This window comes from Microtus oregoni, unplaced genomic scaffold (assembly GCF_018167655.1).
Source record: "Microtus oregoni isolate MIOR12 unplaced genomic scaffold, Mior012 000027F_ref0000203, whole genome shotgun sequence".
Lineage (NCBI taxonomy): Eukaryota > Metazoa > Chordata > Mammalia > Rodentia > Cricetidae > Microtus > Microtus oregoni.
Genome location: NW_024543086.1, coordinates 32,179,809 through 32,468,166, shown reverse-complemented (window position 1 = coordinate 32,468,166; position 288,358 = coordinate 32,179,809). Strand labels below are relative to the sequence as shown.

The window sequence follows — 288,358 nt, the reverse complement described above, 5'->3', positions numbered from 1 at the left end:
TCTGCCTCCTGAGTGCTGGGATTAAAGCCATGTGCCACCACCTGGCCCCATAACCCTAGTTTTAAGATGTCTGTATGGTGGGTTGATATCATATGAACATGACTTAAAGTCTGCATCCTGCATAACTCTAAAACCTGATAGCAAATCATCTCTAGAGACTTTTCTGATCATTTCTCATTCCAGAAGTCTTATTTCTAAAGATGTTTTATTACATTATTTTAAATGTAATGAGAATGTAATATTTTATATATATATTGGTTTATTTCAAGACAGGGTTTCTTTTTGAAACAACAGCCCTGACTGTCTTGGAACTCTTTCTGTAGCCTTTGTGATCCTGTTAGGGGAGTTTTCATATTTGGGTTACATAAATAAGGTGATGCTACTCACTTCACAACATTCTCCCCTCTAGATAAAGGTATTTAGAATACCAAGAATCTTGGCTGATACTTGGCCTAGAAATTAAGAAGAAGAACTTTAAACATTTTTGAGAACAATAAAAATAAGCTAAAGCAAAGGGTTTGCAAATAGAAAGTTAGCATCAGGAACATGAGGAACACGAGGTGTGCAGAAAAGAACAGTCACAGGTTTAATTAACCCTGGATGATCAAACACTGTGCACCCACCCCAGCCTTACCTTCATGACACTCAGGAAGGTGCTGAATAAACCCGTCTGTTTTCCAGTCGTAGAACTTGAATTCTAGAGTTGATACAGTCCACTAGATAAACAGCAAGCTATAGGGAAATTCCACCAAATCCACCACTTAGCATCAATAGGACAGAACCTAGGTAGGGAAAGCATCAGTGGTGGTTTGTTGTAGGTGGTATTTCCAGAAGCACATGAAACCATTTACTCCTTGAAAAACATTCAAGGTTCTCACTAAGAAGTTGGAATATCCCTGTGCCTCATCAAGACCAGCTGGTCACTCAGGTATTGAGTCCCCATTCCAACTGTTAACCATCTGGTCTCACATCACGGTGAATGAGAAAACAGCCACTTAAATACTGTTCATGTCTTTCTCAACTTTAACCCCCAACATCCCAGATCCTCATCTACTGAGACCAAAAAAAGAAAAAAAATCTTTGTATTGCCCTGAAACAACACCATTATTTGTGCATCTGTACTACATTAAATAGGTGCAAATGGGATTGTTTCCATTTATGACACTGATAAGCACTGATCAGTTTCTGAATTTCCAACCTTCCTTATTTGTAGAGTAAGGATTTTCAACATAGAGACAACTCTGAGTGGAGATTTGATATTTAGTTATATAACATAAGAACAGAAATGTGTTTTAGGCTGCTCAACCAGTACAATAAATACAACACATGCTGCATTGTTGTTGTCTTTGTTCTTCTTTTATCTTGACGTGTTCTTAACATCTACTGTAGTGTTTCTCAAGCAAGGCTGACTTTGTCTCCCTAGGGAATACTGCCAGGTTCTGAAGCTATGTTATTTTCTTTGCTTTTATTTCTCCTTGTAGTGGGGAAATGGCAAGGAATGCGATTGAACACCTTGAATGCCCAGGACACCACACCACAACTGCTTAAGAACTCCTATCAATCAAATACCTACATATAAGACTTGACACATCCCTGCTCCCACCCCCAAGCCTGCCCTAGTGTCTGCTAGTCCTTGGCCCAGGAACAGTTCCTATTCCTGCACTGAGGCTACCCACCCAGAGGGGTGAGTGTGCACCTGCCCAGCTGGAGGGGAGTGCAAGGCACCTCCAGATCCTGCTGCAGGGGCTTATTGGCTCCTCACAACCCTCCCATCTCCCACCAAGTTTGCCCTTTTGTCTGCAGGGTCCTTCAAACTCCAATAGTCCTGTCCCTGTGCTGAGGACAACCTTTCACACCAGTCCCTGGCCAGCAAGGGACCCTGATCCTGTACCAGATGATCCATCTGAGAGCTTTTGAAAGAAGAGATGGGCAGGCACCAATACAAGAATTCCTCCAACAATCTGAAAAACAACATGATAACACCAGAACCCAACGAACATACAACAGGAAGACTTGTACACCCTAATCCAGAAAAAGTAGAAAAAAAAATGACATTATGAAAGCGATAGAGTTCCTTAACCATGATGTGAAAAGCTCCCTTAAAGAAATGGATGAGAATAACAAAAAGTATGAAGAATTGAGTAAATCCATAAAAGATACCCTAGGAAACCAAGAAAAAACAATCAAAAAGATAGTGGAAACAGTTCAAGACTTGAAAACTGAAATGGAGACAATGAAGAAAACACAAACCGAGGGCAGGCCGGATATGGAAAATCTAGGTAAACGAACAGAGACTATAGAGACAAGCATAACTAACAAAATACAATAGATAGAAGAAAAAAATCTCAGATGCTGAAGACACCATAGAAAAAATAAATGCACTGATAAAAGAAAACGGCAAATCCAACAAATTCTCATCACAAATCATTCAGGAAATCTGGGTCACAATAAAAATACCAAACCTAAGAATAATAGTGGTGGAAGAAGGAGAAGAATTACAGCTCAGTGGCCCAGAAAATATATTCAACAAAATTATAGAAGAAAACCTTCCCAAACTAAAGAAGGATAACCTATGAAGGTTCAAGAAGCATACAGAACACCAAATAGACTGGATCAAAAAAAAAATCCCCTCATTATATAATAATCAAAACACAAAACATACAGAATGAAGAAAGAATATTAAGAGCTGCAAAGGAAAAAAGTCAAGTAACTTATAAAGGTAAACCTATCAGAAATACACCTGACTTCTCTATGGAAACCATGAAAGCCAGAAGGTCCTGGGTAGATGTACTGCAGAAACTAAGAGACCATGGATGCAAGCCCAGACTACTATACCCAGGAAAGCTTGCATTCACCATCAATGGAGAAAACAAAATATTCCAGGATAAAAACAAATTTAAATAATATGTAGCCACAAATCCAGCCATACAGAATGTAATAGAAGAAAAATAATAAACCAAGGAAACCAACAATGCCCACAATAACTCAGACATCTAGCGACCCTTCACCAGCACAACTCGAAGAAGGAAAACACACAAACTCTACTACCAAAAAAAAAATGATCAGAGTTAACAACCACTGGTCATTAATATCATTTAATATCAATGGACTCAATTCACCTATAAAAAGGCACAGGCTAAGAGATTGGATACGAAAACAGGATCCAACATTCTGCTGTTTACAAGAAACACAGCTCAACCACAAAGACAGACATTTACTCAGAGTAAAAGATTGGGAAAAGTTTTTTCAATCAAATGGAACTAAGAAACAAGCAGGTGTGGCTATACTAATTTGTAACAAAATTGACTTCAATCAGAAGGGATAGAGATGGACACTTTATACTCATAACAGAAGCAATTCATCAGGATGAAGTCTTAATCCTAAATACCTATGCCCTTAATATAAAAGCACCTACTTATGTAAAAGAAACACTACTAGAACTCAAGGCAGCCATCAAACACACACTAATAGTAGGAGACTTCAACACTCCTCTCTTACCAATGGACAGGTCAATTAGACAGAAACCTAACAGAGAAATAGGAGAATTAATGGAGGTAATGAATCAAATGGACTTAACAGATCATTCCACACAAATAGGAAAGAATATACCTTCTTCTAAGCATCTCATGGAACCTTCTTGAAAATTGATCACATAATCGGTAACAAAGCAAGCTTCCACAGATACAAAAAAATATTAGTAACCACCTGTGTCTTATCGGATCACCATGGAATAAAGTTAGAATTAACAATAATTCTACCCCCACAAAGCCTACACATTCATGGAAGCTGAATAATCAACTACTGAACCAACCCTGGGTCAGGGAAGAAATAAAGAAAGAAATTAAAGTCTTCCTTGAATTCAATGAAAATAAACACACAACATACACAAACCTATGGGACACTATGAAAGCAGTGCTAAGAGGAAAGTTCATAGCTCTAAGTGCCCACATTAAAAAAAAAAACAAAGAAAGCTCACATTGGAGACTTAACAGCACAGTTGAAAGCTCTAGAAAAAAAAAAAACAGACTCACCCAGGAGGAGTAGAAGACTGGAGGAGTAGAAGACTGGAAATATTAAACTGAGGGCTGAAATCAACAAAATAGAAACATAGAAAACAATCCAAAGAATCAATGAAACAAAGAGCTGGTTCTTTGAGAAAGTCAACAAAATTGACAAACCTTTATCCAAACTAATCAAAAGGCAGAGAGAGAACATGCAAATTAACAAGATCAAAAATGAAAAGGGGGACATAACAACAGACACTGAGGAAATTCAGAGAATCATTAGGTCTTATTACAAAAGCTTATATGCCACAAAGTTGGAAAAAGTAAAAGAAATGGAGTTGTTATTAGGTAAGTACCATTTACCAAAATTAAATCAAGACCAGGTGAAAAGTTTAAATGGACCTATAAGTCGTGAGGAAATAGAAGAGGTCTTAAGAAAACCTCCAAACAAAAAAAAAAAAAAATAGCCCAGGACCTGATGGTTTTAATGCAGAATTTTATCAGTACTTTCAAGAAGAGCTGATACCTATACTCTTTAATGTGTTTCAAATAATAGAATCAGAAGAGTCATTGCCAAACTCTTTTTATGAAGCTACAGTCATCCTGATTCCAAAACCACACAAAGACCAAACAAAGATAATTACAGACCAATCTCACTCATGAACATTGATGCAAAAATCTCAATAAAATTCTGAAAAACAGAATCCAAGAACACATTAAAAAAATTATCCATTACAACCAAGTAGGCTTCATCCCAGAGATGCAGGGCTGGTTCAAATACGAAAATCCATCAATGTAATCCATCATATAAATAAACTGAAAGAAAAAACATATAATCATTTCATTAGATGCTGAAAAAGTGTAGGGATAAGCCAAGCCCCTTAGGGGGCATGTCTGCCTCGGGCAAATGTTTACTTATAAATTGGGCAAGCGGAAACCCGCGCGCCGCTTCTGCTTTCCTGGTCTCTATGGGAACAGTGGTTCTGTAACTCCATTTCCCCATTAAAGCTGTATATATTTTTACAATCTGTCTGCATTCATTTACGCCATTACATTTTGGCATCCAACGTCGGGCTATTTTGCCCCCTCCCAGGCACGGGGGGCACAAGCTTGATCTTTCCCAGCCTTTGTGAGCAAGATTAGATACGGGAGCTCAGGAAGCACGATTGGACTCAAGTGCATAGCCCGCTAGCTAACACAGCACGCTCCCGGGTGTAGTAATAAGGGGGGCGGCGGAGCTAGCTTATGCCCCGAAATAATTACACGGACACTGTATTCTTTTAAACACTGCTTGGCCCTTTAGCCCTAGCCCTTACTGGCTGATTCTGTTATCCCGATTAACCCATCTCTAATAATCGGTGAGCACTGGTCTTGCCGGGAAAGGTTCAGCATGTCTAACCTGGCGGCTTGCTTCATGGCGTGTGTCTGCCCAGGAGCCGGGAGCATGGCGACTCTCTCAGGCGTCTGCTCCCAGGAGGAGAGCAGAGCTGTGGAGTCTGACCTCACTTCCTCTTCCTCCCAGCGTTCTGTTCTGTTTACTCCTCCCACCTATCCTCTAACCAATAAAATGGGCCAGGGCAGTGCCTTTATTAGCCAATGACCTTCCTCCATCACCCAGGTGCCGTTTTTTTTTTTTTAGATACACTCGGCCACAGACGCCCATTCCGCCCCAGCTGCTCGCTGGAGCAATTAAGTTTGCAGTGGAACCCCGCTGCCTGAATTAGTGGAAGCTCAAGTACCTGTGTTTTACAACAAACGCCGCCATAGCAGCAGATAGAAAATGACCCCTTCCGAGACCACTCTAACTCCTCAGGCAGAACAATAACTTTCGGATTTGAGTTGTTTCAAACCGGCTCTGGCTTCAGCCACGTAGACTCAAGTGCATTTCTTTCGCCACCACTGGCAGGAACCTGTCATTGAAGGTAAAAAATTTTCTTTTATAAATAAAATGTCTGAAAACGTTACCATTCAAGACTTTAACAGTTTTTTTGATTGTACCATTTGGGAGATTGTACAAGAGGTGTCTATCACCCCACATCTATGGATCCTAATGGGATTCGTAGTTTTCCTTGGCACTATATGGTTTGATAATAGAAATATGATAAAGTCTTTACGAGACAAATCCAGGATTCTTAAGGCAGAGGTTGAATGTTTAAAAACAATTGAGAATGACAACAATCTTCTCAAGAATCAGTTTGAAGTTCTCCAGGAAGAGAACAGATCTTTGTTTAACAAGACTCAATCAACTGAGCAAAATTTAGAAACGGTACAGGCTGATGTTAAGGAGAAATTACTATGGAAGAGGGAACAGCTGACTTGGATCGTAAGCTTCAGTCCCTTTCTGTAGGAACTGAAACATTAACTGAGAGAATCAAAACTGCTGAATGTGACAATCGGATTTTGTCTAAAGCTTATGACAGATTGGCTGAAAGATTGTCAATACAAGAAGGCAAGGTTCATGCCATAAAAACTATGTCAAAAGATGAGATGTTATCTCTAATGGACAAAATTCACACTTTAGAATCCTCAATGAAGGCTTTGGAACATAATTCTGGACAGGAGACTCAGACATTGCAGAAGGCAATGGTGAATAAAATTGAAAAGATTGAGGAATTTCTAAATTCTGATGAAGAAGAGCAAAGGGTAGAAAGGCAAATTTTAACTCCATCTGTGGATAAATCCCTCCGGGACAATTTCCACAAAGCTCTACCTACAGCTGTACCTGTACCTGCCTTTACAGTAATAACAACAGAGAAGGTGATTGGTTACAGAAATCCTAGGGTCATCAAGGAAGATACATGGGAGCCTGTCCGTATGAATGACCTCAAAGAAATTAAACAGGCTGTCATGACTTTTGGGATGCAAGCCTCTTTTGTTAAAGAGATGCTAAAATCTTGGGCCACGACAAGCAGAGCAACCCCGTCGGACTGGCTCCAGCTGAGCTCTGCGGTACTTGAGAATGGACCACAATTGAAATGGAAATGCTTATTCAGGCAAGAGGCTAGACTCTTAGAACAGCAGGAAAAAGCGAAGGGAATTGACATTTCCCTAGATAAAATTCTAGGAGAAGGGCTCTTTCCTGACCCTCAGGAACAAGCTAATTTGGATGAAAACACACTCTCCATGTGTACTACAGCAGCCTTAAGGGCTTGGGACAGGGTATAAGACCCAGAACAGAGAATGGAATCATTTGTCAGAATTAAACAGGGTCAGAGAGAACCCTTTAGTGACTTTTTACAAAGACTAAGGCTGTACAATTAGGGATATCCGACTCAGAAGCAAGACGTATAATGATTGAGTCTTTGGCTTATGAAAAATGCAAATGTGGAATGCAAAAGGATTTTGGGGCCTTTAAAGCTCAGATCAGCGCCCTTGGAAGAATGGGTCTTGCATACACTGAATGTTGATACATTTGACTATGGCACTGAAGCATGGGTAGAAGAAGCAATTTCCAATGGTAGAAGGAGACAGCAGAATACCAAAAGTATTAATTGTGGCAAAATGGGTCATATGAAAAGGAATTGTAGACAACAGATTTTCAGAAATAATAATAATAATGCATCTTCTAGAAATAACAGTAATAGGAGGACTCAGCCTTCAGGTTTATGTAGAAGATGTGGAAAAGGCAGACATTGGATGAATGAATGCAGGTCTACAAGAGATAGACAAGGCAACCTGATGCAGATGGGAAACATGAGGGGGGGGCCTCAGGCCACCATGGCAAACATGGTTCAGTCATTTCCAGTTTCTGCAGAGAACGTGCCTCATCAGGACAATTAGGAAGCCCCATGCCTACTGTTACAAGCAATAATGATCAGAAAGTTGAGTTACGTGTGTTTTGGCAAACTTCTATAAATGATCAAAGACCTAAATTGAGAGTGTGTGTAAATGGCATTTTTATTACTGGCCTGCTGGAAACAGGTGCTGATGTAAATATCATTACCCCAGAATCTTGGCATCCATATTGGCCTCTTCAGAATGTAAATGTTCAGCTCCTGGGAATTGGAACCCTATCTCGATTAAGGCAGAGCACGAGATGGGTTGAATGCATAGGGCCAGAGGGACAAATAGGAAAATTAAGGCCACATGTAGCCAATATTGCCCTGAATTTATGGGGTCGTTACCTATTACAACAATGGAATACCCAAATTAACATTCTTGCTACTTCTGGAGCCTATATTTCTGAGAATAATATTAAAAGATATTACAAAAGGAGAAAACCAGCTATTCGGGCTGTTCAAGAACAAGCAATTGATGTCCCTTCAGAGATACCAACAGCCTTGCCTCTAAAATGGTTGACTGAGAAACCAATATGGACAAAGCAATGGCCTTTAGCTGAGGAAAAGTTACAGGCTTTAGAACAGCTGGTAGAAGAGCAATTAGATGCTGGACATATAGAAGAATCTACCAGCCCTTGGAATTCTCCTGTATTTGTGGTTAAGAAAAAATAAGGTAAATGGAGAATGGTGACAGATCTCAGAACTATCAACAAGGTTATTCAACCTATGGGCCCTCTGCAATCAGGAATCCCTTTGCCCTCTTTATACCAAAAGGATGGGCTCTCATAGTTATTGATTTAAAGGATTGTTCTTTCACTATACCTTTACAAAAAGAAGATAGAGAAAACAATTTGCCTTCACACTGCCTACTTATAACAATTCTCAACCTTCGAGGAGGTACCACAGGGCCGTCCTCCCCCAGGGTATGTTAAATAGCCCCTCCTTGTGCCAATATTTTGTGAATCAATCATTGCAAATGATCCACAAGAAATTTCCCAAATCAATAATATATCATTACATGGACGACATGGTTATCCAATTCAAACATGGATACCTTGAACAGACTGTTTGAAGAAATAGATACTTTTACCTAAATGGGGATTGCAAATTGCTCCTGAAAAGATTCAGAGGGGAGATTCTTTTAATTATTTAGGTTATAAAATAGGTTTGCAAAAAATTAAGACACAAAAGGCACAAATTAGGAGAGATCGCCTGCGGAATCTTAGTGACTTTCAAAGACTGTTAGGAGACATTTCCAGTCTATGACCAGCTATTGGGATAACACCTGATCTAATAATTCATTTGAACAAAACCTTGGATGGTGATAAAGATTTAAACAGTCCCAGAGAATTAACAGCTGAAGCAGAAAAGGAACTGACAATGATTGAGGAAAAATTACAGCAGGCACATGTGGACAGGGTGAATCCAGAGCTCGATTGTATTCTTGTCATACTACCATCAAAAATTTCTCCTACAGGAATTTTAATGCAGAGAGATGATATTATCTTGGAATGGATCTTTTTACCACATAAACCAAGTAAGAAACTGAAAACTTATGTGGAAAAAGTCTCTGAGTTAATTATAAAAGGCAAGTTGAGACTTCACCAAATAGCAGGCATAGACCCAGCAGAAATTATAGTGCCTTTCACTGCTGATGAACTAAAGAAATTATGGGAAGATAAAGAACCATGGCAAAGAGCTTGTGATAATTTTTTGGGAGACATTAATAAAAACTATCCCAAAAACAAAAGGCTTAACTTCATCAAGAGAACTTCTTGGATCCTTCCTCGAATCGTCCGTAATGCTCCAATAACTGGAGCCCGTACATTCTATACTGATGCCAATAAATCAGGGAAGGCAGGCTACAAATCAGAAGACTTGGGTAAGGTGGAAAAAAGTCCTTATGATTCTGTCCAGAAGGTAGAATTATATGCCATTCTTATGCTGCTAAGAGATTTTAAAGAACCTATTAATATAGTTACTGTTTCACAATATGCAGAAAGATTATTTTACATATTGAAACTGCTGAATTTATACCTGATGATACAGCACTAACCTCATTGTTTATCCAGGTACAAGATATGATCAGGAACAGGCTTTGCCCTATGTACATAACACACATCCGATCCCATATGGGTCTGCCAGGTCCTCTAGCACAAGGTAATGCAGAAATTGATCAATTATTGATTGGTAGTGTGCTACAAGCCTCTGAATTTCATAAAAAACATCATGTTAATAGCAAAGGTTTGAAGAAAGCGTTTTCTATTACATGGCAACAAGCTAAGGAGATTGTAAAGAAATGCCCTACTTACTCTTTCTATAACCAAACACCACTGCCTGCAGGGGCTAATCCAAAGGACACCCAAAGAAATGAAATGTGGCAAAGTGTTCCACTTTGCAGAATTTGGCAAATTAAAATATGTTCATCACTCCATTGACACTTATTCAGGCTTTCAGTGGGCAACTGCTTTAAGTTCAGAAAAAGCTGATTCAGTAATCACTCATTTATTAGAAGTCATGGCTATCATGGGTATACCTACACAAATAAAGACGGATAATGGTCCTGCTTATGTCTCTAGGAAAATTAAACGGTTTTTTGATTATTATATTATCAAGCATGTTACAGATATACCATACAATCCTACAGGTCAAGCAGTCTTAGAAAGATCAAATCGAACTATAAAAGATATGTTGAACAAACAGAAAGGGGTGGTAAACACCCCCAGAAATAGGTTACATAATGCTTTGTTAACCTTGAATTTTCTCAACGCTAATGAGAAGGGAACAATGGCTGCAGAAAGACATTGGAAAATGGAAAAGTCTACTGAACTAAATCAACCAGTTTATTTCAAGGATGTGCTGACCTCACAATGGAAGACAGAGGATGTGCTACGTTGGGGAAGGGGTTTTGCTCTTGTCTCCACAGGTGAGGAAAAATTGTGGATACCATCAAAATTAATAAAAATTAGGTTTGAAGAAGAAAAGCCACTTGGAAAAGATAAATAACAATTCATTCACAAGGATGGCCAGCATACTGATGGTAAGGAATACAGATAGGTTGGGGGCAGGGTTCTTTTCTTATCTCCACAGGAAAATACTCATCTTCAAAAAATTTAAGCGACCCTTAATATTTAATTACTGAAGGATGGAAACTAGTAACGACCCACTAAGCATCAATAATAAAATTCTATACATTCTGTAAGTATTGAATTTTTTTATATGTCTCATTAAACACTTCTTTATAAATATGTAGAGCTGGTTTTGGAGTTGGACTATGGCTCAGTCTCGCTTCAATTCCAAGCCTGTTGATAAGAGATATCTCAGAGTTTCTGTCTTAGGTCAGGAGCCATGAAATGGGACAGAATAAGAATAATTATATACTTGATAAACTTTCTTTGCCTTTTCTCATATCTGTGTCTTTCTTTATATGTCAGTATATGTCCTTGTTGTTAATGTTTAAATTTCCCATAACAAGCAACAAATTTTCCTACAGTAATCTTTGAAGTTTCCAGGATGAAGATGGGGCCCCACAACATCAACTCAATCTGGTTTTTATGACATCATGAATATTTTTTAAGCCCTAATATTAGACCTGTTTTTTGGTACCAACTGTATGAGACAATTTCGAATGATGCACATTTTTGACAACACTCTGGCTGGACCTTCTCAAAACGCTCAGAGACTAGTTACAATTTTCTTAGGTCAAAGGTTAATTTGGGAATTTTTCCATCATTTGCTTTCACAGGACCCCCTAAGAAGAACATCGCCCCAATATCAGCTAGAAGCAATCTTAGAGGACGACATCCCCTCTCCCAACAGAGTTTGCCCTCAGAGTTAGGGACATCTTTTAGTGGTTGGTTTAGGGTTGAGGGGCTGGGGAGATATTTTATGGAATTAGTGGTATTTTTTTTTTAAAAAAAAAGGAGGATTATCTGGTTTGATGGGATGATTGGTATTTGTGATTTACTGTTTTTAGAAAATTGTATTGGTACTGTTTCTTGTATATTGATATATTGAATATTGAATGTGAGTGTTTCTACCTCTACTTTTGTATAAGAGTATGCTTATATTGTATTGCTACATCTACCATATCACAATGTACATTTCTACCTCTGATACTATATATGTAATAACATTGTTTACATTTGATATGTAATGACATTGTTTACAGGTGAAGATCATTGTCTTCATATATTGCACAGTTGTTTATTCTCTTAGTTTTCAAATTAGATAGGTATTGATAATTATATGTTTGTCATATTTATTTTTAGGTTAATCAGGTCTTTTAGATACATAGAGATTATATTTAGTATAGATATTATAATCTTCAGCCTCTTTGAAGAGCTGTAGAAAATGGCCTTTAATCTAACCTAGAATTCTGTGCCAACGAGACACAATTACTCCTGGCAATGCCACTCTACTCCTGAGAGAACGTTGAGCACCAAAGACACTCCACTGGGAGCTTGTCTTCTTGGCAGAACTGGCCTTGGGGTTAAGAAAAGCCCATACCTCAACTACTGACTAAGATATGAAACAGGATTGTCTTATCTTGCCAAGACAGGGTAGGATAATTCTAAGAAAGTTCCTTGCAATTGATAATGGTATGTCAGTTATGTTAGGCCTTAGCCAAAATTGGTTGACTCAACATTGCAAACGAGACTTTGGGTGATTGCCCAGGTAGTCAGTTGTCTCTGTCATTTGTTGCACATTTTGGATATCTCTCATTTGTTAAGTAATATTTGACGGAATTGAAGATTAGATAATTGTAGTTACTCTCTACATTATTTAGACTCCTTGAGATAGAATGCCTAGCAAAACTTTTGTTCTCAATATTGTTTGTTATATTTATTATTCGTTATTATTGTATATAGTTGTATTTGGTTTAGTTCTGTCTTATTTAGACAAAAGGGGGAGATGTAGGGATAAGTCCAGCCCCATAGGGGGCATGTCCACCTCGGGCGAATGTTTACTTATAAATCCAGCAAGCGGGAGCCCGCCCTGCTTCTGCTTTCCTGGTCTCCGCGGGAACGGTGGTTCTGTAAGTCTATTTCCCCATTAAAGCTGTATATATTTTTACAATCTATCTGTATTCATTTACGCCATTACAAAAAAGCATTGGACAGAATTCAACACCCCTTTATGATAAAGGTTTTGGAGAGGTTAGGAATACAAGGATCATACCTAAACATAATAAAAGCATTATATAGCAAGCCAACAGCTAATATAAATTAAATGGAGAGAAACTCAAAACCATTCCACTAAAATCAGGAACAAGACAAGGCTGTCCACTCTTTGCATATCTCTTCAACATAGTTCTTGAAGTTCTAGCAATATCAATAGGACAACCTAAGGAGATCAAGGGGATTCGAATCAGAAAGGGAGAAGTCAAACTTTCCTTATTTGCAGATGATATGATAGTGTACATTAGTGACCCCAAAAACTCTGCCAAAGAACTCTTGCAGCTGATAAATAACTTCAGTGATGTGGAAGGATAAAACATCAACTCAAAAAAAATCAGTGGCCCTCCTATACACAAAGGATAGAGAAGCAGAGAGGGAATACAGAGAAGTATCACCTTTCACGATAGCCACAATTAGCATAAAGTATCTTGGGGTAACTCTAACCAAGGAAGTGAAAGATCTATTTGGCAAGAACTTTAAGACTTTGAAGAGGACACCAGAAAATGGAAGGATCTCCCATGCTCTTCTATGGGTAGAATCAATGTAGTAAAAATGGCAATTCTACCAAAGACAATCTATAAATTCAATGCAATCCCCATTAAAAGATCAACAAAATTCTTCACAGACCTTGAGAAAACAATAATCAACTTTATATGGAAAAACAAAAAACCCAGGATAGCCAAAACAATCTTTTTTCAATAAAGGAACTTCTGGAGGCATTACCATCCCTGACTTCAAACTCTATTACAGAGCTAAAGTATTGAAAACAGCTTGGTATTGGCATAAAAACTGAGAAGTCGACCAATGGAATCAAATAGAAGACCTGGATATTAACCCAGAAACCTATGAACATCTGATTTTCAACAAAGGAGATAAAAGTGTACAATGGAAGAAAGAAAGCATCTTCAACAACTGGTGCTGGCAAAACTGAATGTCAACCTGTAGGAGAATGAAAATGGATTCATATCTATCACCATGCACAAAACTGAAGTCCAAATGGATTAAAGACCTAAATACCAATCTGAACACACTGAACCTGATAGAAGAGAAAGTTGGAAGTAGTCTACAACACATGGGCACAGGAGACTACTTCCTACATCGAACCCCAGTAGCACAGACAATAAGGGGAACAATGAATAAATGGGACCTACCGAAACTGAGAAGCTTCTGTAAAGCAAAGGACACTGTCACTAAGACAAAAAGGCAACCTATTGACTGGGAGAAGATCTTCACCAACCCCATAACAAACAAAGGTCTGCTCTCCAAAATATATAAAGAACTCAAGAAACTAGACCGTAAAAGGCTAATCAACCCAATTATAAAATGGGGCACTGAGCTTAACAGAGAATTCTCAACAGAAGAACTTCAAATGGCCAAAAGACACTTAAGGTCATGCTCAACTTCCTTAGCGATCAAGGAAATGCAAATCAAGACAACTTTAAGATTCCATCTTACACCTGTCAGAATGGCTAAAATAAAAAACACCAATGATAGCCTTTGCTGGAGAGGTTGTGGAGAAAGGGGTTACACTTACCCATTGCTGGTGACAATGCAAACTTGAGCAACCACTCTGGAAAGCAGTGTGGCGGTTTCTCAGGAAATTCGGGATCAACCTACCCCTGGATCCAGCAATACCACTCTTGGGAATATACCCAAGAGAGGCCCTATCATACAACAAAAGTATATGCTCAGCTATGTTCATAGCAGCATTGTTTGTAATAGCCAGAACCTGGAAACAACCTAGATGCCCTTCAACGGAAGAATGGATGAAGAAAGTATGGAATATATACATATTAGAGTACTACTCAGCAGTAAAAAACAAGGACTTCTTGAATTTTGCATACAAATGGATGGAAATAGAAAACACTATCCTGAGTGAGGTAAGCCAGACCCAAAAAGAGGAAGATGGGATGTACTCACTCATATTTGGTTTCTAGCCGTAAATAAAGGACATTGAGCTTATAATTCGTGATCCTAGAGAAACTAAATAAGAAGGTGATCCAAAGACAAACACATAGGCATCCTCCTGAATATTAACCTTCATCAGGCGATGAAAGGAGACAGAGACAGAGACCCACATTGGAGCACCGGACAGAAATCTCAAGGTCCAAATCAGGAGCAGAAGGAGAGGGAGCACGGGCAAGGAACTCAGGACCTCGAGGGGTGCACCCACACACTGAGACAATGGGGATGTTCTATCTGGAACTCACTAAGGCCAGCTGGCCTGGGTTTGAAAAAGCATGGGATAAAACCGGACTAGCTGAACATGGCAGACAATGAGGACTACTGAGAACTCAAGAACAATCGCAGTGGGTTTTTGATCCTACTGCACGTACTGGCTTTGTGGGAGCCTAGGCAGTTTGGATGCTCACCTTACTAGACCTGGATAGAGGTGGGCGGTCCTTGGGCTTCCCACAGGTCAGGGAACCCTGATTGCTCTTCGAGCTGATGAGGGAGACGGACTTGATCTGGGGAGGAGGAGGGAAATGGGAGGCGGTGGCAGGGAGGAGGCAGAAATCATTAATAAATGAATAAATTTAAAAAAAACCTGATTGTTTCTTAGGTCCATTTGCTTGAAAAACCTTTTCCCAACTCTTTACTCTGAGTAGATGTCTGTCTTTGTGGTTGAGGTGTGTTTCTTGTAAACAGCAGAATGTTGGATCCTGTTTTTGTATCCAATCTCTTAGCCTGTGCCTTTTTATAGGTGAGTTGAGTCCATTAATATTAAGTGATATTAATGACCAGTGGTTGTTAACTCTGGTCATTTTTTTTTGATAGTAGAGTTTGTGTGTTTCCCTTCTTTGAGTTGTGCTGGTGAAGGGTCTCTAAATGTCTGAGTTATTGTAGGCAGTGTTGGCAATTTTGGATTCCTTGGGTTGTGATTTTCCTTCTATCATTTTCTGTAAGGCTGGATTTGTGGCTACGTATTGTTTAAATTTGTTCTTATCCTGGAATATTTTGTTTTCTCCATTGATAGGGAATGATAGCTTACCTGGGTATAGTAGTCTGGGTTTGTATCTGTGGTCTCGTAGTTCTGTAGTACATATATCCAGGACCTTCTGGCTTTCATGGTTTCCATAGAGAAGTCAGGTGTAAGTCTGATAGGTTTACCTTTATGAAGGCGTAAGTCACAAACAATGCCACACCAATTTGGGGTTATGATTATTAGGGTGGTATTTATTTAAAGGGAAAAAAACTTACAGATCACTGTCCCAGGCAACAGCTCTCTACGCAACCAGGAAAGGAGTCTAGTCGCCGGCGGAGCAGGAAGTGAAGAGAGAGAGGAGAGGGAAGTGGCCACTTTTTTAAAGAGAGAGAAACCACGCCCCAATGGGCTGGTACCTCAGCAGTGATAGGCTGGAGGAGTGGGAGGACCTCCCGCAACACCTCCCCCTTTTGTTTAAATAAGAGAGTTCTAAACCTACTATGAAATTATATACAATAAGTACAAATATCCTATTCTAACTAGCTTAGGTCTTGTATAATAAATAACTTGGCCAAGTCACGAGAGAATGTAACTACATTTATATAGTCTTCAACCCCATCAAAGATCTGAGAAGGGAAATAATGTTACCTGGGTAATTAGGAAGTTCAGTAAAACAACTTCCAAAACATGCAACAAATCACAGAGACAACTGGCTACCTGTGCATTCACCCAAAATCACGTTAGCAGCGTTGAAGCAACCAACTTTGGCTAAGGCCTAACATAACTGACATACCATTTTCAAAGGCAAGCCACTTTTCAAAACTATCTTACCCTGTCTTGGCAGGATATGACAGCCCTGTTTTATCCATTGATGCATTCTCTGTATCTTTGTCAGTCGTTGAGGTATGGGCATTTCTTTGCCCCAAGGCCAGTTTTGCCAAAAAGAAGGCTCCAGGTGGAGTGTCTTTGGTGCTCAACATTCTCTCGGGAATAGAGTGGTGTTGCCAGGAGCAATTGTGTCTCACTACCACAAAACTCTGAGTTAGATTAAAGGCCATTTTCTACAGCTCTTTGAAGAAGTTGAAGATTATCTATCTATACTGAGTATAATCTCTATATATCTAAAGAACCTGATTAGTCTATTATAAATGACAAACTTAGATGACTATTAGTCTATATAATTCTCAATATCTATCTAACTTAAAGACTAAGACAATAAACGACTGTGAAACAAATGAGGACAATGACCTCCAAATACAAATATACATTGCCGTACAAAAGTACAAATATACATTGCAGTACAAAAGTACAAATATACATTGCAGTAGGTAAATATATATCAATACACAATATTATATAAGTATCTTAATCAGAGGTAGAAATGTACACTGCAATATGGTAAATATATACAATATATATATATCAATACAATATATGTCAATACATAAAAAATGTTTTAAACAGAGGTAGAAACATGCATGCGTACAATAGTCAATATAATTTAACTTTGTATCAATATACAAGAATCTATACCAATATATTTGTCTAAAGACAGTAACTCACAATTACAAATCTATTATCCCATCATCCCTCTTTTTTTTCCCAAAATGATCCCTGAGCTTATAAAATTCCTCCCCCAACCCTCAATCATATACTAATTATAATCAACCCCTAAATGATGTCCCTAAACCCAACGGCAAACTTTACTGGGAGAGGGGACGTCGTTCTCTAGAATTACTTCCAGCTGTCATAGGGGCGACGTTCTTTCTGGGGGATCCTGTGAAAGTAAAATGATGGTTAAATTTCAAGATAATGTCTTTTAAAATTGCAAATAGTCTCTGAGTAATTTCGTGCAGGTCTGGCCAAAATGTTGTATAAGATGTGCACCATTTCAGCTAACCAAGTTGGAACTGTCTTGTGCAGCTGGTACCCAAAGCAGGTCTTGTAGTAGCGCTATCAGTATCATGACGTCATATCAACCAGGTGGAGTTGTTGTTATGGGGCCCCATCTTCTTCCTGGAAACTTCAAATGTCACTTCAGGAAAAACTCATTGTTCATTATGAAAAACTTAAACATTAATCATATAGACATATATATATATATATATTCAATGAAAGACATGATAGATATATTCAATGAAAAGTATGATAGATATGAAGAAAAGCAAAGATGTTTTCTAAACTCATATTTCTTTCTGTCCCATATCATGGCTCTTGACATGAGACAGAAACTCCAGAAACTCTGGGTTTTTCTCTTACTAACAGGCTTGGAATTGAAGAGGGACTGAGCCAGAGTCCAACTTCAAAACCAGCTTTATAAATTTAGAAATATGGTTTAATATTACTTACACAACCCATTCAGTTGTCTTGATATTTCCTATTGGGCAGGTATTTTTCCATCTGTCAGTATCCAAACATCCAGGGTCCCTTGAATTTCTCAAAGATGAGTGTTTTACTGTGGAGATAAGAACAGAACCCTGCCCCCATTCTATATGTTTTTCTTACCACCTGTATGAATATCATCGTTGTGGATGAGTTGTCATTTCTCCTTTCCAAGAGGTTTCTCCTCTTCAAATCAAAACTTTATTAATTTTGATGGTATCCACAATTTTTCTTCTCCTGTGGAAACAAGAGCAAAACCCCTTCCCCAACGTAGCACATCTCCTGGCTTCCACTGAGAGGTCAGCACATCTTTGAAATAAATCGGTTGATTTAGTTCAGCAGACTTTTCCATTATCCAATGTCTCTTTGCTGCTGTCGTTCCTTTCTCATTAGCGTTAAGAAAATTCAAGGTTAATAAAGCATTATGTAATCTATTTCTGGGGGTATTTTCAGTCCCTTTCTGTTTGTTCAGCATATCCTTTATAGTACGATTTGATCTTTCTATAACTGCCTGACCTGTAGGATTATTTGGTATACCTGTAATGTGTTTTATATTATAATAATCAAAAAAGCATTTCATTTTCTTAGATACATATGCTGGACCATTATCTGTCTTTATTTGCGCAGGTATACCCATGATGGCCATAACTTCCAATAAATGTGTGATTACTGAATCAGCCTTTTCTGAGCTCAGGGCAGTAGCCCATTGAAAACCTGAATACATGTCTATGGTGTGGTGTACATATTTTAATTTACCAAATTCCATAAAGTGGAACACATCCATCTGCCAGATTTCATTTCTCTTAGTACCCTTTGGGTTACTCCCTGCAGGCAACGGTGTTTGATTATAGAAAGAACAAGTAGGACATCTCTTTATAATGTCCTTAGCTTGTTGCCAAGTAATGGAAAATTCTTTCTTTAGGCCTTTACTATTGACATGATGCTTCTTATGAAATTCTGAGGCCTGCAACACACTTCCAATCAATAATTGATCAATCTCAGCATTGCCTTGGGCTAGAGGACCAGGCAGACCTGTATGGGACCAGATGTGTGTTATGTACATCGGACAAAGCCTATTCCTGATTATGTCTTGTACCTGGATAAACAATGAAGTCAACTCTGTGTCATCTGGTATAAATTCAGCGGTTTCAATATGCAAGATAACTCTTTCTGCATATTGTGAATCTGTAACTATATTAAGAGGTTCTTTAAAATCCTTTAGCACCATGAGAATGGCATATAATTCTGCCTTCTGGACAGAATTATGAGGGCTTTGTTCCACCTTACTCAATTCATCTGACTTGTAACCTGCTTTCCCTGATTTATTTGCATCAGTATAGAACGTACGGGCTCCAGTTATTGGAGCATCACGTACAATTCTAGGAAGAATCCAAGAATTTCTTTTTATGAGGTTAAGTCTACCACTTTTGGGATAGTTGCTATTAATTTCTCCCAAAAAGTTAGCACAAGCTCTTTGCCACGGTTCATTGTCTTCCCATAACTTTTTTATTTCTTCAGTAGTAAAAGGCACTATAATTTCTGCTGGGTCTATACCTGCTAGTTGACGAAGTCTCAGCTTCCCTTTTATAATTAATTCAGAGACTTTTTCCACATAAGTTTTTAATTTTTTACTTGGTTTATTAGGTATAAATATCCACTCTAAAATAATATCTTCCCTCTGCATTAGAATCCCTGTAGGAGAAATTCTGGAAGGCAATATGACTAGGATGCAGCTAAGATTTGGGATCACCCTATCCACATGTGCCTCCTGTAATTTTTCCTCAATCATTGTCAGTTCCTTTTCTGCTTCAGCTGTCAGTTTTCTTGGACTATTCAAATCTTGATCACCATCTAAGGTTTTGTTTAAATGAACTATTAGATCAGGTGTTATCCCAACAGCTGGTCATAGACTGGAAATGTCTCCTAACAATCTTTGGAAGTCATTAAGAGTCTGTAACCAGTCTCTCCTAATTTGTGCCTTTTGCGTTTTAATTTTCTCTAACCCTATTCTGTAACCTAGGTGATGGAGGAAGGTCATTGGCTAATAAAGGAACTGCCCTGGCCCATTTTATTGGTTAGAGGATAGGTGGGAGGAGAAAACAGGACAGAACGCTGGGAGGAAGAGGAAGTGAAGTCAGAGACTCACAGCTCTCCTCTCGGGAACAGACGCCTGAGAGAGACGCCATGCCCTGCTCCCGGGATGAAGCTCCGACCCAGGATGGACATAGGCTAGAATCTTCCTGGTAAGCGCACCTTGGGGTGCCATACACAGATGATTAGAAATGGGCTAAATTAATATGTGAGAATTAGCCTAGAAGAGAATGGGCCAAGCCGTGTTTAAATGAATACAGTTTGTGTGTTGTTATTTCTGGCATAAGCTAGCCGAGCGGGCGGCTGGGGAGCTGGGGTGCTGGGGACGCGGCCCCGCCGCCCCTAATACTACACCTAGGTAATTAATAGAATTTCCTCTTTGAATCTTTTCAGGGGCAATTTGTAATCCCCACCTAGGCAAGACTTTCTTTACTTCTTCAAACATCATTTCTAAAGTATCTTTATTTGAATCAGATAACAAGATGTCATCCATGTAATGATAAATGATGGACTTGGGGAATTGTTTACGAATTATTTCCAATGGCTTACTTACAAAATATTGGCACAGTGTAGGACTATTGAGCATACCCTGTGGGAGGACAGTCCATTGATATCTCCTATTAGGCTGAGAATTATTATAAGTAGGCACTGTGAAGGCAAATTTTTCTCTATCCTTTTCTTGTAATGGTATAGTGAAAAAACAATCTTTCAAATCAATAACTATAAGAGGCCATCCTTTTGGTAACAGAGAAGGCAAAGGAATTCCAGATTGTAGTGGGCCCATAGGTTGAATTACTTTGTTGACAGCTCTTAGATCTGTCACCATTCTCCATTTACCAGATTTCTTTTTTACAACAAACACAGGAGAATTCCAAGGGCTGGTTGATTCTTCAATATGGTGTGCATCTAGTTGCTCTTGCACCAGCTGTTCCAATGCCTGTAGTTTATCTTCAGCTAGAGGCCACTGTTTGATCCATATTGGCTTCTCAGTTAGCCATTTTAAAGGTAGGGCTGTTGGTACCTCTAAAGGTTTGGTATTTGCTGTATGTTCTTGTACAGCCTGAATGGCTGGTGACCTTTTTCCATAATACCTCATCATATCCTTCCCCGAATTATGAGTTCCTGGAAATACAGGAATGTTAATCTGGGTATTCCATTGCTGTAGCAGGTCACGGCCCCATAAATTTATTGCAATATTTGCTATATATGGCCTTAGTCTTCCTATTTGCCCTTCGGGCCCTATGCATTCAACCCATCTTGTGCTTTGTTTTACACGAGATAGGGTTCCAATTCCTAGGAACTGAACATCTACCTCTTGAAGAGGCCAATTCGGATGCCAAGATTCTGGGGTAATGATACTTACATCCGCACCTGTGTCTAATAAGCCTTCAATAAAAGTGTCATTTATACAGACTCTTAGCTTTGGTCTTTGATCATTAATAGAAGTCTGCCAAAATATACGTTTACTCTGTCCTACTGGGTTTTTTGACTCATCCTCCACACGTAATTCATCATTTAGACCAGTATTACTTTTTACACCAGAAACTGGAGCTTTTAATTTTCTTGGAGAGGCATGTTCTCCACTGTGACTGGGAATGACTGGGCCACTGTTGGCTTGGGGGCCTGCGAGAGGCCCCCCAAGGAGTTTCCCGATGATATTGGATTGTCCCGTCTGTCTGTTGTTGACCTATATTCGTTGGACCAATGTCGGCCTTTACTGCATCTCCTACATATACCTGAAGGCCGGGGTCTCCTATTTTTGTCCTTCCCAGAAGAGATATTATTCCTAGAAATTCTTTGCCTGCAATCCCTTTGCAAATGTCCTAATTTACTACAATTAAAACACCTGGCAGTTTGATGTCTCCTCATTGCTTTGGAAATGGCTTCTCCTACCCAAGATTCATCATTATAGCTAAACGTCTCAACATTCATCGTATGCTGAATCCATTCATCCATAGGTGCTGATCTAGACTTTAAAGGCCCAATTACCTTTTTGCATTCTATGTTTGCATTCTCAAAAACTAGAGATTCAAGAAGTATTCATCTAGCTTCTGGTTCTGTTACCCCTATGTCCAGAGCCTTAATTAATCTTTGCAAAAAGTCAATAAAGGGTTCTCTCTGTCCCTGCCTAATTCTGGTATATGATTCAACCCTTTTTGCTGGATCTTGTATCCTATTCCAAGCATTTAAAGCTGCTTGGTGACATAGACACAGTACTTCATCGTCATAAAGAGCTTGGACCTGTGGATCAGCATATTCTCCTGCACCAAGAATTTGATCTTGGGAAACCTCAATACCTTTTGCTCTTCCTTGCTGTTCCATATGTTTGGATTCTTCTCTGAAATAAATTCCAAACATCAAGGAAGGTCCATTATCTAAAACTGCAGACACTAACTGATGGAAATCATGGGGAGTAGCTCTAGCATTAGAAGCCCAAGTCCTTATCATTTCCTTTACATATGCATTGTGCAAGCCAAAATTAACAACAGCTTGCTTAATTTCTTTCAGATCATTCATTGCTATTGGCGTCCATCTAGCTTCTCTGACTCCCTTTGAGCCTTTAGAAGTTGATGCTTTTTCAGAATTAAGTATAGGGTATGTCGCTAGAACCCTGGGTAAGCCAGTTTTAATAGCTGGTGGAGGCATTGTATCCTGTCCTTGTGCCTCCTTACTCTGTTCACCAGCTGCAATAATTTCCCCAATCTTTTCAAATCTTTTTATCATTGTCTCTCTTAAATCCTGAATCTCCTGACCTGTATATATTTCCAGTGATTTCACTGAGGCATCAATTTTTTGGTCCCCATTCTGCACCTGTGATTCCAGAGCTTTAATTTTTTCCTTCAAAGATAACATGTCCTCCTTAAACTTTCCTTGTATATCATGTAGATTCCCATCTTGGAGGTACATTCTGTCTGTTACCTTATCAATACTTTGTGATAAAGTCTGAAGGTCAAATTCAACAGCCTGAACCCTTTCAGGTAACTTTCTAATACCCTTGGATATGGAGTCAATTTTGTCTGTCATAGTATCCACTTGTTCAGATAACCTCTGATTTTCAATAATTTTAATCCTGTCCATTAGTTGTTCATTATTAGTTCGTAAAGATTCGATCGTTCTTAGGAGTGCCATATTCTTCCTTAATGATAGAATATGGAAAAGAAAACTGAAACCTAGTAACAAGCAAATTAAGGTATCCCCATAATCATATAAACCTTGTATGATATAATTCATTGTATTAGTAAATATAAATTTACTAATCCATTGTATTAGTGAAAACAAAGCAGTAAAATTTGCGTTAGAAACAAAAACTGCCATATTACCTATTATCCAGCAGGTGGCGCTGTTGCAGAGTCGCGGTGAAAACATGGTCTTGTTTCAGTGCTATAGTAGATGTTAAAAACTGAAAAATGCAAGTTTCTCAACAAAGTAAATGTAATTAAATCAATTCCAGAGAAGGAACCAGAAACCCAGAATCCAGGGGTAGAGAAGAGCAATCTGGAAGCCTGAGGGGTTGCAGCTTTCAGCAACCGCATGCTCTGGTTCACGCCCCTTAAGAGCTGTGCTTGCAAGGGAGATTTAAAAATGACTCAGAAAAGAGCAAACCACGCGGTAGAGACTACGCGGGCCTGTGGAGTTTAAATCCACGTGGGGAGGCCAAGGCCGCTGGCAGCTGAGGAACGGAGGGCTCCCGCCAAGCCAAACTAGCGCCCACCAAGCCCGCGGCCGCCAAGCCGAACTCGCGGCTGCGAGTGGGGAAAGGAGAGGTTCTAAAACCAAACGTTGGGTGCCAAAATGAAGGCGTAAGTCACAAACAATGCCACACCAATTTGGGGTTATGATTATTAGGGTGGTATTTATTTAAAGGGGAAAAAACTTACAGATCACTGTCCCAGGCAACAGCCCTCTACGCCACCAGGAAAGGAGTCTAGTCGCCGGCGGCGCAGGAAGTGAAGAGAGAGAGGAGAGGGAAGTGGTCACTTTTTTAAAGAGAGAGAAACCATGCCCCAATGGGCTGGTACCTCAGCGGTGATAGGCTGGAGGAGTGGGAGGACCTCCCGCAACACCTTTATAAGTTACTTGACCTTTTTCCTTTGCAGCTCTTAGTATTCTTTCCTTAATCTGTGTATTTTGTGTTTTGATTATTATATGGTGAGGGGATTTTTTTTTGATCCAGTCTATTTGGTGTTCTGTATGCTTCTTCAATATTCATAGGAATATTTTTCTTTATGTTGGGAAAGTTTTCTTCCATAATTTTGTTAATTATATTTCCTGGGCCTTTGAGCTGTAATTCTCCTTCTTCTACCCCTATTATTCTTAAGTTTGGTCTTTTTATTGTGCCCCATATTTCCTGAATGTTTTGCGGTGAAAATTTGTTGGCTTTGCTGCTTTCTTTGATCAGTGCATTTATTTTCTCTATGGTGCCTTCAGAATCTGAGATTCTTTCTTCTATCTCTTGTATTCTATTGGTTATGCTTGTTTCTGTAGCCTCTGTTTATTGACCTAGATTTTCCACATCCAGCTGGCCCTCAGTTTGTGTTTTCTTCCTTGACTCCATTTCAGTTTTCAATTCTTGAACTGTTTCCATTACCTCTTTGATTGTTTTTTCTTGGTTTCCCAGGGTATCATTTATGTATTTATTCATTTCTTCAAACTTTTTGTTATACTTCCTATCCATTTGTATAAGGGCTTTTTTACATGCTGTTTAAGGGATTCTATCACTTTCATAATGTCAGTTTTTTCCACATCTTCTGGATTAGGGTGATCAAGACCTTTTGTTGTAAGATCACTGTGTTTCGGTGTTTTCATGTTGTTTTTCAGATTGGTGGAGGTGGAGGGACTCTTGCCCTGGTGCCTGCCCATCTCTTCTTTCAAATGCTATCCAATGGATCTTATGGAACAGGATCAGGTTCCCTTGCTGGCCAGGGACCTCTCTGACAAAAGGCCTACCTTGCTCCAGGCAGGCTATTGAAGCAAAGGAACTCCCACCCTCCCCATTGCCCTCAGCACCCCGTACCAGTACCCAACCAGGCTGAGCTGGCAGATCTTGTGGCCCTGCAGAAGGGAGGAAGAAGGGAGGAGGTTTCTGGGTGCAAGCTGGGATGGGTTAGGGAGAGAGAGGCCTTAGCAGAGGGGAGCAGCCCCTGCCGAATGACTGGGGAGTGAAGGATGTTGGGGAATGTCCGGGCTCCCTTTCTGGGCTCCCGCTGTGGGTCAAGAACACACTTACCCCTCTGATGAGTCTTCTGGAACAGGATCAGGTTCCCTTACTGGCCAGGGATTTTACTGACAAAAGGCCTACCTTGCTGCAGGTAGGCTATTGAAGCAAAGGAACTCCTGCCCACCCCATTGCCCTCAGCACCTCATTGCAGCACCCAAACAGGCAGAACTGGCAGAACTTGTGGCCCCATGGAAGGGAGAAAGAAGGGAGGAGGTTCCTGGGTGCAAGCTGGGATGGGTTAGGGAGAGAGAGGCCTTAGCAGAGGGGCTGGTTATTAAAAATAATCACCATAGGGCTGGAGAGATGGCTCAGAGGTTAAGAGAATTGCCTGCTCTTCCAAAGGTCCTGAGTTCAATTCCCAGCAACCACATGGTGGCTCACAACCACCTGTAATGAGGTCTGGTGCCCTCTTCTGGCTTTCAGGCATACACACAGACAGAATATTGTGTACATAATAAATAAATATTTAAAAAAAATAATCACCATAATTACTTTATTATACTTGGCAATTCATGCTAGTCAATTTTCTCATTAATGTTAAAAATTTAAGGCAGAAACGATTTGTGTTTTGGTTCAGAGTAATCTTGTCTTGGCTGTGAAACACAGCAGCTGGATCTATCTTGGATCGGTGGTATCAGGAACTGTAATGCTTCCTCTTCATATCTTCACAGAAGCAAAATCAGTGGCCTCTTGAGAAACTCAGAATAGAGGTACCCCCAAACTGCCTACATACAAATATCTCACCCAGCAAGTATTTATGTTCATACATTTCAGCAACTAGCAAAAATAGTTACTAGCTGTGCTAAAATATAAATGACTTGAGCCTGTTGGTGTTATTTCAAGCTCAGACTGCTAATCGTGGACTGAAATTTTGCAACCAAAGCATGGTAGATTTCCCTACCCACACTTAATTTGCACACATCCTTTGGTAAGCATGAGGCAAAACTTAAATTTTATTATATAAACAAAAGCACTATGTAGATGCACAGTTTGTTCATACCCTCAGCGTCTTCCACAAATCCAGTGCTTACAAAATCTCCAGGAGAATTTATAAAGCCTGGCTTCATCCTGACTGTAAGAAATTAAATCCTTTCTCTTTTGAGCCTGTTTGATAGAATGGCTCACTGAAGGAGGAACTTCCATGATCCAACATCCAAGTGTGTTCTATTTGCTAACAAACCAGAGTAGTATTTCCCTACTTTACCTGGGTGCCTGTACAAGTATTTCAGTCTTTTTGACACAGACTGTGAAGACTAGCACTCAGATAAGCTCCAAGGTAGTAAAAGAAGAGCTCAGAGTAGTGAGGGCTTAGGAAAAAATCTTACGTATGTAAAAAGGTCTTTAGGAAAAAATAGGCTCAAATGATCTGAAGATAATTTTAATTATTACTGCTTCTTGAAAAATTCTTATCTGAAGGTTAGAAGGTACAGGACAATTGTCTATATTCTGTCAATTATGTTTTAAATAAATGCTGATTGGCCAGTAGCCAGGCAGGAAGTATAGACAGGACAACCAGACAGGAAGTAGAGACGGGTCAGTGAGAACAGGAGAATTCTTGGTAGGAGGAAGCCCAGTCTGCCCCAGTCCTGTCTCAACCAAACAAAAAAGGAAGATGTGATTGCCCCGTGAAAAAGGTACTGAACCATGTGGCTAACATAGATAAGAATAATGGGTTAATATAAGTTATAAGAGTTAATAAGATATTCGTCAGTATTGCTATAGGATAGGGTCATTTCAGGTTCCCTATCCTCAGCTGCCCAAGGGACTATCTGGGGACATCACCCTGGGCTCCTGGGAGCCACTCTAGGGTCAAGTCAACCCTAAGGTGGATCCCTTAACTAAGAATTGTGTTTCCGTGCTCCCCTGTCCAACCTTCCTTTATCCCAATCCTCCTTTTTCCCCAAGTTCCCCCCATTCTCCCCTTCTCCCTTTTCTCTCCCCATCTCCCCTTACCCCCATCCCACCCCACCCAAGATCTCAATTTTCTCCCTGGCAATTTTGTCTACTTCCCATAGCCAAGAGGACAACTATATGTTTTTCCTTTGGTTCACCTTCTTACTTAGCTTCTTTGGGATTGTAGACTCCGTGACCCTTGTTTATGGCTAGAAACCAATTATGAGTGAGTACATGAGAAGCCAAGGACAATGGCATGGGGTTTTGAACCTACGTAATGTGCTGGCTTTGTGGGAGCCTAGCCAGTTTGGATGTTCACCTTCCTAGGAATGGACGGAGAAGGGAGGACCTAGGACTTACCACAGGGCAGGGAACCCTGACTGCTCTTTGGACTGGAGAGGGAGGGGGAGAGGAGTGGGGGGAGGGGGAGAAGGGTGGGAGGAGGTGGAGAAGGGTGGGAGGAGGGGAAGGGAAAAGGGAGGCTGGGAGGAGGAGGAAACTTGTTTTTTTTCTCCTTTTCTCAATAAAAAAAATGAAAAAAAAAGAGTTAATAAGAAGCCTGGGCTAATCTGCCAATCAGTTTATCATTAATATAGACCTCTGTGTGATTTCTTTGGGACCTAATGATTGCAGTAACTGGGAAGGACAGAAACCTCAGACAACAGACTTTTTCTGAAGAAAAAAAAACACACATGTACTCCTAATGGTAACCTTCTCTTTACATATGCCAGACCATTTTTCTGTCTTTTTTTTTGTGCAGGGATACCATAATTTCCAATAAATGTGTGATTACTAAATCAGCCTTTTCTGAGCTCAAGGCAGTGGCCCATTGAAACCTGAATACATGTCTATGGTGTGGTGTACATATTTCAATTTACCAAATTCCATAAAGTGGAATACATCCATCTGCCAGATTTCATTCCTTTGAGTAGCTTTCGGATTACTCCTTGTAGGCAACAGTGTTTAGTTGTAGAAAGAGCATGTAGGATACCTTTTTATAATCTCCTTATCTTGTTGCCATGTAATAGAAAACTCTTTCTTTAAACCTTTGCTATTGACATAATGTTTTTTTATGAAAGTCAGAGGCCTGCAACATGCTTCCAATCATTATCAATCAGTTTTTGCATTACTTTGTGCTAGAGGACCTGGCAGACCCATATGGGATCAGATGTATGTTATATATATAGAACAGAGCCTATTCCTGCTTATGTCTTGCAACTGGATGAATAATGATGTCAATTTCATATCATCTAGTATAAATTCAGCAGTTTCAATATGCAAGACAACTCTTTTTATATATTGTGAATCAGTAACTAGATGTTCTAAAGCCTGCAACTTTTCTTCAGCTAAAGGCCATTGCTTAACCCATATTGGTTTTTCAGTCAACCATTTTAAAGGTAGGACTGTTGGTACCTCTGAAGGTTTATCAATTGCCTTGTGTTCTTGTACAGCCTGAATGGCTGATGTCTGTCATCTAAAACATCTCCTAATATTTTCCTCAGAAACATAAGTTTTGGGGGCTGCAGGAATGTTAATCTGGGTATTCCATTGCTGCAATAGGTCACGACCCCACAAATTCACTGCAATATTGGTTATATATGGCCTTAGTCTTCCTATTTGCTCTTCTATCCCTATGCATTCAACCCATCTTGTGCTTTGTTTTACCTGAGATAGGGTTCTAATTCCCAGGATCTAAACTTCTACCCCCTGAAGAGGCCAATTTGGATGCCAAGATTCTGGAGTAATGATACTTACATCCACACCCATGTCTAATAAGCCTTCAATAAAAATGCCATTTATACACACTCTTAACTTTGGTCTTTGATCATTTATAGAAGTCTCCTAGAATATACATTTCCTCTTTTCTGCTGGAGTTTTTGACTCATCCTCCACATTTATCCTATCATTCAGACCAATATTGCTTTTTACGGCAGGCATTGGATTTTTTTAATTTTCCTGGTAAGACACATTCTTCACAGTAACTGAAGATGACTGAACCACATTCATCATGGAGGCTTGTGAGAGGCCCCCCATGACATTTCCTGATGGTATCAGGTTTCCTTGTTTATCTTTCATTGACCTACATTCATTGGTCCAATGTTGGCCTTTGCCACACCTTCTACATATACCTGAAGGCTGAGTACTATTTCTGCCACTCCCAGAGGAGACATTATTTCTAAGAATCCATTGTCTACAATCCATTCTCAGATGTCCCATTCTACCACAATTAAAACATTTGGTATTTTGATGTCTTCTCTTAACATTGGAAATTGCTTCTCCTACCCAAGCTTCAGTACCATATTCAAGTGTCTCAACATTTATTGTATGCAAGACCCATTCATCCATGGATGCTTATCTGATCTTTAAAGGAACAAGGATCTTATTGCATTCTATGTTGGCATTCTCATAAGCCAAAGATTTAATTATTATACATCTAGCTTCTGGGTCTATTACCCCTATTTGTATGGCACTAGTTAGTCTTTGCAAAAAGTCACTAAAATGTTCTCTCTGACCCTGTTTAACCCTAAGATATGATTTAACTCTCTTTCCTAGTTCCTGAATCCTTCCCAAGCCTTTAAAGCTGCTGTGCTACATAGGGACAAGGTGTGGTCATCATAATGAGCTTGATCCTGAGGATCAGAGTAAAGTCCTTTGCCTAGAATTTGTTCTAAGGAAATCTCAAGTCCTTTTGCTTTTTCTTGTTGCTCTATGTTCTCACCTCCTCTTTTAAAAAGCACCTCCAAAATAATTGCTGTCCACTTTCTAGAACTACTGAGATTAACTGAGCCCAATCTTGGGGCATTGCTTTGTTACTGAAAGCCTAAGTTTTGGATATAGTCTGTAAGCTACAATTGCTTGTTTAATTTCTTTTAAATCAGTCATATGTATAGGCTCCCATGTATATTCTTTGACAACGGTAGGGTACTTGGGGCCAGATACTTTTTCTGATGTTATTAGTGGAAAGGCAGGCAGAACTTTGGGGAAGGTATACCAGAGATTTTTATGTACAGACGAGGTTAAATTTTGCCCTTTTAACTTTTGCTCCTGGTCATCAAATTCGATAATTTCCTCAATCTTTTCCAATCTGTTTACCACTGCCCTTCATAAAGTCTGGATCTCCTGTCCAGTGTTCTGCTCTAATGCTCTCATTGAGGATTCCAAGGTGTGAAGTCTGTCCAGTAGAGATAATGTCTCATCCTTGGACATAATCTTTATAGCATGCATATTACCTTCCTGGAGAGACATTCTATCAGTCATACCCCTTTGACAGAGTTCAATTAATACATTCAACAGTGCAAATTCTCACACTGTCATTGCTTGGGTTTTATGTGCCAAATCTGCCAATTCCTTCTCCAGAATAATGAATCTTCCTTTAAATAAATTATCACCAGTCTGTACCATTTAAAAAGTACCTGAGTTGCCTGAGTTTTGTTAGCCAATTTGTTTATAGCCTCCTTCAGATTTCCAACCTCTTTCTTGAGAAGCCTAGTATCAGTCTGTAAAGACTGTACCATTTCTAAAAATGCCTCATTCTTAGCCTTATTGTCAAACCACATTTTAAAGAAAAAAAATATTGAGGGCAAGACTAATCCCCAGAATCAAAAATAGTGATGTAGAAGGGACATCATATAAGTCTTATAAAAGCTTGCACATGGTGTAAGAGGCTATTGAAACCTTGGATGATTAGGTTATTTGACATATTGCCCTTTTAAGTTAATAACTTATATTTTGGATATTAAATATTACCTGTGGTTTAGTCAGCTGGATTAGGTGCAATAACCATTACTTTCCAGTAGGTATTGTGGGCCACCTACAAAGTGAACCCAGCTGGGGCCAGCAGCACACATGAAGTCACATGGCTGGTCTGAATCTGAATTTGGCATGAAATGCTGGAACATATGCTTAGATCAGAAAATATTTATTAATAGAAATCACAGACTTGTGTACCCTGGTGGACCCAGATCAGTCAGCAGTCACAGGATCACAGGGATAACAAGATAACAGCAGGCACCCAGAAAAGGCTGTATCCCATCTGAATTTCCACATGGTGTGCAGTGGCAGGACACAGACACTGAAGCAAGAGCACAGGGATTGGAAGCTGCTCTGAGGGGAATAATGAGATAATATAAAGAACTGGAGCTGATCTGCAGCAAGAAAAGCCACCATTTCAGAAGAATTCTAAATCCAAATGAACTGCTGGTTCCACACACAGGCTGTGGCCAGCTGAGGGAGGACTTGCACCAAGCCAGGCACACTCCAAACTGGCAGTATGCAGCAGAGCCATGGGTTCTAAAACCAAACATTTGGGCATCAGATGACATCACAAGAGAATCCCAAACCAGTTCAGAATTATGAATAATAAAAGGGTTATTTATTTAAGGGAAAAATTACAGATCACTCACTGTCCTAGACAACAGTCCTCTGTGCAAACATGAACAGAGTCTAGCAGCAGAAGCGGGAGCCAGGAGCAAGAGAGCAGGCACATGTTTACCACTGCTTTTACAGTTTAAGAGGCCACACCCAAGTGGGCTGGTATCTTCAAGGCTATTGGCTGAAGGAGCAGAATGTGCTCCCACAGCAGGATCTCTTTGAAAAAAGGGGAAATTGGATGGGATAATAGATTAGTGTGAGCTTACTCACACTAATAATAATAGTGAATAATAGAGTGAATAATCGTGAGCTTTATTAATAGGCAATTTACATTGGTATAGATTCTTTTATATTGATACAAGTTTAAATTATATTGAATATGTTTCTATTTTTATCTATAGTATTTGTATACCTAGGCAAAGTTATTTTGTCATATTGTATACATGCATGCTTCTAAGTCTGCTTAAGACATTTTGTATATTGACATATTTATCGTATTGAAACATAGATTTTTTACTTCTGTTCAAGAGATTATACATTGTTTACATTTTGAAATCATTGAAGATACTTATACATTGTTTACAGTTTGAAATCATTGTCCTAATTTGTTACACAGTTGTTTAAAGATTGTTTAATATTCTAATGTGCAGTCATAGTCTTTATGTTATATAGGTATTAAGATTCATAGGTTAATATTCATTCATGTTTGTCATACTTATAGTTAGACTAATCAGGTACTTTAGATACCTAGAGATTGTTTCCTGCATAGATAGGTACTCTTTAGCCACTTCAAAGAGCTGTAGAGGCTTTTTTTTGTTCCACACGACTCTGCCTTCCCCAAGCCTGCCCTTTTGTTTGCAAGGTCCTTGGCCCAGGAAGAGTCCCTGTTCCTGCCCCGAGGAGATACATCCAGAGGGATAAGTGTGTGCCCACCCAGCCGGATGGTCCTGGGAATGGAGTAAGGCCCCCTCCAGCTCCTACTGCAGGGGCTTCTTTGTCTCACACAACCCTGCCACCCCCAAGCCCTCCCTTTTGTCTGTGAGGTCTTTGACCCAACAAGAGTCCCTTCTCCTGTACTGAGGAGATCCATCCAGAGGGGTAAATGTGTGCCCACCCATCTGGACAGGCCCCCTCAATTTCCCTGAATGTTTCTGGCCATTCAGAGGGGTATCTCCCCAGCTTTCTCTATTTACCCCATCCCATCTTGCCCCCAAGCACACTTTTCTATCTGTGGGGTTCTTAGATCCATCAACACAGCCTGCTTCAGGGCGGAGGGCATCTGAGAGCCAGCTCCAGTGCTGATGGGTCTTAAGAGAGGGCAGACCATGAAAATCCCCCAAGTACACAGTCAGTCACAGCAAGATTGGACCAAGACACCAAGACTCTCCTGGCTACATTTAAAGGAAGAGATGGGCAGGTGCCAATGCAAGAATTCTTCCAACAACCTGAAAGGCAACATGACATCACCAGAATCCAGGGGTCACGAAACAAGAATTGAACACCCTACTACATAAGAAATAGAAGAAATTGACTTTAAACATAGTATTATGAAAGAGTAGAGGCCCTTAAACAGGGTGTGAAAAACCCCTTTAAAGAAATGGAAAAGAAGACAAACAAAAAGAAGAAATTAGTGAATCCCTCAAAGATACCCACAAAAAACAACAACAAAAAGCAATCAAACAGGTAATGGAAATAGTTCAAGACTTGAAGACTGAAATGGAGGCAATAAAAAAAACACAAACCAAGGGAAGGTTGGAAATGGAAAATCTGGGTAAACGAACAGGAACTACAGAAACAAGTATAACCAAAAAAATACAAGAGATAGAAGAAAGAATCTTGGGCACTGAAGATACTATAGAGGAAATAAATTCATTGATCAAAGAAAACAGCAAATCCAACAAATTCTTAACACAAAACATCCAGGAAATCTGGGACACCATGAAAAGACCAAACCTAAGAATAATAGGGGTAGAAGAAGGAGAAGAATTACAGCTCAAAGGCTTAGAGAATATATTCAATAAAATTATAGAAGAAAATTTTTCCAACCTAAAGAAGGATATTCCTATGAAGGTACAAGAAGCACACAGAACACCGAATAAACTGGATCAAAAAAATCCCCTCATTATATAATAATCAAAACACATAAATTACAGAATAAAGAAAGAATATTAATAGCTGCAAAGGAAAAATTTTAAGTAACATATAAACATAAACCTATCAGTATTACACCTGACTTCTCAATGGAAACCATGAAAGCCAGAAGGTCTCGGATAGATGTGCTGCAGACACTAAGAGACCGTGGATGAAAGCCCATATTACTATACCCATCAAAGCTTTCTTTCACCATCGATGGAGAAATCAAGACATTCCAGGACAAAAACAGATTTAAAAAATACATAGCCACAAACCCAGTCTTACAGAAAATACTAGAAAAAAAAACCACAACCCAGGGAAGCCAACAACACCCATAATAACACAGACATCTGACAACCCTCCACCAGCATGACTCAAAGAAGAGAAACACACAAACACTACCACCAAAAAAATATAAAGGGAGTTAACAACCATTGGTAATTAATATCACTTAATATCAATGGACTCAATTCACCTACAAAAAGGTACAGGTTAAGAGAATGGATAAGAAAAAAGGATCCAACATTCTTCTGTTTACAAGAAACACACCCTAACCTCAAAGACAGATACTGCCTCAGAGTAAAGGGTTAGGAAAAGTTTTTCTAATCAAATGGACCTAAGAAACAAGCAGGTGTGGCTATCCTAATATCTAACAAATTTGATTTCAAACTAAAATCTATCAGAAGACATGGAGAAGGACACTTTATAGTCAGAACAGGAACAATTCATCAGGATGAAATCCCAATCCTGAATATCTATGTCCCTAATATAAAAGCACCCACATATGTAAAAGAAACATTACTAGAACTCAAATCACACATCAAACCCCATACACTAATAGTAGGAGATTTCAGCACTCCTCTCTCACCAACGGCCAGGTCAGCCAGACAGATACTTAACAGACAAGGAAGAGAACTATCAGATGTAATGAATCAAATGGACTTAACAGACATCTATAGAACATTCCACCCAAACAGAAAAGAATATACCTTTTTCTCAACATCTTATGGAACCTTTTCAAAAATTGATCACATACTCGATAACAAAGCAAATATCCACAGATACAAAAAAATTTTAGTAACTACCTGTGTCTTATTGTATCACCATGGAATAAAGTTAGGTTTCAACAACAATTCCACCACCAGAAAGCCTACAAACTCATGGAAACTGAACAGGCAACTACTGGGTCAAGGAAGAAATAAATTAAAGTATTCCTTGAATTCAACAAAAATAAAGACACAACATACCCAAACCTATGGGACACTATAAAAGCAGTGTAAAGAGGAAAGTTCTTAACACCAAGTGCCCATGTAAAGAAAATGGAGAAAGCTCACATGAGACTTAACAGCACACCTGAAAGAGTGGAGAGAAATTCAAAGTGATTCCACTAAAATCAGGAACAAGATGAGGCTGTCCACTCTCTCCATACCTCTTCAACATAGTGCTTGAAGTTCTAGCAATAAAAACAAGACAACCTAAGGAGATCAAGGGGATTTGAATTGGAAAGTAGGAAGTCAAATTTCATTATTTGCAGATGATATGGTAGTTTACATAAGCATCCCCAAAAACTCTACCAGAGAACTCCTACAGATGATAAATACTTTCAGTGACGTAGCATGATACAATATTAACTCCAAAAAATCAGTTTCCCTCCTATACACAAAGGATAAAGTAGCTGAGAGGAAAATCAGAGAAACATCACCTTTCATGATAGCCACAAATAACATAAAGTAACTTGGGGTAACACTAACCAAGGAAGTGAGAGATCTATTTGACAAGAACTTTAAGTCTTTGAAGAAAGAAATTGAGGAGGATACCAGAAAATGGAAAGAGCTTCCATGCTCTTGGATTGTTAGGATCAACATAGTAAAAATGGCAATTCTACCAAAGCCAATCTATAGATTCAATGTAATCCCCATCAAATCCCAACAAAATTCTTCGCAGACCTTGAGAGAACAATAATCAACTTTGTATGAAAAAACAAGAAACCCAGGATAGCCAAAACAATCTTATACAATAAAAGAACTTCTGGAGGCATTACCATCCCTGACTTCAAGCTCTATTACAGAGCTACGATAATGAAAACAGCTTGGTATTGGCATAAAACCGAGACATTGACCAATGGATTTGATTTCAAGACCTAGATATTAACCCACAAACTTTTGAACACCTGATTTTCGACAAAGGAGCTAAAATTATACAATGGAAGAAAGAGAGCATCCTTAACAAATGGTGCTGGCAAAACTGGGATGTCAACCCGTAGAAGAATGAAAATAGATCCATATCTATCACCATGCACAAAACTTAAGTCCAAATGGATCAAAGACGTCAATATCAGTCCGAGCACACTGAACCCGATAGAAGAGAAATTGGGAGGTACCCTACAACAGATGGGCACAGGAGATCGCTTCCTAGGTATAACCCCAGCAGCACAGACATTAAGGGCCTCATTGAATAAATGGGACCTACTAAAACTGAGAAGCTTCTGTAAAGCAAAGGACACTGTCGCTAAGACACAAAGGCAACCCACTGACTGGGAGAAGATCTTCACCAACCCCGCAACAGACAAAGGTCTGATCTCCAAAATATATAAAGAACTCAAGAAACTAGACTTTAAAATGCTAATTAACCCAATTAAAAAATGGGGCACTGAGCTGAACAGAGAATTCTCAACAGAAGAAGTTCAAATGGCCAAAAGACATTTAAGGTCATGCTCAACTTCCTTAGCGATCAGGGAAATGCAAATCAAAACAACTTTGAGATATCATCTTACACCTGTCAGATTGGCTAAAATCAAAAACACCAATGATAGCCTCTGCTGGAGAGGTTGTGGAGGAAGGGGTTCCCTCATCCATTGCTGGTGGGAATGCAAATTTGTGCAACCACTTTGGAAATCAGTGTTTTGGTTTCTCAGGAAATTCGGGATCAACCTAATCCTGGACCCAGCAATACCGCTCTTGGGAATATACCCAATGTCTGAAAATGTTACCATTCAAGACTTTAATAGCCTTTTTGATTGTACCATGTAGGAGATTTTAAAAGAGGTCTCTGTCACCCCACATCTATGGATCTTGCAGGGATTCGTATTTTCCTTGGTGCGATATGGTTTGATAATAGAAATATGATAAAGTCTTTATGAGACAAATCCAGGATTCTTAAGGCAGAGGTTGAACGCTTAAAAAGAATTGAGAATGACAACAATCTTCTCAAGAATCAGTTTGAAGTTCTCCAGGAAGAGAACAGATCTTTGTTTAACAAGACTCGATCAACTGAGCAAAATTTAGAAAAGGTATAGGCTGATGTTAAAGAGAAATTCATTACTATGGAAGAGGGAACAGCTGATTTGGATCGTAAGCTTCAGTCCCTTTCTGTAGGAACTGAAACATTAACTGAGAGAATCAAAACTGCTGAATGTGACAATCGGATTTTGTCTAAAGCTTATGACAAATTGGCGGAAAAAAATTGTCAATATAAGAAGGCACGGTTTATGCCATAAAAACTATGTCCAAAGATGAGATGTTATCTCTAATGGACAAAATTCACACTTTAGAATCCTCAATGAAGGCTTTGGAACATAATTCTGGACAGGAGATTCAGACATTGCAGAAGGCAATGGTGAATAAAATTGAAAAGATTGAGGAATTTCTAAATTCGGATGAAGAAGAGCAAAGGGTAGAAAGGCAAATTTTAACTCCATCTGTGGGTAAATCTCTCCGGGATAATTCCCACAAAGCTCTACCTAAAGCTCTACCTGCCTTTACAGTAATAACAACAGAGAAGGTGATTGGTTCCAGAAACCCTAGGGTCATCAAGGAAGATACATGGGAGCCTGTCCATATGAATGATCTCAGAAATTAAACAGGCTGTTATGACTTTTGGGATGCATGTTTCCTTTGTTAAAGAGATGCTAAAATCATGGGCAGGAAGAAACAGGGCCACACCCTTTGACTGGCTCCAATTGAGTTCTGCGGTCCTTGAGAGTGGACGCAATTGAAATGGAAATGCTTATTCAGGCAGGAGTCTCGACTCTTAGAACAGCAGGAAAGAGTGAAGGGAATTGAGATTTCCCTAGATAAAATTCTAGGTGAAGGGCTCTTTTCTGACCCCCAGGAACAAGCTAATTTGGATGAAAACACACTCTCCATATGGACTACAGCAGCCTTAAGGGCTTGGGACAGGGTACAAGACCCAGGACAGAGAATGGAATCATTTGTCAGAGTTAAACAGGGTCAGAGAGAACCCTTTAGTGACTTTTTACAAAGACTAAGGCTGTACAAATAGGGATATCTGACCCAGAAGCGAGACGTATAATAATCGAGTCTTTGGCTTATGAAAATGCAAATGTGGAATGCAAAAGGATTTTGGGGCCTTTAAAGCTCAGATCAGCGCCCTTGGAAGAATGGGTCTTGCATACACTGAATGTTGATACATTTGACTATGGCACTGAAGCATGGGTAGAAGAAGCAATTTCCAATGGTAAAGAAGACACCATAATACCAAATGTATTTATTGTGGCAAAATGGGTCATATGAAAAGGTATTGTAGACAACGGATTTTCAGAAATAATTATACTGCATCTTCTAGAAATAACAGAAATAGGAGGACTCAGCCTTCAGGTTTATGTAGAAGATGTGGGAAAGGCAGACACTGGACATATAAATGCAGGTCTACAAGAGATAGACAAGGCAACCTGTTACAGAAGGGAAATGCGAGAGGGGGGCCTTGCAGGCCCCCATGGCAAATATGGTTCAGTCATTTCTAGTTATTGAAGAGAACATGCCTCATCAGGACAATTAGGAAACCCCATGCCTCTGTTACAAGCAATAATATCAGAAGGATGAGTTCCGTGTTTTGCAAACTTCTATAAGTGATCAAAGACCAAAGCTAAGAATGTATGTAAATGGCATTTTTATTATTGCTTGCTGGACACAGGTGCAGATGTAAGAATCATTACCCCAGAATCTTGGCATCCGTATTGGCCTCTTCAGGATGTAAATGTTCAGTTCCTGGGAATTGGAACCCTATCTTGAGTAAGGCAGAGCACGAGATGGGTTGAATGCATAGGGCCAGAGGGACAAATAGGAAAATTAAGGCCATATGTAGCCAATATTGCCCTGAATTTATGGGGTTGTGACCTATTACAACAATGGAATACCCAAATTAACATTCCTGCTACTTCTAGAGCCTATATTTCTGAGAATAATATTAAAAGATATTACAAACAGAGAAAACTGGCCATTGGGGCTGTACATGAATACAAAGCAATTGATGTCCCTCCAGAGATACCAACAGCCTTGCCTCTAAAATGGTTGACTGAGAAACCAATATGGACAAAGCAATGGCCTTTAGCTGAGGAAAAGTTACAGGCTTTAGAACAGCTGGTAGAAGAGGAATTAGATGCTGGACATATAGAAAAAACTACCAGCCCTTGGAATTCTCCTGTAATTGTGGTTAAGAAAAATCAGGTAAATGGAGAATTGTGACAGATCTCAGGGCTATCAACGAGGTTATGCAACCTATGGGCCCTCTGCAATCTGGAATTCCTTTGCCTTCTTTATTACCAAAAGGATGGCCTCTCATAGCTATTAATTTAAAGGATTGTTTCTTCACTATACCTTTACAAGAGCAAGATAGAGAAAAGTTTGCCTTCACAGTGCCTACTTATAATAATTCCCAATCTTCGAAGAGATACCAGTGGGCCATCCTCTCCCAGGGCATGTTAAATAGCCCCTCCCTGTGCCAATATTTTGTAAATCAACCATTGCAAATGATATGCAAGAAATTTCCCAAATCGATAGTATATCATTACATAGATGACATTTTGTTTTCCGATTCAAACATGGATACCTTGGAAAGACTGAGGAAATAAAGATAGTTTTACCTAAATGGGGATTGCAGATTGCTCCTGAAAAGATTCAGAGGGGAGATTCTTTTAATTATTTAGGTTATGAAATAGGTTTGCAAAAAATTAAGACACAAAAGGCACAAATTAGGAGAGATTGCCTATGGACTCTTAATGACTCTCAAAGACTGTTAGGAGACATTTCCAGTCTACGACCAGCTATTGGGATAATACCTGATCTAATAATTCATTTGAACAAAACCTTGGATGGTGATAAAGATTTGAACAGTCACATAGAATTAACGGCTGAAGCAGAAAAGGAACTGACAATGATTGAGGAAAATTTACAACAGGCACATGTGGACAGGGTGAATTCAGCGCTTGATTGTATTCCCATCATACTATCCTCAAAAAATTTCTCCTACAGGGATTTTAATGCAGAGAGATGATATTATCTTGGAATGGATCTTTTTACCACATAAACCAAGTAAGAAACTGAAAACTTATGTGGAAAAAGTCTCTGAGTTAATTATAAAAGGCAAGTTGAGACTTCATCAACTACCAGGCATTGACCCAGCAGAAATTATAGTGCCTTTCACTGCTGATGAACTAAAGAAATTATGGGAAGATAAAGAACCATGGCAAAGAGCTTGTGCTAATTTTTTGGGAGACATTAATAAAAACTATCCAAAAAACAAGAGGCTTAACTTTATAAAGAGAACTTCTTGGATCCTTCCTCGAATCGTCTGTGATGCTCCAATAACCGGAGCCCGTACATTTTATACTGATGCCATTAAATCAGGGAAGGCACCTTACAAATCTGAAGACTTGGGTTATGTGGAACAAAGTCCTTATGATTCTGTCCAGAAGGTAGAATTATATGCCATTCTTATGGTGCTAAGGGATTTTAAAGAACCTAATAATATAGTTACTGATTCACAATATGTAGAAAGAGTTATTTTACATATTGAAGCCGCTGAATTTATACCTGATAATACAGAACTAACCTCATTGTTTATCCAGGTACAAGATATGATCAGGAACAGGCTTGGCCATATGTATATAACACACATCTGAACCCATATAGGTCTGCCAGGTCCTCTAGCACAAGGTAATGCAGAAATTGATCAATTATTGATTGGTAGTGTGCTACAAGCCTCTGAATTTCATAAAAAAACATCATGTTAATAGCAAAGGCTTGAAGAAAGAGTTTTCTATTACATGGCAACAAGCTAAGGATTTAATAAAGAGATGCCCTACTTGCTCTTTCTATAACCAAACACCACTGCCTGCAGGGGCTAATCCAAAGGGCACTCAAAGGAATGAAATTTGGCAGATGGATGTGTTCCACTTTGCAGAATTTTGCAAATTAAAATATGTTCATCACACCATTGACACTTATTCAGGCTTTCAATGGGCAACTGCTTTAAGTTCAAAAAAAGCTGATTCAATAATCACTGTTTTATTAGAAGTCATGGCTATCATGGGTATACCTACACAAATAAAGATGTATAATGGTCCTGATTATGTCTCTAGGAAAATGAAATGGTTTTTTGATTATTAAATTATCAAGCATGTTACAGGTATACCATACAATCCTACAGGTCAAGCAGTCATAGAAAGATCAAATTGAAATATAAAGGATATGTTGAACAAACAGAAAGGGATGGAAAACACCCCCAGAAATAGGTTATATAATGCTTTTTTAACCTTGAATTTTCTCAACGCTAATGAGAAGGGAACAATGGCTGCAGAAAGACATTGGATAATGGAAAAGTCTACTGAACTAAATCAACCAGTTTATTTCAAGGATGTGCTGACCTCACAATGGAAGCCAGGAGATGTGCTGTGTTGGGGAAGGGGTTTTGCTCTTGTCTCCACAGGTGAGGAAAAATTGTGGATACCATCAAAATTAATAAAGGTTTGGTTTGAAGAAGAAAAGCCACTTGGAAAAGATAAATAACAATTCATTCACAAAGATGGTGAGCATACTGATGGTAAGAAATACAGATAGTTTGGGGGCAGGGTTCTTTTCTTATCTCCACAAGAAAATACTCATCTTCAAAGAATTTAAGGGACCCTGAATATTTAATTCCTGATGGATGGAAACATGTTACTACCCACTAAGGATCGGCAATAAAATTATATATGTGATGTAAGTATTAATTTTTTATGTATATATGTCTTATCAAACATTTCTTTATTAATATGTAGAGCTGGTTTTGGAGTTGGACTATGGCTCAGTCCCTCTTCAATCCCAAGCCTGTTGATAAGATATATTTCAGAGTTTCTGTCTCAGGTCAGGAGCCATGAAATGGGATAGAATAAGAATAATTATATACTTGATAAACTTTCTTTGCCTTTTCTCATATCTGTGTCTTTCTTTATATGTCGGTATATGTCCTTGTTGTTAATGTTTAAATTTCCCATAACAAGCAACAAATTTTCCTACAGTAATCTTTGAAGTTTCCAGGATGAAGATGGGGCCCCACAACATCAACTCAATCTGGTTATTACGACGTCATGAATTTTTTTTTTAGTGCTATAATTAGACCTGTTTTTTGATACCAACTGCACGAGACAATTTCGAATGATGCACATTTTTGACAACACTCTGGCCAGACCTTCTCAAAACGCTCAGAGACTAGTTACAATTTTCTTAGGTCAAAGGTTAATTTGGGAATTTTACCATTGTTTGCTTTCACAGGACCCCCTAAGAAGAACATCACCCCCATGTCAGGTGGAAGCGATTTTAGAGGACAACGTCCCTCAGGGTTAGGGACATAATTTAGTGGTTGATATAGGGTTGAGGGGATGGGGGAGATATTTTATGGAATTAGGGGTATTTAAAAAAAAGGGATTAACTGGTTTGATGGGATGATTGATATTTGTGAATTACTGTTTTTAGAAAATTGTATTGGTACTGTTTCTTGTATATTGATATATTGAATATTGAATGTGAGTGTTCCTACTTTTATTTTTGTATAAGAGTATGCTTATAACTTTGTCTGTATTGTATTGATACATTTACCATATTACAATGTACATTTCTACCTCTGATATTATTTATATAATAACATTGTTTACATTTGATATATAATGACATTGTTTACTGTTGAAGATCATTGTCTTCATATATTGCACAGTTGTTTATTCTCTTAGTCTTCAAGTTAGATTGGTATTGAGAATTATATGTTTGTCATATTTATTTTTAGGATAATCAGGTCTTTTAAATACATTGAGATTATATATAGTATAGATAGTATAATCTTCAGCCTCTTTGAAGAGCTGTAGAAAATGGCCTTTAATATAACCTAGAATTCTGTGCCAACGAGACACAATCACTCCTGGCAACGCCACTCTCCTCCCGCGAGAATGTTGAGCACCAAAGACACTCCACTGGGAGCTTGTCTTCTTGGCAGAACTGGCCTTGGGGTTAAGAAAAGCCCATACCTCATCTACTGACAAAGATACTGAATATCCATAAATGGATAAAACAGGATTGTCTTATCTTACCAAGACAGGGTAGGATAGTTCTAAGAAAGTTCCTTGCCTTTAATAATGGTATGTCAGTTATGTTAGGCCTTAGCCAAAGTTGGTTGACTGAATATTGCAAATGAGACTTTGGGTGATTGCCCAGGTAGTCAATTGTCTTTGTCTATTGTTGCACATTTTGGATATCTCTTGTTTGTTAAGTAATATTAATTCCCTTCTCAGATCTTTGACAGAGTTGAAGATTAGATAATTGTAGTTACCATCTACATTATTTAGATTCTTTGACATAGAATGTTTAGTATATTTATTATTTGTTCCTATTGTATATAGTTGTATTTGGTTTGGCTCTATCTTATTAAACAAAAAGGGGAGATGTAGGGGAGACCCAGCCAATCACCTTGCTTGCAACAGTTGGGGTCCCCTGAGGATATTTTTTACTTATAAAGAATGCGGGCGTGCTTCCCGCCTGCCTTTCTGTTTTCCTGTTCTCCGCTGGAACTTTTGGTTCTGTAAGTCTATTTCCCAATTAAAGCTGTATATAGTATTACAATTTTTGTCTGAGTCTGTGAGACATTCTGTAGGATACAGCAGATAGTGACTGAACTGCCTTTAAAATTTCCTGCTTCATGGAAATGTCTCTGGATACTACGGACCTTTAGGCGGAAGATGGATGCCCCAAACGTACAGAGGAACTTTGGGTGACTGTCCAGGCAGTGAGATGTCTCTGTCATTTCTAGAATTTGGAAGTTTCTTATTTCTTGTTTGCTTAGGTAATATTATATCCTTCTGGAGTTTTTGGTGGAGTTGAAGAATAGATGGATAGTTGTAGTTATAGTTTTACATTGTTATGATAAAAGATAAAATAGATGTAAATATTGTAACTGTAATTTTTGTTTAATAACTGTTTTGTTATATGTAATTTTGCTATGTTAAAGTTAAAGCTTTCCTTCCTTTTTGTTTAAACAGAAAAAGGGGAAATGATGTAGGAAGGTCATTGGTTAAATAAAGAAACTGCCTTGGCCCTGATAGGACAGAAAAATATGTGGGTGGAGTAAACAGAACAGAATGCTGGGAGAAAGAGGAAGTGAGCTCAGATGCCAGGCCACTGCTCTCCAGGGCAGATGCCATGAAGCTCCCACCCAGGATGGACATAGGCTAGAATCTTCCTGGTAAGCACACCTCATGGTGCTACATACATTAATAGAAATGGGCCAAGCAGTGTTTATATGAATACAGTTTGTGTGTCGTTATTTTAGGGCATAAGCTAGCCAGGCGGCCGGGAGCTGGGTAGCAAGAATGCAGCCTGCAGCCCCTTCAACAAAGTTCCATGACAGCTGAGACTACACAGAGAAACCCTCTCAAAATATCAAAATAAATAAATAAAATGAACATAAAAATTGTTTTTATTCAGGCCCAAGACTTTGCTCATGGCAACAGAGAAGATAAAAGTTGAGTCTATAGACATACCTGATGTGGGATTCCCTTCTGTATGTTGTTAATACAATTGTTTAATAAAGAAATGGTCTTAGGCCTGTTATAGGGTAGACTAGAGCTAGTCAGGGAAAACTAAACTGAATGTTGGAAATAGATGGCAGAGTCAGGGAGAAGCCATGGAGCAGCCGCCAGAGACATATATGTTGGAATCTTGCCTTGCCAGTAGGCCACGAACCTCGTGGTAAAATATAAAATAATGGAAATAGGTTAAGATGTAAAAGCTAGCCAATAAGAAGTTAGAGCTTTTAGGCCAAACAATGATTTAATTAATATAGTTTCTTTGTGGTTATCTGTGGTCTGAGCTGCTGGGTGGTCAGTAAACAAACAAGCAGACACATTTACCCACACATACCCACTCCCACTACTCTGGACTTCAATAGTACATACTCTTCTTCAAGGCTATGACTAAAGTCCTCTACAACTGACTATCCCAGAGCTAGTTCTTTTGCTTTAAACCTGGTTGCTAGATAGGATAGTTCCCCAATGCTCTAGTAATTTGAATTGAAATCAAAAAAGACAAGAGCTTTCAAAGGATGAGACAAAGGCAGCAGTGCTAAGATATATGCTAAGCCTTGCCTTTCCAGCACTCCTTTCACAACAATGAAATAATCAAGACATCAGGGTATTTTCAAATCTGAGGAAAAGCTATATAAAAGACTAACAAAAGATGTTTATGTCAGAAAGTCTTTTAATACTGAAAACAACAAATCTGTATTTGTTCATGTATCCCAGTGATATTATTTATATAGGATTAATCTCTGTTGATGTAAAATATGATTGCCTGCTTTTGATCCATCAGAATGGCTTGTTACTGAGCAGGTCATGAAGTTGAGAATATGCTGGTCAGCTCTTAATGGCATTTAATGGCTCTAAGACACTATCCTTTGGTTCTGGTTGTTCTTAAGATGAACTGACAGGTATAGACTAGGATTTCTGAATATAAGATCAAGAAGTAAAAATTCAGATTATCCTGCTATGTACCTATCTAGCTATGCTACAACATGGTTGGAACCTGAATGTTTTCATTGGTGTAACTAGTTAGCTTTTGTTAGAAGATTGATTCTACCCCTGTGGAGATCAGCTACAACATACATTCTACCGAGTGTCTTGCTAAGTTGCAAACATTGGAATCCCACACAGGGCAAGACAATAGGGTTAGCTCATTGTAGCCAGGCTCAAGTCACCCTGAGTTGCCTGGTATTCTATCTAGTACCTTCACTAGCCTTAACTAAACTTGAAGACCCTCTTTCCTCAAAAGTCTATAAATGTATTTTCCTTCGTTCTCATTTTTGTTGTTACTCCTACTCCAGATTCCCCAGCAGCAGGCAGCATCACTAAAGGATGTTTCCCTTAAATCTGATTCAGTGCATCTCTCTAGTGAATCTCAAAAGAATCTTTATTACTTAAAACAGTTTTTATTCTATCTACAGATATAGAGAATGTCATTTTGGCATATTAAAATTCTTATTATATACATATTTAAGAAGTTATAAATTATATAGCTCAAAAATTTTCTCTTAATTCTAAAGTATGAGTTATTTTATTTAAAAAGCAACTGTAAAAAAGTACTACTTTAAATACCTTCAGCACTTGTCAGGAGACACTGTACTTTTATTAAGGTTGAGCATTTTATGGATATGCCTAATATCATCTCCTATACATTACATACAAAAGAAGATTCAAGGGCCAGAGAGATTAATCAGTAAGTTTAAAAGGTGTTTACCACCAATATAAGCAACATGAGCTTAAATCCCAGGATCCACATGTTAGAAAGAGAAGAAACTTTGGCAAACTGGCCTCCACACATGCAAAGTGTGGCACACTCATACATGTACAAACACAAACAAATGAATAAATGATTTTTTTAAAAAAAAACTCTTAGGGACTGGAGAGAAGGCTCAGTGGTTAAGAGCATTGACAGCTCTTCCAGAGCACCTAGGTTCAATTCCAAAAACCCACATGGCAGCTCACAAGTGTCTGTAACTCCAGTTCCAGAGGACCTGATGCCCATGGTGAAATACCAATGCACATAAAATAAAAATATTTTTTTAAAAAAATTCCTTTTAAATAAAAAACAAAACAGGCTCAACTTATATTGGACATTACAACCCCTTATGGTGGAATGCAAAGTATCAAATCAAAGACAAATAGCTGAGGTGTCTACTTAACATATCAAAGCAGACCTGGCCACCAGGTTCTCCCAACATCCCTCAGGGCTTTAATTATTGGTAAGAAGAATGTGATCTGATTCTTATCTCTGGCCCTAGAGGCATCCTGAGGTACCTAAAGAGACATTAACAGATAATTAAAGCTGGCTTCAACAGCTCTGAACTTTAAATATTTTTACATAGAAGGAGACACTCTTGATAAAGAGTAAGGACATACCATTGCTCCCTCCTAGAAGAAACAATCTAAGCAAGCCCATCAACCACTTCAAAGTCCCCCAGGAAAATCTATACTATGCTGTGTGTCTTGTCTCTATTCTTGATGGAGATCACAAGGAGTCTAGGCCAAGATTCCAGTGACAATATGACTTATTGACTTACTTAGCCATTTCAGCTCAGATCCAAAATAAGGACAGAATTATACCAATAAAGACATTACCATTTTCAACTCAAGAGAACAGAGAAAATAGGAAGGAATGAAGGTCAAGTTGTGTTTCTTCAATTTCAGAGGATCATAGCCCAGTTAGAGTGGGTCAGAACAACCTATTCAGAGCCTCAGGGGCAAGATTGTGCTCACAAATACAAGCACACAGATGGTGACTCAAAAAAGCAGAAAAATGCAAATCCCTATATAAATTTTTTTTTTAAGGCCAGCAACATGACTCAGCCAGTAAAGACTTCTACTGTGCAAAGCTGTGACCTGGGTTCTATCCCTGGAACCTATGTAAAAATAGAAGAAAAGAATTAACTCCACAAAGTTGGTCTCTGACTGAACACTGCAGCATGCTTGCCCACATACATGTCAAACATAGATACATACCATAATTTTAAATAACTAAATAAACTGAATGCCTTATAGAGCTAGAAGGTATAGCACTAGCTCCCTAATTGAAGACCAAAGCACTAAACCAAATATCATTTTGAATCTTTAAGTAATGGAATTTGTTATCTTTCCAGATTTTATGATAGCTTGTGTAGGGGCTGAATTATGCAGACCCATAATTCTGAGAATTCTGAGAGACCTACAAGGTACAATTTGCACCTGCCACACAGAAGGTGGTAGCCTGACTTTTTGCTAGTAAAATAACCTGACACCATCCTAACAAGTGGTCAGCGTATGCTAATGTCATTCTGCTCCTTTTATTGTAAATTAGGAGATTGCCTGGGGAAGAGATGTTTCCAGTAGACATGACAAAAGAGGCAAAGGCAGGAGGTGACCAAAGTCATCTTCCCACCTCACCTAGCAACAGAATGCTAATGAACTTCCTCCTTAGTTTACTTTTGTTTAAAAAAAGCTGTTTGGAAAATAAATGGTGACTTTTCAGGATGTGATTTTGAAAGACCCCCAGTGCTGGGGAGACTCTCACTCAAGTCTCAGGATAACACGAACCCCCAGTAACTCACAAGAGACCATCCTTGCTGCAATCACAGGAGGCTTTAATGGATGAGATGAGATGAGATGAGATGAGATGAGATGAGATGAGTTGAGACAAGAACCAGTGCACTGGGGCCGAGACTCATAACCCACGCAGGGGAAGAGTTCAACCCCGAGTGACCAGAAGAACCGATTTTTAAGGGAAGAAACCACAGCCCAGTGATCCGGAATTGGCAGGGAGTGTGCCATAGAAAATTCCAAAAATACCAGTGAAGATCACAAGGGGGCAACCCCCTGCCTCTCAGGGCCACTCCCAAAGTCATAATCAGCTAGTTCCTAAATCACAGTACAATGACAATCACAAGGGGGAAACTCCCTGTTTCTCAAGATTATTTAAGATTACAATCTAACTTTATCTTCAGCTAGTTCCTGAAACACAGTCACTAAATTGGCTAATACTAGATTTTTGATTCTTTTCTTCCTGCTTGGATTTTTGGCTATTTTCTTCCTGATGGGGAGGTCTAGATTTATCCAGGTCTTTCAAAGCCTCCAAAATAAACTTCTGTGTTTAAGTCACAATCTCAAGTATTCTGTAATAGCAGTCAAAACATACAAAAATGTGTGAATGTGTTTTATTACCATTGGTTAATAAAGAAGCTGCTTTGGCCTATGGCAGCGCGTAATACAGCCAGGCAGGAAAGCTAAACTAAATAGAGGGAAATGTCTGCAGCCACAAAGGAAGCAAGAATTGAGGTAACAAACCATGAGCCTTATGGTAAAATATAAAACAATAAAAATGAGTTAATTTAAGATGTAAGTTAGTTAATAAGAACCCCGAGCTAATAGGCCAAAGAGAATATAATTAATATTAAGTCTCAGAGTGGTTATTTCATAAGCAGCTTTGGAAACAGGCGGGCAGAGAAATACCAGTCCAGGAGGACCAGTGGGACAGAGAATACTTCTAGCTACAATGTCTCAATAATGCAGTTATGAAGTAAAACCAGTGCATGAGAATCAAGGACTGAACCAACTGAATTACATTCCTACCTAGGAACTGGAATTGGGAACCAACCATGGTCCTCAACCAAAGCAGCAGCACTCTTAACTACTAAGTCATCTATCTCTCTAGCCTCCAGCACAATCATTTTTATGAGTGAAAACTAGCCATGTATGGTGGCAGGTGCCTGTAATGCCAGCACTCAGGATGAGATCAAGTCATACTCAGCTACAGCAAGTTTGAGGTCAAGCTAGGAGACAAGGAACCCTGCTTCAACATAAAAACACAATGAGGATGAAACCATATATAGCCATGCACATACAAACTAGTCACATCACTTAATGGGTGCTAACTGGCTTGTTTTCTAGTTTTAAGGATCAAATGGAAGGTTTGGTGCATGCTATACATATATTCTCTGAATATCTCTCAAGATTTCTCGTTTTAGTAAAAATTGTGAAGTTCTAAAATATGCAGTCTTTAAAGTGGTCAGCTCACAGAAAAAAACAGATCAGCTCTTAAAAAGAATTAAATGGAGAAAATTAATCAAACCAAGAACCATTAGCACAACAAAACACAAATTAACCCTAACCTCATGGTTTTGTTCTTTAGTAGCCTTTACTTTATAAAATCACAAACCAAATTAAGGTCAAAATCAGAGTAAGAAATAGACACTAATCAGAACTGATCAAAATCAAAGTAAAGTAGGGTGTTACTTATGATAAAAGAAAGGAACAAACTCCACTGTGAGAGAAGCTGGCTCTTTTCCACAGAACTAAGGATTTGTCTATCATTAAAAAAAAGTCAATAACAAATTATAGCATGAAAAAGCAGAGGTGGCACAATTTAAAAAACAATTTCAAAACAAATTTAACATCCTGATTTTGGTTTGCATACTGAATAAACATCTTCAGGACTGGTACAATGTTCAAAGAGAAGTTGAAACAATTTAAGTCCTTACCGATTAGAGAACATTTTTATTATGCATTGTGATAGCCAACTTAAGTCTCCAAATAACTGGGAATTTAAAAAGAAGCCAGCATTCAAGTTCCCAATCTGCAGAAGAAATTGCATGGCAGTCCTGAGAAAGTGATAGCTAAGAGTGTGACAGTATTCCTGAGAAACCGCAGAAGCCTGTGGTCAGTGACTGACCTGTGCTTTACTGAGGTTTTATTCAGATACAGTGAGTCCAGACCTTTAAGTTCCCTCATTTTAAGGATGCAAATTTAGTAAAAAAAAAAAAATGGGATTATCTTTTAATGAAAACTCCAGGAGTTTCTATGGATATTTTCTATAAACTTTAACAAGGCCAAAACAAAGTATGCTGGCTTTTACTAAGAGCATTTCAGTCATTTCAGTTCAACATGAAATAAAATCTCTTAGATAGGCTAGGTGATAAAAATATTGGAGAATAAAGCCTGTTAAAACCAATAATATTATCAAATAGTGGAATGGCAAAAATTAAAAACTGAAATTAAAATAAAAATTATAGGGATTTTTATCATGTCCTGAAAAGAGTATTTAATATTAAAAACACTGAATGGAAAAATTCTTGAAACTACCTAGAAATTCTGTGTATTTTAGGCTACAGGTCTCCCCCTTCTAATAGAAAGTTCTTATTTCAGACTTTGCTTGGTGCTTTCTCACAATTAGGCTTGGACTATGCATTCATAGCTGAACTACTAACTACTACAGAGACAATAACATCATTCTCAGTATCATGTGAAGTTCTCACTGATCATAATTCTGGTTACTCAGTCAACTTTATTATAGTGAATAATATTGACCAGGATACATTATTAATTTTTCACTTACAAGTAACTAGTAATTTATACAAAGACATTTTACACATTTATATATTATGCTGCTAATCAGAACTTGCCTCTAGATTTATCATTTATTAATTATATCATTATTAATTATACTATGACACATAAATCAAAATACTGATTTTCTTTCAACTCAAACATCATCTCTGTATTTATTAATTGGCACTTTATAATCTACTCCTACAAGAAATTTAATTTTTTCTTTGCCAAGTTATGTAGTACTGGTATGAACTCATAAATTTTTTTCTTAATAGTGTACCCACCCAGCGGGTCAGTTAGTCTAGGGTTGTAATCCGCCTGGCAGGTCAATTATTCCAGGGTCCTGAAGAGGCACTATCTGAAAAAGACATGGGCAAGAGATTGGAATGAGGCCAAGCAAAATTCTCTTGTCAAAGCCTCCGTTTATTAGCGTAATGGCAGCAGCTTATATAACCCTTGGATGAGGAATTTGGCTTGGGATGGGGGTAGGGGGCAGGGGCATGGGATCTTGCTGGGGCAGTAATGGTCACAAGTCGACACTTGGTCATGAGTTGACACACCTAGTGTTCTCTATTCAAGTGGAATCGTTCCTTTTGTGATTCCAACCATAAACAGTTCTCTAGATAGTTGGAATGTGGGGCAGGTTCTGCTAACAGATAGCTCCCAAGATAGTTGGGTGTGGGGTGGGCTCTGCCAACAAACAGTTCTTAATACAGTTGGAGTGTGGGGCTCTCTGCAAACATCCCCAGGACAATGGTCCCTGCAATACTTTTGGGGGGAAATGGCTCCTGACATAATAGTTTGTTATTCTTTTCTGTGATTACTTTTTGTGCATATATTGTCATATTTGGTAAAGAGTTTAGGGCATAACTAAACATTTTTTTTCTCCATGGACAGGCAATGATACCTACTAAACTTACAGTAAGCACAGTAATGAACTAACAAATATTTGAATAAACAGCTGAATAAACAAACAAGCATTTTATATACCCCTGCCCCCAGCCTGGTGGTAGGATGGAATCTGATCTCTAGGGAATGGTAGGGAAAGCATTTTACCACTGAGCTATATCTTAGACCCATAATTTAAGAAGAGGTTTTTGCTGCTGTTGCTGTTGGGTTTTTCATTTTGTTTTATTACTATACTTTAGTTCCTCTGAGTTACTATTTAAGAGTCTCCAAGTACAATTGAAATAAAGTTAACAGATTGAGGTAATTTCCATGAAATATAAAAAATATCCCTTATGCCAATTAAAAACTCTTAATTTTAAACTTTCCTGAATATGAAACTATGCTGCTTTAACTTACATTTGTTCTACCTGATTCTTTTGGTAAATAGTACACTTATTATAAATGTCCATTTAATTTCACAATCAGTTTAAAGAAAAGATACCAGCTACTGCTATGAGTCATTTGGATAGGTCTTCCATATTTTTCCTTGTAAGTGTATGACTGAATCTCTCTATCAAGTTACAAACATTGAAGTCTGACCTTACTTTGCCGCTTGCCAGTGAAGCAGCCCTATTACTGAAGAATTTTTAAGTATATCAGAGAACATAAAAACAGTTCCAAGTATAATGCTTTGCTGGAAGCAAAGGCCCATATTTTGAGATCTGCATTTTGGTTACAGTCATCTTAAGCTCATAAGTTAAGAAAAATATTTACCTCTATCCCCTCTGCAGGGTCTAGGAAATCAACCTGGCGTCTTATCTCCTAGCAGAGACCTGCAGGAACCAGGCTCTAGAACCTATTAACTCCTTGGTTAGTCAACAATTACAGACCCTCAGTATTTACTTATCAGCTAGGGATATCTCTGGACCTGAGTTCCAGCAGACCTGAGCTTCCTGACTCCCTTCCCTTCCCCCTGACACCTTTCCCTTCCCCCCTTTGCCTGTTTGCTATATTACAGCTTCTGAGGAAATAATAAACGGAACGGCTTGATCAAAAATCCTGTCTTGCCATCTTTTCTCATGTCTCTTGTCTCCTTTCATTCCTCTCCACTAGGTTTATCAGGGACCCCATTCATATCCAGTGGGTCGGGATAATGCTTCATGAAATACCATATACACTTCTATCATTAATGTATGCTTTTCTTCTTTGTCTGGCCACCTGACTTGTGCTCATCTTCCATCATGTGTTATATAACATCATGCTATTTAAAACTTCCCATTGCTCAAAATTTCAAAAACTGGCCAGGCAGTGGTGGCACATGCCTTTAATCCCAGTAATCAGTGAAAGACCCTCAGAGAGGACCTTTCCTCTCTGATGAAGACCCCAGAACCAGGACACTCCGAGACCAGGCCACAGGATGCAATTAGCAAGAGGTTTATTGAGTAAACACAGATACCTGCGGGCAGCAAGTCTTTCGGAGGACTTGCGCGCCTGCAGACTGGGGGGAGGTCTTTTTATAGGGAAGAGCAAAAAGCAAGTTTACAGAAGCAAAAGCGTGGTTATCGGTTGACCGGAATGAGGCGGGGGCATGAATGGTTTCCTCTCTCAGCAAGGGTGTCAGCAAAAAGCAAGCTTACAGAAGCAAAAGCGTGGTTATCGGAATGAGGTGGGGGCATAAATGGTTTCCTCTCTCAGCATGGATGCCTGGCAACAATCATCCTGTTCCTATCTTATAGCTAACCTGCTTTGTTGACATCCTATCTTATTGACATCTTGCCTTGCAGTCTTCCTATCTCTATCTCCTGCTCTGTCAGGCACATGGGATGTTCTTATGGGAGCAGGCTGGCTGCTGATCCGGAGAGTTTTTTTAAAGCAAACAGGACGTTCCCCAGGGAGCATGCTAGTTGCGGGTTTTGAGGAGGGGGTCTGTAGGGTCTTTCAATCAGGAGGCCCTAATCCTAGTCACGCCCTACCCCTAGCCATGCCCTACCCTTAGCAACGCCCAAATTCTAAACACGCCCTACTCCTAGCCATGCCCTAATTCTAGCCATGCCCTATCCCTAGCCACACCCTAATTCTAGTTACACCCTACCCTAGCCACTCCCTACCCCTAGCCACGCCCTACTCTTAGCCATTCCCTACCCCCTAGCCATGCCCTAATTCTAGTCATGCCCTACCTCTAGCCACTCCCTACCCATAGCCACGCCCTAATTCTAGCCAAGCCCTAATTCTAGCCACGCCCCCTGGCCGCTGCTGCTAAGGGACACACAGGCCCTGTGGAGTCATCTCAGGACCCACTGTCCCCTACCTGCCACTAGACAAAGAACCGTAGGACCTATTATGTCTTCGCGAGACGTACTGCCACCTGCCTGCCACTGATCAGGGAGACGAAGGACGTGTGTTATGTCTCGGGACACACTGTCCTCTTCCTTGCCGCTGCTCAGGACCCACTGGGCCCTGCCTGACATTGCTCTGGGAACTGCAGGACCTGCCCACTGCAGGCTCTAAGGAACTGGCAAGACCTTTGGTGTCTTCTCGGGACCCATTGCTCCCCTGCCTGCCCATGCTCAGGAACAGCAGGACCTGTGCTGTTGTCTAAAGATCCCCTGCATGCTGCTCTCGGGACCCACTGGCCCCTGACTGCCATTGCTAAAGGACCAGAAGGACCTGTGGTGTTTTCTCGGGACCCCCTGCCCCTGCAGGCTGCTCAGGACCTCAGGACCGTGTTGTTGTCTCGTGACCCACTACCCCCTGCCTGCCGCCTCTCAGGGACCTGCAGGACCTGTGGTGTTGTCTTCGGACCCACTTCTTGCTGCTACTCAGGGACATGCAGTAACTGTGGTGTTCTCTCAGGACCCAATGTCCAGTGCCTGCCTCTGCTCAAGTATCCGCAGGACCTGGGCTGTTGTCTCAAGACACAATGTCACCTGCCTGCCGCTGCTCAAGTACCTGCAGGAACTGTGCTGTCTCCTCGGGACCCACTGTGTCCTGCCTGCCACTGATCAGGGAGGGACCCGCAGAAACTCTGTTGTCTTGGGACCCACTGCCCATAGCAGGCTGCTCAGGGACTTGCAGGACCTGTGGTGTTGTTTTGGGACACACTACCCCCTCCCTGGCGCAGCTCAGGGACACGCAGGATCTGTGCTGTCCTCTCACGACACATTGCCCCCTGCCTTCCGCTGCTCAAGGAGCATCAGAAACCGCAGGACCTGTGCTGTTGTCTCAGGACCCACTGCCCCCTGCCTGCTGCTGCTCAGGGACATGAGACAATAGCACAGGTCCTGAGGATCCCAGAGCAGCTACAGGGAGGGGGTAATGGATCCTGAGATGACAGCACACAGGTGCTGAGGGTCCCAGAGCAGCTACAGGGAGGGGGCAGTGGGTCCCGAGATGACAACACAGGTCCTGCGGGTATCTGAGCAGCCTACAGGGGGCAGTGAGTACCGAGATGACACCCCTGACCCAGCTTCTCCCTCTTTCCCAGCTCCTCCCCTTCTGCCAGCTACTCCCTCTGTCCCAGCTTCTCCCCCATTCTTCAGCTCCATCTTCTCCCCCATCCCAACTTCTCCCTCTGTCCTTCAGCTTCTCCCCCTGTCCCTTCAGCCCCAGCTTCTTCTTCTGTCCCTTCAGCCCCGTCTTCTCTCCCCATTTCAGCTTTTACCCCTGTCCCTTCAGTTTTATTTATTTATTTATATCTTTATTATATATATTTATTTATTATTCGTGTCTATTAATTTATTTATTATTTATTTTATTTCTGTCCGAGACAGCATTTCTCTGTAACTTTGGAGCCTTTATTTAGTATTTATTTATTTATCATTTTATTAATTAATTTATTTATTTTCCCTTTAAGACAGCGTTTCTCTGTAGCTTTGGAGCCTTCATTTATTTTTGTTTATTATTTTTATTTATTTATCATTTTAATTTATTTATTTACTTACTTACTTATTATATTTATTATTTATTCTCTCCGAAACGGCGTCTCTCTGCAGCTCTGGAGCCTTTATTTATTATTTATTTATATTTATTTATAATTTATTTATTTATTTCTCTCCTAGAAGGCGTTTCTCTGCGGCTCCACTCGGATCCTCTCTGCTCCTCTTGACTCCACTCGGCTCCTCTCGGGTCCTCTCGGATTCTCTCGGCTCCGCGGGCCTCCTCTTGACTCCCCTCGGCTCCGTTCGGCTCCGCTCACCCTATGCTTCTGGACACTTCTCTCACTCTGTCCAAAATGGCTGTTCTTTGGGTTGTTGCACCTGGGTGCTGAGTCCCCGGGTGCTGGGCTGAGTCCTTCTAGGTTCTGGGTGCTCTGCTGAGTCCTCCCGGGTGCTAGGTGCTGTGCTGAGTTCTCCCAGGTGCTGGGCTGAGTCCTCCCGGGTCCTGGACTGAGTCCTTCAGGGTACTGAGTACTGTACTCATTCCTTCTGTATGCTATGCTGAGTCCTTCCAGGTGCTAGGTGCTGTACTGAGTCCTCCTGGGTGTTGGGCTGAGTCTTCCTGGATCATTGGCTGGGCCCTCCCAGGTGCTAGGTTGAGTCTCCAGGTGCTCTGCTGAGTTCTTTTGTTTTGGGTGCTGGGCTGAGTACCCAGGTTCTGTGCTGTGTCTCAAGGTGTTGTGCTGAGTTCTCCTGGGTGCTGTGCTGAGTTTGAGCTGGATATTTTCACGTGGGTTATTAAAATATTGAAATGTTAAATTTATTTGTTAAAGGTAAAGCAATTTATTTTTAATTTAATTTTTAATATTAAATTTATTTATTAAATGTATTTAATAAATTCATTGGTTAATTTATCATATAATATTTACAAAATTTATTTAATAAATTCATTATTAATTTATTATATATCATTTATCAAATTTATTTAATTCATTATATATATTTATTAAATGTATTTAATAAATCCGTTAATTAATTTATTATACATTATTTATTAAATTTATTCAATAAATTAATTGATTGATTGATTATATATCATTTATTAAATTTATTTAAACCTCAGCCTCAGTTTCTTTCTTTAAAAAGTGAGGTACAGACAGGGAAGACACCTTTTCCCATAGATAGAGCAGGAACTTCATGAAGAGCAGGCTCCTGTCGGCTCCTGTCGGCTCCTGTCAGCTCCTCTCGGTTCCGCTCGGCTCCTCTCTTATTATAGATAATTCCTCAAGGCCCCCAAACCTCAAAGCAAAAATTACTATTTTTCAAATATAATTTGTACAAAAATTAAAGTCTTGCAGAATTAATCTGTACAAATTTTAATATTTTCTACATAAGAAGAATGAAACCGTTAGATAAAATATTTTATTTTTCCCTGATGTTTTGTGTTTTCCACTCAAAATCAATAAACTCACAGAAGACCGTAAGTGAAAATAAAAGAAATTCCAGAGTTAATGATAAAAGAGAAAAGTGGGGACTCTGTGACCAGCACTATATAATTAGTAAATATATTGGTAAATTATTAAACTAAGTAGTAAATAAAAACATTGATTCTTCAAGAAGTTAAAAGTGCATCTGTAATGAGGTCTGGTGCCCTCTTCTGGCCTGCAGACATACACAAAGACAGAACATTGTATACATAATAAATATTTAAAGCCGGGCGGTGGTGGCGCATGCCTTTAATCCCAGCACTCGGGAAGAAGAGGCAGGTGGATCTCTGTGAGTTCAAGGCCAGCCTGGTCTACAGAGCTAGTTCCAGGACAGGAACCAAAAGCTACAGAGAAACCCTGTCTCGAAAATCCAAAAAGAAAAAAAAAAGAAGCTAAAAGTGTGAAAGATGGAACAATGTAAAAATAGATTTCATATATAAATATATATGAAATATAAAATATATATATATAATTTTTATAACTTAAATTTTATATTTATTTGTATGTGTTTATGTGTATGTCCTTCACCTTCTCCCCCTCTCCAAGCTTCTCCCTCTGTCCCTTCAGCCCCAGCTTCTCCTCCTGTCCAAGCTTCTTTCCCTGTCCTAGCTTCTCCCCCTGTCCCAGCTACTACCCCATCCCAGCTTTTCCCCCTGTTCCAGATTCTCCCCATGTCCCAGATTCTTCCCCTGTCCTAGCTTCTCCCCCTGTTTTTGAACCAAAAAAAAAAAGTATAGAGGGTTTTGTTTTAAAAAAAAAAAAACACAGAAAACAGGAAAATGTGGGAGCAGGAGGCAGTGAGGAGGAGGGAAGGGCGTGTAAATCATCGAATGGAAAATAAAATAAAAATAAAATTAAAAATAAAATGAGATAAAGGGAAAGAAGTAAAGCGAAATCTTTAAGGAGACAACATGTAAGAGTATGTGGCATGTGCTTGGCGTGTGGTCTGTGAACACTAAGAATATTTTGCCCGAGAAACAGCAGAGAGTCTTGTGGAGAAAACTATGCCCAGATTTCCAAAATGGCTGTTTATGTTTACAGTCATGTAATTTATTCATAATTATATATTGATTATAGGTGATTCGTGGTCCTAGTCAATTTCTTAAAAAATATTTCAAGGGGGACGTGAAAGAGACACGGATGCTGGGCACTGGTGCAGATCTTGGTCGATTGATACATATTTAAGGTTGATTTTGTTATTATATATATTACATAGGTAATATAATAAATACAATAAATATAATATAATAAAAATAATATAACATGATGAGTATAATATAATAAATATAATATGATAAATATGTTCCTGTTTGAGGTCTTGTTTTTGTGCAGTTCATATAAAAATGGAACATAAAAGAAACACACAGAAACTGAAAGACCCTACAGACTCCCCCTCAGAACCTGCAGCTAGCATGCTCCCATGAGAACGCCCTGTTCGTTTGAAAGATTTTCAGGACTAGCAGCTAGCCGGCTCTCATGAGAACATCCCGTTTGCTTAGGGAAACAGGATACCTGTAGTCAGCACATGTGCCAAACTTAGAATATCAGCAGTTTACAAAAGGAACAGTCGCCCCTATGAAAGACCGAACTTAGCTGCTGTAAAACAAATGTAAGTACAGAGTGAGGTCAGGGCCCCTGGCTGCAAAGTAGGATATCTGTAAAATAGGACATCTATACAACAGGATATCTAAAAAGAAACAGGATACCTGTTGCCATACATCTGTGCTGGGAAGGGAAAAACCACTTATGCCCCTTGCCTCATTCCAACCGAGCAATAACCACGCATCTGCTTCTGTAATTTGCTTTGCCTATAAAAAGACCTTCTCCCAGTCTGCAGGCCCGCAAGTCCTCCGAAGAGACTTCCGCCCTCAGGTACCTGTGTATAACCAAAAAAACCTCATGCTGATTGCAGCCTGTGGTCTCAGACTGTTTCTGGGATTAAGGGGGGTCTCCTCCTGAGGGAAGGTCCTCTTCGAGGGTCTTTCAAAACCACCAAGCCACCCTGCGATCCTAGTGCCCCTCGGCTCCGGCTCCCCTGGGCTCGGCTCCGCTCCCCTTCCCTCGGCTCTGCTCGGCTCCAATCGGCTCCCCTTTTATAGATAATTCCTTAAGGCCCCCAAATCTCAAAGCAAAAAAAAATATTATTTTTCAAATATAATTTGTAAAAAGATTAAAGCCTAGAATTACTCTATACAAATTTTAATATTTGTTGTATAAGAAGAATGAAACCGTTAGGTAAAATATTTCATTTTTCCAGATGTTTTGTGTTTTCCACTCAAAATTGATAAACTTGCAGCAGACCATCAGTTTGGTGTTCTGTGTGCCTGCTTCTTATATTTGCTTCTTATATTTGTCTCAGTTTGGAGAAGTTTTCACGTGTAAAAATTTGTCCTGTGCTGTGGTTCTGACCCGTTTGTTTCTTTTAATCTAAGGTTTATTCTTTCACAGTGTTCTACATGTCCTGCGTGTTCTTGTGTTTTAATTTTTCTTTCCGTATTATTTGCTTATCTCTTTTCTCAAACACCTTTGATTTTTTATTTTATTTTTATATTATATATTATTTTATATTTTATTTTTATATTTCATTTATATGTATTGTTAATATATTTTATTTATATATATTTTATTTTTATATTTTATTTTTGTATCTGTGGCCAGAGGAAATGCAGCTTCGCTAGGGAAGCCTTAGGAAACTCTGGTGTTATTCAGGGTCCAGGCAGTGTAGACGGATCAGATTGGAACTCCATGGACAATGCACAACTTGAATTATAAATAGGGGAAGGGGTTGATAACCAGGCCGATTCTGAAGCAGAAGGGAGGGGGTCCTGAGGCAACACTACAGGTCCTGCTGGTCACCAAGCAACAGCAGACAGGGAGCAATGAATCCTGCAGGTCCCTGAGCAGCGGCAGGCAGCGGGCAGGGGTTCCGGGACAACACCACAGGTCCTGAAGTTCCCTGAGCAGCGACCAGTGGTCCCGAGACAACACCACAGGACCTGCATGTCCCTGAACAGGGGGGCAGTGTGTCCCGAGACAACAGAACAGGTCCTGTAAGTCCCTGAGCAGCTGCAGGCAAAGAGTCCCGAAAAAGACCACAGGTCCTGCGAGTACCTGAGCAACGGCAGTCGGGGGCGAAATGGCGTCCCGAGAAAACTACACAGGTCTGCAGGTCCTTGAGCAGCGTGTAGTGGGCAGTAGCTTCTGCGATGACACCATAGGTTCTGCAGTTCCCTGAGCAGTGGCAGGCAGGGGACAGTGGATCCCAAGAGGAAACCACAGGAACTACAAATCCATGAGCAGCGTCACACAGGGGCAGTGGGTCCGAGACAACAGCACAGGTCCTGCGGGCCCCTGAGCAGCCTGCAGGGGGCAGTGGGTATGGAGATAATAGCACAGGTCAGGCAGGGTGTAGTGGTTCCTGAGATGACACCACAGGTCCTGCGGGCCCCTGAGCAGCCTGCAGCAGGCAGTGGGTCCCAAGACACAGGTTCTGATGGTCCCTGAGCAGTGGCGGGCAATGGGTCCCAAGACTACACCACTGGTCTTTCGGGTTTCTGAGCAGTGGCAGGCAGACGGCAGTGAGTCCCGAACCAATAAGACAGGTCCTGAGGGTTTCTGAGCAGCAGGAGGCAGGGGGCAGTGTGTCCTGAGATGACAACACAGGTCCTGCAGGTCACTGAGCAGTCGCAGACAAGGAGTCCCAAGAAGACGGCACAGGTCCTGCGGGTCCCTGAGCAGTGGCAGGCAGGGGACAGCGGTCCCGAGATGACACCACAGGACCTGCAGGTCCCTGAGCAGTGGCAGGCAGGCAGGCAGGCAGGCAGGCAGGCAGTAGTGTGTCCTGAGATGACACAAGTCATGCGGTTTCCTGAGCAGTAGCAGGCATGAGGCATTGGGTCCTTTGACAACACCACAGTTCCTGTGGGTCCCTGAGCAGAGGCAGACTGATGACAGGGTGTCCCAAGACATCACAGACATCACACATCCTGCAAGTCCCTGAAGAGCAGCAGGAAGGAAGTCCCCAGATGACACCACAGGTCCAGCGGGTCCCTGAGCAGTGACAGGCAGGGGGCAGTGGGTCAAGAGGTGACAGCACAGGTCCTGTGGGTCCTTGAGCAGGCTGCAGGGGACAGTGGATCCCTAGACGACAGCACAGGACCTGCAGGTCCCTGAACAGAGAGTGGATGAGGACAGAGGTCCCAAGATGACAAAATAGGCACAGAGGGGCCCTGAGCAGCAGCAGGCTGGCAGAAGTGGGTCCTGAGACAACATCAGAGGTCCAGCGAGTCCCTGAGCAGCAGAAGGCAGAGGGCCCCGAGACAACACCACAGGTCCTGCAGGTCCCCAAGCAGCCGGCGGGGGGAAATGGGGTCTGTGACGACAGCACAGGTCCTGTGGGTCCCTGAGCAGCAGCAAGAGTGAGTAATGAGATGACATCAGAGGTCCTGCGCAGTTCTGCGGTTCCTGAGAAGAGCAGGGAGCAGGCTGTTGTTCCCGAGACAATAGCACAGGTCCTTCAGGTACCTGAGCAGAAGCAGGCAGGGGGCAGTGGGTCCTGAGATGACAGAACAGGTACTGAGGTTCACTGAGCACACAAGGCAGGGGGTCCTGAGACAACAACATAGTTCCTGTGGGTCCCTGAACTGTGGCAGGCAGGGCTTCCCGAGATGATAGCATAGGTCCCGCGAGCAGCAGCAGGGAGGGTGCTGTGTGTCTCGAGGTGAAATACAGGTCCTGCTGGTTGTTGAGCAGAGGCAATGAGGGAGCAGTGGGTCCCTAGATGACACATGAGGTACTGTGGGTCCCTGAGCCACGAGCAGGGGCTATGGGACCCGAGACAACACGACAGGTCATGCGGGTCACTGAGTAGTGGAAGACATGGGGCAGTGGGTCCTATGACAACACCACAGGTCCTGTTGGTCCCTGAGCTTAGGCAGGGAGGGGAAAAGGGGTTCGGAGACGACACAACAGGTCCTGCGGGTTCCTGAGCAGCTGCAGGCAGGGTTTCTGAGATGATAATACAGGACCCTGTGCAGAGGCAGGCAGGGGGCAGTGAGTCCTGAGACAACACCATCGATCATACAGGTCCCAGAGCAGAGGCAGGCAGAGGGCTGGGGTTCCCAAGACAACACCACAGGTCCTGCGGGTCCCTGAGCAGTGACAGTCAGTGGGTAACAAGACAATACCACAGGTCCTGGAGGTCAGAGCAGAGGATGGCAGGGGACAGTGGGTCATGACATGACAGCACAGGTCCTGTGGGTCCCTGAGCAGCTGCATGTGGCAGTGGGTCAAGAGACGACAGCAGGCGGACTGGAGAGATGGCTTAGAGGTTAAGAGCACTGGCTTCACTTCCAAAGGTCCTGAGTTCAATTCCCAGCAACTACATGGTGGCTCATGACCATCTGTAATGAAATATGCTGCCTTCTTCTGGCCTGCAGGGACATATGCAGGCAGATCACTGTATACTTAATAAATAAATCTTAAAAAAAAAAAAAGAGAGAGACGACAGGTCCTGCGGGTTTTTGTGAAGAGGCAGGCAGGGCTCAGTTGGTCGCAAAACAACACCACAGGTCATACAGGTCATACAGGTCCCAGAGCAGTGGCAGGCAGGGGGCAGTGGGTCACGAGATGACAGCACAGGTCCTGCAAGACCCTGAGCAGCCAGCAGGATTTACCGAGACAACAGCATAGGTCTTGCTGGTACTTGAGCAGCAGCAGGCAGGGGCCAGTGAGTCCCTAGACAACACCACAGGTCCTGCTGGTCCATTAGCAGAGGCAGGCAGGGGGCTGTGGGTCACTAGATGACAACACAGGTAATGCAGGACCCTGAGAAGCCTGTAGGGACATTGGGTCCCGAGAGGACAGCACAGGTTCTGTGGGTCCCTGAGAAGCCTACAGGGGGCAGAGATGACACCACTGGTCCTGCAGGACCATGAGCAGCGGCTGGCAGGGGGCAGTGTGTCCTGAGATGACAGCACAGGTCCTGCGGGTTCCTGAGCAGAGGCAGGCATGGGAAATGGTGTTCCCAGACGACACCACAGGACCTGTGCGTCGCTGTGCAGGAGCAAACAGGGGGCAGGGGATCCTGTGGTGACACAACAGGACCTGCTGGATCCTGAGCTTTGGCAGGCAGAGGGCAGGAGGTACCGAGACGACACCACTGGTCCTGCGGGACGCTGAGCAGCTGCAAGCAGGGGGTGCCAAGACTACACAACAGGTCCTTTGGGTCCATGCGCAGCAGGCAGGAGGTCCCGAGATAACACCGCATGTTTTGTGAGTCCCTGAGGAGCAGCTGGAAGGGGGCAGTGGGTCCCACAGGTCCTGCTGGTCCCTGAGCAGCTGCAGGTAGGGGACAGTGTGTCCAAATACTACAGCACAGGTCCTACGGAGCCCTGAGCAGCTGAAGGCACGGTTTCCCGAGACTACACGATAGATCTTGTGGGTCCCTGAGCAGTGGGAGGCTGGGGGCAGCGGGTCCTTATACAACACCACAGGATGTGTGGGTGCCTGAGCAGCTGCAGGGAGGGGGCAGTGGGTCCCGATATGAAACCACAGGTCCTGCAGGTCCCCGAGGGGCAGGCAGGGGCACCGAGAACCTAGACGACACCATAGGACCTGCGGGTCCCAGATCAGTGGCAGGCAGGGCTGAAGTAGGGTCCCGAGAAAACACCACAGGTCCTGCAGGTCGCTGAGCAGCAGCCAGTGGGTACCAGGACAATACCACAGGAACTGCGGGTCCCTGAGCAGATGCAGGCATCGTGCAGTGTGTCCCCAGACAACACCACACGTCCTGCAGGTTCCTGATCAGCAGCAGGCAGGGGGCAGTGGGTCCCGAGAAGACAGCACAGCTCCTGCGGGTCCCTCAGCCGAGGCCTGCAGGGGGCAGTGAGTCCTGAAACAACAGCACAGGTCCTGCGGGTTCCTGAGCAGCCTGCCTGGGGCTGTGGATCCCGAGATGACACCACAGGTCCCGCGTTTCCCTGAACAGTGGCAGAAAGGGTGTCCCTAGAAGATAGCACAGGTCCCACGGATCCCCGAGTAGCTTGCAGGGGTCAGTGTGTCCGGAGATGACAGCACAGGTGCTGCTGGTTCCTGAGCAGCCTGCAGGAGGCAGTGGGTCCAGAGACAACAGCACAGGTCCTACGTGTCCCTAAGCAGCCTGCAGGGGGAAGGGAGAGTGCCGATATCACACCACTCGTCCTGTGAGACCCTGAGCTCCGAGAGGCAGGGGCAGTGGGACCTAAAGGGACAGCACAGGTCCTGCGGGTCCCTGAGTGCCAGGCAGGGTGTCCCGAGAAGACAGCGCAGGTCCTGCTGGTCCCTGAGCAGCATGCAGGGGGCAGTGCGTCCTGAGAAGACACCACAGGTCCTGCGGGTCCCCGAGTTTCGACAAGCAAGGGGCAGTGGGACCTAAGGAGACACCACAGGTCCTGCGGGTCCCTGAGCAGCGGCAGACTGGGTGTCCCGAAAAGATAGTACAGGTCCAGGGGGGCAAGGAGTCCCGACATGACACTACAGGTCCTGAGGGTTCATGAGCAGCCTACAGGGTCTAGGGAGTACCGAGAGGAAACCACTGATACTGCGGGACCTTGAGCAGTGGCATGCAGGGTGTCCTGAGTAGATAGCAAAGGTCCCACGGGTCCTTGAGAACCCTGCAGGGGGCAGTTGGTCCCGAGAAAATAGCACAGGTACTGCGGGTCCCTGATCAGCCTGCAGGGGGCAGGGGATCCCGAGATGACACCACTGGTCCTGCAGGACCCTGAGCTCAGGCAGGCAGGGGGCAATGAGACCCGAGACGACAGAACAGGACCTGCGGGACCCTGAGCAATGGCAAACAGGTGGTCCTGAGAAGACACCACACGGCCAGGGGGTTCCTGAGCAGTATGCTAGGGGCACTGTGTCCAAAGACGACACCACAAGTACTGTGGGTCCCTGAGCAGAGGCAGGCAGGGGGCAGTGGGACCCGAGAGGACAGCAGAGGTCCTGTGGGTTCCTGAGCAGCCTGCAGGGGGCAGTGAGTCCCGAGGCGACAGCACAGGTCCTGGCTTGGCTAAAAACAAAACAAAACAAAACAAAAAAACCTGCATGGCTTCAGCAATTCTGGCTCTTTTGGGAAGTCTTGTAATTCAACAGGGTTTGTAGCTGAGTACTACAAGTTGCTTAAAGGTGACGTAGATCTGCTGTATCCCTGGAACTGGGGCAATGAGCATGGGTCACAAAGCTGGCAGTAAACATACTGTGAGAAATGTAAAGCCGGTCAGAGTGACCTAATTGCTTTCTGCCTGAACCACACCGTTTAGGCTAAACTAAAACATTTTATACATGACAAGGAGAGCCAAGAACTGGACAACTAAAAATATGTCCATAGAATGCTTCATGTACATATCCCAAGGAAGATGGGAACAGGCTAACAGAGAACATACTTATGTCCATACTTCATTTCCATAATAATGTCATGTTGAATTTTGTGCCCTTTGTAATTGTTTACTGTCCTCAATTAGGTATGAAACAGTCCATATAATAAAATGAGTTGATAGCATTCTAGTTTTCTTCTGTTTAGCTGTTTTATCCCCCAAACTGGGAAGTTATTGAGAATGTTAAAACTCAGACACCAATGGAGACCCTCCACAACAGGTGAGAATATCTTTTAATCAACCCTTAAATAAATTAATCCATCATTGATTAACTGAAACTGTAACTCTTAATAACACCCAACTTTCATTAATCAGTTATTTGGTTAATAATTATTCATTAGCATAGTTCTTAATGCATCTACATTTCTGTAACTATTAAGCATGGCTTCATGTCAAGATAGATAGTTTAATGCTATAAGAAAATATATAAAGGCAATACATTCAACATTCCTTAAAGAATCAAACAGCTTCTAAAATTAGACCATGAAATGCATTATAATAGTCACCAAAACAGCAGAAAACCCCACAACACTGAGCAGCAAACATGAAATCTTTTTTTTAAAGATTTTATTTATTATGTATACAACATTCTGCCTCGATGTATGCCCGCACGCCAGATCTCAGTACAGATGGTTGTGAGCCACCATGTGGCTGCTGAGAATTGAACTCAGGACCTCTGGAAGAGCAGCCAGTGCTCTTAACCTCTGAGCCATCTCTCCAGCCCCGAAATATTGTTACTCTTAAGCTTCTAAATTGTGCTGTTTTCAGAAAATTCAAAATTGTTTTTAGCCATTTCTTTCAATAACAAACTTTTCAGTTAAGCAAGTCAAGTATGTAGTTACTAAACATTTAGAGTGAACACTTTTGTATTTATTTATTTATTTATTTATTTAAGATTTCTAGGTCCTCCCCGCCACCGCCTCCGTTTCCCTCCCCCTCCCCCGATCAAGTCCTCCTCCCTTGTCAGCCCAAAGAGCAATCAGGGTTCCCTGCCCTGTGGGAAGTCCAAGGACCACCCACCTCCTTCCAGGTCTAGTAAGGTGAGCATCCAAACTGCCTAGGCTCCCCCAAAGCCAGTACGTGCAGTAAGATCAAAACCCAGTGCCATTGTTCTTGACTTCTCAGTAGTCCTCATTGTCCGCTATGTTCAGCGAGTCCGGTTTTATCCCATACTTTTTCAGACCCAGGCCAGCTGGCCGTGGTGAGTTCCTGACAGAACATCCCCATTGTCTCAGTGTGTGGGTGCACCCCTCGCGGTCCTGAGTTCCTTGCTCATGCTCTCTCTCCTTCTGCTCCTGATTTGGACCTTGAGATTTCAGTCCGGTGCTCCAATGTGGGTCTCTGTCTCTGTCTCCTTTCATTGCTTGATGAAGGTTAATATTCAGGAGGATGCCTATATGTTTTTCTTTGTGTTCACTTTCTTATTTAGCTTCTCTAGGATCACGAATTATAGGCTCAATGTCCTTTATTTATGGCTAGAAACCAAATATGAGTGAGTACATCCCATGTGAGTGAACACTTTTGAACAAATTAATCATATTATTAAAATTCTTCTGTATTTTTGCCTCTCACCTTTAATATGCATACTACACTCTAAAAATGTTGAAATTACAAATATAAACTAGATATGTTATTTCCATTCTCAGGTGGCACTGGAGAATGTCAAATCTTGTCATTTTCTGGAAATACTCCTGGGAATAAAATAATAGGAAAAATAATTTCTGTGGATATGAAAATGGAATTGGGATAGATGCTGTAAGGAGAAAGGCATATGTCAACCTGAGGGATATGACATCATCAAAGATGCCACGTAGGCCTTCTAAGGTAATCCTTGCTAAGCAAGATACAATTGGTACTTCATATTTGAGTGTGTGAAACAGGAACATAAAGAATGTGGAAGATATTTCCAGGCATGAAAATTATTTTATACAAAGACAAAGACTCCTGGGAACAAGAAAACAAGTCTGTGAAAGACTAATAAACCTGTAGAGAAACAAACCACATAATTCTAAAATGATGGAGCAAATAATTAATTTTCATCCAATTTGTTAAGAAAAAGAAAAGCAGCTGAAAGCAAAGAAATGAATTAGCTGTATTTGTGCTTCACAAAACCATTCTTGTAAGCAAAATAAGAAAACTGGTTCACAGTTAAGCTAAGGAGATGTTTCAAGAAAGGAGAACCCTCACTCTCAGAATGTTGGTGAATCAGATAAAGAGAGGTGTGCATAATTGAGATATCTGAGTAGAGGAGCATCAATGGGACCTAGTGATGAATAAATACAGAGGCAATAAAGACCCCATTACATATGTCTTACTTAGCAGATTTATAACAACATTAATTTAAAACATATATATTGGAATCAGATATGGTACTTATATCCTAGGATGGTGCTCATCCTAGCACTTGTGAGGTGGAAGTAGGCATATCAGGGAAGCAAAAACATCCTTTATTGCATAGCAAGTTCAATGCCAGCATGGGCCACATGAGAACTTATTTCAAAGACATAAGACCAAGTGAATAACTAAGTATTGGTAGAGGATTGAGAAAAGCAAGCATTCATAGGCTATACATGAGTGCAGTTTCAGAAAAGTTAGGTACAAGATATATCTCACATATCTCACAGGGAAGGTTTACTTTTCACTTCATATTACATGCTTAGACTTCATGAAGAAAACCTGGACTGGATGTTTAAATTCACGAGTGATTTGTCATAGGAAACAATTAAAGCCATAGACAAAGATGATTTTAAGTAGGGACTGCTCAATTGTTTTCTGGCTGCCCAGACCCAAATAGTCACACAGAAATTATGACACTGTTCGGTCAGTAGCTTGAGTGTTCATAGCTAGCCCTTACATTTTAAATTTCTCTTAATCCATGTATCACCACAGGTTGTGGCCTACCAGTAAGGTTTTGGCATCTGTCTTTTTTGGCAGCTATATGATATCTCATTGACTCTGCCTATTCTCTCTCTCTCTCTCTCTCTCTCTCTCTCTCTCTCTCTCTCTCCATATATATATATATATATATGTATATGTATATTCATATTTCCCTCCTATATTTATTCTGTCCTGTCATAGGCTGAAGCAGCTTCTTTATCAACCAATGATAAGAAAACATATTCACAGCATACAGAGTGAAATCCCACATCATTTCCCATTTTCTGTCTAAATGAAAAGGAAGGATTTAACTTTAACATAGTAAAGTTACAAATGACAAAATATGTATGTTGATTTAGTTTAGCAGCCCATAGAATGAAACGTCTCTGTAGTTAACTCATTTACAGTCAAATAATTCAAAGAAAACATAATAATGTACATAATTCAGACTCTATATTTTCCATCTTTATGTTACTATTGTTTACTCTTTTTAATATATAATTTTTACTACTTTTTAATATATAATTATTTTTACTCATTTAATCAATTACTTTCTATACTCTTTCTTCTCTCTCATAAGCCTATGTGTATTTATTCAACACTGCGACCCTTTCAGAGGTCATTTTTGCCTGGATCTGTCTTATTTTGTATCTGTAATCATTTTCTGACGAGAAGCACTTTAAAAATGGTAAGCATCTTGGTTGTAGTGGCCCTAGACACTAGCTATGCTTCTCTTGACCTTTTAATATGGCAGAGGAAGAGGTATTGTTGTGCCAGGCTCTTGCCTCCCCCCCCCCCAAGAGACCACCAGGGATCTTGGACTTAGGTGCAAAGCAAGGTTTAATCCAAAACGCAGTATGAGCCAGGCAAGGAACTCATTCAGCACACTCAATGCTGTGGGGCAGGAGGAGCTCCCTTCCAGAGATCACAGGACTTTTTATAGACAATCTGGCAGGACCATCAGTTCTCATGTAATTTGCATACCTGGACCTAATTGAGGACAGTAAACAATTACAAAGGGCACAAAATTGAATAAGCATGACATTATTATGGAAATGAAATATGAACATAAGTATGGTCTCAGTTAGCCTGTTCCCATCTTCCTTGGGATATGTACATGAAGCATACTATGGACATATTTTTAGTTGTCCAGTTCTTGGCTCTCCTTGTCATGTATAAAATGTCTTAGTTTAGCCTAAACGGTGTGGTTCAGGCAGAAAGCAATTAGGTCACTCTGACCGGCTTTACATTTCTCACAGTATGTTTACTGCCAGCTTTGTGACCCATGCTCATTGCCCCAGTTCCAGGGATACAGCAGATCTACGTCACCTTTAAGCAACTTGTAGTACTCAGCTACAAACCCTGTTGAAGTGCAGGACTTCCCAAAAGAGCCAGAGTTGCTGAAGCCATGCAGGTTTTTGTTTTTGTTTTTGTTTTTGTTTTTGTTTTTGTTTTTTTTTTGCTAACGCTGAGTCAAGAAGCTTTTACTTGAAGGAGCTGAACCTCTGCTCGCTGCTAGCAAAGGCAGCCTATCTGGAAAAAAATTGTGGTTACCAAGAAACTGTCCTTGACTTTTATTTTTTGTGGGCCTAGAAGCTGTCTTTTATCCTTTTATTGTTTTAAAAGCTTTTTTGGTCTTACATGAATCCATGTCCCATGATGGGCACCATTTTGTAAGTGGAGACTGCTTGTTCCTTTTTCCAGCTGCCCAGACCCAAATAATCACACAGAAACTATATTAATTACAACACTGGCCAATAGCTTAGGTGGATTCCTAGCTTGCTTGTACATCTTAAATTAATCCATATCTATTAATCTATGTATCATCATGAGGCTGTGGCCTAGAGGGAAATTTTACTTTTCAGTTCAAATCATGTACTGATCCTTCATAAAGAAAACCTGGACTGGAAGTTTAAAGTCACGATCATTTTCCATAGGAATTAATTAAAGTCACAGACACAGATGATAGTCACTCAAGAAAGAGAAAAAGTGAAGACAAATAACAGGGCTTACAATTAAGACTAGTACTCAAAATATGATCTTAAAATGTTCACATTCTAGAAGAAAAGAAATACACATTCATATACAATTTTGGCATGAACCTCATGGCAACCATTGCTGTTTGACAAAGTTCTAGCATTTCAACACTGCAGACCACACTTTTCCAGCACCTTTTTATTTTTATTTTTAATGATTCTCAATATTGATGCCTTTCCGGTTTGATCTGGTTTGAACCGGTTTGATCTGGTTTTGAACCAGTCTAAACTGGTTTGATTCAGTTTGAACCAGTTTGATTCGGTCTGATCCAGTTTGCTGTGCTTTGAACCAGTCTAAACTGGTTTGATCCAGTTTGATTTGGTCTGATCTAGTTTGATCCTGTTTGAACCGGTCTAAACCGGTTTGATTTGGTCTAAACTGGTTTGATCCAGTTTGAACCACTTTGATCCTGTCTGATCCAGTTTGATCTGGTTTGAACCGGTCTAAACCAGTTCAACCCGGTTTGAGCTGGTCTAAACCAGTTTGACCCGGTCATACTGGTGTGATCCGGTTTGAACTCATCTAAAACAGGTCAAACCAGTTTGATCCAATGTGAACTGGTTTAAACTGATCTAATTTGGTTTGAAGTGGTCTAAACCAGTTTGATCTGGTATGAACCAGTCTAAGCTGGTTTGATCCAGTTTTAGCCAGCCTAATCCAGTTTGAACCGGTCTAAACCTGTTTGAACTGGTTTGAAACAGTTTGATCTGGTTTTAAACTGATCAAAAGGGGTTTGAACTGTTCTAAACTGGTTTGATCTAGTTTGACCCAGTTTGATCCAGTCTTATGTGGTTTGAGCTGGTCTAAACTGGTTTGAAACAGTTTGATCCAGTTTTGAACCGATCTAAACAGGTTTGAAACGGTCTAAACTGGTTTGATCCAGTTTGTACCAGTTTGATCCAGTCTGATCCAGTTTGATCCAGTTTGAACCAGTCTAAACTGGTTTGAAGCAGTTTGAGCCAGTCTAGACCGGTTTGAACCGGTCTAAACGGTTTGATCCGGGTTTGAAATGGACTGAACCGATCTAATCTGGTTTGAGCCAGTCTAATCGCTTTGAACCAGTTTGCTCCGGTTTGAACTGGTGTAAACCAGTTTGATCTGGTCTGAACCAGACTAATCTGGTTTTATCTGGTCCAAACTGGTTTGATCCAGTCTGAACTAGTCTAAACCTGTTTGATCTGGTTTGAACTGGTCTAAACCAATTTGATCTGGTTTTGAACCAGTCTAAATTGGTTTGATCCAGTTTGATCTGGTTTGAACCGGGCTAAGATGCTTTGATCCAGTTTGAGCCGGCCTAAACAAGTTTGAACTGGTCTAAACCGGTTTGAACCGGCCTAAACTGGTTTGATCCAGTTTGAAACAGTTTTATCCAGTCTGATCCTGTTTGAGCCAGGCCAAACCTGTTTGAACTGGTTTGAGCTGGTCTAAACTGGTTTGATGCAGTTTTTGCCTGTCTAGACCGTCTCAATCTGGATCAAACTTGATCAAACCAGATCAAACTGGTTGAAATTGGATCAGACCAGTTTAGACTGGTTCAAACCGGTCTCGAACTGGTTTAGACTGGTTCAAAATGAGATCAAACTAGTTCAAAACATATCAAACTGGTTTAGACCGGTTCAAACCAGATTAAATTTGTTCAGGACTGTTCAAACCGGATAAAACCGGCATGACCGATTCTAATCGATTTAGACAGGTTCAAACCGGATCAAACCAGATTAGTTCGGTTTAGGAAGGTTCAAACCAGATCAAACCAGCATGACTGGTTCAAACCGGTTTATACTGACTCAAACTGGATCAAACCAGATTTGATCAGTTTAAACCAGATTAGATCGGTTTAGACCGGCTCAAACCGGATTAAACTGGTTCAAACTAGATCAAACTGTTTCAAAGCAGATTAGAGTGGCTCACACCGGAAAACCAGTTTAGCCAGGTTCAAACCGGATCAAACTGGCTCAAACCAGATCAAACAACTTTAGACTGGTTCAAACCAGATCAAACCTGTTTAGACCATTTCAAACTGAATTAGACCGGTCAAGCCGGATTAGACCAGTTTAGACCAGCTCAAATTGGGGAAAACTGGTTCAAACCAGATCAAACTGGTTTAAAGCTAATTAGACTGGCTGAAACCGGATTAGATAGGTTAAGGCCAGCTCAAACCGGACCCAACTGGTTTAAACTGGATCAAACTGGTTAAGACCAGCTCAAACTGCATACAACCGGTTTTGTCTGGCTCAAACCGGATCAAACCAGATTAGACTGGTTCAAACTGGATTAGAATGATTTAGACAGGTTCAAACTGGATCAAACTGGTTCAAAGCAGATTAGACCGGCTCAAACCAGATTAGATCTGTTAAAGCTGACTCAAACCGAATCCAACCGGTTTAGACTGGTTCAAACCAGTTTAGACTGGCTCAAACCTGATCAAACCAGTTTAGACCGGTTCAAACCGCATCAAACATGATCAGATAGGATCAAACAGGTTCAAACTGGATCAAACCAGTTTAGGCTGGTCCAAAACCAGATCAAACTGGTTCAAACCGGATCGAACCAGTTTAGACTGGTTGAAACCAGTTTAGACTGGTTCAAATTGATTAAAACCAGCTTAGACCGGTTCAAAACAGCTTAAACCGGACTAGACCAGAACAAAGTGGATCAGACTGGTTCAGACCAGACCAAACTGATTTAGACCAGTTCAAATCGGTTTAATCTGGCTCAAAGCAGATTACACTGGCTCAAACCAGATTAGATCGGTTCAGGGTGGTTGAAACCTGATCAAACCGGCCTGACTGGTTCAAACCTGTTTATACTGGCTCAAAACGGATCAAACTGGATAAGACCGGATAGAACTGGTTCAGTCTGGATCAAACCAGTTTAGAGTGGTTTAAACCAGTTTAGACCATTTCAAACTGGATCAAACTGTTTCAAACCAGATTAAAATGGTTCAAACTGGTTAAGACTGACTCAAACTGGATCAAATTGGATCAGAACAGATCAAACTGGTTGAAACTGGATCAAACCAGTTTAGACTGGCTCCAACTGGATCAAACCAGCTTAGACCAGCTCAAACCGGTTTAGATCGTTTCAAAACCAGATCAAACTGGTTCAAACTGGATCAAACCAGTTTATGCCGGTTAGACTGGCTCAAACTGATTCAAATCAGCTTAGACTGGTTCAAACCAGTTTAAACCAGACTCGACCAGAATAAAGCATATGACCGGTTCAGACCAGACCAAACTGGTTTAGACCGGTTCAAACCAGTTTAAACTGGCTCAAAGTGGATTACACTGGCTCAAACTGGATTAGATTGGTTCAGGTGGATTCAAACCGGATCCAACCAATATGATCAGAACAAACTAGCTTATACTGGCTCAAAACAGATCAAACTAGATCAGACCAGATTGAACTGGTTCAGTCTGGATCAAACCAGTTTAGACCATTTTAAACTAGTTTAGACCGTTTCAAATTGGTTTACTGTTTCAAAACTGGATCAAACTGGTTCAAACCAGATCAAAACAGTTCAAACTAGTTTAAACCAGCTCAAACTGGATCAGAACGTAACAATCTGATTCAGACTGGATCAAACCAGGTTAGACAGGATCAAAACAGCTTAGACCATTTCAAACTGGTTTAGACCAGTTCAAAATTGGATCAAAATGGTTCAATCCGGAACAACCCCATTTAGACTGGTTAAAACTGGTTTAGACAAGTTCTAACCGTTTTAGACGGGCTCAAATGATCAAACTGGTCTAGACTGGTTGAAACCTTATCCAACTGGATCAAACCAGTTTAGACCGGTTCAAACCAGTTTAGAATGTAGAATGGTACAAAACCAGATCAAACTGGTTCAAACTGGATCAAACCATTTAAGACCAGTTCAAACCGGTTTAGGCCGGCTCAAACCGGATCAAACCAGCTTAGCCTGTTCAAACCGGATCAAACTGGCTCACACCAGACCCAACCGTTTTAGACCCATTCAAACCGGTTTAGACCATCTTAAACCAGATCAAACTGGTTTAGACCCATTCAAACCGTATCCAACTGGATCAAACAAGTTTACACTAGTTTAAAACAGGATGAAAATGGTTCACGCTGGATCAAGCCAGTTTAGACATGTTAAACCGGATTAGACTGGTTTAAACCTGTTCACATCAGATCAAACTGGATCGAACTGGTTTAGATGATTTCAAACCGGATCAAACTGGTTTAGACTGATTCAGACCCGATTAAATGGGATTAGACTGGTTCAAAACCAGATGAAACTGGTTCAATTGGATGAAAACGTTTTAGATGGTTCAAACCAGTTTACACCAGTTCAAACCAGATCAAACCAGTTTAGACCAGATCAAACTGCATCAAACCAGTTTAGACCGGTACAAACTGGATAAAACTGATCGGACCGATCACACTGGTTCAAACTGGATCAAACCAGTTTAGACCATTTCAAACCGGTTTAGTCCAGTTCAAAACTGAATCAAACTATTTCAAACCAGTTCAAACCAGTTTAGACCAGCTCAAACCATATCAAACTGGATCAGACCGGATCAAACTAGTTCAAACTGGATCAAACAAGTTTAGACCAGTTCAACCCAGTTTAGACAGGTTCAAAACCAATTCAGACTCTTTCAAACCGGTTCAAACACATTTAGACTGGCTCAAATCAGATCAAATAGGACCAGAACCAATCAAACTGGTTCAAACTGGATCAAACCAGTTTAGACCAGTTCAAACCGATTTAGACTGGTTCAAAACCAAATCAAACTGGTTCTAACCGGATCAAACTGGTTTAGATGGGTTCAAAAGGTTTAGGCTGGCTCAAACTGGATGAAACCAGCTTAGCCAGGCTCAAACCGGATCATACTGGATCAGACCGAATCAAACTGGTTCAAACTGGATCATACCATATCAAACTGGTTCAAACTGGATCAAACCAGTTTAGACCAGTTCAAACCGATTTAGACTGGTTCAAAACCAAATCAAACTGGTTCTAACTGGATCAAACTGGTTTAGACCAGTTCAAACCGGTTTAGGCTGGCTCAAACTGAATGAAACCAGCTTAGCCAGGCTCAAACCGGATCAAACTGGATCAGACTGTATCAAACTGGTTCAAATTGGATCAAACCAGTTTAGACCGGATCAAACCAGTTAAGTCCAGTTCAAACCGCATCAAAATGGATCAGACAGGTTCAAACTTATTCAAACTAAATTGAACCGGTTTAGACTGGTTCAGACTGGATCAAACCTATTTGGACCGGATCAAAATGGATTTGAACTGTTCAGAACAGATCAAACTGGTTTAGACCATTTCAAACCAGATAAAACTGGTTCAAAGCAGATAAGACTGGCTCAAACCAGATTAGATCAGTTCAGGCTGGTTCAAACACAGATAAAACTGGTCTAGACTGGCTCAAACCGCATCAAACCGGTTTAGTCTGCTTCAAACCTGATCAATCTGGATCTGACTGGATCAATCTGGTTCAAACTGGATCAAACCAGTTGAGACCGGTTCAAACTGGTCTAGACCAGCTCAAAACCAGATCCAACTGTTTCAATCCGGCTCAAACCGGTTTTGACCAGCTCAAACCAGATCAAACTGGATCAGACCCGGTCAAACTGGTTCAAACTGGATCAAACCAGCTTAGACCGGCTCAAACTGGATCAAACTAAATCAGACCAACACAAACTGGTTCGAACTGGATCAAACCAGTTTAGACCGGTTCAACCTGGTTTAGACAGTCAAACCGGATCAAACAGGATTAGACCAGTTCTAACTGGATTAGAACGATTTAGACCAATTCAAACATGATCAAACTGGTTCAAAGCGGATTAAACCGACTCAAAATGGATTAGATCGGTTCAGGCTGGCTCCAACTGGATCCAAACCGTTTAGACCTGTTCAAACCTCTTTAGACCGGCTCAAACCTAATCAAACCTCTTTAGAACAGCTCAAACAGGATCAAACCAGTTTAGACTGGTTCAAACTGGATCAAACTGGATCAGACCAGATCAAACTGTTTCAAACTGGATCAAACAAGTTTAGAAGGGCTCAAAATAGATCAAACTACTTCAAACCGGTTCAAACCGGTTTAGAACAGATCAAATCGGTTTTAACTGGTTCAAAGCGGATTAGACCGGCTCAAACTGGATAAAATTGGATCAGGCCGGTTAAAACTGGACCAAACCGGTATGACCAGTTCAAACAGGTTTAGACCATCTCAAACCATATCAAACTGGTATAGACCGGATCAAACAATATCAGACCGGATCAAACTGGTTCAATTTGGATCAAACCAGTTTAGATCAGTTCTAACCAGTTTAGACCAGTCCAAAACCGGATCAAACTGGTTCAAACCTGGATCAAACCAGTTTTGACCAGTTCAAACCAGTTAAGACCAGTTCAAACCAGATCAAACTGGTTTTGTCCGGCTCAAACTGGATCATACCATTTTAGACTGATTCAAATCAGGTCAAATTGGATCAGACTGGATCAAACTGGTTCAAACTGGATCAAACCAGTTTAAACCTGTTCAAAACTGGTTCAAACTGGTTCAAACTGGACCAAACCAGATTAGACCAGATATGTGTAACAGATATGGGGTTCCTGGTGTTGCCAGTCCGTACTCATTGACCTTGGATTGGTTCCTAAACTTTTCTGGTTTTGATGGCCAATTGCTAAAATTTGGGGTAACTGCATTATTGGCACATGGGTACTATAGTTATTTGTGCTTCCTATAGAGATCATTGAGATTTCGTTATGGGAAATCTCCTCTTGAATCTACCTCTTCTCACAAATGCCTTCGATGATTATACGGCAATTACTTGCAAGCTGCAGGATATAGTACAGCTCGATGAACGAATCATGCCATGTTGTGTGTTGAAAGAGGACCAGTGACTCAGAAGAGTGGATCATACTGTGATATGTTGTGGAAGAAATTATTAGCATTTTTAAGTGATTTTGGTGTTATGTGTGCACCAAAGCCAGGGTGGTTATTAAAAACAGCACGGCTGAACACATATTGTTTGTTCTCTGCTTTGCTTCGCACTCAGAGGCATTGAACTCATTCTGATGATTGAACGCATTTTTGAGGATCTGAAGGCAATGGAATGAGTTTTCGAAGGGAGTGTGATCTTTGTATCAGATGGGGTTCCTGGTGTTGCCAGTCTGAACTCAGTGACATTGGATGGATGGGTCCCTTAACTTTTGTGGGTTTCATGGCCAATTATTAAAATATTTGGTAACTGCAAAAAAGCTTCTTTTGAATGTACCTTTTCCTGAAGCCTGCATTTATTTGCCACATAATCATAGAAGGCATTTGTGAGAAGGGTTCGATTGAAAAGGAGCTTTCTTAATGATCTCTCTGAGAAGTCCAAATAACTATAATACCCAAGTTCCAATATTGCAGTTAATCCAAATTTTAGCGATTGACCATCAAACCCAGAAAAGTTAAGGGACCCATACATTCAAGGTCACTGAGTTCGAACTGGCAACACCAAGCATCCCATCTGATACACAGATCATACTCCCTGCAAAATCTTTCATTCCATTGCCTTCAGCTCCTCAAAAACTCGTTCAGTCATCAAAATGAGTTCAATGCCTCTGAGTGTGAAGCAAATCAGAGAACAAACTATATGTGTTCAGCCGTGCTGTTTCTAATAAACACCCTGGCTTTAGTGCACACCCAACGTTAAAATCAGTTAAAAATGCCAATAATGTCTTCCACAATATATCAATCACAGTATGATCCACTCTTCTGAGTAACTGGTCCTCTTTCAACACACAACATGGCATGATACCTTTACTGATCTGTACCATATCCTAAAGCCTGCAAGTAATAGCCACATTTGGAAGCCACGTGGTATTGATGCACGCTTTAAATCCTAGCACTCGGGAGGCAGAAGCAGGCAGATCTCTCTGGAGGTCGCCAGTTTGAGTCGAAGTAAGCAAGTACTGTGTGATTGTGTCTGTCTGTCTCTGTGCCTGTAAGGTACTGTCTTAGTGCTTGTGTGAGGGAAGGAGAGGAGAGGGAACGGTGGTGCACTCTGTCTCTGTCCGGTCCTCAGCGTTGCTCCCTGCGGCTCCCTGCAGCCTCCCAGGCAGGATTCCGGGGTCCAGGGGCGTCCAGGGTCCAGTCGGGGTACTGCGGGAAGAAGCACGGGGGAGAAGACCAGAGAAACAAATGAAATAAAAATGGTTTAAGGCTCCGGTGGTGCAGAGTCCTGGCTGCTGCTGCTGTGCTGGGTTGGGCTGGGCTGACGGTGAACTGCCTGGCTCCCTCTACCATCCCCAGTTTCTCTCTGCCCTCCCGGCTTCCCCCCCCCCCCGCCCCCGCTCCCCCTTCCGTGTCCTCCCGAGGCCCCGGGAGCCCCCATATCCAGTCCTGGGGACCTGATGTAAAGCAGCTGGGAAGCCAATAAAGTGTGATCTGAGAAGAATCCTCGTGTGGTGGTTGTTCTTTCTCGCTGGTTGAGAAGTCCACCGCAATCCAATAAATCAATGGGGGTTTCAATCTTTATAGGCATGTGTGACTAATAATGGACAACACACGGGCAATTCAATATCACAGTTATTATTCCTACTGAACATAATACATAAAAACAATTCATAACCTTAATCTAACTTATCACTTATTCATAAAACACTTATGTCTTATTCTGTCTTACAATATCATTTTTTGTCCACTTTGTTAAATCAATACTTATGTGTGTTTCATTATATGTGCTTTCTCCTGTTGAGCCCTCAATTATATGAAGTTTTAGTAACTTCTCTGCTTTTACTGTTACATATGGCTAACTTTCCTCTGTAAAATTTCTTATATAACTTGTTAAGTATATTGTGCTGGCTATTGATGTATTTTTCACTATTACTGCTAGATGGCCATGTGTATCATTAATATATACAAAGTCCTCAGTTATATTCATCTTAATATTTGTATGTTAGCTACACCTGTTGTCATATTGTGATGTTTTTCGATACAAGCCCATACCAAATCATGATGTGATGTCTCATTATGCTTATCCATTGTTATGGCCAAATAGCATCTATGGGATGCAATTTTACAAATAAATCCTATAGATTCTTTGTATCTATTCACATGCCATGGTTGTGGTATTAACAGATGTTAATACTAGTGGGAACCTCCAGTGTTCCACAGCTGTCTTTAAGAACTTTTTCCATGTTTCCCATTGCCATTTTTCATTGCTTTCAATATATGGATACATATTTTGCAAAATGACTGTTTTACCATTAATTGTTGTATTGTATGTTCTAGGTAATTTCTCCAAACTGCATCCTACTGGTGTAATATTACCAAACCATGGTAGATTAGGAAGATCTGTTAGACACAGGAAATTTGCTGTTTTATTGTTAACCTGTGTGTTACTAATTTTTGACCATAGGCTGTTTGGGCATTTATTTCCATATGGTTTTGGTATTGTCATGGTTCCATATTTTACTAGATTTGGTTCTGCAAACATGTCCTTCCATATCTGTACTGGGGAGGGTGTTGTAGGTTTTGTTGTGGTGCTGTTATCCTATCTTCATAATTATTATCATAATTAGGATATTCATAATTTTGTTCATCAAATCCTTCTGATTTGTTTTGTTGTGCCAATAACCTACCATTCCCTCATCCATTGCTTTATCTAGTGGTACTGCAAAATGTCTCCTTACACAAGAGGCATTCATTGCTGCTCCACAAGTAAATGTGGATTGTGCATCTGTGTCAGTATATCTTGTTGCTGTAACTATAATTGTTTGATACTTATTATTGACTCTAACAACGAGTGCATCTGGCTGTATTTCTCGCCAGTGCACTGCATAATGTGGCATTGTGTCTGTTTTATTAACCCAGATTTCAATCCAATGGCATTTGTGTGGATTCATTTCCGTATCCAAATCGGAAGCATTTTTTGTCCATGTCCTTCGTGTAGGCTAGTGTGTGTGCATTTGATCCTACCACCTTTCTATATTGTTCAGAGCCCGGTTGCCATGCATATTGTACACAGTATGCATATTTTTGCCAAAAGCTGTGAAAAGTATTGGTCACTCTGACCCAATCTCTAAAGGATGTCCAATATTCTGGAAATGTTGCGGATTCATTATATCTTGGCCTATTTGCTATCCTTCTTAGTTCTTGTAATCTTGTTTTGGTTATAGTGTTGGTGCTGGCTATAATTATTTGCCAACAAAATGCCACCAACAAAAGGTAATGTTTACAATTAAATCTTTTGCAAGGTACTGTCTTGCTCTCTTTATTTCTATTGAATGACTGTATATATTCAAACATAATGTTCCCTTTAGAGTTACATCGATTATTGGCATCACCAGGTATATGCTGATTAAGCACAGTGCCAGGCACATGTAAAGTGTCCTGCCCTGTGTTTGCCACGAGGGCCATTTGCATCCCATTCCTCATGCAAGATTTTCTCACCTTACCAATTTTAGGTCACCTTTACCTTGTGAGATCCACGCGTTATTTGCGTGCCCTTCTGTTGTTATTTCTGCAGGTTTTTCGGGTTCCTGTAAATGGCATGATGAGGTCTCTTAACATGTCACACCCTAAACATATGTATTAACACATCTATGCTCTTCTCTTAACCTCTAATACACACATGAAATAGCATCATACGACCTGATATTCCCTGGCTTCAAAAGGGCTTTTTGAATTTCTTCAGGCTGGGCTCTTGTCCGCACTGGGGACTGGGTAGCGAAGATCGACTCTTGACCCCATAGTCTGCGCTCGGGAGATAAGGTCCTGATGGGCCTTGGACTCGGCTTTCGGGTGACCGAGTCTCGGGAGACAAGGCTTTTAGTTCTCTACTCTCGAAGACGAGGCTTTGCTCTCGGGATGGCAAAGCATTCTGTCTGCTCAGAAGACGAGGCTTTGCTTTCGGGATGGCAGAGTATCTAGTCTGTTCTCGGGAGACAGACCTTCAATGTCCACTGTCAGGGAATGAGGATTTTCATTCGGGATGCAAGGCGTTAAATGTCTGTTTTCGGGAGGCAAAGCTCTGTGCTCGGGAGACAGAGCATTAAATGTTTAGGCAAGGCATTCAATATTGCTGCTTTTTGGGAGGCAGGCTAGGAGGATCTCTCTTGCCACGGAGGCCTGGTGCCAGAGCCATTGTGAGAAGTGAGATAACCGTCCTGCTTCAGCCACCTCTTTTAAGTCAGTTCAAAATTGCGGGGGAAGGCAGGGGACCGGGGATCATGGGAAACCGAGTTCCCTGTGCATTCGGCAGATTCACGGACTACAGGCAAAAAGGCGGCCGCAGGGACTCATGGGAGACGTAGTCCAGAACCGGGAACCGGCTCCAGGAGCCCTGTGGAGGCCCAAGGATTGGCGTGGCCACCCTGCCCCCTAGGCCCCGGGAAAGCGCACATGCCGTGGGGAGACCCAACGCCCCTCCCCCTGCCCCCTGCCCCCTGCAGCGATTAGAACCCACGAGTCAGCACTGACAAGCACTGAGACACAAGTCTGAGCCTTCTGGCACTGGAACCCGGGCCCTGGCGACACCCCAATCCTAGCCCTAGCAGTCACCCTAGCCTTAGCTCTAACCCTTCCTCCAAGAGAGGCGCCGAAAGCTACAGAGAGCAGGGTGGTGGTCGCGCAGGCCTTTAATCCCAGAATTTAGGAGGCAGAGCCAGGTGTATCTCTGTGAGTTCGAGGCCAGGCAGTTCCAGCTAGGAGAGCTAGGAGACTTCTGGATTAGGCATTTGAATGTGGAGTCTTCCATTTAAATGAAGTTCGAGCCCAGAGAGAGTGAGGTACGGAGTTCTGTGCATTATTCACAATGATGTTTCCGTGCTGATCCCAAATCACGACCCATGCGGTTTTTGGAGTCCTTTAGGGCCTGTTCTGAAGTGCATCAACTAGATATTTAGTAAAGTTTATGATTCCGTTGGAGCCCCTTCAGTTTTGGGTTAAAAAAAATCCATTGCAGTTGAGTCTCAGTAAGAAACCAAGGGAAATTATAGAAAAATTCTTCTGTCAAAATAATTTTAGGGTTTGACGGCCAATCATTAAAATTTGGGGTAACTGCCATATTGACACATGGGTGTTATATTTATTTGGGCTTCCTAGAAAGATCATTGAGATTTAGTTATGAAAAAGTTCCTTTTGAATCGAACTCTTTTCACAAATACCTTCCATTATTATGTGGCATGTACATGCAGGCTTCAGGATATTGTACAGCTCGGTAAAGAAATCATGCCATGTTGTGTGTTGAAAGAGGAGTGGATCATGTGGCAATATATGCAGGCTGCAGGATATAGTACAGCTCGGTAAAGGAATCATATCATGTTCTGTGTTGAAAGAGGACCAGTGACTCAGAAGAGTGGATCATACTGTGATTCATATATTGTGGAGAAATTATTGGCATTTTTAAGTGATTTTAATGTCGGGTGTGCAGCAAAGCCAGGGTGTGTATTAGAAACAGCACGGCTGAACACATATCGTTTGTTCTCTGATTTGCTTCAATCTCAGAGGCATTGAACTCATTCTGAGGACTGAACGAGTTTTTGAGGAACTGAAGGCAATGGAATGAGAGTTTGTGCAGGGAGTGTGATCCGTGTATCAGATGGGGTTCCTGATGTTGCCAGTCTGAACTCAGTGACCTCGGATGTATGGGTCCCTTAACTTTTCTGGGTTTGGTGGTCAATCGCTAAAATTTGGAGTAACTGCAATATTGGCACTTGGGTATTATAGTTATTTGGGCTTCCTAAAGAGATCTTTGAGATTTAGTTATGGGAAAGCTCCTTTTGAATCGAACCCTTCTCACAAATGCATCACAAAAGTTAATTAAAGTAATTAATTAAGTAAAATAAGTTAATTAAAGTAAAAGTAAATACCTGATTTTGTTACATTAACAACAATAACATAACAATACATTAACAGTGTAATTACATCAATGTCAATTACCTCATCTTACTGTTTCTATTGTTGCAATGAATCATGACCAAAGAGCAAGTTGTGGGGGAAAGGGTTTATTAGGCTCACACTTCAGCATCACTGTTCATTACTGAAGAAGTTGGGACAGGAATTCAAAGCAGAGCAGGAACCTGGAGGCAGGAGCTGAAGCAGAGGCCATGGAGGGTGCTGGTTACTGATTTTGCTCCTCCTGGCTTGCTCAGCCCACCTTCTTATAGAACTTGGGACCAGCAGCCTAGGGATGGCATCACCCACCATGAGCTGGGCCCTCCCCTATTGATCACTAAAGAGAAAATGCCTTACAGCTGGATGTCAAGAAGGCATTTCTTCAGCTGAGGTTCCTTCCTCTGGTGACTCTAGCTTGTGTCAAGGTGACACAAAATCACCCAGCACAATGCTAAGTATTTTCAGATCACATAATAACTCTCTATGCATCTTTTATATTAAAAGTCATAAGATAATTCAACATTGGAACATCTGATCATTCTCTGGCCATCTTTTATACCAAAAACTTTGAGATAATTTCATGATAGGATATCTATTACTGATATAGTAATAGCCAACAAGTTTATTTATTTTTTTAAGGTAAGCATTCTAAGATAGCATTCAATACATCTTAGATTTTTAAGTATTAGGAAATCAATAAAAGAAAGTACTTTTAACCTTTTTTGTTACTTAATTTTAATGATGTCCCTACAGGAGCCTTATCTTTGAATTGGAAGTTTAGAGTCTAGACTTATACTGAATAGAGTAAGCTTCTCTATTATTTTATTTTAATATGCACACATCCCTCAGAATCAAGGGCCATTTATCCCAAGACCTTGGATACCACAAGCACAGATGCTCAAGCCTTCTGTGAAATGATGATATTGAAATTTGGCAATTAACTTCCTGGGACTGAAAGCACCTGGGGATCAGTAACACATCTCTCTGGGTGGGTCTGTGAGTTATTTCAAAGAGGACTAACCAATGGGGGGCCTGCCCCGAACATGGGCAGCACTATCCTGCAGCTGCAGGCCTGGATGGAATAGATGGGGAAAAGAAAAACTAAAAATCAAAATCCCTGCTAGCGCAGATCCCGACCATCATGGTGTGCACAGTTCCGTCCCCCTCCCCCACCCCATTCTCTTAGCCATGATCAGATGAAACCTCTGGGAACTCTAGAGCCATGAGGAAAAATCTTCTCTCATAAGTTGTTTTGCTTAGATATTTTATCACACAGATGAAACCCTAACACACATCCTTCAGAATTTTAAAATACTTTAATTTTTTGAAGACAAGAGTCTTAACTATGTAGCCCAGTCTGCTTGCAAACTCCCAGTGTTCTGCCTGCCTCTGCCTCACAAATTTTGGGATCAAAAGCTTGCGCCACCATACCTGGCCACTATCCTCAATTTTATTGTTTGGTACATGCTCAAATTGTCCTAAATTTGTTCAATCAAAGACTATTCTTGTTAATCCCTGCTTTTTACTTGCCCGATGTGTTTTCTTTTGCTATTTTTAAAGAATCAGGCATTTTCTTAAAAAAATAAATTTATTTTGTGTGTGGAGGGGAGATGGTGAGTGTTTATGCCACAGAATACATATGTGTGGGGATATGGGAATGTTCATGACACAGAAAGCATGTGTGGGGGGGGAGGTGGGTGTGTTCATGCCACAGAATGCATGTGGAGGAGGGAGATATGGAAAGTTCATGCCACAGAATGCATGTGTGGTGTGGGAAGTGGAGTGTGTTTATACCACAGAATGCATGTATGTGTGTGGGAGATAGGGGGTGTTCGTGCCACAGAACACATGCATGTGTAAAAGGGATCAGTTTTCTCTTTCTACCACATAGATTCCTGGGGTTGAACTCAAGCTTAGCAGTGTGAGGACCTAACTTTGCAAACTCTGTTTTAAAGAAGGGGCTTCATCCTAAGCCATATAATGAGCTGGGTAGGGGATGTCCATATCTCAGCTCCAGAAATGTGCTTACATAGCAGAATTAAGGAGCAAAATAGCCAATTAAAGAGCTAAGAGCAGGGCCATAAAATTAAATGAGGTCCAGATTTCCTGGGAGGCATCCTGTCCTTGAAGATACCTTGTCAGTCATTTATGGCTCTTTGTTAGGTTTTTGAGCCCCAAAACTGACCAATGGTTTCAGAAACTACCTTACCCTATGGCCTCCTTACCAATCCCAAGATGACAGGACAGGACCTCCCCTGATTATGGTGGTTGTTTCCCCTTTAAAAGTTCTGCCCTCTCATGGTTCTCTGCCACACTTTCTGCACTCACCATGCTGGGGTGCTGGAAAGGTGTTGGCCCAAACTTGAGTTTGAATTTTTAAAAAACCTTCATGTAATTTGCATTGGAAATCCAGCTCCCTTAATTCATCTGGGGGCCAGAAACTCGGATATAACAGCAGCAGGTGCCTCCACCCATTGAGCATCTCGCCACTCCCTCGTGTGTGTTTGAGCACTTTCTTACGTCCTGGAATAGCAATGATGCAGGCCCACTTCTAAGCTAAAACTAGTCATCTCTTCAGGGATCCCTAATTATTTTTTGGCAGAGATGGCACTTAATGTGCTTTAGTATAGAGTGTTTTACGTTCACAAACTAGTACTTTTATGATACACGCCTTTAATCTTTGCACTTCAAAGGCAGAGGCAGGTGGATCTCTGTGAGTTCAAGGAGGCTGGTCTACATAGTGAGTCACAGGACAGCCAGAGTTATACACACACACACACACACACACACACACACTCTCACACACATATACACACACTCTTTCACACACGCATGCACACACACTCACACACACATTCTCTCACACACACATACACACTCACACACACACTCACACACACACATACACAGCAAAGAGGCCACATTTGTTAATGTAGGGAACTGTGATAATTTATCCCACCTACCCCACTACCTACCATTTCGATGATGATATTGTTAATTATAGGAATAATTTCACTACATTTAAAAAATTATCATCAGTCATATGTTACTCTTAAAACAATCTCTGTACTTTTGATAAAGCATTGTTCACAGGACTTAAAATTGACTCAGAGTAAAGAGATACAGTAGATGTGTTAGAAGGAAGACTTGGTTTGCAAGTACAGGCCATTAACATTTTCTTCTTAGCCAAGTCATGATTTTAAAGCCAGGCATGGTGGTGAATGTCAGTAATCACAGCATTTGGGAGGTTCCTAGAGCAAGGAAGGTCAGAAACTGAAGGCCAGCTTGGCTACATTACAAGTTTACAGCTGGCTTGGGTACATGAGACCTTGTTTCCAAACAAAATCAAGGCTGGAGAAATGGCTCAGTGGTTAAGAACAATTACTTGTCTTCCACAGGACCTGAGTTCAGTCCTCAGCTCCCACAGCAGGTGACTCCCAACTGCCTACCTAAACTCTCTACACACAGAGAGGGGGTAGCACACTTAAAGAAAAACAAAACAGTGGCTAGAGGGGAAGAGCACTTGCCATTTATTCTGAGAGTCTACAGAAGCTGTGCTCCCAACACCCATACTAGGTGGTTCACAACCATCTCTGACACAGGCATGCATGCACACAAGTCCACACACAGCCATGCATACACACACACACACACACACACACACACACACACAATTAAAACCCTGCCACCTCCTTCCTCTGGTGTTGAAGTAGGTGGCAGTGACCTCTACTGGAATCATGTTGTTTCTCTAACCGACTGACTCACTGAGTGTGGCACATGAGATAATTATTTCTGTTGCACTGTGGTTTTCTGTCTCATGTAGTGACAGCGGTATGTAACTCATGGGAAATGCTTCCTAACTTCTGAGTCACAGAGCAGTTGCGTAAACTCTTTTTATTTTAAATTTTCATGATCTATTTAGATATTTAACAATAATAGTTCAGAAATTTGGTCATTTACTTACTCTGGTCATGAGAAGAGGGACTGGGAAGACTTTTATTTCTAATTTTCTGTTTTCTGAATGTAGCCACAGCTGGTCCTGAGCTCCTGATATTCCTGCCTCCATCTCCAGAGTACTTGGATTTCAGGTGTGTACTGCCAAACTATTGTTTTGATTCCTTAATGCATAGAGATATTAGAAGAATATAGAAAACTATCATCAAAATTAATAACACTTGTTGGTATATTGGTCATCTTTTTGTGTTAAGCTCTGAAGCATTCATCTTGGTCAGAGATGTCTGTGAATCTAGAACCCTTAAACTTTGAATATTTGTTTGAAATTTGGTGTAGAGAGAAGAGGGGATATTTGAAGCTGGGGGGCTCATCATGCAGGAGAGTATGTATTCTACCACTGGGAAACACCTGTGTGTGTTCGTGTGTGTGATTGTGCATGTATGTTAAATATATTTAACAAGAATTTCCATTTTCACCACTCAAGTATAGGTTCTTTTTGTGTTTTTGAGACAGAGTTTCTCTGTAGCTTTGGAGCCTGTCCCGGAACTTACCAGGCTAGCCTTGAATTCACTGAGATCCACCTGTCTCTGCCTCCTGAGTGCTGGGACAAAAGGCCTGTGTCACCATGGTTTAAAGGGCTCATTGCATTAAACACTTGCTGGCTGGTGTGCAGTAGAGAGGGTGGGCTGCAGGTGGGGTTTTCCTTGTTGAGGTTTGTTTGCCGCTGAGCCATCAGAGAGTAGTACAATTTCAATATGGAACAGAAATGTCTAACAAGAGAGAAAGTGTTCCCTCTCGCCAGCTGTGGTGGCACATGTGTGTAATGTTAGAACTTAGGAAGCACAGGCAGGAGAAAAGTCTGAGGTTAGGTTGTTTCACAGAGTGAGTTCAAGGTCACCCAGCAAGCAAACTAACAAAAACCTCTACTGTGTCTTCTTGTAGAGTAGGCACTGTTCTCGTGAGAACAGATGATATATGTATGAAGTTGAAAACTTGATAGAGAAGCTGTTTTTATCATAAACTCACATAAAAATAGATGTCTAAAGTTTTGGGTTTTTTTTCTTTGTTTTTTTGAGACAGGGTTTCTCTGTAACTTTGTAGCCTGTCCCAGAACTCGCTCTGTAGATCAGGCTGGCCTCAAACTCACAGAGATCTGCCTGCCTCTGTCTCCTGAGTGCTGGGATTAAAGGCGTGTGCCACCACCGCCCAACAATGTCTAAAGCTTTTTCAAGTCAGGGCCAACAAAAATGACTCAGAAACTAAGTGTACTTGCTTCTGTCCCCAAGGACTCAACGGCTTGTAGCCCCAGTTCCATAGGATTCGACATCTGCTTTCAGCCTCCACAGGAGCCTGTATACCCATAACAAAAATATAATTACAAATATTTGCATTTTTTAAATTAAAATTTTAAATTTTATGTGTGTGGGTGTTTTGTCTCCATGTGTGTTGTGTGTATGTACATCACGTGTATGCCTGGTGCCTGCAGAGGTGGGGTGAATCTCTGTGATATTTTTTAGGCCAGCTTGGTCTCCATACTAAGGTCTATGCTAGCTAAGGTACTTAGGGAGACCCCATCTATCTCAACCATAGCAAAACAAACAAACAAACAAACACAACAATAGCAACTGCAGCCAGAGTTCCCAGCCCAGGCCTCCTTCCTCACCTCCCATTTGCTGCTGTGTGGCTCTGGATGAGTTAAACTTGTGCTTGGTTTCCTTATGAAAAACAGTGGTTATGCCCACTCGCCAGAGCATGGTCAAACTCCCAGTGGCCTGCACCTTAAAACTGAGCCCTTCCCCTCCCACACCCATGCCAGAAGCCATCAATTGTGGAGAGCCAACTTCAGCATCCTTGCTACACATTTTCTCTTCGATGGCCTCCTCTTTAGGCTGCTATTTGGGGTGGAGGTTGGCAGATAGTAAAGATTGTCACAGAATCCTTCTGTGTCCCTCTTTTTCAACAATGTATCTGCATTCATCCATACCATACAAATACAATCAATACCATCCTTGTTCTTCACTGTCGTTGGGAACAGGGGTCATGGGCTTCACACAATCTCTGAACACATCACAGACCGCGAACATGGTCCTTGGCTGCAGAAGGACCACGGACCCAGACAAGGCCCTCGGAGGCAGCACAGACCACACACAGCCCATATGGACCCTGGAGATAAAACCCAGCTTTTACACGGGTCTAGTGGAGTGATAATCCAACGTATCAGACACAGTGTGGAAGTAGTAATCCATTTTAGAAAACAATTTATGGAAGGGAAATAAAAGTCATCAAAATGGTTGGGCTGTGGTGGCACTCAGGAGGCAGAAGCAGGCGGATCTCTGTGAGTTCAAGGACAGCCTGGTCTACAGAGCTAGTTCCAGGTCAGTCTCCAAAGCTACAAAGAATCCCTGTCTTGAAAAACCAAAAGAACAAAAAATTTATACAAGTGTTAACATAATTTATTTCAATAATCCTCAAGAAAACTAGAGAGCTACAGTTACAATTACAATGGTGACAGCTGTGTACTATCAATACCACTCATTATGAGAAAAGAAAAATGTTAAAAGTATATTAAAAAGGAAATTTTAAATAATGATTTAGACATTAAATTTTAAAATATTTTACTTATTTAAATGTATGTGCATGTGTGTGTCTGTGCGAGTTTATGTAACCCCTGTGTGCGTGTGGCATCGGATCCCCTGGAGCTGGAGTTACAGGTGCTTGTGAGCCCTTTGATGTGGGTGCTGCGGACTGAACCTGGGTTTCCACAACAGCAGTGAGTACTCTTAACCACTGAGCCATCTCTCTAAACCCTTAAAATTTTTTTATAAGATTATATGATTTAGATAGCATTTTGTAGCAATAAGGACATTCAGATTAATATCTGTGATAGCAGAATAGTGCCAGCGTGGGCCAGACTCACCCAGTTCCATGCAGAACATCTGTCCCCTGCCTTATGCTGTTCCCTCATGTCCAATCCTGTTTAACTCAGAACACAAGAAAAAGCAAGAAGCTCAAACTGGCTTGTGAAATAATAATAATAGGGCTGGAGAGATGGCTCCGTGGTTAAGAGCATTGCCTGCTCTTCCAAAGGTCCTGAGTTCAATTCCCAGCTCACAACCATCTGTAATGAGGTCTGGTGCCCTCTTCTGGTCTTCAGGCATAACGCAGAAAGAATATTGTATACATAATAAATAAATAAATATTTAACAAAAAAGAAATAATAATAATAATAATAATATAAAATACTAACCCCTCAGCGAAATAGCAGCAAGCTCCTGTGAAAGGACGACACATCACGATCGGTGGGAATTTACCCCAGAAAGCAAGGGCAATGCAGCACTAAAGCTCACCCAGTAGCATAGGCCACATGAACACAGGATGTGAGAAAAGTCAATGTTTGACAGCACATGAACAGATAAAGCAACTGTCGTGTGCTCCTGACGCCACGTGAGTGTGCATGTATGTGTGTGTGTGTGTGTGTGTTTATGTGTGGTGTGTGTTTGTGTGTGTGGTATCTGTATGTGTGGTGTGTGTGGTGTTTCTGTAATGTGTGTGAGTGTGCGTGTATTTGTGTGTGCTCTGTGTATGTGTGGTATGTATGTGTGTGCTTGTGTATGTGGTATCTGTGTGTGTGGTATGTGGTGTTTGTGTGTGTATGAGTGTGTGTGTGTTTGTATGTGTAGTGTGTGTATGTGTGTGTTTGTATGGGTGGTGTGTGTGCATGTTCGTGTGGTGTTTGTGTGTGTGGTGTATGTGTGTGTGGTATTTGTGAACATTAATCTGTCCATGCAGACTAAAGAAGTTCTGATACCTGTCACAGCAAAATGAACATTAGGCTAAGTGAAAGACACAGCATGCCTTGCGGTATATGGTTCTATTCATGGGCGATTTCCAGAATGGTAAACTGACGTGGACTTTGGATGGACTGGTGGCTGCTAGGGCTTAGAGGAGGTGGTGGCACTGGAGGAAAATTGCTAGATGGATTTGGAGTCCTTTGGAAGTGACAGATGGTTGGAAGTGTTTAAAATGGTGGATAGTAGGCTAGAGAGATGGCTCAGCAGACAGAGGTGAAGTTACTGTTGAATACCATCTCAAAGGAAAAGTCAAGCTGATGGGTCTGTTGAGTCACAGTTGTCTTTGCCAAAGTGTAATGTTTGGGATTTGCATAATCAGATTCATTTTGAAGTATGATTTATGCTGAGATATTAATATAGTAAGACTTAGCTGTTACAACCAAGCTATCTCTTCTCTCTATTTATTTACTTAATTTATTTATTTTTTTATTTATTAATTTTCAAGACAGGGTCTCACTACGTAGCTGTCTATGTAGACCAGGCTGGCCCTGAACTCACATAGATCCACCTGCCTCTGCTTCCTGAGTGCTGGGAATAAAGGCGTGCACCATGCTTGGTTTCCTACCTCATTTCCTAATTAAAAGAACCAAATCTCTAAATCAAACGACTCCATGTCCTAAACCCCCATAAATATCCCGGCAGACAGAGACTGCAACTAGGAAGGTAAATAAGGAATGAACACTAGAAAGAAGCGTCCAATCAGTCAGTCTCTGTCAGGGTCTGCCCAGTGACAGGATACACCTCGTGTGTGTTTTTCACAGCAGGTCTCCCACCCACTCCCAGGCTCAGGTCACTTGCAGATCTGGTATTTCAACTCAGGGCCATCTAGAGTCATCATGCAGAGTGAAGAGAGAGATTATTTCTTCAAAGGCAGGCATGCTGGGTGGAAGAAAACCACGGCTTCTATGATCATGTTCAAGTAAACAGAGTTAATATAATGAAGAAGCTCCTGAAGGATCTCTAGGCCAGATCCTCTCACTGGTGAAAGGGCGATTAAAAGTCTCCACGCTCTTTACGGAACCCAGGTCATAGTCAGCCTCTGAGAAACCTACATACTTCAGTTTGTGGAAACAAAGTGTCCTCATTGACAAATAAAAGGGAAAGAGGTATAAAAATCTGGGACCCCTAAATATGATAAAGAAATATCATGGAGGCGAATTTTATGATAAATGGTTTCTAGTCAACACAGCCTTTAACAGAACTCAAGAGGGGATGATCATATAATGCCAGCAGCCTGCAAGCCCAAAGAAGGCATTGGTGGGTGGGGGTGAGATGACGTGCCATTTACATAGAGAACTTACCCAGTGTGGGCAGCACCATCCAGTGGGCTGGGGGCTGCTATGGAAACCAGAAGAGGAAGGTCTGTATGTGGTTCTTCCTTCCAGAGTGGCCCTGGGCCCAACCTGAATTCCCCAGTTTGAAGAGGTCAGTGTGAGTCATCTGTCTCACCCTTCCCCTGCCTTTTGAGGTGCTAGGGAAAGCAGGGGCAGAGAGCATCTGCACTCTGTACAGACTAAGGGGGCAGGCAGCAACAGGAAAGCTCCTACGAATGAGTTTAATAGTAGTGCGTGGGCCACACCTGTAATCCCAGCCATCAGACAGTAAAGGCAGAATTGGGAGCTCCAGGGCAGCCTGAGCTACATGGAAAGACTGCCTCAAAGCAAACGAATAAACCCAAAACCAAACTCATAAAGAGCCAAAGCGAGAGGAGTTTAATTTTGCGTCCCCAGAGAAGACTCATAAGTAAAGAAAGACCTAGAAAGGGACAATTAAAAGGGCTTGTGCCTTAGCTAAAGCAGTTAAAACTCCTAACAGTTAAAACTCCTATCAGTTTTCCTAAGTGATGACCCTCCTCTATCACCTTAGAGAGTTCTGACCCTGTGGCTGTTGATAGACTGAAGCCCTAAATCCAATCCACAGCCATACAGAAATTGACATTTAAAAAAATCTTCTAGAACTTTGACACATGTAGGGCCCTGGTCTCCCTTATTCCTGTGGTGCATTCATGGGGACAGTTTATGAACAACTAACTAAGCTTCCTGTGTGTTTCTGTGCTATGCCTGCCCCACCTGGTGGTTAGCTGCAGGGCATTTACTCCATTGTTAATATGGTAATTTCCCACCTGCCTGGGCGGAGATCCTTGTGCTGCAGTCAGGTAGATAAGGACTCCCCCAATGCTGAATAAAGTGGCATTCGGCTGATCTCCTTTCGAATGACCCTGGTCTCTCTGTGTCTTCTTTTCAATCTCCAGGCCCTTGCCCGACTCGCGTTCGGTACAGTGGCGCGCGAACTATACCGAGGGTGTAACACCAAATCGGGTGTTACAGACACACCCAAAAATGGGTCAAACCTCAGGCAGATTTGAATGCTGGGCACTGGCTGTGGCAGTACACATCTGTAATATTGGCCCTCTGAAGGCGGACACAGAAGGACAAGGAATTTGAGACCAACCTGAGACATGAGACCCTGTGCTTACGATACCTCCTGTGGGCTTCTTTGTGACAGTATGAACCTAGGAGTGATGTGTGAATATACTCACATACATGTTTATGTATATACTTACATAGGTGTTTGGACTTAATGGAATGGCTTGCAAGACCACAGATGTGAAAAGTCCCGCTCTACAAGCTAGTCGTGTGATTCAACCTTAGCAGGAAGCCTCAACCAACAAGGCAACGATGAAACCCCCAGGCAGACGCCAAAGAACTAAAACATTAGTGGGCACTGGTGGGGATCCCAGAGCCTAAAGACAAAGCAACCTGGATTCTGAAGAGGAGAGCAGTAGCAGCAAACGGCTAAGTCAGCAGAAGATGGCTAACTCCTTCTTGGGCCCAGCCCTGTCCACACAGGGAGCAGTTCTTTTCAACTCAGTTGGCTCTCTCTCTGAAAACACACTCAGGGACATGCCCAGAAGTGAAGAACACTCTACCTTCACGCATCGCTTGATCATGTCAACATCCACCCCACTGTCGCGTCCACCCTTGACCTGCAAGGATGACATGACCACCGGAGCTCTTCTCACTGCAGTTTATTCCAGGACTTCTATCACTTCTCTCTCTCTTCCCCTCTCTCCTCTCTCCTTTTTTTCTCTCTCTCTGGGCAAACCTCTCCCAGCCCTTAAGTAGACATGGGCTGCCAACCCCGAACTGCCAGGTGGCTGATAATCATTGCGTGATCATGAAAGACCCTCGACGAGGACCTCTTTTTGGGAGGAGACCTCCCCAACGCCAAGGAACAGGCCGAGACTGCACGGATGCAAATCGCAAGAGGTTTATTGAATAGACACAGGTACCTGTGGGCAGCAAGATCTCTCGGAAGATTTGCGCACCTGCCAACTGGAGGGCGGGCTTTTTATAGGGAAGAGCAAAAAGCAAGTTTACAGAGCAAAAGCGTGGTTATCGATCGACCGGAATGAGGCGGGGGCATGAATGGTTTCCCCTCTCAGCATGGGTGTCAGCAAGAAGCAAGTTTACAGAAGCAAAAGCGTGGTTATCGGAATGCGGCGGGGGGCATGAAAGGTTTCCTCTCTCAGCATGGATGCCTGGCAACAATCATCCTGTTCCTATCTTATAGCTAACCTGCTTTGTTGACATCCTATCTTATTGACATCTTGCCTTGCAGTCTTCCTATCTCTATCTCCTGTTCTCTCAGGCACCTGGGATGTTCTAATGGGAGCAGGCTGGCTGCTGATCCGGAGATTTGTTTAAAACAAACAGGACGTTCCCCCGGGAGCATGCTAGCTGCGGGTTTTGAGGAGGGGGTCTGTAGGGTCTTTCATTTCCCCCTTTTTCTTTTTGTTAATGAGTTAAATCTTTTACTCAAAGCAATTACAGAACCTCAGTATCTTGTTGTGGTAACATGTGATACTGATGGGTCAGTACTAGGGCCTGAATGACTGACAGCCTGTCTTTTATAAACTGGATCAGGCGGTTTAAGATGCAAGGCCCAAACAGGAGTATCAGAAGGAGGATAATCAAGGGACCCATCAAAGAAGACAATAGAGTTGTAAACCAGGGAGACTTATTGAACCATCCTTCGAACCATCCTTGTTGTGATTCGAACATCTTTTGTCTCTGTCTTAACCTCTCTCTAAGCTTTGTCATATTGTCTCTCACCAGCCCAGTGAGGTCCGCATAGAAGCAGCATTCCTCTTTGAGCGCCGCACATAACCCTCCCTCTCGCAAAAACAACCAGTCTAGCCCCCTCCTGTTTTGTAGGACTACCTCTGAGAGGGAGGTTAAGGACTTTTCGAGTGCGCTAACTGATTCTTCCAGTGCCTTGATATCAGTATGCATGGCTGCCTGAAGTTGTCTAAATTGGCTGGTCTCCATAAGAGCGGTGGTCCCTGTGCCCACCCCTGCCGCTATTCCCCCCATAGTGATGCCTCCCAGCAATAAGGCCAAAGTTAGGGAGGCTGGTTCTCTCCTAAATCGGGGTCTCCCTTCAAAATGACTATAGATGTATTCAGGATCATGGTATGTAACTTTGGGCCATAATTCCATTAGAACGCAATAATCAGAGGTTTCACTGAGCACAGCAACTGAAACGCATGGGGTTAATCCAGTACTGCATGCCCAATGGGTCCTGTTGGAGGCAGCTAGGTAATAGGTCCCTCTGGACACCTTTTGGGTGCAGTTACATAAGGCCTGGTGGGTTTTGGGAATAGTCCCTATGCAAAGTCCCTGTCCAGATACTTTAGACAGGGTCAGCTTATGCTGGGGGATGGAAGTGTAGCTGGTGGGTGCATTGAAAACCTGGTGTGGGCTATTTTCTTGTGTCGCCATCCCCAGTCTTAGTAGGGCCCATATAATAGTCAAAGGGCCCCACGGGTAAGCCTTATCTTTAAGGGGTTTTGAGTGCGTTGGATTCTCCATGCTGGGGTCGCAGCGGGCTCCGCTTTCTCAGCTGTATGGGCGGCCTTAACGTGTGAGGCATGGATCCAGGCTGCAATGCCGTCAACCTTCAGTGCCGTTGGAGTGGTCAGAAGGACAGTGTAAGGGCCTTTCCACCGAGGTTCCAAGTTTTTGGTCTGGTGTCTGAGGACCCAAACAGTATCTCCTATCTGGAAGGGATGCGGTACCACCGGCTGGTTCAGTTGGTCTCGGTAAGCAGCGGCGAGTGGCTTCCAGACCTCTCTTTGCACAATCTGTAACGCCTGTAAATGGGCTTCCAGAGAAGAACTGTCAGCAAAATCGGCAATGTTTGAATCAAAGAAATTTATAAATGGGGGAGGAGCTCCATATAGGATTTCAAAAGGTGTCAGTCCATGAGGCCCTGGAGTGTTGCGGGCTCTGTACAGGGTCAGTGGCAAGAGGAGCACCCAGTCTCTAGTGCCAGTTGCAAGCGTTAATTTGGATAAGGTCTCCTTAATTGTTCTATTCATGCGTTCTACCTGCCCTGAACTTTGGGGTCTATATGTACAATGTAATTTCCATTCGACCCCTAGGAGTTTGGCCACCAACTGACTTACCTGGGAGATGAAGGCAGGGCCATTATCGGTGCCTAAGACTTGAGGCATTCCGTACCTGGGAAAGATTTCTTCCAAGAGCTTTTTGGTCACCACCTTTGCGGTTTCGTGTTTGGTGGGAAAGGCTTCCACCCATCCTGAAAAAGTGTCTATGAACACCAAGAGGTATCTGTACCCATAGAGACCTGGCCTAACCTCCATAAAGTCGATCTCCCAATGTACTCCGGGATGATGTCCCCATACCCGAACTCCTGGACCAAGCTTGGTTCTGCCTGCGTTTACCTGAGCGCAGGCTTGGCATTCATCAGTCACTTTTTGCAGGGCTCCACCCCTGTTCAGGAGGTGTTGGCCTGACTCCTGTCTGTCCAACAAGGTCTTCATCTTCTTTGGCCCCAAATGGGTCAATTTATGTGAGTAGTCTATTATTTTATAAGTATGTTTTGTTGGCATAACAATCTTTTCCTTAAAAACCCAATGTTGCTTTTTGAGGTCATATGTGGCCCCCATTTTCTTTAGGAGATCAAAGTCCTCTGTACTATAGGGTAGCGAACTGGAGGCTGGGGCCTCTTTCGGGTTCATCAAGGGGAAAACTTGGGAGGTCTTGGTTGATTTCATAGCAATCTTTCGAGCAGTGTCATCTGCCAGTCTATTTCCCTTTGCCTCAGGGCTATGGCCCTTTTGATGCCCAGGGCAGTGCATAATACTTAATTTTTGGGGCAAAAATAAGGCCTTTAGGAGTGCCAGTATTTCAAGTTTGTTCTTAATTTCCTTTCCTTCTGAGGTCTGCAGCCCACGTCTTCGATAAATTTCCCCATGTATGTGAGCCGTGGCGAAGGCATATCGGCTATCCGTATAAACATTTAGCCTCTTACCTTCTGCCATCCGGAGTGCCTGGGTCAGAGCGATGAGTTCAGCCCTCTGGGCGGAGGTGCCTGCGGGAAGGGCTTCTGCCCAAATTACCTCAGTCTCCATTGTCACTGCTGCCCCCGCTCTTCGTTCCCCATTTGCCAGGAAACTGCTGCCATCCACATACCAAGTATAGTCAGCATCTCGGAGGGGTTGATCCGTCAGGTCCGGCCTGGTCCTGTGTATTTCCGCAAGGATCTGGAGGCAGTCATGGTGTTGGGCTTCCTCCGGCAGGGGGAGCAAGGTGCACCCAGTCCGTATCCAGGAGCATTGCTTGGTAATGAGTCATGCGAGCATTGGAGAGCCAGCGGTCTGGAGGCTGTTTGACCAGAGCCTCCTCTGCATAGGGCGCCAGGATAGTCAATGGCTGGCCCAGAGTCAGTTTACCCGCGTCCTTGGTGAGGACTGCAATAGCTGCTACCATTCGCAGACAGGGCGGGCACCCTGAAGCTACTGGGTCGAGTTTCTTTGAGAGGTAAGCTACAGGACACCTCCAAGGGCCCAGTTTTTGAGTTAGGACCCCTTTAGTGTAACCCTGCTTTTCATCCACGAACAAATCAAAAGACTTGGTAATGTCAGGGAGGCCTAGAGCAGGGGAGGCTAACAAGGCTTTCTTAATGTTTTCGAAAGCCCTCTGTTGGTCCTCCCCCCAATCAAACATTGTTCCTTGTTTAGTTAATGGATACAAGGGTGCAGCCAGCTCTGCAAACCCTGGAATCCAGAGGCAGCAGTATCCCGCTGTTCCCAGGAACTCTCTTAGCTGGCGGGGGTTCCGGGGGGCAGGAATGTTAGTGATGGTCTGTTTGCGCGCCTCGGTCAGCCATCTCTGTCCATCTTTTAATTGATAACCTAGGTAAATGACTTGCTTCTGGCATATCTGAGCCGTCCTGGCTGATGTCCGATAGCCTGCTTGTCCCAATGTCTGTAGGAGAGCCTTATGCCATGATATGCTTCATGGGACATGGGGTACTACTTGATTGAAACAGGAGTAGCTGTTGCCTTCAATTGAATGATGAGTGGAGGTTGTTGTATAGCCATCTCCATTCCCCCAGTCTCTGCCCATGCCAATGGAAAGTCATTGAGCCAAGGGGCCATGTCAATTGTCTGTTGCCCCGGGGGCTCGTAAAGTCTATATTTATCCTCCAGCTGGAGGGTCAAAATTTGGAGGGGACCTCCATCTGGGCCCGTTATCTTAGCCCCTGTGTCCTCAAAATGAATTTGGGCCCTTAGCTTGGTGAGGAGGTCTCTACCCAACAAGGGATAGGGACAGTCCGGAACATGCAGAAAGGAATGCATCACCTTACCAGTAGCCAGCTGAACCTTCCGATTAGTTGTCCATCGATATCTCTTGCCACCAGTGGCTCCTTGGACCCAAGCAGATCGTTCGCTGAGTGGCCCTGAAGTCTGAGTCAGGACTGAATGCTGGGCCCCGGTGTCTACTAGGAAGGTGACTGGTTGCCCCCCGACATCAAGAGTTATCCTGGGCTCGGGGGGGGCGGGCTCCTGGCCCTGAGTTCCCTAATCCTCTAAGGTGAGGAGGGAGGTTCGGGGCCTGGGCTTTCTAGGTCCTTTGTTCCTCCTGGGGCAATCCTTAATCCAGTGTCCTCGTTCTTTACAATAGGCGCATTGGTCTCTGTCCACCTTGGCCCTACGTCGTTCTCCCTTCCTGTCTCCCTCTCTATTCTGTCCCTGAACCACGGTGGCCAACACCCTAGTTAATTCCTTGTTTCTCCTCTTGTTGAAAATCTTCTCTGCCTCTTTTAGTAAGTCTTGTATAGTATATCCCTGGAGACCCTCAAGCCTCTGCAATTTGCTTCTAATATCCGGACTAGACTGCCAGATGGAAGACATGGATACACTTGTAGCTTGCCCTGTATCTTCAGGGTCATAGGGGGTATACATCCTATAAGCGTCCTTGAGCCTTTCTAAGAAGGCTGAGGGCGTCTCTTCATTTCCCTGTATTACTTGCTTAACCTGGGCCAAATTGGTGGGGCGGCGTGCTGCCCCTCGGAGACCCACGATTAGCAACTGGCGATAGAGGCGTAGGTGTCCCCTACCTGCAGCTGTAGTGAAATCCCAGTCAGGTCGCGTCAGAGGGAAGGCCTCGTCAATTTCGTTAAGCAAAAGGGTTGGGCTCCCGTTGTCGCCTGGGACATTTTTCCAAGCCTCCAAAAAGACTCTTTGCTTTTCCTCCGAGGTCAGCAGGGTTTGCAAGAGCTGCTGGCAATCATCCCAAGTGGGCTGGTGGGTGACTAAAATAGACTCAATCAGGTTAGTCAGCGTTATTGGATCTTTGGAGAATGGGGGGTTATGGTGTTTCCAATAGTATAGATCTGAGGCAAAGAATGGCCAGTATTGCTGTCGGCCGTTTGGGCCCTCTCTCAAGGGTAGGGCATGAGTAGTGGAATCAGGGGGTGGTTTGCGCCTTCCCCGGAGTCTTCCCGCCATGGGTGAAGGGGCTGGGGAGACTTGTGCAGGCTGTCCACCCGCCGCTGCAGTCTCTGGCCCATCCGGACTCTCTGGATCCTCTGGATCTGCATAAGGAGGGGGTTCTTCTGATAGAAGGTCAGTGAGGGGAGAGTCAGGGTTCAGAGGAAGGACGGGAGGGGGCGCAGGGGTAGGTTTCAGAGGTTTTTCTTTGGGAACCTTCTCCTTAAGAATGGTGGGGTATAGGGAAGAAGAGGGTAGGGCAGGGGAAGGTGCAGGAGGAAGAGGCACAAGTGGTTGGCTTTCCTGGGGAGGGGGAGCCTTAGGGGCTATAGGGGTAAGAGAAGGTTGGGGTTTGTTAGAGATGTTGTTAGAGATGACAAAGGGCTGGACCCATAGGGGCGGGTCACGTGCCAAACTTTCCCAGGTAACAATGTAGGCGCGTTGGTCCGGGTGTCCATGTGGTCCTGGGCTGAACACTTTTGCCTTAACCTGGGAAATAATATTGAGATTGAAAGTGCCGTCTCATGGCCATTCTGATTCAACAGTAGGCCACTTGGACGAACAAAAGATCACCCATTTCTTCTTTCGAACATCGACTGACAGGTTGTCGGCTCGGGCGTGGACGTCAGGCCAGTGGTCTAAAGTAAGGCTCAATGGGGTGGTTAGGGTTTGTCCCATCTTCTCGAAGAGAAGGGAACCAAATATAAAAACAAAAAAACAAAACAAAACCAAAAAACACACACAAAGACAGAGACAGAACAGATGCTGACAGAACAGACAGAGACAGAACAGACGCTGACAGAACAGACAGAGACAGAACAGATGCTGACAGGACAGACAGAGACAGAACAGATGCTGACAGGACAGACAGAGACAGAACAGATGCGCAGCACAGCAAAACTCAGACGGAGGCTCTGAGGGTCCGGATCCCTCTCCTCCAACTAGGACCACGTATCCTTCGGATACGGGCTGAGCTCCGAAGAATCGGGCTCCAGAAGTCCTTGCGGACTGACTCCCTGACTCCGATGTCCGTGGAACGTCTTCCACGGACTGCGGGGGAGAAGTACCAGGCTCGTCAGCCCCCTTCCCTCCGCCAGGTACAGCGCACTCAGACCTGAGTGTACAGAATTTGACAAAGAACACAGAAGACAACTGAACAAAGAACACAGAAGACAACTAACAGAGCTGGCCAGCTTACCTCCCGTTGGTGAGTCGGTGATCCCTGGGTGGGGGGTCTCAATTCCCGGCCCATGCATCAAATGAAAGACCCTCGACGAGGACCTCTTTTTGGGAGGAGACCTCCCCAACGCCAAGGAACAGGCCGAGACTGCACGGATGCAAATCACAAGAGGTTTATTGAATAGACACAGGTACCTGTGGGCAGCAAGATCTCTCGGAAGATTTGCGCACCTGCCAACTGGAGGGCGGGCTTTTTATAGGGAAGAGCAAAAAGCAAGTTTACAGAAGCAAAAGCGTGGTTATCGATCGACCGGAATGAGGCGGGGGCATGAATGGTTTCCCCTCTCAGCATGGGTGTCAGCAAGAAGCAAGTTTACAGAAGCAAAAGCGTGGTTATCGGAATGCGGCGGGGGGCATGAAAGGTTTCCTCTCTCAGCATGGATGCCTGGCAACAATCATCCTGTTCCTATCTTATAGCTAACCTGCTTTGTTGACATCCTATCTTATTGACATCTTGCCTTGCAGTCTTCCTATCTCTATCTCCTGTTCTCTCAGGCACCTGGGATGTTCTAATGGGAGCAGGCTGGCTGCTGATCCGGAGATTTGTTTAAAACAAACAGGACGTTCCCCCGGGAGCATGCTAGCTGCGGGTTTTGAGGAGGGGGTCTGTAGGGTCTTTCAATCATAGCATAGGTCAGGCCTTAGCCATCTAAGTTGATTATACATCTCCATCAGGTGTGACACCATGCAGCTCGCTACACCCCACCACCACCAAGTTAGCCACCCCATGACTGAAACAATATACATCCAATTCAAGCTACCGAAAGGCTGAAACCAAATGAGCTCAGCCAGTGTTTCTTCCTTTCCACCGTCTGCGCACGCTTGGGAGGATGAGAGCTTTCCATTCCCGCAGACACTTTGGTGTAACTAAATGACTTCCTTTGCTTCTCCTAAAGTAGAGGATGCCACAGGAGCCCGACCCGAGAGAGCAGAGTCCCCAGACAAACTTTCCTGAATGCACAGTAATAACAAACCTCCACACTGTTCATTTTATCCTTATGGAACCTGAGGTGGGCGTTATCCCGCAGCCGCAGACAAGGAAATCAGGCTTTGTGGCTGACACAACTCCAGAACCACTCCACATGCAGCTCATGAGCAACTGGGCTGGGGCAATCCAAACTAAGAACGTAGCGTCAGTGTGAACCCCACGTCAGGCTAAAAAGGCCGTATGAGGAGAGAAGATCAAATGTTTCATTTTATCAGACTCCAGAATGTAACTCAGTGGTAGGACATGTGCTTCCACACCCAAGGCACTGAGCTTAGTCCCTAGTACAATGCAAACAGCGTCACTGGGGAGCTGGAGAGATGGCCCTGTGGTTAAGAGCAGGTGCTGCTTCTGCTGAGGACTGGAGTCTGATTACCCACACCGGCCACAAGAGGCACACAGATCCCTGGAACTCAAACACCTAGGGACTCAGTACCCTCTTCTGGCCTGCTCTCACACTGCACTCATGTCCACAACAGATACACACACACACACACACACACACACACACACACACACACACACATAATTAAAACTCAAAACAGCCAGATGTGGCAACTCAGACTTTTAACTCTAGCACTGGTGGAGGCAGCTTGATCTTTGTGAATTGGAGGCCAGCCTGGTCTAAACCAGTTCTAAGCCAGCCAGAGCTATATTGTGAAAACCTCTTTTAAACTGGATGATGGTGATGCATGCCTGTAATTCCAGCACTCCAGAGGCAGAGGCGGATGGATCTCTGGGAGTATGAGGCCAGTCTAGTCTACAGAGCAAGTTCCAGAACAGGTTCCAAAGCTACAGAGAAACCTTGTCTCAAGAAACCTTCTTTTTAAAATAATAAGTAAATAAAAACTTAAAAATTTAAGTCTTTGAATGTATAACTGTTATGTGAAGAAATAATATCCTAGATGCATCGGGTTAGCTAAAGTGTCATTTTAAAATTAGATTAATACACACCCTCTCTCAAGTTCACATCACCTCTTAATACCATCAGTATCACCCCACCTCCCAGAAGGGCAACCCCCATGGTGAGATGTAGCCTTCCCCAAGGACACATCTCCTACAATGAGTCTCCTCCATCAAAGACATGCCCCTCCCACAAGGAATGCCCACTATCACAATGACACGCCTACTCTCACAAGGACAGGAGGAAATGCCCACATGGACATGCCTTCTCCCACAAGGACAGGCCTCTTGCAATGGCATGCATCCTCACAGGAAGACATACCTCTGCCCACAAGGATACTCCTTCTGCAATGACACACACACCTCTTCCCAGAAAGACATGCCTCCTTCCACAAAGATATGCCTGCTCCCAAGATATCGCGTCTCCTCAAACACACCCACTCCCACAAGGACACATCCCTCCCACAAAGCACTTACCTACTCCCACAAGGATACACCTACTCTTACTGGGACACACCTCCTTCCTCAAGGACACGCCCACTCCCACAAGAACACACCTTTTCCCTGAATGACAAGCTTCCTTGTACTTCTCCCACAAGTACACGCCTCCGCCCACAAATACACACCCTCTCCAACAAAGACATACCCCCTTCTTCAAGTTCACACCACCTCCAAATACACATCTCTTCCCAGAACAACATGCCCCTTCCACAGGGAGATACCACCTTACATAAGGACATCCCACAATCACACACCTCCTGCAATGACATTCCTCCTCACTCAGTGACATAGCACCTCCCACAAGGACATGCCTAATCCCACAAGGACCTGCCTCTTCCTAGGAGGAAACACCCTCTCCCACAATGACACACCTCCAATTAGCCCCCATCTGTCTCCTCCACCAAAAACAAGCCTCCTACCACAAGGACGACGTGCCCTATCCAAAAGAATGCACACCCTCTCCAAGGACACACCTAGGACACACCTTCTACAATAACATCCCTCTCACACAAGGACAGACAGACTCCCAAAAGGACTTGTCCCCCTCCTGCAAGGACACTGCAGTGACAGTCCTTCTCCCTCAAGGACAGGACCCCCTACCACAATGACACACCTACCCTCACAAATGCACACCTCCTCCCCACAAGGCCACACCCCCTCCTCCAAGGACACTCCCACTCTCCGAAGGAAAAAACCCTCATACCATGGCTCTTCCCTCTCGGACATTCTCCCTCCCAAGATGTCCTGCCTCCTCAAACAATGACTCACCCACTCCCACAAGGACACACTTCCTGCAATGAGAAAGCCTCTCATTTAAAGAAGTAGTGTCCTTCAAGGACACACTCCTACCACAAGGACTCAACTCCTAAAATGACTTGCATCCTCTCATATCGTTTGTTCTCCTCTGCTTTCCTTCACACTCAGAGGCATTAAACTCATTCTGAGGACTGAACGAGTTTTTGAGGAGCTGAAGACAATGGAATGAGAGTTTGTGCAGGGAGTGTGATCGGTGTATCAGATGGGATTCTTGGTGTTTCCAGTCTGAACTCAGTGACCTTAAATGGAAGGGTCCCTTAACTTTTCTAGGTTTAAAGGCCAATCACTACAATTTGGGGTAACTTCAATATTGGCACTTGGGTATTACATTATTTGGGCTTCCTAGAGAGATCAGTGAGATTTAGTTATGGGAAAGCTCCTTTTGAATCGAACTCTTCTAACAAATGCCTTTTATGATAATATGGCTATTACTTGCAGGCTTTAGGATATGGTACAGCTCGGTAAAGTAATCATGCCATGTTGTGTGTTGAAAGAGGACCTTGATTCAGAAGGGTGGATCATACTATTGAAAGACCCTACAGACCCCCTCCCCAAAACCCGCAGCTAGTATGCTCCCGGGGGAACGTCCTGTTTGCTTTAAAAAAAACTCTCCAGATCAGCAGCCAGCCTGCTCCCATTAGAACATCCCATGTGCCTGAGAGAGCAAGAGATAGAGATAGGAAGACTGCAAGGCAAGATGTCAATAAGATAGGATGTCAACAAAGCAGGTTAGCTATAAGATAGGAACAGGATGATTGTTGCCAGGCATCCATGCTGAGAGAGGAAACCTTTCATGCCCCCCGCCGCATTCCGATAACCACGCTTTTGCTTCTGTAAACTTGCTTCTTGCTGACACCCATGCTGAGAGGGGAAACCATTCATGCCCCCGCCTCATTCCGGTCGATCGATAACCACGCTTTTGCTTCTGTAAACTTGCTTTTTGCTCTTCCCTATAAAAAGCCCGCCCTCCAGTTGGCAGGTGCGCAAATCTTCCGAGAGATCTTGCTGCCCACAGGTACCTGTGTCTACTCAATAAACCTCTTGCGATTTGCATCCGTGCGGTCTCGGCCTGTTCCTTGGCGTTGGGGAGGTCTCCTCCCGAAAAGAGGTCCTCGTCGAGGGTCTTTCACTATGATATATTGTGGAAGAAATTATTGGCATTTTTAATGTTGGGAGTGCACCAAAGCCAGGGTGTGTATTAGAAACAGCACTGCTGAACACATATCTTTTGTTCTCCTTTGCTTTGCCTCACACTCAGAGGCATTGAACTCATTTTGATGACTGAATGAGTTTTTGAGGAACTGAAGGCAATGGAATGAGAGTTTGTGCAGGGAGTGTGAACTGTGTATCAGATGGAATTCTTGGTGTTGCCAGTCCGAACTCAGTGACCTTAAATGAAAGAGTCCCTTAACTTTTCTGGGTTTGATGGTCAATCGCTAAAATTTGGGGTCACTGCAATATTGGCACATGGGTATTATAGTTATTTGGGCTTCCTAGAGAGATCTTTGAGATTTAGTTATGGGAAAGCTCCTTTTGAATCGAACCCTTCTCACAAATGCCTTCTGTGATTACTTGGCAAACACATGCAGGCTTCAGGATATAGTACAGCTCTGTAAAGGAATCATACCATGTTGTGTGTTGAAAGAGGACCAGTGAGTAAGAAGAGTGGATCATACTGTGATTGATATATTGTGGAAGAAATTATTGGCATTTTAAGTGATTTTAATCTTGGGAGTGCACCAAACCCATGGTGTGTATTAGAAACAGCATGGCTGAACACAAATTCTTTGTTCTCTTCTGTGCTTCACACTCAGAGGCATTGAACTCATTCTGAGGACTGAACAAGTTTTTAAGGAACTGAAGGCAATGGAATGAGAGTTTGTGCAGGGAGTGTGATCTGTGTATCAGATGGGATTCTTGGTGTTGCCAGTCCGAACTCAGTGACCTTAAATGGAAGGGTTCCTTAACTTTTCTAGGTTTAATGGCCAATCACTAAAATTTGGGGTCAGTGCAATATTGGCACTTGGGTATTACACTCAGGGGCATGGAACTCATTCTGAGGACTGAACGAGTGTTTGAGGAACTGAAGGCAATGGAATGAGAGTTTGTGCAAGGAGTGTGATCTGTATATCAGATGGTGTTTCTGGTGTTGCCAGTCCGAACTCAGTGACCTCGGATGTATGGGTCCCTTAACTTTTCTGGGTTTGATGGTCAATCGCTAAAATTTGGAGTAACTGCAATATTGGCACTTGGATATTATAGTTATTTGGGCTTCCTAGGGAGATCGTTGAGATTTAGTAATGGGAAAGCTCCTTTTGAATTGAACCCTTCTCACAAATGCCTTCTATGATTACGTGGCAAACACATGCAGGCTTCAAAATATAGTACAGCTCGGTAAAGAAATCATGCCATGATGTGTGTAGAAAGAGGACTAGTGACTCAGAGGAGTGGACCGTAATGTGATTGATATATTGTGGAAGAAATTATTGGCATTTTTAAGTGATTTTAATGTTGTTTGTGCACCAAAGCCAGGGTGTGTATTAGAAACAGCACGGCTGAACACATATCGTTTGTTCTCTGCTTTGCTTCAATCTCAGAGGCATTGAACTCATTCTGATGACTGAACGAGTTTTTGAGGAACTGAAGGCAATGGAATGAGAGTTTGTGCAGGGAGTGTGATCTGTGTATCAGATGTTGTTTCTGGTGTAGCCAGTCTGAACTCAGTGACCTCGGATGTATGGGTCCCTTAACTTTTCTAAATGTTCCAGTGGGGACTCCATATGATAAACAAAAATGTGCCCCTTCAAGGAAGATTCTGTTTAGCACTCTATTTAACAATGGTTCAAGTCTAATTTAAGGAAACCTGGTACTTTGATTAAAATTCCACACACATGTAAACTATGTTAAGCAAAATTAGTTCCAGCCATTCTCAGATTCCTAGGTTTGTGATGCTGAAGTATGGACTTACAAAGTCTTTCACTTGAGTGCTTTAAAGAATAAACTTAACCTTTCATGCAGGGAATATGATAACAGTAAAAATAATAGGCATATATTTCAAACTTCACATGCAGATCAAATTTTGTGTTACAATTTCCAAAACTTCTACACTGCTCAAAAAGCATCCTGTATATAATATAGGGCAATACAATCATTTCTACTTGTGATACTTTGCAGATATAACTAATAATGGCACAGTTGTAAAACTTAATTGTATGATGGCTTGTGAACGGGGTCTCAATGCCTGTCTGAAAATTCAGGGCTGGACAGAACAGCGGCAGTCGGTCTTCCACCTTACCTGCCTTCTGGAGCTCTTATGAATAGAATAGAATAGAATAGAATATGACGGAAATTTAGCTGGGAAAGTAAGTTTGCAATGATTTTTTTCAAGACTTATTTATTTATTATGTACATAGTGTTCTGCCTGCATAACAGAAGAAGGCACGAGATCTCATTATTGATGGTTGTGAGACACTATGTGGATGCTGGGACCACAATGGGACAATGGAACTCATGGGCACTGGGAAAGCAGCCAGAGCTTTGAGCCATCTCTTTAGTCCTTTGCAATGATTCTTAATGGACAATTACTTATGCCCAGGTGGGTCTCAAACCTGTGCCAATCATCCCATGGGGTCTTCTAAATGTTGGGACTACAGGTGTGATGACACCACACCTGGCTTTTTTGGCTGAGTTTTGAGGCCTCCTCTTAGCTTTTGTATACCACCACATCCAGCTAAGATTTTAGACTCGAGTCAGATGAACACACAGGTCAAGCTCCTACCTTCAGAGTTTGTTGGTAAAGACCGTCCAGCTTTTGCACCTCTTCCTTCAGCATCCTCACATTTCTCCTGCTCTCCGTCTTCATGGTGTTCAGCTTGACAGACATCAAAATTAACATTTAGCCTTATAAAACTTCTATACTTGCTTTTATGCATATTTATTTATTGTGTATGTGAGCGCTTTGAGAGCATGGGTATGCCTGGTGCCCAAGGAAGTAAGAGGGAGCCAGATTCTTTGAGGCTGGTGTCAACAGATGGTTGTAAGCTGCCATGTGGATGTTTGGAATCAAACCTGGGCTCTTTTCGAGAGCAACAAGTACTCCTAACTGATGAGCACCTCTCCAGTCCTTGTTTGTCTTTAAATAAGTACTATGTTTTTAAGATTCTATTTTATGTGTAAGAGTGTTTTGCATCATGTATGTATGTACATATGTATGTATGTACACTATGTGCATACCAGGTGCCTATGGAGTCCTGAAGATGACATCAGATACCTTAGAATTACAGCTATAAGGGATTGTGAGCTGCAATATGGGTGCTGGTAACTGAATCTGTATCCTCTGCAAGAGCGGCAAGTGCTCTTAATCATGGAGTCATCATTCCAGCCCTAGCAGCTACTTCATTTTTTTTTTAAACCCAGATGTCAAAAAATACATTAGGAAAGAGCCTCTTTAACAGATGGTGCTGAGAAAACTGGGTATGTACCTATAGAAGAATGAAATCAAGTCTTAAGTCTCACATTACATGAAACATTGAAAATAGATCAAAGACTTCATGTAAAGACAGAACATGCTGAAACTGCAGGGAAGACACATCAACTATGTCCTGTGTCAACAATCATCCTTTGCAGAGGCAGAAACTTCTGAATGGACTGTGACAGCAGAGAACACAACCCAAGGACTGACACATGGGATTATAGCAAATCAAAAACCTGCCTAACAATGGAAGCAACCTCACAACTGAATATACAGCTTACAGATTTGAGAAATCATTGCCAACTCTGTATCGGATAGGGGACTATTATGTAAAAACAGCCAAGATTAAACCAAATCTTATACATTAAACTAAATCAAATACATGAGGTAATGAGGTGAGCAGATAGTCCTCAAAGGAAGAAATAGAAATGGCCAATGATATTTGATGACGGGTTCAACATCCTAAGCCATCAGGGAAAGGTGAATTTAAAATGATTTATAATGCCACCTTATTAGCTCAGAACAGATGACAACAAATGCTGGTAGGAATTTGGGGAAAGAGGAACCTTTATCACTGCTAGTGAACATATAAATTGCAGCTACTGTGGAAATCAGTAAGTAGGTTTGTCAAAAATGAGAAAGTGGTGGGACAGGTGTCTTAGGAAAAAGCACTGGCTGCTCTTACAGAGCACCAAGGTTTGGTTCCCAGCACCCACTTGGTGGTTCAGAACCGTCTATAACTTCAGTTCCAGGGAATCCCCTTCTGGCCTCCACAGTCACCACGGATGTCCACATATATGCAGGAAAAGTATTCACACACATAAAAATAAAGATAAACAAATCTTTGAAAACTACAACCAAAACTATCACATGATCTGCCTATATGCCTCAGTGATTAAGAGCACTTCTTGTTCTTCCAGAGGACCAGCATTTGATTCCCAACACTCAAACCAGGCAGTTCACAACCACCTGTAACACCAGCCCCAGGAGGGTCTGACATCTCTCATCTCTGTGGGCACACACACACACACACACACACACACACACATCTAAAAGTAAAAAAAATGACATTTGTAGGAAAATGGGTCAAATTGCAATTCAGAATGTTAACTGAAATAAACTGTATTCAGATAAGTACTATGTTTTCTCTCCTGTGTGGAGCCTTGGTTTAAGTTTCTATGTGTGAGGGGTTGGTGTACATGTGTGGATGACTCATGAAACTAGAGAACTGGGAGAGGGAAAGAGACCTGAAGGATTCTGGTACAGAGGCACTGAAAGAAGATAATGCAATATTGTACTGGGAGAGCAGAAAGTAGGTTGTTGTGGGCAATGGAAAAACAGCAAGAATGGGACACAGGGGAGGGGAAGGCAAAGTCCAGAAGGCAGGGTGTGGAAGAAGAAAGCATGTATAAAAATGCCATTATGAAATCTACTACTTTGTAGCTAACTTAATAATCTTGTAATGGGAAACACTTGTTCTTGTAGCCACCGTCCCACTTGAAATGGAGTCCATGGGGCAGGTGTTGTGCTATATTAGTTCAGACATCTATTATAGTACCAGGCATATGGTCATGCATAAAGTATTTGCTGAGCCAGTTGTTGCCATGTCAAATTGAACCAGTTTGATCATTTTTGTACTGGTCTAAACCAGTTTAATCTGATTTCGTACTGGTCTAACCCTGTTTGATCCGGTTTGAACCAGCCTAAACTGGTTAGATCCAGTTTGAGCCGGTCTAAACTGATTTGAACCAGTCTAAACATGTAAAATATGGTTTGGCCGTCCTATAGCGAACTAATCCAGATTGATCATTTTAGTCTGCTTTGAATCAATTTGATCAAGTTTGATCCAGTCTACACTGGTTTGATCCAGTTTGAACCAGTTTGATCTGGTCTGATACAATTTGATGTAGTTTTGAACCAGTTAACACTGGTATGATCCAGTTTGAACCAGTTTGATACGGTCTGATCCAGTTTGATCCATTTTTAACCGGTCTAAACTGGTTTGATCCAGTTTGAAACAGTTTGATATGGTCTGATTTAGTTTGAACAGGATTTGAACCAGTCTACACTTGTATGATCCAGTTTGAACCAGTTTGATCTGGTCTGATCCAGTTTGATCCTGTTTGAACCAAACTAAACTGGTTTGATCCAGTTTGAGCCAGCCTAAACTGGTTTGAGCAGCTCTAGAGTGGTTTGATTTCGTTTGAACCAGATTAAACCGGTTTGATCCGGTGTGAGCCAGTCTAAGCTGGTTTTATCTGAATTGATCCAGTTTGATTTGATTTTGGACTGGTATACACTGGTTTCATCGGTATGAACCATTTTGATATGGTTTGATCCACTTTGATCTGGTTTGAAGCGGTCTAACACAGTTTAATTCGGTTCCAACCAGTTTGATCTCATTTGGAACCAGTCTAAACCAGTTTAATCCACGTTTGATTTGGTCTGAACCACTTTAAACCAGTTTGAGCCGATCTTAACTGATTTTATCTGGATTGAAGGGGTTTGATCTGATTTTGGCCTAGTCTAAACCGGTTTGATCCAGCATGAATTAGTTTGATCTGGTGTGATCCTCTTTGATCCTATTTGAACCGGTCTAAACTGGATTGTTCTGGTTTGAGATAGTCTAAACCAGTTTGAACCGGTCTAAACCGGTTTTATCTGGATTGAACCAGTTTCCTCCTATTTTGGACTGGGATAAACCAGTTTAATCCGGTATGAACCAGTTTGATCCGGTCTTATCCAGTCTGATCCAGTTTGGAACCAGTCTATACTGGTATGATCCAGTTTGAACCAGTTTGAGATGGTCTGATACAGTTTGATCTGCTTTGATCATGGCTAAGCTGGATTGATCGGTTTTGAGCCGGCCGAAACCAGTTAAAATCGGTCTAAACTGGTTTGATTCATTTTGGCCAACCTGTAGTGATCTAATCCAGATTATGCAGGTTCAATCTGCTTTGAACCAGGATTGATCCCGTTTGAGCCGGACTAAACTAGTATTGTCTGGATTGAATCAGTTTGATCCGATTTTGGACTGATCTAAACTGGTTTGATCCGGAATGCATCAGTTTGATCTGGTATGATCTACTTGATGTGGTTTGAACCGGTCTAAACTGGTTTTATCTGGATTGAACCAGTTTCGTCCTATTTAGGACTGGTCTAAACCGGTTTAATCCAGTATGATCCAGTTTGATACAGTTTTGAACCAGTCTAAACTGGTATGATCCAGTTTGAACCAGTTTGATCTGGTCTGATCCAGTTTGATCAGGTTTGATCCTGGCTAAGCTTGTTTGATCCTTTTTTAGCTGGCCAAAACTGGTTTAAACCGGTCTAAACTGGTTTGATTCCATTTTGCGGACCTGTAACAATCTAATCCAGATTATGCAGGTTCAATCCGGTTTGAACGAGTTTGACCCAGTTCTGAACCAGTCTACACTGGTTTGATCCAGTTTGATATGGTGTGATCCAAATTGATACAGTTTTGAACCAGTCGACTCTGGTGTGATCCAGTTTGATCCGGTCTGATCCAGTTTGACCCAGTTTGACCCAGGCTAAGCTGGTTTGATCCATTTTGAGCTGGCCTAAACTGGTGTGAACCAGTCTAAACCTGTTGAATTCGGTTTGGCAGTCCTGTAGCAATCTAATCTGGATAGATGCGGTTTAAAACACTTTGAACCAGTTTGATCCAGTTTTGAACCAGTCTACACTGGTATGATCCAGTTTGAACCAGTTTGATCCGGTCTGCTCCAGTTTGATCCTGTTTTAACTAAACTAAGCTGGTTTGATCCAATTTGAGCCAGCCTAAATCGGTTTGATTCAGTTCAAACCAGGTTGTTCTCTTTTGGAACCGTTGTCAATCGCTTTGAACCAGGTTTGATCTGGTTTGATCCGGTCTCAACCAGTATTGTCTGGATTGAACCGGTTTGATCCGATTTTGGACTGGTCTAAACCGGTTTGATCCGGTAAGAATCAGTTTGATCCGGTATGTTCTATTTGATCCGGTTTGAACCAATCTAAACTGGTTTGATCTGGATTGAGATAGTCTAAACCGGTTTGAACCAGTCTAAACGGGCTTTATCTGGATTGAACCAGTTTCCTCCTATTTTGGTCTGGTCTAAATCGGTTTAATCTGGTATGAACAAGTTTGATCCGGTCTAATCGAGTTTGATCCAGTTTTGAACCAGACTAAACTGCTATGATCAAGTTTGAACCGGTTTGATCTGTTCTGATCCAGTTTGATCTGGTTTGATCCTCACCAAGCTGGTTTGATCCATTTTGAGCCGAGCAAAACTGGTTTGAACTGGTCTAAATATGCTTGATCCGGTTTGAGCCGTCCTAAACGGGTTTGAACCGGTCTAAACCGTTTTGATACAGTTCGAACCAGTTTGATCTGTTTTGGAACCACTCTAAACCGGTTTGAACCGGGTTTGATTTGGTCTGAACCAGTTTAAAGCAGTTTGAGCCGGATTGAGCCAGTCTAATTCGGTTTTATCTGGATTGAACCAGTTTGATAATTTTTGTACTGGTCTGAACCGGATTGATCCGGTAAGAACCAGTTTGATCCGGTATGATCTACTTGATCCGGTTTGAACCGGTCTAAACTGGTTTGATCTGGATTGAGATAGTCTAAACCGGCTTTATCTGGATTGAACCCGTTTCCTCCTAATTTGGTCTGGTCTAAACCAGTTTAATCTGGTATGAGCCAGTTTTATCCAGTCTAGTCCTGTTTGATCCAGTTTTGAACCAGTCTAAACTGCTATGATCAAGTTTGAACCAGTTTGATCTGGTTTGATCCTGTTTGATCCTGGCTAAGCTGGTTTGATCAGTTTTGAGTCAGTGAAAACCTGTTTAAACCGATCTAAACTGGTTTGATTCGGTTTTTCAGACATGTAGCGATCTAATCCAGATTATGCAGGTTCAATCTGCTTTGAACCAATTTGATCCAGTTCTCAACCAGAGTACACTGGTTTGATCCAATTTGATCTGGTATGATCCAAATTGATACAGTTTTGAACCAGTTGACACTGGTGTGATGCAGTTTGAACTGGGTCTGATCCATCTAGACCCGGTTTGAACCAGGCTAAGCTGTTTTGATCCATTTTGAGCCTGCCTAAACTGGTGTAAACCGGTCCAAACCTGTTGCATTTGGTTTGGCTGTCCTGTAGCGATCTAATCTGGATTGATGCATTTTAATCCACTTTGAACCAGTTTGATCCAGTTTTGAAACATTCTACACTGGTTTGATTCGGTTTGAACCAGTTTGATCCAGTTCTGAACAAGTCAACACTGGTTTGATCCAGTTTGATCTGGTGTGATCCAGTTTGATCCGGTTTGAACCAGGCTAAGCTGGTTTGATCCAGTTTGAGCCGGCCTAAACCGGTGTGAACCAGTCTAAACCTGTTGGGTTCTTTTATATCCATCCTATAGCGATCTAATCCGGATTGATGCGGTTTAATCTGCTTTGAACCAGTTTGATCCAGTTTTGAACCAGTCTACACTGGTATGATCCAGTTTGAACCAGATTGATCCGGTCTGATCCAGTTTGATCTGGTTTGGTCCTGGCTAAGCTGGTTTGATCCAGTTTGAGCTGGCCTAAACCAGGTTGATCCCGTTTGGAACCGTTGTCAATCGCTTTGAACTAGGTTTGATCCGGTTTGAGCCGGTCTAAACCAGTATTGTCTGGATTGAACCAGTTTGATCCGATTTTGGACTGGTCTAACCCAGTTTGATCTGGTATGAATCAGCTTGATCCAGTATGATCTACTTGATCCTGTTTGAACCGGTCTAAACTGGTATGATCTGGTTTGAGAAGGTCTAAACTGGTTTGAACCAGTCTAAACCGGCTTTATCTGGATTGAACCAGTTTTCTCCTATTTTGGACTGGTCTAAACTGGTTTAACCTGGTATGAACCAGTTTGGTCTGCTCTTATTCAGTTTGATCCAGTTTTGAAGCAGTCTACACTGGTATGATCCAGTTTGAACCAGTTTGATCTGGACTGATCCAGTTTAATCTGCTTTGATCCTGGCTAAGCTGGTTTAATCCGTTTTGAGCCGAGCTAAATATGCTGACCGGTTTGAGCTGTCCTAAACGAGTTTGAACCGGTATAAACCGTTTTGATACGGTTCGAACCAGTTTGATCTGTTTTGGAACCACTCTAAACCGGTGTGAACTGGGTTTAATTTGGTCTGAACCAGTTTAAAGCAGTTTGAGCTGGTTTGAGCCAGTCTAAGCCAATTTTATCAGGATTTAAAAATAATTTCACCTGTTCTCTGTTACTTGTAAAACTGTAATTACTAATTCCATTGTCTTCAGCTCCTCAAAAGCTCGTTCAGTCCTCAGAATGAGTTTAATGCCTCTGAGTGTGAAGGAAAGCAGAGGAGAACAAACGATATGAGAGGATGCAAGTCATTTTAGGAGTTGAGTCCTTGTGGTAGGAGTGTGTCCTTGAAGGACACTACATCTTTAAATGAGAGGCTTTCTCATTGCAGGAAGTGTGTCCTTGTGGGAGTGGGTGAGTCATTGTTTGAGGAGGCAGGACATCTTGGGAGGGAGAATGTCCGAGAGGGAAGAGCCATGGTATGAGGGTTTTTTCCTTCGGAGAGTGGGAGTGTCCTTGGAGGAGGGGGTGTGGCCTTGTGGGGAGGAGGTGTGCATTTGTGAGGGTAGGTGTGTCATTGTGGTAGGGGGTCCTGTCCTTGAGGGAGAAGGACTGTCACTGCAGTGTCCTTGCAGGAGGGGGACAAGTCCTTTTGGGAGTCTGTCTGTCCTTGTGTGAGAGGGATGTTATTGTAGAAGGTGTGTCCTAGGTGTGTCCTTGGAGAGGGTGTGCATTCTTTTGGATAGGGCACGTCGTCCTTGTGGTAGGAGGCTTGTTTTTGGTGGAGGAGACAGATGGGGGCTAATTGGAGGTGTGTCATTGTGGGAGAGGGTGTTTCCTCCTAGGAAGAGGCAGGTCCTTGTGGGATTAGGCATGTCCTTGTGGGAGGTGCTATGTCACTGAGTGAGGAGGAATGTCATTGCAGGAGGTGTGTGATTGTGGGATGTCCTTATGTAAGGTGGTATCTCCCTGTGGAAGGGGCATGTTGTTCTGGGAAGAGATGTGTATTTGGAGGTGGTGTGAACTTGAAGAAGGGGGTATGTCTTTGTTGGAGAGGGTGTGTATTTGTGGGCGGAGGCGTGTACTTGTGGGAGAAGTACAAGGAAGCTTGTCATTCAGGGAAAAGGTGTGTTCTTGTGGGAGTGGGCGTGTCCTTGAGGAAGGAGGTGTGTCCCAGTAAGAGTAGGTGTATCCTTGTGGGAGTAGGTAAGTGCTTTGTGGGAGGGATGTGTCCTTGTGGGAGTGGGTGTGTTTGAGGAGACGCGATATCTTGGGAGCAGGCATATCTTTGTGGAAGGAGGCATGTCTTTCTGGGAAGAGGTGTGTGTGTCATTGCAGAAGGAGTATCCTTGTGGGCAGAGGTATGTCTTCCTGTGAGGATGCATGCCATTGCAAGAGGCCTGTCCTTGTGGGAGAAGGCATGTCCATGTGGGCATTTCCTCCTGTCCTTGTGAGAGTAGGCGTGTCATTGTGATAGTGGGCATTCCTTGTGGGAGGGGCATGTCTTTGATGGAGGAGACTCATTGTAGGAGATGTGTCCTTGGGGAAGGCTACATCTCACCATGGGGGTTGTCCTTCTGGGAGGTGGGGTGATACTGATGGTATTAAGAGGTGATGTGAACTTGAGAGAGGGTGTGTATCTTTGTCAGAGGGAGCCATGTACTTGTGGGAGGGGGTGTTACCTTCTGTGAGGAAACACGTCATTCTGGGAGGAGACATGACCTTGTAGAAGAGGGTGTGTCCTTTACAGAGGAGGTTACTCTTCCTGAGAGTAGGTGTGTCCTTGTGGGAGCAAGCATTTCCAACAGGGAGAAGGGAAGTCATTGTGGATGGGGGCGTGTCCTTGAGGGAGGAGGTGTGTCCTTTCAGAATAGGTGTGTCCTGATGAGAATGGTGTTTCGCTGTGAAAGGGGTGTGTCTTTTAGAGAATGAGTGTGTCCTTGTGGGATGGGCCATGTCCTTGCGGAAAGGATGCATATTTGTGGGAGGGGTATGTCCATGGAGGAGGATCTAAGTACTTATTGGAGGGGGCATGTCCATGAGAGGGTGTGTCTTTGCTGGGTGGGGCATATCTTCATATTGGGAGGCCTGACTTTCATGCGGGAGATGTGTCTTTGCTTGAGGCAGGTCCTTATGAGAGTAGGTGTGTCCTTGTGTGAGGGGGTGTTTCCTCCTTGTACGAGGAGTGTCCTTGTGGGACAGGGTGTGTCCTTGATGGTGGAAGTGTATCCTTGAGGGAGGGGTCAGTCCTAGTGGGAGGAGTCTTTCTGGTATTAGTCATGTTAGTGCAGGAGAAGTGTCCTTGTGGAAAGGGGCACAAGTTGTGGAAGAGAACATTTCCTTTAGGGAGGGGGCTTTTGCTTGCCGGAGGAGCCAATACTTGGGACGCAGGCATGCCCATGTGAAATTGGGTGTGTCCTTCTGGGAGGGTGTATGTCCTAGTGGCAGGAGGCATGTATTTGCAGGAGGTTGCTTTGTGGGAGGGCACATGTCATTTTCGTGGGGGACAAATCCTTGTGTGAGGGGCATGACATTGTAGGAGATGTGGGCTTGTAAGATTTGGCATGTCCTTTTTTGAGGAGGCATGTCCTTGAGGGTGGGGCTTGTTGGTGACAGGAGAGGTGTGTCATTGTAGGAGGTGTGCCCTTGTTGAAGGGTGTGTCCTTAGGGGAGGGGGTATTTCCTCCTGGGAGGAGGCATGCACTTTATTTAAGAGGCAGGTCCTTGAAGGAAGAAGTGTGTCATTATTGGAAAGGTTATGTCCTTGTGGAAGGTGTGTCATTGAAGGAGGTGTTTCCTTATGAGAGGGGTGTGTCCTTCAAAGAGGCGTGGTATGTTCCTGTGGGAGGAGACACTTCTTTTGGGGAAGGATAGTCCTCTGGGAGCAGGTGTGACCTTGATGCAAGAGGCTTATCTTTAAAGGAAGTGAGAATTTGTGGAAGGGGCGTGCTCTTGTGAAGGGGTGAAAATTGTGGGAGGATACATGTCCTCTTTGCAGGAGGAGTTAATTTTGTGGGGTGGGCATGTCTTTCAGGGAAGGGTCAGGTCTTTGTGGAGAAGGTGTGTCATTGAGGAGACATGCCTTTGTGGGAGGCATATGTCCTTGAAGATGTGCCTTTCAGAGAGGGATGTGTCATTGCAGAAGGTGTGTCCTTGTTGGAGGGTTGTGTGTCTTTGCAGGAATGCATGACCTTGTGGGAGGGGTGTGTCCTTAATTGTGGGGGCATGTATTTTAATGAGGGAGCATGTCTTTTACTGAGGTGCATGTTATTTTGTGAGGAGGCATGTCCTTAATTGAGGCAATGTGTCCTTTATTGAGAGGTCATGACCTTGAGGGAGGTACATGTTCTTTATTGAGGGGCATGTCCTATATTAATGGGGCCTGTCCTTGTGGGAGTGGGCATGTCCTTGAGTGAGTAGACGTGTCCTTTTGTTAGAGGGCATGTCACTGAAGGAGGCGATGTATCCTTGTGTGTGGGGTCATGTCTCTGAGGGAGGAGGCATGCCTTTCAGGGACAGGGTACATCATTATAGGAAGCATTTCTTTGTGGTAGGGGACTCTATCTTTGTGGGAAGAGGCAAGTGGTTTTCGGGTGTGTACTTGTGGGTGGGGGCATGTTCTTGTAGGAATAGGATGTCCTTGTGAGAGTAGGCATGTCCTTCTGGGATTGGGCATAAGTTTGTGGGAGGGGCTTGTCCTTGATTGAGGTGGCAGAACATCTTGAGAGGGAGCGTGTCCTGTTTAAGGAGGCGTGACACCTAGAGAGAGGATGTGTCCTTGTTGTAGAAGGCATGTCCTTGTGGAAAGGGCATGTCTTTACGGAAGTGGGCGGGTCCATGTGGGTAGGTGTGTGTGCTTGTTGGAGGATGCACATCTCTGCAGGGTCATGGGATGGGTCATGTCCTTTTTGGAGGGGCAATGTTATTGCATGAGGCATGTCTTTGTGGGGAGCAAGTCCTTGTGGGAGGAGGCATGTCCCTCTGGGAGGAGGCATGTTATTGCAGAAAGAGTGTCCTTGTGGAATGAGGCAAGTCTTTGCATGAGGAGGCATGGCTTTGATACGGGAGTCACGTCTGCAGGAGTCGTGAACTATTGTGAGAGGAGTGTACTTGTAAGAAGAAGTGTGTCGTTTGTGACAGGGGGTGTGTTTTTGTGGGAGGAAGTGTGTCATTGCAGGAGTGTGTCCCTGTGAGAGGGGGCATATTACTGAAAGATGGTGTGTACTTTTCAGGAATGGGTGGGTCATTGCAGGAAGTGTATCCTTGTGGGAAGAGGCGTGTCCTTTTTTGATGGGGTGTGTCCTTGTGATATGTTGTTGATATAGGAGGCAAGTCATTGCAGAAAGCCTGTCCTTATAGGAGGAGTCATGTCCACATGAGAGGGGATGTGTCATTGTGGGAGGGGGGTGTTTTCTCCTGGAAAGGGGCACAGCCTTTTGGGAGGAGGCATGTCCTTGTGAGAGGTAGAACCTCTCTGTGGAATGTGTGTCCTTCTGGGAGGAGGTAGGACCTTGATGGAGGGGGTGTGTAACTTGAGGGAGGGGGGTGTCTTTGTCAGGGTGGGCATGTACTTGTGGGAGGAAGGGTATCCTTGTGAAAGGGGGAATCACCTTCTACCAGGAGGCATGTCATTCTGGGAGGAGTAGTGTCCTTGTGGGAGAGGACATTGATGTAGGAGGGCTGCTATCTGATGCTTTCATTGGTTAATTAATAAAACTGCTTGGCTTGATAAGTCAAAACACAGGTAGGCGGGGAAGACAGAACAGAATGCTGGGAGGAAGAAAGCAGTGAGGCAGACACAATGGAGCCAGCCACCAGGTCAAACAAGCTGATCTTTCCCATGGTGCTACACAGATTATTAGAAATGGGTTAAGCAATATGTAAGAATTAGCCAATAAGAGGCTGAAACTAATGGGCCAGGCAGTGTTAAAATGAATACAATTTGTATGTTATTTCGGGTGTAAAACTAACCATGCGGGAGCGGGATGGGTCGAAAAGCAGGCCTGCTTGCCTTGTCACTATAGGACATGTCCTTATAGGAGGGGCCATGTCATTGCAGGAGGTGTGTCCTTGTGGGAGGGGCCATGTCATTGCAGGAGGTGTGTCCTTGTGGGAGGGGCCATGTCATTGCAGGAGGTGTGTCCTTGTGGGAGGGGCCATGTCATTGCAGGAGGTGTGTCCTTGTGGGAGGGGCCATGTCATTGCAGGAGGTGTGTCCTTGTGGGAGGGGCATTTTCTTGTGGGAGGGGCCATGTTATTGAAGGAGGTGTGTCCTTGTGGAAGGGGCATTTTCCTTATGGAGGAGGCAGTTCATGATAGTAGAAGTGTTCTTGTGGGAATGGGCGCTTCCTTGTGGGAGGGGGATGTCCTTTTGTGAGGAGCTATGTCCTTGAGGGACTGAGCACTTTCATGCAGTGCAGCAGGGGGCATGTGCTTGGGGAGTAATCTTATCCTTATGGGAGGGCTTGGGCCATTTTGGGAATTGTCATGTTGTTGAGGGAGGATGTATGTCATTACCGGAGCTGTGCCCTTGTGGGAGGGGGTGTGTCCTTGTGAGAATAGACTGTCCATTTGTGAGTGGACACATTCTTGTGGGAGTGGGCATGCACTGTGACAGGAGGCATGTCATTGTATGAGGAGGCATGTCTTTGATACAGGAAGTGTCTTTGCAGTGGGTGAAATTGGAGGGAAAGGGCATGTAATTGTGGGAGGCAGCATGTTCTTGTGGGAGAGGGCGTGTCCTTGAGGAGGGAGGTGGATTATTGTGAGTGTTGGGATGTCCCTGTGGGAGAAGGCACACCCTTCTTGTAAGAGGAATGTCATTGAGGAGGGAGGTATGCTCCTGTGAGAGTAGGAGCATCCTTGTGGGAAGGGGCATGTCCTTGTAGGAAGGTACATTTTTTGTTTGGGGGGGGGGGTGTCTTCTTGTGATACTAGGAGTGTCCTTGTGGGAGTGTGTCCTTTTGGGAGGGAGTGTGTTCTTGTGGGAGGAGGCATATCTTTTAGGAGGCATGCAGGAGTGTCTTTGCAGGAATGAATTTGTGCTATGGGGCAACTACTTGTGGGAGACCTGCCCTTTTTGGAGTGGGACTGTCCTCACAGGGGCATGTCCCATGACTACCTTTAAGTGTCAGCCTCAAAGCCGGGTGATGGTGGCGCACGCCTTTAATCCCAGCACTCGGGAGGCAGAGGCAGGCGGATCTCTGTGAGTTCGAGCCCAGCCTGGTCTACAAGAGCTAGTTCCAGGACAGGCTCCAAAACCACAGAGAAACCCTGTCTCGAAAAACCAAACAAACAAACAAAAAAGTGTCAGCCTCACCACCATGGTTATTTTTATGTGTCAGCCTCATCACCATGGTTACCTTTATGTGTCAGCCTCATCACCATGGTTACCTTTATGTGTCAGCCTCATCACCATGGCTACCTTTATGTGTCAGCCTCATCACCATGGTTACCTTTATGTGTCAGCCTCATCACCATGGTTACCTTTATGTGTCAGCCTCATCACCATGGCTACCTTTATGTGCCAGCCTCATCACCACGACTGCCTTTGTGTGTCAGCCTCATCACCATGGTTACCTTTATGTATCAGCCTCATCACCATGGTTACCTTTATGTATCAGCCTCATCACCACGACTGCCTTTGTGTCAGCCTCATCATGGCTACATTTGTTGTGCAGAAGAGGAACCTGAAGCTAGAAAGTGGGAACACAAGGTGCCCAGTGATCAAGCAGAAACTTGCACCTGGGCTTCTAATCACCCTGTTCCATGGGCCCTGCTGGCAATTCTGCTCTTGGGGAAGCAGAGACTGGGAAACTTAGTCAGCTACTCAGATGCCTGGCCTCAGGCAGAAACTGTTGCGTGTCTCCAAGTTCAGATAGGAATAGAGGCTGAGCCATAGGGTGGCCATGATATGGGAGCATCTGACAAACCAGCAGGGTAATCCAGCCATTAATCCCTTGAGCCAAGGTCTCCTGCTGGCAGGGCCCAGCTGGTGGGAGGAACAGGAATCAGCCCCATCATCCTCAGCCTCTGACTGTTCCTGTAGGCTTTTTCCCCCCTTTTATGTGATGCTGGGGATGAAACCCATCATCAAGCCCTTCCTTCCTATGTTCCTTTATGGATGATAGAAAATTGAGCCCAGAGAATTTTGATGGCAATCTCTGCTCAGTAGCCCACCTTTCCAGTCAAGACAGCCTCCCCATCTCCTCAGCACATACCCAGAACCAACTTCCATCCCAGCCTCCCACCTCAAGGGTAGAGGTTAGAGGCAAGCTTCCTTTCCTTCTTGAACTGAGAGATTCATTTGAGAAGTTGGAGGTTTGTCTACCATGTGTCTCCAGAACCTTGAACAGCATAAAACAGGGGCAGTCAATGCATACTGACTGGGTGACCCACGGACAGGAAGAAGGGACTAGCAAATACAACCCTTCTGTTGGCAGATAATCTTGGGGTCCAGGCACTGTACCAGGTATTTTTCGGCTGTTTCACTCATTAAAGCCCAGGCAGCCGTGTGTGATGATCTGTGTGGCACCCAGGCAGGAGCTGCAGTTCTTAGATGGGTTATGGTCAAGAGCCCTTTGACAACAGGCACTCCAATGGGAGGCACTCCAGAGGACACTAGACCTAGAGAAAACACAGATCACAGGGCCTGTGAAGCAAAGCCAACTTGAACCGGACCTGGGAGAGGACACAGGAGGATGTGACCGCCATCACTGACATGTTTCATAGTGATGGGATGGCTGCTGGGCAGAAGACAGATTGTGTGGCTGGGGGGTGAGTTTGGGGAGTTCCTGTGCACTGAAGCCCTGATCTGAGCATTTGTTTTCTTTAGCAGACTCTTCGCAGAACAAATTAAACTGGACCCCAGAACCCAGTGCCCTATCCCAGCTCTTCCCTCAATGAGCTCAGAAGCACACCCCTCACATGTAAGATTCAGGTTCAGTCAACAGGTCCAGATGGTGCTTAGTCTTATGATCAGGGCTCCTACCCCCACTGCTCTCTTGGAGGTAGACCAATGGTTTCAGGGGGCAGTAAGCCTATGTGTGCCTACACGGCTATGTTCTACGGGCCCTTGGGCACCAGGCCTACACCATGTGAAGAGCTGCGCAAGGTGCTCTAGAAGACACTATTACACAGTTTGCTGCCTCCCACCCCCACCCCAGAGGATATTCCTCACTGCCCACTCACCTAAACTCAGAAAGCCAGCACCCAGTCTCACTACCACACTATCCAAACCCTAGAGCACTACAGAATGAGGCCATGGAGAGAATCTGCACATCGCCCCCTTCCTCTGTTTTGTGACCACGCACATGGCTGACTTTGCCAATGAACTGTGAGGGGACAGTCTTAGACACCAAAGAGAGGCTGTCACACATCCTCCCATCCCCCACTTCTGGGGACCCAGAAGCCAGCCCTTGAGTGACAGATCAATGTAGGATTCTACTCTGGAGAGGGGCCCTACTCTCCTTGGAGATTGTCAAGCCTGTATTCATTTTGTGTGCACCTGTGTGTATGCCAGAGGCTAATGTTTGATATTTTTCTCTACCTTTAAAAAATGTATTTTATGGGCATTTTATCTGCCTGGTGTTCACAGAGGCCAGAAGAAACTGCAGTTACAGATGTTGTGAGTTCATGCGCTGGAACTTGAACCGGGACCCTTGGAAAAACGGTCAGTGCTCTTAACTGTTGAGCTATCTCTCCAGCTCATCTTTTTGCTTTTTATGATTCATTTTATATTTAATTATGTGTATGTGCAAAAATTTGTGATTATGTCCACATGAGGGTAGATGACCTTCAGAGGCCAGAAACCCAAGTTACAGACAGGTCTGAGCTGCCCAATGTGGATGCTGGGGGCTAAACCTGGGTCCTCTGCAAGAGCATCATGCATTCTTAAGCACCACTGCTCCAGCCCCTACCTTATGCTCTTACTGAACAAGTTCACTGATTTGGCTAGGCTGGCTGGCCAGAGAGCCCCAGGGATGCTCCTGTTTCCTCCCTAGTGCTAGAATTATATGCACATATATCTGTATATAAACATATATGCATATACTGACTTTTATGTTGAGGATTGAAATGTAGGGGTCTCATGAACAGATAGCACTTTACCAACTGAGCCATCTCACCAGCCACATTTCCCCCAAATCTTAAGCCCCATTATTGCAACTCAGTCCTACCCACTATAGAGAAGGATTTGGGCCACTTGTGACTTTTATCTCAGAACCTGAACTTGGCCACCTTACACAGACAGAACTGAGGCACACAGCCTAAGTGTCTTGCCCAGGGTCACATGACAGCAGGACTCAAACCAAAGCATTTGTGTACTATGCCATTCTGACTCACTGCCAGACCCCAGGCAGCTCTTAACCTTGGTCTCCCCCATTTCATTTTACTTTTAATTTGTGTGCCTGGAAGAGGGCACTGGACTCCTGGAAGCCAATGACACAGGTGCTGGGAACTGAACCTCAGTCCCCTGCGAGAGGAGCAAGCACTCATACCTGCTGAGCCCCCTCTCCAGCCCTGCTACTTCAGACAACAGCGGTGACATGGCTCTCCTACTCTGGTTCTTCCAGGATGGAGGTTGGAAACCTCTGTACCCAAAAGGAAGTAAGATGGTTGTTTAGAAAGAAATAAAATATTTTTCTTTACTGCAAATTATTTGTAAATATTCACGTTTCCAGTGTCATTACAAAAAGACCCCCAGGAGAACTCTGGGTCCTTTAACGTGAAAGAATGGTACAACTTACAAAAATAATAAATACATATATTGCCACCTAAAGAAAAAAAGGAAATTGCCTCAAGAAAAAGGAAATCAGCGCCAAAATTCATAGCAAGTATGAACTGTGGCTGGCAGCAACTTCTTGTTGCCCATGGGGGTCTCTCTTTGGTCTGCAACCCAAACACCTAGAAGACCACTCTGAAGAATTCAAACTGAGGATCAAGTGCAGAGCTGGGCGTGGCTACTCCCTGAGTTCAGTACCTCCTCCCAAGATATCAAATTCTGGGCACTGACTTTCTCCCTGGAACGGTGCTTAAAAATGGTGTGAGCGTGGGGGGATCATTCGTTTTTGTGAACGGCTCTCTTCTTGTGCTGGGGTGACAAGGACTGTGGCTCTGTCTTTGGTACCACTCTTCTCATCTGTGGGTACCACATCCCTCATGCTCCTGACTTCTGCTGCTCATAACTACTTACAGATCTTCTGAGAGGAGTAAGCCCTCCTCCTCCCAGCGAGGGACAGGAAGAGGCAGAAAGCAAGGAAGGGATGGGGGCGGTCAGGATGTAAGTCCCTGTGAAGGGAGTATTGCTTGGCCTGGTTCAAAGCCTTCTGCTCAGGTCCTTTCTCACAAGGCTGCATCTAAAGCAAGTCCTGTGAGAGCTGTACTAGGTGCAGGGAAGTGTCAGAGTGCCTGAAGACCAGATGGCAGGCAAGGAGACATCACTCTGAGGCAACAGTATTTGTTGTTTGTTTTGTTTGTTCTTGTTGTTCCCTTGCTTTCAACTGCAGGCCTGAAGACAGGAAGCACTCTTCTGGAACCAGCAGGACCATGGGAACTGATAGAAGAGCTGGCAGGATCAGGAGAGGCACCAGGGCTTGGCATCCATGGATGTGGCTGGAGAAACATGAGGCAGTAGCTGTTTGGTCACTAACTAGTGTGTTTGACACCAGCAATTTCTCTAGCAGTTCAGCTGCCCTAGGCCCTACAGGAGCATGGGTAAACTTCCAGAGAACCTCACAAGTGGTACCAAAGGTCTGGCTTGTGTTTAAAGTGGAGTACATCTGTCTCCCAGTTTCTTCAAGGTCAGATCCAGAAGGGGGCCAGATGGCGGCTTCTGCTTTGTGCGTTTTGCTTTTTAGTTTGGTTTTCTTTTTCTTTATTTATTTTTTGGTTTCTATCTGGGAGGCTTGGGTTCCTAGGATTGATGGCTAATCCCTGGATACTGGGATGCTGGCCCCACAGTTCTTACCATCATGCCAGGGCCCAGCTCACACCAAGCCTGCATCCTTAGCCATGCTATAGAAGATGCCCCTGTGCTGCAGGAGCTCAGAGGGTGCACCACACTCCCGAACTTCTCCTTTGTCCAAGACGATCACCCTGCATGGGGAGAGATGTAGATGTGAGCATTATGCAAAGAGATGTGTTTGATGTCTATGGGACTGCCTGCCTGCAGAAAGTATTACAAACTCTAGGGGCTGGAGAGATGGGTATCCACCCTACCACCTCCTTGTTATCACTTGTACCTAGCACATGTCACCCTCTGACATCAATGTTTGTTGCTGTGTCCATTGTCCCTCTCTTTTAATTAAGTGTCCTGGTCCTTAAGATATTCCCTAAGCTTTGTTTGAGAGGTGACCCCAGAGTCCAGAATAACACGGGGCACATAGCAGACCCCTCATGCATATAAATATGCTGAATGAAATAATCCTGGATAACCTGTTCTTCTCGTGACAGAATAGTCCCACCAACTGGTGTTGCCCCTGAGCCTAAAAATGGTGACGGATGCATGAACAAACATGACTGTGAACCGGACCAACCCTGTAGGCCCACAGACCCACTCTGAGGGCTTCACCTTGTATAGTCCATGATGGTATTAAGCCGATGAGCAATAGTGAGCACAGTACAGTCTTCAAACTGTGTCCGGATGGTGGACTGAATGAGGTCATCTGTCTCTAGGTCCACAGCTGCTGTAGCCTCGTCCAACACTAGAATCTTTGTCTTCCTCAGCAGAGCCCGGGCCAGGCACACAAGCTGGCGCTGGCCGACACTAGAAAGGGAGAAAATCTCAGAGACAGGGCTCAAACCAGCCTGATCCTGAACCAGGTTTGGAGTGGGTTTTAGGCAGGAGAACAAGTCCGCTCCCCATGTCCATGCCTGTGACAGACATTACTAATCAATCATGCTTTACTTCCATGTGAGCAGGAAATGGACTTAGAATCATTCCCAACAAAAGGCTCAGAGGTAATATTCACAAAGTATCAGGCCATTCTGGTGTGGGTGACAGAGTGGATAACAAAGGTGGTTCACTATCCATGACCTCTTTGAGCTGCTGCAAACTCAGCACTGGCTGGGCTCAGCTATGAGCCTGGCTTTAGTCAACGGAATGCTGACCAATGAACGGCCAGTAGAGGCCTAACGTGGGAATGGACATGTTCACCCTTACACATCTGCCATCACCACAACAGCACACCTGGGCAAGTCTGTTGGAGGATGAAAAACAGATGCACTGATCCCACTGAGGCCAAGTAGATCAGCCAACAGTCAGCTGCACCTACTTCCTTTCCCCATGAATAAGCCCAGTCAAGGTCAGCAGCACAGTCATTGACTGACCACTGACTGAAGCAGAATGGAGGCTTGTTGGCCTGGTGATGGGGGCAAGAGGACAGAATCTTCACACACTGGCCCTGCCTGCCTACCTCAGGTTCTCTCCACCTTCTGCACACTCATGATTCAGCTTGTCGGGCAAAGCTGATACAAAGCCTTTCAGGTGAGCAAGCTCCAGGGCCATCCAGACTTCTTCATCAGAATACTGACTGAAAGGGTCCAGGTTCATGCGGAGAGAACCCGAGAACAAAACAGGATCCTGTGCAAGAACAGCAGATAGCATGTATGAGGGTCTGAACCTAGAAGGTTCCACACAGCCTGATGTTTTGAGCACTTGTTCCACGGTTGGTGGTGTCATTTTGGGATGCTGTGGAGTTTTTAAGGAGGTGGAGCCTGTCTGAAAGAAGCGGGTTTCTGAGGGCAGTCCTCTGAAGCTTCGTCTTGGCTCTGATACTGGCAGGGTCCCTGCTTCCTTGATGTCACCACCACACCTACAGCATGACCTTGCCTTCCCCACTACGAGGGACAGCAACCCTGTGATACTCTGAATCTCTCTTCCCTGCAGATGATTCAAGGGTTCCGGCACAACTATCAAAAAAGTAACTAACAGTACATGGCAATCACACCACACTGAACAAGGAAAGCTCACCAATATAAGATATGAGATGTTCACACTAGAACAGGAAGAGATCTCAGAGTCCCTCCAGAGCATGAACTCTGTGAACAGAAAATGTCTGGGAAACCCTGTGTAACCAGACCAAAACTTTTTTTTTCAAAACTTCTCCAAACTTTCAATATGCCAATTCTCTGTTGCTTTTAGTGGTGTTATTTCATCACAGCAACAGAGATGTAACTGATGCTGTCACTCAACCCCACCTGCAGGAAAGACTCAGAGAAACAAAGAAAAATCACAGCCACAAGCAATGCATTAGGGAACTCTTGTCCACAAGGGAATGGTTTAGAAAATTCTTATTTGCAGCATAGCTCCAGAAGTGTTAGAGATTAAGACACTGACTCCTGCAACTGGCAGAGAAGACTGAGTTATTATCACCAAAATCCTCAGATGCTCTGGGTCTCTGTATGAAACAGTAGAGCATTTTCACATCACCTGTTCACAGTTCCTATATACAGCCATGTACTATCTAATACCAAGAAAATACTTAGGAAAATAGCTGACCATCACTTGGGGGTAAAAGTCTATGTATGATATTAAGTGCAGATGCTAAATCTGGAAATAGAAAAACTAATCATGGGTTTTGTGACCAAAGCTACATGCAACCAAGCCTGATGGCCTTGAATTTGATCCTCAGAATACACACGCAGAGGAGAGAACTGACTCCTGCAGACTATCAATTCATATGCATGGTCTGTTCCCCTCCTCCCAATAAATACATGAATGCAAATATATTACTCTCCATCTACAGTTGGCAGAGTCTATAAATACAGAGGGTGTGGCTTCAGTGTGTGCAGGACCCACCAGCCTTGCCCACCTGGGGGATAATGGTGATCTTGAATCGCAGGTTGTGTAGGCCAATCTTAGCAATGTTCACCCCATCGATGATGATCTCCCCTTCTGAAGACTCATTGATCCGGAACAAACCCAGGGTGAGTGATGACTTCCCAGCTCCTGTACGGCCCACAATGCCAACCTATAGAACAGGAAGAAGCTGTGGTGATGTGGGAATGCTGCAGACTCAAGGTTCTCCCAGCAGGTGGCTGGGTCAGAGCCGTGGTCATCTGGTTGATCTAGCTTCCACTACAGTGCTTACCCCCTCTCCACCCCGCTTCTCCAAGACCCACCTTCAGGGGCTACTTTGACAAAAGGTTGGAAAAGATGCCCTTTGCTTCACAGAGGCTAAGGACTTTTCATAAGTCAGAAGAGATGCTCAAAGGAATAGGGTGCAGATAGAGGAATGTTTAGTTGTGCTATGTTCAACTAGAGAGAGTCGGAAAATAATGAGGTGCTTCCTGGCTTCCCACATGGTTCCTCTCTCCTCTGATGGGAATTCCTTCCTGAAGGCATGATTATACCTCAGATTCAAGCAAAGCCCCTGAACTTCTCTGATACGGTCCGAGTACCCCAGTTCCTGATCAATGGCTAACATTCCCCATGTCCAATGACAGGTCTTTCTCCTCTCTTTTACATCTGGGCTTGAGTAGGCTCCTCCACAGTTATCACAGCTCAGCACCCATGCATGAATGCCCGTAAGACTCAGAGATTTACCTCATGGAAAGAGAACACTTGGACACATGTGGATGGACAATTTAACAATTCAATATTACAGTATGCAAATGCCTAGGGTGATCCCTGACCAAGTGTCTGAGAAAGGTCTATGGGCCATGGTCTTGAATGCCTTCCAGGAAGAGCTTGGAGCTATATGTCCCCATAAGCTGTTCTGGGATGATGGTATCACTTTATTACTCTAGAGTTTACAAACTCCAGTAAAGGGACACACAGGAGGAGCTGGGGTGAGCTGGAGGGCTAGATTCTTCTAGACAGACCTGCAGGGGGGTGGGCAGAACTGCTACATGTTCCAACCATCCAAGAAAAGCAGAGGGACCATTTTATGGATCACGGATTTTTTTTTAGTATTTATAGTTCACGCAAATGTTTTCAAAAAACGTATCTGCATGTCTGGGGTGTCGTCCACCTGTTGAATACACTCAGCATCTTTTATTCCCATGATTCCTCCCTGTAAAAGCACCTCAATCCCACAGTGGAGAGTTCATGCTGGACCCTAAGTCAATGGAACAGAGGACGGCGCACACCCACCTTTTCTCCACCCTCGATGGTGACGTTTATGTTCTTGAGAACCAAGTCCAAGTCCTCTCGATACCTCAAGCAGTAGTTCCGGAACTCTACACGGCCCGAATGGGGCCAGGTACTGGGTGGAGCTGTCTCCTGGATTTGCCAGGGAGCCTGGATCACAAGAAGAGGGATAAGAGAAACTGGCAAGTGCAAGCTGCCAAGAACAGTCTTTTATGTGGGTTCTGGGGTCTGAACTCTTCACCCACTGAGCTATCTCACACTTCCAATCAACTCATTCATGCTTAATTCCTCAATTTATGAGGAAAATTGTCCTCATTGTGTTCCTGTTTTTCCCAGGATACCTGTGGGCTGTGTTACTTATACTTACTAAGGGATATTTTCCTCTAAAACAAGATGGTTCTTAATAAGTGTTAAAAGCAGACAGGAAAAGCCCAAGAGGGCCTGGCAGACACATAGTTCACCCTCTGAGTAAGCAGAGGACACCCAAAGGGTTTCTGAAAGGCCAAGGCTAAGGGGCCAGACTGAATCCTGCCTTACCTCCTTCTCTGTTTCAGAATACTCTTTGAGTCTCTCCACAGCCACGATGTTGGTCTCCATCTCAGAGGACATTCGAACCAGCCAGTTCAAGTAGGAAGTTATCTGCCAATGGAGAGAGCCATGTGGGGTCTCTTGGGGAAAGCGTGGCTTCATTTTCATTAAGTATGCATCATATCATTCACACAGATACAGAAATAAGTGACCTACAGAGCCATCACCAGAGTGGACACACTGCACCTCTTAGGAATCACACCTTTCAAGGTGACACATGGTTCACACAAGTTGTCAGAAAGCAGCCAAGAGCTGTGAGGTGGCTCTGTGGGCAAAGCGCTTGCTGAGCAAGCCTGGCAACCTGAGTTCCACCCTCCAGGGCCATGTAAAGATGCAACAAGAGAAAATAACTCCACAGAGTTGTCCTCTGACATCTGCATTGTGGATGGAAGAAAGAGAAGGGGGGAAGAAAGGGAAGAAAGGAGGAATGGAGGGAGGGAGGGAGGGAGGGAGGGGGGAAAGAGAGAGAAGACAGAAAAGAAAGGCAGAAAGAAAGAGAAGTCATATAGGAAACTGGAAAATATTTTGAAACTGGGTGATTTTCATGTGGTGGATCCGTAATTAATCCCAGTGCTCCAAAGATTGAAGACGCAGAATTATGCCAAGCTCTAGGCTACCCCATCTTAACCACACAAAGAAAATATTTTTAACTCAGTATAATAAACATCATGAGATGGAACGAACACAGAACTCAGGGAAATTCATAGCTTTGAAAGCATCAAAGCCACTGAGAATCTTCTGAATGGTGAAGAATGCAGGCCACGTGTCAGGATTCCCATAAAACTCCATTCAAGCCCTCTCCTTTTCCCATTCGTGCAGGTACCCAAAGCCAAGATCTAGAAACTCAAAATCTGGTTGCCATGGGGAGAACATTCAACCCAAGAAAGAGCCTTCTACCTGCAATGAGTAAGACACCGAGAGGCCCACCAAGCCAGCGCTGAGGCTGTGGCGGGATATGACAGCAAACAGGGCGGCGAACAACACGATACAGTTGCCCACACACTCAAGACGCACAGCGAGCCACCTGTAAGGAGATATGTAGGAGTATATCAGACAGACAGACAGACAGATGCACAGTTTTAAGTTCATGGAACAGAGCTAAGCTCATCTGCCATCTGAGCTAATTTCCAAGCACTTCTAGAGAAAGGCCTTGTGGGTGACACTCATCCAAGATATGAGAACTGGGGGTGGGGGTGGTGCCCAGGGCCCATAGGACTTCATGAGTCTGACTTGCCTAAAATAGAATTCTCAAGAGCAACCTCCAACCTGGAAACTCAAGTTTGCCTTTGGAAAGATTGACTTTTTCTTAGGAAATCTTTAATATCAAGAAACAATTCCCTGGAAATTGCGAAGTTGTCATCAACTGCAGGAGGCACTGTTGTCTGGAAACAGGCATCGTGGGCTGGGGCAGAGCTCATTGCTGGGTCACTGGCCTGCCGTGCACAGGGCCCTGGGTTTGAGAGCCATCACCACAGAATAATAGCAATAATAATTATAAAATAAGTAAAAGTCAGTCCCTTGGCAAGAGATAAACCTCAATGTGAGGAAGAAACAAGCTGCTATTTACAAAGTTGGACACTGAGCTCTTAGGACCACCCCCCACCTGCACCCCACAATGCTAAGATTATGTGAGGACAAAAATGTGGGTTCTCATGCTTGCACAGCAAGCAATATCAGCCACCAGGCCAGCTCTCCAGCCCCCAGGCTGCTTTATTTTTTAGACAAAATCTCATTCTATAGTCTAGCTGGCCTGGAATTCACCAGGTAATCAAGGGAACCTCAGACTCATGGTAATCTTCCTTCAGGCATGTGCCCCGCTGTTTCCATTTCTCTCCCAGAAGAAACAGAGGCTGAGGGACTGGGCACTCGGCTGGCTTCCTCTATCCTACTGACCACTGCACCCACCTGTTGGCCACGATGCTGGGGTAGTAGGCCTTCTGGTTCTCATCCACTTTTAGGTCACTCTGGCGAATGAAGCGCTCCTGCTCCTCAAAGGCACGGATGACACTGACCCCCAGCAAGGTCTCGTTGAAGTGTGAGTACACAGGGGAACGGCTAACAGACTCGAGGCGCTTCAGCTGTCGGGAGGAGGCCACATAGAACCTCTGTGGGAGAGAGAGAGGCACAGAATCAGTGCTAGCCCCTCGTGCCATCCTCCTGGGATATTCCGGGAGAAGCTTAGACGTGGCTGACCCATGGAGATGGGCTGCTTTCCTGGTGAACTGTGGAACAGGAATGTCAGTGACAGTAGCCACAGTTTCTTGGATGCATATCCCATTTTCCAACCTAGGCAGTGCTCTTTCTTGCTCTTGTGTGGAGACAAAGGGGTAAAAGTGGCCTCCTCTTTGGGTCCGTGCCTAAGCAGCAGCAGGATGAAATGACCTCCAGACTGCCTGGCCTCTCAGAAGCTCTAAATGTTTGGGGCTTTCCTCTACCAACAGTACAGGTTCAGGCAGACCTCTTTAGTCTTCATTTGCTCCTACCACAGAAATCCAGGCCTTGGTTTCTTCTGTATAATAGCAACACTAAAGCCATTTTGCACAGTAGACTATGAGGACAGCAGGTAAGAACTGTGAGTCTCACATGGCTATATGCACACTCATACATGTCAAGGATGGAACCCTGTGGATGCCACTAAACCAGGAGCCACTGCCTGTGTCAGCAGTTTCACACACATGGCAACTCCATGCCCTCCCATGTGCCCATCCCTATTCTCCTTCAGTTCATGCTCTCTTCTTTCATTCATCATTACTGAATGTCTGTAAGTGTGTGTAAACATATATACATTCCTAGATAGAACCTGTGAGTCCAAATGTTACCTATATGTATGTTTTCAGGGCTGACCCTTTGGCACTAGACACCCAACTGATGTGCTCTTCTTTGGGGAGGGCCACCTCTTCTGTTCCTAGCTGACAGGGATGGGGCCACAGAAAGGAATTGACATTGGTCTTCACTCTATAGGGTGACAAGCACAGGTCAGCAGGAGGCAGCGCCAGGTACAAAGAGTAGGGGCCAAGTCAGCAAGGGACAGGAGTGACCCCACTGAGAGAAAAGGAGACAAGAGTTGCTTAGTCTCCGAAAATGCCAAATGGGATGAAAAAAAAAAAAGAATACAAAGGCATCAACCCTTATATACACAAACTATACAGGTGTGCTGGCTAGTTTTATGTTAGCTTCACACACGCTAAAGTCATATGAGAGGATGAAACCTCAACTGAGAAAATGACTTCTTTAGGAGATTTTCTTAATTAACGATTGGTGGGGAGGGCCCAGTCCACTGTGTGTGTGGCGGGGGGAGGGGTGGAGGAAGTATCCCTGGGCTGGTGCCCTGGGTTCTAAAAGAAAGCAGGGTGAGAAAGCCATGAGGAACAAGCAGTGCCCTCCATGGCTCTGCATCAGCTCCTGCCTCCAGGTTCCTGCCCTGCTTGAGTGCCTGTCCTCTCTGTCATATGGAATGGTGAATGCAATTAACCCCTTCCTTCTCAAGTTGCTTTTTGTTATGGTGTTTCATCACAGCAAAAGTAGCCCTCAGCAGTGTGCCCAGCAGTTGCTATGAACACCAAACAAGCACTCAAACAGCAAACATCAAACAGCAACCATGTTCCAGCCTAGCTGAATTCTGCAGTTTTACCTATTACATAAGTTTCTTAGGAAAAGCACTTGTCATTTTTTAACTTTAAATCGTATATGATAATGATGATGAGTTTATGTATGTGTGCACAGTGTATGCATGAGCAGTATATATGCACACCCATGCCAGAATGCATGTGTGGAGGTCAGAGAGGTTCTCTCTTTCCATCTTGGGATGTGAGAATCAGGTTTGTGCAGCAAGAACTGAGCAAGTCCTATCTGCAAAAGTAAAGTATACTGACTAAGGTGGTTTGAGTAAAAATGTGCCTCACAGGCTTAAAAGTGTGAACACTTGGCCCCTAGTTGGTGGCACTGTTTGGGTAGATTTAGCAGGCATGGCCTTGCTGGAGGAAGAATGTCACTGGGGCAAGATCTGAGGTTTTAAAAGCCATGTACCATTCCCTGTCTGCTGTCTTGTCTCATAGTTCAAGATGTAAGCTCTCAGCAGTTCCTGCCATCACAGATGGTACTTGTGTTCATGTCTAGTAGACAGACAGACAGACAGATCGTGGAATATTCCTTTACACTGTGTGAATAAATGTCACTGTGACTGGTTTAATAAAGAAGCTGACTGACAAATAACTGGACAGGAAGAGTTTAGGCAGGACTGACAGACAAAAAGAGAGCATTAGAAAGAAGAGGAGGAGTCTCAGGAAGGAGGAGATAAACTTGCTATACTGAGAAAAGGTACCAAGCCAGGTAATAGAGTGTAGATAAGAAATATGGGTTAATTTAAAATGTAAAAGTTAGCTAGTGACAACCCTGAGCCCCTGAGCTTGGTACTGGCCAACTGCTATTGGCCAAACATTTGCAATTAATAATAAGCCTGTGTGGCTGTTTGAGAACAGGCTGGCAGGAAAGAAAATCTGCCTACAACAGATAGAATTGAGTATGATGATTAGACCTTTCTCAGAGAAGGTCAGTCACTGTGGGCACCAATCTATCTCAAACATCTATCTCAAAGTCACCTTTAGTAGTACACCTATTTGTGTGCTACACAAATACGGTTGTAATTAGTGACTGGAGCATTGATTAAAAGCCACCAAAAAGATCAAAGAAGCACACTTTTGAGTACAAGTGAGGAATTTTTCAGAGAGCATTAACTGAGGCCAGAAGACCCGCCCTGAATGTGAGAGCGACCATCTCATTCTGGGAGTCTGGATGAAGTCTGGATAAATAAAAAAGGAAGCTAGCACAAACATCTTCTGCTTCCTGACCATGCCACGCCCTCCCTACCAACATAAACAGACAGCACTAAAACTGTGAACAGAAGAAAATCTCCTCCCTTGAGTTGTTTAGGTCAGGTATTTTGCCACAGTACCATAGAAATGACAGCAGCTGTGGGTGACTATGGCAAAACACCTTCCACAATGGGTACTGCTTGGTCATCAGGCTTGGCTTTTCTAGGGATCAAACTCATGTACTCACGCGTGTGAGGCAAGCACTGTACTCTCACGGGGTTTTGAGGTCATGCCATTTCTAGTTCCCAGTGTTACACTCGAGGGATGGTGTGGCCTCTTTTGAACTGGAGCCTGCAAGAAGCTTTCCAGGCAGCATGAGCACATTTACCACATTTTGGGAAATGCAGCCAATAAACAGCCAGCACTGATTTAAAGAAGCGACAAGGCAAGTCCAAAGATGGACTTTCGCCCTACAATTCCATCTTTCTTTATGGTAATGTCAATGACCTGAAGTGTGATGGGGTCCAGGTACGAGACAGCAATACCAAGGTCCCCAGACTCTATGTGACAAGTATCCACAATTTGGTATTTTTACTTTTTTGTTTTGATTTTGAGACAAGGTTTGCTATGTAGCTTTGAACTTTCTGATGTGGGACTCTCCTCTGTATGCTGTGAATATGGTTTATTATCATTGTTTTATAAAGAAGCTGCTTGGTTCCCTGCAAGCTCCTTGGAACCCTGCCATACATCCTGTACCCAAACTTGGGGGACATAGGACATCCCTCGACATTTCTAGCTGCCAGAAGAGTGCTTGCCTGCTAGCCCTCAATCCACCCCACCCCCAACCTGCCTTTCCCTGCAAGTTCCATGGAACCCTGCCAAACACAACCTGTGCCAATACTGAGTGGACCTAAGAGACAGACACAGCAAGGATTGGACCAAGAAGCCAAGAGACTGCTGGCTTCATTTGAAGGAAGAGATGGGTAGGCACCAATGCAAGAATTCCTCCAACATCCTAAAAAACAACATGGTAACACCAGAACCCAGCACACACATAATAGGAAGACATGATCATCCTAACACAGAAGATGTAGAAGAAAACGACTTTAAATATAACTTTATGAAAATGATGGACACCTTTAAAGAGGAAGTGGAAAACTCCCTTAAAGAAATAGAGGAAAAGACAAACAGAAAGCTGGAAGAAATTAATAAATCCCTCAAAAAAAACCCAAGAAAACCAAGAGAAAAGCAATCAAACAGGTGAAGGAAACAGTTCAAGATTTGAACACTGAAATAAAGGCAATAAAGAAAACACAAACCGAGGGAATTCTGGATTTGGAAAATCTGGGTAAACGAACAGAAACTACAGAGACAAGTATAACCAACAGAATTCAAGAGATAGAAGAAAGAATCTCAAACACTGAAGATACCATTGAGAAAATAGACTCATTGGTCAAAGAAAACACTAAATACAACAAATTCTTAACACAAAACATTCAGGAAATCTGGGACACCATGAAAAGACCAAACCTAAGAATAATAGGGGTAGATGAAAAAGAAGAACTCCAGCTCAAAGGCACAGAAAATATACTCAACAAATTATAGAAGAAAACTTTCCCAACCTATGGAAAAATACCCCAATGAAGGAACAAGAAGCCCACAGAACACCAAATAGACAGGATCAAAAAAAAAATATCCCCTCATCATATAATAATCAAAACACAAAACATACAGAACAAAGAAAGAATATTAAGAGCTGCAAAGGAAAAAGGTCAAGAAACATATAAAGGTAAACCTAACAGAATTACATGTGACTTCTCAATGAAAACCATGAAAGCCAGAAGATCCTGGATAGATGTGCTGCAGACACTAAGAGACCATGGATGCAAGCACAGACTACTATACCCAGCAAAGCTTTCATTCACCATTAATGGAGAGAACAAGATATTCAATGACAAAAACAGATTTAAACAATACATATCCACAAACCTAGCCTTACAGAAAGTATTAGACAGAAAAACCTCAACCCAAGGAAGTTAACGACACTCACAATAACACAGACATCTGATAAATCCCCCACCAGTATAACCCAAAGAAGGGAAACATACAAACACTACTCCCAAAAGATAACCGGAGTTAACAACGACTGCTCATTAATATCGTTTAAAATCAATGGACTCAATTCACCTATAAAAAGACACAGGCTAAGAGAATAGATATAAAAACAGGATCCAGCATTCTGCTGTTTACAAGAAACACACCTCAACCTCAAAGACTTCCTCAGAGTAAAGGGTTAGGAAAAAGGTTTTCCAATCAAATGGACCTAAGAAACAAGTGGGGGTGGCTACCTTAATATCTAACAAAATTTATTTCAAACTGAAATAAATCAGAAGAGATGGAGAAGGAAACTTTATACTCATAACAGGAACAATTCATCAAGATGGAGTCTCAATCCTGAATATCTACGCCCCTAATACAAGAGTATCCACATATGTACAAGAAACATTACTAAAACTGAAATCACACATCAAACCCCACACACAACTAGGAGGAGATCTCAACACTCCTCTCTCACCCATGGACAGGTCAACCAGACAGAAACTTAACAGAGAAATAAGAGAACTAACAGATGTAATGAACCAACATCTATAGAACATTCCACCCAAACAAAAAGAATATACCTTCTTCTCAGCACCTCATGGAACCTTCTCGAAAATTGATCCCATAATCGGTAACAAAGCAAACATCCACAGATACAAAAAAATTGGAGTAAACACCTGTGTCTTATCGGATCACCATGGAGTAAAGTCAGAATTTAACAACAATTCCACCCCTGGAAAGCCTACAAACTCATGGAAATTGAACAGTCAACTACTGAACCACCCCTGGCTCAAGGAAGAAATAAAGAAATAAATTAAAACTTTCCTTGAATTCAATGAAAATAAAGGCACAACATATCCAAACCTATGGGGCACTATGAAAGCAGTGCTAAGAGGAAAGTTCATAGCACTAAGTGCCCACTTAAAGAAAACAGAGAAAGCTCACATTAGAGAATTAACAGCATGCCTGAAAGCTCTAGAAAAAAAAAGCAGCAGACTCACCCAGGAGGAGGAGAAGACAGGAAATAATCAATTGAGGGCTGATATCAACAAAATAGAAACACAGAAAACCATACAAAGAATCAATGAAACAATGAGCCAGTTCTTTGAGAAAATCAACAAGATTGGAAAACCCTTATCCAAACTAATCAAAAGGCAAAGAGAGAACAACCAAATTAACAAGATCAGAAATGAAAAGGGGGACATAACAACAGACACTGAGGAAATTCAGAGAATCATTAGGTCCTACTACAAAAAGATGTACTCCACAAAATTGGAAAATGTAAAAGAAATGGACAATTTTTTTAGATAGATACCATATACCAAAATTAAATCAAGACCAGGTGAACAATTTAAATAGACCTATAAGTCGCGAGGAGATAGAAGCTGTAATCAAAAACCTCCCAACCAAAAAAAGCCCAGGGCTAGATGGTTTTAGTGCAGAGTTCTACAAAAACTTTCAAGAAGAGCTAATAATGCCTATACTCCTTAAAGTGTTCCACATAAAAGAAACAGAAGGCTCATTGCCAAACTCTTTTTATGAAGCTACAGTTAACCTGATACCAAAAACGCACAAAGACTCAACCATGAAAGAGAATTACAGACCAATCTCACTCATGAACATGGATGCAAAAATTCTCAATAAAATATTGGCAAATCGAATTCAAGTACACATCAAAAAAAAATCATCCATCATGATCAAGTAGGATTCATCTCAGAGATGCAGGGCTGGTTCAACATAAAAAAAATATATCAATGTAATCCATCACATAAATAAACTGAGGAGTGATGTGGGAGTGTCATATATCAATCTGTTGATTTCATTGGCTAAGTAATAAACAAACTGCTTGGGCTCATAGCTTAGAACATAGGTAGACGGAGTAAACAGAACAGAATGCTGTTAAAGCCTGTTTTTTTTTTTTTTTTGTTTAAACCGAAAAAAGGGGAAATGATGGAGGAAGGTCATTGGTTAAATAAAAAGAAACTGCTTGGCCCTCATTGGTTAGAAGATAGGTGGGAGGAGTAAACAGAACAGAACGCTGGGAGAAAGAGGAAGTGAGCTCAGACTCCACAGCTCTCCTCTCGGGAGCAGACGCCTCAGAGAGACACCATGCTCCCCGCTCCAGGGAAGATGCACGTGATGAGGCTCCGACCCAGGATGGACATAGGCTAGAATCTTCCCGGTAAGCGCACCTAGGGGCGCTACACAGATGATTAGAAATGGGCTAAATTAATATGTGAGAATTAGCCTAGAAGAGGCTAGATAGAAATGGGCCAAGCAGTGATTAAATGAATACAGTTTGTGTGTTGTTATTTCGGGCATAAGCTAGCCAGGCAGCCGGGGTGCTGGGGACGCAGCCCCGCCGCCCTTATTACTACAGTCAGACTGATATTATCTTAAATATCACCATAGAACCTTGGTCCAACAACAGATGGGAACAGAGGCAATGACCCACATCAGAGCACTGGACTGAGCTCCCAAAATCCAGTTGAAAAGTGGAAGGAGTGAGAGTGTGAGAAAGGAATTCAAGACCATGAGGGGTTCATCCACTGAGACAGTTTACTTGAACTAATGGTAGTTCACCAACTCCAACTAGACTGGGAGTCAACTCTGAAGGGGGTTAACAGTTGGGGCAGACTGAGTGGCCACTGATAGTGACACTGGGATTTGTCTCTATGGCTTGTACTGGCTTCTTGGGATCCTATTCTCTTTGGATGTAAGCCTTGCTCAACCTAGATGTAATAGGGAGGGCCTTAGACTTTCCATAAGGAGGGGTGCATGGCCCTTTCTTAAGACTGGAGGGGAGTGGGGTGGGAGGGCTTGTGAAGGGAGTAGGAGGGGAGTGGGAGGAGGGGAGGGAGTGGGAATTTGGATTGGTATTTTTTAAGTAATAAAATAATAATAACAATAATAATAACAATAACAGTAATAATAATAATAATAAATAAAGAAGCTGCTTTGGCCTATGGCAGAGCAGAATAGAGCTTGGAAAAACTAAAATGAATGCAGGGAGAAAGAAGGCAGATTCAGGCAGACACCGAAGAAGGACACCAGAACCTTTCCAGTAAGCCACAGCCTCATGACAATACATAGATTAATAGAAATGTATTAATATATTAATTTAAGATATAAGAGCTAGGTAGAAATACGCCTAAGCCTTCAGCCAAACAGTGTTGTAATTAACATAGGTTTTGTGTGATTATTCGGACCTGGGCAGCTGTAAAATGGAAGAAGAGTCCCTGATTATAACATTACACACTCCTGTCTTGAGTTCCCTGAGTGCTGGGACAACAGCAGGTGCCACCAGGTGTTAGTTTACATTGATATTACCCCACCCCCCGCAACAATCTCAGCAGCCAACCTTACAAATGAATGACTAAGCACAAACCACACAGACCCGGGGTCCCACTCTTGGCTCTGCCACCTGAGAAAAATGCTTCCTCTTTGAGTCTCTCTACCCTCTCACCTGTCATCTTAAACTGTAATGTAGGCAGAAACTGACCAAGTAAGTATGCATGTGCAAAGAAAAGGTGATTTCTACAAATGGGACAAGGTATGAACCAGAACAGCTGCCCCTCTCAAGAGGAAACTGGTTCTGAAAGACTAATGTACCAAGTCCTTCCTTGCAAATAGTGGCCACACAACTCATCTTGAGGACCAGAGGATTTAAACGAGTACTTCTGATCCAACGGCCATATGTTCCCTCTTCTGTTCTCTTAATGATCTGTGTCTGAACTATAAATATGATAGACATGAAAGAGGAAACTTTGGCGAGCATTCTGGACCATGAGGCCAACTTAAAGATTGACGACTTCTGTAAAGACAGCAAAGCAGAACTAAAAAAAAAAGGGGTGTTCGCAGCAGCAACAACAGCCTGGGTGCCACCTGACCCATAGGGCCACACCAGTCTCGAAATGAGCTGTCTCCTAATATGCTATATATGCATCAGCATTCACCCTGATGAGGCTGCTGTTTTTCATGACTCCACTGTAGAATTCTGTTCTTCAGTCTATTAACAACTGACTGCACAGCTGCGAGCTGTCCCCTAATATAGCGCTCCAAAGAGTTAAACGAATAAGAATGTGCATTTGTCTCCTGCAAACAAAACAGCCCTCTTAGTTATTCACAACAGAGCCCAGTGCTGTGTTCACATTCCCACCGTCCCTCCTGGGATATGGCACACAAGGGAGCATCTGTGGTTCACCTGCACAAAGAAGTAGACAAGGCCCAATGGTGGGATGACGACAGCGGCGATGGGTGTGGCCAGCAGGATGATAATGACAGCTCCAATGACGCTGAAGAGCGAGCCCATGAACATCTTGATGACCTGCGGGATCATGGAGTCCACTGTGTCCAGCTCCTTGGAGAAACGGTTTACTAGGTTCCCACTGGGTGTGCGCTCAAAGAAGCTCATGGGCGAGCGCAGGACATTGCGCAGCAGGTCCAGGTGGAGATGACGGGAAGCAAAGATGCCTCCAATGGACACAGCCATGGAGTAGCCAAATACTGAGACACCTAGGATGGCAACAGAGATGTGAGTGTAAGATACAGAAGTGTGGTCTGCTGGCCGGCACTGGGTCCCTCAGAAACCAGCCCTCACTGTGTACTACACACTGGGATTGAGTTTCTGAAGAAATGAATTTTCTTTTAACTTCAATGAACTAAAATTCAAATCACCTCCCATGACTGGAGGCTACTGTGCCAGACAGCACAGCTCTTGTAGCAGATACTGATTCTGTGTGAACCCATGGAAACATCTTCTCTGTTCTTTGCTCTCTCTAAAATCTAATATGAAGGCTGCTGCAGTCTCTGGCTCTATGGCAGGCAGAAGTAGGCTACACATAGAGAAACTCAAGGCATCCACACCTGATCATCTGACGGCCTGTTCCAAAACCACCTCAGAGGTCAGGAGACATCTGTGGCTCCTCCAAATACCCCCTGGGTCACAGATTTCTTTTGGGGACTTCTATGTGAGGCTCATTCACCAATAACAGGGGAAGGCAAACTGAAGTTGGCGCTGCCAACCCTGTTCAGCTGGGGGCCTCTCATGTCAATCTATGTGAGTCACCTCACCTGTATAATAGGGACAGTGACACTCAAAACCACAACCAGTACTAAGTGCCTTCCTGGCAGCATGCCTGGACACAGGAAAGCTCTCACACAAGAAAGACTCACTTAACCACCCACATGAGTGCATCAGGGACACAGAAAGGGCATGTGTGTACAAAGCAGTTTTATGAGCATCTAGATCACATCTAGATCACACACTGCCTGGCACAGCTTCAGAGTGAACTCCAGAGCTAGGCTGCTTCATTTGATGCCAACTCAGCCAGCAATCAGCTCCTTGAGCTAACTGGGGCGGGGAAGGGGTGGGCATGAATTCAGCAAGCATTCAGAGTTCACCATGTGGCAGATTTTGTCCATGTACGTCTGGCTCAGTTAGTAGTTGTAAATTCCATGAGGTCTTGGGGTCTCAGTTAAGAAAGGACACATGAAGTAAGCATAGCCATACCTTGTAAGATGCCCAAGGCCCCATAGACACTCAGTCGGTACGTCCTGTGCTCCTGAGTCCCATTGACAGTAGGGTGGTCATCTGTCCAGAGGCTCAGCCAATAATTGGAGGCCAGTGCAGACACATGGTTGCATAGGAAGAGGAAGATACTCAAGAAGGAGATGAAGAGGCCAATGGCCTTCATGTAGTCCCAGTACACTGACAGCTGCACCTAGGACCCGTAGAGTGCCAGCATGAGGTTAGCAGCTCCTGTGTGATCTTAAGCCCAGCCCACCCTCCTGGGTCTAGACCCTTGATACCCTGCTGACCCATTAATGATGTCAGGCAGGAGTAGCAAAGCCAGACTTCCTGCCTCCCACAAGAGCTTCCAGCAAGCACTCGGACAGCCTAATGCTCCATCATTACCCATAGAAACACATAGAGAAGAGTCATAAGAGGCCATTCAAGTGCGCAGGTGGGTAGGGACCAGGGGAGGTTCTCCCTGAGGAAGTGATGTTGAAGAGTTTACCAGCTACGAATGGAAACCAGGAAGGGGAGGGGGTGACCCACAGGTGTAAGGCCCTGATATATGAGGGAGCTCAACACATTTGGGGAAGTGATGAGAAGATGGAGAAATGGTTGTAGCCTGGGAGGTCCCGTTCAATACTCCAGGCTGCTCATGGCCAAGCAGTAATGAGCACAGGCAGAGACTAGAGTACCAACATGGAGTCAGCAGCTCAGATCCAAACTCCAGCAAAAGTCACTTAACCTCTCTGGTTTTGGCATAGAACCTAAACATAGAGCCCTGGCAGACTTGCCATCCGATAAATACACGCATTCCCATATGCCAAGCAAAGCACTCTGCACTGTGCCTCACTCACCTGCCCTGTCTGTGCCTTGTCTGCTTCCATCAGCTTCCAAGTCTCCTCCTTGACTCCAGCCTTCTGCAGTTCGGCTGTGCTGCTATGCTGCTGACCAGCATCCCCACTGTGGGAAGAAGAGCCGCTGAGATGCCTGTTGTCAAGGAGGGTAGGATGCCAAAGCCTTGGGGAGTGCCAGCACACACATGAACACACATATACACTTGTGCCCCTGTGGCACTCCCCAGAAGAATGTGTTTCCATGGGAAGAGATATATATATATATGTCAGGAATGGGTACGTATGAAGGGCAATGGGCAGAAGGTGTGAGGAACAATCTTTCGTGTACAGAAATGACCTGGGAGTGGAGGTGTAGCTCAGTTGGTAGAATGAAGCTCTGGGTTCCATCTAAAGCACAGCATAAACTAAGCACACACCTGTAATCCCATCAAAGAGGTAGAAACGTGAGGACCAGGCATTCAAGGTTATCCTTAGTTATCTGTTCAGTCCAAGGCCAGCCTGGGATTCACAAGCCTGCTGTTGTGGAATATGAATTGAAGATGTGCTACATTTTTTTATGCTGTGGAACGTTTGTTTAACTCTGTGAAGCTATGTTACTTTGCCTGTCTAAACACCTGACTGGTATAACAAAGAGCTAAACAGCCAATAGTTGGGCAGGAGAAAGAATAGGCAGAGCCAGCAGGCAGAGAGAATAAACAAAAGAAATCTAGGAAGATCGGAGAACATTAAAAGGAGGAGAGGAGGATGCCAAGGTACCAGACACCCAGACATGGAATAAGAGAGAAATAAAAGATATATAGAAATAGAGAAAGGTAAAAGCCTAGACACAAAAGGCAGATGAGATAATTTAAGAAAAGCTGGCTAGAAACAAGCCAAGGCTGAGCATTCTTAAGAAAGAACAATCATCTGTATTTATTTGAGTTGGGTGGTGGGACACCAAAGAGTAAAGAACACTGGTTCAAATCTCAGCTGGGGGTCTCTAGAGCTGCCCAGCTGGTGAGTCTCCATCTGCTTGCTGTGAGATGGGAGCAGGCCAGCAGGGAATTGGAAACCACTAGACTTCAGGCCAACAATGTGTCCAGCTCCCAGACCACTGTGACTGTCCGTGATCATATACTGGCTCACAAAGCCCAACATGCCAGGCCCCATTTCCAGGTACCCAAGGAAAGACATAGATCAGTTTCAGAAGTAGGAACAAACAAATGAAAGGCAGGCCTGTGTGAATTATAGGTCAGTGCTGGCTCCTTCCTGAGAAGGTTCTTGAAGGATGGAGATCAGGCAGGACGCGCACGTCTTCCAAATCCCTGAGACTGTGGTGGATGAAGTGGAGGTGCTACCTGTCTCTTCTGAGTTCCCACAGGCAGAGATACAGGGCCAGAAGCAACGCAGGGTCAGACGCTCTCCCCGTGCTTACCTCTGAGGGTGTTTCCCCACTGGCACCAGCATCCCATTCTCCACTGGCTTTGACTCCTTCCCTGAACCACTGACACCTGGCAAAGACAGGAAGAGGGGAGAATGTGGCATCAACAGCTGGGTATGGCCAAACAAAAGACCAGGAACCCAGTCACTTCCAGAGTAGACAACAGTGACTTTGGCTGCCAGGGAGCTTGAGAAGACAGAACCACATTGATGCAAGCTCCATCCACAGCTCAGTCCCTCAGGGAGGTATGGGGTAAATGTCACCAGGAGCCACTTACCATTTACCCAGGGTAAATGGGTAAAAAAGGAAGTCTCGGGGAGATGCTCGAACCAAGGTAAGGAGGGGAGACAGGGCCAAGTGTGCTAGACTCTAAGCACCCAGTAGGGGGAGACGTTTAACAAGAAATTCACACCCAGCTGCTGGGATTAGTACTGTAGCTTTTCCTTCAGACCACTAGAGGCAGAATGAAAATTAACAGCCAACAAGCAGAAGCAACCTGTCCCCAGGCCCATGAGTGAGTAAACTATAAGTCTAAAATACACTGTAGCACAATGAAGAATTATGCAATCATGGAAGGAGGTGTGGCTTCAGTGCAGACAAGCCTTGAGAATACAAAACTCAAAGAAGCCAGAAAATACCATGTATTGCTGACATGGATAGTTCAGAGTGGATAGTCCACAGAGAAGGAATACAGAAGCAGCTATCGAGGGACTCTGGAAAAAAAAAGAAAAAAAGAAAAAAAGAAAAATCTGGCAGTGTGTATATGGGCTTGTGAATGGGTCTGGGGTTTCCTTTGGGGAGACAAGAATGTCCTAAAGTTAATTATGGTGGCTACAGTACATTAACAAATACCAGTTGACACAAACCAACAGACATTTGGTTCGTATTTGAATTATCGCCCAATAAAGGTTTTTGATTTTCTGTCTCAAACTCCCAGTGATCCACCTGCCTGAGCCTCCCAAGTGCTGAGATTGCAGGTGTGCATTACCACACTTAACATCTTAATATAACATTTATTAAAAACTATTATGATATGGTGTGCATGGTAGAACGTGTCGTTAATCCCAGCACCAAGAAAATGGATCTTTTTTGAGTTCAAGGCCTACCAAATCTACACAGAGAGTTCCAAGCCATCCAGGACTGCATAGCGAGACCTGTCTCAACCTCCATGACACCCTAATGGTGAGGGCCTCACTCCTCTCACATGAGAGATCAGATGAGAGTCGCCTTTAGACCAGAGTTCTCTTCTCTGACATTCAAGGATTTGAGGGTTTCCCTGCCTGGCCAGGAGAGGTGACTCAGCAGTTAAGAGCACTGACTGAGTGGGTTTGATTCTCAGCACCCACACGGTGGCTCAGGACTGTCTTTAACTCCAGTTCCAGAGGATCTGACTCCTTCTCTGGTCTCCTGCACACCGTATCATATTTACACTCAAGTTCACTTTTACATATACACTTAAAACAAAAATGAACAATAATAGAGTTCCCCACTAAATTTAGACTAAAATTCAAAACTACTCCATCAAGGCCCTCACTCCTATCTCTTACCCCGATTCCCTTGCCTAACCTGATCTGTCCTCAATAGCCTCGTCCTGAGGCCTTTGCACATACCTAGATAGTCTCTGGGTTGGCTCCTCCCCATGTCTATCAGTGCCTCGGAGAGGCTCCCAGAGCCTATGCTGAATCCTGACTGCATAAATCTGTCTTCTACCTCTACAGTTTAGGGTTCACTAAGAGAGGGATTTTCATATTATCTTGTCCCCAAACCTGAACCTCTCCCCCTAAGTTCCATGTGAAGCCCTCACCCCCAGCCTCAGACTGTGACAATGTCTGAGGTGAGTCACCCTGCAATCAGGTGGCCCAACCTCCACTTTACTGCTTCCTTTACAAAGACCTGACTGTGAACCACGCATGGCGGTGCATGCCTGGAGCTCCAGCACTTTGCGAAAGGAACCCTGTGGGTGAAGGAGGGGTGAAGAATGTGAATGTGAAGAGAGGGACCTGAGCACAGCACAGCCCCACACTGTACAGCCAACTTCCAGACTCAAAGCTCTGACACAGGAATTGCTTTCAGGGGAAGGAGTGTAGTATGGGCCTGCACTGGGTGGTTTTGGGGTCAACTTGACACAAGTTGGAGTCCTCAGAGAAGTGAGCCTCAGTTGAGAAAATGCTTCAACAAGATCTAGCTGTAAAGCATTTTCTCAGTCAGTGAGAAAACAGGGAGGCCCCAGCCCACGGTGGGTGGTGCCATGCCTGGGCTGCTGGTCCTCGGTACTTTAAGAAGGTGGGCTGAGCAAGCCAGGGAAAGCAAGGTAGGAAGCAGCTCCCCTCCACGGCCTCTGCATCAGCTCCTGTCTCTGAGAGCTTGCCCAGTCTGGGTTCCTGTCCTGACTTCCTTCAGTGATGAACAGCAATGCTGAAGAGCTTTTTGGTCATGGTGTCTCATCATAGCAATAGAAACCCTAACTAAGACAGGACCTGAAAAAGCAAAAGCACTTCACATACAGTAGGTGCTCCATAAATGCTCAAATGGCCAGGTAAATGGACAGCAAAAACATTTTTCTTAGTGACACCAAGGTCTCAGGCCAGCCCTTAGGACTGTAGGCTACCACCTGCAGGTTTCCCATTCATTGGCTCTGATGAGAGTTTTACCCCTGGGAAATTATGCAACGGGAGTGGCCCTACAGCTCTATCTGAGGGCCATGTTCCAAAGATCTATCTGGGATGTGTAGGATAGCATGCATGTCCCATAGAGGATCTGGCTAGATGGGGGGTCGTCAAACAAGTTTCAGACATTTTACAGTAGCTGTAACCAAAGCAGTTCATAGGGGTGTCCCTGTGGGCTGTAGAGCAGGCATTAGCTGGCATCATCTCTGTCAACTGCGGCCACTGCTCCCCAGATGCAGCTAACCAGAGGGTCCTCTGAGAGCCTGTGTGATTAATAGAATAGGAGGCTACCTGAGAAGGCTGCAGATCGTCCCCAATCTGCTAGTCACTGAGGCTGCTGGAGTCTAGCACCTGCTTCCTAAGTCCCCCAGCAACCACGTCTGCAGGGGCAGATTCAACTGGCACATAAACCTTGTGCCAACAGCACAGGCCCAGGACAACAGGTGGGGTGCTATAACAGTCAGGTCTGCGGTGTCATGTGCCAGGGGAAACAATACAGCTACAGTTATTAAGCACGCAGGATGTCCCATATACCCAAGACCACACTAATCACCAGCACATGTCAGGCTGGCCCTGCATTGCTCTTTGGAGGTAGCAGGGACAGAGACACAGCTAGGAGGGTCTTACGGAGGGGCCCTGAGCCACAAAGTTCTGAGGAACATGGCCACTATGCGTGTTCACATTCTATGAGCCTCATGCTTTTCTGGGCTACATCATGGCTGTCACTGGAACTCAGGCCCCTGGGAACAGAGAAAACTATAATTATTATTGTCCCCATTTTATTTATTTATTTATTTTAAAGATTTATTTATTTATTATGTAGACAGCATTCCTTCCATGTATGACTGCAGGATTCCAGATCTCATTACAGATGGCTGTGAATCATCATGTGGTTGCTGGGAATTGAACTCAGGTGTCACGCCCCATCTCGTCCAGCAAGGATGACGCGACCACCGGAGCTCTTCTCACTGCAGTTTATTCCAGGACTTTATTCACTTTCTCTCTCTTTTCCCCTCTCTCTCTCCTTCCTCTCTCTCTCTCTTCCCTTCTCTCCTTCCTCTCTTTCTCCTCGGGCAAACCTCTCCCAGCCCTTAAGTAGGCATGGGCTGCCAATCCCGATTGCCAGGTGGGCACTGCCCATAGGCCCATGCATATGCAAGCAGCTGAGTGATCAGGCATAAGTCAGACTTTAGCCATAGGAGTTGATTATACATCTCCATCAGGTGTGGCTCTATGCTGCTCGCTACACTCAGGACCTCTGGAAGAGCAGTCAGTGCTCTTAACCACTGAGCCATCTCTCCAGCCCTATTGTCCCCATTTTAGCCATTGAGGAGTCTAAAGTCCAGAGGAGAAAGTACTTTACAGGAAGGACAGAGACTAATCTTGAGTTCACAAAGCCAAAGCCCAACCCTGTGTACCTGGGTGTCAAGCGCTGAGAACCCTTTCTACCTGACCTGCAAGGTTAAGCAGGTTTATCCATTTGTTGGTCTCCCAAAGCCCAATGTGCTTGTCACCCAATACTCGCAGGTACACACAGATATCAGGTATATACACAGATACCAGGGCACAGATAAACCCTCCCATAAGCAGCTATGATGATCAGAGTCAGTTCCTGAAAGTCCCCCTGCCATCCTTACTGTCATCCTCTGAGGCCAGGTCCTGCTCAGCACTGGCATAGGTGCGCAGGAACTCAGCGAAGGCCCCATCCCGGTCTAGCAGCTCCTGGTAGGAACCCATCTCTGATATCTTGCCGCCACTCATAACAATGATGACATCCACTTGGGGCAGGGAGCTGATGCCATGGGTGACCAGGATCCGTGTCTATAAGCAAAGCAGAGACCTGACCCCATCAGCACCATGAAGGAAACTGTCACAGCCCTGTAGATACTAGAGGTAGTTTGGATCTTGGGACCCAGTGGCATTGCTCAGGTCCAATGGTTTTGGGGGAACACACACACCACACATACACAATATCTCTCTCTCTCCTCTCTCTCCTTCTCTCCCTCCCTTTCTCCCTCCCTCTCGCTGTCACTCTGTCTCTCTCTGGAGGGCGCACCCTGTGTCAGGCAGAAGCAGCAGGGGACAAAGCCAGCAGAGCCCTTCTTGGACTCCAGAGAAGGAGACAAAATGAACCACAGGCTAGAACCAGTGCTGGAGGGGGCAGTGTGAAGAGAAGGGTAATTCAGAGAGTTGGGAAGAACCATTTGAATAGGAAACTCTAAGAGGGAGGCAAACACCACCCAAGAGTGTAGATGAAGGAACTGTGAGGTAACCACACAAATCTGCATTTGACAGTCCCACTGTGTTTGCAGTGCTAAGAACTAAATTCAAGTCCTGTGACTTGAAGCAGGCACTCTACCACTGGGCTTCAACTCCAGCCCTTGTCTATGTAGGCCAGGTAATCTCAGCCTCCTCAGTGCTGAGCTAACAGGTGTACTCCACCATGCCTGACTCTGATGTTTGTGTTTTGCACAGTAACTTTCACTATCTTTCCACTCAAACAAACCCACCACAAAACCCGTCTATGCTGCACAGTTCTGCCTGTGCTGGCATGCTGATCAAATACATGTGTACAGACTGTCAACAGATGATAGTCTCTTCTTCAAGAGCCAGGTGGCAACTGCCATTCTTTAGAAGTTGATACTCACAGCATACCATCTCTAAGGGAAAGGGTAGGAATATCTGCTTTGGTTTTGCTGTTTTTCCTCAAATCTCAGCATTCCTTCCTACACACATTTCTACTTTATAATCAGGAAGAACCAGTATGTTCCTCCATCATTCTTAAAAAAAAAAAAAAATCAAAACAAAACCCAGGATTACAGCCTCTGTATCCTATCTGGTTAAGGCTGGCTGAGTCACCTTCCTGCCCCAAGCTCCACCTTCAGTCTCAGCCTCAGCCCTGCTTTCCACGGGGAAGGAATGCCAGCTTTACTGGAGGTCTGTGTGGTCTCATGAGGAAGAAAGGTCCTTTAACCAATGAGGCAATGGATTCAAGTGAGGACAATAATTCATCCTATAAAGACCTGGTAAGATACCTGTTGTGGGGAGCTGACAGATGGTTAGTTCATAAAGTGCTTGCCACACAAGGACCTGAATTTGATCCCCAGAATCCATGTGAAAAAGGCAGACATGGTGGCAGACTCCTGTAGTTCTGTTACCAGGCAAGCAAAGACAGGAGGATCTTTTGGGGCAACATAGTTTAATCGGTGAGCTCTAGGTTCAGGAAGAGACCTTGTCTTAGGAAGAGACCTTTTCTTAAAGAACAAGGTGCCTGAGCAAGGACACCCATGGTTGATTTCTGGTCTCTACCTGCATACATACATGCATGCGCACCAGTACATACTGATTTGTGTGACAGCTTGACACAAGCTAGAGTCATCAGAAAGGAAGGAGCCTCAGTTGAGGAAATGCCTCCATGAGATCCAGCTGTAAGATGTTTTCTCAATTATGACCAATTGTGGAGGGCCCACACCATGGTGGGTGGTACCACCCTGGGGCTGGCACCGGGTTCTGTAAGAAAGCAGGTTGGCTAGGCAATGCTGGCGCATGCCTTTAATCCCAGCACTAAGGAGGTAGAGGCGGCCAGATCTCTGTAAGTTCAAGACCAGTCAGTTCTACAAAGTAAGTTCCAGGACAATTAGAGCTGTTACACAGAGAAACCCTATCTCGAAAAAATTGAGAGAGAGAAAGAGAAAGAGAGAGAGAGAGAGAGAGAGAGATATCAAACAGGCTGAGTAAAACATGGCCTCTGCATCACCTCCTGCATCCCTGCCCTGTTTGAGCTCCTGTCCTGGCTTCCTTCAGTGATGAATAACGATGCTGAACGCAAGCCAAATCAACCTTTTCCTCCAGAACTTACTTTTTAGCCATGGTGTTTGGTCACAGCAACAGAAACCCTAACTAAAACACATACATATTGTGCACACGTGAGCACACACACACACAAAGCATGAAGGCAAGCCCAAGAATTGAGGACTTGTCCAGAGCGGCAGTGCCAATTAACTGAAGTCCTGGTTCTGGGAGATACCTTGTTCTTCAGGAGGCCCATGGGACCAACCACCTTCTCAAAGATGTGCTTCCCAACATGTGCATCCACAGCCGAGAGGGGGTCGTCGAAGAGGTAGATGTCGGAGTTACAGTACACAGCTCGGGCCAGGCTCACACGCTGCTTCTGGCCCCCTGACAAGTTCACACCCTAGGAAGACAGTGAGGAGAGTGGGCATCTTGGGATCCTGAACAATCCTAAGGGACCCCAGAACCATACAAAACAAGAGTGGGGACAGAAGAGCTGCTGAGTGGGGTGCCTGACCCCTAACAAATGCTCAGAGAAGGGAAGCAGACAGTTGTGTCTGCTGGCATAGGTCTTTTGGCCCAGCTACTCAGAGGCTGAGGCAGGAGGATGGCAAGTTCAAGACCAACCTAGGCAACATCTCAAGTGAAACATAAAAAGAGCGCTGAGGACGCAGCTCAGACCAAGTGCCTGGCTGCACAATGGTCTGGGTCTGGTCTCCAGTGCCACAAGAAAGAGGAGGTGGCGGCAGCTCATGACAGCCTACAGAAGCATCTGTAGAAGACACAGTGGGTGTGGCAAAGATACTACTTTCTGTATACCTGTTCTATTATTGCACTGCAGCTGACATCACTGCTGTTAGCAGCCAATCTGTGGTGCGCTTCACTCTGAGCTGCTATTCCTATTGCAGCCACACAGAGAAGCTGACTGGAGCCAGAGTGCTGAGACCCAGCCAGTAGTGTGGAGACAGGGTGCAGCACTGAGCAGCAGCAGAGACCACCACCATGACCACGTGACCACAACAGCGACCACCACCATGGCCACACGACACCTACTGAATAAACTGCCCAAACCTGTAGAGATGGACGCTCCCTTCCTGTGCAGCCTGCCCTGTCTTCCTGTGCTGAGGCTAGCCCTGGGCCTGTCCAGACACACTGTCTTCCTGTGCTGAGGCTGGTCCCAACACACCTATCTTTTCTTTGCAGTGCTAGGGATGAAGCTCGGGGCTTTGCACATACTAGACAAGTGCTCGACCACTAAGGCACACTGTTAGCCATTTTTCGTATTTTATTTTCAGATGGGGTCTTGCTAAGGTGGCCTCAAACTCATGATTCTGCTGCCTCAGCTTCCTGCATTCTGGGATGATGGGTCCAGCTACAAAGGTCCCTTCCAATGGCCCCTGGACACAGCTTACTGACCTGAAGGCAGATGTAGTACCCAAGATTTAGTCAATTCTTGACTCCCTCCAGACTTTGCCACTAAAGCTGGAGGGGGACTGCGGCAGAAATTACTGCCAGCCTGGCACCAGAGGGTTAGCAAGTAACTCCCACCGGTCCATATCTGGCCTAGCTCCGGAGTAGGCACACAGTTCTAATCCATCCTATATGTTACAGACACCTTTTGTTGCCCTATGTGAATCTTGTCTGAGAGTTTCCCATGGATACAAAGTCAATGCAAAACTTGGTTTAGAAGGAACCCGGAAAACCATGGTACCTCATGAATCAGGCAATTGCACCTGGCGTTGTATTTTTGGAAACTTCATTCAGTTTGTTTTGAGATATGGAAATCTACTAGCTAAAGTGTAAATATAGGGAAAAGATAAAGATGCTGGGAGGTAAAGGGTAAGGCTTTTCACAGAGACTGAGCCCACTGCAGCTGCAGAGGCTAAGTTTGCTCTCATGTGTCTCTGACCCCCGTGAACCACACACCACGCTGAGTTATCCAGCGTCTCCGAGTACTAGATCTCAGCATTTATAAAATGGAGCAAGGCTGATGAGCAGGCTGCCTACCCACAGCCTGTCCTGGAGACCCTGGCAATCCTGCCTTGGATCCCACACAATACTTAGACCCTTCAGTTTAGTTAACACCTCCAACCTGTAAAAGACATCATTTATCAAATAAACAAGGTGGATGGATCTTGGCTGGAGACTGGGAGCACACAAATCCAGCTCTCCCGAGAGGTCCCTGTCACTGTGACTGCAGACCTAGCACATACACAGGACAACCACTTGCACAGAACTGGGGGACACACCTAAGGCCCTCTTCAAAAGTGGGAGTGCAACAGGTGGCAAGAGGGATGTAAGAACCTCTGTCTCTTTGCTATGTGACTCAATCACAGGCAAGTCCCCTAACCTCTCTGAGCCTCCCTTTTGTCAGCCGCCCATCAGGGATCACATGAGTTGCTGTTCAGATGACTTAAGTTAAAAATGTTAGCATGGCAGCAGAGAAGTGGGTGTCAGCTAGTCCAGAGCTGTTTGCATCGTCACTCACAGACACACCCCCAAGGTGCACTGTTTGCATCGTCACTCACAGACACACCCCCAAGGTGCACTGGATGACTGATGAGGGAATAACCACTAGTGTCTTGTGCTGTGTTGGGAAAAGCACAGCACACCTTTTTATTTTTAAGAGTCTGAATCACTATTTGAAAGGATGCCACTTGGGAGGCTGTTGACACCTCAACTCAGACCACAGCACCAAGAGTCAGACGGGATAGACCCTTACCAAACCCACAGAGCTTGGCAAAAGGAGCAGAGCCACAGGCTGGAGACAGCAGGTGGAGGACAGCATTTTATGTGAAAGGCTCTGACAAAGTGCATACCTGTTTGTTACACAGCAGCAGCTGTACCCATGCCATAACTCACCTTCTCACCAATCTCTGTCCGGTCCCCACTGGGCAAGATTTCCAGATCTGGGAGGAGGGCACAGGCTTCCAGCACTGCCTTGTAGTAGCGTTCCTTCAGGGGATGCCCAAACAAGATGTTCTCGCGGAGAGAGTCGTTCTGAATCCAAGCCTGCTGGGGCACATAGGCCACAGAGCCCTGTGTGGCAGGTAGTGGAGAGGAAAGACAGACAGATTTGATGAAAAGATAATAGCGTACACCTGGCTGCAAAAAGAGTCGGTCACCTAAAACACACAGCAAGGGCAAGAAGAGAAGGGCGTTGACCCAGGGGAAATCACAGACAAGGAAGAAATTGAATCCAGTTCTTTCGAGGGACAGAAAGGCTGGCTTGACTGGACATGGGTGACAAGTTCACAAAGGGCTGATTTCATGCCCACCTTTATCAAAAAAGGCGGTGAAATGCCACAGAGGGTCCTAAAGTAAGGGAACAGAAATCAATGACCTAAATTTGGATCTAAAATTTGAGAAAAATGATTCAATTGCTATTCGAACACTCCAGCTCCTATGAGCCCTAATTGTCAGGACACCCAGTTGTAAACCTCACAAAATATTCAGCTGCAGGCCGTGTCTTCCAAAACATGGGGAAAACTAATGTTTTCAATACACTTTCTGAAATTACCAGCTACAAATAGTTCTTGGACTGGAAACATCAGTGCCTGGGATGGTAGGAACCCAGGAATTAAGAAACACAATGCAACATCAATATCCAAACATGATGAGCAATTTCCCTTTGTCAACCCTGTTCATGTTGCCTGTCCACTACTTGGAAGAAAAACAGGACACATTCATAAGCAACAGGTATTTGCTTGGACCCAGAAACTGTTCACTTATGTCTAAAAGGGCACTGAATCAGCAAAGAAAGGATCTGAATTGAAAGCAAACAGTGACCGAAGTCCACATCCCCAAACTTGAGTTCCCAGAAGAGGATGCAGGGGACAGACAGGTCCAGGCAGACACATCTGGCACAGGCTGGCTAAAGTAAAATAGTTGGTGTTTTGTTTTTCTGTTTTGTTTTTCCTCTCTGGTCTCTCCAGAGGCTGCTGTAAGGAACTGATTTGCACAGCAGGCAAAGATCTCAGAGGGAACAAGGTACTCGTGGGAAGGGCTCAAGGGACTTTTTCTTTTAGCAGCCTGTAACGCTTCAAAGTTCAGCTCAGCTCAAGTGTGCTGCACCTCAAATCTCTAATTCCACACTCTTCCCCTCCAAGCCCATACTAAGAACTCAGCTAACACTAAGGATTCAAACTGTGTTTCGTAGACCAGGCTCTGAGATTATTCTGGCCACATCAATCAGCACTGGTTACATCCTATTTACAGGATGAGACACAAAGATTTAAGAGAAAGAAGCCAGAAGGTTCCATCAACAGAAGCTACAGGGTGAGGTGAGAGTGGAGGAGTTTTCACCCTCCCTCTGTCCTGACATTTTCAGGTAGATGTATCATGGTACTTTGGTTAAATTCACCCTAGTGCCCCTCCCTCCAACAGGCCCCCTTCTGCTTTCCAGACACACACACACACACACACACACACACACACAGAGGAGTAATATTCAGTAGGGAAAATGAATGATTGGGGCTGGAGATCACCACATGAAGTGAAATAAGGCAAATTCAGAAGGTGGAAGCCACAAATGCTCTCTCCTCTGCAGCGTATCTGTGTATTCACAGCCTGTTTACTGAGCAGCTACCACACTGCACACTAGACGAAGAGCTGGGTGGGGCAAAGCAAGGAGTGGCTGTCACTGAAACCTTGCCTTCCTAGAGGAGCAGAGAGAATGGAGAATGGGGGGCTGCTCCCTTGGACAGTCTGTGAGAGACACTGGGCTGAGCCTTCCTCCCAGACCATCTCTCCCCAGCCTGGCCCCATCCTACCTTGAGAGTCACGTGTCCCTCCACCTTGTCCATCTCAGCCAGCAGGGCTGACAACAGAGATGACTTCCCGCAGCCTACCTGGCCCACCACGGCCACAAGAGCTCCTTCAGGGATGGAGAAGTTGATGCTGCAAGGACACAATGAGGAGCCTGAATCGCACAGTCCCCTATGCTCTCCAGCTGTTGAGGGTGGCTGTGAGTCTGGGTGGCAAGGTGGACCATGGCCTGAGGGGCTCAATGTAAATGCATCATGAAGCCTGGCCAACACAGAGCCCAAGGGCTGTCACCCAAGAGATGACGGAGGGCAGTCACCTCTTGGTTTACAACACTGTTCCCAACAACAAACCCCCTTCAGTTGAACTCAAATTCTCAGGCACCTGGGACTGGCTGAGAAAATCCAGAGGACAGAATACCAGGGTGACAGGCCAGGCCTGGAAGAATGTTCAGGACTCTGAGGGGCTGAACTCCCACCACTCAGGAGGCAGATCTCTACAAGTTTGAGGCCAGACTGGTTCTAAGTTAGTGAAGACTACATAGTGAGGCTCTGCCTAAAAGCAAGTGCAGAAACATGAGCTATAAATTCTACAGCTAGACTAGCATGTCTCCTGCAGCTGACAGCTCGGTACACTGGCCTTCATGCTCAGGTGGGGCACACAGGCATCCCAGGCCCCCAGGCAGAGGTCCTTCTGATCCCTGGGCAAACCACATGCATCAACTACTCAATTCTTTTGTGAGTGGGTTAGAGGGCAAGTCAGGTGTTTCTCGGGTGCATCCACCTTGTTGTTTAGAGACAGAGTCTCTCACTGGCTATTGGGCCTGTTTCTGCCTCCCCAGTGCTGGGAGGACATGGGTGTCAGCATGCTAAGCTTTTGCCACGCGGGTTGAGGGCCACATTCATGCCTCTGCATACTGAGTCATCTCACTAGCCCCTAGACCACTCACGACTATTGAGTCTTTTGTGCTGCACTGTGAGGGGCAGGGTCATGGGACCACCCTGTGCAGGGCACCCAGGGAGGCAGCTCCTCCCTTCTTTCAAGGGAGACCAGGATATTCTTACAGGCTAAGGGGAGGCAAAGGTTAAACATAAAAGGTTGGGGATTCAAAGTGGCAGGTGAAAGGACCAGGGACCCTGAGTGCCAGGATGTGGGAGTGCAGTACAGGCACAGGAAAGAGAAACTACAAAAGAACCAGGCAGGATTGAAGTCAGTCCTAAGGAAGATCTTACACCCTGAGTAGTTAGAAGTAGAAAGGAAGTTTCTGTCTCTGAAGAGTCTGCTCTGTGATTGATAAAATACAGCAGGCAAACTGCCACGTCAGAAAAGAACTGTTCAGGGCACAAAGGACAAGAATGGCTCAGAAAAAGTCCCCTTGGCCTTGTATTTTGGATTCCTTAAGGAGATTAGATCACTAAGCAAGCACAGTCACAGTGAATGAGAGGCACAAAAGAGGTGTCCAAGGAATAGGGACAGGGCAGGTATGCTATAGACAGATAAGGGCATTGCCAAGACAGGAACGCTTCAACAGGGACCCGGCCTGGACACCAGAACACCCTGTGCCTCCATGCACTGTCACTGGCTCAGAGAGAAGCACCAAGCCCAATCTGGGCCAATAGGAGGTATGCAGGAAGTCTGAGCATGGGGCAACTCAGATGAACAGCAGAGTTCTGCCGGCTCCTGAGACCTTCTCAATTCCCCAAACCCCAATTACCCTTGTGACCCAGAAGCATGACTTCCTGTCACAATCAGAAGCGACACCTATACCAAGAACCTTCTGAGTTGATCCTCACAACAGCCCAAGCAGTTGTAATTGAACCCTTTTCCAAATGGGTAAACTGAGGCTCAGAAAGACAAAAGTTAGAGTCACAGAGGTGGGGAGTCTGCCTCCCAGGCTTACCCATTCAGTGTGGGAGATTCACCCCTAGCCCATGTGAACGTTCCATTCTTCACAGTGATGCTATTCATTCCCCCACCTAGAAAACATCAGAAACAATATGTTAGGAATCACGCATGGCAACAGGCACACATTCAGATGTCCTGCTCTGGTCTCCTGCAGAAGCTGAGGACCCTCACTGGTTACTCAGTGCTTGAGGTCACCCTCCTTGACCTCAGACTGGAAGTAGAAGGAAAAAAGAGTTGTACCCTCATGTAAACCTCTCTCCACCAAGGTAACTACCATCACACCCATCAACACACTCCAGGTCCTAGGCTGTCGTCTAGTTTAAAGCTAGAGCCTTTACCCTGCAACTCTTGGATCCTAGGACAGCTTTGCTTTTTGCTCCCCTCCCTTAGCCATTCCACCCTGCCCGCCTCCCAGAAGGTCAATCTTTCTACAACTTCGGGGACAATCAACTGAAAAAACAATCTAGGGGAAACCTGCTAGGGAACAGGAAGGTGTGGAAGAGGAGACCCGTACAATGCCTACACTATAAGGTTCGAATTCCTGACGGTTCTGCCCTGCTCCATTGACTTTGTCTCCCCTTGTTTTCCTTTTACATCTGTCTTTTTTTTTTTAAGTCCACGAATTAACAGCCACCTTTAAAGTTGCCAGAAACACTTCTGAGGTAAGTTCCATAGACAAAACCCCCTGGTAAGAGGAGGTTGTTAGTTAAATTAAACTACCTGCAGCTCCCCAAGAGGGGGGAGCTGCACCCTCACAGAAGAGGAAGTAGGCTGTGCCTCTCCAAGAACCAGCCAGAAGCTGCTGCAGTCACGCTGCATCAGCAACCTGAGCTTTTGTGGGGCAGACAGACAAGGCTGCACGGTGACTGACACCCCAGAAGCAGGACTGGTCCTGACTCAGTGGCACTTGCAGAGAATTGCGCACAGCTTGGCTGTAGGAGCTCTGATGGCTGTCTTGGCTTGGGAGTCCACAGTGTTCCCACACCCAAAGAGCCTGAGGACAGCGGAAAACTGAGCAGCAAAGTTACAGCACCTGCTCGGACTACAGTTCTCAAAAAGGGACAAGGAGATACGTGGCAATGCCTGGAGACAATTTTGCCTGTCACACTGGGATAACTGCTATGATATGTGGTAGGGAGGTGTCAGGCACACTACTCAGCACCCACTGATAACCTTCAAAGGACAGCAGTCACCGGTGATACGCCCACTAGGCTCCTGGCACTACATACACCTCACCATCGATGGCCAGACACTGTCTTCATTCCTGTTTACTGGGCTCTGAGCCAGAGGGTGTAAGTTTGAACCCCAGTGCTATCACTTCCCAGCTGGACAGTCTCTCTGAGCCTGCTGGTGGCACCACCCTGGACCACTGCAGTAGTGGGCACATGCACAAAGAGGCCTGAGAACAAGGGCTGAGAGTAGAGCAGGTACTCGGGAAATCTCAGCCCCAAACTTACCTGCTGGGTGCCCAGGCTGAGCCTGGCTCCTACTCGAAGGCTCTACACTGTGTGTTCAAACTATATAAACACACCAGAAAAGGTTCACCACTGCAGGAGACACCAGCTCAGGGGCCAGCCAGAAAAATCAACTAGTCTATGAAATAAATCCAGTGGTAAAAATCCATAAGATACCTGGCTGGGCCTAATGGCACAGTCTTGTACACCTAGCTGTTCAGGAGGCTAAAGATCAAATATTTGGCCAGTCTAGGCAACTTAAACCCTGTCTCAAAAAGTAAGAAGTAGACAGAGGCTCAATAGTAGAGCACTTGCCTAGCTATGTGTGAAGTCCTGTGTTTAATCCCTAGCAATAAATTAATCAATCAATTAAAAACACCCAATGAAAGATCCAATGAGGAAAACGAAATTCTGAATGCACAGACACAAGCAGAAGCAGAAACTGGGCTACTCCTCATCCAAGACAGAACCAATGCCCTGGTTGAAAAGTCCAAAGTTCTCAATCACAGTGAAGGAGGGCAGGGACAAGAAGACAGCAAAGCCTCTTCCTGTCCCCTCTGCTGAGGCCTAGCCCAGGGTCTTGTAGGCAGAGCCAGGTCCTGGAGGGGCCAGGATAAGGACTCAAAGTGGGTAGAGGAAAGGCACCCACCATCCTTGACGGGCCACCGCTCGATGCTGTCTGGTTCCAGCTCCTCGTGAGACAGAAAGATCCTGAGACGTTTGAGGGAGACGCTGGCCTGGAGAAGCAAACACAGGGTGTGTCACCCCAACACCTGCCAGCCTGCACCTGGTACCCACAGAAGTCAGTATATGAAGGGCATACTGCCTCATGCAGGGGGACTTGGGAAGGAAGAACCTCAACGTTGGCAGTTTGACTTCAACAAATTACTGAGTTCTGGGACCTAATTATGGACAGACAACACGTGATGCAGTGCATATGGGCAAAAGGTGTAAATTTGCTTAAAAATCCTTCAGTTCAGGCCAAACGGTGGTAGTGCACAGCTTTAATCCCACCATTGGGGAGGCAGAGGCAGGCAGATCACTGTGAGTTCAAGGCCAGGCTGGTCTACAGAGTTAGTTCCAGGACAACAAGGCTCTTACACAGAGAAACTGTGTCTCAAAAAAAAAAAATCAAAGAAAAAGAAATCCTTCAGTCCAGAAGAGGGATAGATGGAAACAGAAAGAGGGAAAGGGAGAGACGTCCTCAGAGATTCCAAAGAGTGGATCAGGACACAAACGCAGAATATGAAATTGAAGAAGCAGGCTAAGACCTGTGTTTTTTAAATACCAGCTAAAAGAGGCCATAGGAACATAGAATATTCCAGAAAGATTCTCTGAGATTAAAAGGTAAGTCTTGAGGTAAAAATCCATACCTCCTAATCCAAGAACTTCTGAGGCCAAGATGTAAAGAAAATGAATTCCAAGCCAGCCTGGGCTAGAGTTGAACTCTAGGCCAACCTAGGCTACAAAGCCAGGCATTCTGTGTTTCTTTCTCAGGGTGGAATCAAATGACTGCAGACTGCTGAAACAGGAGCTGTGCTGGGACCCCACTGGGTCCTCCACAACACAGCAACATGAGCTACTTGAAAAGGCTACTCAGTCAGTCAATCAGGGGGGCAGTTTGGGTCCAAATGACACTGAGGAATCTGTGTGTACCATGGCCCTGAGTCTCCATTCCCTCTCCTGGCTCCCTGTCACCCACACACCTGCACAATTTTGCTAATGACCATGCTGACAGCTCCCATGCCCACTCCTGGTCCCCACTGTCCCCCACACATCTGCATGATGCTACTGACGACCATGGGAGGATTCTGAGAGCCCTGGTGTTACCCTTCCAGCCCCCTCTGTCCAATACACACCTGCACAATGCTGCTGATGACCATGGGCAGGATGTTGAGTGGGAAGCGCAAGATATTGAACAGGGCTAGGGACACGAAGGCTTTCTTTGCATCTAAGATGTTGTTCTCATCCACTGTCACATAGACAGCAAAGGTCGACAGAGCCACCTGCAAACAGAGCAAAGCACTGAATGAAGAAGTCACGGCTGCACCATCCCCAGAGGGGAATTCAGTCAAGTCACACCTCTCCTTGAGGCTTAAAAGGTAAAAAGCCCAACAAGGGTGCAAAGAGGCAGGTGCAGAGGCAGCATTCCTGCATCATAAAGAATGAACCAGAGACAGGCAGCAGTGGCGCACGCCTTTAATCCCAGCACTCGGGAGGCAGAGGCAGGAGGATCTCTGTGAGTTCGAGACCAGCCTGGTCTACAAGAGCTAGTTCCAGGACAGGCTCCAAAGCCACAGAGAAACCCTGTCTCAAAATAAATAAATAAATAAATAAAAATGAACCAGAAGGATGGATAATCAGGAGCCAAACACCTGGTCACTGTGGTTAAGTATTCCTGGCATGCAGGTGGCCCTGGAGTCCATTCCTAACAGCACAAAACTGCAGCTCAGGGAGTAAAGAGCACTCATGGCCTACATGAAGCTCTGAGCTCACCCCAGCACTGCATGAACCAGCTAGAGTGGAACATATCTGCAATCCTAGCACTGGAGAGGAGCCAGGAGTGAAGCTTGATTAATAAAAACTCAGAGACAGAAATTGGGGTTCACCCTGAAGATCAGAAAAGCAAAACAGCCACTGGAGGATCAGAAACATATAAGGTATCCCCAGCTACAGAGGGAGTTCAAGGCCAGCCTGGGTTATAACAGACCCAGTTTCAAAAACAACGAAAGTCAGAAGTCCCAGCAGTGAGGATGGAGTTTGGCAGACTGGTCACACTTCAAGAACAGTTGGTAGTGTCTTTTGGTAGTTAACTTCATTCTTTGTCTGGAGAAAGAAAAGTCCTGAACAATCCCAGAGGGTGACTTGGCTCAACAGGGGATAAGTACCTGATGACTATGAATCCGCATGTCCTGCCTTTGCTGCTCAGAGAGGAGACATCCTGGTGCCATCTAATAGGTAGCCACAGGGTCCCTTGCGGGGAGGGGTCCTCGAGGACATAACTACCAAAAGCAATTCGGAAAAGCATATATATGGCAGATAGACAAGCCTGGTCCTGGAGCTACAAAAGGCTGGACATAACCTGAGCAGGAGCAGCCATGCACATCTATGCCATCTCAATGCCTAGGGACAGGTCTGTCCTGTCCCTTTAAGAGACAAGCCCCACTCCCTCTGCTTCAGGCCTGAGCTCTCTTCCTTTCCCTCTCCGAAAGAGGTGGCTGCTGCCGTGGTTCCTCTCCTCCCCGCTCTCTGGTTCGTTCTCTCTCTCTCTCTCTCTCTCTCTCTCTCCTCTTCCTTCTCCCCTTTCCCCTTCCATAACCCAGTAAATAAATATTCCACCTCTCTCTGCATAGTGTGACTATGGGTCTGTCTCTCTGTGCCTAGGACCCGCTGGCCCTCATGGTCTGCTGGCCACTCAGGGGCTCCCTTCTGGGACCCAGCTGCCTTATGGCCTGCCATAGTCTCGGGACCCGCTACCCACCACCACTCGGGGAACTGCAGTGTGGTCTCATGGCCCGCTGCCACCACTTGGGGGCAGCACAGTGTTTTTATTTAAACCATTACACTAGGGGCCAGTGGCCCTATTCACCCAGAGCACATCAACTGTGTGGCCCAATACAAGGCGTGGAGTTGACACACCCACAAAGAGTGCCAAGGCAAGTGCTAGGTGCAAATCCCATAGGGTCACCTGACTCCATCCCAGCCAGTGAAGAACCAAAGTTCCTCCATTTTTGTCCGCCACCTCCATCTTGTATCTTGTGTAAGCTATTTCCTATAAAACATTCCAGTCCTCAGAAATGGCTGGGGCAAAAGTAACAGGGGAGTCATCTGAAGAGTACAGATAACAGCAGGCAGAAAGTCCCCACCTGAAGGTCAGCTGATAAGAAAACTTGACAAGCAACAGGCGTGGTTGGAAAATAAAATTTGTGAAAAGCCCCTAGACAGTCAATCAGGACTGAACCCATCACCACACCCTGCTAACGTAACTTTTCTGGGTTTTAGCTATAAATAATGCCCTCTAGAAGGGCGGGTACCTCCTCTTGCTGCTGCTGCTGCTGCTGGGGCACCAGTTGCTTTGACGAGGTCCCTGCTGGCTTGTATTGTGCACACAATAAACCTTGCTTTTGCATTTCAGTAAATCAGTCTCCCTGGTGATCTTTTGGGGTCCCCACAGACTGGGCATAACGTCCAGAAGCTTGGGTCTGATGCAACCAGCAAAGAGACCTGCTTCCTGCTCTGCCTGTCAGCAGACACAGGGAAGAACTATTTGGGTTCTGTGGCCAAAAAGGAAGGCAGTGCTCCTAAAGCCACCAAATCAGTCATGTGGGTGGTTCCAGAGGGTAGCCCCTTCAGTACCCTGGATATACAAGGAAGCCTCAAAGATTATGTTTTAGATTTGAGGCATATTATATATCTTTTTAACCTTATTTTATTATATTTTTTTATGTTTTTGAGACGGGTTCCTACTATGTAGTCCTGTGATGGAGGAAGGTCATTGGTTAAATAAAAAGAAACTGCTTGGCCCTCATTGGTTAGAAGATAGGTGGGAGGAGTAAACAGAACAGAACGCTGGGAGGAAGAGGAAGTGAGCTCAGACTCCACAGCTCTTCTCTCCGGAGCAGACGCCTCAGAGAGAGAGACGCCATGCTCCTGGCTCCTGGGCAGACACACGCAATGAAGCTCCGACACAGGATGGACGTGGGCTAGAATCTTCCTGGTAAGACCGGTGCTCACGGATTATTAGAGATGGGTTGATCGGGATATCAGAATTAGCCAGTAAGGGCTAGAGCTAAAGGGCCAAGCAGTGATTAAATGAATACAGTTTGTGTGTTGTTATTTCGGGGCATAAGCTAGCCGAGCAGGCAGCCAGGGTGCTGGGGGATGCAGCCCCGCCGCCCATATTACTACAGTCCTGGCTGTCCTAGGATTCACTATATACAAGAAGCTAGTCTTAAATTCAGATATATATATGCCTCTGCCTACTAAATACTGGGATTAAAGGTGTGTGTCACTATGTCTAATTAAAATTTATTTTTTTAACTCACCCATTAAAAACTGTAAATAGGGGCTAGAGAGATGGCTCAGTGGTTAAAAGCACTGACTGATCTTTCAGAGGACCCAGGTTCAATTCCCAGTACCCTCATGCAGCTACCAACTGTCTGTAACTCCAAAATCTGACATCCTCACACAGATATACATGCAGGCAAAATACCAATGCACATAAAATAAAAATAATTTTTTAATTGTACATAATAATGAGGTGTCATGTGAAGCTTTGACGCACGAACTCAGGTCATGCATCCCTCAATCACTTCTCTCTCCACTGCAGGAAAAACATATTTTTTACTCTAGATTTTCCAGATGGACCAGACACTATTCTGTTGGTGCTGTGCTTCCATCTAATGGTAATTTAGTAATGATCCATCACCCCTCTTCCCATCCCTCTCCCTCATGAAAATGTGTTTGCTCAAAATCCTCAAAAAATTCCACGAGACTAGAATATTACTCGGTCATAAAAAGAAAAAGAATGGCATGCCTAAACATACTATTACATGAATGAAACTTAGAAATGACACCCTGGGTGACAGAAATGGAAAGTCACCTCAAACAGACAACTCTCCAGATGATTGCCAAAATTAGTGGGAATAAGGGATTGTGGGTCTTCTACTAGGTAATGAAAATGACTGCTGAGCTTGCTGCCTACTGGAAAAAGTGTGAAGCTATATGCTAACACGGGGGCATTTCTCAAATATGAAAAAACTTAAGAGGAACCAGTGAGAGAGCTCAGCAGATAAAGGCACTTGCCGCCAAACCTGACAACCCAAGTTCTATCCCTGGGAAACACAGAGTGGAAGGAGAGAACCTACTTCCACAGGTTGTCCTCTGACCTCTGCATATGCCCCCATGGCCTGTGCGCTTGGCACATGTATGTATGCACACACACACACACATACACACACACACAGTAATAGTATCAAAACTAAAGTCAAAGTGGTCTAGTGTAAAAGCCTGTCCTGGCCAGCCCCGGGACCTACATTGCAGATGTCATCCTCTGTCACTGGTCTATCCCTTCTTCCACTCATGTGTGCCCTCACTTCCATGTCAGACCCACAGTCCTATGCTCTACAGGAAGTGATGGTCACACAAACAGCCATCATCTATTAACCAACGCAGGTCTAGAAGCTCTGAGCATCAAGATCTAGGGATACACACAACTATCCGGTTCTCTGGAATGGTGTTTTGTAGTGAGCTGGACAGGATCACCATTACAAGATGGCGCCGACATCCTGTCTTGTTGGAAATAAACAACTCCATATTTGGCTATGGCTTTGAGAGCTGCGCGTCCCCGCTTCCCGCACACGCGGTGGATGAGGATCCTTGAGCCTATCCCGATGCGGTCTGATGTCAGCTGTTGGTAGCAGCCAATCACAGGGCGACCCGTGTGCCAATTCCCTATTTAAGCGGCTGCCTAAGCGCGCCCCCCCCCCGCCCCTTCGCTTCCTGCTGCCTCTCCCCTTCGCTCCCTGCCCCTCCGCTCCCTGTCCATGCTCCCCATCAATCAAGGGCACTCCAGTAAAAGCGTGATCTGAGTGGAATCCTGGTGTGGTGGTCGAGAAGTCCACCACAGTGTTTGGTAGTGAGTGGTTGAGACTGGCAGGCAGGTGGGACCAGGCCTGGACATTCCAGCATTTAAAGTTGGATTTCTTTTTTGATACATTTTTTATTGATATTTATTGAGCTCTACATATTTCTCTGCTCTCCTCCCTGTCTCTCCCCCCGCCACCCTCCCCCAAGGTCCCCATGCTCCCAATTTACTCACAAGATCTTGTCTTTTTCTACTTTCTACTTCCCATGTAGATTATATCTATGTAAGTCTCTCTTAGTGCCTACATTGTTCTCTAAATGTCTAAGTTCTCTGGAATTGTGGTTTGTAGGCTGGCTTTCTTTGCTTTATGTTTAAAAACCACCTATGAGTGAGTACATATAATAATTGCCCTTCTGTGTTTTGGCTACCTCACTCAAAATGATGTTTTCTAGCTCTATTCATTTTCATGCAAAATTAAAACTGTCGTTATTTTTTTCTGCTGTGTAGTACTCCATTGTGTAAATGTACCACATTTTCCTTATCCATTCTTCAATCGAGGGGCATTTAGGTTGCTTCCAGGCTCTGGCTATGACAAACAAAGCTGCTGTGAACATAGTTAAACACATGCCCTTGTGGCACAATTGAGCATTCTTTGGATTATACCCCAAAGTGGTATTGAGGGTCTTGAGGAAGGTTATTTCCTAATTTTCTGAGAAATCGCCACACTGACATTCAAAGGGGTTATACCAGCTTGCACTCCCACTAGCAATGCAGGAGTGTTCCCTTTTCCCCACAACCTCTCCAGCATAAGTTGCCATCAGGGTTTTTGATCTTGGCCATTCTGACAGGTAAAAGATAGAATCTCAGAGTTGTTTTGATTTGCATTTCTCTGATGACTAAAGATGTTTAACATTTCCTTAAGTGTCTTTCAGCCATTTTACATTCCTCTGTTGAGAGTTCTCTGTTTAGGTCCGTACTACATTTTTTTATTAGATTATTTGTTCTTTTGTTGATCAATTTCTTCGAGTTCCTTGTATATTTTGGAGATCAGACCTCTGTCTGATGTGGGGTTAGTGAAGATCTTTTCCCATTCTGTAGGCTGTCGTTTTTTCTTGTTGACCGTGTCCTTTGCTTTACAGAAGCTTCTAAGTTTCAGGAGGTCCCATTTATTAATTATTTCTCTCAGTGTCTGTGCTGCTGGAGTTACATTTAGGAAGTGGTTCCCTGTGCCAATGTGTTCAAATGTACTTCCCACTTTCTCTTCTATAAGGTTCAGTGTGGCTGGCTTTATGTTGAAATCTTTGATCCATTTGGACTTGAGTTTTTGTACATAGTCAATATCTAGGGTCTATTTTCATTTTTCTACATGTTGATATCCAGTTATGCCAGCACCACTTGTTAAATATGCTTTCTTTTTTCTATTTAATATTTTTTGCTTCTTTATCAAAGATCAGGTGTTCGAAGATTTGTGCATTGATATCCGGTTCTTCTATTCGGTTCCATTGGTCCTCCTGTCTGTTCTTAGGCCAGTACCCGGCTGTTTTCAGTACTGTAGCTCTGTAGCAGAGTTTGAAGTCAAGGATTGTGATGCCTCCAGAAGTTCTTTTATTGCACAGGATTGTTTTGTCTATCCTGGGTTTTTTCATTTTCCATATGAAGTTGAGTACCGTTCTTTTGAGGTCTTTGAAGAATTTTGCTGGGATTTTGATGGGCTAAAGTCAGATTTCTGTCAGCATGATAGAACTGAAGTAATACAACTTTCGATTACTCATTCATGCACCTACACATGGGTACTGTGCGGATATTTTATGCCAAGGCCCTCTGCTCTGGAGACAGGCATAACATGACAAGCTCTGACCTGTAGAGCAGTCGTCATTATCCCAGGGGCTGGTGATTACTCTGCAGAAGGTCCAGGCCAAATAAGAGCAAGCAGCTCACAGATCACCTAAGAGTGTGCTTTACTCTGCCTTAGAAAAGAGCACCAAGTGACAGACACTAGGCTCTGAGCCCAGAACAAGAGGCAAGGCCTTCCACCTCTCTCCATCACTACAGGTGAACACCACCCATCCTTGAAGCAGGAGCCTGCAGTGGACCACATCCTTTCTCCTAATGAAGGCAGAGGCCCTTTGCAGGGGGCCCGGGGTCCTGCTGACAAGTGGCCTCAACTGTTTCTTGACAATAGATTCAGCTGACTATCTGGAGGCCCAGCATTTTCAGCCTTCTCTGCTGCTCTGGTTTCAGGGTAAAATGTCCCACAGGCTCATGTGTTGGGACACCTCTCCAGCAGGTACCACTGTCTGGAAAGGACATGGAATCTTCAGGACACCAGGCCTGGCTGGCAGATATCAGCTTCCAGAGCAGGCCTGGCCCTGCTTCCTGATCCACTAGGATGGGAGCAAGCCATACTGAAAGCCAAGCTCCCATTCCGCCACAGATGCAACACAATCCTCAGCACCACAGTGCACTGGTGTCCATGAAGCAAACTAAGTCCTCCTCCATAAGTTGTCTCTCTCAGAGATTTTTGTCACAGCACGTAAAAAGGTAACATACTGAACCCAGCCAGAAACCAAGGGGCAAGGTCCAGAATCCTCTCTAGTATTTTCTGGCTTTGCAATGGAGACAAAGGAAAAAGATCTTTGAAAATAAGAACCTGCAGCCTAGAAACTGCACGTTCTATCAAGGTTGCCGTCAACAAAGCTGGAAGCAGTTGGACATCCGAAGAGCATTTTGATATCAGATATAAAGGTACAGAGTTTGGAGATTGCCCCGTTGGTTTTTGATCTTTCTTTGGTCTACCATTTATTTCTTCACTGTGCTCCCTTCTCTACAATTTGGAATAGTAATGTAAATTCTGTACGTGTGTGTGTGTGTGTGTGTGTGTGTGTGTGTGTGTATCTTACAGAGGGATTACAGTTAAGAGATTGCCAAGCATCTCAGAAGAGACTGGACTTTCAAATAAGTTCGAGACTATAATAGACCATGGGAACTTTTGAAGTTGAACTAAATGCATTTTGCATTAGGTTGTTAGCAGTTTATGGGGGTGCCAGGGAGTGCCATTACTAGGAGGTGCAGCTTTGTTAGAGTGGGTATGGCCTTGCTGGAGGAAGTGTGTCAGTGTGGGGGTGGGATTTGAGGTTTCCTATGCTAAGGGTACCACCCTGTATTTCAATCTACTTCCTGTTGCCTTCAGGATGTAGCACTCTCTGCTCCAGCACCACATCTGCTTCTAAGCCTGAAACGGCTAGAAGGGCTGGGGATGAGGGGGGCAACAGATCAGAGCCTTGACAGAGACCAGACCTTATTTTCATTTCACTGAAACGGGACAGAGCTGAACAAGCAGGTCTCATGAAAACCACAACTTATGGGTGACCATCAGCAAACATACCCACAAGCCCTTCTGCTGGCTCAGGAGGCCCCCAAAGCCCTTCTGCTAGCTCAGCAGATGCCCCCAGAAACTTCTGCAGGCTAAAGACAGCTTTCCCTACCCTGCTGCTAGAAGATCCCTAACCACTAGGACCTTCTACCAATCAGGCCCCACACTAATCTTTCCTCTACTAATCAGTCCCAGATCAGTCCCTCCTCTTTGGAATTCCCCTAACTCTGCTTGGGTTTTCTTTTTGTTTTGTTTTTCGAGACAGGATTTCTCTGTGGCTTTGAAGCTCCTGTAGACCAGGCTGGCCTCGAACTCACAGAGATCCGCCTGCCTCTGCCTCCCAAGTGCTGGGATTAAAGGCGTGCGCCACCACTGCCCGCTCCCCCCTAACTCTGCTTAAAAGAAGCTTGTGACCTTCTTTGGGGGTCAGCAAGTATAACCCCAACGTTGGGATAAAGTGCCCTTCTTATTGCATATATGGCTGTTGGTCTTCTTTGGGGGCTTCTCTCAGACCCTGACAATTGGTGCATTGCCCAGGAAGGCCCCCCAGAGACTCCCATCACGTTGAGAGTTTAATAACCCAGCCAGCCAATAAGTGAAGTGGCCACTCTTTGTCTTGGTCTGTTCTGTTCCTTGTTCTGTGGTCTAGGGTTTTCTTTCCCTCTTGGAGACTCAAGCTAAATGAATCTGGAGACCAAGGTTTGTCTGGCAGATGTGCTAGACACTAGAGACACCTCAGCCACGTGGATGCCGTGAGACACCTGGGACTCACTTGGTAGGGACAACTGGGTCCCATTGGGTGAACTGAGACACAGGGTCCCTTTTGGTTGAACTGGGACAGAGGATCCCTTAGATTGAATAGGAAACACAGGTCATGTCTTTTGCAATACGAAACTCCCCAAGGCGACATTCCATCAGCCCTTTCTGGTTCCTGGTTTCTTTTTCATGTGCCATACTGGTGGTACATTTCTAACAGTGTTATTTTTGTGTTTCTCTGTTTGTAATGTTACCTCACTACTTCTCTTAGGAGTGGGTCAGTCAAACTCAACGTCCTCCTTTGAGTCTTATTTTGGACCATTTCAAACTTTCAAATCCAAATCACTGACTTAGGGTTAATTGTATGGAGGGGGCAGAGGACGCTAGATAAGGGCATGGCAGGACTTTGGGTCCCTGACAGAGAGCCTGCGATTGGTCATTCTGGTGGCCCGTATGGGGAAGCTGACAATCTTTTCTTGCAGGATGCTGACTGCTAGGCAGGCGCTCTGTGCCTGTAAGCTGCCCTTGCTGCGAGCAGCTGCCGTGCTACACCTTCTCTTCCTTCCGAGTCAAATTCTTCACGGGCACCAAGGTCCTTGCTGCCAGTTACTTCCCCCTTAACCCTTTCCTGTTCTGGCACTGACTAGGAAAAAATTATGCTTTTATTTACACACACACACACAAATGTGTGGGTTTTGTTCATTCAGATCCAATGGGTTATAAATATTTGTCAACATTTAGAGGGGTTGGTTACTAACTATCATTGGTTAGGGTAAAAAAAAAATTACTGCTAGTCTTGGAGGTTTCTTATTAGTACAGGTTTTTATGTAAAATTATTTGTTATGATATATTTATTTTATTTTAAATATTTTATTTATGTTATTTAAAATATTATAGACATATAAAAGAAACTACAAAAAGGATTTTAATAAAAGTTTTCACATTGTCTAAAAAAAAAGCACTAAACTAAAATAGTAAAGAAAAAAAGGTTGTCTACAGTAAAAATCTCTGACTAAACCAGAGGGGCGGAGAAAAACCCCTGAGGAGTACAAGACCAGAAGATGTATGAGATTTGAGCACTTTATGTTAATTCTGGTTGATTTTCTTCATTAAAAAAAAAAAACAAAGCTGATTCACAACAAAATGTTTGTGTTTGGAGTGTGGTCATGCTCTTTAAAGGGGGGGGGGAGCAGACCACAGCCTACTGCACCCCTGTACCCTGTCTTTCCTTCTCCAGGTGACTTGGAGGAGTTTTTTCTATCCCACCACCTTACCCCCAGGGTAAGAGGTCCTGGAGGACAGAATTGGAGGGGTGCTGGTTCCCCCGACATATGCACACATTCTCAGAGGGAAGAGCTGCCAGCCGGAGCTGACTCTGGCCTTTCTATTGTGCCCTGTGGGCCAACCTGATGCTGAGGGCAGCAGCTGTCCACTTTGCCACTAGCAACCTTTATAATTAGAAATTACAAAATCTCAAGTTTTCTAAAAAGCGTACAAGGCAGCCTAGTTGACCTGTTCGATTCTGTTCTTTTCACTCACCTGACCACATGCGATGATTGTTTCCAACTGCTCCAGGTCCTCTTTACTACTGAGGAGGGGGACCGGATCAGAACAGAGGCCCAGATGAAGATGGGTCACCGATGCAGATCTCATAAATGCTGAGGTGACATGACCCAATTGGGATTTCAACATGGAGAAAGATAGGGAAATGCTAAACGTCTACTGTCAGATTCTAAGGGGGTTCTGGGCTGCCGCAAAGCAGCCCACACATTTGTCCAAAGTTAATCAGGTATTCCAGGAGCCTGAAGAGACACCAGAAACATTCCTAGAGAGGCTGAGAGAAGTTTACAAGCCCTACACACCCTTGGATCCAGACTCAGCGGAGAATCAGTCTGCAGTCAGCCTGGCTTTTGTCAACCAGTCAACACCAGATATCCGCTGCAAGCTGCAGAAACTAGAAGATTTTAAAAGTAAAAGGTTGGCTCAACTCATTGCAGTTGCTGAGATAGGACTCAACAACAGGAAGATCCCGGTAGACAGACGGGAACGTGGGGCTCACAAAGTCCTTCTAGCTTGTGTCGTGCAGTCCACAGGTTAGAAGACAGGAACCGAGCTTGGAAGACTCAGCAGGGAAAGGGAAAGGCCTAATGCAGGGACTGCACAACAGGCCAGTCTGCAAAAAGACCAATGTGTCTACTGTAAAAACTTGGGTCACTGAAAAGATAAATGCCCTAAATGACAGGGCTCAAAAATAAAGGTAATAAAACTGGAAAAAAATAAGTGCTATGGTGGGAGTCCTTAAGCTCCTCCTGACAGATGGCTCACTAATTATCAGGCTTTTCTCTTAAACCCACCCAGGATCCAATACACCCACAGTCATGCCTTGAACCCTGCCACCTGCTCACGAACCAAACCTGAATCACTCTCCACGATTGTCTGGACATGCTGAGTCATCTCCAAGGGATCAGACTTCAAGGGCTGAGGTAACATGGCATACAAATGATCAAAGATCAAAGATGGTATCAGGTATGTGGGGGCAGCAGTTACAACTGAGAAAGAAGTCATATGGACAGAGGCTCTACCTCCTGGGTCAACAGCCCAGTGGGCTGAGATGATAGCTCTAACAAAGGCTCTGCAGTTGGGAAAGGGAAAAAGATTTAATGTCTATATTGATAGCTGGTATTAGTTTGCCACAATACATGTCCATGGTGCCATGTACAGGAAGAGGGGATTGTTGACTGCAGAAGGAAAGACTATTACAACGAATAGATTTTAGACTTCTTACGGGCCATGTGGCTGCCCTCCAGATAGCATCCTGCTGGCAACACCACCAAAGATAGTAACACCCACATTGCCAGCATTTCTAGCTTACAACGACCAAGAGCCCCAAAGTAGCCACTAGTGCGCAAACACAAGGAGGAAGGATGGTTCAGGACCCAATAAATGGACCATCCTCCTTTCAGACTTTGCCACTCAGTTAGTTCAACAAATACACCAAAGTACTCACTTGGGAGAAAGGAAAACATAGAACCACTTGAAAAGAGCACATCTTAAGGCCAACACAGCAGAAGCTGCAGGCCGATGTCCCACGTGTGTCTGGTTGATACAAAACGTGGAGACACGAGAACTGGATACCGGGAGAGAGCAGCTCGGTCCAGCACCAATTGGGGGATTAATTTCACAAAGGTAAAGCAAGGCCTGTATGGCTATAAACACTTGCTAGTCTTTATAGATACCTTTTCAGGGTGAAAACTAAGCACAAGACAGCTGCCAGGCTGGTCGAGAAACTACTAGGAGAAATTATCCTCAGGGATGACTTCCCTGTGCTCTTGAGCTCAGATAACAGACCTGCATTCATCTCTCAGGCTACGGGACCAACTGGAAACATCATTATGCTTACCGTCCCCAAGGTTAAAGCCAGGTAGAAAAGATGAATCAGACCCTAAAGGAGACCTTAACCAAATTAATCCTTGAGAATGGCAGTGACCAGGTGTCTCTCCTCCCCTGTGCTCTCTATAGGGATCACAATTCTCCTTATACCCTAGGCCTGACCCCATTTCAGATCTTGTATGTCAGGCTACCACCCATTCTGCCTAATCTTGGGGCAGAATTACTGGCTGTATTTGATGACTAAAGATTTCTTTCCTCCCTACAAGTTCTGACTCAGGTGCAGAAACAACTCAGGCTTCAGTTGCATGCAGTCTGCGAGAAGGCACCACCTCCTGTGCCCGTGGGTTCCACTCAGGAGACCCGTGATCATCACAGATCTCTATGGTACAGTTGCTGATTCTGCAGTTTTAGATGATGGACCTTCCTTGATGTTTCGAATTTATTTCAGAGAAGAATCCAAACAAATAGAACAGCAAGGAAGAGCAAAAGGTGTGGAGGTTTCCCAAGATCAAATTCTTGGTGCAGGAGAATATGCTGATCCACAGGTCCAAGCTCTTTATAACAAAGAAGTATTGTGTCTATGTCACCAAGCAGCTTTAAATGCTTGGAATAGGATACAAGATCCAGAAAAAAGGGTTGAATCACATACCAGGATTAGGCAGGGACAGAGAGAACCCTTTATTGACTTTTTGCAAAGATTAATTAAGGCTCTGGACATAAGGGTAACAGACCCAGAAGCTAGACGAATACTTCTGGAATCTCTAGCTTTTGAGAATGCAAACATAGAACGCAAAAAGATAATTGGGCCTTTAAAGTCTAGATCAGCACCTATGGATGAATGGATTCAACATACAATGAATGTTGAGACTTTGGCTATAATGATGAATCTTGGGTAGGAGAAGCAATTTCCAAAGCAATGAGGAGACATCAAACTGCTAGGTGTTTTAATTGTAGTAAATTAGGACATTTGCAAAGGGATTGCAGGCAAAGAATTTCTAGGAATAATATCTCCTCTGGGAATGACAAAAATAGAAGACCTCGGCCTTCAGGTATATCTAGGAGATGCAGTAAAGGCCGGCATTGGTCCAACGAATGCAGGTCAACAACAGACAGACAGGGCAACCCAATATCATCAGGAAACTCCTTGAGGGGCCTCTCGCAGGCCCCCAAGCCAACAGTGGCCCAGTCATTCCCAGTCACAGTGGAGAACGTGTCTCACCAAGAAAATTAAAACCTCCAATTTCTGCTGTAAAAAGTAATACTGGTCTAAATGATGAAGAACATATGGAGAATGAGACAAAAAATCCAGTAGGACAGAGTAAACGTATATTTTGGCAGACTTCTATTAATGATCAAAGACCAAAGCTAAGAGTCTGTATAAATGGCATTTTTATTGAAGGCTTATTAGACACAGGTGCGGATGTAAGTATCATTACCCCAGAATCTTGGCATCCGAATTGGCCTCTTCAAGAGGAATTGGAACCCTATCTCATGTAAAACAAAGCACAAGATGGGTTGAATGCATAGGGCCTAAAGGGCAAATAGGAAGACTAAGGCCATATATAGCCAATATTGCCATAAATTTATGGGGCCGTGACCTGCTACAGCAATGGAATACCCAGATTAACATTCCTGTAGTTCCAGGAACTCATAATTCTGGGAAGGATATGATGAGGTATTATGGGAAAAAGTCACCAGCCATTCAGGCTGTACAAGAACATACAGCAAATAACAAACCTTTAGAGGTACCAACAACCCTACCTTTAAAATGGCTAACTGAGAAGCCAATATGGATCAAACAGTGGCCTCTAGCTGAAGATAAATTACAGGCATTGGAACAGCTGGTGCAAGAGCAACTAGATGCTCACCATATTGAAGAAACAACCAGCTCTTGGAATTCTCCTGTGTTTGTTGTAAAAAAAGAAATCTGGTAAATGGAGAATGGTGACAGATCTAAGAGCTGTCAACAAGGTAATTCAACCTATGGGCCCACTACAATCTGGAATTCCTTTGCCTTCTCTATCACCAAAAGGATGGCCTCTTATAGTTATTGATTTGAAAGATTGTTTTTTCACTATACCTTTATAAGAAAAGGATAAAGAAAAATTCGCTTTCACAATGCCTACTTATTATAATAATTCTCTGTCTACTAGGAGATATCAATGAACTATCCTCCCACAGGATATGCTCAATAGTCCCACATTGTGCCAATATTTTGTAAGTAAGCCATTGGAAATAATTCGTAAGCAATTTCCCAAGTCCATAATTTATCATTACATGGATGACATTTTGTGGTCTGATTCAAATAAAGAGACTTTAGAAAGGAAGTTTGAAGAAGTAAAGAAAGTCTTGCCTAGGTGGGGATTACAAATTGCCCCTGAAAAGATTCAAAGAGGAAATTCTATTCTAGGTTACAGAATAGGGTTCGAGAAAATTAAAACGCAAAAGGCACAAATTAGGAGAGACTGGTTACAGACTCTTAATGACTTCCAAAGATTGTTAGAAGACATTTCCAGTCTACGACCAGCTATTGGAATAACACCTGATCTAATAGTTCATTTAAACAAAACCTTAGATGGTGAGAAAGATTTGAATAGTCCAAGAAAACTGACAGCTGAAGCACAAAAGGAACTGACAATGACTGAGGAAAAATTATAGGAGGCACATGTGGATAGGGTGAACCCAAATCTTAGCTGCATCCTAGTCATATTGCTTTCCAGAATTTTTCCAACAGGGATTTTAATGCAGAGAGAAGATATTATTTTAGAGTGGATATTTATACCTAATAAACCAAGCAAAAAATTAAAAACTTATGTGGAAAAAGTCTCTGAATTAATTATAAAAGGTAAGCTGAGACTTCGTCAACTAGCAGGTATAGACCCAGCAGAAATTATACTGCCTTTTACTACTGAGGAAATAAAAAAGTTATGGGAAGACAATGAACCATGGCAAAGAGCTTGTGCTAATTTTTTGGGAGAAATTAATAGCAACTATTCCAAAAGTGATAGACTTAACCTCACAAAGAGAACTTCTTGGATTCTTCCTAGAATTGTATGTGATGCTCCAATAACTGGAGCCCGTACGTTTTATACTGATGCAAATAAATCAGGGAAAGTAGGTTACAAGTCAGATGAATTGAGTAAGGTGGAACAAAGCCCTCATAATTCTGTCCAGAAGGCAGAATTATATGCCATTCTTATGGTGCTAAGGGATTTTTAAAGAACCTCTTAATATAGTTACAGATTCACAATATGCAGAAAGAGTTATCTTGCATATTGAAACCGCTGAATTTATACCAGATGACACAGAGTTGACTTCACTGTTTATCCAGGTACAAGATATAATCAGGAATACGCTTTGTCTGATGTACATAACACACATCCGATCCCATATGGGTTTGCCTGGTCCTCTAGCACAAGGTAACGCTGAGATTGATCAATTATTGATTGGAAGCATGTTGCAGGCCTCTGAATTTCATAAAAAGCATCATGTCAATAGTAAAGGCCTAAAGAAAGAATTTTCCATTACATGGCAACAAGCTAAGGACATTATAAAGAGATGTCCTACTTGTTCTTTCTATAATCAAACACCGTTGCCTGCAGGGAGTAACCCAAAGGGTACTAAGAGAAATGAAATCTGGCAGATGGATGTATTCCACTTCATGGAATTTGGTAAATTAAAATATGTACACCACACCATAGACACGTATTCAGGTTTTCAATGGGCTCCTGCCCTGAGTTCAGAAATTACACATTTATTGGAAGTTATGGCCATCATGGGTATACCTGTACAAATAAAGACAGACAATAGTCCAGCATATGTATCTAAGAAAATGAAATGCTTTTTTGCTTATTATGACATAAAACACATTCTAGGTATACCAAATAATCCTACGGTTATAGAAAGATCAAACCGTACTATAAAGGATATGCTGAACAAACAGAAAGGAACCGAAAATACCCCCAGAAATAGATTACATAATGCTTTATTAACCTTGAATTTTCTTAACGCTAATGAGAAAGGAACAAAAGCGGCAGAAAGACATTGGATAATGGAAAAGTCTGCTGAACTAAGTCAACCGATTTATTTCAAAGATGTGCTGACCTCTCAATGGAAGCCAGATGTGCTACGTTGGGGAAGGGGTTTTGCTCTTGTTTCCACAGGAGAAGAAAAATTGTGGATACCATCAAAATTAATAAAGGTTCGATTCGAAGAGGAGAAACCTTTTGGAAAGGAGAAATGACAATTCATCCACAATGATGATATTCATACCAGTGGTTAAGAAAAACATATAGAATGGGGGCAGAGTTCTCTTCTTATCTCTGCAGGAAAACACTCATCTTCAAAAAATTCAAGGGACCCTGGATGTTTGAATACTGACAGATGGAAACTATTTACAACCCAATAAGAAGTGGCAAGAAAATTGAATAGGTTCCGTAAGTAAAACTATTCGACTCTTGTCTTTAAATATGTATTAATGTGCATTTATTTATAAATATATAGAGCTAGTTTTGAAGTTGGACTCTGGCTCAGTCCCTCTCCAATTCCAACCCTGTTGGTAAGAAAAAAAACCCAGAGTTTTTGGAGTTTCTGTCTCATGTCAAGAGCCATGATATGGGACAGAAAGAAATATGAGTTTAGAAAACATCTTTGCTTTTCTTCATATCTATCATACCTTTCATTGAATATATCTATCATGCCTTTCATTGAATATATGTATGTCTATAAATGTCTATATGATTAATGTTTAAGTTTTTCACAATGAACAATGAGTTTTTCCTGAAGTGACATTTGAAGTTTCCAGGAAGAAGATGGGGCCCCATAACAACAACTCCACCTGGTTGATATGACGTCATGATACTGATAGCGCTACTACAAGACCTGTTTTGGGTACCAGCTGCACAAGACAATCCCAACTTGGTTAGCTGAAATGGTGCACATCTTGTACAACATTCTGGCCAGACCTCCACAAAATACTCAGAGACTATTTGCAATTTTAAAAGACATTGATCTTGAAATTTAACCATCATTTTACTTTCACAGGATCCCCCAGAAAGAACGTCGCCCCCATGACAGCTGGAAGTAATTCTAGAGGACGACGTTCCCTCTCCCAGTAAAGTTTGCCCTTGGGTTTAGGGACATCATTTAGGGGTTGATTATAATTAGTATACAGTTGAGGGTTGGGGGGTTGGGGGAGGAATTTTATAAGCTCAGGGATGTTTTGAAAAAAAAAGAGGGATAATTGGATGATGGGATAATAGATTGGTACTTATTGGTACTTGTGAGTTATTGTTTTGAGACAAATATATTGGTATAGATTCTTATATATTGATACAAAGTTAAATTATATTGACTATTGTATGCATGCATGCTTCTACCTGTTTAAAACATTTTTATGTATTGATACTGTATATTTACCATATTGCAGTGTACATTTCTACCTCTCATTAAGATACTTATATATTGTTTGTGTATTGATATATATTTACCATATTGCAATGTATATTTGCAATTGTTTATATTTGGAGGTCACTGTCCTCATTTGTTTCACAGTTGTTTATTGTCTTAGTCTTTAAGTTAGATAGGTATTGAGAATTATATAGATCAATTGTATTCTAAGTTTGTCATTTATAATTAGACTAATCAGGTTCTTTAGATACATAGAGATTATACTCAATATAGATAGATAATCTTTAACCTCTTCAAAGAGTTGTAGAAAATGGCCTTTAATCTAACTCAGAGTTTTGTGGTAGTGAGACACAATTGCTCCTGGCAACACCGATCTATTCCCAAGAGAATGTTGAGCACCAAAGATGCTCCACCTGGAGCCTTTCTTCTTGGCTGAACTGGCCTTTGGGCAAAGAAATGCCCATACCTCAACCACTGACAGAGATACAGAGAATCTGTAAATGGAAAAAACAGGACTGTCATTTTCTGCCAAGACAGGGTAAGATAGTTTTGACAAAACCCTGTCTCGAAAAACCAAAAAAAAAAAAAAAAAAAAAAAATTAAAAAAAAAATTTAAAAAAAGATAGTTTTGACAAGTTTCTTTCCTTTGTAAATGGTATGTCAGTTATGTTAGGCCTTATCCAAAGTTGGTTGCTTCAAAGCTGCAAAAATGACCTTGGGTGATTGCCCAGGTAGCTAGTTGTCTCTGTCATTTGTTGCATGTTTTGGAAGTTGTTTTACTGAACTTCCTAATTACCCAGGTAACATTATTTCCCTTCTCAGATCTTCGATGGGGTTGAAGACTATATAAATGTAGTTACTTTCCACTCATGACTTGGCCAAGTTATTTATTATATAAGACTTAAGCTAGTTAGAATAGAATATTTGTACTGATTGTATATAATTTCATAGTAGGTTAAAGAACTCTCTTACTTAAACAAAAGGGGGAGGTGTTGCGGGAGCTCCTTCCGTTTCTTCAGCCAATAGCGGTTGAGATACCAGCCCATTGGGGTGTGGTCTCTCTCCCTTTAAAAAAGCAGCCACTTCCCTCTGCTCTCTCTCTCTGGCTTCCAGCTCTGCTTCCAGTGACTAGACTCCCTTCCTGATTGTGCAGAGGGCTGTTGTCTGGGATGGTGATCTGTAAGTTTTCCCCTTTAAATAAATAACCATTCTATTAATCATAATTCCATACTGGTGTGGCATTGTTTGACTTACGCCTTCACAGGCAGAGAAGACAGAACTAAATTCTGGGAGGAAGAAAGCAGAGTCAGACAGATGCCATGGATCCACCGGAGACAGATGCTGGGAATTTTACCTGGTAAGCCACATAGCGATACACAGATTAACAGAAATGGGTTAAATTAAGATGTAAAGATTAGCCAACAAAAAACTAGAGCTAATGGGCCAAGCAGTGATTTAATTAATACAGTTTCTGTGTGTTATTTCGGGGCTAAACTAGCCGGGTGGCCAAGACAAACAAGCAGGCCCTCCTTCCAACATACAGTACCCTTAATTACTGTGTGAAAGCCAAGGAAGTGAAATGCAAGGTGCTTCGGTGCACAGAGACAGAGCCAGCTAACAGGGTAGGGAAGGATAGGTGACATGTCCCTGTCAGAAGACAAATCCAGGGTCTTAAGCATGTCAGGATACATACAGTACAGTTCTACTAGAATACATAAAACTATTTTAAAGATTTATCTTATTTTATTTATCTGTGTGTGTTTCTGTCTGTGTATGTGCCACATGTATGTGAGTGTGCCACGGGTTAGAAGAGGGGATGGACTTCAGATCCCCAGGAATAGAATTTTAGGTGGTTGTGAGCTGCCCACTTTGAGTACTAGGAACTGAACTCAGTGTTCTGGAAGAGCATCGACTGTTCGTAACTGCTGAGTCATCTCTAAAGCCCTCATAAAGGTATCTTTAAACACCTATAACCTTAGACATTGTTTTCTTATAAATAGAATAGTCTCTACGGAGCAAAGGATTTGTCACAATGGAGATGTGTAGGACAGCATGCATCTACACTTTAGAACTTCCTATCTGATCTGGGAGCTACCATGGACTGTTAGCCTTAGATCCTCTGAGGAACAGGGACAGGTGTCCACAGATGCCCTCTCTGAGCTGACATTCCAGATACAGGCAATAAACCACACTGTAATTTTAGAATGTGTCTGACAGTGCCACTGAACACATGGTCTTAGGGCACTGACAAGCCACAGCTTGCAATCAGTTAATAACAAGAAGACTCTAGTCCCCTGGTGTCTACCAGCTATGGCAACCAAGTATACAGTTTAGTTCAGATAACACTGTGTGTGTTTGGACATGTGTGTGTGCATGTACAGACCAGAGGATAACTTCAGCTGCCATTCTATTTAGTTGGATGGTTTGGGGTTTTTTTGTTTGTTTGTTTGTTTGAATGGTTGATTGATTGATTGATTGATTGATTGATTTGGATTGATTGATTTGGTTTGGTTTTTTGAGGCAGGGTTTCTCTGTTTAATAGCCCTAGTGGTCTTGGAACTCACTCTGTAGACCAGGCTGGCCTCAAATTCACAGAGATGACCTCCCTGGTGCTGGGATTAAAGGCATGCACCACCATACCCAGCTCTGCTGCCAATCTTTAGGCACCACCCACCTGCAAAAAGGTTCTGTCAATTGCCTTAACTCAGTAAGTAGGCTAGACAGGCTGGCCAGAGAGTCCAGAATCTGCTGTCTCTGCCTCCCCACCACTTCAGGCTGTTGTTGAACGTAAGGTGCTAGAGATCACATAAAGAAACTCATTCTTACAAGGGAAGCCCTTCACTGCTAAGCCATCATCCCAAGCCTAGCATGCTTTCATGTGAGACTTTCTCAATGAAGGAAGCTGACAACACAGGTTTCCATTCTGTAACAGCTGCAGGACTGCCAAGCATTGCAAATAAAGCAGGATGAGAGTTATCAGCCTTGGAGAGGCCTTGCTTAAATGGCAATATTTTGTCTGGTTAGCTTTGCAGTGATGGGTTTGGAACCCAGGACACCAAACCTAAGGAAATGCTAGACCACTGAGCTAAACCCCAGCCCCAAACGAGCAGTCTTTGAAAAATATATAGATGCTGGCTTAATGGCAAAGGCACTTGCTCTCAAACGTAATGAGCTGAGTACAATCCCTGGAGCCCACAGGCGGAAAGAGAGAGCTCTAGCTGGCCTCTGCCTCTGCGTATACATATGCACACAAGTTCATAAATCTGATTTTTACATTCTTACAAATATTTAGGCTTAAAAACACAAGACACAACAACCATCCATCATGAAACTATCCCACTCACCAAGAAAGGTGTGCAGACCCAGGTGAATGTGCCCACAGCTGCCAGGTACGCAGATTTCTTTAGCACCTTCAGCTCTTCTTGCCTGATGTCCATGACCTTGTCCTGGAAGGCCAGCTCCCAAGCATATAACTTAAGTACTTTAATCCCATTGAGGATCTCATTCATCAGCTTGATTCTGTTGTCTTTGCTCTTCATGTGTGCCACCTACAGGGGAAGAGATCAGCATCCTGGGCCCTAGGCACAACCACAATTAGAAAGAGCTCCTCCCAGAGGTTGGGAGAGCTGGCCTTGGACTCCGTGAGCAATAGAGTCAGCTCCCAGACCACAGCAAAAGACTAGGCCATTGTAAAAGTTAAAACTTCTCCAAATCAGGTTGAATTCAACTGAGAGACCAACTCAGAGTTGAGGGATGGAGGTGAGACAAGGCTTCCAGGTATTCAGAGAAGAGGGGATGCCACCTTATGCTGCTAACATACCAGGAGAGAATAAATTATTCCTCCCTTCCTTTTTCCTATCTTCCTCCCTCCTATGCCTTCCCTTCTCTATCTCTCTCTTTTTCACAGGGTCTTTATAGCCCCCCTGGCCATGAACCCCTAGTCCTCCTGCCTCAGCTTCCCAGTGCTAAACAGACAAGAGCACACCACACCAGTTGGTTTCTTTCCTTGTAATTGATTCCAGCCACTCTCTGGTCATTAAACTACTGAAACGTGCCAGGACTGGCTGGCACTAGTCCTGACAAGCCATGACAAAGACATTTAGTTGTTAAATATTTTAAAACCACTTGGCACATCACCATGGCAGATGCTTTTCTAAGCATTTCAAAAACAGCCAAGCCATGTTCAGTCAGGCTGGGTCACCCCTAAGTCACAGATGGGGGAACCATATACAACTAGACCTGACAACAAAGATAGGAGCACTTCTTAAGGTGAGCCACTCATGGAAGCCTACTGATTCCAGGACAAAACCTGCTGACTGGCCTGCTCCATGAAGTCAGCCTACAAGGCTACCCTCCCATCATGGTCAGCTTACCTGAAACCCCGTAAGTATGGCCAAGGACAGCACACACCCAACAACAGGGGCAGGGAAATGTGGGAGACTGAGAACATGGGATGTGAAGATCACAAGATCCACTCAGGACGATCAGCGGGCATGGAGTCAAATGACAAAACTCTTACCATAACAAATGTCCACTGGATTAAAAATACATGATAAAACTAGTGTTTTAGCTGGGCAGTGGTGGCGCACGCCTTTAATCCCAGCACTTGGGAGGCAGAGGCAGGCGGATCTCTGTGAGTTCGAGACCAGCCTGGTCTACAAGAGCTAGTTCCAGGATAGGCTCCAAAATCACAGAGAAACCCTGTCTCGAAAAACAAAAAAAAAAAACAACAAAAAAAACTAGTGTTTTATGGGATTCCTGAGTCTGTAGACAAGCAGGTCTCTGTTTCTGATGCCTTCTCTCTGGCTCTTTTCCTTCTGTTTTATCCAATTTCAACCAGTTAGTTTTTATTTTATCTTTAGCGTTCATCATTACAATATTATATTATATTATATTATATTATATTCCCTGAGAAGCCTGTTTGTTTTCTAATGAAAGACAGAAAGGGAATGGATCTAATGGGAGATGAAATGGGAAGGAACCGGAAAGGGTAGAGGGAGGAGAAACTGAATCAGGATATATTATGTGAGGGGAAAACTATATTTTCAATAAAAGGAGAAAAAAACTTTTAAATCTTAAGAAAAAGCACATAATTTCATACCAAGTCTAATTATACATAAAATTATATGGCATGTGGAAAGATCCATGCCAGGCATGGCAGTGCAAGTCTATAATCCTCCAATTTGAGGCAGGAACAGGAAAAGTGGGGCTAGTCTCGGTTTACAAAATAAAATCAAGACAAAGAGGGAAGGAGAGAGGGAAGGAGGGAGGGAGGGAGGGAGGGAAGGAGGTAGGGAGGGAGGGAGGGAAGGAGGGAGGGAGGGAGGGAGGGAGGGAGGGATCCACTTCAATGTGTTCACAGTGGCCAAGAAGGTAGGATGCAGGATATCATTGCTTCTAACCTATAAACTTAAGAAATTTAAAATTGTATAATAGAAAAGCACTTACTGTGTTAAAACACTTTTAAAAAGTGTGTCTCAAAATAAAAGTTAGTATTACATATAAGTATTATAAATAAGTAACCAATATAAAAGATGGAGGGAGGGAAGAGAGGAAGGGAGGAAGATAGACTCCCAGTCACTATGCTTGTCTCTGCTTGCCTGCTCAAACCAACTCCGGGGCATTGACCATGGCTGCCCTTTAGAAAACTTGCCAACTCTAAGGACAAGCCATTGTGGGAAGCAGTGTCCCTATATCACGGAACCTGGAATAGATGAGGCTGACCATCAGGAAACTGGGCAACCTTCATCAGGAAAGACCCAGGCCAGGGCTCAGGGTGGGGATTCATGGAGATGGACATCCTACCTGGTAGGTCTTGGTCTTCATGGCCATCACAGCATTGAAGGGTACCATGAATACCATCACAGCCACTCCAGCCAACACTGAAGGACCCAGGTTCTAAGGAAAGACAGGTGATAATTAGTCACTCGACACAGAAGAGAGCCCTGGTACTCACATTATCTATCGTGGACTACACAGTCCAGGCAGACCCCACCAACCAAATAGGGTGCCAGTCATTTATTCCTTTTACCCAAAGATGGGGCATCAAGCGTTTTCAGTTGGGGTCCTCCCAACCCTTTTATGAATATGCCGGTATTCTATCCCTTATCCAAAGCTCTTGAGAACCAGGTAAGCTATGTAAATTTGACTTTTGGAATCTTAGAAAAGCCTTAAGGTGCTGGCTAGTTAACGTCTAGCCTGGTGACTTAGTGCTAATCTCGGTGGCTGGAAGGGTGGCTACCAGATTGGCTAGCATCTGACACTGTAAGACTTGGGTTTCAGGGGTTTCCTGCCACTCAGCTGGCACCAATAGTGTGGCTTCTGTGTACCACCTCCCTTCTTCTAGAAGGCGAAGCATTTTGTACTCGCCAGGCAGAGAATCCACAGAGATGAGTTGCAGCATCTCATCTCCCCCAGCTTTACGCCTGTGACCTTGACTTGCTAGAGACTCAAACCTGTTGCTGTGTGCCCTTGCGTGGGTGCCTTATCCTTGCTGAGTGTATGCATCTACATGGGTGAGAAAGTGTACATATAAACATACACACACACACACACACACACACACACACACACACACACACAAATTGACTCTGGCGTCTTCCTCAGCAACTTTTCACTTCATTTCTCAAGACAGGGTGGTTTCATGAACCTGTAGCTCACTTCATCCCAATCCTGGGATTATAGACATGTGTTGCTGGGCCCATCTTTTTGCATGGGCAATATGGATCCAAATTCAGGTCCTCATGTTTGCACAGCAGCCCTTTTATGGATTAAGCCATCTCCCTAGCACCTCTGATGGTTTTTTATAATCAGCTCTGACTCTACTGTCCAATTAGGGCATTTTTAAGGCTGATAAAGCCTCTGGGGACCCTGATACATTACAGCACACACTTCATGACACTCCCAGCATAGGCTCGCAGAACATTCTACAGTCAAATGCACTGATTTTAAATATATATATATATGTGTGTGTGTGTGTGTGTAATATATATATATATATATATATATATTAACCATTTGCATGTTTATTTGTACTTGTTGAGCAGGATATGATACACAAGCATTTGCATGTCTATTTGTACTTGTTGAGCAGGGTATGATACACAAGTGTGTGTGCATGGGGACTAGCATACACAGGTTGAGTGCTCATAGGGAGGTGTGGAGATGCCCAAGGTCATAGAACCCAGAATGGAAGAGACAGCCTAGTTCCAGGGCAACCTCAGCAGCCACCTTCCTACACTGTGAGGTTGGTGGTCTGAGTAAAGAAGTCCTGCTGTGGTCTCGAGACAGCCTTACTGTATAGGGCTGGCCAGCCTCCATCAGAACCTTCTTTATGACTCACAAGCCACCCATGGAGGCTTTTCAACCTTTCACATGGATTACAGTTCCTAGGAAAGGGTGCACTCCACAGTATCCACTTGAAGATCTGTATTTAGCCATCTATTTTGTGTGTGTTGCTGGAGCCGCAGTGCAGGGCTTGCTCCCCAACAGCCAAGTCCTGGGTCTGCTGTTTTTCTTTCTCAGCTGCATCATCAAAGCATTTTGTTCACCACTCATCTCTATACAAACAGTGGGACCAGTGAGATGGCTCTGTGAGCACGGGAGCTCCTCATTGGGGAGACGGGGTCATCTGCTTGTCTGCAAGCATCTTGCCACCAAGTCTGATAACCGCCAATCCTGACTCTCACAAGTTGTCCCTGACCTTCACATGAGCTGTGGCACATAAACGCACACATAAATAAATGTAAACTCCATTTAGCAGATGGAGATGGACTGTTGTTATTGCTGTTGCTTTGGTTTTGGTTTCTTTGGTGGGGGGTTGTTTGTTTTTGCTGGTGTGATCATGTATAACACCATGGAAACTCCAATGCTATCTGTCTAAAAGTACAGTATAAGGACCAAAATCTACCTCAGAAGATCATATCATACTCACTCCTATGCTAAGGAGAAAAAGGGAGGGCTAGGGAGCTGGGTCAGTAGGTCACGTGGACTGAGTTCAGATCCTCAGGATCCGTGTACACACATCTGTAAACCCGGAGACCTCCAGTGTGAGGGGAGGTAGAGCTGGGGGAACCTGGAAGCCTGCAGGTCGGCCAGCCTGGCATACACAGTTAGGAACAACAAAGAGACCCAACATCCAAAGTTATCCTCCAACCTCAAGTGTCAGAGCAGGGTCCAGGAATGGATTCCGATAGGACTTCTGAAAGCTTGTGAGAACAATCCAAAAAAACAAGACATTTTCCTGAAAACATGGAATGTGGGTTTTTTTTTTACTCCTCCCAGGTGTAGTGGGTAGGAATGAGTTTACTTCAGATTACTCATTATTATTGCTTGCTGATGTTATTTAAATTATCATTTACATGCCTCTATGGAAAAACATGTTTTTGGCACATGTGGCTTGTTCTTGGTATTGTATACAGCTTGACTCATGAGAACTTTACTCATGTGACCTATCTTAACCCTCAGAGTATATATTGTCTGGAGCTCTGAATAAAGTTGGCTACTGCATTAGGCTTTAGTTTACCTCGTTTATTGGTTCTATTCTCCCAGGTCCCATTGCTCCTAGAGCCGTGACACTCGAGCACTGTGTGTCCACACTCACACATGTGAATGTGACATATGACTGCAATGGGAGGTGGTCCATCAGCTGGGAGTGAGGAGGGTAATTCCTCTGGCTGTCGATGGAGCTCAGTGGTAAAGCACTTGCCTAGTATACAAAGGGGCCCTAAGTTTCATCCTCAGGACTAAGAAGAAGAAAAAAACAGGAAGAAAGAAAAGAAAGAGAAAGAATTCATGGGGGAATGAACAGGGCACGTGCTGTTCTGGGAGCCTCCTGGCTCACCATCTTCTCAGTCTTGGATCTATCACATCTTTCTGCAACGGGGAGGACTCATGACTCACGGTGGCCAGTCAGAGACTTCTCTTTCCCAGGCCACAGCCATTGATCCAGGGATGGAAAGAGGACTGAGGACTGAGCTGGTTAATCACAGTGCCCTAGGAGAGACCCATGAAGGCAATGAATGCCATCTGCTATTGTCTATAAAGATGACACAAGGGCATTATGAATGAAACCAATTAAAGAAAGCAGGGCCAAGAAATAACAAGAGAGAAAGCGAGCTCTCTAAACACAGCAGATCTCCTGGACCCTAGGGGTCTCTGAATTGTTTCAGTATGAGTACTCCTCCCCTGCAACTCCTCTTGTCTGCTCAGGGGCTAAGATGGATTTCTATTCCTTACAACAAAGAACTCTTGGTCAATATATGTAGGTTCTAATAAATAAGTTTGTTTCACATGAGGGGTAGAGTGGGAGAAAGTTGGTGGGTTAACCATATAAAAGGTCATTAATTACATATATTTCATGAAAAGACTAACATGATCATGGTGATGCATGTCTGTTAACTCAGCACTGTGAAGGCAGAGGCGGCAGGATCTCTGCGAGTTTGCTGACAACTTGGTAGGCATAGCAAGTTCTAGGGCAGCATGAACTATATACCAAGACCCCATCTCAAAAGGAAAACAACAGCCAGGCGGTGGTAGTGCACACCTTTAATCCCAGCACTCAGGAGGCAGAGGCAGGCGGATCTCTGTGAGTCCGAGGCCAACCTAGTCAACAGAACAAATTCTAGGACAGGCTCCAAAGCAAAACAGAGAAACCCTGTCTCAAGAAAACTGGGAGGGAGAGAGGGAGGGAGGGAGGGAGGGAGGGAGGGAGGGAGGGAAGGAGGGAGGGAAGACCAAACTAGGTGTGGCAGTATCCATCTGTCATTCCAATGCTGGACAGGCAAAGCAGAAACAAGGCTAGAGTTCATCGACCAGCTACCCCAGCTAGTCAGTGAGCTCCAGCCTCAGCAAGAGACACTCTCTCAAAGAATAAGGTGGAAAGAGATTGGGGAGGACACCTGAGGTCTACTTCTGAACCCTTTGTGTGTGCGCACAGAGAGAGAGAGAGAGAGAGAGAGAGAGAGAGAGAGAGAGAGAGAAATGGCAATGCATATCTATCAAGTAACAGAAAGTAACCTGGATGACTCAAGGAAAGAATAAAATAACCAGGAACTGGCCAATGGACAGAAAATAAAATATATGTGACAACAAGAAATGTTCTTTCCCATCCATACCTTCTCTGTCAGTGCCTAGACAAGGCCAGCCCTCCCTGCACAAAGAAACCAAGAGCAAACACATACCAGCCATAGGAGCCAGAGGGCTAGGATGACTTGCAGAGGGGCTGACCAGACCATGTTAATGTATGTGGCCAAATCCATGAAGCGCTGGGCATCCACGGACATGAGGTTGACAATCTCCCCAACCGTAGAAGACTTTCTAGCTGAATTGGTGATCACAAGGGCCTGTGGGATACAGAAGAGGGGAAGAATTGAACTTCCAGGTAAAGGCAAAGAGTCCCCAGGCCCTGAACAAGACTCTGGACAGTGGTAACTGCTGATCTCTCTGCTCCCCATCCTGAGTACTTTCTAAACCAAGGCCTTGCACATCTCAGTAGGCAGGCATGTCACCTGAGGGTGGAACCCTGTGCTTTCTTGATCAGCAGGTCTGCGGTAGGCTAGGAATCGGGATTTCTAAGAAGTTCAAAGGTCCTGACCATGCTGCTGGCCCCAAATTCCAACACAAGGTTCTCGGCCTTAGCACTCTGACATTGGAGACTAGACAATGCTTTGTTAGGCCAGTCTGCATACTGACTGCAAGGCAGCCTCTGGCCTCTACCCAGAAAATTGTTGTGGTACCTAAAGTGTCTTGATGTGTTAGGGGCAAGCTGCTCTAGAGGAGATATCTATCCAGGACACTTGTTCTCAAGCATGGTTGTACACAATCATGTGGGGAGACTTAAAAAATACACCTGTGCCACTCAACACAGCAAACTGGACTTTAAGGTCCCACGGGTCTGGGCTGCAGCCTATGCACCAGGACTCAAGCTAACAGGCCAGTGTAACAGGGGTAGGAACACTAGGAAGCCGCCACTCTTGCCAGCCTGTGAGTCAGGTGGCGCTGCTGCCCCGGGGGCCAAGGCACGAGTGGCTGGAAGATCACTAAGTCTCTTGAAGTTACCTGTTTTCTAATGAGAGAGAGAAAGAAAGGGTGTGATCTGGGTAAATGGAGAGGATCTAGCAGAAACTGGAGGAGGGGAAACTTTGATCAGAACATATTATATGGAAAAAATCTATTTTCAATAAAAATTTAAATTATGGGGAAAAACCAAACAACAACAACCAAAAAAAAAAAAGTGGAGTTGGGGCTATGGCTCTGGCATAGTCCCTGCCAATCATGTGCACCTCCAGCATGGCAAAATAAAAATATTTAAAGCTTGTTCTCCGCTATCCAAGAATCACACTACCTCTTTGGTCCAAATCCGGGATGAGAGTGACGGCAAACCCAGGAATGAACTAAAGATTTAACATTCATTGCTTTTCTTTAAAAAAAAAATTAAAATTAAAAAAACTGCACGATATTTAAGTATGTGTATACAGGCTTAAGCAGTCATGGTGCACATGTGGAGGTCAGATGTTGTCCTAGACTTCCAGATTGTTTGAGACATTACTGTACCCAAGCTATCTTGCTCAGGGGTTCTCCTGTCCCCACCTCCTATCTCGTTGCAGAGTATACAGACATGTACTACTAGGGGTTCTCCTGTCCCCACCTCCTATCTCACTGCTGGCTATACAGACGTGTTCTGTCATGTTCTTTACATGGTTCTGGAAATCCAAACCCAAATCGTCAGGCTTTCACTTTACCTAGTGAGCCTCCTCAGCCCCTGAACTTAGATCTCCACCCGTGACTTCATCAGAGATAGCCAAACCATCTAAGAAACCCAGCTACCCAAAGGCAGCATGTGGGTTCACTGACACCCCACACATCAGCCACTGAGAACCACTTTGTTAATGGACAAAGCTTGGCGGTGGCTACCCTTGGCCCATGGTCCCCATCATTTCTTTGCTGAGTCCCAGCTCAGCCATCCTGACTCTGAGGTCACAGGATCGGTGTGGGTGCCTGGCCTACCTTGCGGTAGACAGCGCCCACCACAGCTGTCTTGATGCGCATGCCGCTGATGAAGCAGATGTGGAAGTACTGGTGCAGAACCAACGTCTGCAGACAGGAGCTGACGAACAGCAGAGCTGTGTAGAAGTAGCCCTGCCAGTCGGGGGCCTCTCTGTCATTCACAAAGTTGATAATCAATCTGTTGGGAGAGGAGAGTGTGATACATCAAAGGGAATTACTTCCAAGTGACCACAGTGATTTCCACCTGAGCCACAGAAGTCAGACAACACTTTACCTCACAAGGGTAATATGACTGCCAGGTGCCAGCCTCTTACAACGGGGACCTCTGCCTTAGGATCACCACACTGATAGGTCTATCTCCCCACCGGCAAGTCACCCAAAGGTGGTCAAACAGAGCACACTGGGACCAAGGTGATGGAGAGAAAGATGACAGAGGCCCCCTTGCTGTCTTCTTGGTTTCCAGTTTGCAGAGGCTCATGAAATCTGCCTGCACATCCTTGTTCTAGACAACCCCACATTCTCCCAACTTTGAATTCAGGAGGCTTCTGTGGCTTGCAGGTGGCTACAACTCAGATGGCAGCTAAATGAAACTGGGGAAGGTGAAGGGAGTGGGCCGCGAGTCTGATCCTGCACATGGCAGGACCACCCAGGTATTTAAGAGGAACCAAGCAGTCAGGCAAAAGTTCTTACTTCAAGATCTCGGGGCCAGCAAACATCATCAGATCATGAAGGGCCTTGAACAGGAAGCTCATGAGGAAGTAGGGCCCAAAGGTCTTGTATAACACCTTGAACAGAGAGGGCTCCTTGTCCTGCTGGGGGGACTTGACAATCAGCGCCTCGACCTCCTCATTCACATCCAACTGGGAACTTCCCTTGGGCTTGCTGGGATCTTTGGGAGATGCATACATAATCTGCACAGGCTGTCTGTAACACAACGAAGGTAAAACAATTATTGGGTCCACCAGAGAGGCAACCCACAGTCAAGAGTAAAAAGCAGAACCCAAGACAGTCACCATAGAAGAGAAGCATCTTAATGAAAGAGGTGTGACCCTGCCTGGGCCATCTGCTGGCTGGCTGCAGCTGCAGGCACACTAAAGCTCACTTCCTCTTTTGCAAAACAAGGCTCATAGTAAGCCAGGTGTGGCAGTGCATGACCGTAGCCCCAGTGCTGGGGAAGCTGAGACAGAAGATCACAAGTTTGAGGCAAAAAAAAAAAAAAAAAAGAGAGAGCAATAAAGTGAGTGAGGTTCTATCCAAATAAGTTAAAAGTTCTGTCTATCTCATGAGGTGGGTGTGCAAACTGAATAAGTAGATATAACTGAAAAGCTTGGTAGCATGGCAGCCCTAAGCTCATATGACACACAAGTCCTCTCATAAGTCCAACTGGCTTCCCCACAGCAATAGACTGATGTGGGAGCCCCTCTGTGTGCTGTGATTACCATAAATGAATAAAGAAACTGCCTTGGCCTGTTGATAGGGCAGAACTTAGGGAGGTGGATGGAACTGAATTCTGGGAGGAAGAAAGCAGAGTCAGAGAGATGCCATGAATCTGCTGCCAGAGTAAGACATGGGCCAAAACTTAGCCAGTAAGCCACTGCCACGTGGCGATACACTGATTAATAGAAATGGGTTAAACTAAGATGTAAGAGTTAGCCAATAAGAAGTTAGAGCTAATGGACCAAGCAGTGTTTTAATTAATATAGTTTCTGTGTGATTATTTCAGTTCTAGGCAGCCAGGACAAACAAGCAGCCCTCTTTTCCTACAATGGATCAGTTCTAAACCTGTAATGGGAACTCAAGAGACCCAGATGAGTTTTAAAAAAAAATCATCCTTAAGAGAAGAATAAAGCTGAGCCTCATACTACTCAATTCAAACTGTGATGTCAAGACAGGCACAAGGAAGTTACAAAGGACCGGTGTAGTTGAACTAAAGGTCCAAAAAATTAAAGATTCAGAAGCAGACTTTTAATCCCAGCACTCAGGAGGCAGAAGCAGACAGATCTCTGTGAGTTCAAAACCAGCCTAGTCTACAGAGTAAGTTCCAGGACAGCCAAGGCTACACAGAGAAACCCTATCTAGAAAAACCAAGAAGAAGAAGAAAGAAATCCAGAAACAAGTGATTTTTGTCAAGCCCATTCATTGGCAATAAAAGAGTCTTTTCAAAAACTGGTGATGGGCCAGGCAAGATGGGTCATGCCTACAATCTTAGCACTTGGGAAGTGAGGCAGGAGGTCTATCAAGAATAGAAAGACAACGTAGGCCACACAGTAAGTACCTCTCTAAAAACAAGGCAAAAGAAACCAACAAACAGAAGTGGTAGGAAACTAGACAGCCACATGCAGAGAATAAGCTAAACTATGACCACACACTGTACAGAAATGAAAGAGTTTTTCATTTATGTGCATGTGCATTTGCCTACATGAGTTTATGCACACCATGTGAGTGCAGTATCTGTGGAAGCTAGAAATGGGTGTTGGATCCCTAGGAACCAGAGTTACAGGTGTATGAGTTTATGCACACCATGTGAGTGCAGGTATCTGTGGAAGCTAGAAATGGGTGTTGGATCCCTAGGAACCAGAGTTACAGGTGTATCTGAATCTTGGGGACCAAATCTTGGTCCTATATAAGAGCAGTGTGAGCCATCTCTCCAGCCCCACAGAAATGTACTTAGAATGGATCCAACTTCTACACTCAGAAGCTAAGAACTACAAATCCTGTTGTGCATGGTTTACACACACAGTCCCAGAACTTGGCAGATGGAGGTAGGAGACTCTTGAAGTTCTGCCTAGGTATGGTTATATGTCAAAATTTTATCTCAAAAGTAAAACAAAATAAGACGACACCACCTCCAGCACCACAAAACAAACCACCACAGCTACACAAGCTTTCAAGCAGCCTTGTTTCATAAATCTAAGTCCTCAGGTGGTCACAATGACTAGCACAGTGACCATCCTCCTGTGTGGTTCTGTAGTTCTGCCCTGTCCTACATAGGCCAGTCAGGAATGTAGAAGACAAATACCCCAGCAGGATCCACACATGTGAAATGCCAGTCTGAAGTCACCTAAGTCTAGACTCTTCCCTCCATCTGCAGACACAAGTCTATACAGACTGTGTTCTTACACATTTAAACACAAAGTGTCCTCTCTTATCCATGGATACTATAACCTATGTTTTCTTACAAATACCTCTGATAAAAGTTTAACCTATAAGTCAACCAAAAATTTAAAAAAGAGACATTTATAATAAAAATGACACGATATCGTCATGTTTTGTTACTCTCAAAGCATCTTTTATTCTGTCCTCATCCTTCTTATGATACTAAGAGATGACAGATGAAGTAAGGCAAATGGCAGGCTCTGTGATGCAGCTTTAGGCTGCTACCTAAGGTCACTCTCCCAAAAGCACCACCAACCTAATACTGGCAGGTGGGTAGTGTGTACAGTGTGGACACAATAGACAAAAGGACAATTCATACCCGGGGTGACAGAATATGACGGAACAAGAATAGTGCATAATTTAAACCTTAAGAATGGAATTTTAGATGTAATATTTTCAGATCATGTTTGATCACAGGTATCTAAAACTATAGGTATGGGAAGAGCATATCTCAGTCTTTTAAACCATCACCTGTAGAGTAATTAATAGCTACTTCATTTTGTTTTATACTACCTATTTTCAGATAAGCCATTCTTTACAAATTTCTCTCTGGAAAAGATACTCTGTTCCCCTTTGCCTGGTGCTGTGACTTCTAAACCAGCAGCAACAACAAAAACCTTATGACAGCTGAGACATGAGGTATTACAGTCAACTATTACAGGAGAAAAGTTTGGTCCCCAAACCTCCTAAAAGAATGTTTTTCATTTGTCAGAACATGGAACAGCAGTGGTCTTTAAATAAGATCAAAGGGCGAGGCTAAAGACTTGTTCATCTGTTCTAAAATTAAAAAAAATATCTCACTTCCCTGAAAATAATGTGTTCACCTAAAGAAGTAGAAACTGACTCAGGAGACTAGATAAGTGGTAATCCAGAGAATGTTCCAATTGAGAGGAAGGTAAATACTCCCTTTTAAATGACAAGGATGGTCATCAAGCCTAGATGTGGAACTCAATCCCTCTCTATGAGAGCTCTTTGAGCCATGAGTTCCCAAAGATGGAGCTTGGAGACTGACACTTCTTCCATCTCCTCAAGATGTCCTGAATAAACCTAAAGCCCTATGAGTTGTCCAGCATGGGTGTCGGGAATCAAACTAGAATCCTTTGGAAGAGCATCAGGTACTTTCACTGCGCCATCTCTCCAGACTGATTTTCCTAATTAGATACACTGGCCTTGGCACACTGTCCATTTAGGCATAGAATACTAGAGGGCTGAGGACCTGTCCACTTTCCATTTAGCATAAGAGCTTTGCGCTTTCTCCCTCAGCTTTGAGCAGTGATTCTAATTTCTACTTACATTCTAATGGGTGTTTGGGTTTGATTCTATTTTGGGCTAACACAAACAAGGCAGCTACAAGTCTATACAAGCCTTATGAGAACCTAAGTTTCCAGTTCTGTTGGGCATCTGCCTAGGGATAGAATGACAACAGGTAAGTGACTACATTTAATTCAAAACCAAAACAAAACATCACCCAAGCTCTTTTCCACAGCCACTGAATCACTTGATAGTCATGCCAACAGGAAACATGATCCAAAACAGCCTCACATATAAGGGGAGCACAGGCTGAGGAGAACACAAAGTATTATCACAAACCAGGGAAGCACTGGGCCAGAAACAAAGACAGGAGCAGGAGGCAGGGCAGACTAGATTTCCAAAGGAGCCACTTAGGGCCAAGAAACCAAGGCAGACTTCCCAACCCACGCTTCTCTCACCACTTCCCTGGACAAGCAGAACTCCCTGCAGCCCAGAATCCATCTCAGCTTACACCTTTTCTCTGGATAAGTGGCCCTGCCAAGTTCTGACCCAACAAGATTTGTCCCCTACCTCTCCCTATCCACAGGTGTGTAATGTGCTCACACCTCTGGGAAAAAGAACAATGAGCATCCCTGAAGGTCATAGTCTTCATGGAGTCAGTCTTTGGGTGGCAGCTTTCAAGCCTAGTGAGCCAGTTCCTGCCACACCCTCTCCAGCAAAACAGAAGGTTCCAGGCCAAAGCTGCCCCAAGTGAGTAAACACAACTTGTCTAGAAAAGTTGCCCAGGGTTGATCCAGCACTGAGGCATGGTCCATCAGATAACATTTATCTCATAAGCTGCTCAGAAAACCCGGAGAAGAAAATGGAGGCTCAGTGGCACCGCTGTCCAGCCTGACAACCTGAGTTCGATCCCCCACATGGGAGAAGGGGAGAACCTCTGGCCTGCATGCTATGGCAAAGGCACACCCACACATGTACACAGGAATAAATATAGAAATAGAATATAAAAATTCAATCCAGCAACAACATTCAAGAAAGATTTTCAGACACCGAGTAAGGAGGGCAGAACATACACAGCAGCAGAACCAAGTTCCAGCCTGGCAGATGGCCTCTGCTCTCCTTCTGGGAAGCTGACCCATCAGTGATGTCAAGATGTAACTTACAGCCAGGCGGTGGTGGCGCACGCCTTTAATCCCAGCACTTGGGAGGCAGAGGCAGGTGGATCTCTGTGAGTTCGAGACCAGCTGGTCTACAAGAGCTAGTTCCAGGACAGGCTCCAAAACCACAGAGAAACCCTGTCTTGAAAAACCAAAAAAAAAAAAAAAACCCAAAAAACAAAAACAAGATGTAACCTACAAACAACACAGGAGGGAGTTGCTAGGAGCTCCCTTTGATGTTAAACACTCCCACTCCACCCCATCTGATGAAGGAGAAACTGCAGTCTAGGGAGGAGATGGAGTTTCCCCAGAACCAAGAAACTTAAGAGATTCAGGCCAAGGTGGCTAAAGGAAGGTAACAGGTCAGCCTAGGCCTCATCTGCCTTGCCTGAGAGAACACAGAGACGTGACACTCACTTCCTTGACTTAGCACATTCCTTCTTCCAGTTATTTATCAGCACAGGGACGACTTCTTCTGACGTGTCCTCCTTATTCAGTGACCAGAGGTCATTGCTCTCCAGGGGCTGGCGGTAGCCCTGCACCATCATCCTGGGAGCAAGACACAAAGGGAGACACATGAGCAATGAGAGTACCATGGGGCTCCCCTCACACACCTGCTATCACTGTCCAGCCATGACTGGGAACGCTGAGGATGAGCGGATATGAAGGCGTATTAACTAATTATGGCTAAGTCTACTAGGTCTTTTAGGGAAATGGGCCTATCTTGACAGAACAGTGTGTTTACAAAGAAGTACCTGGGTGTTTCTAATTATTGTTCTACACTGGAAATTTTATTTCTAATTATTTTATTTGCAAACAGGGCCTCATGTAGTCCAGACTGGCCCCAAGTTCTCTATATAACCAAAGATGATTTTGAACCTGCTTTTCCTGCTTCCTATGAAAATATCGGGCAATTCTACGTATTTTCTTGTCATTGATCATGTATTTTTTATGTATTTCCTATGATGTGCATATGTGACTTTACTGTAAGCTAGGGGACAATAACAACAGCAGCAGTCACCACTCTGATCTATGGGTTTGAAGAGCTTTGTTTCGGTCACATATTGAACTTGAGTTGGAAGAGGTGAGTCGGGTCTCAAAATGGAGGGCCATGATCCAAAGGAACCAGAACAGTTGAGGAAACTGTTTATTGGTGGTCTGAGCTTTGAAACCACAGATGATAGCTTAAGAGAACATTTTGCGAAATGGGGCACACTTACAGACTGTGTGGTAATGAGAGATCCCCAAACAAAACGTTCCAGAGGTTTTGGTTTTGTGACCTCCTCTTGTGTTGAAGAGGTGGATGCTGCAGTGTGTGCTTGGCCACACACAGTTGATGGGCGTGTGGTGGAACCAAAGAGAGCTGTTTCTAGAGAGGATTCTGTAAAGCCTGGTGCCCATTTAACAGTGAAGAAAATCTTTGTTGGTGGTAGGAAAGAGGACACAGAAGAGTGTAACCTGAGAGACTACTTTGAAAGGTATGGCAAGATTGAAACCATAGAAGTTATGGAAGACAGGCAGGGTGGGAAAAAGAGAGGATTTGCTTTTGTGACTTTTGATGACCACAACACAGTTGATAAAATTGTTGTTCAGAAATACCACACTATTAATGGACATAATTGTGAAGTGAAAAAGGCCCTTTCGAAACAAGAGATGCAATCTGCTGAATCACAGAGAGGCCGTGGAGGTGGATCTGGCAATTTTATGGGTCGTGGAGGGAACTTTGGAGGTGGTGGAGGTAATTTTGGTCATGGTGGAAACTTTGGTGGAAGAGGAGGCTGTGGTGGGGGAGGTGGTGGCAGCAGAGGTAGTTATGGAGGTGGTGATGGTGGCAACTATGGTGGTGGTCCTGGTTACAGCAGTAGAGGAGGCTATGGTGGTGATGGACCAGGCTATGGAAACCAAGGTGGATATGGTGGTGGTGCAGGAGGAGGATATGACGGTTACAATGAAGGAGGAAATTTTGGTGGAGGTGACTTTGGAAATTATAGTGGACAACAGCAATCAAATTATGGACCCATGAAAGGGGGCAGTTCTGGTGGAAGAAGCTCAGGCAGTCCCTATGGTGGAGGCTATGGATCTGGTGGTGGAAGTGGTGGATATGGTAGCAGAAGGTTTTAAAAAACAGCAGAAAAGGGCTACAGTTCTTAGCAGGAGAGAGAGCGAGGAGTTGTCAGGAAAGCTGCAGGTTACTTTGAGACAGTCGTCCTAAATGCATTAGAGGAACTGTAAAAACCTGCCACAGAAGGAGCGATGATCCATAGTCAGAAAAGTTACCGCAGCTTAAACAGGAGGCCCTTCTTGTTCAGGACTGTCAGAGCCACAGTTTGCAAAAAGTGCAGCTATTGATTAATGCAATGTAGTGTCAATTAGATGTACATTCCTGAGGTCTTTTATCTGTTGTAGCTTTGTCTTTCTTTTTCTTTTTCTTACATCAGGTATATTGCCCTGTAAATTGTGGTAGTGGTACCAGGAATAAAAAAAAATTAAGGAATTTTTAACTTTTCAAAAAAAAAAGAAAGAAAGAAAGAAAAGCTTTGTTTCATGTAATTCCTTATGCAGAAGAGCATGTCAGTTATTTAGACTGCATTAGGGTCATGCAGCATCTAGAGATAATTCAGAATACAAGGCAGCTGTGGTTAAATGCATATTACTCTGCTTTATGTGGAGGGCTGAGCATCGATCAGAAAGTGTAGTATTTGCATGCTTTTCTGGAACCAAGCCTGCTGGATACCACATTAAATAGTTATAAAACACTTCAACCTCATAGCCCAAGCCTCATAGCCCAAGTACTTATCACACTGGAGTTCATAAAACTGGAGGCTAGTTGGTGACCTTGAAGACAGTATGGGAGGGAACAACAGGGAGCTGGGCTGTGTAGAAGCATTTATTCACCCACTGCACTCATGTACCACTACCTACCCCATCAGGAGAAGCCTTACCCTGTAATCCACCAGAAAGTGATCCTGGAAAGGAAAGAGGCACTGGATTCTGGGCACGGATTCTAGGAGACAGAAAGCACAGGAGGATAAGAGAAATCCAAACTTAACTTTCCAGACCTGGGAAAGTTAGGCAGCGCTGACCATCCTTCCTTCGAAGAGCCATGGCCCTCACACTTCTGCACCCCACATGGGCTGCTCTCCTGAGGTAGAGTTCATCCTTCCAGTTTTACCCAACAAATGTTTCCTGAGTACCTACTATGTAAGCACAACACAATATTATACAAACCTATCTCAACCTACATCTCCATAGCAACCTGATGTTGGAGTCCCCTCTGTGTGCTGTGATTACCATTAATGAATAAAGAAACTGCCTTGGCCTGTTGATAGGGCAGAACTTAGGTAGGCAGGGAAAACTGGACTGAATGCTGGGAGAAAGAAGGGTGGAGTCAGGAGATGCCATGGATCTGCCACGCTGAATCTTTGCTGGTAAACCACGACCTCGTGGTGATACACAGATTAATAGAAATGGGTTAAACTAAGAGTTAGCCATTAAGAAGTTAGAGCTAATGGGCCAAGCAGTGATTTAATTAATACAGTTTCTGTGTGGTTCTGGGCAGCTGGGAAAAACAAGCAGCCCCCTCCTCCATGATCTTTTGTAACACTGGCCCCACTTCATTCATCCATTCAACAAGTATTTTATGATCACCTACTATGTGCTGGGCACTCTATAAAGTACTATGGACCATCCCTTCCTTCATTCCCACCTCAACTTGTGAGGTGGGGCTATTATCATTGTTCCCACTTTACACATTCTTTCACTGAGCAACTTTTTATTAAGCATCTACTATGCACCAGGCACTCTTTACAAAGAGGTGTATACTTTTGTGTGGCATTGGTAGGCAAGTGTTCTTCTCTGAGCTACACTCAGATTTTACTGTTTTATGGCCCTGTAGACTCTCTGAACACTGTCTTATTACCTTGTTCACCCACTTCCTGATACTTACCTGAGCACTTACCATGTGCCAAGAAACATACATAAATATAAATAAACATCCTGTACAATAAAGGAACAAATGGAAGCATCACAATCCCTGACTTCAAATTCTACTACAGAACTACAGTTATGAAAACAGCTTTTTATTGGCATAAAAACAGACAGGAGGACCAATGGAATAGAATCGAAGACCTAGAAATCAACCCACACACCTATGAACACCTACCTGATTTTTTGCCTAAGAAGCTAAAATTATAAAATGAAAAAAAGAAAGCATCTTCAACAAACATTGCTAGCATAACCGAATGTTGACATGCAGAAGAATAAAAATAGACCCATATCTATCACCATGCAGAAAATTCAAGTCCAAATGGATCAAAGACCTCAACATACATAAAACCTGACAGTGAACCTCATGGAAGAGAAAGTGGGAAGTACACTTGAACATATTAGCACAAGACACCACTTCAAAAATATAACTCCAATAGCATAATCATTGAGAGCAATAATTAATAAATAAGACCTTCTGAAACAGAGAGCTTCTGTAAAGCAAAGGACACAGTCAACAAGACAAAATGGCAGCCTTCAGAATGGGAAAAGACCTTCACCAACCCTACATAGGACAGAAGACTGATCTCCAAAATAAACAAAGAACTCAAGAAACTGGACACCAAAATACAAAATAATCCAATTAAAAAATGGGGTATAGATCGAAATAGAAAACTCCCAACAGATGAATCTCAAATGGATGAAAGACACTTAAGGAAATGTTCAACATCCTCAGCCATCAGAGAAATGCAGATCAAAACAACTCTAAGATTCCATTTCACATCTGTCGGAATGGCCAAGATCAAAAACACTCATGATAGCTTATGCTGGAAAAGATGTAGAATAAGGGGAACACTCATTCATTACTGGTGGGAGTGCAAATTTGTATATCCACTTTGGAAATCAGTATGGTGGTTTCTAAGAAAATTAGTAATCAATCTACCTCAAGACCCAGCAATACCACATTGGGGCATATACCCAAAGGAAGCTCAATCATATCATAAGGACATGTGCTCAACCATGTTCATAGCAGCATTGTTTGTCATAGCCAGAACCTGGAAACAACCCAGATGCCCCGCAACTGAAGAATGGATATAGAAAATATGGTACATTTACACAATGGAGTACTACTCAGTCATAAAAAATAATGACATCTTCCAATTCGCAAGCAAATGGACAGAACTAGAAAAAAACACACTGAGTGAAGTAACCCAGACCAAGAAAGACAAACATAAGTGGATATCAGACTTAAAGCAAAGAATAACCAGCCTACAGGCCACAACCACAGAGAACCAAGACAACAAAGAGGACCCTAAGAGAGACATACATGGATCAACTTAGAAAGGAGAAAAAGACAAGAACTCTGGAGTAAATTTGGAGCATGGAGGGCAGGGGGGAAAGTAGAAGGGAGGAGGGGAAGAAGGAATGGGAGTGGAAAACAATTAAATAATAATAAAAACAATTACTCTGTCTCGAAAATCAATAATAATAATAATTACAATTAATATATATAGAGAGAGAGAGAAAAAGAGACAACCCATGTACACCTGGAGGTGTCTCTACAAGCTGTCCACACACTCATCCAAGACTATATTCCAAAGTAGGGTTAAGTGTCATCCCCCATTTTGCAGTTAAATGAGAACAAGGCAAAATAGCTTGTCTGAGCTCCTATATCTAAAAATGGAAGGACGTGTGAGTCCTAACTATTAGTTAGGCTCCAGAGACAGACAAACAATCATCAAATGATTACACAAACACCAAAAAGGTAAAACGTAACTGCAACCAGTGCCTAAATGTAGGTGGATATGACCACTGAGCTCACATAACAGAGCAAGAGCTGGGACATGAGGCTCAGAGAAGCCCCTGAGGAAGGCCAGTATTTGAAGAGGGAATAAAAGGCAATTATGTCAAGAGGAAAAGCAAGGCATTCTTGACAGAAAGCAGTATGTGCAGAGACCCAAGAGTGTGGAGAGCACAGCATTTTCAGGGACCCAGCAGGGACTTAAGAAGCCTACAGCAGAAGGCTAAGCATAGTTCAGTGGAAAACACTTGTCCACACTGTGAAGAGCCCTGGGTTCAGCGGCAAAACACTTGTCCACACTGTGGAGAGCCCTGGGTTCAGCGGCAAAACACTTGTCCACACTGTGGAGAGCCCTGGGTTCAGCGGCAAAACACTTGTCCACACTGTGGAGAGCCCTGGGTTCAGCGGCAAAACACTTGTCCACACTGTGGAGAGCCCTGGGTTCAGCATCTGTCGAGAGGTGGAAAACACTTGTCCACACTGTGGAGAGCCCTGGGTTCAGCGTCTGTCGAGAGGTGGAAGCAGTCTATGATGGAGATCACGCTAGGAGTGCTGAATTCTTATGTGCAGCTCACACAGGAGTCATAAAGATGTTCAGCCAGTTTTCAAAGAATCTCTTCTTCAGAGGCAGAAAGCCAGCTCAGCATCAGGTGGGGGACAGCAGCACAGAGCTCAAGGAGCCCAGAATCTAACATGTACATATCGAGATCTCAATCCCAAATGGCCTCTATGAAGGGACTTGGCAAGGGTTCTCTTCAACCAAGAATGTTGCTCACAGCCTCAGTGTTTTATAGAGAGAAGGCTTTCAGAGAGCAGAGGAGACAGCCCACTCCAACCATGAGTTTCCCATCCAGCCTGCCAATTCTGGTTCCACTCCCATAATTCCAGAAGAAGCCAATTTGGGGTAAAATCAGGGTATCAAAATTTGTTTCAGTTTGAAACTTCCAAATTATTCTTGGCAAAATCACTGGGCAAGGAAACATACACCGTAAGGCCAGAAGACAGTTATACTCCATAGCCACGAGTCCAGAGGTGAATGGAAGTGATCAGATTTCTGAAGGGGCCAAAGGTGGCCCTGACTGGCCAGAAGAGTGAGTTAGAAAAATGGTGTTCCTTAGCCAGGCGGTGATGGGGCACACCTTTAATTCCGGCACCCAGGAGGCAGAGGCAGGCGGATCTCTGAGTTTGAGGCCAACCTGACCTACAGAGTGAATTCCAGGACAGCCAAGGCTACGCAGAGAAACCCGGTCTCTGAAAACTAAAAAGAAAAACTGTGTTCCAAAACACACAAAACTATGTGCCATACACAGGTTCATATGCTGAAAAGATGCTTAGTGACCCAAACCACTGTGTTACACAGAATAATTGGAAAAAAAACAAGAATTTCCTTTCCCTTACCTAAGCAAACCCCCCATCAGGGCAGTGAAGGAGAAGAGAAAAATTACAGCTAATAAACGAAGGAATAAACCAACCTAATGACATGACAGGTCATTTTGCAACCACAATGGCTTGCTGTAATGTTTGATGATATTAAGAGAACTGCCAGGAGTGATATTGGCCAAGAAAACTGCTGTGAGCCCAAGGCCAGTCTGGGCTACACATCAAGTCTTTTTGTTTTAAATTAAGTTTTATACACACACACACACACACACACACACACACATATATACATATATAAAACCAGGAGTGAGGAGTGCATGCCTAGCATGCAGGAAGCCCTGCACGGTAGTCTATGCCTGTAATCCCAGGACTCTGAAAGCAAGAGGCAGGGGGTCAGAAATTCAAGTTTGTCCTCAGCAGCTGCAAAGTGAGTTCCAGAGCAGCAGAGACAGGAGATCCTGTCTCAACAAAAAGAAAGAAAATCCATCCCCCTAGGCAATACATATGAAAGTGTTTGACCAGATGTTTGGGGGATAAAATCCACTGTTTACATAAATGTAAAGATGCCACCTTCCAAACAAAGACAGACCTTGAGATATGTTGGGTTCCCTGATTCGCTGCTCACCAGACTCACCCAAGAAGCATCTGCCCAGAGCAGGTGTCCAGTCCTCACCCTACCCCAACCTAATCAAGAGTGGTAGGTGGGGCCCCTAACAAGCTGAGGCAGATGCTGGGAGTCTGGGCTCAGATCACAGTCCCATAGGGTTCTAGGTGAATAACTTCAGTGGCACATCTGTCTCAGTGCTCACGCCTAGAAAGTCGGAGTCCTTTGTGGTTGGCTGAACATCCAATGCCGGAAGAACCTATGAGGCCCACAGGGCTGTATGTAAGATGAATTTCCCTAGGCAAGGCAGGAACACCACTCCTGGAGGAAGCACAGATACCTTCTTTGTTGGCTTTAAGGAAAAGAATTCACTGTGTCCAGAAGAGTGGATAGCTGCCGGCGAGGGTAAAGTAGGGTGGGGGGGTGGGGGGAGACAATCAGTCACTTGCTCTTCCTGCAAGCCCACAGCCCATCCAGAGCAAAAGACTAAGGTGTTTTCTGGGGAGTGGAAAGCCCAGCCAACAGTAGGAAATGATTCCTTTATCTCATAGGTAAATATTTAAAGAGGAGGGACTTGCTTCTATGCCAAGACGAACATTAGCGATGGAGTAGGGCTGGAAGGCAGATGGCAAGTTCCCTGACCCCATGAAGCTTCCTCCCCCACCCCCCGGGAGATGGAGGGGAAGAGCCACAGACAGTGAAAAAAAAACTAGTAAGAAAGTAATAAGCTAGGCATGGCCTGTCATCCCAATACTAAGAAGGTAAAGGCTGGGGGATAAGGGTTCAGAGTCATCCTTAGCACATAATTATTTGGACTCCAGACCTCATAAAACAGAAAAAAGCAAGGGCTTTAGAGTTGGGTAAGAGCATTTGTTGTTCTTCCAGAGGAGCAGGTTCAGTTCCCAGCACCTCACGGTGGCTCACAGCATCTCCAATCTCAGTCCCAGGATCTGACCGCTTCTAACCCCCACAGGTACCAGGTATACACACAGTGCGCATACATTCATGCAAGCAAAACGCTCATACACACAAAATAAAATAAATAAATCTAAAAATGTTTTTAAAGAGAAAGAAGGGAGAAGAGGAAAAGAAGACAGAAGGTGGGGGCAAGGGGAAAGAATAAGAAGAGGCAATGGCATGACATGAGCAGGAACAGACTCTTGCCCTAAAAGTCTGGTGAGCTTCCTTCAATCCCCAACCCATTCCTGTGAACTCCAAACACTCCCCATGGCATGTGTGTCTCCCAGGGCACAATAATAAAAATCTGCAAGAATGACAACGAAGAATTGTATGTGAAGCAGTGGGGGTCTGGGTCCCAGTGCTTAGGAAAGATGGCTGAGTGGTGGCTTCATTCATGAGCTGTGGGATGTGAGGCAGCTTCCCTGGAGGTGACTAAAGAGATCAAACAAGATAGCTACTTGAGAACAGGGCCCAGGACAGGACAGACTAAAAAATGAACTATGCTATCCCAAGCACTGGGACAGATGCTTTCTCCATCAGAAGTGGTGAACTATGGCTTGGGCCTGGTTGTTTGTAAAGAAAACAGTCTGAGGCTGCTGTGGCTCTAAAAGAACAGAATGGAAAGAAATCACATAGTAGTTCATAGCAAGACCTTTGTACTAAAAATAAATAAACAGGCAGGAAGACAGACAGACTGACAGATAAAAGAGAGCTCATCATACTGTTCCTCAAACCTCATGCCTTAAGACAAGGTGATTAGGAAGGTGTACGTCCAGGTCTCCAAAGACTGTCTATCATTGAAGTTCCCACCTGTTGTGGAAAGCCAAAATGGTACAGCTCTTGATGCAAATTGTTTTGAGCTATCTTTAGAACCCTTAGTAGCCTTCTTTGCCTATCACTGTCTGACCATCACATAAAACCTTTTAGAGTGCACCAGCAAACCAGCAGCTTCCACTAACCCTAAAGCTTAAAAATATCAAAGCCAGGTGGTAATGGTGCACACCTTTAATCCCAGCACTCGGGAGGCAAAGGCAGGCGGATCTCTGAGTTTGAGACTGGCCTGGTGTACAGAGAGAGTTCCAGAACCTGTCTTGAAAAACAAACAAAAAAGGGTTGTCATCAGATGGGCCACTGAGGATTTGAAAAGTCCCTTTATTTATGACTCTGGGTTTTTTTAATATTTATTTATTTATTATGTATACAATATTCTGTCTGTGTGTATGCCTTCAGACCAGAAGAGGGAACCAGACCCCATTACAGATGGTTCAGAAACCATGGTATTTGAAGCAATCATGTTCCTGGGTCATGGTCATTCATACTTGGCTACAAAATAAACTATCTCTTACTGCTGCTGAGATGAGAGCTGAGTTTTTGCATCAACAGTATCAGTCTTCCTTCAGCCTTGGCTTCAATAAAGAGAAGAGAGGGCTCTTGGGGCTGATAAAACCCAGGTCGAGCTCAATAAAACCCTCAAGTCTGTGAAGATGAAGTCTCATCCCAGCTACTCAAACCAAGTCTCTAGGCACCAGCAAACATAATTTCAGGTGATTGGTAGGACAGTTCTGTTTCTCTCTATAACCTCCCAGGAGCTTCATCTACTCCCAGGCCTCCTCCCTCCTCTGGATCCAATCAGGAATACTCAGAGTATCTGAAGTTACAGCCCCTGGGCTCCCTGCAAGGGCACAGAGGAAAGTGTATCAAACTCGGGAGCTGGTTTCTGGAAGCCTCCATATAACTTGGGAGGACTTCTTTGATAACAAAGAAATCTGAAGTTATGTTCTAATTCAGTTTTCTTCCCGGGGTGTTCAGACTAAGGACTGAGGAGAAGGGGTGTGTGTGTGTGTGTGTGTGTGTGTGTGTGTGTATGTGTGTGTGTATGTGTGTGTATGTGTGAATGTGTGTGTCTGTGTGTATGTGTGTCTGTGTGTGTATGTGTGTGTATGTGTGTGTCTGTGTGTGTCTGTGTGTGTCTGTGTGTGTATGTGTGTGTGTATGTGTGTGTGAATGTGTATGTGTGTATGTGTGTATCTGTATGTGTCTGTGTGTGTGTGTGTGTGTGTGTGTGTGTGTGTGTGTTTAGCAGCCAGGAAGCATCAATTCCTTAGAAATAAAAGTTCTAGCCATTCTGCCCTATGCTATCAAGAAGGGGGTGGGGACAGCAATCTATACTCTAACAAGCTCTAGGGAGAGATTTGTTGTTCCCTGCTGTGAGAACTCTGCAGAAGGTCCCCTGAACTTCTGCACTCTGGTCCTCTGCATTTTATCTGTGTTTTTAACCAGGAGGATGAACATGCAGTCCATTTAGTTTGTTGTTAAAACAATTCCAGGATCCAATAATGAGGTATTTCCAGGCGTCATAGCAACACTAACAGTTTGCTGCCTGCCAGGCAACAGCTGCTCAGAGTCCCTCTCTGCTAGGGCAGAACACATACCTAGACCTGTTTCCCAAGCCCTCTCCCCATGAACTTTCTATTTTCTGGTCCTGGTACCAAACCATCTTCAATTTGGCTGTTTGGCCATCTGTGACATCTTTCTGAATATTACCACCAACCTCCCTATGCCTCATGCATTCTCCTTTCAGCCCAAGAGGGGATCCCCAAAAAAACACATCCAAATTAAAGGTGACACTATCAATTCAAAAGCTTTCATAGACTCCCACCCAAAATGAAGTTAAACTTCCACATTATTGAGCTGTGGCTGTGGCTAGCTGGCAAAAGCCTGGCATATACCAAGCACCTCATAAACCGGGCATGGTGATGCACGCCTATTACCCTAGCACATAGGAAGTGGAGACACAGGAGGGTCAGAAATACAAAAAGAGTTTGAGACCAACCTAGACCCTTTCTCAAAGTAAAGAAAATCCATGATATAATATAATTTTCTCCTTGATTGCCCATACACCATAATCAATTCCCAGTATCCTCCTCTCCCCTAGGCTTGTCACTTAACTCCTGGGACCAGACCTTCTAACTGAGCAAAGCATGAGTCTGTATTATCACTGAAACATAAATAAGTTCTATCACACATATGAACTTTTGTGCATGTTACTTCTCTTAGGAACCCCTGCTGAACATATACACACAAGTGAACATATGCACAAACCTTCCTCACCTAAAGTGGCCTATCCTCAGTCCTTTGACAGGGGATCATTCCTCAGGCTATGCAGACCCTGGCTCTCCTCTCCCTGGCGTCCTGACTGTCCATTCTCACACACACACACAGGCACACACTCTCCCATCTCCTATCAGGGGTTAAAGCTGGTTCAACTTTAGCTCAGTTCAGGTGGTGTGGAGGGCAGGAATACTGCTCAAATCCTAAAGACCCTAAAACAAAAAGAAGGCAGGCAAGAAAGACGGAGTTTGAAATATACTGAGGAACAGTCCAGGATCTGATCTCTGGGGTAGAGTAGAAGGCTAGTCATTAAAGAAGGAAATTTTGTAAGGTCCTGGTGACATATTTATTGTATCTTGTCAAGGGATGAAGTTTCTCATTTACTGAAACACATTAAACCCAGTGTGGTGGCACACACCTAGAATCCCAGTGCTCAGGAAGCAAATACAGGAGGATCTCAAGTTCAGGGGCAGCCTGAGAGACAGACATACTGAGACGCCCCATCTCAGAAACAAAACGAAACTTACCAAGTGAGGCACAATGAAGCACACCTGTAATTTCAGCATGAGGTAAACTGAGGCAGAAGGATGATGAGTTCAAAGCTATTCAGACTATATCACTAGATAGCTACACAGCAATATGACTAAGTAGGTAAAGATATTGCCAAGTCTGACAACCTGAATTGGATCCCCAAAAACCCACATGGTGGGAGGAAAGAGCCAACTTCTAGAAAAATGAACATTCTGTGACACAGGTGCCCCATACAAACTAAAAATAAACCAAAATGTTTTTAAAAGAAGAGAGAGAGAGAGAGAGAGAGAACAAAGGAAGGGGCAAGGGGAGGGGAAGGAAGGGAAGGGAAGGCTCGGGTAGAAAAGATGGCATCTGACTTCCTATATACACTTCTTGTAGCTAAGACAAGAAGAGAGGATCAGATATTCATAACTGAGTCTAAAGGTTAACTTCAGAACCAGTAACAGAAAAATCACCCCTTGACTGTCCTGAACCACCCAAGGAGTGTACAAATCTCCATCCAAACCCAGAACCAATCATTGACAACAGCCAAAGAATGGTCCACCCCTTCAGAGACCCCTCCCTTCCCTTTTATAATAAAAAGGCCCCGACCTAGAAATGGTTCCCCAGAGACACATGCTTGCTTGCGCAGCTCTGCACTTACACTCACCTTTTCACTTCCTATAAGACACACTTTTCACTACTACTGTCCTGTGTCTTCCAGTTTTTGCTCAGGATACACACATGCATGTGCACACATACACACACACACACACACACACACACACGCAAACACACACAAAAAAACTCTGGAAATTCAAGGGTGGAAAGGGTTCAGCATTTGCTGCTCTTGAGAGGACCCAAGCTCAGTGCACCCACATTAAGTAGCTCACAACTGCCTGTCACTTGAGGGCACCCACACACCTGTGGTGCATATACAGAGAAGTAGTCACACACATGTACACAAAAATAAACTTAAAAATAAAAATAAAAACCTGGACATGGCGTCATAGGAGACCATGTAACAAGAGATATAACCACTCCTCCATCCAGAGGTAGGATCTCTGTCACTTCCTCTTGCACCTGGACAGGTCTGTATGACAGCCTCAACTAAACATGGCAATGCAACACTATGGGACCAGGGACTAGATGTTAAGTGAACTGGATTCCATGTGGAATTCACAGAGACCAGCTCCATGCAGTGAGGAAGTCCAGGTCACATGCAGATGTCATTCCAGTAAGGGCCAGCCTCCACCCTCAGACAGCACATTGAAGAAGTCAGAGTTAACTGAAGGTCCAGACACCATCAGACTATGTCTAAGCCCAGTCATCCCAGACCCTGAAACATCGTGAGTTGCTGTAATTTCATGAGACAAAATCCAGTATTACTTTATCTGCATCCCCTTAGGTATCAAAAAGAAAGCTCCCTACCACCACCATATTACATTAAATAATTTCTTCATTATTCCTAGTATTAAATGCAAAGTAACTGCTATGTAAATATCTACATACACCATAAGTACACAAGACATGGCATCAAGATTCTGACCTTGGCACAGGCCAGCCCTGGATATGCCACGTCGGCAGAGTAGAGCTGAAGGCAAACTAAACAGCAGCAAGTACAGAAGCTCTCTGCTTCCTCTGATGTGGGAAGGTCATCTGTCTATCTGTTGCTTTCATTGGTTAATTAATAAAGAAACTGCTTGGCCTGATAGGTCAGAACATAGGTGGGTGGAGTAGACAGAACAGAATGCTGGGAACAGAAGGGAAGTGAGGTCAGATGCCATGGAGCCAGCCAACAGGTCAGACATGCTGAATCTTTCCTGGTGAGCCACCACCTCGTGGTGCTACACACATTATTAGAAATGGGTTAATCAAGATGTGAGAATTAACCAATAAGAGGCTGGAACTAATGGGCCAGGCAGTGTTTAAATGAATACAGTTTGTATATTGTTATCCCAGGGCTAAGCTAGCCATGCGGGCGGCTGGGCACCAGGAACGCAGCCCACCGCTCCTTTTACATTCCTCAAGCTGTCTTTTAAAAGTAGGACACGGCCGGGTGGTGGTGGTACACGCCTTTAGTCCCAGCTTGGGAGGCAGAGGCAGGCGGATCTTTGGGAGTTCGAGGCCAGCCTGGTCTACAAGAGCTAGTTCCGGGATGGGCACCAAAGCTACAGAGAAACCCTGTCTCGAAAAACCAAAATAAAATAAAATAAAAGCAGGACACACACCTTCCCCCTCTTCACTTGCACACAGGGAACAGAACAGTATTAATGCTGGCACCAAGACAGGCCACACAACCTGCAACTAAAGCAATCCTCACCTCATTACAAACTCACACATCAACCCCTCATATCTGTCACTTCTACAATTCCTCTGTCCTGCTGTTTCTCCACAAATATGTTAAAATAAATTTGTTAAGATGACATGTAAGTTTTCAGGCTCTCAGGGCTTTTCACTCTCTGTCTGTGAGTCCTAACCCCTCTGTATATATAACCAATATTTTTCCTGTTAACCTTGTGTCCATTTGGTCTGCCAGCTCCAGGCACCCACAACTTTAATCATAACTATTATGCATACTGCTATGTTTCTATCGTGCACCAGAGGCTTTGCAAATGTCCATTAAAGGCACAAGAGGACACAGGACCAGGGTCAAGTCAACTCCAAAAAGAAATTTCTTCCACATAAATTAAGTATAAATTAGGTGTAATAGCACAACTTCTCTGAGCCCCAATTTTTTTAGTCCATTAGAGCTGGGGATATGACTCCATGTTGAAACACTTGCGTTCCAAAATACAAAAGGCAAACAAACAAACAAAGAAAAAAAAATCTCCCATTCAAGTCTGAGAACTTTGAACCAGTGCCACTTCAGATTTAATGTGCATACACATCTAAACAACCCGGGGATGCTGTCAAAGTATGGCAGGTTCAGCCCCAGGAGGGGTCCAGGATTCTGTGTATGGAGCACAGCCCCTGTTGAAATCACTGCCAGCCAGCCACAGTACCTGTGGTATGAATGAAATCAAAAGCTAAAGATACTGAATTGCACACTTAAAACAGCTATGGTCAATCTCAGATTGCAGACAACATTTTGAAAGGAACCAAGTGATGACATCACGCCAGGAGTTCAGCAGCTCTCAGAGCACACTGGTACTTCAACTTCCTTCCTGGTTTTAGAAGTGGACAGAATGGAAGCGTCATTCAGTGTCCTTGGAACTGACAGAGGCAGCAGAGGGCCTGGTGGGTACCACAGCAGAGACACAAGATCTAAGCCAATGGGGATCCACAGCCCCAGCCGCTACCAACTACTGCCCTGTGAGACCATGGCCCTCATCAGTCAAGACTTCCTATTTTTCTAGAAAAATAGTTGAGTTCAGAATCGGAGCCAGTCAGTCTTAACTGGCACAGACTATTTCTCTCCCACCTGTACATACATGTCTGAGTCACACTTACCAGGTCATGGACAGTTTCAGAGAACAGGGGTGAGCTGTCTGAGAAGCAGGATAGCACAAGCTGGACAAGCACAAGGGTGAAGTACACATAGAACGTGGTGTCTCGAAACACGTCCACCTGGGCATCCTGAGCAGGAGAGAAAGCAGGGGACACGATCACCATATCTTCCCTGGAAACAGGGTACAGATGCCTCACCAAATCCTCACAGTCACAGGAAACGGTGCTCAGTGATGGCAGTCCATGATGCTATGAGTACTTGTAATAGGTGGAAGAGTCACAAGTTAGCATCTTCACGATGTCCTGAGCTGCCACAGGGCCTTACAGGGAATCCACTAGAGAAGGCTTTCTCCAGATGCACTCCCAAGACCTCAGACCTCCCAGCCTTCAGAACCACAAGTTCAATAAAGGTACTGACTATATGATTTGATTACAACAACAGTAAAAAGGATTCAGATAAGGCCAAAGAGCAGGCTGCAGATACCCACCTCCCCTGCCACAGGCATCCCCACATTTCCCTTCCCTTGAGAAAAGAAAGGTGGCTCAGTCACACTGTGACCTGATGGATCCCACAATGGGGAATGAGGAGGTGTGGGCCTGTTCCTTTGGACTATGAGATCTTATCGATTCACTTAACCTTTCTGAGCCCTGGCTTCTCTACTGCTGAGCACACCAGTGGCCCTCAACCAAGGGTAGTTTTGCCTCCTAAGCAACAAATCACAGTTTCTGGGGACATTTTGTTTTCATTAACCTTTAGCACCCAGGGTATGGAGGCCAGGCCCCTAGACACACATAAAGCACAGGCCAGTGCCCCACAACGAAGTCTCTGTCCACTTGTCAGTTAGTGCTGAGGTAGAGACATCTCATTAGAGGAGAAACATGTCATCCCTGAAAAAGCACTTAGGAAAACATAAAGTCAGCTGATGGCAGCTGATGTCACTAACACGGAGGCTGTGCTCTATCCACAGTGTTCCACACCTGCTCTGTCCTCTTCTGTGCCCGTGCCACTCTCTAGTTCACAGATAACTAGAAACAGCAGACAGCCAAGAAGTACACACTCTTCAAAAGTTTTGAGAAGTGGCACACAGCAGCCAGACCCAACAACTTCTTGCCAGAGTTGCAGCTGGTAGCGCCAAGGTAACATGGGAACATGTCTGGGGCCCTTGAGGAATAGCCAATGGGCAAATACAGCTCCCAGCTCAGCTCAGTTCCAGCCCAGCCAGCCTACAGAAGCACTGCAGAGACCTAGAGCAACACATCATTTGCCTGCACAGAGGAAAGAAGGCTCTAGAACAAGGTCTGTACCTGACTGGTGAGAATTTTATTCCTTGAAAAGAAGCAGGGCGCATGTGGTGCCCATCCTGTGGTTCCCATAGCAACATATGACCATAAGAGATGAAATAAGCATCTCTCCCACAGGTTATCATTTACCTTGTTTAAGGCAGAGATGATCCTAGATCTGAAGATGGCAATGGCACACAGTAAGGCTACAAGCCAGAAGATAAGCATAATCCCCGAGGACTGGACTCCCTTCCTTCGCTCAAGCTGGATTAAAAAGGTGGCAAGCAGCTGCAAGAGAGAGGTACATAGTAGTTTAGAAAAAGCAAGATGTCAGGGCCCCACAGTGGCACGTGGGAAACCATCCATGATCAGGGGCCCGTTAAGAAGCTTCTCTTTTGTTGATAGAACCCATACCCTTGCTCAAACTAGGCAAATACTCTACCACTCAGCCACATCACAATCCAAATCCTCTCATTTCTCACTTCCAGCCCCACCAGCCAACAACTCACCATGGTGATGCCTAGCAGTGTAGGGCTGACAAGTAACACTGGGGCTAGGAACACTCCCTGACTTCTTTCCCAGAAAGAATAGAAGAGGTCTGCCCAGCAGACGATCCACAGCAAGAACCCTAAAGCCTGGAAGAAAAGTAAACATCATGGAAGGTTACAACAATTCTGGGATCTCCTTACTATCCGCAAAAAAAGTTCACTCCCAGGACCCCAGGCAGCCTCCAAGGTCCACAGTTAAAGCATCTAGTTTCTTACTCTGTCAGGGTCTCACTATGTAGCCCAGGCTGGTCTTGAACTCCTGATCTTCCTGCCTCCATTTCTGGAGTGCTCCACCATGCCCAGCTGTCTTAGTGATTCTCACACAATGGAATCTGACATCTGAGAGCTGCTAGAGAGCCCCTCAGGGGCTGGAGATGGTTCCATCCCTGCCTGTCACGGATGACACTTTAATAAAAGAGCAGCCCACTTTGAGGAAAGAAATACTGAGGAGTGATGGATAAGACAGGTATCGTAATCTAAAATCCTAGCATGGGAAGAGCAGGGGCAAAGGCAGGGAGATCTCAAGTTACAGGCCAGCCTGAGTTACAGAGTAGGACCCTGCCTCAAAAAGAAGAGAAAGGGAGGAAGAGAGGGAGGGAGGGAGGGAAGGAGGGAGGGAGGGAGGGAGGGCGAGCTCAAATGAACTAAGGAGCTCAAGGACATGGTATATGCCACCTCTTCACAAATGACCAAGAAAAACTCCGTAGGAATGTGTGCACACGGAGAAAAAGACTGCGGAGGAAAGATTGACGACACTGGAAAGCCTGCGCAATGTGGAGCACAGCAGAAAGGCTGCTGCAGGCTTGGCATTGTCCTGGGAATTTCCTGGAGTCTGAAATTATTTCAAAATGAAAACTTTTTCTGCTTTTTCCTACACGTGAGCATCATGTGTGTGCATGTGTATGGGGACAGACACGTGTGCAGGTGCACACTAAGGCAGAGGCTCCTGCCAGGAGTCTTTTGATTGCACACTAAGGCAAAGGTTCCTACCAGGAGTCTTTTGATTGCCTTTCACTTTATTCCTAAGGCAGAGTCTCTTGTTTAAACCCGGAGATCCCTTTTCAGCTAGTCTGACTACCAGCTTGACCAAGGGATTCCTGTCTGCACCTCAACTTTCACATGGGTTCTAGGGATCCAGTGAGGCATCCCTTCAGACCTGAAATCACACTCAAAATAAAAATAAACAAATACAAGGAAACTGTTTAGAAAGCTTCTATTAGTGCCAGTGCACACATAGGGAACCAGAGACCACGAAGGTTAAATGTTCACTCAAAAGTCCCGTTTTGAACCTATATTTAGCTCCAAATTTCCAGTCTTGATCTATCACATTCTTCTGCCTTCTTCACTCAAAGCTGGACTACACACATCTACCCATGTGCCCCACCCCACAGCAACACCAAGTGACTTACAGTTTTTGCTTTGTTGAGGTGCGTCATCTGAATGTAGCCCCGGTCATGTCGGGAGAGATAGAAGAAATAGAGGGGGAAACAGGACCAGAGGTAGAAACAAGGCACCCATGTGAGGACGGTGTTCTGAAAGCACTTGGTAAAGTCAGGGCTGCTGGTGTGCCATGTGACATTCCAATCCTGGGGACACAAGCACATGCAAACATCAACTGTCACACCACAAGAGAACAGGGCTCACAGAGTTCAAATCTACTTGCTGTAGGTGCAAAGAAATAGACCATGATTCCCACACCCAGGGACCTCTCAGACATCAGAACTATGCAGACATCAGAACATCCGTGGCCAGAGAACCAGGCAGCAAGTTAACAGGAGCAAAGGGCCCTAAGCAGAGAGCCACAACAAACTCTCCTCACAAGATTAAGGGAGGATGTCACTTAAAGGGACCTTGAAGAACAGACGATCATGTGATCCCTGAAGAATCTGGGAGGGAGTCATAGAGGTTATTTGCATATTTTCCTCAAGAATAAAGACTCCAGAGCTTTATCTTCATCATCACATAATGCCCAGGTGTTCATAGAAAATGCTGGGGCTGTCAGGAGAGGAGATGGCTCAGCGGGGAAAGTACTTGCTGAGAAAGCATGAGAACTTGAGTTCAATCCCCAAGACCCACAAAGGCAGAGGCAGGTGGATCTCTGTGAGCTTGAGGAAAGCCTGCTATATAGATAGTGACTTCCAGGCCAGCTGGGGATATATAAAAAGAATAACAAGTTTTAAAGCTCAGTGTGGCAGTGTATACCTGTAATTCCAATGCTGAGAGGATGGAGACAGGCAGATCCCTGGGGCTTCCCAGCAAGCCAGTCCAGTGGACTTGGCCAGCTACAGGCCAGTGAGAGCCCCGGATTAAAAAAAAAAAAAATCAAAGTTGACAGCACATGAGAAATGACAGCTGACATAAGTATATACAACACAATCTTTAACATTTTATTACATGTGTGTGCGCAAGCACACACCACACACACCACAGCATCCAAGTAAAGGTCAGAGAGCAACTTGCAGAAGTTGGTTCTCTTTCCACTATGTAGGTCCCAGGAACCAAGTGCAGGTTGTCAGGCTTGTTGGTAAGCATCTTTACCCACTGAACCATCTCATTGAAGCCTCAGAACTTTTTTTAATTTAAATAATATAAATGAAGTGTTGACCCAGAGCTTGGAAGGTAGAAGCAAGTGGATCTCTGTGAGTTCAAGGCCAACCTGATCTACAGAGTAAGCTTCAGGACAGTCTAATATATATATATTATATATAATATATATATAATATATATATATTAGATTATATATTTATATATAATTATAGATATAAATGTCTTCTGTTGTAGGATACTGTGTCACACTGTGAACACTGAATTTGCATTGCGTTAGTTAATTAAATAAAATCAACTTTGGGTCAGGAGGCCAAGTTAGCAACTAGTTGACAGGCAACTAGTTGACAGAAAGTTATCAGAAAGAGTCCTAGAGTGTCTGTCAGACAATAGACAGATGCACAGGAAGTAGTAGGGAGGAACACAGAGTAGCATGGCTTTTTTTTTTTTTTTGGCAGAGCAAAAGGACCAACAAAGAGAGACAGTCAGCTAGTGGCTACTCAACCTTTCTGAGCTAGTAGGTTTTCACCCCAGTCTTTGACTCCCAAGTCTTATTGATAAATAGAACAGAGGTTTGATTAAAAGCTGTATTTGGCAGCAGCAACATAGCTGGTGCCTGTGGGAACAGGATTCCTGCCAGACCAAGGCTTTAGTGGCCAGGCAGCTGCCAGAGAAGCAGGCCAGGACCTGTAGAGCCGCATTTGCTGGCTAACACAGCAGCAGATTAAAGCACGGCCTCTGTGCCGACGGAAAAACAACAGTCTCCTTTAAAACTATGAGTTCAGTCCTTTACCACTTCTTTGTTTAGATGGAAAAATGGAGGCTTGCAATAGCATGCAAAACCAGCTACTGGTCCTCTACAATCCTCTCACTACAGCAGGTTATTGCTCTATCACACATCCTTCTGCACCTACCCACCCACACCCCCATCGCCTGTCTGTATGACCACCTCTCTACCTGTGTAACCATCCATCACCCATCACCCCTTCATCCATGCACACAGAAATTCACCCATGACTCCTTTCTTTTGGTATTTCTTTGCCCTTCACAGGTAATTAATTACATGATGTCAAAAAAATTTTCTATACAAAATAATATATGGTGAAAAATTAGCCTTTCTTCCCTAACTCACAGTCTGTCAAATCACCTCGCAGGCAAGCTTTCGTGCTCAGTAACAGATTAGGTTTTCTTCTACATATCACCCAAATGCACATGATTTAATTTTTCTTAAAAGTCCATGAAGTCAACTCCATTCTTGCACCTTACTTTTAAAAAACTTGTTCTTACATTATTCATGTATTTGTGCATATGAGTTTGCTCCCCAGCCCCTAGTGGGGGAAGAAAAGAACCCACTCACACATACTGACCATCACAGTCACACAACAGCATGTGTGCTCACCCACAGAAACAAAATATAGAAAGAGGATGCAGCTCTGTGGGAGATGCTTGCCTAGAATGCACAAGGCCCTGAATTCAATTTCTGGTATGGATCCCAGCACTCAGGAGGCAGAGGCAGGCGGATCTCTGTGAGTTCGAGACCAGCCTGGTCTACAGAGCTAGTTCCAGGACAGGCTCCAAAACCACAGAGAAACCCTGTCTCGAAAAACTAAAAAAAAAAAAAAAAAAAAAAAAATCTGGTATGGGAAGGAGGGTGGAGCAGGACAGACAAGACCCTCAAAACAAGCACCACAGGGCAGCCATCACCAAAGCCCAGGGATTTACAAGCTTCCAAGCCTGGCCAATCCTACAGAGGCAGATCTTCCGCCTAAGTTTAACTTCTCTTCCTTGTGACAAGTGACATTGAGCACTTGAAAAAACAAGATAGTCTGCTGCTTGAAGGCTTAAAGGAATATTGAGACCTAATATTAATAAATGGCGCAGAGATGGGGCTGTAGCTCAGTGCTAGTGTATTCACCTAGCATTCTAGCACCATACGCACGTGCACACACACAACTAGTATCAACTGGTTAAGTAAGTCTGGTGCCCCCTCTTCTCTGCATAATAAATTTCACTGACTCCCTAACCAATGGTCAAACTAGGGAAATGGCTCAGTTGGTAACCCTTCTTGTAGAACCCAACATAATCCATTTTCATAAGAGGTGCACTGAGAACTCATCCAAGAGCCACAGACAAGCAGTGGCACTCAGTGGCTGGCACCTGCTCGTCTCAAAGCTCTAAGGTCAGGGTTACAGGCAGTCTGCTACTTGACTGATCCCAGAATCAGAAGAGGGTTTTTTTTCAAGTTCCCATGATATTTATGAGATAATGCCTTGGATCCTGTGCTGGCTGTTGTATATGTCAACTCGACACACAAAGTAGATTTATCAGAAAAGAGGGAACTTGCCTCTGAGAAAATGCCTCCATAAGATCCAGCTGTAAGGCATTTTCTTAATTAGTGATTGATGGGGTGTGTGCAAGCCCTGATGATCAGCTCCCCTCCATGGCCTCTGCAATCAGTTCCTGCGTCTAGGTCCCTGCCCTGTTTGAGTTCCTGTCCTAGCTTCCTTTGATGCACAGTGATATGGAAGTATAAGCCAAATCAACCCTTTTGTCCTCAGCCTGATTTTTGGTCATGGTGTTTTGTCACAGCAGTAGAAAACCTAACAGGGCCTGAACCAACAGAATGGAGAATTGCGGAAAGGGGGCTATGCTAGAAGAGTCTAACTTTCTGGAATATCAATCTAAAGGAAAAAGAGGACAAGAATTTCTCACCATTGGACACCTAAATTTCTGATACTTACTTTATGTGTTGAGTATTTTGCCTGCACGTATGTATATGCCCTTGGAGGCCAGAATAGGGTTTAGATCCCCTGAAACTGGAGGTTTGGGTAGTTGTGAGCCACCATGTGCCTTTAACCGCCAGTCATCTCTAGTCCCACCTTCCATTACATTCCAAAAACCACTGCCTTGCCCTGAATTGGATGCCAGACATTTTTGCCTTTCTCAAGTCCAGTGTCCTTTTCTGCTTTGCCTAGTAATCATAAAGTTGCTACTACAGAGTGAAGGCCTTGTTTTTCACTCTTATAAACATGAAGACCGGATTTCAAGTGATCCCAAACACCAACAGGAGGTAAGGTGCAAGCTGGAATATAGTATAGCCTATAATCCCAAGAAAGCCAAGGTGGGAGACTTGGACAAACAAATCCCTAGAGCGAGATGGCCTATCTTATTTGACAAATCTTATTTGATCCATCTTACTTGGCAAATTGCCAGACCAATGAGTGTTGGGATAATTTTTGTGTACGCTGTTGGAAGATGTGTCTCTGTTTATCACCTGCCTAAGGCACCCTTTGATTAGTTTAATAAAGAGTTGAATGGTCTACAGCTAGGCAGGAGAGGATAAGTGGGACTTACAGACAGAGATAGGAACTCTGGGAAAGAATCTGAGATAGGAATTAGCCAGCCACACATGGAGGAAGTTGGATGTACAGTAATGAGGAGGGTAACAAGCCACAAGGCAGAATGTACATTAATATAAATGAGTTAATTGGGAACAAGCCTAAACTAAAAGCTTTCATACATAAGAAGAAGTTTCTGTGTTGTTCATTATTCAGAAGCTGGTGATCCAAATACAGACCTGCTACAGCTGGCATCCAATGTGAGGCACGTGTATCCAAGCAAAGGGCCTGAGAAAGCTGACAGACACAGAGCCAGATGCAGCTTCCTAGCAACTGCAGTCCCTCTGGTAGACCCAGTGCTCATGGCTCTTTTAAGAGGCTCTGCTGCGCAGCTGAGAACTTGAGAGGGGCCTGTAAACAGCTAGAACGGCAGGAGATTAGACAGAAACACCTGCCACAGGTAGGCCCAGGAGTTTACCAGAACTGGCACAGGAAAAGGCAAGCAGCGCTTACAGCCCAGAACCAGTGGAGTAGCTTGCTGGACCAACGCAAGGAGACCATGGCCAGCAGCCAGCGCCATGGTGCTAAGCGGAGCTGAAACATGGGAGAAGCATGCAGATACACAGAGGTGGCCTGACCCTTTAAAGCTTGGCTCATGCAGTCAAAAAACGGCAGGCACAAAGAAAGTCAGATCCAGACTGAGAAAACCTCTGAACAGGTGTAGAGTGCTTGAAAATGGGCTTATGTGTTGAAGAAAGAAAAGAAAATGAGTATAGACAGTCAGAAAAAATAGTTTAAAAATAATAAAGAGAAGTTTTTAAAGAGAGAGTAAAATAGTATAAAAAAATAACCCTTATAAGGATGGGAAATACCGTAACACAAGGCATTTAATGCCTATACAATGCTTTATTAACTGAAAAATATTTTAAATACTAATGAACAAAAAACAACTGCTGAGAGACACTGGACTGTGGAAAAAACTGCTGAATTAAATCAACATATATATTTTAAGAATGTCTTAACTTCAGAATGGAAGTCAAAAAATGTGTTACATTAGAACAGTCTTTGTCTTTGTCTCTACAGGACAAAAAAAATATGAATACCAATAATATTGATAAAGATTAGATTCACACAGGAAAGACCTCCTGAATAAGGACAGGCAATAGTTCATCAGACAGGTTGGTCATTCAGTGCAAATTAACTTGTAAGACTAAAAAATGCCTTTCATTTGATCAGGTATGAGAAAAATAATAATAATAATTGTTGAATAATAATTTACCAAAGGCACACTTGCCTTACTGGCATGAAAGGAAAATGGGTTTTTTTAAACCATGTATCTTAATTCCATGTTAGAATATTAGGCTGTAGATTGCCATATGGCCCACACCATCTTGAACGTCAGCTTTTGAGTTTTCTTCTTAAATAAAAAGGATATTTTTTATTTGGTATTAAAAACACAGTTAAGAGATTTAAAATGTTTTAAGTAAATTCAAATTTATTTTCTAAATATCTAAGAGTTAGAATATTCTGAAGCTCAGACTGTAATAATAAGAAGCGGCGGGGCTGCATCCCCGGTACCCCGGCCGCCCATATGGCTAGCTTAGCTTATGCCCCAAAATAATTACACAGAAACTGTATTCTTTTAAACACTGCTTGGCCCATTTCTATCTAGCCTCTTCTCGGCTAACTCTCGCACCTGGACCAGCCCATTTCTTATAATCTATGTAGCCCACAAGCTGGCTTAGCAGGAAAGACCTTAACCTGCGTCTGTCTGGAGTGGGAGAACCATGGTGACTCCTTGACTCAGCTTCTTTCTCCCAGCATTCTGTTCTGTTTACTCCTCCCACCTATGTTTTAATCTATGAGGGCCAAGCAGTTTCTTTATTGCTTAACCAATGAAATCAACAGATTGATATATGACACTCCCACATCACTCAGACCAAATAGTTCAGCAGGGCAGTGATCGCCCGTGCCTTTAATCACAGGAGAAAGAGATGGGAAGTTAGTTGTTTTTTTTTTGTTTTTTTATTTTTGTTTTGGTTTTTGGTTTTTCAAGAAATGGTTTCTCTGTAGTGTTTTTGGAGCCTATCCTCTGTTGAGATTAAAGGCATGTGCCACCACAGCCTGGCAAGTTAGTTTTTTCTAAATTCTAAAGTAACAGTGAACAAGGCAGTGGGAACACAAGCGTTTAACCCCCCACTCAGGGACAAAACTCAGATGTGGCACCTAACTGGTATGTAGAAACCCTCTCCAGGGTTACTAGAAAGACAGGCTAAAATTCAAAACAAATGTACTTTGTGATCTAAAAATAAATACACTTTAACCTTGAAGTTAAATATAAAGGGAAAGGGTAATATAGATATATTTATCCACATATGCCAAGATATATTTAATTTCAATTTTTTTAAAAAGTATTAAAAGATAATACTTTTTCTGTTGCCAAAGAACATTTTGTCTTAACAAAGATATAACCTGTAGTGGCATTTCAAATGTATTTTAATAAATAAAGCTTGCCTGAAGATCTGAGAGTAAAATAGACCCACTGGTCAACCTTACAGACCAGGTTATGGTAACACACACCTTTAATCCAAGTAACCACACTAGTTGCCATAGAAACTGGGCAGTGCATGCCTTTAATCCCAGTGGTGCTGCCTTTGATCCCAGCCCTAGAGAGGATTATAAGAAGGGGCAATGCAGTTCTCAGACAGAGTCTCCTGAGATTCCAGGAGGCAGGATCACCATTTCAGACTGAGGTCGAAGTAAGAGCCAGTGGCTGGCTGTTTTGCTTTTTGGATCTTCAGATTAAACCCCAATTTCTGAGCCTGAGTTTTTAGTAACTGTGCTTCAACAACCTGCCAAGAAAAGGAACTCACAAAGTTCGGGTTGGGGTAGGGTTTTCTTTGTCTTTCCAAGAGAATAAAAGGATCCAACTAGGGAATCAGAGACCACTGGACACGTGAGACATCTATGAAAAAAGACAAATCATCAAGAGAAAATGTCCCCCCAAAAAAAGAGTAAATTGGGGCCTGGCATCAGGGGTGCACACCTTTAATTCCTTTAATTCCGGCACTCAGGAGGCAGAGGCAGGCAAATCTCTGTGAGTTCAAGGCCAGACTGGTCTACAAACCAAGTTCCAGGACAGCCAGTACTATTACACAGAGAAGCCCTGTCTCAAAAAACCAAAAAGATAGAAAAAGAATAAACTGGCCTAATGACATAACACCTCCAACAGGGCAGATTTCTGAAATCTTCCCAAATGACTGTTCTGCCTCTTTCTGCTGCTCCCTATAGACATAAAGGGCAAATCGCCTTTTTGTGTTCCCAATTCAATTAAAATTTAAAGCTGGCTTTGGAATTAGAGCATGGCTCTCTTCTCTAAACCCAAACATGCTTGTTAAAGGAGAATCCAAACTCTCTGTCTTATGTCAGAAAAGTCACCTGGTATGAGACAGAGAAAAACTGAAAACAAGGAATTATTGTATTGTCACAAATCTCATAATCCTTTGGCTTTAACTCTTTAAAGATTTTCCTACAGTACAAATATTATCTCGAAATCTATAAAATTATAATGTATATATAAACTTTATCATAATACTAGTAGCCATACAGAGTACTAATTTTAGAACTAGATTGTGGTCCTCTGAATGTGTAAGTGACCATTCCTAACAGCGACCTTTGAAGTCTTCAAAATGATGATGGAGCCGTGCAACAACAAATCCATCTGGATTGTGGTGATGCCATTAAGCTGACAAACACCATCTAAAGATCAGCATTGGACTACAAACTGCTCAGAACAACTTCAAAGCAGTTAGTTAAGATGTTCCAGCCTCAAAGAATACTACAGTCAGGACTTCAGAAAAGGCCTGCACAGTCCCATCACACAGACACTGGACAACAAATGATAGAGCTAACTCTCCCAGGATGTGATGATTACTTCAGTTTTATCAGGGTCACCTAAAGATACTGTTGCTCCCAAACAACAAGAAGTAATTTTAACAACAGAACATCTGATTTTTGCAGACCAGGACTGAGCCAGAGCAGGCCTGAGACAGCGATCTCCACAGGAACTGGTACAAAGGAGCAACCGCTGAGCAAGGGAGCCAGAGACCGCTGAGGGTCCTGATGTGAATCTGGGACCTTCAAGGGAGTAGACCTAAGCCAGGACCCCTGTGGGTGTGGGCGTGAATCTAGGACTTCCGAGGAACTAGGCCTGATCTAGGACTTCTACGGGACTGGACATGAATCTGAGACCTCTGAAGGAGTAGGCAGGAACCAGAGATCTCTGCAGGTCTGGGCGCACCCAAGCCTGGAACTCTGGAGGAATAGACCAGAGTCAGAGTCCTTTACAGAACCAACAGAGAATACAGGAAATACAGAGGACCACAGGGTCATATTTCAAAAACCTGTACACCACAAAATTGGAAAACTTAAAGGAAATGGACAACTTTCTGGATAAATATCACTTACCAAAATTAAATCAAGACCAGGTAAGCAAATTAAACAGACAAATAACTGCTGAAGAAATATAAACAGTCATCAAAAGTCTTCCAGCCAAAAAAAAGCCCAGGACCAGATGATTGCTGCTCAGAATTCTACAAGATTTTCAAAGAGGAACTAATACCAATACTCCTCAAATTATTCCACACAATAGAAACAGAAGGAACATTGCCAAACTCTTTTTATGAAGCTACAATTACCCTGATACCCAAAGCACAGAAAGACATTACTAAGAAAGAGAATTACAAACCAACCTCACTCATGAACATTGATGCAAAAACACTAAATAAAATACTGGCAAATCAAATCCAAGAACACATAAGAACCATCATCCACCATGATCAAACTGGAGTAATCCAAGAGATACAGAAATGATTGAACATACAAAAATCTTTCAACATAATCCACCATATAAACAAACTGAAACATAAAAATCATATGAGCATCTCATTAGATGCCAAAAATGCTTTTGACAAAATACAAGATGCCCTTCATGATAAAAAGATGTAGGTGATTTCATTGGTTAATAAAGAAACTGCCTTGGCCCACTTGATAGGCCAGCCCTTAGGTAGACATAACAAAATGCTGGGAGGAAGTGAGGCAATCGCCATGCCTCTCCTCTCTGGGTCAGACGCTATAGTTCTCCTCTCCAAGATGGACGTACGCTAGAACCTTCTCGGTAAGCCACCACCTCGTGGTGCTACACAGATTACTAGATATGGGTTAAAGCAAGATATGAGAGTTAGCCAGTAAGAGGCTAGAGCTAATGGGCCAAGCAGTGTTTAAATGAATATAATTTGTGTGTTGTTATTTCGGGGCATAAGCTAGCCAGGTGGCTGGGAGCCAGGCGGTGGGAAGCGGCTCACACCTTCTTCTACAATAAAGGTCTTGGAGAGAACAGGGACACAAGGAAAATACCTAAACATAATAAAGGCCATATACAGCAATCCAACAGACAACATCAAACTAAATGGAAACTCCCAGCAGTTCCACTGAAATCAAGAACAAGGCAAGGTCGTCCTCTCTCTCCTTATCTATTCAATATAGTTCTTGAGGTCCTAGCTAGAGCAATAAGACAACAAAAGGAGATCAACAGGAAACAAATCGGGAAAAGAAGTCAAACTCTCACTATTTGCTGATGATATGATAGTTTACGTAAGGCACTCCAAAAATTCTACCAAGGAACTTCTACAACTCATAATGACTTTCAGTAATGTAGCAGGATACAAGATTAACTCAAAAAAAAAAAAATCAGGAGCCCTCCTGTACATAAAACAATGATAAAACGGCTGAGAAAGAAATCAGAGGATCATCACCCTTCACAACAACCACAAACAGGATAAAATATCTCAGAGTAACTCTAACCAAAGAAGTGGAAGACTTGTATGACAGGAACTTTAAATCTTTGAAGAAAGAAATTGAAGAAGACACCAGAAAGTGCAACAATCTCCCATGCTCTTGGGTAGGCAGGATTAACATAGTAAAAATGGCAATCTTAACAAAAAGCAATCTATTTAGCTTCTCTAGGATCACGAATTATAGGATCAATGTCCTTTATTTATAGCTAGAATCCACTTATGAGTGAGTACATACCATATTCATCTTTTTGGGCCTGGGTTACCTCACTCAGGATAGTGTTTTCTATTTCCATCCATTTGCATGCAAAATTCAAGATATCATTGTTTTTTACCACTGAGTAGTACTCTAATGCATATATATTCCACATTTTCTTTATCCATTCTTCCATTGAGGGGCATCTAGGTTGTTTCCAAGTTCTGGCTATTACAAATAATGCTACCATGAACATAGTTGAACAAATGCTTTTGTAGTATGCTAGGGCATCTCTTGGGTATATTCCCAAGAGTGGTATTGCTGCATCTGGGGTAGGTTGATCCCGAATTTCCTGAGAAACCGCCACACTGATTTCCAAAGTGGTTGCACAAGTTTGCATTCCCACCAGCAATGGATGAGTGTTCCCCTTACTCCACATCCTCTCCAGCAAAGGCTATCATTGGTGTTTTTTATTTTAGCCATTCTGACAGGTGTAAGATGGTATCTCAAAGTTGTTTTGATTTGCATTTCCCTGATCGCTAAGGAGGTTGAGCATGACCTTACGTATCTTTTGGCCATTTGAACTTCTTCTGTTGAGAATTCTCTGTTCAGTTCAGTGCCCCATTTTTTAATTGAGTTAATTAGCATTTTAAAGTCTAGTTTCTTGAGTTCTTTATATATTTTGGAGATCAATCCTTTGCCCGTTTCAGGGTTGGTGAATATCTTCTCCCAGTCAGTAGGTTGCCTTTTTGTCTTAATGACAGTGTCCTTTGCTTTACAGAAGCTTCTCAGCCTCAGGAGGTCCCATTTATTCAATGATGCCCTTAGTGTCTGTGCTGCTGGGGTTGTACGTAGGAAGTGGTCTCCTGTGCCCATGTGCTGTAGAGTACTTCCCACTTTTTCTTCTATCAGGTTCAGCATGTTCAGATTAATATTGAGGTCTTTAATCCATTTGGACTTGAGTTTTGTGTATGGTGATAGATATGGATCTATAGAGAAGCTAAATAAGAAGGTGAACCCAAAGAAAAACATATAATTATCCTCCTGGATAATGGAAGTAGACAAGATTGCCAGGCAAAAATTGGGAACTTGGGGGTGGAGTGGGGTGGAGGTAAGGGGATATGGGGAGAGAAAAGTGAGAAGGGGAGGATGGGGAGAGCTTGGGGGAATGGGAGGGTTGGGATGGAGGAAGGGTAGATATGGGAGCAGGGTAGTATATATCTTAATTAAGGGAGCCATTTTAGGGTTGGCAAGAGACTTGACTCTAGAGGGGTTCCCAGGTGTCCAAAGAGATGTCCCTAGCTAGTTCCTTGGGCAGCTGAGGAGAGGGAGCCTGAAATGGCCCTATCCTATTGCCATACTGATGAGTATCTTGCTTATCACCATAGAACCTTCATCTGGCGATGGATGGAGATAGAAACAGAGACCCACACTGGAGCACTGGACTGAGCTCCCAAGGTCCAAATGAGGAGCAGAAGGAGGGAGAACATGAGCAAGGAAGTCAGGACCGCGAGGGGTGCACCCACCCACTGAGACGTTGGGACTGATCTAATGGGAGCTCACCAAGGCCAACTGAACTGGGACTGATGGACCATGTGATAAAACCGGACTCTCTGAATGTGGCAGACAATGAGTGCTGACTGAGAAGCCAAAACAATGGCACTGAGTTTTGATCCTACTGCATATACTGGCTTTGTGGGAGCCTAGTCTGTTTGTATACTCACCTTCCTAGACCTGGATGGAAGGGGGAGGACCTTGGTCTTCACACGGGGCAGGGAACCCTGACTGCTATTTGGACTGGAGAGGGAGGGGGAGGAGAAGTGGGGGAATGGGGGAGAGAAATGGGAGGTGGGGAGGAGGTGGAAATTTTTAATAATAATAAAAATAAAATAAAGTTAAAAAAAGCAATCTACACATTCAATGAAATGCCCATCAAAATCCCTGCAAAATTCTTCACAGATCTTAAAAGAATAGTACTCAGCTTCATATGGAAAAGCAAAAAACCCAAGATAGCCAAACAATACTATACAATAAAAGAACTTCTGGAGGCATCACAATTCCTGACTTCAAACTGTACTACAGAGCTACAGTGCTGAAAACAGCCTGTTATTGGTGTAAAAACAGACAGGAGGACCATGGAACCAAATTGAAGACCTGGATATTAATCTACACACCTACGAACACCTGATTTTTGACAAGGAAGCAACAAATATCAAATGGAAAAAAGAAAGCATATTTAACTGGATATCAACATGTAGAAAAATGAAAATAGATCCAAATCTATCACCATATATAAAACTCAAGTTCAAATGGATCAAAGACCTCAACATAAAGCCACCACACTGAACCTCATAGAAGAGAAAGTGTGAAGTACATTTGAACACATTGCCACAGGAGACCACTTCCTAAATATAACTCCAGTAGCACAGACATTGAGAGAAACGATTAATAAACAGGACCTCCTGAAACTTTTCAGCTTCTGTAGCCAGGCGGTGGTGGCGCCTTTAATCCCAGCACTTGGGAGGCAGAGGCAGGCAGATCTCTCCCAGTTTGAGGCCAGCCTGGTCTCAAAAAAAAAAATCCTTCTGTAAAACAAAGGACACAATCAACAAGACAAACAACCGCCTACAGAATGGGAAAAGATCTTCACCACTCCACATCAGACAGACGTCTGATCTCCAAAATATACAAAGAACTCAAGAAATTGGACACCAAAAGACCACATAATCCAATAAAAAATGGAGTACAGACCTAAACAGAGAACTTTCAACAGAGGAATCTAAAATGACTAAAAGACACTTAAGGAAATGTTCAATATCCTTAGTCATCAGAGAAATGCAAATCAAAACAACTCTGAGATTCCATCTTATACCTGTAAGAATGGCCAAGATCAAAAACACTGATGACAACTTATGCTGGAGAAGATATGGGGAAAAGGGAACACTTCTGCATTGCTGGTGGGAATGCAAGTTGGTACAACCGCTTTGGATGTCAATGTGGCGATTTCTCCGAAAACTAGGAAACAACCTTCCTCAAGACCCAGTAATACCACTTTTGGGTATATATCCAAAGGATGCTCAATCGTGCCACAAGGATTGTGGACCGTGTGCTGAACTATGATCATAGCAGCTTTGTTTGTCATAGCCAGAACCTGGAAACAACCTAAACGCCCTTCGGCCGAAGAATGGATAAGGAAAATGTGGTACATTTACACAATGGAGTACTACACGGCAAAAAGAAATAACGACATCTTGAATTTTGCAGACAAACGGATGGACCTAGAAAACATTATTTTGAGTGAGGTAACCCAGACATAGAAGGACAATTATCACATGTACTCACTCATAGGTGGTTTTTAAACACAAGGCAAAGAAAGCCAGCCTACAAACCACAATCCCAGAGAACTTAGACAACAATGCTAACACTGAGAGACATACATAGATATAATCAACATGGGAAGTAGAAAGTAGAAAAAGACAAGATCTCCTGAATAGATTGGGAGCATGGGGACCTTGTGGGAGGTTTGAAGGGGGAGGGGAGAAGCAGGGAAGGGATCAGAGAAAAATGTAGAGCTCAGTACATATCAATAATAAAAAAAGCTTAAGTTGTTCATCTGAGAAAGTGTTTTAAGGACTAAAAAGATATTTTTATTATAGATTTAGACAAAGTGATTTAGATACAAAACTTTGAACCCACCAAAATAGGATAAATAATAAGACTACTTTCTCCAAAATAGCCAAATACAGAAGAAGTGGACAGTGTGTGGAATTCTTACCTGATAATTGCTCTTATGGTATATAGTTTATTGATGTTAGAGAAAGAGCTTTTATTGGACTAAAAGGGAGAGATGTTGGGATGATCTTTTTGTACACTGTGTGAAGATGTATTTGTTTAACCTCAACCACCTAAGGTACCTTCTGATTGGTTTAATAAAGAATTGAATAGCCAACAAGTAGGCAAAAGAAGATAGGTAGGACTTCTGGACAGAAATAGGAACTCTGGAAAGAATCTGAGAAGGGAGATCAGATGTATGGTACTGAGGGGGTGACATGCCATATGGTGTAACATGAAGAGTGGGCTGCTTGTTGTCCCAGCTGCCCGGCTAGGTTACACCTGAAATAATCACACAGAAATTGTATTAATTAAATTACTGCTAGGCCCATTATCTCTAGCCTCTTATTGGCTAACTCTCACACCTTGATTTAACGCACTTCTGTTAATCTATATCACCACGTGGCAGTGGCCTACGGGGATAGAGTCAGCACGTCTATCTCTGGAGGCTCCATTAGTATCTCTCTGACTCTGCTTCCTTCCTCCCAGAATTTAGTTCTTTCTTCTTCGCCTAACTAAGTTCTGCCCTATCAGGCCAAGCAGTTTCTTTATTGATTAACCAATGAAGGCAACACATAAACAGAAGGACCTTCTACACCAATATGGCAGAAAGTAGATTATTATAAATCTGTTAATTTTAATTTTAAAAGCTAGTTAGGAACAAGCCTAAGATAAGGTCAAGCTTTTATAATAAGGAATCTCTGTGTTGTTATTCCGAATCTGGAGGTCCAAAGAAAGGCATATTACAAATAAGAGATCCTGTCTCAGAAAAAAGTGGAAGGTGGAAGGTGCCCAACGTTTTCCTCTCCCTCTTCTTCTCTTCCTCTCTCCCTCTTTTCCTCCTCCTCCTCCTCCTCCTCCTCCTCCTCCTCCTCCTTCTTCTCTCTCTCTCTCTCTCTCTCTCTCTCTCTCTCACACACACACACACACACACATACCAACAAACCCCCACAAGCTCACCTGCTATTTCCAGCACAGGCCCTCCAGACCCACTGCTCTATGTTCTAAGGCATTTACTCAAAGGAACATTGCTAAGACTCTGAAGATGGTCACTGCCCTCAGGGCACACCCTTGGAAGTCACTGCTGCCTAAATCCTTCTAGGCAGTATTGCTCGACTCTGACAAATTCCTACTCATTCACCAAAACCCAACTAGGAAGGCTAGGGATGGAACTCAATAGTAGAATGCTTACCTGGTATGTATGAGGCCTGGATTTGGTTCCCAGAGTGAAAGGAACAAAGAAAAGAAAAACCTAAAGACCTTTTTAAAACTCATTCCTCACTCCCCAGGCTACTAACATCCCACTTTCAAAACAGTGAAATAGTGCCCTCCCCAGCATTATTCCTGCTTCAGTGTGTGTGTGACTGAGCATATGTGAATGTGCATACATGTGTAAGTGTGTGTGACCGTGCATATGTGACTGTGCATACATTTATGTGTGTAACTGCAAATGTGACTGTGACTTGCATACATGTGTGTGTGACTGCATATGTGAACATGCATACATGTGTATGAATGCCAAAGAACAATCTGGTATGTTCCTCAGAAGCCACGGACTTTATTTTTTGAGGCAGTATCTCTCACTGGCCTGGAGCTCATCAATTCCCTAGTGATCCCCAGGGGTTCTGCTGTCTGTACCTCACCAGGAATAGGACTGCACACTCAGACTTTTTACTTGCTTACAAGGGATTGAACTCAGGTTCTCAAACCTGCACAGCAAGTACTTTGACTGAGCCATCTTCTCAGCCCCCATGGTTGATTATTTTAGTTGCTATTGTCCGTGGTTTTCTTAGTCACAGCAGCCCAGGCAGAGGCTGGTTAAGAACCCTGACTTTCAGACCAGGTGAATGTGGATTCTGCCCTAAGACCTTAATGCCATGTAAACCTGGGCAGGACATACTGATGTCCCCAAGCCTCAGCTGCTTTCGAGTATGGAGGTCAGGAAGGTAAAGTGCTTGGAAGGTTCTGGCAAGAATCAGGGCAATGGTATACAGAAGAGCGTGATACCATACCATGTGACTACTAGGAGCAGATCAAGCACTGTCACCATCACCACCCACCACTGGCACCAAGAATGTCTAAGGAACAGGAAAAGCTTCAGCTAGAGAGTTCCTGCTCCTACACAAGGCAGATCAGTTGAAATGCCGTCAGGAAGGAGAGGACATTTCCTTGAAGAAGGGGAATTGCTGAGACGCACACCTTGCCCCCGAGCTGAGTCAAAAGGGACAGGACGGACTCCATCCAGAGAGCCAGGAGTCCCATCTGCCATCTGTCCTCCCAATATTCCCTTCATCCAATCTCACCCACTAAAGGAGGCAAAAACTGTGGCTGTCACTTCTAGGCTCAAGCAAAGGACTCACTGCCACCAAGCCAAGACACCAGTCACCTAGTGTTGGGGATATTATTTTACGGTGTGCTGCTTTGTTTCTGCTGCACTTGTTTAACTCTGGGAAGCTGTGTTCCTTTGCCTGTCTAAACACCCGATGGGCTAATAAAGAGCTGAACAGCCAATAGCGAGGCAGGAGCAAGGACAGGTGAGGCTGGCAGGCAGAGAGGAGAACAGAGGAGAACAGAGAAGAAGAGGAAAAAGAGAACAAGGGGAGGGGGAACATGGGGGCCAGCTACCCAGTCAGTCACCCAGCCAGCCACAGAGTAAGAAGGAAAGTGACACATACAGAATTAAGAAAGATAAAAGCCCAAAGGGAAAATTTAAGAAAAGTTGGCAAGAAACAAGCCACGGCCGGGCATTTATAACTAAGAATAAGCCTCTGTATGTATGATTTATTTGGGAGCTGTGTGGTGGGTCCCTCAAAGAGACAAAAGACAAAAAAAAAAAAAAGAAGAAGAAGAAGAAATCACACAACAACCTTGTCATCCTTGCTGGGACTCTCTCTTAACCAAGAATCCTCAGAACTTAATGGAGTCTCACTAAGTCTATGACTATCCAGAAACTCAACTGCCCTGACACAAACCCAGCTGGAGATGAGCCTATGCAACCCAGTCTACCGAATCCCCACCCCACCCTCCTCAAGTTGGTCACCTTGTAATGTGCCCTCCCTTGTCCTCAACCCAGACACTTGAAGAACTCAGGGTAAAGTCCTGAGCTTTGTGTGTCCACTAAATTCTGTCTTACAGGGTTCTTCTGATTTGTTGACACAGGGCATCCTTTTCAGCACACTCTCACAGTTTGCTTTTCTCACTCCTGCAGATGGAACCTGGGGTCTCCCACATCATCATCATCATCATCATTATTATTATTAATCAAGCATCTCCACTACTCTTTTTACTTCTTATTTTGAGACAGGGCCTCAGTAACTTGCCCAGAGACTGGGTGTGGTGACATATACTTTTAATCCCAGCACTTAGGCAGAAACAGATGGATATCTGTCAGTTTGAGGCCAGCCTGGTAAGGCAAGGAGTTACAAGCCAGCTGGGGATACACAACAAGCCCCTGGCTCAGCATGCTAGTCAGCTTACTAGGCACCAACCCCAGCTGAGTCTAAACCAGCTCTGCAGCAAATGCCCTCTGCCACCTCTTCCTCACCATTCCATCCCAGACAAGAAGCTCTATTACTGAATCAGATTCAAATTACCACAGACCTACAGCGAAAACCCAGGACATGGCTACCTGCCTAGAATAGCCTGACTCTCTGGCCAGTCTTCCCTGCTTAGCTAAGCTTCTTGAGAAACTGCCCACAGTCTCAGCGGCTCCTCAGCCATCTTTCCTCCCACTGTACTGTTCCAGCCCAAATGACACAGCCCAGGGAGAGAATCCTGCCAAGGAAGGAAGACAGTCTGAAAAGTCAATCATAAACTTGGTCCACTGCTGAGTCATATCCAAGAAGTCCTCGAGGCAACAAGGACTGACTGTGTACTGATACTTCCCAGGGTCTGATCATCTTAAATTTTCCAAATGGATCTGTTCAGTCTTGCCACTGTCTGGTTTGTCACTTGGGGACAATCACCAAGAATTTCCAGGTGTCAGTATCATTTGGCAGGAAGATAAAGAAAGGGTCCACTATCTAGTAGTCTCATTCCATTGAAAGAGGCAAACACAGGCTAGTGTATGGTTTGGTGGGAGAGTGTTCACCTGGCATGTGGGAAGCCCTGGGTTCACCCCAGGACAGGGAAGGAAAAGGGAGGGTGGGCAGACACTACCAAAATCAACTCTAAACCTAACAGCAGCAAGAGCCAAGAAAGAAAGCAGGCAGGGAATGTGCCAAGCTTATAGCAAAGCAGAAATGCGGCTTAAGCAAAACTCAGGAAGAAATAAAGCAAAAAGATGCTGGGGATATGGCTCAGGTAAAAGTTTGAGGTTACCTTGGGTTATACAAGCTCCTTTCTCAAAAAAAAAGGGGGGGGGGGACTACCTATACAAAGTGCACACCTGAGCCTTTACTCAGGTGGTTTTACTGCTACTTACCGGGCTCTGCTCAAGTACTTGAGACCACACTGCAAGCCAGAGGGCAAAAGTTGAGTCTTTTGATACATCACCCAGGCTGGTCTTAGACTCCTGATCCTCCTGCCTCAGCCCTCCACCCTCCCTGTGTCAGGATTACAGGTGTGCACCACTATGTCTGGCTACTGATGTCATATCCAAATCCTTAAAACTCAACCCTGGTACACAGGTACAATCATGGAAATGGAAAACATTTTATATGGCACATGCTCATGCATGCCTTTAATTCCAGCAGCTACAGAGCAGAGACAGGGAGAGGGCTGAGTTTGAGGTCAATGTGGATTACAGAACAAACCCTGATCTTAACCTTCCCCCAAGACACATTTTCTGGGAACAAAAACTGAGACCCAGGCATTTAACATGCAGACAAAATGCACAAGCTGGAGTCTAAAGTCATTCCAGAAATAAAAACATTTTTACTGTTTACCAGTTATGTATACCACTGTCCCACCTAAATTCAGTGTTAGTGGGGGATGAGTGGCACTGTGGGTAAAGTGTTTGTCACAAAAACACGAGAATCTAAGTTTGATCCCCAGCACCCACACTTAAAAAAAAAGGTACAAGAGAACTCTGTAAGACCGGGCCCAAGCCAGGGACATCTACAGGAATAGGCCTGAGCCAGCGACCTCTGTGAGAGCAGGCCTGAGGCAGAGACCTCTGTGGAACTGTGCATGCGTCGGGGACTTCTGAGGGAACAGGCCCAAGCCAGGGACACCTACGGGAACAGGCCTGAGCCAGAGCAGGCCTGAGGCAGCAAACTCCACAGGAGGACAAGGGAGCCAAAGGAGCAGGCATGAGCCAGAAACCTCTGTGGGACCTGTAATGGAGCAGTCTGGAGCCAGGGACATCTGTGGGAACAGGCCAGAGAGAGCTACCTCGACCGGAGCAGGCCCGAAACAAGTGACCTCTGCCAGAACAGGTCCAAGTCAGCGACCTCAGCATGAGCAGGCCCAAATGACCCTCTGTATTGCAGAGCAACCCCAGGGAGCACTGAGTGACGCCAGAGTGACTGGAACCGTGGCCCTGACTGCACCACAAGGAGCAACCATCTGAGCCTTGGAGCCACTGGCCCTTGAAGACAACAGAGACACACCCCCAACTACACTAATCCGAGAAAAAGATGGGTAGACAAGGTAAGAACACACTCAACACCACAAACAGCCACACGGCACTACCAAAAACTAGTGGCCCTACAACAGCAAGAATTGAACACCCCAATATAGATGAAGCAGAAGAAAATGACGTAAAAAATAACTTTAGGAGAATGTTTGAGGCCATTAAAGAGAAAGTAAAACATTCTCTCAAAGAAATGGAGAGGGAAAAAATGAACAAAAAAATGGAAGAAATCAACAAATCCCTTAAAGAAAACCAAGAAAAAAAAATCAAACAGATAAAGAAACTATTCAAGACATAAAAATCGAAATGGAGACAATAAAGAAAACACAAACAGAGGTTATTACAAAAACAAAAATCATGAGAAAACGCTCAGGAACCACAAACACAAGCATAAACAGCAGAACATGAGACACAAAAGAGAATCTCAAGTGCTGAAGATACAATAGAGAAAATAGACTCATTGGTCAAAGAAAACATTAAATCTAACAAAATCTTAAAACAAAATATCCAGGAAATATAGGACACCAAGAAAAGAACAAACCAAAGAATAATAGGAATAGAAGTCCAACTCAAAAGCATAGAAAATATATTCAACAAAATCATAGAAGAAAACCTTTCCAAACTAAAGAAAGATTTGCATATGAAGATACAAGAAGCTAACAGAACACCAAATAAACTAGATTTTAAAAAAAGTCCCCTCACCACATAATAATCAAAACACTAAACATATAGAATAAAGAATATTAACTGTTGCAAAGGAAAAAGGCCAAGTCAGACCTGTCAGAATTACACCTGACTTCTCAATCGAAGCAATGAAAGTCAGAAGGTCCTGGTCAAGCGTTATGCAGACATTAAAAGACCACAGATGCCAGAGCAGACTACTATACTCAGCAAAACTTTCAATCACCATAGACAGACAAAACAAGACATCCCATGACAGAACCAGATTTAACCAATACCTAGCCACAAACACAGCCCTATACAAAGCACTAGAAGGAAGACTCCAACCCAGGAAAGTTGGCTGCATTAACAAAAACACAGACAATAGATGATCTCACAGCAGCAAATCCCAAAGGGAAAAAAAAACACACAATACCATCACCAACAATGAAAACTAAAATAACAGGAGCTAGCAATAGCTGGTCATTAATATCCGTTAATATAAATGAACTCAACTCACCTATAAAAAGACACAGCGTAATGCTGTGGGACAATGGTTTTATCCTGTAAATATATGTTTCTTGTACTTTTTAATAAAATGCTGTCAGGCAGGAAGTATAGGCGGGACAAACATGCAGGAAGTCGAGGCAGGGCAATGAAACAGGAGAATTCTAAGAGGAGGATTCTGCAGTCTGCAGTCTAGACCCAGCCACAAAGGAAGCAAGATGTGACTGCCTTGCCAAAAAAGGCACCAAGCCATGTGGCTAACACAGAGAAGAATTATGGGCTAATGTAAGTTACACGAGTTAATAAAAAGCCTTAGATACTAGGCCAATCACTTTAACTAATGTAGACCTCAGTGTGTTCCTTTGGGACTGAACGATTGAAGGACCGGGTGGGACAGAAACCTCAGTCAACAGGCTAACAGATTGGATATAAAAACAAAATCCATCCTTCTGGTGCATACAAGAAACATATCTCAACCTCAAAGACAGACACTTGTGAAAAAAAATTTCCAAACAAGTGGACCTAAGAAACAAGCAGGTGTAGCTATCCTAATATCTAACAAAAAAGACTTCAAACTAAAATCAATCAAAAGAGACAAAGAAGGGCATTTCATATTAGTCACAAGAAAAGTCCATCAAGAGGAAATCTCAATACTGAACATCAATGCCCCAAATACAAGGACATCCTCATACTAAAGCTTAAATAAATTAATTAAACCACACACCCTGATACTGGGAGACTTCAACACACCCCTCTTATCAGTGGACAGGTTTGTCAGACAGAAAATTAACAGAAAAATAAGGGAATCAAGAGAAGTTATGACTCAGATGTACTTAATCTATAGAAGATTCAACCCAAACATAAAAGAATATACCTTCTTCTCAGCACCTCATGGAACCTTCTCAAAAATTGACCACATACTAGGTAACAAAGCAAACCTCAACAGATACAAAAAAAAATTTTTTTTGAATAACATCATTGATCTTATCAGATCACCATGGCTTAAAATTAGAATTCAATAAAAACACTAATTCCAGAAAGCCCACAAACACATGGAAATTAAACAATGCTCACCTGACTCATCAATGGGTCAAGGAAGAAATTAAAGATTTCCTAAAATTCAATAAAAATAATCACACAACATACCCAAATTTGTGGGACACAATAAAAGCAGTGATAAGAGAAAGTTCACAGCACTAAATGCCTACATAAAGACGCTGGAAAAATCTCACATTAGTGAGTGAACAAAACACCTGAAAACTGTGGAACAAAAAGAAGCAAACTCGGTCAGAAGGACTAGATGGCAGGAAATAATCAAATTAAGAGCTGAAATTAACAAAATAGAAACAAAAAAAAATTAGAAAGAATCAATGACACAAAGACTTGGTTCTTTGAGAAAATCAACAATAGAGACAAAGATTTATCCAAACTAACCAAAAGGCAAAAAGAGAATATCCAAATAAACAAAATCAGTAATGAAAAGGGGGACATAACAACAGACACGGAGGAAATACAGAGAATCATCAGGTCATATTTCAAAAACCTATACTCCACAAAATTGGAAAACTTAAAAGAAATGGACAACTTTCTGGATAAATATTACTTACCAAAACTAAATCAAGACCAGGTAAGCAACTTAAACAGACCTATAACTGCTGAAAAAATAAACAGTCATCAAAAGTCTCCCAACCAAAAAAAGCCCAGGACAAGATTATTTCAACTCAGAATTCTACAGGATTTTCAAAGAAAAATTAATAATACCCCTCAAATTGTTCCACACAATTAGAAACAGAGGAACACTGCCAAACTCTTTTTGTGAGGCTATTATTACCCTGTTACCCAAACCACACAAGGACAATACTAAGAAAGAGAATCACACCAATCTCACCCATGAACATTGATTCATAAATACTCAATAAAATACTGGCAAAACAAATCCAAGAACTGATGGAGGAAGGTCATTGGCTAATAAAGGAACTGCCCTGGCCCATTTTATTGGTTAGAGGATAGGTGGGAGGAGTAAACAGAACAGAACGCTGGGAGGAAGAGGAAGTGAGCTCAGAGACTCCACAGCTCTCTCGGGAGCAGACGCCTCAGAGAGAGACGCCATGCCCCGCTCCCGGGCAGACACACGCCATGAAGCTCCGACCCAGGATGGACTAGGCTAGAATCTTCCCGGTAAGACTGGTTCTCACAGATTATTAGAGACGGGTTGATCGGGACGTGAGAATTAGCCTGTAAGTGCTAGAGCTAAAGGGCCAAGCAGTGATTAAATGAATACAGTTTGTGTGTTGTTATTTCGGGGCATAAGCTAGCCGAGCAGGCAGCCGGGGTGCTGGGGATGCAGCCCCGCTGCTCCTTATTACTACAGTTGGCGCCCAACGCCTTCAAAAAATTGCTTCGCTCAACTGCCAACTGAGATGAAACTAGCACACAGGTTATACCATGAAAGAACTAATTAACAACGCCCCCATTCAGCAGGAAGCAGTTTGGAGAGAAATAACTGTGCCCATATTCCCAAAAAATGTTTATAAGTGTTCTTTTACATTTAAAGGGGGATATGATATAGGTATGAATAATTTGCATTAGCATAGATTTTGCTTTATTGATAGAGATTTAAGGTCAATTTTGTTATATGTATAAGTGTTTCTGATTTTGATTAAGGTATTGTGATTGTGTACTTCATTTAAATATGTACTGTATAATTAAGAAATATAGGTTGTTAATGGATAATCATCGATAATAGTAAAGCTTGTAGTCATGTTAGTTAGATTTTCTAGATATATAGAGATAATATTTTAGATAGACATTCTTCATGTCTTTCAAAGATTACAGAATAGGACATTTAATGTTTTAATAACTGAGGACTTTTCATGACAATGAGACACTCTGCTCCTGGCAGCACCAATGTACTTCAAGAGGAAGATGGGCATCGAAGAGGCACCTTATGGAGTTTGATAGCCATTTGGGCAAGAAACTGCTCTTGCCTGGACTATTGCATAAACTGGACACAGAGAACCGGCAGAGAGAGGACTACTGAACTTGCCTAAGGTGAGATGATCTTTCGGGGTTCCTGATTCATGAAAGAGTCTGCGAGACATTCTGCAGGACACAACAGATAGTGACTGAACTGACTTTGAATTTTCCTGCTTTATGGAAATGTCTGCTGGATACCATGGGCCTGAAGGCTGAAGATGGATGCCCCAACGGTACAAAAGAACTTTGGGTGACTGTCCAGGCAGCGAGATGTCTTTGTCATTTCTAGAGTTTGAAGTTTCTTAGTTCTTGTTTACTTAGGTAATATTATATCTTTCTGGAGTCTTTGATGGAGTTAAGAATAGTTAGTTATAGTTATAGTTTTCCTTAGTTATGATAAAGATTATTGTAACTTTTACTTGATAACTGTTTTGTTATATGTAATTTTGCTATGTTAAAGTTAAAGCCTTTTTTTTTTTTTGTTTAAACCGAAAAAGGGGAAATGATGGAGGAAGGTCATTGGCTAATAAAGGAACTGCCCTGGCCCATTTTATTGGTTAGAGGATAGGTGGGAGGAGTAAACAGAACAGAACGCTGGGAGGAAGAGGAAGTGAGCTCTGAGTCTCGACATCTCTCCTCTCGGGAGCAGACGCCTGAGAGAGACGCCATGCCCCGCTCCCGGGATGAAGCTCCGACCCAGGATGGACTAGGCTAGAATCTCCCCGGTAAGCGCACCTTGGGGTGCTACACACAGATGATTAGAAATGGACTAAATTAATATGTGAGAATTAGCCTAGAAGAGAATAGGCCAAGCAGTGATTAAATGAATACAGTTTGTGTGTTGTTATTTCGGGCATAAGCTAGCCGGGCAGGCGGCTGGGGTGTTGGGGATGCGGCCCCGCCGCCCTTATTACTACAAAGAACACATCAAAAAAAATCATCCACCATGATCAAGTCGGCTTCATCCCAGAGATACAGGGAGGGTTCTACACACAAAAATCTGTCAATGGAATTCACCATATGAACAAACTGAAAAATGTAATTCACCATATGAACAAACTGAAAAAAAAAACCATAATCATCTCATTAAATGTTGAAAAAGCATTTGACCATGACCTCTTCATGGTAAAGGTCATGGAGAGAGCAAAGATACAAGGAACATATCTAAACATAATAAAGGCAATATACAGCAAGCCAAAGCCAACATCAAACTAAATGGAGAGAAACTCAAAGCGATCTCACTAAAATCAGGAACAAGTCAAAATTTTCCACTCTCTCCATATCTATTCAATATAGTTCTTAGCTAGAGCAATAAGACAACAATAAGAAATCAACAGGATACAAATTGGAAAAGAAGAAGTCAAACCCTCACTGTTGGCTGATGATATGGTAGTTTACATAAGCAACCCAAAAAATTCTACCAAGAAACTTTTACAACTCATAAACACTTTCAGTAATGTAGCAGAATACAAGATTTAATCAAAAAATTCAGTACCCCTCCTTTACACAGATGATAAATGGGCTGAGAAAGAAATCAGAGAAATATCACCCTTCACAATAGTCGCAAACAGCAGAAAATATTTTGGAGTAACTCTAACCAAACAAGTGGAAGAAATTGAAGACGACACCAGAAAATGGAAAGATCTCCCATGTTTTTGGGTAGGCAGAATTAAAATAGTAAAAATGGCAATCTTACCAAAAGCAATCTACAGATTCAATGCAATGCCAATGCCCATCAAAACCATAGCAAAATTCCTCACAGACCTCAATAGAACCACACTCAACTACATATGAAAAAGCAAAAAACCTAGGATAGAAAAAAAAAATCCTGTAAAATAAAAAAAAAAATTCTGGAGTCATCACAATCCCTAACTTCAAACTCTACTACAGAGCTACAGTACTGAAAGTGGCCTAGTATTGGCATAAAAATAGACAGGAGGACCAAGGGAGCAGAATCAATCCACACACCTACGAACACCTGATTTTTGACAAGGAAGCAAAGAATATAAAATGGAAAAAAGAAAGCATCTTCAACAAATAGTGCTGGCATAACTAGATATCAACTTGTAGAAGAAGAAAAATAGATCCATATCTATCACCATGCAAAAACTCAAGTCCAAATGGATCAAAGACCTCAACATAAAACCTCACACTAAATCTCATAGAAGAGAAAGTGGGCAAGTACACTTGAACACATTGGCACAGGAGATCATTTCCTAAATATAGCACAGACACTGAAAAAAAAATTAATAAATGGGACTCCCTGAAACTGAGAAGCTTCTGTAAAGCAAATAACACAGTCAACAAGACAAAATGACAGCCTACAGAATGGGAAAAGATCTTCACCAACCCCACAGCAGACAGAGGTCTGATCTCCAAAATATACAAAGGACTCAAGAAATTGGTCATCAAAAGGACAAATAATTCAATTTTAAAAAATGGAGTACAGACCTAAACAGAGAACTCTCAACAGAGGAATTTAAAATGGCTGAAAGACACTTAAGGAAATGCTCAACATCCTTAGCCATCAGAGAAATGCAAATCAAAACAACTCTGGGATTCCATCTTAAACCTGTCAGAATGGCCAAGATCAAAAACACTGATGACAACTTATGCTGGAGAGGTTGTGGGGAAAAGAGAACACTTCTGCATTGCTGGTGGGAGTGTAAACTGGTACAGCCCCTTTGAATGTCAGTATGGCTATTTCAGAAAATTAGGAAACAACCTTCCTCAAGACCCAGTAATACCACTTTGGGGTATAATCTAAAGGATGCTCAATCGTGCCACAAGGACATGTGCTCAACTATGTTCATAGCAGCTTTGCTTGTCATAGCCAGAACCTGGTAACAACCTAAATGCTCCTCGACTGAAGAATGGATAAGGACATTGTGGTACATTTACACAATGGAGTACTACACAGCAGAAAAAATAACATCTTAAAAAAAATAAAAAATAAAATAAAATAAAAACATCTTGAAATTTATAGGCAAAAGGATGAATCACATCATACTGAGGAAGACCCAGACCTAGAAAGACAAATATTACATGTACTCACTCATAAGTGGCTTTTAGACATAAAGCATAAAAAAAAAACAGCCTACAACTCACAATCCCAAAGAACTTAGACAGCAATGAGGACCCTAAGATATAATCTACATGGGAAGTAGAAAAAGACAAGATCTCCTGAGTAAATTAGGAGCATGGAGACCATGAAAGAGTGTTGAAGGGAGGGAAAAAGAAGGGAGTAGAGAAAAATATATAGCTCAATAAAAACAATTTTAAAAGATTTTATCGGTTTAATACATGGTGTTGGAAAGTTCCTAACATTTCATTCTTTTGAGGAGCAAAAGGCAGAGGAAGGGAGCCAAGAATGAAGACCTTTGCATTTACACAGTTCTGTGGAATTTGTTAGAACCAACAGCACATTTCCTTTCTGTTCCCTGTGTATTTTTACTTTTGTACTTCATCACAGAGAATGCACAAAAGCAATAAAAATATGAACAAATACAACCAAAAAAAAAGTACAGCAATGTGTAAGTGTAATCTCAGTTCTGGGAGGTGTAGCCCAACAGCCTGTCTCAAAAACTAAGGTGGACAAAGGCCACATGCACAAGAACACTCAAGCAACATGCATACAGGTGCAGACACACAAAACATCACCATAGAGTTGTGTAGTAAAAGGAGAGTGGGCCCTTTGTCCCGTCCCACCCATCTAGCTTGCTCCCGAAATAACCACACGGAAATTGTATGAATTAAACACTGCCTGGCCCATTAGTGCTAGCCTCTTCTTGGCTAACTCTCACATCTTGATTTAACCCATTTCTAATAATCTGTGTGTCACCATGGGGTCGTGCCTTACCGGGAAAGATTTAGTATGTCTGGCCTGGCAGCTTCATCGTGGGCGGCTCTCTCTGACTCTACTTTCTCCCTCCCAGAATTCTGTTCAGTCTTCCCCACCTACCTGAGTCCGCCCTATCAACTAGGCCAAGACAGTCTCTTTATTCAACCAATAAAAACGGCACATGGACAGAAAATCCTCCTACACCAGAGTTGGGCACCATGGAGTACATGACGTAGGAGATGATGAATTCTAAGCCAGCCTAGGCTACATAACGAGATGCTTTTTATCAAAATAAATAAATAAATAAATAAACTATTAAAATCAGCCTAAAGAAGACACATGTGGCTGAACAGGGACTTTCTTAGGCAGTCAAGAAAAAGACTGAGTAGATGATTGATTGGAAGCTTGGCCTGAAGCCAGAGAAGCAAAGAAACCAGGGGTTTGAAATTTGTTATCTTTAGTCCTGTTTGGATTTCACTCTTCATGTGTTGCTTCTAAAACCAACAACAGTTTCAATTCACACTTAAAACAAACAGTAGCAGAGCTGAAGGGTTGAGATTTCTGAGATCAAAACAAATCAGAGAACCAGTACTGGCCAGTATTAAGACAACAGCTACCATAATCATGCAGGCTGGGAGCTCTAGTTCTGCCAGCACCTGCTGTCCAGGTGCCCTCCTATGGCCTCCAAAGTCAGGGAAACAAATATAAAGACATCATTTTAGCACTGGGGAGGCTGAGGCAAGAAGAATGCAAGTTGAAAAAGAAAAAGGAGCTGGGGCTGTAGCTTGGTGGTTTTTTCTAGCATGAGTCCCTAAATTCAACCCCCAGTACTACAAAATGGAAAGAAAAAAACAAACACAACCCCACTTTGTTCTTTTTCAGATAGGGCTGTGAGGACAGAATGGTTAGGTTATTCAGTCTCCCATCTCTGACCTTGAAACTCAATCCTGGGACTCAGGGCTGCAACAATCCAACCTGTGGCAACCTGCTAAGTGATAACAGCTCTCTGCGACAAGATGGCACAGGACAGCCAACAAATGGCTTTACAGAGTTCAAGTTCTCTTGTTCAGAGGAGACAAGCCATGTACTGGCTCAAACTTGTGAATATTTCAAAAACTGGCCTTGAGCAAGAGTAGTGGCAGAGATGGCGGGGGTGGGACCTGGTTTGACTCAGATTCTAGTTGTTCAGACAGAAGTTCAGGATCAGCAGCAGCTATGAGCAATAATATCGAAGATGGGGGAGGGTGCAAGTCCAGGCTAGCAAGATCAGTGACAGTAACTTGAGAACAGCTCTTCATACACACAGGCTGCTTGCCGAGTGTTAAAGAATCATGTACTGCCCTCCATTTCTCCACCGAGAATTCTAAGCTTCACAGAAAGAGACACAGGAACAAAGAGCTGAGACTGCAGGCTGCAAGATTCAGAGCCACATTCAGGAGTCTGGCTCCAGGCCTTTCCGAGTTCCCTCAAGGGCCAGGTCACAGTAGCCACAGATCATTTAACAAAGGCCCTGCCCAGAGCAGGCCCAGCCTCAGTCACCTGGCAGCTCAGAAGCCCAGAGCAGGTGAAGAAGGGTATCAAGAGGTATCTGACCCTGGGTGCTCCGAGCTGAAGGACACAAGTCTACTTAAGAAACAGCATGGGTGTTTCCAGTGGCAAAAGATTAGGAGGCTAGAGCCTGTGTCCTCAGTATAACAATAGGCTGGGGGTCAGGAAAGGCTGAGTGACATGCTGGCAACAATGTCACTTGCCTACTGCCAGCTGAGCTACCCTCCTGTGCCCTCTGACTCATCAGAACTAAGAATAAAGCCCAGAAACACTGAATCAGGCACAGCCAGACTTTGGGCCACCAAGGAGAACCAGGAAGTAATGGCCAGGCAGACACCCAAATCCTCATGACAGATATGCAAGACAAGCATTCAAAAGCAGCCCCTCCCCTCTCCTTTTTAATTCAGACCCTTGAGTGTCACCAAACTTCTGAGGGGACAGAAGGGAATGTGGGGGGGAGGCATAAACATGTACCAGACACAGGGTATGCCTGGGACAGAGCAGGAACAGGGAAAAGGCGCTCATCTATCGCCTAAGCATCATCCCTAAGAGTAAGAAACCAGAGAAATAGCGGGGGGGACGACCTGTTATTTTGGTTTATTGATGCTGGGTATCAAACCCAGGACCTCACACAGGCTAGGTAAGGTCTCCACCAACAAGCCACACCCCTACCACCTAATTTACAGTTTAAAACACTGTTTTTCAAACTAGGGACAGTCTATCTTCCAAGTGACACTTGACATTGCTTGGAAAGATTTCTGACTCTCTCAATGAGGTGTCAAGGGATTACACCACTGCCATTTTGTAGGCAGAAGCCAAAGATGTTTAAAGAAACCTAATACATAAAGCAGGCCAGCAAACAACCCAACAATACTGAGGCTGAGGAGCCCCACCCGATCCTCAGTCCATCCCTGGGTGTTCTTAAGAGTTCACATTCCCCAAAGACACCCCTTACTGGGCACCCAGGCTTCAGGTCTTCAGACATAGGGAAACACTCTGAAATCCTAAATTAGACATATCAAGATTTTCTAGCTCCCCTTAAGGAGTTGGGGGAAACAGTCACTGTGCTGGCCAAGGAAACACCCCAAGCCCTCATGCCTGATGTGCAGATCAAGCACCTGGTAAAACAAGAAGAGTCCCAGGCAAGGACAGGATGTAGTCTCATCAGCACGCCAAGCACAGGGGCTGGCAAGCAGATGAACACTTCTCCAATTGGTCCTTGCTTCAGCATGAGCCCAGGCACACACAGCCACCCTGATGCCAGACCCACCTCCTGTTCTGCCCTTCCCATTCTCATCATGCCCCACAAGTCATGATGGCATAGGTCTGCAATCCCAGCACTTGGGAGGTTTTGGCAGGAAGATTCTGAGTTCAAAGCCAGCCTGAACTACAAAGCATGACCCTGTCTCAAACAAATAAGCAGACGTTATACACAGTTCCAACAGTGTGCCAGGTACACTGGGAAGGGAGGCAACAGGGCAGAGCCCCCAAAATGCCTGGGTCCTCTCTCTAGACCTGTAAAAATGTCACCTCACAGCCTGAGAGACTCAAGAGATACAATTAAAGATCTTTCAATAGTAGCGGCGTGAGATAGCTCAGTGGGTTAAGGCACTTTCCACCAAGCCTAATGACCTTAGTTTAATCCCTGGGACCCTCACGATGGAAAAGAGCCAACTCCCAAAAGTTATCCTCTGATCCCCACACATATGCAATGACAGACATGCAAGCACACACAAAAATATAAATAAATTTGGTACTAGGCATGGTACTGCACACCTTTAATCCCAGTACTCGGGAAGCAGAGACAGGCCAGTCTGATCTACAAAGCAAATTCCAGGACAGCCAGAGCTGTTACACAGAGAAACTCTGTCTCGGGGAAGGGGGAGCGGGGAGCATGGCCTAGGAGGACTATGGGAACACAAGCAAGGATTTAAACAGGAAGATCAGAGTCAAAGGACATATGAAGGCAAATGGCCAGAGTGACATGGGTCACTTCAAGCCTCAAGAACAGGGGCTGCCTCGGAAAACTAAAACACCAGGAACCTAAGGGCAGCTTGACTCATATTCTGGACTCAACTCTAGATGGAGAACGGAAGAAATGTGCTGTGTCAGCAATAGGTCACTGTCACCACCACCCCACGTGATTACAGTAGGCAATAGAAATAGAGCCAGTGGCATACAGGCTTAGATCCTGCCCTCACCTGGGTGATACACCCACATGCCTGGGACCTTTGGTCCTTCCCTTGCCTGGAAATCAGCAGAGCCCTGCAGTCCTCAATGATATCCTAGGCTCTGCTCCCCTCATACCAGTGTCACTTTAATAGATAGTGTAAGACTCAATCATGTTGTCCTGAAACAGGGTCTCCCTATGCAGTCCAGGCCAGCCTTGAACTCAGGGCAACCCTCTTGCTTCAGCCTCCCAAGCGCCAGGACTACAGGTGTGCACCACTACGCCCAGCTTCTGCAGTGCTGGGGCTGGAACCCAGGGCTTCTAAATGCCAGGCAAGCCCTCTATCAGCTGAGCTACATCCTCGGTCCCATTTTTGTTTGCTTGTTTGCTTGCTTTCATTTTTTCTAAGTTTGTCAGAAACTAAAACAAAGACCTGTCTAGATGTCCACAACATCCATCAACACCGATGTCTTTGTCTACATCCTGTTGCCATGGAGATCCACAGGGCAGTAAAGGCTTGAATAAAGCTGTCCCTTCATAAGGTGACAATCTTTCTGAATGTCACCCGTAGAACTTGAGGCTACCTTTTTTTTCTTTTTTTTTTCATTTTGTGGTATGTATGGTGTGTGTGTGTGTGTGTGTGTGTGTGTGTACACGCATGCATGCGTGTGTGGCTGGTGATCCTAGAGATTGAACCCAGGACCTCATGTGTGTTAGTTCTCTACCACTGAACTACATTTCCGGCCTTTGTTTTGTCTGTTTTGTGGTATTGCTGGTCCTGGGGTTTGACACCAGGACTACATTCATGCCAGGCAAGCTTGCCAAGGCTGGATCTAGTTCCTACATTTCCACTGTCACCTGACCCACAGAAGGCCATGTACACCTGAGCACAAAGAGCATGCCCTTCCTCTACTGCAGCATGGGATAGGCAAGGGGGTGCTCACTGTACTGACCCAAGTAACAACTGGGTCATGGCCAGCCTTTTTTAAAAACTTTTTTATTGGTTCTTCATGAATTTCACAACATGCCAATCCCACTCATCTCCCTGCCTCCTGGCCTCTGCCTTCTACCCTCACAACAACCCCCCACAAAATAAAACAAAATTTAAAAGTATACAAAAACAAAGAATTGGCATGGAAGCTGCAGTGTGGTTTTGTGATTCACACAGTATCCCCCTTAGTCCTTACATCTTTGCTTCATTGCAATGTATCATAGGCCTGGTTCTAAGCCTCTGGCTTCTGCTACCCTCCTGGATATCATCCTGTTGTTGTCCTGTGTCATGGAGATCCTGCAGCTTTGGATCTGCAGGTCTAACCCCATGTTAGTTTATAAATGGGGTGGACGCTGGGATGGGCTAACACAGCCCTGATTCTGGGCTGGATGGTAGCTGGGTTGATCACGATCAGCCCACCAGCTTCCCCTCACTGTCACCACCAGGGGGAGCGCTCCAGCACGCCCCCCCCCCCCCTCATCCAATGTAGCAAGGAGCAGAACCAGTTCTGCTCTCTGTGGACCATCTTACCTGTGCCCCCACCAACAGGGTCAGCCCTAGTGTGCTCCCCAGGCCAGGTACAGCACCCCTCCTGTGCAGCCAGTGAGCCACAGGGCCAACCCTCCTGCTCTTGGAACCCCCAAGGCCACCAGCTCTTCTGCCTGCAGCAGGTGGAAAGGGGGAAAAGCATCTTTCTCTCGCCAATGGCACCACGTTGCCAGCCTTTTCTATTCCAAATTATGATACAATGTACTCCTTTAGAAACTGCTTCTTTTGTTTTCGTGTGTGTGTGTGTGTGTGTGTGTGTGTGTGTGTGTGTGTGTTTGGGGTGGGGGACAATAGGAGAGCCAGTTCTCTTCTTCCACCACGTGTGTCCAGAGAGTAAATCCAGGTTGTTAAACTTTACCCTAAGCCATCTCACTAATCTGGACCTGCTTCTTAAACTAAAGGAAACATGGAAAGTGTAACCTCAGACTCACTGCACTTCACTTCATTCCTAAGTCTCCAGCTGACAAAATAAAAAATAAAAATAAAAAACAAGGGAAAAAGCAGAATACACAGATGACTCTGAAATAGGAACCTAAAGAAGGTAAACCAAGACATGCTGAGAAAACTCGGGAACCTGAGGAGCTTACTTCCTCATTGTTATTATTTCCTCTTGTGAGATCAGAGCAAGTTTCTGAAAGTCAGTAGGGTCTGCCAATGGGAAATGGCAATCCAAAAGGTACTTCAGGGGATGGTCAGTGGAAGCCTGGTGACAGACCTGACTTCGGGGACAAGTCAGAAAACTGAGGCACAGAGTACAAAGGCCAAACCCACACCAAGGAGACGGACTCCATCAAATTCAGTGGCCTATAAAAACTATCACTCTCCACTATGGTTCCAGCTTAAGATACCTGGGCTTTGCTCAGAGAAAGACAGCAAACACATGACAGTATCATGTGGACAGCCCCAAGAAGAGAGGGATACTAACATGACATTCCATGCAAAAAGATACATTAATAATAATTAATAATGTATTAGCTCATTTAATTTTATAGCTCAATAAGGAGCCATTACTATGTTACACATGAGAAGCTAATAATCTTTAAACAGAGAGTACACCAGTGCTGTGTGTCGCTGTTCCGTGTATGTTTACAGCTGTGGCCTCTGTGACACTAGAATGTCACTTTTGGGGATGATAAGCATGTGCCACCACACTCAGCTTATGCAGGGCTAGGGATCAAACCCAGGCCTGGGTGCATCCTGAGCCACATTCTCACCTGCACTCCATCAATCCCAGGCCACATCACCCTGTTGCAGCTCACAAGTTTGAGGGGACCTCTTCTTTCATCTAACTTCACCATTCAAGGGGAGCCTTTCCTCTAAGTCTCCAGAGTCGAGACAGAAACACATCAACTCCACAATGAGCGTGGTTCAGGCCTGTCATTCTAACTACTGGGAAAGCTGAGGCAGGAGGATCAGAGGTTCAAGGCTTGCCTGGGCAACAAAATGAATTCAGAGTTAGCGTGGGCCACTTACTGAGACCCTTTTTTAAAAGAAAAAAACAGCCAGGTGGTGGTGCCGTACGCCTTTAATCCCAGCTCTTGTGAGGCAGAGGCAGATGGATCTCTGTGAGTTCCAAGAGCAGGCTCCAAAGCTATACAGAGAAACCCTGTCTCAAAAAACCAAAAAAAGAAAAAAAGGAAAAAACCGAGAAGGTGCTATGGATGCAGTGATGTTAAAGTGTTTGCCCCAGCACTGAACGAAAAGAGGGGGAAGGGAAAAAAAAAAAACAAGAAAGAAATACACAAAGTCACTGCTTTTCAGAAGGCAGAATTCCACGTGCTCACCTCCTAACTACAGCTCCCTGACGCTCAACTGCCAGTAATAGGAAGGCTAAGTGTAGTGCCAAGGTACGTGCCTGGCCACATCAGGGACTTGGCAGCAGCTGCATTCTGTCTCCAATGCCAGCTGCCTTCTTGTCTCTACCAGCCACATGCACAGGCCAGCTTGTTTATGCCAAACCCAGGCAGAGACAGCAACAAGCTCCCCACATCACCCAGCCACTGGCCTCTCCAAAGCTCATAGCCTGTGATTCCTACCAGGCCCCAGGAAAGAAGTGTTCTCCAAAGATGCTGCTCCTGAAAACATGGATGCTAGGACAGGGCTTATCTGACAAACGAGCTGTTATCTCAATGTGAGTACCCTGCTCCCATTGCCATAAAAATGTGTCTCACATCCTACCCATCACAAGACTGATACAGTGCTGCGGTTTCCTGCACAGACAGACCTTGCAAACCAAGCAGGCTACTGGCCTGCTATCCAGCTACCAGAACGAAGCACAGCTGTATGGAGAAAGGACTGGCCAATCCTCTGGTCCCCTGCAGCTGAGACACTGAGCCCAAGCATGGGTCTCCTCACTGAACGTCTGGTGTCTGAGGGTATCCTCAATGGTGACTCCCTCTACACATCAGTAGGAGCTTCCTCTCCATTACTTGGGACCACCAAAAGTGTAATTCCACGCTGCCATGTGTCTCCTGGGGATTAAAGCCAATTGCACAGCACTGAGAACCACTGACCAGTCTGGCTGCTTTCACAGCTTTTCCCCCTTTTGACAGTATGGATATATACTCAGCACTCAATATCTACCAGCCCTGCACCCTCAGATTCAACCAATTTCAGAATGAAAATATTAGGAATTGATGGTTCATCCATTAACAGACCTGCTAAATCAGAACAGAGGTAGCATATGCCTTTAATCCCAGCACTCAGGAGGCAGAGGAAAACATCTCTGAGTTTCAGACCAGCCTGGTCTATAAGAGCAAGTTCCAGGACAGCCAGGACTGTTACACAGAGAAACCCTGTCCAAAAAAAAAAAAAAAAAAACAAAACCTGACCTGGCACCAACGACCTGGATTCCCAGAACCACATGGTAGGAGAAAACTGCTAACCCCACAGGTGTACCGTGGCACAGACACACCCACAAACTATGTGGGGTTTTTTTGTTTTCGTTTTTGTTTTTTTTTTTTTTGGTTTTTCGAGACAGGGTTTCTCTGTAGCTTTGGTGCCTGTCCCGGAACTAGCTCTTGTAGACCAGGCTGGCCTCGAACTCCCAAAGATCCGCCTGCCTCTGCCTCCCGAGTGTTGGGATTAAAGGCGTGCGCCACCACCGCCCAGCAAACTATGTGTTTTTAAAAGAAACAAGTTTAAGTAAGAAGGTGAACCAAAGGAAAAACATATAGTTGTCCTCTTGGCTATGGGAAGTAGACAAAATTGCCGGGGAGAAAATTGAGATCTTGGAGGTGGGGTGGGATGGGGGTAAGGGGAGATGGGGAGAGAAAAGGGAGAAGGGGAGAATGGGGGGAACTTGGGGAAAAAGGAGGATTGGGATAAAGGAAGGTTGGATAGAGGAGCACGGAAGCACAATTCTTAGTTAAGGGAGCCATCTTAGGGTTGGCAAGAGACTTGAACCTAGAGTGGCTCCCAGATGCCCAAGCCGAGGTCCCCAGTTAGTTCCTTGGGCAGCTGAGGATAGGGAACCTGAAATGACCCTATCCTATAGCCATACTGACGAATATCTTGCATATCATCATAGAACCTTCATCTGGTGATGGATGGAGATAGAGACAGAGACCCACACTGGAGCACTGGACTGAGCTCCCAAGGTCCCAATGAGGAGCAGAAGGAGGGAGAACATGAGCAAAGAAGTCGGGACCATGAGGGGAGCACCCACCCACTGAGACAGTGGAGCGGATCTATTGGGAGCTCACCAAGGCCAGCTGGACTGTGACTGAAAAAGCATGGGATAAAACTGGACTCTCTGAGCATGGCGAATAATGAGGGCTGATGAGAAGCCAAGGACAATGGCACGGGGTTTTGAACCTACGTAATGTGCTGGCTTTGTGGGAGCCTAGCCAGTTTGGATGTTCACCTTCCTAGAAATGGACGGAATGGGGAGGACCTAGGACTTACCACAGGGCAGGGAACCCTGACTGCTCTTTGGACTGGAGAGGGAGGGGGAGAGGAGTGGGGGAAGGGGGAGAAGGGTGGGAGGAGGGGGGGAAGGGTGGGAGGAGGGGGAGGGAAATGGGAGGCTGGGAGGAGGAGGAGGAAACTTGTTTTTTTTTTCTCCTTTTCTCAATAAAAAAAAAGTTAAAAAAAAAGAAACAAGTTTAAGATTGTATCTGGAAATAAAACTGCACTAAGCTGAACATGGACATTTTCTTACCATTATTCCATGAACAATAGAGAACAGCTATCAATATAGTATTCGCGTTGCATTCAATGCTACAATTCATCTAGAGTCAGTTTAAAGTATACGGAAGGATGTGAGTGGATTTTATGCAAATGCTAAATCACTTTACACATGGGACTTGAGCATCCAGGGATTCAAGAATTTGATGGCATTCAGAACTAACACACTGTGAATCCTGATGGATAACTTAATTTCCTTTAACATTAGTATGCAAACTAAACCCTTGAATGTATACAGTTTCAGGCTTCATAAATATATAGAATTTTTAAACACTGATTTATTTGTATGTGCATGTGTGTGTGCATGAGAGCCTACACAAGTGAAGGTGTAGGAGGTCCTTCTGTCTATGTGTTGCTTTTCTTGGTTAATGAATAAAGAAACTGCCTTGGCCTGTTGATAGGGCAGAACTTAGGTAGGTGGGGAAAACTAAATGGCATGCTGAGAGGAGGAAGGGAGGAGTTGAAGAAAGCCATGCTGAAACAGACGCTGGGAATTTTACCCAGTAAGCCATGACTTCGTGGTGATACACAGATTACTAGAAATGGGTTAAATTAAGATGTAAGAGTTAGCCAATAAGAAGTTAGAGCTAATGGGCCAAGCAGTGATTTAATGAATCCAGTTTCTGTGTGGTTATTTCGGTTCTGGGCGACCAGGACAAATGAGTGGACCTCCTTTGTTACATCAAGACACCTTGCGGAAGTTAGTTCTCTTCTTCTACCCTGTGGGTCCACGGGACTTTAAGACTGTCAGGTTTGCCAATAAGTACCCTCATCCGTCAAGTTGTCTTGCCAGTCATCACAGATAGTTTAAATAACTGGAAACTTCCTTTGGGATTAGATTTTTAAATTAAAAACAATATGAAGTAGATACATCTGTGGCAGTTACCACTGGCTGCTCACTCAAGAACCTTTATACCTAACTTACTGCTCTTGTGCTGTCTCCCACCACAGTGTGTACCAAATGCTAGCTTTCCCTCCTCTGCAGTTAGAGACGGTCATATAATACAGTTCCAGCCAAGAAGACAGGATCCCCAAGTCTGTACTACAGACAGAAGAGCCTTTGGGGTGAGTAAGATCTGTGCTTTCATAATAGAAGGAAACACAGGAGGCTGCTGCAGCTTTGCCCCTGAAGCTAGAGGCACTGGTAGAGCTGCAGCAACCATTTGGGGCCTGGAGGAAAAGATCATGGATAGCAATGCCAGAAGCAGTAAGGTGTTTGAATTCCTGCTATGTAAAAAGAAAAAGAAAACCCCTTCATGCGTAAGTACCCTCGTTAGGCTTTCTGTTTCTTGAAACCAAATGTAACCCTAAAAGATAGAAGGCAAGACAGAGAGCCTGGGGAGATGATTCAGTGGGTAAATTATACTGAGTACCTAAGCATGAAGGCCAGAGTTTAGATCCCCAGCACCCATATAAAAAGCCAGCTCTCCTATAGTCCTGGTGTTTAGAAATGGGTTTGTGGAGGTGTCAGAAGGGAGTCACTTTATATTAGGTGTCCTCGTAATACAAAAGAACGATGTCTTCTTCCTTTCTTCTGGGGTAGCGAAACTAAGGTGTCACATGATCTGACAAGTATACTAACCCTGAGCTACAGCTCAGCCTCTCTTTACTTTTTCTTCTAAGATAGAGACGAAGTTGCCAAGGCTGGCCTTGAATTTTCACTGTGGCCCAAGCTGTTCTTAAGTTCTCCATCTTCCTACCTGGGTGGCCACCACACCAGGCTTTTTTTTTTTTTTTAGCGCCTTTAAGTAACTCAATCACTGTGGTGTTGAGAGAGTCTTAAAAGCTGAACTACAACGCATGGCCTTGAGTGCTGCCACCATCAGCATCCACGGCCAGCTCCAGGCTGCACTGGACTTAAGTACAGAGGCTGGTTTGCTTACACCTGAGCTTCAAAGGAAGCTGCAGACTGAGATTTACACGCGCACGCGCACACACACACACCCAGTGTCTGAGATGACATCCCATATTCACTTTGTCCAATGCTCCATACCTGCCTCCCCCACAGCCAAGCACCCCAGTTACCCTAGACAGACTGATGATCAAGCCGAAACTTCTAACACCTGGGTTGGGGTCCACCTGGATGAGCCAGGCATGACACAGGATATCTGGGCTCTGGCCTGGGCTCTGGCCTGGTTCTGCCATGGCTTGAATGAGCCTAAGACAAACACTATACCTACCAGAAATCCCACACTATCTCCACTGTCCCTTCCTTATCACCACAGAATGGAGTCTACTGAGAGTACGTGTACTTTGTGCTACATTGCACTGAGAAGCCAGCCAGTGCCTCAAAAAAACCTGAAAACCCTCAACAACAGCCTGGTATGGCAGCCTACATCTGAAATGATAGCCCTGGAGAATTGAAGAGACAGATCCTGCGGGTCCCGACAGATGCCAGTATAGCTGAGCTACAGGCTCAATGATAGACAGACCCATTCTCAAAAAGTAAAAAAAGACACCCAACACTTGATCTAACAAATATACTAACCCAACGCTGACACACACACACAAAATACGTAGCACAACCATGACAGACATTTTACAGATAAGGAAACAGATGCCCCCAAACAACTAGCGCCCTCCATGTGCTGGGAAGTAACAACTCCCAACCTGTGTAGTGACATTTTGTTTGTGCACTTGCAAATAAAGCTTGCCTGAAGATCAGAGGGCAGAGGTAGTCACTAGTTAACCATAGAGGTCTGGAGGTTTATACAGACAGACAGGAAGTGATATGGCTGGGTGAAGAGAGAAATATAGGGCAGGAGGAGACAGGAGCTCGCCCTGTTTTGGCTGAAGAGTTAGCAAAGTAAGAGCTGGCTGTGGCTTGCTCCTTTGTCTCTCTGATCTTTCAGTATTTACCCTGATATCTGGCTCTGGGTTTTTATTATCAAGACCAATTAGAACTCACGGAACAATTGCCGCCCAACTTTACAGCACAACTTCTTGAAAAAGCTGTGTGCCTGTGGCTTTGCTGCCACTGGCACATGCCAGAGCTGCACATGGGGGCTCCCGCCAGGTTTTTATTAAGATCAATCGGAACTCCTGCAACACACCTGACCTTAATTCCAGCCACACATCTCCAGATTCCCGTAGGGACACTCCGTCCCTCCCTCTGGACCCTAAAGATACACAGAAGGGCTGACCCCAAGGGAGCTTTTTCTCCACTCCTTCCTCCTACCAAGAATACTGTCCTGTAGATGGGCCCACCAGACATCATGAATCATGAGTGAGACCAAAGAAAATAGGAAAGCCTGGCTAATCCATAGTTGCAGCGCTCCAGGATACTGGTAGGAGACACATCTTGGGTTAAGACATCAATGAAATCTTAGCAAAGCTCTCAAAGACATCATACCTAATCATAAACAATAGCTAACCTTCCCAGGCCTGGGGAATCCAACTTATCTGTGGGTCACTGGTCTCCAGTCTTACAAAGCTGATCCGAGGGACCAGGTAGGAAAGAGCCTGCCATTGTCTATACCTTTTGTCATCTATTTTGTTTTATTTGTGGTGCCTCATGAGTGTTAGACAAATGTTATACCACTAAGCTAAGTTCCCAGTCCTCATCTATCTGTAAGGTTTCATTTGAAGAGATGTTTTGTTTTGAGATAAAGCCTCATGTATCCAGGCTGGCTTATTATGTAGCTGAGGACAACCCTGAACTTCTGGTCATCCTGTCTCCATTTACTGAATGCTAGGATTTACAGGTTTATAAAACTGGTGCTGGAGATGGAATCCAGAACTTTGCTAAACAAACAATCTACCAACTGGACTACATCCTCAGTCCTTCATCTACTCTTAAGAACACCAATAGGAAAGGAGTATGGCTCAGTGGTATAGCACTTGCCCAGCATGCATGAAGCCTGGAGTTCAAGCCCCAACATTGTGCTCGCGCACGCGCACACAGACACACAGACACACACACACACACACACACAGACAGACACACACACACACACACACTACATGATGATGATGATGATGATGATGATGATGATGGTGACGATAATAAAGATAACTGTGAGCTAGCCAATTCTTTTCTGGAAAACAAAGCAGAAGGTGGAATGTAACCTATCCTGAGCTATTCCTTCTGCTCCAGAAATAGTTTCCAACGAAACAATCAAAAGAACATATTCTCTCAAAGAAAAAAAAAAAAAAACAGGGACAGAGGAGGAAAAATTGCCATTATGACTTAAATGTCAAACCACAGCTAATAATGATATGAATTACAGTCCACAGGTACAAGGAAGTGTGGAGCACTGAAGACTGTCATTACAAGGTTATGTAGAGATGGGAAATTCTTATAGCAGTAATATCGCAAAATGGAATGCAATCTACCATTTCAGTCACTCAAAACCCCAGAGAGGGCTAAGCCTTGAGAGTTAGCACACAAGCAGATACACAATAGCCCAGGAGAGAATCTTCAAATGCTCAGGAGAGACAGAGAGCCAAGGACCCTAGAACACTGTCACCCTAACAAATTAACAGGGTCTGACTCTCACTTATCTTTAGAGAGGGTCTCATTAAGTTGACTGGGCTGACTCTGGAGTCTCTCAAGCGGCCCTGCACTTGTGTGCCTGCTGCCTCGGCCTCCCGCATCTCTGGAATGCCACAGTACCTAATGGCTTAAACAAGTGGATTTTGCAGAGACTGGCTTCTAACTCAGAAGCCTCCTGTCTCAGTCTGGGGTTACAGGATGCACCATCACACCTGCTAGACATTCAGAAGAGACTACCTATAGCTAGAGACTTTGGTGTGGACCACAGAGCAACCACTGTCGCTTGACAAAGTTCCAGCATTTCCACGTTGCAGACCACACTTCTCCAGCACCTTTTTCCTTTCCTTTTTAATGATTCTCAACATTACTGCCTTCCCCTTCGGGAAATTCTGTGCAGCTTTGGTAAAGGACAGAAATGTGTACATCGGCAGTCTCTAAACTAACTGTTTGGGGGGAAAAATCCCCACCACTGTGGAACCAGGAATCCCACTGTCCCATCCTAATTACACCAAGAACAGGAAATTTAGAGATTTACTAGACACACCTGACCCCAAGGATGAAATGCCTACAGTTCAGGTCCAGAGCCTGAGGCCATTAAGGGCAAGAGTTCAGTTAATAAGTATAGAGAGATCAGAATGGAATGGTACAGCTCAGTGCTTGTCCCTATTGACTGGTGCCTATTGTCTAGATCAATGCTAGATTCCTCAAGCCCTGATCTCAAGCCACACCCCAGTTCACATGCCCCTTTTCTCCCATTTAATCCTATGTACAACTCTAAAGTATAAAAGGTGTATTCTTTTATCAATAAATGCTGCTGGCAGTCATCCTAATTCACCCTCAGATCGCGTCCTCCCCTCCCCACTCAGATTCCACACATCCTCTTTTGGACCTGAACCCGCGATGAACCAGGTCTCCAGCAAGACTTCTTGGAAAATAATCAGCCTTTATATTAGTGTTTAAAAAGTAGATAATTTCAATTCATGTACAAAGATACATTTTGGATAAAAGGGAACTCTAGACAAACAATATCCAAATCACAGCTCTATAACCCGGAATATGCCATAAGTAATGGAAAAAGATTAATGAGAATCTATGTATGTATGTGGATGGTAATAACATCAGCAGAATAAAGACTATAACCTATGCAGACTTCCATATGCTATTCAGTTTATAAGCAGTGTGGCAGGGAACGGTTAAAGGCGGGCCCAACGGGACAGCATTTATGTAAACACGTCTGTTGTGTTGGACTGCAGAGCACATGTCATTTTTATAATCAGAAAACTATGCTGTAACTAGAAACTCTAAGGGGAGACATAGTGACATCTGAGGTCAGGATATAAGTAAAGCATGTTGTTTAATTCTTAATTCAAAGCACTTCTTAAATAACATGGGGAAAAAATGTTCAGTATTTAAATATATATTTGAGAAACTGAAAGAGACCCAACCACCCTCCTTTGGTGTCCTGACCTCAGTTCTCTGGTATGCAAGGTTTAACTTCACTGAGCAAAACTCTCACATCCAGAAAAGCAACTCCAACAAGCTTTCCAGCTTGCTCAAGACTGATGTGCCAGGAATACAGCAGGTGTTTAGTAAGTGCTGGTGGGATGGTTTATGGGAGTGTAACTGTGTAGCAACCTAGCAATTAACTAGCAAATTTCAAAAGGTAAATATCTCTTAGCCAGGCAACTTCCAGTGGGGGACATATTTGCTGAGTCATTTGCATATATTCGCATGCAAATACACAGAGCATGATCAGGAATGTTCTTTCCCCAGCCTCTCCCCAACCGTCCTCAGTGCTGACTAACAGGATGAAAAACTGAAAATGACCCCACCAGTTACCACAGAAAACAAGCCCAGACCTTGATTTCTTAGTTTTTCACAGAAGGAAGGCTCGAGAGGAAATGTAACATCTTGTTCTTTCAAATTCCATGGACTTTCACACAGGATGTTAGCTCTTACTACTAAGGGACGGACACGAGACAGAATATTTACAGTATGAAGAACACAGGGAGAAAACGTACACGACAGCAAAGATGTTTACAAACACATGCTCTTGTCATCAAGTGCTTGCTTCAGAGGCCGCTGGGTGGGAAAGAACACTGAAACTGACCCTTCATATTCCTCTAGATTGTTCACTTTTTTTTAAAGTAACAGTACCATCCAATCCTAGTGGGCTGTCATCCCAGCTACTCTGGAGGCAGAGGCAGGAGAATGGTCACTTCAAGTCTGGCTGCCAAGCTTGAACAATTCTGAAATTCCCTCACAAGATTCACAGCTACTGCAGTCAAAGCAGAATCAAAGGCATCTGGAAAGTGGGCAATCACACCTCAGTTTTACCCTATAAGCTTTTTTGTTTTGTTTTGTTTGTTTTTCAAGACAGGGCTTCACTGTAGCTTTGGAGCCTGTCCTGGAACTAGCTCTTGTAGACCAGGCTGGTCTCGAACTCACAGAGATCCTCCTGCCTCTGCCTCCCGAGTGCTGGGATTAAAGGCGTGTGCCACCCGTGCGCCGCCACCACCCAGCTACCCTGTAAGCTTTTAGCTAGGGTTCTGAGCCACAAATGAGACAAGGTGGGAGGGGGTACAAGCTTAATTTAAATACAAAGAGAGACCTGGAGCTAAGGTGCAGCCCAGACAGCACTCAGATTTCATCCCCAGCACAGCACTCTCCATATGCTCCAAGGACAGACCAAAGGCCCTGACTGCTCTGGAAAAGCACTGCCCCCTCCCTGCCTGCCCAAGAGCAACCACCTGGAATTTCCAGGCCCTTTTCTAATTCCATTATGATAGGTTTCGTGCATCTGTGAAAAGCTTCAGGCAGGGCTTTAATAAGACAGGCCCTGTAGTTCCCTTCAGATTTTGAAAATCAGTGATACAGAGCTGAGTGGGCAGAGCACTCACCTGGCATTTATGAAACCACTTTCCATTCCCAATTTGAAGATAAGAGCCACTGATACTCCCCTATAATTCCCTGCACACAGGAAGTGGGGGCAGAATATGAGAGGTTCAAGATCAACATCAGCTACAGATAAAATTCAAAGCCTCTTGGCTGCATGACATTCTGTCTAATATGTATGTGTGTGTAGATACACACACACACACACACACACACACATATATATATATATATATATATAGAGAGAGAGAGAGAGAGAGAGAGAATGAATATGAATATGGCTCAGCAGTTAAGAGCACAGGTTGCTCTTGCAAAAGACTTAGGTTCAACTTACAACCATCTGTAACTCCAATTCCAGAGGATCCAATGCCCTCTCTTGGCCTCTGCAGGCAGCAGACAAACATGTGATACACTCATACACATGAACCATATCTTTGTGTGTGTGTGTGTACACATTTTATTCTGTGCTACTTTGACCACACCCATGCTCCTCAGGACCTTTCCCTCTTCCTGGGACTTTTGTTCTAGAATCTTACAAGCCAGCTCTAAGATGTTGGGACAAATGTCACTTCTTATTAAGGTGGTTTATACCCATACTAGTTCCTCCTGGTTTCAGGCTCTGTGTGGTTTACCATGGTCTGGAATTGTTGGTGGCATCCCTAGCACAAACTCCATGAGGACATAAACCTGACCTATTTTGTTCACAACTACATAGTAGATGCTTAATAAACTGAGTAGATGTTCAATTAAAAAAAAAACAAGTAGGGAGGGGAAGGGAGGGGGAAGGAGGAGGCTGAGTGGGGGAGCAGTAGGGGAATGGGAGGAGGGGAGGAAGTGCAAATTTTTGATTGGAAAAATAAAAAAATAATAATAAGATAAACATTCTTAATAAATAAGAAGAAAAATAAAATATAACCACCACTCCAGAAGAAAAAAAAACAACTAAGGGAGGGGAGTAATTGTGGAGGAACAAGGGAAAACACAAAAGCTCCCTGAACTTCAGCACTTCATCTATACTCCCTGTAAACAAGTGTCCCCAAGCAGTCACCACCCAAGAAGTCAAGGAAACTGAAGTTCCCAGAGAGTAAACTTAGAAAAAGGGCAGAGAAAAGTTCCATAAAATCTTCTTTATGACTTGAGGGTGGCAGGTTGGCAGCCCAGAGCTACCCTTCCTGGTCACTTATCCCAAGGATGAGTCAAACACACAGCGAGAGACGTGGCGAGCAGGCAGTTCACAGTGAGAGGTTAGAAAGCCAGGTGTGGTGGCATGCCTACGTCCCAGCACAGGTGAGGTTGAGAAGGAGCAGGGAAAGTTCCAGGACTTACTGGCTATAAAGAAAGATCCTGAGTCTTCCCAAACCAGAATCAGGTTGTGGCACATGCCTTTAACCCCAGCACTAGGAAGGTCGGTAGATCTCTGAGTTTGAAGCCAGCTTGGTCTACAGTGTGTGTTCCAGGACAACCAGAGCTACATAGACCCTGTCTGGAAAAAACAAAACAAAATAAAAAAAAACAACAAAAAGGGAACCAGTGACCTCTGCTAAACCAGGCCTGAGCCAGCGACCTCTTTGAGAGAGGCAAGCCCAAATGCCCTCTGGGATTGCAGAGGGACCTCCCAGAGAGCGCCAAGTGACCTCCAGGGTGACTGGCTCCAAAACAAAAAGCAACCATCAGAGTCTTGAATCCACTGGCACTTGGAAGAGTGATCACCAGAGACATGAAACCCACTACACCAATCAGAGAACATGGGTAAGCAACACCATGAGAGCACACTCAACACCACAAAGAGCAACACGGCACCATGAAAAACTTGTGGCTCTACAACAGCAAAGCCTGAACACCCTAATACAGATGAAGCAGAAGAAAACGACCTAAAAATAACTTTAGGAGAATGAGTGAGGTCCTTAAAAAGGAAATAAAAAATTCCCTCAAAGAAATGGAGGAAAAGACAAACAAAAAATTGGAAGAAGTCAACAAATCCCTTAAAGAAAACCAAGAAAAAACAATCAAACAGATGAAAGAAACAATGCAAGACTGGAAAATTGAAATAGAGACAATAAAGAAAGCACAAACCAAGGGATTTCTAAATACGGAAAATATGGGAAAACAATTAGGAACCAAACATGCAAACATAAACAGTAGACTACAAGACACAAAAGAGAGAATCTCAGGCGCTGAATATATGATAGAGGAAACAGACTCATTGGTCAAAGAAAACATTAAATCTAACAAAATCTTAACACAAAATATCCAGGAAATATGGGACACCAAGAAAAGAACATACCAAAGAATAACAGGGATAAAAGAAGTCCAACTCAAATATGTTTTCACAGAAAATATATTCAACAGAATCATAGAAGAAAACTTTCCCAACGTAAAGAAGAATATGCATATGAAGATACAAGAAACTTACAAAACACCGAATAGACTAAATAAAAAAAAATTCCCTTTGGCACATTAACAATCAAAACACTAAACACACAGAATAAAGAAAGAATATTAAGAGCTGCAAAAGAAAAAGGGGTCAAGAAACATATAGAGGCAGACTTATCAGAATTACATCTGACTTCTCAAATGAAACAATGAAAGCCAGAAGGACGTGGTCAAGTGTTATACAGACATTGAGAGACCATGAATGCCAGACCAGACTACTATACTCAGCAAAACTTTCAGTCACCATAGACGGACAAAACAAGACATTCCATGACAGAACCAGATTTAACCAATACCTAGCCACAAACACAGCCCTACACAAAGTACTAGAAGAAAAACTCTAACCCAAGGAAGTTGGCTGTATTAACAAAAACACAACAATGGTACTGGGTTTTGATCCTACTGCACGTACTAGCTGTGTGGGAGCCTAGGCTGTTTGGATGTTCACCTTACTAGACCTGGAAGGAGGAGGGAGGTCCTTGGACTCCCCATAGGGCAGGGAACCCTGACTGCTCTTCGGAGGGAGAGTTGGTTGGGGGAGGGGGAGGGAAATGGGAGACGGGGAGGAGACAGAAATCTTTAATAAATAAATAAATAATGATTTAAAAAAAAAACACAGACAATAGATGATCTCACAGCAGCAAATTCCAAAGAAGAAAAAAAAAACACATACAGTACCATCATCAACAACGAAAACTAAAATAACAGGAGCTAGCAATAGCTGGTCGTTAATATCCATTAATATAAATGGACTCAACTCACCTATAAAAAACACAGGCTAACAAACTGAATACAAAAACAGAATCCATCCTTCTGCTGCATATAAGAAACACATCTCAACCTCAAAAACAGATATAGTCTCAAAGTAAAGGGTTGGGAGAAAAAATTACAATCAAATGGACCTAAGAAAGAAGTGGGTGTAGCTATCCTAATATCTAACAAAAAAGACTTCAAACTAAAATCAATCAAAAGAGACAAAGAAGGACATTTCATATTAGTCACAGGAAAAATCCATCAAGAGGAAATCTCAATACTGAACATCTATGCCCCAAATACAAGGGCAACCTCATATGTAAAAGAAACACTTCTAAAGCTTAATCATATATTAAATCTCACACAGTGATACTGGGAGACTTCAGGACTTCACTCTCACCATTGGACAGGTCAATCAGACAGAAAATTAACAGAGAAATAAGGGAACTAACAGATGTTATGACTCAAATGGACTTAACAGACATCTATAGAACATTCCATCCAAACAGAAAAGAATATACCTTCTTCTCAGCACCTCATGGAACCTTCTCAAAAATTGACCACACACTAGGTAACAAAGCAAACCTCAGCAGATACAAAAAAATTGAAATAACACCATGTATCTTATTGGATCACCGTGGCTTAAAATTCAACAGAAACACTAATTTCAGAAAGGCACAAACACATGGAAATTAAACAATGCTAAACTGAATCACCAATGGGTCAAAGGCAAAATAAATTTAAAACTTCCTAAAATTCAATAAAAATGACCGCACAACATACCCAGATTTATGGAACACAATAAAAGCAGTGTTAAGAAGAAAGTTCATAGCACTAAATGCCTACACAAAGATGCTGGGGAAACTCCACCCCAGTGAGTTAACAGAAGAAAAAGAAGAAAACTCACCCAGGAGGACTCCATGGCAGGAAATAATCAAATTAAGAGCTGAAATCAACAAAATAGAAACAAAGAAAACAATACAAAGAATCAATGAGACAAAGAGTTGGTTCTTCAAGAGAAAACAATCAACAAAATAGACAAACTTTTATGCAAACTAACCAGAAGGCAGAGAGAGAATACCCAAATTAACAAAAAGGGGACATAACAACAGACATGGAGGAAATACAGAGAATCATCAGGTCATACTTTGAAAACCTGTACTCCAAAAAATTGGAAAAATTAAAGGAAATGAACAATTTTCTGGATAAATATCACTTTCCAAAATTAAATCAAAACCAGATAAGCAAATTAAATAGACCTATAACTGCTAAAGATCTAGAAACAGTCATCAAAAGTCTCCCACCAAAATAACCCCAGGATCAGGCAGCTTCAGCACAGAATTCTACAAGATTTGCAAAGAACTAATACTAATACCTATACTCCTCAAATTGTTCCACACAACAGAAACAGAAGGAACATTACCAAATCCTTTTTATGAGGCTACAGTTACCTTAATACCCAAACCACACAAAGACATTACTAAAAAAGAGAATTACAAACCAATCTCACTCATGAACATTGATGCAAAAATACTAAATAAAATACTGGCAAGCCGAATCCAAGAACACATCAGAAAAATTATCCAACATGACCAAATAAGCTTCATCCCAGAGATGGAGGGGTGGTTCAACATATGAAAATCTGTCAATGTAATTCACCATATATATAAACTGAAACAAAATGATCATCTCATTAGATGCTGAAAAAGCCTTCAACAAAATACAACACCCCTTTATGATAAAGGTCTTGGAGAGAGCAAGGATACAAGGAACATATCTAAACATAATAAAGGCAATATACAGTAAGCCAACAGCCATCATAAAACTAAATGGAGAGAAACTCCCAGCAATCCCACTGAAATCAGGAACAAGACAAGGTTGTCCATTCTCTCCGTATCTTTTTAATATAGTACTTGAGGTTTCAGATAGAGTAATAAGACACCAAAAGGAGATCAACAGGATACAAATCAGAAAAGAAGAAGTCAAACTCTCACTATTTGCTGATATGACTTTACATAAGCAACCCCAAAACTTCTACCAAGGAACTCCTAAAATTCATAAACACCTTTAGTAATATAACAGAATACAAGATTAACTCAAAAAACCAGTAGCCCTCCTTTACACAGATAATAAATGGGCTGAGAAAGAAATCAGAGAAACATCACCCTTCACAACAGCCACAAATAGCAGATAATATCTCGGATTAACTCTAACCAAACAAGTGGAAGACCTGTATGACAAAAACTTTATATCTTTGAAGAAATTGAAGAAGACACCAGAAAATGGAAAGATCCCCCATGCTCTTGGGTAGGCAGAATTAACATAGTAAAAATAGAAATCCTACCGAAAGCAATCTACAGATTCAATGCAATGCCCATCAAAATCCCAGCAAAATTTTTTACAGACCTCAAAAGAACAATACTCAACTTCACATGGAAAAGCAAAAAACCCAGGATAGCCCAAAACAATCCTGTACAATAAAGAAATTTCTGGAGGCACTACAATCCCTGACTTCAAATTCTACTACAGAGCTAAGTATTGGAAACAGCCTGGTATTGGCATAAACAGACAGGAGGACCAATGGAATCAAATCAAAGGTCCGGGTATTAATCCATACACCTATAAACACCTGATTTTTTTCAAAGAACCTAGAAATAGAATATAGAAAAATGAAAGCACCTTCAACAAACGGTGCTGGCATAATGGAAGTCAAAGAACAAAAATAGATCCATATCTATCACCATGCATCAAAGACCTCAACATAAAACCAACTAAACTGAACCTCACAGAAGAGAAAGTGGGAAGTACACTTAGCGCACTGACACTGGAGACCACTTCCTAAATAGAACCCCAGCAGCACAGACGCTGAGAGAAACAATTAAATGGGACTTCCTGAAACTGCGACGCTTCTGTAAAGCACGACAGCCTACAGAATGGGAAACGTTCTTCACCAACCCCACAGCAGACAGAGGGCTGATCTCCAAATATACAAAGACTTAAGAAATTGGTCATCAAAAGAACAAATAATTCAATTTTTTAAAAAATGGGGTACAGACCTAAACAGAGAACTCTCAACAGAGGAATCTAAAATGGCTGAAAGACATTTAAGGAAATGCTGCTCAACATCCTTAGTCATCAGAGAAATGCAAATCAAAACAACTCTGAGATTCCATCTTACACCTGTCAGAATGGCCAAGATCAAAAACACTGATGACAACTTATGCTGGAGAGGATGTGGGGTAAAGGGAACACTCCTGTATTGCTGGTGGAAATGCAAACTGGTACAGCTGCTCTGCTATCAGTATGATGGTTTCTAAGAAACTTAGGAAACAATTTACCTCAAAACCCAGCAATACCACTTTTGGGTATTTACCCAAAGGCTCCTCAATAGTACCACAAGGACATGTGCTCAACTATGTTCATAGCAGCTTTGTTTGTCATAACCAGAACCTGGAAACAATCTAGATGCCTCTCAACTGAAGAATGGATAAGGAAAATGTGGTACATTTACACAATGGAGTACTACACTGTGGAAAAAAATAGTGACATCTTGAAATTTGCAGGCAAATGGATGGAACTAGAAAACATCATATTGAGTGAGGTAACCCAGACCCAGAAAGACAAATAAAAAATGTACTCACTCATAGGTGGCTTTCAAACATAAAACAAAGAAAAACCAGCCTATAATTTACAACCCCAGAGAACCTAGACAACAAAGAAAAACCTAAGAGACATAAATGGATCTAATACACATGGGAAGTAGAAAAAGACAAGATCTCCTGAGTAAACTGGGAGCATGGAGTCATGGGAGAGAAGAGGAAGGGAGGGGAGTGGAGAAATATATATAATTCAATAAAAATAATTTTTAAAAAAGGCTTACAAGGAAAAGAAACAACAACCAAAAAAACAAAACCCAAACTAGGAAGGCTTGGACTTGGTCTTCACGTGGGGAGGTGGGGGATGGGGTGAGATTCTGTTTGAGGGTTGTTGCTCCCATGCTAACAAATCAGGACCAAGATAGAAGATAACTGGCGCGTGAGTCAAATACCTCCTGGTACATCAGACTGATTGGAACCCGTAGCTCACAACCCTCCTCACTGCTCTCGCCAGCCCTATACTCTTCCTTTTACAGGACTTGCTGTGGGGCCCAGTATAATAAACTGCTTTTTAAAAATTGTAAGGCAAAGACTGACTTGATTAAGTTACTTATCCTTAGGACCCAAAAATTTACCCTTTAGCCAAAGCCAAGGGTTTGAAAGTCACTAAAAGACATGGATGAACAAAGTGACAAAGGCAATACCATCTTGTCCTGGCTATTTTTGTGTCTGTTTAGACACGTCTCAATAGTCTAACCCACTCCCATCCCAAACATCCATGTCATTCTTGGCAACACATTTTGGATTTTCCATGACTCTCCTTGTAGTCTACAGAGTGAGTTCCAGGTCAGTCAGAATTAGGTAATAAGGCCGTCTTTTGATGGTGATGTTGTTACTCATGTTGATGATGATGATGAATCTTTTTAACAATCTAAAGACCAGGCACACATCTTCTAATCGTAGCACTAGGGAGGCTGGAGCAAGAGGACAAAGCAAGTGAAATCCAAGTCAAACTGTCCCAGCCAGATCCTGTCTCAAATAAACAAAACAAAATAACCTACTGAGTCGGGTAAGTCCCAGTTCAGCCACCTTAAGATTGGGCTATGAAGCAATAGATCCCAATGGCCACATGGACTCCATCCAGGAAGAACGCCAACCGGGTATGAGAAAGAACAAGCAAAGACAATGGACACTTGGCCTTCCAAGAGAGCAGCAGTAAGGAGGAATGGGTTCTACAGGTCTATTTTCCACTACAGTGAGGCCCAGTGCTGTCCAATATCATTTAAGAGAAGCTAGAAATCCAGGTGTTTGTGTAAGATCCTCCAGTAAAATCCTCATACCAGAGATGGCAGCAATTCACATAATTAAAGCCAAAAGCCACAACTGGTGAATGGTACACGCCTGTAATCCCAGCACTTGGGAGGCTAAAGCAAGAGAATCAGGAGTCCAGGGTCATCCTCAGCTACATCGCAAGTTTGAGGCCAGCCTGGGCTATAAAAGTACAATAAAAAATAAAATATTAAAGACTAAGGAAATAAATAAAGCCAAGCCAGCCTAGAGGTAGACTAGATCTAAAACCCAATTCAGAACACATCTCTCAGACATACACACTAAAACACTGAAACCAGACCTACTGGCACTAGCCTATAATCCCAGTACTCAAGAAGCTAAGGCAAGAAGACAGTAAATTCCAGGCTAGCCTGAGATACAAAGCAAGATTCTGTCTCAAAACAAAACCACAAAAAGCCAGGCATGGTGGCATACACCTTCAATCCCAACAATTAGAAGATAGAGACCAACCTGATCTACACATCAAGTTCCAGACCATCATTATACAGAAGACCTCGTCTGTAAATAAATGAATACATTTTACTTAGTTTTATTTATTTGTTCAAATGTTGATTGAGCCTACTGGATGTGAGGCCCCAGGCCTAGGGGAAAACAGATGAACATGATCTCACTGGACTATTGCAAAACCAAATATACAAAGCACAGAATAGCATTTTATCCTGAATGTCTCAGAGAGAAGCTTCGAGGAAGTTTGAAAGCTATTCTAGGGTTTTAGGTCATCTGCTCATGCAACAAGTAATTACTGCGCACCAGACAGTCTCAGATACTAAGATTAGAGTCACACACTCAACAAAGAAGTAAACTCTTTCACGTACGTATGAGAAAAGTTAAGCGCTGTGAGGTGGGAGCAGAAATTGGGTACAAGAAGTACAGGGGTCAGGGAAAAGATGCCTGAGGAGTCCCTGTGACTGGAGAGAAGAGAGGGCAGAGAGAGAGCAGGGCTAGATGCTCCACAGTTGGTTAAACAGGATGACTGGAGAGTCACTGAAGGGTGCTAAGCAGAAGGAAGGCAGGGTCTGGTCTTGGTGTCTCGGTCGGTCTCTCTCTCTACTGGGGAACAGAGGAAAGGCAGGGTCTGTTCTCTATCTCTATATTCCCTCTTTTTTTTCCCAGGACAGGGTTTTCCTGGCTGTCCTGGAGCTCGCTTTGTAGACCAGGCTGGCCTCAAACTCAATAAAGTTCTGCCTGCCTCTGCCTCCCAAGTACTGGGTCTGGTGTCTCTTAATAGGATTTCTCTGGGCTGGAATTGGAGTTCTGTGAGGAAAAGCTTGCCTAACAGCTGTCAGGCCCTGGATTCTAATCCCAGAATTACAAAAGAATAAAAATCAAAAATACATTCTCTGGCCGGGCAGTGGTGGCGCATGCCTTTAATCCCAGCACTCGGGAGGCAGAGGCAGGTGGATCTCTGTGAGTTCAAGGCCAGCCTGGTCTACGAGAGCTAGTTCCAGGACAGGAACCAAAAGCTACGGAGAAACCCTGTCTCGAAAAAAAAAAAAATACATTCTCTGGTTGCTGGGCTGATACTAGAAGGCAGGGATCAGATCAAGGAAGAACAGAGAGAGAAGAGTGACAGGAAGCTGGGTGTGTGGTACAGGACTGTTATTCCAGTTACTGGGGAAGCTGAGGCAGGAAGATCCCAAGTTCAGGGCCCACGTGGGCTACAGAGTTGAAGGACAGCCTGGGTAACTTAGTGAGATTCTTGTCTCAAAATAGAAAGTAAAAACAGGGCTGAGGGTGCCAGTAGCTCAGTGTATTAAGACCTTAGGTTCAGACCCCAGCCCTACATAAACAAATAGTGTTCAAAAGCAATAACAAAGCCTGGCAGTGGTGGTACACACCTTTAATCCTAGCACTTGGGGGGCAGAGGTGGATCTCTGTGAGTTCCAGGCCAGCCTGGTCTACAAAGCAAGTTCCAGAACAACCAAGACTGTTAACAGAAAAACTCTTGTCTCGAAAAACCAAAAAAACAAACAAACAATGTCGGCTCAGTAGATGGCACCTCAGGCCCCAGAAGACATCCCTGACTAGTTTGGATACATTCTACAAGAGCAGACAGATACACAGTAGGAGGGAACAAGAACCAAGGACACCACAGGTTTTGGCCCCCAAGATAAAGTTCCGAAGACAGGGCACCAAAGGTACCCCAGCTCCTCCCAGGATACAGCCATATAGAGATGTTCTTGAGTGTCTCTCCCCCTCCCCCGCCAGAGGTTTCTGTGGACACCCTCCAAACAGAAGAGGCTGTCACCCACCACCATGTTCTCAAGGTGAAGCAACTTCAACACACACACACTCCCCATTTCAACCAGAGGCAGCTGCACTGAACACACACACACACACACACACACACCCAGACCCTGGCCAGAGGCAGCTGCACCACACACACCAGACCCTGGTCTCAGCCAGTGGCAGCTTCACTGAACACACACACACACACACACACACACTCCCCAGACCTAGTCTGAATCAGAGACAGCTGCAGCTTCCTCTTGCAAGGACAAGGGACAAGGTCATGGATCAGGAACCAGAGCCTCTCAGGCCACTCCCACAGGTCCCCAAGCCATTTACCTAGTTATCTGGGCACCCTTACCCCATCATTCTGGGCTGTACTCACATGCTACATCCATCTGGGAAGGGAAGGGAAGGGGCCTGACTATGGCAATCAAGGGCTTAGGAGAGCAGAGGAACACAGGTGCAGGAGGAGAGGGGGTAAAAAAGGCTTTCCAATCACTTGCTACCCCAGGAGCATTCCACCAGTTAATCACCAAGATCCATTTGCTGCACTGGTCAGGTACAGTGTTCAGGGGGTTGAATCAGCCCCCACAACCACTCAGTCCAGAGCATGCACTGCGGACCTGCTGCAAAATTCTGTGTCCAGATGTTCTCAGCAAAAATCAAGCATGGAAGAGTTCCACTTCCATCTACTGAGTGCTAGCCAGGTACTGAGCAGCACTGTTCCCAGCACTTTCAAGAATTCATTATTCAGCGTTCAAATTACCGACATTTGCTATGTACACCATTATTACATGTGGGGAAACTGAGGTACAGAGTAGAAAAGTAACCCATCTTAGATGCAGAACCAGGGTTTGAAAGTAGGGCACACAGGCACTTGTTCTGAGTCATCACGTACATAACTGCCTGAGTCCTGTGCTCAGCTTCTAATATTTCCAATACTTCTATAATTAAGCATGAAATTAGTACTTTTCATTTTCTTTACTTTTTTGTTTATTTGTTTGGTTTTGGAGGTACTGGGAATCGAGCATGGGGTTTCACACATGCTAGGCAAGTGTTCACCCACAGAGCTAAATCTCTAGTTCTTTTTTTACATTTAATTTTGAAACAAGATCTTGCTTAATTGTCCGGGTTGGTCTTGAACTTGTGGTTCTCCTGCCTCAGCTTCTTCAGTAGCTAATGTAGCATATCTAAAAATGACTCAGAGAGCAACTGGGGTTCAACCAGAAGGTCAGAAAAGCAAAACAGCCAGCCACTGGTTCTTACCTCTACCTCAGTCCAAAATGGCAATTCTGCCTCCAGGAATCCTCAGAATGAGACTGACTGAGAACTGTCTCCTCCCGTTTTATATTCCTCTCTAGGTGTGCACCACTACCACCTGGTTTCTATGGCAAACTATTCTAACTACTGGGATTAAAGGTGTATGGCACCAGTGCCTGGTGTGCCTGTTTTACTCTCAGAGGGAGGACGGGAACCTGCCTAAGGTGAAGACCAGTCACCATTACTGCCAAGCACAGTTCATTTATCTTAATTTTCTGTGGTAAAAAGTCCCTAAAAAGAAAGAACACAAAACTGGGTTTCTTGAGTAGGCTTCTTAGCTGATTAGAAGACAGAGAACACCCCAAACACATTTTAATCATCACTGCCCAGCAATAAAATACATCCTAGTATGAGCTGGCAAGATGCTTGCTATATATGACCTGAGTTCAATCCTCAAGACCCTACATGATGGAGAGAACCATTGTATGCATACCCTCATACATATACATACAATATGTATCTATATATTATGTGTATGTATGTATGTATGTATATATGTATGTATATACAAAAATACACAAACTGGTAGAGAATCTAATGACTAGTCAACCTACTTTCAGTCACTACAACAGAAAAAAATAAACCAGGAAATATACCAGAATTCATGTGCCACTGAACCAGATGCCACCGGGTCCTTGCAGAGTAATTCTGTTATCTCCACTCATGGCACAAGGGTAAATAAAGCACATACAGGTGTTTCTCTGTGGCAAACAGGCAGCGATCTCTTGCAGACTCCTGAATGTTAATCACTAGCACTGTTTTCAGCCCTAGGGAAACCTTCAGTCTCGTGGCTTTAAAATGGGAGTCACATCCAAGCGCGGTAAGTTTCTCAACCAAAAATAGCACCCTTCCTCATCCAAAAGACGTACTTGTGGGCACTAATCAGAGACTAAGAAACGGGTGTTTTTCCTGTTTGTCAAACAGAAAAAAAGAAAATCATTGTGGCCAGGCTCTCCTATTGTATTTACTAGATAATCAGAATAGCACGATTCACGATTGTTCTGGAACAATGGGCAAATCGCATTACAGGGACACGAAATCCACAAACACCGGGGATTAGAGCAATCAGTCAGGGAACCCAGCCTAGGATCACTTCAGAAGAAAGCTATCTGGAAAGGGCCTGAAGTCCCAAAACCTACCCAAGGCCCAGCCTCAGCGCCTCACAGGATGGAAGGCACTCCCCTGGTAACCAGGGTCCCGGGCATCTTCCACTGCACCCCAAACCCGCAAAGAGAGGCAGAAGGGAACTCCTATCCTTCTCTCTGTTTCCTTAAACCTTTCCGGTAGCATTTAGGCAGAAAGGAAGGAAACCATGAGAAAAACATGATATCAGAGTAACAGGGAGGTAATACAAACGGTGGGGGGATCCCCAACACAAGAGGTAGGAAGCCCCTTTTTAGAGCTTCTGCCCGGTGTTCAGAGATGGGGCATGTGCTGTGAATGGGGATCCTACCCCCACAAAATACCGCAAATCTCCCGCTTTGCTGCGTCCCCACCGGAGGGCCGAACCCCAAAAGCCGCGAAGCCCCTCCCCGCCCACGCCCAGCTCTCCCGGAACCGGGTCCCCAGAGTCTGACGGCGGCGACAGCGCTCGGGCCCGAGTGGCGGGTTCCCGCGTCTGCAGAGCGGGGCTCGGACTGGGGAGCGGCTGGGCCCGCGCGTCCCTGCGTCCCCCGCGTCCCCGGGACCTTTCCGGCCACCCCTTGCTCCCCACCCCCGCGGCCCACCACCTACCCAAAGCGGGTCGGAGCCATCAGCGCTGCAGAAGCTGCGCAGCGCCATGCGGGCGGCCGGCAGAGCGAGGAGCCGCAGCGCCGCGCGGTTGGCTCGCGTCACCGGGATGCAGCCCCGCCCCACCCCGCCCCGCCCCGCCCCGCCCCGCGCCGCCCCGCGCGTGGGAGCAAGTAAGGCCACTCGGTTCCCCGGACTGGGCCTGCAGGCCTCGTCTGCAGCTCCCACCCCATGCCGGTTCCGAACGCCCGCACGGCCGCGTGGAACCCCGCGCTGGGTCCTCCACACCCTGGCTTCATCTCAGGCGATCCTAACTGTACAGCCTTTCCCCTGCTGCGGCATTTGAGGCTTGTTCCTTCTGGGATGTGAACTCACAAGAAAGGAAAGGGGAAACTGAGGCTCACAGAGGTGAGGAAACTTGTTCAGGGCCTCTGAACGAGTAGAAGTGGAGGTCGTTCGAATCCGGAGCCTTATGATTGATTGTATCCTAAACACTGAGCTCACCATCCTAAACTCTTGTTTGCCACCCCTCCTCCCATAGTCTGCAAAGCACCCTGGGAATTCTCCCACTCTGAGTGCAGCCAGGAAATAAGTCCTTTCATGTTGTTTCTTTGTAGGGATTTGGGGGATTTGGAGACAGGATCTCGTATAATTAAGTCTGGCCTCTAACATGCTACTTAGTAGAAGATGGCCTTGAACTTCTAATCCTCCTGCCTCCACTTTGGTTTTTATTTGTTTATTATTTTGAGAAAGGTTTCTCTGTGTAGTCCCTGGCTGTCCTGGAACTCTATTTGTAGATCCATTTGCCTCCCAAGTGCTGTGTTTAAAGGCATGCTCCACCAGGCCCGGCCATGCCTCTGCTTCGAGATAACCTAGCCTACTGAGTTAATGTGATGCTGAAAATAGGGCCCGGGCGTCTTCCATGCCAGCAAAGCAAGCATTCTACCAACTAAGCTATACCACTCCAGCCCCTTGAAAATATTTTAATTTAAAAAAACCAATAATAAAGATAAAGGAGTAAGATAGACATGATTTATGAGGATCGACCACAAACCAGAGAATGTGTTAGGTACTGGAAACAGCCATGAACAAAACAGGCTCCTACTCCCACCCCAAGAAGTAGGGCTGGCAACAACCCAGCATCTCAGAGGCAAGGACACTGAAGCGTAGACCCATAAGACTACTTCACATTCATGATTAGAAAGTTACTCAAGGTTCAATACTTAACAGTATACACACATTAAACTAAAACTCAAGCATTAACTTATGAAGTACATAATATTCTTCCTATTTTTCAGGTTAGAGACCAAAACCGAAAGCAAAAGCAACTTGTCAAAGATCATTTGCCGTGACTAACAGAGCCCAGCTTTGCAATAAGGCAGTCCTGCTGGGGGTCACCTCTGTGTGATGTTGCCTCAGTACTACTTAAGATACAGAGACTGAAGAGCTGGAGTCTAAGCTTTCGAAGGACTCCAGCAACGCCTAGCCTCTCTCCTCCTCTTCCTAGGTGTCTGCCTGATTCCCAATAGCATGCACACAAACAGCTAGAGCAAATTTAAAAATGAGCTGAGTATAAACATGAGACCCCATAGACGCAAGGTTCTTGGTGAGGGAAGAAGGACACGGGATTTTTTTGTGATTCTTTGCCTGGCCCAGGTCCCCCACAATATGAGTGAGGGTTTGTTTGTTGTTATTATAGTAACATTACTTTTTATCTCCTTGTGTGTCTGTGTGGGGGTATGCTTGTAAATGTCTACTTGTGGAGGTCAGAGAACAGTCTGGGAGAGTTGTTTCTCTTGGAAACAGGGTTCTAGGGATCTCTCTCAAGGCATCATGTTTGGCAGTAAGTGTCTTTACCTGTAGAGCCATCTCTATGAGTGAGCTTTTAAAGGATAATTACCGTCAGTTGGCAATTCTCAATGCACTGTTACCCATCTGCTGTGTACCAGGGGTCATGCCCTAGCAAGCTAGCAGCTAGACATGTTCAAATCTGACAGACCTTAGAGTGGAGCTGTATTTTCAAGTGTTTTAATGATAAGGCAGCAGATATTAATCACATAATTTCATAACAGAAAGTGTGTTTACAACTCTTGCAAAATTCAGAAACAAAAGGGGATAAAGAGAGTCTAAAGGGGGCCAGGCTTGCTCAGGTAAAAGTCAATAAGACTTGCTGGAAGACAGCTTTTGAGCTAAACATAAGCAGAGTTGGGATTCCAATAGGAACTGTGTCCTGAGCTGAAGAAAGTCTATAAGAAAACCATGAAGCAGCCAAGACTGGTGGCGGGTGCCCATGATCTCAGTGCTTGGGAGACTGAGGAGGGAAGAGCTTGAGTTTTAACTCACAGGTAGTGCTACACAAGCGTGAGAACCTGGATTCTGATCTCCAACATGCATGTCAAAAAGCACCCATGTGTCAGCACACATCTGTAACCCTAGTCCTGCAAAGATGGAGACAGGTAGATCCCTAGAGCTCACAAGACAGCCAACCTAGTTATGAAATCCAGGGAGAGATGCCATCTCAAAAACAAACTGGAGAAGGCCAGTAAGAGAGCTCATTCAGCAAAGGCACTTGCATGCAGACGTAACAACCTGAGTTCCATACCCCAGTCCCACAGGTAGCAGAAGAGAATTGACTTCTGTGGTTCTTCTCTGACTACCACAAACGCTCCAGGGCACACCAGCACCTCTCTCTCTCTCTCTCTCTCTCTCTCTCTCTCTCTCTCTCTCTCACACACACACACACACACACACACACACACACAAATATATATATATATTTGGTTTTTTGAGACAGGGTTTCTTTGTGTAGTTTTAGAGCCTGTCCTGGAACTCTCTCTGTAGACCAGGCTGGCCTCAAATTCACAGACATCAGCCTGCCTCTGCCTCCTGGGTGCTGGGATTAAAGCTGTGTGCAACCACCACCTGGCTCACAAAATAAATTTAACTTAATTTGAAAAATAAGGGCTGTGGTGGTGTACACCTTTAGTTCCAGCACACAGGAGGCAGAGACAGGCCAGGTGAGTTTGAGACCAGCCTGGTCTACAGAACAAGTTCCAGGACAGGCTCCAAAGCTACACAGAGAAACCCTGCCTCAAAAAACAAAAAACAAAAAAAAAAAAAAGAAAGAAAGAAAAATAAGGTGGTACTTTGGGCAGGGTGGCACTCACCTTTAACTCCAATACTCAGAACTCAAAGGCGGGCAGATCTCTGTAAGTTCTGGGTCAACCAGGTTTACATAGTAAGACAGTTTCTAAATACATACATACATACATACGGTGTACAGCAACTGAATCTTGAAGACATCCAATGATACAATATATGCATTGTACACGTGCACCTCCCCCAACAGACACAGACACAAGAAAATGAACAACCATGAAAGAGAAAAAAACCTTAGAGGACCCAGCTTGGGAATAGGATGGAGACAGGGAAGCAAGAGGAACCCTTATGGTCTAGGATAATGTCACCAGTACCTGAGAATGTAGGATTATGCTGGTCAAGGGAGAGACTGTGAAGAAGCACTGATGGAATTTAGGTAGGGCACAAGGTTAAGCATGATTTCTTCTCATTCTTAGCCACTTTACTCACTTTTTCTTTCAACAAATCTCTGATCCTTTTCACTAGGCAAGTCTGTGACAGGGTGCTGACAACATGAGTCCCAGGTGACGTGCATGCATGCTCTGGGAAAGAGGGTTTAGTGGTTTCTCCTAAGCTGAGCATCTCAGTTCTGTACAAGAGAAACACTCAACTTCTACCAATATGCGTGTAGCACAGTGTAGATTGACCTCACAAAGCCTGATAAGGAGCATCAGAAGGCAGAAGCAGACTAATGTCTCTTCAGTCTTATTTATCTGATGTTGGAGAATAGGAAGAAATGGGACTGAAGATATGGTTCCGCAGGTATGAACACTTTCTGCCAAGCCTAAAAACTTGAGTTTCATCTCTGGAAACTACATAAAGAAAGGTGAAAAGAACAGAACCCCTGAAATTGTCCCGTGGAACGCCACATGTGTAATTACCCAGGAGGCTAATTACAGATAGGAAGATAAAGACCCACCTGGGGTAGTTCAAAGTCAGCCTAGGCAACTTAGCAAGCTGGGACCCTGTTTCAAAAAGAAGAAGAGAATAAAATTATAGCTCTGTGGTGGAGTATGAGCTGGCTCCCATTGTACATAAGGCCCTGGGCTTGACCCTCAGTATTGAGAACTAAAAAGAGGCACAATTAATAAACAACTTAACATCACATGCAGTCCCTCCACTCGGTAAGGCAGAAGTAAGAAGACGAACACAAGTTTGAGGCCAAGCTGGTGTATGTTGTGAATTCTACATCAAGTAGGACAGAAGTGAATAAGAACCTGCTAGACATCAGGAGATGAGCTATAGGGTCGAGAAGGTTGATAGCAGTGTGTGTGTGTGGAGGGGGGGGGGGGTGTTCGTGTGTGTTCGTGTGTGTGTGAGTGTGTGCATCCATTTATGTGTTTTTAAATGCATTGAGCTTACTTTACTGTATAAAACTTATACCATGATTAGGGATTTTAAAATTAGTCAGGCATGATGGTACACACATGTAAACCCAGCATTCAGAGAGCACAGTCTGGAAGATTAGAAGTTTGAGACCAGCCTACACAGTAAACTCAAGGTCAGCCTGGACAACAATACTGCCAGGTCCTTTGTTTTTTGAAAGGAGCTCTCACATAGCCCAGGCTTGCCTCAAATTTGCTGTGATTTTGAGGATTACCTTATACTCACAATCCTCTACCTCCCAGCTGATTAGATCACAAGTGTGTGTGACAACTGGATAATGTATGATTAGTCATGTGGGAGACCCCTCTGTATACTGTGAATATGTTTTATTACCATTGGCTAATAAAGAACCTGCCTTGGACTATGGCAGGGCAGAATTTAGCTAGGTGGGAAAGCCAAGCAGAGATACAGGGAAAAGGAAGGCAAAGTCAGGGAGACTCCAGCAGCCACTGGAGAAGCAATATTCATGAAGTAACAAGCCACGAGCCTCATGGTAAAAATATAAACTATTAAAAATGGGTTGATTTAAATGTAAGCGTTAGTTAATAATAAGCCTGAGCTAATAGACTAAACCATTTGTAATTAATATTAAGCCTCAGAGTGGTTATTCAGGAACTGGCAGACAGAAGAGAAATGTCTGGATACAAATGCTGTAACAATTTGAGGCTCTTGAATTTCCATAGGGCCTGGGAAAGCTTTTTTTAAAAAAAGGTTCTAATGCACAGAAACAGAACTGCACTGGGCTTGCTAGTCTCAGTCTTATGCAGCAGCACAGACATGAATCTCCCAACAGCTGCCTACAAGACAGAACCAGCCACCAGCCACTATGACTTAAGCAGTGTGGCAAGTTTCCAGTCTCACACAGGCCTCAGTACAGAGAGGCTACTCAGCTGTGTGCTGTGTAGCAGATTTAGCTTTTACTCTTACAGACAAAAAGGGTTTGTGGGTTGGCTGCACACTATCTGGTGACAACATTGAGGATGGTGGTTAAGTGTGATGTTTGTTGCTACCTCCACCATGTTGAAAAGCCTAGTGGTGTGAAACCAAAACCTAAGTGGCCACTCTGGTCCTAACCACGCCCACTTAGCAATTTAAAGCAGTGATCAAAAAAATGATTACAGACATGCAATAAAGACAGATTCAGACAAAAAAAAAAACACCTCTAAACAGGTCACAGTGTGTTTTTAAAAGTGTATGTAGGTTTGGGAGAGAAAGAGTATAGACAATTACAAAAAGAAATAGTTTTTCAAAATTAAGCAAAGTCCTTAAGGAGACAGTAAAAATGATATGAAAGAAAAAACCACGTAAAGATGGAAATACACAGGGAGTCCTGTATAGTATTGTGTTGATTGTGAGTTTTTATGATGGCTGATGGATAAGAGACAGCTGCTGAGAGACACGGGATTGAAAGAGACACTGGTAAAATGTAACAACCTAAATGTTTATGAATGCCTTAGCTTTAAAACAGAAGTCAAAATATATTTGTGAACTGGAACTTAAGAGATGCACTGCTTGGGAGACGCGGTTCTGCTTTTGTTTCTACAGAAGATGAAAAGCTATGTATTCCGTCCAGGGTAGTATGGTGTGATCAAGTAAGACCCTCCTGAGAGGTCTCCAATTGGAGCAATGACCCAGATGATCCAACATCCAAAACAGCTTCAAGGCAATTTGCCGAGATGATACAGCCTCACAGATTTCTACAGCCAAGATTGAACCATAATTCTAAATTTTATCAGGCTCCTCCTAAGAGTACCACACTCCCCAATCAGCAGGAAGTAGTATAGAAAACTATGCCCAAATTCTTAAAATATTGTTTATTAATGTTTGTTTTCATTTAAAGGGGGTTGTTTATAAATGATTAATGGTGATAGGCAATCTTTTTCTAAAGAAAAAAGGGGAATACAATATAGAAATAATAAAAAGGTAGATTATTAAATCTACTTTGATCCAGAAAACAACGGTTAATCTCAAAATACTTTACATTGGTAAAGATTTTGGTTTATTGATATAAATTTAAGAATAATTTTGTTATACTATATATATATATTTCTACTCTTTTTAAGGTATTATGTTTATGCAGATCATTTAAAAATGTAATGTATAGTTAAAAATACAAATTAATAGTCAACTATAATAATCAAACTTACAGTCATGGTCATAGATTTTCTAGATATGCAGAAATACATTTCAGATGAATGGGTAATCTTAAAACACTTCAAAGACCTACAGAATATGGCATTTAAAATGTTTTAAGAACTTGGATTTTTCTCAACAGTTGAGACACATCTGCTCCTGGCAACACCAATTCAAGAAGATGATGGGCATCAAAGAAGCTCCTTATGGAATTTGCTTTTAATGTGGCAAGGCTAACCATTTGGGCAAAAAGCTGCTCTTGACTGAACTGCTTGACTATATGCTGTATAAACTTGGCATGCAGGACCCACAGGAAAATGACTAATAAACTTACTCAAAACAAGACGGGATGATCCTTCAGGGTTCTTGCTTCACAGAGGAAACTGCCAGACATTCTGTAGGACATAGAGAAAAGTGACAGACAAGCTGCCAATCTAGAGAGGACAATCTTTCAAATTTTCTGCTTCATTGAAAAGTCTGCCAGATAGTATGGCCTGTAGGCTAAAGACGGAACTTTGAGTGACTGTCCAGTCAGAAGTCTCTGTCATTTCTAGAGTTTTGGAGGTTGCTTACAATGCACTTCCTGTTTACTTAAGTAATATTATATCCTCCTGGCATCTTTGATGGAGTTGAAAACTAATTTCTTTAGTTATGATAAAATATAAATTAGATATGAAATTTTATACTCACAAAGATAGGATAGATTATAGAGTATTTCCTTTAATTTCTGTAATTCTTGCTTGATAACTATTTGGTTATATGTAATTTTACTATATTAAAGTTAAAACCTTCCTTTAATTAGATGGAAATGGGGGAGATGATGTAGGATAACCCTCTGTATGCTGTGAATGTGTTTTAATACCATTAGGTAATAAAGAAGCTACTTTAGCCAATGGTTGGGTAGAATATAGCTAGGTGGGAAATCCAAACAGAGATACAGAGAAAAAAAAAAAGAGTCAGGGAGACACCAGCAACTGCCAGGGAAACAAGATATGAGATCACAAGCCCCGAGCCTCATGGTAAAATATAAACTAATAGAAATTAACCCATTTAAATGTAAGAACTAGTTAATAATAAGCCTTAACAAATAGACCAGTTTGGAATTAATATTAATTTGTAATTAATATTAATATTATGTCTTGGGAACTGACAGGCATGAGAGAAATGTCTGGTTATAGATTAAGATCAAACTCAGGGCTTCATGCATACTAGGCAAGCATTCTCCCAGCTGAGCTACATCCCCAGCCCCTCAAAATTATTTTCTAAATAAAAATAAAGGAGTAGGATAAACATAATTCTTGAAGACCTACCAAGAGATGGTGTTGGGTTCTGGGGCATGGTAGTGATCAAAATACAAGTCTTTCCCTATAATGAGGGAAGTGGATGGAGGTAGGACTGTAGCTTGGTGATAGAACATAGCATGCAAAAGGCCCTGAATTCCATCCCCAGCTCTAGAGGGAGGGGGGAGGGAGAGAGAGAGAGAGAGAGAGAGAGAGGATGGAGGAAGGTCATTGGTTAATTATAATAAAGAAACTGCTTGGCTCTCATAGGTTAAAACAGGTGGGTGGAGTAAACAGAACAGAATGCTGGGAGGAAGAGGAAGTGAGCTCAGAGACGCCATGCTCCCCGTTCCCGGGCAGACACACGCGATGAAGCTCTGACCCAGGATGGACGTAGGCTAGAATCTTCCCAGTAAGCACACCTAGCAGTGCTACACAGATGATTAGAAATGGGCTAAATTAATATGTGAGAATTAGCCTAGAAGAGGCTAGATAGAAATGTGCCAAGCAGTGTTTAAATGAATACAGTTTGTGTGTTGGTATTTTGGGCATAAGCTAGCCAGGCGGCCAGGGTGCTGGGGACGCAGCCCCGCAGCTCCTATTACAACAGAGAGAGAGAGAAAGTTTCCATGTCCCAAGGAGGAAAGAAGGGGACTCTGTGACTTCCTCAGTCAGACAGCAACTTTCAGGTTACCTTCTTTCTTTTTGTTTTTCTTTTTTTTCTTCTTTTTCTTTTTGGCTTTCTGAGACAAGGTTTCTCTGTATAACAGTCCTGCCCTGGCTGTGGAACTTGCTTTGTAGACCAGGCTGGCCTCGAACTCATAGAGATATTCCTGCCTCTGTCTCTTGAGTGCTGGGATTAAAGACATCACCACTACCACCCAGAAACCTTCCATTTTCTTTGGTTAATATTTATTTATTTGTACTTGGTGTTGGTGGTGCATGCCTTTTAGTCCCAGCACTCGAGAGGTAGAAACAGGTGGATATTGAGGTCTAGAATTTGGTCTACAGAGAAAATTCTAGGACAGCCAGAACTACACAGAGAAACCTTGTCTTGGAAAACTGAAAAAAAACATTCATTTATTTTTATTTCAGGTGCATGTTTGCCTGAATGTATGTATTTTCACCACATGCTTGTAACACCTTCAGAGGTCAGAAGAAGTCAGATCCCCAGGAATGGAGTTACAAATATTTGTGAGGTGCCATGTAGGTGGCTAGGAACTGAACCTAGATCCTCTGTAAGAACAGCAAGTGAGGGCTGGAGAGCTGGCTCAGAGGTTAAGGGCATTGCCTGCTCTTCCAGAGGTTCTGAGTTCAATTCCCAGCAACCACATGGTGGCTCACAACCATCTGTGATGAGCTTTGGTGCCCTCTTTCTGGCCTGAGGGCATACACACACAGACAGAATATTGTATACATAATAAATAAATATTTAAAAAAAAAAGAACAGCAAGTGATCTTAAGCTCTTCGCTGTCTCTCCAGTCCACTCGTTTGTGTTGGGGGAGGGGCTGGGAGGGAAGAGAAGGACACCTGACATGAGTCCTAGGAGCCAAACTCAGGTCCCCAAGATAGAATCCCTTGGACATCTCTCCTGCATTACTGTTTATCACCATGAGAGTGTGTACATAGGGTAGAAACCAGTTTTAAGCTGCTGCGATCTCTCACCTAGATCCCTTGCCCCTGTCTTTTCTTAAACCTCAGTTCCCCCATCTGAGTCCCACAGCAATGGGAGTCCCTCCCGGCAACCAGAGGGGTCCTACTAATGTAAGAATGCCATACCCTGTGTTGAATCCAGTGACTTCATGTCATACTTGGGGTAGAAAGAAGAAAAGGCAGGGATGTGACACACAGACATAGGTACAAAGCTCGAGTCACATGGTGACCAAAAGGAAAAGGGGAGCTAGTAGCCAGAGTCTGTAGATGGGGAATGTGAGGGTCAAATTTGAACTAAATTAAGACCACCCCTCTTTTTTTTTTTTTTTTTTTATTTTTCGAGGCAGGGTTTCTCCGTCGCTTTTGGTTCCTGTCCTGGAACTAGCTCTTGTAGACCAGGCTGGCCTCGAACTCACAGAGATCCGCCTGCCTCTGCCTCCCGAGTGCTGGGATTAAAGGCGTGCGCCACCACCGCCCGGCTAGACCACCCCTCTTATACACTCTCCATGATCCCAAGTTCCCCCAAGTTCCTGGGTATGACTGATGAGGGTATGTATGGTTGATGGCAGCCACTAACCACATGGCTAATGACAGCTACTAACCACATACCTCAATCATGCCTGATGCATTTTTAACTACTTTGCTCTTCAATTCTGTACTTCCCCTCTAGGTGCGTCCAATTGGGATCAAGCTAGCCAGAAGCCAGAAGGTAGAAAGGGAGCCATTATTTGATGGTTTAATTTGCTTTCTAGATACAGTCTTGCTTTTGGAAGTTTTAAGTGCTAGAGTCTCACATTCAGGTCTCCTGAGCCAGTATACCCAAAGAAGCCAAAGTGTCTTGACAGATTTAGGGCTGGGCCTACATTTCTTCTTGAAACTTAGCCAGCACCTGCCTAGGCAACATCCTCACCGTTGACTCCTGCCAAAGTAGCCCCATCTCTTCTATCCTGCCAAAGATGCCCATAGTCACTATTCACAGTTCCTTTCATATACCCTCAAAGAGCAACTAAAAACAAACAACCTGATGGAAGGGTTGGGGATGAGTGCTTGCCTGGCACACACAAAGCTCTAGGCTTGATCCTCTGCACAACACAAATAGACAAACAGTAGACTCCACCAGCCAAGATTACATGCAGTGGTGGGAAGAATCAAATAGCCAAGAACTTTTAAGTGAGGAAGACTGAAACAAGGCAGCTGCCTGGAGGAAAATGGAGAGGAGAAGGGAAAAGCTGGCAGGTAGGCCTGCAGGTCAGCCACATGCAGGAAGTGAGCTTTAGAGAAAGTGAGAAAGCCCTAAGGACCAGAAGAAGACTAGCCAAGTTTTGAAAGAAAAAGGAAAATTCCCTTTCGGAGTCAGAGGGGTCAGCAAATCCTACTGAACTTCACAGAGGTTCATTGGGGAAAAAAGTCTGGGAAGGAAAAGTACAGTATCTCATTTAAGAAAGTTATTCTGTCTATCTTTTTGAATGATTTAAGGCAAAACCACTTTCCTGCAGGTAGTTCTGAGGTCCCAAGGGCTGGTCCCTTAGCAAGGCCATTGATCTGCCCAACTGGAATGGTAGGTCTCCTCCCTGGCCAAAGATTTCACTCTCCTAAATATAAGAAAATAGTTTCCCCTTAATATTGAGGTATCTTCTACTGCACTGGCATTATGGACTTACATAATATATAAAAAGGAAGTGGGATGTTAAGTTCAACTACATTTAGAAACTCCCATCAAAAGAAAGTAGATGGTATTTGCAAGGTATGTGTGGCAAAGCCTTTTGCCCTGGGCCAAGTAAAGAAGTGTTTGAAATCAATAAAATAAAGCCAGACAACATATAAAAATGATAAGGGCTAGGTTGGGGATGCAGCTCAGTAGTAAGGCATTTGCCTGGCATTTGCAATGCCCTGGGTTCAATCCCCAGAACCAGGAAAAAAAGAACAAGATATGGTAACATGCCTCTCTTTCTTCCCTCACTCACTTCCTTCTTTCCTTTTTACTTGGGTCTTCATAAGCACTAGGCAAGTGCTGTACCATTGAATACGCCCTTTCAAAAGGAAGAAAATCCATATAGCAGATAAAAATAGGAAAAAACATTCAGCTTCATTTATAATCAGAAAATGCAAATTAAGGACACAGTGTCCTACAAAAATATGCATATAGTATACATTTGCTGAATGCATAATATATTTTACCATGATCATACACCAAAAAAACTATATATACACACAAGATTATAAAAACCAGCAAAACAAATTGGTGAAAAGTCTCTCCCATCAGATCCCTCTCTTCAAATATCTAGTATTATTAGTATGTAGTGTGGCCTCTCAAGAATGTCTGTACCAGCAATAAAATTTAAGAATATATGGTTACCTTTTTCTGCTGATTAGCACCAAGTTTACATCAAATGGTCAATAAGTCTTATCTGGGGCTGATGGATATCATAAATATTGCCATAGAACCTTCATCCAGCAACTTATGGAAAGAGAGTCAGAGACTCACATCAGAGCACTGAACTGAGCTCCCAAAGTCCAGTTGAAGAGTGGGAGAAGTACGAATACAAGCAAGGAGGTCAAGACCATGATGGGGACACCCACTGAAACAGTCTGCCTGAGCTAATGGGAGCCACCAGCTCCAGTCAGACAGGGAAGGAACCAGCATAGGACCAAACTAGACTCTCTGAATGTGAGTGACCATTGTATGGCTGGGGTAGACTGCAGGGCCACTGACAGTGGCACCAGGATTTGTCCCTACTGCTTATACTAGCTCTTTGGGAACCTATTCTCTGTGAATAGATACCTTGCTCAGCCTAGATATAGTAGGGAGTGTGTGGGACAATGGTTTTACACTCTGTAAAGTTGTGTTACTTGTACTGGTTTAATAAAATGCTGATTGACCAGTAGCCAGGCAGGAAGTATAGGCGGGACAACAAGAACAGGAGAATTCTGGGAAGAGGAAAGGGTCAGTCTGCAGTTGTCACCAAGACACAGAGGAAGCAAGATGGGAATGCCTTGCTGATAAAAGGTACCATGTACCATGTGACTGACACAGACAAGAAATGTTGGTAGGAAGAACAGAAATAAGAAAGAAACACCGAGACATAGAACAGTACCAGGAGGGCAATTCAGTTAATACTGAATATTGAATTCATCCGCATTTATTTTCCATACACTCTTATAACCCAATACAAAAGGGGGGAAGAAGGCAAAAGACAGCTTTAACGTGACACAAAGGACAACCAGAACAGTTACCTGCTTCAATACTTGAGAGATCAAGCCATTCATTATTTCCTGAGTAAACTATTTGATGTTTGGGACAGGAATATCTAGTGAACACACATCCTAGACCAAGTATCTAGGCAGCCATTCCCTACATCAAACCTCCTATTTTTTAATTATTTTTATTTTATGTGCATTGGTGTTTTGCCCGCATGGTTGTCTGTGTGAGGGTGTCAGGTATTGGAGATACAGACAGTTGTGAACTGCCTTGTGGATGTTGAGAAATGAACCCAGATCCTCTGGAAGAGCAGTTAGTGCTCTTAACCACTAAGCCATCTCTCCATCCCCAAAACCTCCTATTTTAAATGAAGGAGCAGAAGTAAGCTTGAATTCTCTGATCTTTTGTCAGGGTGGAGTGGATCCACTTCTAGAGGCCATCTTAATGTCCAGTAACCACACCCTAGATCAGGATATCTTGTTTTGTAGCCATGCCTGTTGTCAACAACTTTGAAAGAACAAAAATAAGCTAAAACTCTCTGACCTCCAGACAATGTTCAACAGGCTCACATCTGTTGTGTCCTGACACCACCCCAGTCTCAAACTCGTAGATTCACCTGCCCCTGACTCCCAAGTGCTGGGATAAAAGGCTTATGTCACCATGGCTGACATCAGATTATTACGGCTGAGTAAAACATAAAGAAAGGGGAGGGATTTAGGCAGTGATGGTACACACATTTAATCCCAGCACTCAGGAGGCAGAGGTAGGCCAATCCCTGAGTTTGAAGCTAGCCTGCTCTACAGAGAGAATTCCAGGACAGCCAGAGTTACACAGACTCAAAAGGAAAGAAAGAAAGAAAGAAAGAAAGAAAGAAAGAAAGAAAGGAAAGGGGGGAGCTAGGAAGACCCCAGTTGGAAAAGTGTGAGTATGAAAATCTGAGTGTGTATCCCCAACACCCACATAAAAAACTGAGCATTGCAGTTAAGTGTTTGTAATCCCAGTCCCGGGGCCAGGGAGAGACAAAAAAGGGAAGACTCCTGGAGCTTGCTAGCTAGGAATCTAGCTGAGCTGGCAAGCTCCAGTTTCAGTAAAAGACC

General features: G+C 43.7%; 3 protein-coding genes across 3 annotated transcripts; 1 reads left to right on the top strand and 2 right to left on the bottom strand.

The window, feature by feature from the left end:
- Nucleotides 1-99,296: 99,296 nt before the first annotated feature.
- LOC121463650 lies at nucleotides 99,297-108,514 on the bottom strand. Its single transcript, XM_041675963.1, has 3 exons — nucleotides 108,431-108,514; nucleotides 101,175-101,360; nucleotides 99,297-100,697 (listed from the first exon to the last, which is right to left on the bottom strand). The coding sequence occupies exons 1-3, from the start codon at nucleotides 108,512-108,514 to the stop codon at nucleotides 99,297-99,299; spliced, it is 1,671 nt and encodes a 556-aa protein (XP_041531897.1).
- Nucleotides 108,515-123,963: 15,449 nt separating this feature from the next.
- On the bottom strand, nucleotides 123,964-274,576 carry Abcc1 (ATP binding cassette subfamily C member 1). Its single transcript, XM_041675938.1, has 32 exons — nucleotides 274,475-274,576; nucleotides 216,310-216,486; nucleotides 214,862-214,987; nucleotides 214,503-214,640; nucleotides 213,075-213,200; nucleotides 200,211-200,272; nucleotides 197,686-197,817; nucleotides 192,395-192,628; nucleotides 191,705-191,882; nucleotides 189,880-190,041; nucleotides 185,504-185,596; nucleotides 183,043-183,246; nucleotides 162,044-162,190; nucleotides 160,834-160,921; nucleotides 158,726-158,801; nucleotides 156,834-156,960; nucleotides 154,924-155,100; nucleotides 152,297-152,464; nucleotides 149,907-150,090; nucleotides 145,598-145,673; nucleotides 144,184-144,289; nucleotides 143,324-143,534; nucleotides 142,016-142,326; nucleotides 132,806-133,005; nucleotides 131,798-131,924; nucleotides 130,850-130,951; nucleotides 130,316-130,462; nucleotides 129,033-129,191; nucleotides 127,635-127,801; nucleotides 126,791-126,985; nucleotides 126,188-126,315; nucleotides 123,964-125,832 (listed from the first exon to the last, which is right to left on the bottom strand). The coding sequence occupies exons 1-31, from the start codon at nucleotides 274,520-274,522 to the stop codon at nucleotides 126,207-126,209; spliced, it is 4,557 nt and encodes a 1,518-aa protein (XP_041531872.1). The 5' UTR covers nucleotides 274,523-274,576; the 3' UTR covers nucleotides 123,964-125,832; nucleotides 126,188-126,206.
- LOC121463638 (heterogeneous nuclear ribonucleoprotein A3-like) lies at nucleotides 198,370-199,730 on the top strand. Its single transcript, XM_041675939.1, has one exon. It carries the CDS (start codon nucleotides 198,370-198,372, stop codon nucleotides 199,387-199,389), a length of 1,020 nt encoding a protein of 339 aa, XP_041531873.1. The 3' UTR covers nucleotides 199,390-199,730.
- Nucleotides 274,577-288,358: the final 13,782 nt, after the last annotated feature.

Coding starts and splice junctions, on each gene's coding strand:
- Abcc1 (XM_041675938.1), bottom strand. CDS start 274,522: ATGGCGCTGCGCAGCTTCTGCAGCGCTGATGGCTCCGACCCGCTTTGG. Junction 213,201..214,502: donor TCATCTCTGCCTTAAACAAG/GTAAATGATAAC, acceptor TCTCCTGCTCAG/GATGCCCAGGTGGACGTGTT. Junction 192,629..197,685: donor GAATGTGCTAAGTCAAGGAA/GTGAGTGTCACG, acceptor GTTGTGTTACAG/ACAGCCTGTGCAGATTATGT.
- LOC121463650 (XM_041675963.1), bottom strand. CDS start 108,514: ATGAAGACGGAGAGCAGGAGAAATGTGAGGATGCTGAAGGAAGAGGTG. Junction 101,361..108,430: donor TTTACCAACAAACTCTGAAG/GTAGGAGCTTGA, acceptor TTCTTTGTTCAG/TTGTCTTCTGTGTTCTTTGT. Junction 100,698..101,174: donor GATTCTTCGGAGCTCAGCCC/GTATCCGAAGGA, acceptor ATTATTTCCCAG/GTTAAGGCAAAAGTGTTCAG.
- LOC121463638 (XM_041675939.1), top strand. CDS start 198,370: ATGGAGGGCCATGATCCAAAGGAACCAGAACAGTTGAGGAAACTGTTT.